The sequence below is a fragment of the Oncorhynchus nerka genome, linkage group LG3, assembly GCF_034236695.1.
Source record: "Oncorhynchus nerka isolate Pitt River linkage group LG3, Oner_Uvic_2.0, whole genome shotgun sequence".
In the NCBI taxonomy this organism is placed as follows: Eukaryota; Metazoa; Chordata; class Actinopteri; order Salmoniformes; family Salmonidae; genus Oncorhynchus; species Oncorhynchus nerka.
The window spans coordinates 4,245,876-4,451,857 of record NC_088398.1 but is presented as its reverse complement, the minus strand read 5'-3'; the positions used below and the strand labels follow the sequence as shown (position 1 = coordinate 4,451,857).

The 205,982-nt window shown below is 43.6% G+C and overlaps 13 protein-coding genes, 2 long non-coding RNA genes and 3 pseudogenes across 18 annotated transcripts; 9 read left to right on the top strand and 9 right to left on the bottom strand.

The window, feature by feature from the left end:
- The first annotated feature begins 6 nt into the window (after positions 1-6).
- Positions 7-3,434, top strand: LOC115113790 (leukocyte receptor cluster member 8 homolog). The gene is made up of 8 exons (XM_065007272.1): positions 7-163; positions 373-537; positions 919-1,210; positions 1,306-1,407; positions 1,525-1,593; positions 1,722-1,851; positions 1,976-2,183; positions 2,303-3,434. The coding sequence occupies exons 2-8, from the start codon at positions 401-403 to the stop codon at positions 2,463-2,465; spliced, it is 1,101 nt and encodes a 366-aa protein (XP_064863344.1). The 5' UTR covers positions 7-163; positions 373-400; the 3' UTR covers positions 2,466-3,434.
- A 9,737-nt stretch (positions 3,435-13,171) lies between these two features.
- Positions 13,172-28,753, bottom strand: LOC135563609 (RNA binding protein fox-1 homolog 1-like; annotated as a pseudogene).
- Positions 28,754-29,909: 1,156 nt separating this feature from the next.
- Positions 29,910-31,997, top strand: LOC115126510 (small ribosomal subunit protein uS4-like; annotated as a pseudogene).
- A 2,401-nt stretch (positions 31,998-34,398) lies between these two features.
- Positions 34,399-42,612, bottom strand: LOC135563787 (uncharacterized). The gene is made up of 3 exons (XR_010460503.1): positions 42,223-42,612; positions 40,526-40,599; positions 34,399-34,896 (listed from the first exon to the last, which is right to left on the bottom strand). It is a non-coding gene; the product is annotated as an uncharacterized LOC135563787 (long non-coding RNA).
- A 731-nt stretch (positions 42,613-43,343) lies between these two features.
- LOC115126508 (leukocyte receptor cluster member 1 homolog) lies at positions 43,344-46,806 on the top strand. The gene is made up of 4 exons (XM_029656132.2): positions 43,344-43,833; positions 44,075-44,272; positions 44,741-45,042; positions 46,007-46,806. The coding sequence occupies exons 1-4, from the start codon at positions 43,702-43,704 to the stop codon at positions 46,224-46,226; spliced, it is 852 nt and encodes a 283-aa protein (XP_029511992.1). The 5' UTR covers positions 43,344-43,701; the 3' UTR covers positions 46,227-46,806.
- A 669-nt stretch (positions 46,807-47,475) lies between these two features.
- LOC115147103 (serine/threonine-protein kinase LMTK3-like) lies at positions 47,476-61,065 on the top strand. Its single transcript, XM_065006506.1, is given in 13 exon segments — positions 47,476-47,563; positions 50,102-50,235; positions 52,235-52,382; positions 52,413-52,421; positions 52,518-52,591; positions 53,676-53,794; positions 56,320-56,375; positions 56,378-56,406; positions 57,245-57,393; positions 57,513-57,597; positions 58,251-58,372; positions 60,266-60,415; positions 60,693-61,065. Coding segments are annotated over 13 exon segments (1,521 nt in total). The 3' UTR covers positions 61,051-61,065.
- Positions 61,066-66,959: 5,894 nt separating this feature from the next.
- On the top strand, positions 66,960-71,331 carry LOC115147109 (serine/threonine-protein kinase LMTK3-like). The gene is made up of 6 exons (XM_029689125.2): positions 66,960-67,437; positions 67,569-67,722; positions 67,998-68,131; positions 68,296-68,639; positions 68,779-68,863; positions 69,699-71,331. Exons 3-6 carry the CDS (start codon positions 68,125-68,127, stop codon positions 69,830-69,832), a joined length of 570 nt encoding a protein of 189 aa, XP_029544985.2. The 5' UTR covers positions 66,960-67,437; positions 67,569-67,722; positions 67,998-68,124; the 3' UTR covers positions 69,833-71,331.
- A 479-nt stretch (positions 71,332-71,810) lies between these two features.
- Positions 71,811-76,704, top strand: prpf31 (PRP31 pre-mRNA processing factor 31 homolog (yeast)). Its single transcript, XM_029689100.2, has 13 exons — positions 71,811-71,909; positions 72,413-72,625; positions 72,907-72,967; positions 73,231-73,314; positions 73,408-73,505; positions 73,616-73,722; positions 74,750-74,919; positions 75,004-75,161; positions 75,252-75,341; positions 75,420-75,547; positions 75,656-75,728; positions 75,845-76,144; positions 76,315-76,704. Exons 2-13 carry the CDS (start codon positions 72,413-72,415, stop codon positions 76,429-76,431), a joined length of 1,599 nt encoding a protein of 532 aa, XP_029544960.2. The 5' UTR covers positions 71,811-71,909; the 3' UTR covers positions 76,432-76,704.
- Positions 76,705-78,503: 1,799 nt separating this feature from the next.
- On the bottom strand, positions 78,504-89,796 carry cnot3a (CCR4-NOT transcription complex, subunit 3a). Its single transcript, XM_065007265.1, is given in 20 exon segments — positions 78,504-79,361; positions 79,487-79,612; positions 79,715-79,847; positions 79,937-80,135; positions 80,312-80,411; positions 81,052-81,165; positions 81,665-81,759; positions 81,762-81,805; positions 81,894-81,999; positions 82,113-82,998; positions 83,119-83,175; positions 83,300-83,433; positions 83,701-83,998; positions 84,474-84,569; positions 84,722-84,850; positions 88,379-88,468; positions 88,601-88,675; positions 88,773-88,840; positions 89,014-89,068; positions 89,603-89,796. Coding segments are annotated over 19 exon segments (2,874 nt in total). The 5' UTR covers positions 89,039-89,068; positions 89,603-89,796; the 3' UTR covers positions 78,504-79,262.
- A 100-nt stretch (positions 89,797-89,896) lies between these two features.
- Positions 89,897-92,769, bottom strand: tfpt (TCF3 (E2A) fusion partner). 2 transcript variants are annotated; one of them, XM_029646059.2, is made up of 7 exons: positions 92,681-92,769; positions 92,077-92,178; positions 91,685-91,831; positions 91,224-91,294; positions 91,025-91,094; positions 90,614-90,766; positions 89,897-90,340 (listed from the first exon to the last, which is right to left on the bottom strand). In XM_029646059.2, exons 1-7 carry the CDS (start codon positions 92,687-92,689, stop codon positions 90,266-90,268), a joined length of 627 nt encoding a protein of 208 aa, XP_029501919.2. In that variant the 5' UTR covers positions 92,690-92,769; the 3' UTR covers positions 89,897-90,265. The 2 variants fall into 2 exon arrangements, with proteins under 2 accessions (XP_029501919.2, XP_029501920.2); XM_029646060.2 differs by lacking the exon at positions 92,681-92,769 and adding an exon at positions 92,383-92,610.
- ndufa3 (NADH:ubiquinone oxidoreductase subunit A3) lies at positions 92,705-94,681 on the top strand. Its single transcript, XM_065007298.1, has 4 exons — positions 92,705-92,844; positions 93,907-93,971; positions 94,180-94,257; positions 94,347-94,681. The coding sequence occupies exons 1-4, from the start codon at positions 92,705-92,707 to the stop codon at positions 94,436-94,438; spliced, it is 375 nt and encodes a 124-aa protein (XP_064863370.1). The 3' UTR covers positions 94,439-94,681.
- A 2,351-nt stretch (positions 94,682-97,032) lies between these two features.
- zgc:158689 (uncharacterized protein LOC791177 homolog) lies at positions 97,033-117,744 on the bottom strand. The gene is given in 16 exon segments (XM_065007256.1): positions 97,033-99,665; positions 99,804-99,844; positions 99,933-100,129; positions 100,132-100,187; positions 100,770-100,835; positions 100,992-101,196; positions 101,315-101,969; positions 102,192-102,368; positions 102,450-102,602; positions 103,163-103,300; positions 103,442-103,513; positions 103,645-103,706; positions 109,785-109,874; positions 110,098-110,173; positions 110,361-110,490; positions 117,221-117,744. Coding segments are annotated over 15 exon segments (2,109 nt in total). The 5' UTR covers positions 110,409-110,490; positions 117,221-117,744; the 3' UTR covers positions 97,033-99,592.
- Positions 117,745-125,647: 7,903 nt separating this feature from the next.
- On the top strand, positions 125,648-147,395 carry si:dkey-283b15.2 (neuronal pentraxin-1). 2 transcript variants are annotated; one of them, XM_029646063.2, is made up of 5 exons: positions 125,648-125,802; positions 128,547-129,430; positions 130,490-131,149; positions 142,470-142,649; positions 143,636-147,395. In XM_029646063.2, the coding sequence occupies exons 2-5, from the start codon at positions 128,741-128,743 to the stop codon at positions 143,843-143,845; spliced, it is 1,740 nt and encodes a 579-aa protein (XP_029501923.2). In that variant the 5' UTR covers positions 125,648-125,802; positions 128,547-128,740; the 3' UTR covers positions 143,846-147,395. The 2 variants fall into 2 exon arrangements, with proteins under 2 accessions (XP_029501923.2, XP_029501922.2); XM_029646062.2 differs by having other exon boundaries at positions 130,487-131,149.
- Positions 147,396-154,468: 7,073 nt separating this feature from the next.
- On the bottom strand, positions 154,469-160,234 carry cyth2 (cytohesin 2). Of its 2 annotated transcripts, XM_029650115.2 has the most exons (13): positions 160,041-160,234; positions 158,769-158,886; positions 158,325-158,475; positions 157,808-157,874; positions 157,513-157,631; positions 157,342-157,422; positions 157,081-157,193; positions 156,856-157,004; positions 156,443-156,555; positions 155,313-155,391; positions 155,092-155,163; positions 154,851-155,005; positions 154,469-154,732 (listed from the first exon to the last, which is right to left on the bottom strand). In XM_029650115.2, the coding sequence occupies exons 2-13, from the start codon at positions 158,785-158,787 to the stop codon at positions 154,645-154,647; spliced, it is 1,206 nt and encodes a 401-aa protein (XP_029505975.1). In that variant the 5' UTR covers positions 158,788-158,886; positions 160,041-160,234; the 3' UTR covers positions 154,469-154,644. The 2 variants fall into 2 exon arrangements, with proteins under 2 accessions (XP_029505975.1, XP_029505974.1); XM_029650114.2 differs by lacking the exon at positions 158,769-158,886 and having other exon boundaries at positions 155,313-155,389; positions 156,444-156,555.
- LOC135563782 (uncharacterized) lies at positions 159,558-165,949 on the top strand. The gene is made up of 2 exons (XR_010460499.1): positions 159,558-159,686; positions 165,300-165,949. It is a non-coding gene; the product is annotated as an uncharacterized LOC135563782 (long non-coding RNA).
- A 3,758-nt stretch (positions 165,950-169,707) lies between these two features.
- LOC115121086 (sphingosine kinase 2-like) lies at positions 169,708-184,994 on the bottom strand (annotated as a pseudogene).
- Positions 184,995-188,726: 3,732 nt separating this feature from the next.
- rpl18 (ribosomal protein L18) lies at positions 188,727-194,833 on the bottom strand. Its single transcript, XM_029650111.1, has 7 exons — positions 194,735-194,833; positions 193,927-194,013; positions 193,591-193,698; positions 191,452-191,550; positions 190,968-191,091; positions 190,584-190,653; positions 188,727-188,857 (listed from the first exon to the last, which is right to left on the bottom strand). The coding sequence occupies exons 1-7, from the start codon at positions 194,735-194,737 to the stop codon at positions 188,782-188,784; spliced, it is 567 nt and encodes a 188-aa protein (XP_029505971.1). The 5' UTR covers positions 194,738-194,833; the 3' UTR covers positions 188,727-188,781.
- Positions 194,834-199,456: 4,623 nt separating this feature from the next.
- Positions 199,457-201,770, bottom strand: si:ch211-120k19.1 (uncharacterized protein LOC563199 homolog). Its single transcript, XM_065005912.1, is given in 6 exon segments — positions 199,457-199,702; positions 199,936-199,965; positions 200,075-200,145; positions 200,296-200,721; positions 201,025-201,228; positions 201,679-201,770. Coding segments are annotated over 4 exon segments (657 nt in total). The 5' UTR covers positions 200,717-200,721; positions 201,025-201,228; positions 201,679-201,770; the 3' UTR covers positions 199,457-199,567.
- Positions 201,771-205,982: the final 4,212 nt, after the last annotated feature.

Sequence of the window (205,982 nt, the reverse complement as noted above, 5' to 3'; positions counted from 1 at the left end):
GTGGGGCTACGCGTGGCAGGGGTGGTGGGGCCAGGCTGGGACACTACAGGAACGTCTTCTCCCAGAGAAGCCCCTCATCCAGCTCCTCAGGCTCCTCCTCTCGCTCCCCCTCTCCCTCCCACAGCCGACACAGGGACCGCAATGGCCAGAGACACAGGCGCAGGTGAGAGTCTGTGTGTGTGTGTTTGTGTGTTTTGAGTTAGTCCAGTGATTTTTTTCTTTATTCTTTTTATAATTGGCTAGGTGTATTATTTGTCCCAACCTGCTTTTTATTGGTCAAATATTCCCCTTAATATAGTATAATCATAGCCACTCTAAAAAGAGAAAGTATGCTGTGTAGTTTTTTTATGTTGTAATATCCTCCTCTTCCAGTGACTCTGAGTCCCAGTCGGACAGCAGCATGTCCAGTGACCTCCGAACCCAGCTTCCCCGGCGCAACCAGAAAGGAGGGCGTGGCCGTGGGGGTGACAGGGACCGAGGCAGAGGGGGTGGAGAGAGGGGACGAGGAAGGGGCGGAAGAGGCAACAGAGGACGGAGGTAAATAAGCATGTTTTGGCCTAAAGAAAAATTCCAGACTAAATGTTTTGCATGTCAGCAATCAAGTTTTCAAGATATACAACTTTCAAAATACAGAAATATAGCCGGAATAATGCATTTTGCATCAAATTATGCCAAACTGCAATATGATGCAAAATGCATCATACCGGCTTGTATTTTGAAAGTGGTACATCTTGAAAACTTGATTGCCAACATGCAAAACCTTCTGGGACTATATCAACAATGGACTAATGAAACAAATACCAACAGCTAGTTTTGGGTGAGATCTTCTTTCAAGTCATTGGCCTTGACTCACCCACAACTAATATTCACCTTTCCTGATTCTCATTGTGCTGATCACATTTCGGCTTCTCTTCTCAGAAACATGGATGACGCTAACTCCACCGTCCTGGGCAAGAAGAGGAAAGGTGGGAATGCCGGCCTGGACTTCCACGACCCCCACCGGGAGGCCAAGAAACAAAGCCGAGCGGCACGCTTCCACAACACCAAGATGCGTTCAGAGCCCCTGGTGCTGTCCATCAACAACCTGGAGCTGCCCAAGGAGGACCTGAGCTGGGACGACTGCCCCATCGTAGGCACCTGCCAAGAGATCACCAAGATCTACCTGAGACTTACCTGTGCCCCTGACCCTGCCACCGTGCGTCCTGTATCTGTGAGTATCGCCTGTCACGTGGAATGAGAGGATCCTTATTTGAGGCCTCCCTTCAGATTGTGTGATGTTTGTCTCCTAATCCCGTCTCTGGCCAGGTGCTGAGGAAGTCTCTGTTGGCCGTGAAGGCCCACTGGAAGACCCGTCAGGACTACCCCTACGCCTGTGAACAGATGAAGTCCATACGACAGGACCTCACGGTATGTTTACATGTCCTTTTTAGTTTTGTCAAACAGGCACTTCGTCCTATCACGGTATTTGAGTCCTATCTCGGTATATGAGGATATGAAAACAGGAGGTGTCTCTTCTCATTTCAGGTTCAAGGAGTTCGTACAGAGTTCACAGTGGAAGTATACGAGTGCCATGCACGCATTGCTCTGGAAAAGGTGAGAGGGCCTCCATACACTGTCCCCCGTCGCTACCTCGTATTTGACGTCAGGCGCCGTTTTTGAGTTTAAAGGTGCAGTGTCTTTCTAGATGTGCATTCTTCTCTAAATGTTTGCATTGTTACCAGGGCGACCATGCAGAGTTCAACCAGTGCCAGATGCAGCTGAAGGCCCTGTACAAGGACAACCCGTCAGAGAACATAGGGGAGTTCACTGCTTACAGACTACTCTACTATATCTTCACTAAAAACTCTGGAGGTAACTTACCCACCTGCCTGGTATTCCTCATCAATCATTATATTTCTGCATTTGATTTTGGCTCGCATAGAATTGAGCTTAATGTCCTGATTTTCTTGGTTGCGTGTTTGCCCCCCACACACAGACATCACGACTGAGCTGGTGTACCTGACTGCGGCGCTGCGGGCGGATGAGTGTGTGTCCCACGCGCTCTCCCTCCGCGCCGCCTGGGCTCTGGGAAACTTCCACCGGTTTTTCCAGCTCTACCGGAGAGCCCCACGCATGGCATCCTACCTCATAGACAAGTTTGTAGAGAGGGAGAGGATGATCGCTCTCAGGGCCTTATTCAAAACGTACGCCAGAGGCCTTTCATCCAAACTCCATGGTTCCTAACAATTCATCATTTTATGTAATTGTATATAGGATAGAAATGGTCCAACTTTAAATTGCCTCTCCCCCTCTGTTTTCCCAGATTCAGACCAGACTTGCCGGTGGAGTATGTGCAGTCCAGTCTGGGCTTCCTTTGTTTAGACTCTTGCATGGCCTTCCTCACAGGCCTGGGGGTCACCTTCTTCCCCTCTGACCCCAGCAAGATAGACTGCAAGACCAGCTCAGCCAGTCTGGCAGCCTCCTGAGGGGTGGGGGTTTACCGGGGAGGGGGGAAAGCACACTAAAGGGAGATACTGAGAGATAGACAGGGTCAGGAATGTACCCTCCAGTTATACTGCACTATACACTTCAGGAGGGAGACTAGTGGTTAGACTGAAACTACAATTTAGTCCTGTAGAAAGAGGGAGAGATATGCACTAGGACCCACTAAATCACTTAAGGCTGAAATTCAGTGAGGATCCCACCCACAGATGCACTGCTCACAGATATGGACTGAATAACAAGAGTGGGGGAGATTATCTGCATACATGCTGCACATCAAATACATTTAGAATAGCTTAGTCCCACACATCTCGGATCAGCTCAAGATATTAATTATACCTTCGACTTAGACCATTTTAATGACAAACAGATGTTAGGCATTAGTTCAATGTAAGACCCGAAGATCAAGCGCCAACTCACACAGATCAGGGAAGAGTGTAGCCTCAAGGTCTCCCATCCACTATCGCTCTCAGACGTTTTAAGCTAACAGTGTTCTGTTATGTTTTTCCTTCCCTCAAGTCAACAGCCTCAAACTCATGCGAAGACAAGCCTTGAGAACCCAAGAGGGAGATGAAAACTAAATGAGCTAAAGTCATCCCTCAAACCCTCATCCAACAGGCTGCTCATCCACTCCAAAACCAAACCGTCAACCAGAGAAGAGGTTTGTCTGTTCAGGTGTTCAGCTCTAGAGACTGTGCTAGCCCTTTGCTGCTTTCAGGAAGCCTTTGTGATCCAGCGTCCAATCCGGGAGAGGAGGAGATGGTGGTTTGTATGTCCTGTCCCCCCTTCCCTCAAGCTGTCTATGATTGGTGATCTGGTGGGGAAAGTTACTCCCACTTCCTGTTCCTGCCTAGCCCTGCACACTTGTCACCCCTGAAAGGTATTGACTAAGAAATCTGAAGGTTCTGATTGGCTCCTTGCCCAGGTTGGCCACATCCATCCTTACCCCACAGTTGTCCCCCCAGTTGCTTCACCCTTCAACCCACAGACTTATAAAGTTATATTTGCTGATGGTGGAGCCTGGTGTCTCTAGTCCTTTCCTGAATATTTGGATACAGTCCCCTAATATTTACCAAGAATGGCCTCTGCAATCCCTCAGTATGTGTCCAGGAGGCAGGATATCCACCTATAGTCCATCTATCCCCTGAGAGCAGACAAGGAGGCAGTCTCCCACCCCTTAAGAGTACCAAATAACCAAGTTGAGGCTCTGAGCGAGCCTGTGGTGTTTCCTGAGCCGATCAACAGCCCCCTCAGCAGCATGGAATAGCAGTCGTCAAGCACTCCCATCACACAGGAAGAAGTCAGCTCCATCAAGATGGTGGCAAAGTCTTCACCTTCAAATATGGTGGCTGGATCAGTCCCGCCATACAACAGATGGAGATGAGATCGCTGTCTGTGCAGATGGCAGCAACGTCTGGGTTTGTATGCTCCACACTCTGTTCAGTAAGGCTGAGTATGTATGTATGGCTGGTAAGAAAAAGGACTCTTGGTGTGCTGGAAGGAGGTGGAGGACAGCACGGCAAAGATCACCTGGTATTCACTATTGGCTCATTCACAAACACTAACCATTGGTTTGGGTTAAGGTGTATGTAATCAAGTTGTGGTAATTGCTTAAATTCCATCCACATGATGATAGTGTGTCTGAAATTGTGATATAAAATTAAGGGTGCCAGTATTAACCCCCTCATTTGCAAACAATGATGAAGCCAAACTGTCAAATTATGCAGGTGCAGATACACTTTTAAACCTGAAAAGGTAACTGTCTCCTTAATTGAAAATTGTCATTCTGCCACAAAACATTAGTTTAGGACATTAATGTTGCAGCTAAAGCATAAGACTCTGCTTATCAAATGTTTGTCTGTAATCAAATAATCTGCTTATTTATTTAAATCTAGAAATCATGTGATATTTTTAAAACCCCATTGCAGACATTTTGGTTTTCAGTAAAGGCAGGTGAGAGTGAAGGATTGTAGAGTAGTTATTTTGGGTCCTATCCAGCAGTTATACATTAGGCTACATCCCTGTGTATACTCTTGATAAGATCTGATGCGAGGAGACTAGTGTGGAGAGTTAATTGTAAATCAACATAATTGTCAATACATAAATAGAACCTAGAAATGGAACATGAGTTGGTGATATCAGTTGATCTAATATCAGCATATATACCCCTTGTTTTCAGGCATGACCTTGAAGAGTATTAACTTGATTCACATCAAAGCTCGAGGTATTTTAGTGAGTTCAGTGCCATTGTGGAGATATCAAATGTATTTGTCACATGCACTGAATTACAACCGGTTCAGACTGAAATGCTTACCTACGAGCCCTTTCCCAACAATGCAGAGTTACAAAGTAAGAAAAATGATATAAATACAAAAGGATTTGTTAACACAATAAAATAACTAACGAGGCTATACACAAGATAGGACTCAACTTTCAGGATGAACAGAAGTCTGTGCTGTAACAAATGTCCTGTGTGCTCATCTATAGAGTCGATGTGTCAGTATCTAATGTACATTGTTATGGATTCAGTTGGCCTTTTTGGATTCAGTTGACATTGTTATGGATTCAGTTGGCCTTTATTCATTGGACATTTTGATATGTTTTATGTTTACCAGGGCAAGTGTAATTTTGACAAACATATATGGTGAATGAGAAGCTGAAGCATTTTAGATATGGGTAATAAACAATTAATTATTTAAGACAATTGATGTGAATATGTAAATTATAGTTACAAATCTAAAGTTGGATGATTTGGAATATATTTTCCGGTTTTTGATATTGCCGTGGATTTAAATGGGGAATTGATAGTAACTGCCTTTTGTAGTGCAAACACTTGCGTGATTTCTACCCTATATTTTTGACTGCTTATTCAATAAGTGTGGAGGACAGGTTTATATTTTGGGCTTTTACAGGGATTGAAAATGGGATATTTGCTGTATAAACCAAATATTTTTCTTGCCAAATGTCCCTTAGATATGCCCACTTGGTTGACCACTTTCATTTCTTACTCATTTTTTAAAAATGCTCATCTTTTGTGAACCCATTTTTGTTTTTTAAATTTGATTTACTGCATTTCTGTGTCATCTCAACCTTTCTGTCTTTCTGTACTCATGAACCTCTTGCAGTGGTATTCAAAGTCAGCATCGCGACCCATGAGGGAAATGCGAAAACATTCATAGGTCATATTGTATGGGACAATATAGAAACGATTTTGAAAAGGATAATTTGAAAAATCCATTTTTATTGAGTAAATGTATTTATTGGTTTATTTTCATTTCGATGAGATGAACATGTAATGAATTGAAGGTAAAAAATGTTTTAAAGGGTGTCAGTAGGTTTGGAAATTCTTCTGCCAAAAAAATAGTTCCCCAGAAAAAAAATGGTGTCCCCACTGAAAGAGTTTGAATATCACTGCCTTAGAGATAAGTAATGTACTAAAACCCCACACAACATCCTGATGGCAAGAGAAAGGTTTGGTTGAAGGCACTGCACTCCCATCAGCCAAGAAACAAACTGTTACAGTTTGTGTTGCTCAAGTCTCCCATTTGTCAATTTCTTTGGAAGTAGTTTGTCAAAGAGCAAACCCAGACATGTTTCAGATTAACAGTGGGTTTGGCTGGTGTGAGTCAGTGTTTTGATATGGGAACATATCAATATGGTACAAATCATTATGTTATTAATATTCTTAATGATTGGATTGAGAGCCTGTGAGAGATATATATATATATCTATGACATGACTGCAGGATCAGTTTCAATATGAATGTCTGGATGAGTGATCAGTCTTCTCAGCAACCCTTCTACCCATTTATAGATCCCTTTGTGTCATTTGACTGGCACTATTTTGTGTGATATGTGCTCTTGTTTCGGTCACTTCGGTCATTATTGAGAAGTTGTACTCATGACTCAACTTGTCCCTTCTCTCTTCATCTTCCTATCCTCTGTCCAACTTTACTTTTGCCCACTCCCTTCACCAGTTCCTTTCTCTTATTTTTCTTCTTGCAGTACTGCATTACAGGAGCAAAAGGAATGTGAAAAGAGAGCACCTCCTCCCAGCCTCCAGAAGCAAGCTGGAGAGAGGGAAAAGTGTGAGAAATGCAAGACTTGATACTGCCAACTCAAGTTCAAGCCATTTTGTCAATATGACCTGATGTTGCTGTGTCTTATACATGGGAGCCTGACTTCAATTGTTTTAGTCAAGTCTTTTGAATGTATTTTATTTGACTATTCTTAACTTGAATCAAGACAACATTCAATGTCAGATTTTTTCCCACTCTAGTTTGCCAGAAACAATCTATAGTTAGTAAGGTTTGCCAGAAATCTATGTCTATAGTTATGATGGTTTAGAGGTATCGGCCTTCCTATGTGTTAATGTATACTGTTTGTCCAGAAACATTTGCATGCATTCTTGTTTTTCATAACCAGGGTGTTCTCTAGAAATTGATTTGTCATTGTCAACATCTCAAGTGCAGATCAATATTTAGTAAGGCAACCTTTTTTGGTCAGTTAATATTTGGCATCTCTGTAACCTCAATGTATTTTGTCAGATGCCTCGTTGTCTACCTGTAAATTAATTTGCCTGCATTTGGTATTTGTCGTAATACATTGGGAGATATTTTAACTTGGAAACACATTAAGTATCTCTAGCATTTTTGGGATTTGAAATGGATCTGGACATACAGCATACAATTGATTCTAGATATTTAAAAATCTTATCTGCTTATATTTGGTGACATTCCTGTCAGTTTTGAGTAGTCCGGTAGTAGTTGGCTCCCATATCAGAATGTTGCTCTGTCTTGCTCTGTACCTTTCCTAAACAGGATGCTTCTCTGTCTTGTCTCTGTTGATTTCAGACACCTCTTCAACAGTGAAGTCAAGTTCATGTAGCGCTATCTCCTGGTCAGATGTTTAACATTGTAGAACCTCTCATATCTCACATTGATGCTTTAGTTCTGATACATTCATATGTTTTGTTCAATGACAGTTTATAACTGTACATTTCCATTTAACTAACAATGCTTCTCCTTTTAAAAATGTGCTGCTCCTCCTCTTACACTCTCAACTGTTACTTCTGACACCTGTGGGTTTGTTTTTTCCTCTTGAACTTCTTGAAGCCCATCACTGTGTAACTCCTGCCTCCATTTGTCCTATTAGACTGCACTTGAACAATTCCCTTTTCTTACTTCAGCCTGATGCATCGGTTCATTTTTAATTCTTCACTGTCTTTAGTGGATTTGTTCTGTTGCTCCTTTTCTCTCCTCACTCTTCTTACCTGCATGTGTCCCCTCCCTCTTCCCTTCTATCAGAATATCTCCTTTCTCCACCCTCTTCATGTTGAGTATCTGTTTGCTAGTGACTATTGTTGCTGAGTAACTATCCATTCTCGGTAGTAAGTATTGCTTCTACGCTGCTCAGGTGGTTTCTGTTGCAGCTAGCTGAAACTAAAGGATATACTTGCAAAATATCCCTCCCCAGTCTCAACCCTCCTGGATTGTATTTGAAATGAAATACTCCCATTTTGTAAATACTGTGTACATATGTATTTTTTTCTTGAACCTAATAAAATAAGTTTAGAAATAAGTATTGTTTGTCTTGAGTTATAGAAATGACATGTTGCACTTCTACTTAATTAATGTACAAATTGCATCAAACCCAGAAGACTACTCAAACTGAACATTGTTAAAGGCATTTATTATTTTAATAAAAATCTGAACTGAGAGACAGCAATGGACCATCAATCATATTACAGGGACAGTTCAGTGAGTTGATAGATTGATGTCAAAGTCCTGAAATTCTGGCTATCATGTCACTGATCAACATGATTGCACTGTTTCTAGGGATTGGCACAATATTAAATGTCAAAAGAATGGCTCACAGTATGACCAGAGAGCAGTTGGGAAAAGGCATTCAAAATAATGAGGAAATTGAGTAGGCTGAAGAAGCAACAAGCACTAAAGCTACAAGCCATAGAATAGAAATCCTCATTACCATGTTGTGGAGAGAAAATTCTACAAGATTCATCTCTTCTGTGTAAATTCATAATGAAGGAAAATAAGTTCTAGGAAGAGAAAAGCACACAGGAATAAGAGGTGACAGACAGAGCAGGTACAAGAGAAAAATTAAAGCAAGGGGCATAGAACATGAGGGAATATTCTGACTAGACTACTGAAAGATGAAAGCAAGGGACATAGAACATGAGGAGAGGGAATATTCTGACTAAACTACTGAAAGATGAAAGCAGTTTTTCACAGGAGCTCAGAAGACAGGAAAGCATTCAGAACAGGTGAATGGAGAAGAAAACAGCATAACATAAAGAACTAAATACAAAGCTGAAAGAGGAGGACCTGAAGAGGGAAAGGGGAGGACCTGAAGAGGTCAGAGGAGCAGAGGGAAAGAGGAGGACCAGGGAAGAGGAGGAGGCAGAGGGGGAAAGAGGGAAAGAGGACCTGAAGAGGTGCAGAGGGAAAGAGGAGGACCTGAAGAGGAGCAGAGGGAAAGAGGATGACCTGAAGAGGGTCAGAGAGCAGAGGGAAAGAGGATGACCTGAAGAGGAGCAGAGGGAAAGAGGAGGACCTGAAAGGGACAGAGGAGCAGAGGGAGGATGAAGAGGGGAGGACCTGAAGAGGGTCAGAGGAGCAGAGGGAAAGAGGATGACCTGAAGAGGGACAGAGGAGCAGAGGGAAAGAAGATGACCTGAAGAGGGACAGAGGAGCAGAGGGAAAGAGATGGAAGAAGAGGGCAGAGGGAAAGAAGACCTGAAGAGGGACAGAGGAGCAGAGGGAAAGAGGAGGACCTGAAGAGGGTCAGAGGAGCAGAGGGAAAGAGGATGACCTGAAGAGGGACAGAGGAGCAGAGGGAAAGAGGATGACCTGAAGAGGGTCAGAGGAGCAGAGGGAAAGAGGAGGACCTGAAGAGGGTCAGAGGAGCAGAGGGAGGGTGACCTGAAGAGGGACAGAGGAGCAGAGGAGACCTGAAGAGGGTCAGAGGAGCAGAGGGAAAGAGGAGGACCTGAAGAGGGACAGAGGAGCAGAGGGAAAGAGGAGGACCTGAAGAGGGTCAGAGGAGCAGAGGGAAAGAGGAGGACCTGAAGAGGGTCAGAGGAGCAGAGGGAAAGAGGAGGACCTGAAGAGGGACAGAGGAGCAGAGGGACAGAGGAGCAGAGGGAAAGAGGAGGACCTGAAGAGGGTCAGAGGAGCAGAGGGAAAGAGGATGACCTAAAGAGGGTCATAGGAGCAGAGGGAAAGAGGAAGACCTGAAGAGGGTCAGAGGAGCAGAGGGAAAGAGGATGACCTGAAGAGGGTCAGAGGAGCAGAGAGAAATAAAAGAAGATGGACTGAAGAACATTTAGAAAAAACTTTAAAATAGGGAAAGCAGAGGGAAAATAAATGACAGAAAACAGAAAAAGAAGAATGATTGGAAATGAGTTCTAGGAAAATAGGAAGAAAGCAAACAGAAAGATAGAACTCACAAGTCAGGTAAAAGAATCAGGAGGTTGTAATGTTAGTATTAGGAAATAGTTCATGTTAATAGAGAACGTATATACCAAAGTGTAGAGCGAAGCAGAATTACAGAAATGATCAAAGACAAGAAATGTAAAAGTGGCACAGCTAGATGACTACAAGACAGCGAAGAGGACAGTGTTTAAAAAGCAAAAGGAGAGTTTAGAAAGAAAGAGGAAATCTGAAACAAAGAGGAAAGAATTGCAGAATATCAGTCAGTAGCAGAGGAAAAGTGGAATAAAATTCAGATACAGAAGTTGGGAAAAGAAAAAGCAAGATTGTGTAAATGGCAGACTGCAAGAGGAAAGATTAACCTAGAAAAAGGACAATTTAGGGGAAAATAAAGGAGAAATGCTGTTGGGAAAATAGAGAAGAGGACAGCAGAAGTAAGAGGCGAGGAAGGTAACATTACAGTGAAAGAAACTAGCAAATGTACAATTTAGAGAAATACATGATAAGATACAGAGTCAAGATGGCGAGGAAATTATTTGAAAGCATTAAAGCAGAGAAATAAAGTTTAGAAAATGAAGATAAATGTGTCAGTAAAGAAGAAGACAAAGGGTGAAGAAAGAAAGCCATAAGATTAATAAACAAAAGGTGAAACGGATAAAGAGTGAAGAAACACGAGAAGAAATGTAGCTAAATAAGTTTAAAATTGCCATTAGATTGAAAGAAAGGGAAATTATAAATCTGATAGCCATGCATAAAGAAAATAGAAAAAAGAACAGACTTGAAAGCAGAGTTTGAAAGAGAGCGAGAGAGAGAGAGAGAGAGAGAGAGAGAGAGAGAGAGAGCGAGAGAGAGAGAGAGAGAGAGCGAAGAGAGAGAGAGAGAGAGAGAGAGAGAGAGAGAGAGAGCGTTGTTGAAATTGAATAATACCCTGATGAAGGCATCACAGTCAAACCGTTGTTGAAAGTGAATAATACCATGATAAAGTGTGACTTTAGTTTCCATTTCAAATTGATATTGTAGGCATGGTTATCTAACCCTCAATTATCTCGTCAGAGGAGCAGAGGGAAGGGTTAAGGCAAAGGGTTAAGGCTAGGGTTAAGGCTAGGGGTTAAGGCTAGGGTTGAAGGCTAGGGTTAAGGCTATGAAGGCATTAAGGCTAGGGTTAAGGCTAGGGTTAAGGGCTAGAAGGTTCAAGGAGCAGAGGGGTTAAGGCTAGGTTAAGGATAGGTTAAGGATAGGTTAAGGCTAGGGTTAAGGCTAGGGTTAAGGCTAGGGTTAAGGACTAGGGTTAAGGCTAGGGTCAGAAGGCTAGGGTCAAAGGCTAGGGTTGAAACTAGGGTTAAGGCTAGGGTTAAGGGAAAGAGGATGACCTGAAGAGGGACAGAGGAGCAAGGAAAGGGTTAAGAATAGGTTACCCTGATAGGGAAGGCTTAGGGTTAAGGCTAGGGTTGAAGGACTAGGGAATGATAACCTAGGGATGAAGGACCTGAAGAGGGACAGAGGAGCAGGGTTGACCTGAAAGGGAGGTTAAGGCTGGTTAAGGCTCAGGGTCAAAAGGCAAGGAATAGGGTTAAGCTCCTCTTACAAATAGTGAGAGAAAACAGAACAACAACAGTAAAGCTTGGAAAGAGAAGTATTTTTCCACTTCCTAGAAGATAGGAAAACAAAGCAGTAAAGAAAGAGGGGAAATTAGTACAAAAACTAAAGCTGAACTTTGCATAAAGAAGAGGTTTAGCCCATAGGTTGAAACACACGCAGTAAGACCACACACTACAGCAAGGCAGGCACAGGGCTGGAAGTGTCTAGGTAAAATACTGTTGCCCCTAGAACTCTGATGAACTCAGTCAATATGAAGTTATATGCTCTGATTTTAAGTTAAGATTCAGTCCTTGCAGTACAAAGGTACTGAACCAGAAACAGTTACATAAACATATGCAGACAGTCATTTCTGTAAAAGACCCACAACCTTCTTGCACTGGTATCAGTCAGCCTCAAAACGTACAGTTATGTTGAGAAAAGGAACACTGAGAATATAAGTTTGAGCAGAAGAGTGAAGGACTGCAAAAAGAGGCATTGAAAAAGAGAAAGGAAAATTATGTGAATCAAAGAGGAGAGGAAAGGGAAACAGAAACAATGTTTTATTGAGAGATCAACAGCAAATAAACAACAGTGAAGCTAGAGTACAGGATGGAGAAGGAGAGATGACCCATAGAACTAGAACTCATCCGATTATTTCTGAAGATGGATGGAACACAGATTCTCAAACAGAATGGAGAGAAGCAGGCGAGAGAACAGGAAGAGGAAACCAGACAACGTCATAGAGTTTAACAGGACAGAGGAAATCAAAGGGAAAGCACCATAGAGGTTACAGGTTCATCAGGCAGAGTTGAAAGTGAAAAACCCAGAATGAGGCTGCCATAGAAAAAGGATAAAGTGGGTTGAGGCATCATGTCAAAGCAGAGAGAAGATGGATAGAAGCTCAACAATGAAAATAAGAAAAAAATGTTTTGTTACAGTTAATTAGTTGAGAGAAGTAATGGCTCCTGAATGCTTTTTGACAAGTGAAACATTTTAGAATCAGAGGTAGATTGTTAGGAAAGCAAAAACATACCTACATTTTATGCAAATTATAGTTTTCTGGTTCTAGAAGCATTTCAAAAAAGATTACTGTGAAACATTAACAATACCAGTGCCATTGCTGTCTCAGTCATAGTTGTGCTTTGAGTATTGATGTCGTCACATAGTCCAACACACAAGCACACACACACACACTTCAACGTCCTCAAACAGTGTTGAAACTACATCATTAACAAAACTCATCAAAATAAGTTATTTAACTGTATAAAATGTCATGTACTCTACAACTTGACTCTTGAGAAGTCAAAGGCTCAGACGTTGATCAATTTTTTTTTTTGACAAAGGTCAACATGTAGAGAAACCAGTATTGTTGTGCCACTTGAGTTGCAGTATTTCACCATGAAGTCCAGCCAATGAAAAATAAAATGGCTCACATTCAACTCTCTCTGTTAGAATAGTGAAAATAGCTTATAATCACAGTCAAGGTACGGAGGCAGAAATCTTTACATTCTTAAACCCTGGAACAAATCTGAAGGCACAAACAATACAGATTAAGTGAATAAAATAAAGATTTTAAATAACTGTCTATACATTAGATCAGGCTCTTTATTCTATACTGTATTCTCTGATGAGAATAAATCGTTAATGAAACTACTACAGTATTTACACGTTCAGTCGGTTGAATTTGATAGTCTCCTGATGGAGGGAGTCAGACAGTTGAGGTGACACAGAGCTCAGTGATGTCATAACCTGTCCTGAGTTATTGTCCTGGGACTGGCCAATCCCGGATGAGGTGGCGGGGTCACAGAACGGCTTCCAGGCTCCCATTGGGCAGCTCAGTAACCGGGGTGAAAGTGGTTGTATCCTCCTCTGTACAGACTGGCCTTGAAATAAGTAGAAGATATGATGGTGAATTGGTGCCCAAACTGGCGGGTTGAAACTGAATTCCTTTTTGAGACTCGATTAAAGTCTGTTGAAAGTGAATAAAACAATGGTCTGTGACTTAGTGGGTCATATGAACACTTTAAACGTTGGAGAGGTACTGCTAATGAGTTTTAAAGAGGCTCACCATTGTTCCGACACCGTATGTTGCCTGGGTCCCACTGAATGGTGGTAGGGATCCGTTGCAGCAGCATAAACTCGGCCATATCTGATGGACAGACAAAACAAAACGCCAAATGAGAAAACATACTAAACCAGCATGGTCTCATAGACTAGACGTAACATAGTAAACAAAATCCGGGACACTCAAATTATTATGATATGTTACCTTTGGTACGGTTACATAAGACAGAAGGTTACTTAAGGAAAAAAAGGAGAGGAGGGTGGGCGGTTCAGAGTGGCTGGGTGGGCGTTTAACTCAAACGTCATGTTCGAACCGTTACGGACAACTTTGGCATTTTAGCTAGAAACTTTGCAATTACTTATGACTTTTTAGCTACTTTGTAACTACTTTGCATGTTAGCTAACAGTCAAACTTCCCTAAACCCTTTAACATAACTCCTAAACCCTAACCTTAACCCTAGCCTTAACCCCTAGCCAATGTTAGCGAACCTGAGGTAACGTTAGCCACAACAAATTGGACTTGAAATCATAGGCATTGCAAATTCTTAACATATTGTAAAATTGTTGCCATTCGTAACATATCATACAGAAATGGATGATGAACATCCATAAATGAATACATACAGTGGGGAAAAAAGTATTTTGTCAGCTCACCATTATTGTGCAAGTTCTCCCACTTAAAAGATGAGAGGCCTGTAATTTTCATCATAGGTACACTTCAACTATGACAGACAAAATGAGAAAAAGAATTCCAGAAAATCACATTGTAGGTTTTTTAATGAATTTATTTGCAAATTATGGTGGAAAATAAGTATTTGGTCACCTACAAACAAGCAAGATTTCTGTCTCTCACAGACAGAACTTCTTCTTTAAGAAAATCCTCTGTCCTCCACTCATTACCTGTATTAATGGCACCTGAATGCATTTTTGAACTTGTTATCAGTATAAAAGAAACCTGTCCACAACCTCAAACAGTCACACTCCAAACTCCACTATGGCCAAGACCAAAGAGCTGTCAAAGGACACCAGAAACAAAATTGTAGACCTGCACCAGGCTGGGAAGACTGAATCTGCAATAGGTAAGCAGCTTGGTTTGAAGAAATCAACTGTGGGAGCAATTATTAGGAAATGGGAGTAATTTAATACAAGACCACTGATAATCTCCCTCGATCTGGGGCTCCAGTCAAGATCTCACCCCGTGGGGTCAAAATGATCACAAAAATCCAAGAACCACACCAGGGGGACCTAGTGAATGACCTGCAGAAAAGCTGGGACCAAAGTAACAAAGCCTACCATCAGTGACACACTACGCTGCCAGGGACTCAAATCCTGCAGTGCCAGACGTCTCCCCCTGCTTAAGCCAGTACATGTCCAGGCCAGTTTGAAGTTTGCTAGAGAGCATTTGGATGATCCAGAAGATGATTGGGAGAATGTCATATGGTCAGATGAAACCAAAATATAACTTTTGTTAAAAACTCAATTTACGTCAGTGTTTGGAGGACAAAGAATGCTGAGTTGCATCCAAAGAACACCATACCTACTGTGAAGCATGGGGGTGGAAACATCATGCTATTGGGGCTGTTTTTCTGCAAAGGGACCAGGACAGACTGATCCGTGAAAAAGGAAAGAATGAATGGGGCCATGTATCAAACCAGGGTGAGATTTTGAGGTGAAAACCTCCTTCCATCAGCAAGGGCATTGAAGATGAAACGTGGCTGGGTCTTTCAGCATGACAATGATCCCAAACACACCGCCCGGGCAACGAAGGAGTGGCTTCGTAAGAAGCATTTCAAGGTCCTGGAGTGGCCTAGCCAGTCTCCAGATCTCAACCCCATAGAAAATCTTTGGAGGGAGTTGAAAGTGAAACGTGTTGCCCAGCAACATCCCCAAAACATCACTGCTCTAGAGGAGATCTGCATGGAGGAATGGGCCAAAATACCAGCAACATGGGTGTGTGAAAACCATGTGAAGACTTACAGAAAATGTTTGACCTCTGTCATTGCAACAAACTATATAACAAAGTATTGAGATAAACTTTTGTTATTGACCAAATACTTTATTTTCCACCATAATTTGCAAATAAATTCATCAAAAATCCTAGCCAATGTGATTTTCTGGACGTTTTTTCAACAAATTTTGTCTGTCATATGATGAAAATTACAGGCCAAATTCTCATCTTTTAAGTGGGAGAACTTGCACAATTGGTGGCTGACTAAAATTTTTGCCCCACTGTACCATACCAAACGTAATATATCATTCTAATTTGAGTGTCTTGGAATTTATCGCTCACTATGTCCGTCCAGGTTACTAAACAGGTGTGCTAGTACTGTGTTAGAACAAACAGTGAGGTCCCATAGACCAGACTTGAAGACCACAGAACCTCAACATTAGAGTGCTGCTTATCTCATGTTCAAGTCCCCATTTGAAGGAAAAAGTCTTTGAAATCCTCATACAAACAGAGTCACATTGTCAGTCATTGGGCGCTGCTGCTCACCCATCACTGTATGTTGCTGTGGCAGCGGATGGTGATTGGGCAACTCTGTACGCTGCAGGATACCCGCCCTGATAGGAAAAAAAGACATTCAGAGACAAGATAAACTTTTAGCTAAATACAAGGCAGACAGCCTGAAATAAGCTGAAATCAGAAGAAAAATGTCCACTTACATAGACTTCAGCTCCATATAATCCATCTTGGTACAGCACACTGAAAGGAGACATTCTATCATTCACACATTAAACAGTGAAAATTAAATCATTTACTTACACTCACAATGGAAATGGTTATTCATTTTTAAAATAGATTTATTGAAGATAGAAATGATCTTACCCAGGGTAGGCGGGCATGGCAGTGGGTGCGGCTGCAGCAGCTGAGCGAATTGTGTTGTAGACAGCCCGGCCCCGCCCACGCAGTGGTGAGCCCCGATAGGCCAGGGTGGGAGCAGCTACGGGGTAGGGGAAACTGGCAACTGAGGAGAGAGAGAAAGAGAGAGAGCTTACAGTACCCACTAGGATATGTACTGTAGCCACCCTGCCTTTAGAAGCAGGTTTATTGACTCCCCCAAGGGAACATGCTTTCTTGGAGCCATCGATAAGAGGTTGAGTATCACAGGTGGGATCTGAACCCGGGTCTCCTGCTAGGGAAACCCACGTCTTAACCATTAGACCTCTTGGTGATGAGGTAGCAAGACCTCATCACAAGAGTCTGAACCTCCGCTACAAGGGGTCATGAATTCCGATTGGGTTTGATAGGGATACAGTACTAGAACATATATGACAAGGACAACAATACTGAAGTAATCAAACTCACCCGAAAACTCACATTGAAACTCACCGGTGTAGAGTTCAGGTGCATACATCGCTCCCATGACAGGGTTGATCTTCCATCCAGGGGCTACAAAAAGAGAGAGAGAGAGAAGGAGAGAGAGAAGAGAGTGAGAGAGAAGGAGAGAAGTTAAGAGAGAGAAAGAGAGAGAGAGAGAGAGAGAGAGAAGAAAGAGAGAACGGAGAGAGAGAAGAGAGAGAGAGAGAGAGAGAGAGAGAGAGAGAGAAGTTAAGAGAGAGAAGGAGAGAGAGAGAGAGAGAGAGAGAAGAGAGAGAGAGAGAGTTAAGAAGAGAAGGGAGGGGAGAGAGAGAGAGAGAGAGAGAGAGAGAGAGAGAGAGAGTTAAGAGAAGAGAATGAGAGTGAGAGAGATTAAGAGAGAGAAGGAGAGAGAGAGAGAGAGAGAAGAGAGAAAGGGAGGGAGAGATGTTGAGAGAAGGAGAAAGAGAGGTTAAACAACAAGTAAAGGAAGAAAGAGACAGTGGAGATCATGGAGAATAAAGGGAAAACACAGACACAGATCAGAAGTACAGAGTGCATGTCCACCCCTCCCACATGCCACGGAAAGATGTGTCCAAATAACTTTAGGTATCTTACTTGAAACCTCACCATTCACAAGTGGTGTTTGGGGTTTCTTGGTGACTATTCTGGCTGTAGCATTGTTCACCTGCACAGACAGAGGGTACAATTTCTCAGACAGACAGACAGATAAACAGATATTCAAGATAGACATACTATAGATAGTTATTCCTCACCTCAACCTTCCTCCCCTCAACGATAGTTCCGTTCAGTTTTCCCTTGCTCGGTCTGCCTCCATTGCGCTCTCAAAGGTCACGAACCCAAAACCCTGAGAGACGGAAGAAGAAACATTTCTGATTGTCCAACTTGTCATTGTCTTGGTAAGGCAAAAAATAATAGGGCAACCAGGTTTCATTTGTTCAGTTTGTAATTTCTGATATTGAGTGGTCTCTCACCTTTGACCCTCTCTCATTAAAGATAATCTCCACATCCAGGATCTTGCCAAATTGCTGAAAGACAAAACCAGATCACAATCTTGTCCACAGGTTATCATTGAGGTTATAAGAGATGACAATGTTTCGTAGGATGACTTCATGTCTTGTGGATAATAAACCTGGACATAACCACTAGTTGTGTCTCTCACCCCAAACATCTGTCTGAGGTCCGGGTCTCTGAAGCGGAAGGGGATGTTGGAAACATGGAGACGCTTGGGCTGGGCCTTGCCTGACCCCTCCTCATCGCTACCACTTCCTGCTCCGCCCCTGATGACACTGACACGCTCAGAGCCTGGGAGTCAGAGGTCACCGGAACCAGGGCATCGTCCTGGGAGACAGAAGAGGAGGAGGAGAGGAAGAGAGGAAAAAGAAGAGGAGGAAAATGAAGAATAGAGGAGATGAGGAGGAAAGAAAGGAAGGAGAGGAGTGAAGGAAGGAAGAAGAGGAGAAAGAGAATAGACAGAGGAAGAGCAGGAGAAGAAAAAAGAAGGAGGAAAGGATGGGGAGAGAGGAGGAGAAAGACAGAGGAGGATAGAAGGACAGAGAGCAGGAGAAGAAGAAAAAGGAGGAAAGGATGGGGAGAGGAGGAGGATAGAAGGACAGAGAGCAGGAGAAGAAGAAAAAGCAGAAGGAGGAAAGGAGGGAGGAGAGGAGGAGGATAGAAGGACAGAGAGCAGGAGAAGAAGAAAAAGGAGGAAAGGATGAGGAGAGGAGGAGGATAGAAGGACAGAGAGCAGGAAAATAAGAAAAATAAGGAGGAAAGGATGGGGAGAGGAGGAGGATAGAAGGACAGAGAGCAGGAGAAGAAGAAAAAAAGGAGGAAAGGATGGGGAGAGGAGGAGGATAGAAGGACAGAGGGCAGGAGAAGAAGGAAAGGATGAGGAGAGGAGGAGGATTGAAGGACAGAGAGCAGGAGAAGAAGAAAAAGAAGGAGGAAAGGATGAGGAGAGGAGGAGGATAGAAGGACAGAGAGCAGGAGAAGAAGAAAAAGAAGGAGGAAATGATGGGGAGAGGAGGAGGATAGAAGGACAGAGAACAGGAGAAGAAGAAAAAGAAGGAGGAAAGGATGGGGAGAGGAGGAGGATAGGAGGACAGAGAGCAGGAGAAGAAGAAAAATAAGGAGGAAAGGATGGGGAGAGGAGGAGGATAGAAGGACAGAGAGCAGGAGAAGAAGAAAAAAGGAAAGGAGGAAAGATAGAAGGACAGAGAGCAGGAGAAGAAGAGAAAGAAGGAGGAAAGGATGGGGAGAGGAGGAGGAGGAAGGAGAGGAGGAGGAGGAGGAAAGAAGGACAGAGAGCAGGAGAAGGAAGAAAAAGGAGGAAAGGAGAGAAAGAGAGGAGATTACAGAGGAAAGAAGGACAAGAAGCCAGGAGGTCCATGCAGTACACCTCTGAGACAAGGGCTAATAAGAAGGAAAGGATGAGGAGAGGAGGAGGATTGAAGGACAGAGTCATGTTGAGAAGAATAAAAAGAAGGAGGAAATTATGGGGAGAAGAGGAGGATAGAAGGACAGAGAGCAGGAGAAGAAGAAAAAGAAGGAGGAAAGGATGGGGAGAGGAGGAGGATTGAAGGACAGAGAGCAGGAGAAGGATATAAAAAAGGTTTCAAGGGAAAGGCAGAGAAAGAAGGGGGAGATTAAGAGGAAACTAAGGACATGTTGCCAATTGGTCCATGCACTTGTACACCTCTGAATAGACAACTAATTTACAATTTAGTAAAAGGATTCTGAGATAAAAACAGATTTTTTTCCACAAAATGTTTCTTTAAAATCTATCAAAACAGTTCATATGTTCTGGTACAGTGTCCCATTACAGAGGCATCGCAATGGATTGGAAAAATTGTGATAATTTTAATTGAATCAAGTGATCACAACTCAGTCCAAATAAGCATTCAGCACCCAGTGATCCTTCTCAGGCAGGAGTGAGGAGGCGTGAACAGTACCTCATTTTAGTGAGGCGTTTAAATACATGCCCGTTAGATTTTTTTTTTAAAATATGTACAGCAGAGGAGGCTGGTGGAAGGAGCTATAGAAGGATGGGCTCAATGTAATGGCTGGACTGGAATACATGGAACGGAGTCAAATAAGTTGTTTCCATGTGTTTGATGTGTTTGGTACCATTTCATCAATTCCATTCCAGCCATTACAATGAGATAGGAGGAGAGGGAGATAGCTCCTGCCACCAGCCTCCTGGGGGCTGTACAGAGAGGGAGATAAATATTAGGCTGGGGAGATAGTCATGGGAGATTCAGTGGGGGAGATAACAACCAGCCAATATAGCAAGAGGGAGTAACAGCTGGGGAGAACAGAAATACTTTGGAGGAACTGTAACTAAATACAATAGGAGAGAGGGAGATCATACTGAACATAATTGTGATGAATTATACTTAGAGATAGAGTGGGGGAATAACCTTGTAGTTCAGGTGACATAGATTATATAGAGACGTAGAACAGTAAGCCTGCAGGAATACATTTTCATAATATAATCTCATTAAAATGCCCCCATGCAAAACCATACAGCATATAGTATTGTGCTTCAAAATCAAAACATCCACTATCCCAAAATGCACCACGATGCCAGTGTCTGTCTATTGGTCCGCCACAAACCAAGGGATTATATGAGTCCAAACAATAAAATTAAAGATGAGTGGGGGGAGATAAAAAATATTATACCAAAAAAATGAGTGAGCGAGAGCAGTGGGGAGATAGGAGATAGGAGTGGGGGAGATAGGAGAGAGGGAGCAGAGTGCAATGTGAAAGGAAGAATAAAATGAGTGATTGGGGGAGAGAGCAGTGGGGGAGATAGGAGAGAGGGAGATAGCAGTGGGGGAGATAGGAGAGAGGGAGCAGAGTGCAATGTGAAAGGAAGAATAAAATGAGTGAGTGATAGCAGTGGGGAGGGAGATAGGAGAGGGGAGATACAAGTGAGTGGGGAGATAGGAGAGAGGGGAGCAGAGTGCAATGTGAAAGGAAAGGAAGAATAAAATGAGTGAATCGAGGGAGCAGTGCAATGGAAAGGAAGAATAAAATGAGGAGAGTGGGGGAGATAGCAGTGGGGGAGATAGGAGAGAGGGAGCAGAGTGCAATGTGAAAGGAAGAATACAATGAGTGAGAGATAGCAGTGGGGGAGATAGGAGAGAGGGAGCAGAGTGCAATGTGAAAGGAAGAATAAAATGAGTGAGAGATAGCAGTGGGGGAGATAGGAGAGAGGGAGCAGAGTGCAATGTGAAAGGAAGAATACAATGAGTGAGAGATAGCAGTGGGGGAGATAGGAGAGAGGGAGCAGAGTGCAATGTGAAAGGAAGAATAAAATGAGTGAGAGATAGCAGTGGGGGAGATAGGAGAGAGGGAGCAGAGTGCAATGTGAAAGGAAGAATAAAATGAGTGAGAGATAGCAGTGGGGGAGATAGGAGAGGGGGAGATAGGAGAGAGGGAGCAGAGTGCAATGTGAAAGGAAGAATAAAATGAGTGAGCGAGAGCAGTGGGGGAGATAGGAGAGAGGGAGCAGAGTGCAATGTGAAAGGAAGAATAAAGATAGCAGTGAGTAGGAGAGAGGGAGATAGCAGTGGGGGAGATAGGAGAGAGGGAGGAGATGAAAGGAAGAATAAAATGAGTGAGGAGCAGAGTGCAATGTGAAAGGAAGAATAAAATGAGTGAGCAGTGGGGGAGATAGGAGAGAGGGAGCAGAGTGCAATGTGGGGAAGAATAAAATAGGAGAGGAGTGGGGGAGATAGGAGAGAGGAGCAGAGTGCAATGTGAAAGGAAGAATAAAATGGCAAAGAAAAAAATAGCAAAAGTGAAAAATATCTTTAAATTGAAAATCAAAGTGAATGCAGGCTTGAAAGAAGTCAGATAAATATTAATGCAAATCAAAATACAGATCCTAATATGCAGAAATGAAAACAGGTATTATTAGCATTATAATATAGGAAGGCTGATAGAAAGAGATGTGCACAATGTCCTCAGAGCAACGATAAATAATCAATTAAACAAAAAGATAAAGTGAACAAGGCAGGAACTTGCGCAAAAAGCTTGGGTTGGGGTGAGGAGTGGGAGCTGGGAGGCATAGTGCCGGGCAGGGTCAAAGTTGAATGTTCTAAATGTCAGTTTGGGGTCACGGTGCTGCTTTTTTCTGCCAAAGGTTAAAGATCATTACTCAAGATTCCGAGGGGGCATGTATTAATAAGTGGGGTAGAAACAGAGGGAGAGGGATAGAGAGACACATTCACGCAGAGAGAGAGAGAGAGAGAGAGAGAGAGAGTGAAAGAGAGAAAGATTCACACAAACACATACAGTACATACAGGCTACTGCTGTGTTGTTATATACTGGCTTCCCATGGCAGCATGGTTCTCACAAACACCACCTCCTCATCATCCTCACACACACACACATACCAGAAACAGGGGAAGTGGGACAGTGAAGAGAGGGGAGGGGGAGTGGAAGAAAGGGGTGGGTGGGTTGGGTTGGATGTTGGTTTCATGTCACGATGCAAAATTGATTTCTGAACCTGGAGGATATTTCGGAGGGGGAGGGGTCACCCGTTCGGCCTCCCCCGTTGACCCCACCTCCATGATGTGTGGCAGCGTCTCAACTTTCCCCGAAAATCAGGACGGACCTTGTAAGTCAGGGGCTCTAGTGATGGAATATATAAATGTGGCCATAAAAGTCAGTTATGACATCAGAAAGAGCTGCTGAGGCAGGGAAAAGGACTTCACAGTCACAATGCATTGACCTTGACTCACCTCTGTCTTTGTCTAGAGTAATAACCTACAGTATATAAAGCCTACCAGGACACTGGACATAAACATACATGTACATGTTTTCCTCATTATAAGTTCATAAACTAGGCCTTGTTCCTAATGAAATTACATAAGATCCCATCAAATACATGTCATTTTGTGCTGTAGACTATATGAAAATAAATAGTAGGAAATATTACATTGAACCCTGATAACTTACCTAATAACATGCCATACAATATACCAAAATACATTTAAATTATAATCCTACATTTAAATACTGTTTTGTTCCATTCTCCTGTGTTTTTAACTTCTCCTTTCTCAACTTTCTTTACCCCGACCCCCTACCAGTAACCCGGTGCATGATCTTACACAGACATACTGCATGTTAACGGCTTTGGGGTTACCTGCTCTATTTCCAGATAAATGGGAGAGGGAAAGAGAGAGAGAGAGATGGGGGGGATTCACTTTCAAAAATGAATCTCCTCTCAGCTGTCCCTATCTGCTCTGCTGGGTGTCAGAGGAGATTCCCCTACATGGGCACAGGAGTGGAGTTGGGGAGCTAAACATAGAAGTAGCAGGGTCCTCTGTGTGTGTGTGTTCCATGTTACTGACAAAGAATTTCTTCAAACTTTGTATGACATGTTGTTGTTGATTAGAATAAAATCCCCTCATAGAAATAGGTTGCAAACAACATGTGATTCCCCCATATACACATACAGTAGCTACATATCTTGATTACAAAGTATCTCTGTCTCTCTATCTTTCCTGGACACTACTGCTATAGTCACACACCTCCAGTCTATCATGTTGTTCTCACCGTGCTAATGGCTGCCAGAGTGTCAGCCCCTTCGTGTTGCGGGCCCTGATAGACTCTGAGCTGGTGATGCTCCTGGTACTCTGAGTTGGGGTGGGCGGGACTATAGTCTAGAGGAGGAAGTCTGCCTGCAGGTGTGGGAGGAGCTTGTCCTGGTGGAGGGTATGAGGGAGGCTGGGCATAGACCTGGGGGAGGGTGGGGTCACCACTGCCGGGGCAGGCCTCCTGCCCAGGGCCTCCCTGGGATTGAATGAGAGAAGAGAATCAGTCAATAATCAATCAAAATAACATTGTCATAGTATCTATCCAACCTGCTGTAGGATAAACCATATTGAAATTGTAATAGTGAGTGTGACACTTGTTATAAGATTTTTGTTTTTTTTGTTTTACTATCACCACATATTCATTAATTATATTAAAAATAGATAGATTCACAGCAAACATTCATTGACAATGTGTGACTGCCCATAGAATCATCTCTAATGTAAGCACAAAGACCTCTGGCTTCATAAAAGTCATATCAAAGACTCTTCTGAGTTTTTGAGTCTAAAATATCACCTGGGAAATGTCTAATGGTTGAGTGGTGCTGGGCAGTTTAGATTTGCACAGCTGGTACAAAACTAGAAGACCTTAAGAAAGATCCACAAACAGACTCATACCTACAGTACAGCTCACTATGATACGTATACTATTCCTTTTGAGTATTCATTCAGGATTCAGCATCCTTTGGAAAAGAGTATCTGGCAAATATCCAATAGTTTACCACTTATGCCGAAACAGAGCACCTACAAACACTTAATTGTAATGAAAAATCAACTCAGCACGAAACTGATCCCAGACTAATACCTTCAACATCATCATGATTATCTAATCAATGCACCAAATCCATTCCAATCCATTGATTCTTCAATGTACCAAAATAAACAACAAGAAAGCAGAGTTCCCACAGTGACGTGACCAATTCTCACACAATGAAAAGTGATAGTGGTGACACAGACACAACAGGAGAATAGATGATTGTCTTACCCCGTCACTGCATATCTGATTCTCTGGTACATTGTCCAACAACTGCCACATGTTTTAATGCCGGCTTCCACCCGCCCACTACACCATAGGTTCTACTTAACCACCAATCACATGACAGGAGTTCTGGGAGCTGGGGGGGCTATGCCAGCTGTGGTCATTTGTACCTGTCAATAACTTTTAACCGCCCCCCCTCCTCACAGAAACACACTAAAAACTTAGGAGCTACACAAAATGTGTAATTTCTACATTAAAAGCTAATACTGTAGCCGTACTTCAACTTGCCCACTAAAAGGTCACCTCTAAGAATACTATCCTTATTATTACCCTGTAATTGCTGATGCCTTGTAAATATTCCTATGCCTTTTAAATATTCCTATGCCTTGTAAATATTCCTATGCCTTGTAAATATTCATATCATTCCAATACCTTCTTTTTGACCAGACTCTTTGAAGAGACAAAAGCAGGCAGGAAACATTTGGGTAGTTTTATATCTTTCACATTAAAGCACATTAAAAACCCTTATATCTCTACTCTGAAACTGACCAGAGGTCAACCAGAAGATTGGCAGAGCCATTAGAAGATTTTTATGTTGTCCTTTACAGTTGTAAACATAGTAAGTCACAAGGTCAAGGCCTATATATCAGACTGGCTGTAATTGAATACAGATTCATGTTGTTCTCTCCAACCTCTTCTCCTCCTCCTCCCCCTCTATCTGTCCATCAGCTGTTGCACTCATCGGATGGGGCGAGATAGGACTGATGGTGAAATTGAAGAGGGCGAAGTGGAGGAAGGTATGAAAGCTGATCTGATCATTTAAACCTTGTATGATCAGCTGATTCTGATACGTAACGCAGGGAGAGTGTCCTACATTCTCATAGGTCTAAGAAGACAGTGTGGCTACTGCAGGTAAAACCACAGCATCAAAGGTCTTACTATACTAAGATATGAACTAACACTCACACTTGTCTTTTCCTACTAGCACTGACTTTGCTGATAACTTCATTTATTGAGGAACAACGTAGTTGCTATGACAGTGATGTGTGGTTGTCCCACCTTGCTATCTTAAGATGAATGAACTAACTGTAAGTCACTCTGGATAAGAGCATCTGCTAAATGACTAACATGTAATAAATGTAATGTTAAATATAAGATATACTATCTTAGTTCACTAGGAGTGGAAAAGAAACACCTTGTCTGTGTAGGTCTCAGATTCTTCCTATCAAACATCAGGGGTTTCAGTACAAAGTACACGATTTCTCTTGACAGACCACACAGGTGTTCCTCCTATACCTCTGAATTCTTACTTTAGAAATTCCACTGGGAGATGGTCAGGAATGAGACTGATACCATCTAGAATGTATTGGGTCTCTAGAATAGATTTACAGGCATATCATTTACAAGGTTAGTCATTTAGCACATCATCTTACATAGTGCTTTCAAATGGGCCAAAACAACAACCATGTAAAAAATCATAGTAAAACCTTTAAAGATAACATGCTTTTACATGTACTACTCTGCATCCTGTCTGCTAATATTGGAAGGCATGTGTGTTGTATATCTGGGTTTATTCCAGGGTTGACGCATAATAATTCAGAAACTGTCCTTTTAGCTTTCACATGGCAGATCCTGGCAATCAGTACACACAGTAACTGGGCCATGTTAGAGGACATGTCAACACCGACACACATGCCTGTATTGTGTCCCCCGCCCCACCTCACCCCCCAATATCTGACCTTCCCAAGCTCACACCATACATGGAGAGTGTCTGACAGGGGGAGATAATAGAATCTATTTGATACTAGTACTGGCCACCTTCACACTCTCTCTCTCTCTCTCTCTTTGTCTCCCACTCCCAGTACAGTATTACATTGTCAGCAAACAAACATTATACACAGTATCTCTCCATGTGTCTCAACTTTATTCCTTGCAGTCTTTTTTTGATTGCCATTTGTTCCCCTCTGTCCTTCCTCCCCCTATTCAGCTGTCAGGACTCAGGGTCAAAGGTCACCGGCTCTGAGACAGGTGGTTGCTGGGACAGCTGCTGGAGGATTTACACTCCGAAGATGACAGGAAACTGCTGATGTGCCCTTTAAGAGGGCTCATAAAGGAGGGGATACAAACGCACAGACAAAAACACTCACACACCCTATGGTCTACTCTATTCAGTATGTTTACACTGAGTGTACAAAACATCTTTCCATGACACAGACTGACCAGGTGAATCCAGGCAAAAGATATGCTACCTTATTGATGTCACCTGTTAAAACCACTTAAGTCAGTGTAAATGAAGGGAAGAAGACAGATTAAAGAAGGATTTGTAAGCCTTGGGACAACTGAGACATGGATTGTGTCGGTGTGCCATTCAGAGGGTAAATGACAAGACAAAATATTTAATAACTGGGTATGGTAGTAGGTGCCAGGCGCACAGATTTGAGTGGGTCAAGAACCGCAAGGCTGCTGGATTTCACGCTCAACAGTTTCCCATGTGTATCAAGAATGGTCGACCACCCAAAACACATCCAGCCAATTTGGCACAACTGTGGGAAGCACTGGAGTCAACATGGGCCAACATCCCTGTGGAATGCTTTTGACACCTTGTAGAGTCCATGCCCCAACAAATTGAGGCTGTTCTGAGGGCAAAAGGGGGTGCAACTCAATATTAGGAAGGTGTTCTTAATGATTTGTACACTTAGTGTATATTACATACAGTACGGTAATATGGAACAGGTAATATGATCACAAACACAGATCGTCAGACATTTTACTCAAATCAAATCAAATGTATTTGTCACATACACATGGTTAGCAGATGTTAATGCGAGTGTAGCGAAATGCTTGTGCTTCTAGTTCCAGCAATACAGTAATAACCAACGAGTAATCTAACTAACAATTCCACAACTACTACTTATACACACAAGTGTAAAGGGATAAAGAATATGTACTCCGCTGGTATGTTCTGATCATAGCACAGTACACTGGTCCTCATCCCCTACTTAGGCTACACACTATCAGGATATCAGTGTCCCCCTTATCTGCATGACATGGGAGCCTTCTCTCTCTGTGTTAATCTACTTTTCAAGGAACAGGCTAAAAATACAGGGGCTGTGACACAGAGAGACAAGGAAGACAGATTCCAGACACACATCATATCTGTGCTGGCATTCACCAACGGGTTGTCAGGGACTCTGTCAAACAACACACACACAATAACACAAAACCACCTGCTGGCACCACTGAGACCTGCAGATTAAATATAACTGCCAGTGTGTCATTGCAATTAAAACAAATGGGTTTGGCCCTATCAACAGTATTTAGGCCTAGATGCAGCTGTTTGCAATCTCATGATACAAATCTACACTGGCAACCAGTTGCTGTGAACAACCACATCATTAAGCTGTGAACTACTCTGAACTAAACATCATAATTTGGATTATTTTGAAATCTAGTTCAATAAACCACTTTGCTATCATCATCATGACAAACACAAACAGTATCATTTATAATGTGTAATACTGGGCCTGAATAGATTTAATCTGAATGTGATTCAGCATATCCAGTGACTCAAAACCAAACTATCTCAATGACGCTTGAGATGAGAGCCATGTATACAGAATTCAATGGGGGCCCATGTTCACACCAACAGCTATGCAGGATAGTTTGCCCATCTCTGTATGTGGCTCTGGGTCTACTGACAGAGTACCAAGAAAGACATCCAATGCTACACACCCGGCCTAAAACATGGTAGGAACCAGGAGAGAGAAGGAAAAGGCAAACAGAGGGATTGAGAGACAGAGACAGAGGTAGATTACCTGTACTAGGCTGGGGTAACATTGGGCACCCTGGGGATAGACGGGCAGTCCGTAAGGCTGAAGAATCATTGTAGGAGAAGAGAGCATGGTGCATAGCCCGAAAACCACCAGGACAGAGGGAACGGTGGGGAGATGGGAGGACAAGAGAGGGTGAAGGGGGAAAGGGAGAGGATGGTATGCTCAGAGGAGATGAAAAAAACAAGGCAGGAAAATCTAAGAAGAGAGAGTAGAATCCAAGTGATGAAAACACAGAAGGTCCAAGTGAATGAGAGGAAGAGCTGTAAAGTCAGAAAGATAACTGTCAACAGTCAACCTCTCAGCTTTAAAAAATTAAAACAAACTCCCTAAACTAAGAAACAGTCAACCTGTCTAGGTAGGAAGACAGGAAGTGGCAGAGAAGTTAGAAAGAACACTGCTGTGTGTCTGTCAGCCTGTCAGTTGGTCGGCCTGACAGACAGAAACACATGTAAAGGGTCCCGTTTCAGGGTGTCATAAATAGTCCCTGCTCTCTCTCTCTGCCACCTCCACCCCTCTCTCTCTCAATCTGTCAATTAGCCTACTACTAGGTACCATATGCACGCTCTTTGTTGTGAGTGCACGTGCAACATGTAATTTGAGTGGGTGTGGTGGTGGTTAGTAGGCTATCACTTTTCTAAAAGCATTAGCTACCCTTACAAAAAAATGAATGAATCAACACACTGGTCCATTTGTTGTGTGTACATCTCTGCTCTCTGTCTCCCAGTAGCCCTGACAGTGGTGGCTGTCGGAGATTTGTGACAGCTGGGTCTCTTACACACACACACACACACACACACACACACACACAACACACACACACAGCCCCGACATAGGATGCGGGCTAATAACGTTACACGTTTTAAAAAAAGATATTTTCTAAACAATGTTCAATAACCAAACAGAGGCCTACACAACAGCTCACAAAATAATACATGGCAATACCTAGGTGATCCAACGTTCATTCTGTGTAGTACACTAGACTAGATAGTTGTTTGAAAAGTTAGTTGTTCTTGTTCAGCAAGTAAACAGAAACGGTTTTAGTTTGACGAACAAAGCTGTAGTTGTAAAGTTGAACAACAGATGGAGGTATTTCACCAACTGCTGCTTTGAAGTGGTGTCGTCACATATTTTTGGGAAATGTAGTTCGCGGGATCCATATAAATAATGGAGAGATCCAATTTGACTTCCTCTTTATCTACTGGCCTGTGGGAAGACAGGTAATAACGTATTATGCTCTTTAGTCTGTCTTGTTTTTCCATAGAAGTAGGGTCGCAATGTTAAGAAGTAATGTATTTATACGTTTCGTTGTGCAGTTCGGTTACACCGACCAACATCTTTTGTATATTTTGGCTTAACTTCTGCCTTATTCGGTCATGTCAGTCGTCCACGCACTGTACAACGTGGTTAGCACGCTAACGTTAGCTAGCTAGTAAGAGTGAGCTAGCGCCGGTGAGGCGTTACGGTGCTGTAGTTATCTCTGCATCTTAAAAGCTTTACACTTTATCAAACTACATTTACAATTTGAAGTTGTGTAGGTTGGGAAACCAATATAAATTGTTAATATAAATGTTATTTGACGCTAGTTAAATAGCTAACAGTTCCCACTTGGTTTCGCCAGCCAAATTACGGAGTACAACTATCGGAGCCTGTCAGTGAACCCTGTGGACCCAGTGGACCCTGATCCATACAATTAAATGTACTTATATTTTGATAATAGCGTAACTGCCTTATTAAACATGTTAAGTATTAATGGGTGTATGACTTAAGATGGTCTGCAGAATAATTAACATGGGTTGACATTCAGTATAATCACTTGTGTAATCGCAATGTTGGAACTGAACAGCCATATCAATTGTTATTCCTCAGGCACTTTGATCCACCATGCCCGTTGCTAGGAGTTGGGTTTGTCGCAAGACATACGTCACACCCCGCCGCCCCTTCGAGAAGTCTCGTCTCGACCAGGAGCTTAAACTTATCGGTATGTTTGCAAATAGCAGGTGTTGGTTTATATTGAATCTGCTGGTCTCTAAATACCGTGTTATTTTTTCAGTAAATTAACTTTAATCTCTCAGGGGAGTATGGTCTGAGAAACAAGCGTGAGGTGTGGAGGGTGAAGTTCACCCTGGCCAAGATCCGCAAGGCCGCCAGAGAGCTGCTCACTCTGGATGAGAAGGACCCCAAGCGTCTTTTTGAAGGTACACCACAGCTAGATTGTTCTCTGAACTATATTTTGACTGTTTGTAGAAGTCCTTTGAGCTGTTAGCTAGTGAGATATCGGCCAATGATTTAAATATTCGATATTCAGATTGTCTGTGGTGTCAAGAATTCCTAGTGAATGAGGCCGTCAGTCAGATTTCCAGATGCCTTAAATCGGGAGTATTCAGATTTTACCCTAAAAGGGCCAGATTACTGCTAGTTCTACCTGAATTAATTGCACCCACCTGGGGTTCCAGGTCTCAATCAGTCCCTGATTAGGGCCAGATTAACGGCCCTACTTTGTGATCAGTGACTGAATTGCTGCATCCTGTCTCCTAGGAAACGCCCTGCTCAGGCGTCTGGTGAGGATCGGTGTGCTGGATGAGGGCAAGATGAAGCTCGATTACATCCTGGGCCTGAAGGTGGAGGACTTCTTGGAGAGGAGGCTCCAGACGCAGGTCTTCAAGCTGGGCCTTGCTAAGAGCATCCACCACGCCCGCGTTCTCATCCGCCAGAGGCACATCCGGTAAGCTGTTGGAGATGGTCACTAGATGGCCATGCTAGAAAGGACAAGTCGGTAGATTGTTACATTGGTCTGTTATTTTAAATAGGCTCTATGATGAACTTGAGTGGTTGTTAAACCATTTGTAACATGTACATTTCTAAAATTCTCTCATGCCTTATTAACTGTTCAGGTAACTGAGGTGGAACTCACGAGTTACTTTCTTAATTTTAGAGGGCCTCACAAACGATAACTCATCCCTGAGTATGGTTTAACATTTCAGCAAGGTCAATTCGGTAACAAACCGTATACCTTGTCAATGACTGCCCAGGGCCAATCCTACCCATCAAGAGTAGGCAAACCAGTTTCAGCAAGGTCAATGCAGTAACAGACTGTATACCTCGTCTATAAGACTGCCCAGAGCCAAGCGAGAGGCAGACTGCCTTATTTGCTGACAGGTAATGTATGGAGGATTGCACCTCAAGCAGATATGTGGACCAATGGTCACGGCAAACTGTCAAGTGTATTTGACTTGTAAGGCAATTGCATGGTCTTCAATTTAGTTTGGTTAGAGTACTTTACCTCATCAGGCAGGCCGATGATTACAATTAATATTCAGACTTCCTGTGGTGTCAAGAATTCCTCGTGAATGAGGCCTGTCATTGATGCCAAACTATTCCCGTGTAGATGGTTATTTGTCTGATATTAAGTGGGGAGGAACAAATCACTCATTGAGGTCTCCTTTCTCTCTCCAGTGTGCGCAAGCAGGTGGTCAACATCCCCTCCTTCGTGGTGCGCCTGGACAGCCAGAAGCACATTGACTTCTCCCTGCGTTCACCATACGGTGGAGGACGCCCGGCCGTGTCAAGAGAAAGAATGCCAAGAAGGGCCAGGGTGGTGCTGGGGGAGCCGATGAGGAAGAGGAGGATTAAAATGGAGGCTGACTGACACTTCCTGTTTTTCAATAATAAAAACATTTGACCACACATTTAAGTGATAATTTTTATTTGATATGTGGTGGAAACTAAGCTAGGTAAGGTCTCTCTTACATGATTGCCTTCATGTAATGGCTATATAAGGGTTCTAGATATGATTGCTGGACAGTTATAGGGATAATGTAATTCTGACTTTTGCTCAGAGTTGGCTATGGGAGTGACTAAACCGGTGTAGAGTAGACGAACTGAACTGCTTGTGTATGGGCTGTTCACAACAGTGGAAAGAAATAAATGAAAAGTAACACTGACTAACCATAACTTGACTAGAGACATGGTACCAGGTTGGGGGTATTAAGGAATTTGAGTAGATGGTAAGTGACTAGGCAATGGGATGAATGGTGACAAGTCAAGAGGGCAAAAAGGTGAATGCAGATCATAGCTATTGGGGCGGCAGGGTAGCCTAGTGGTTAGTGTTGGACTGACTGCAGTTCTACGTTGTAACTGACCTCAGTGGGCAAATGTTCACCTTCGATGGCCACTGGCATGCTGGAGAAGTGCCCTTCATGGATGAATCCCGGTTTCAACTGTACCGGGCAGATGGTGTCATGTGGGCAGTGCCCCATGATTGTGGTGGGATTTTGGAATGGGCAGGCATAAACTATGGAAAAACTAACTCGATTGCATTGTATACATGGCAACTTGAATGCACAGATACCATGAGGCCCATTCATTGTGTTCAGTGTATTTCCCATCAGGATCCAACATAAGCTTGTTTTATGCCATTGTAACCAATGTTAAACATTTCATATTATGGATATTTGTTCCTTGCATCCATAGCAGTCTAAATGAGTTTACATTTCTCAAGCCCCATAAAGGAGTGGATGGATGACTGCTTTATCATTTTAACCGCAGATTGGCCTAAATTTCAAGTGTCAAATTCATGAATCAATCTAACTAGGCTGTATGATAAAACGTGCATTTCACCTACATTTCTTCCCCATGAATCCACAATCGTATTGGAGAGTTATGGCAGACAAAGCACTTACCCTGTGCTATTTGCTTATTCTTGAGACGGCCTACAGGGAGGTCAGATCTGGCAGTGTGGTGCCGGGACAACCTCAGCAAGCCAAAGGAGCTGATCGTGGACTACAGGAAATGGAGGGCCGAGCATGCCCCCATGCACATTGTTGTGGAGCAGGTCAAGAGCTTCAAGTTCCTTGGTGTCTACACACACGTTGAAAAGGGCAGAACACCTCTTCAGGTTGAAGAGATTTGGCATGGGCCCTCAGAACCTCAAAGTCCTACAGCTGCACCATTGAGAGCATCTTGACTGGCTGCATCACCACTTGGTATGGGAACTGCTCAGCATCCAACCGCATGGCGCTAGAGAGTAGTGCTTATGGCCCAGTACATAACTTGGGCTGAGCTCCCTGCCATCCAGGACCTCTAACCCAGGCGGTGTCAGAAGGCCCTAAAAATTGACTCCAGCCACCCAAGACAGTTCTGATAACATGGAGAACTGATGCACCAAGTCTGGAACCAACAAGACACTGCACAGCTCCTACCCACCTGCTAGTTAACCAATTATTGTTTTTACCTTTAACTAGGCAAGTCAGTTAAGAACAAATTCTTATTTTCAATGACGTCCTAGGAACAGCGGTTTAACTGCCTTGTTCAGGGGCAGAACAGATTTGTACCTTGTCAGCTCGGGGATTCAAACTTGCAACCTTTCAACGCTACTGGTGACAAGCATGTGTTAATATTTTTTTTTGACATGTTAGGATGTGCATCTCTGTTCAAAGAATGTAGCTAAACTTCTAGAGTAAACGTGCTCACGTTTAAATTCAGGCCGACATTCAATATAGTTAACAATCCCTGGAACAAATATTCAAGCACAGTGATGAGTTGGTAAATCCCACTTCCAACTACCGCAACAACGTGTCAATCACAACCAAAACCCCGCCCACGGACACTGCCCAGTCCATAAATGAAGGCAGTACACTTAAAAAAGACTCAATCATTCTGCTTCAAATGGTTTGGAATTTTACATTAATATAGAGAACCCATTGATTCTTGAGGAATATTACTTAATTTCTCATAAGCTTTGTTCAACTGTTGTACCCAATGATACAGTATACACTGAACAGAAATATAAATCAATATGTAAAGTGTTGGTCCCGTGTTTCATGAGCTGAAATAAAAGATCCCAGAAATGTTCCAAAATGCTTTTCTATCAAATTTTGTGCACACAGTTGTTTATATCCGTTAGTGAGAATTTCTCCTTTACCAAGTGTTACGAATCCCTTTTGGCCCGACAGTCTAGGGGGATGGTAATGAGACCCGTAACATAACTCATGCAAATTATTATTGTGACAAAGTAAAAGTGTGCACGAAATAACCACGACAACAGAAATCTACCGTCAAACTCTAGGTTTATTTATAAACACACGGTAATGGGGGGAGCAGGAAAAGGGGCTGAGCTGGACCCAAGGAAAGAAACAATAAGCATCCAAAACACCCCTAAGCTAGACTAGCCTACTTTAACAACAGCTAACTAACTAACCAAAAATACAGTGGGTGGTCCGCCCAGTTCTAACTAGTGTATTTAACAAAGTTCACCTACGGGTAGTGTATGCCCATGGGCGACTTGTCTTGGTTTCCCCCTTTTCCCACCAGCAACAAACAAAAACACCATAACCAAAACAATACTCACAGGTGATGACAAAGTGCTATGGAGGTGCTTTAAACAAAAGAGAGGTTAAGACACAAAGTGAGAGTGAAACACAGAGACCTACAGACATGGCATTTACAGAGAGATTGAGCGAGAGATTGCTCCAGAGCAAACAAATGATGGGGTTTTTAAACCATGGGGAAGGAACTGTGATAGGGTAGGAAATAGGAGGAGGTGTGTCTTCTGATTGATGATTGATTGGGGAGTGATGATTTTCACCTGTGAGGGGAGAAGGAGAGAAAAGAAACACACACACAGGATAACTGTATCCGTAACACCAAGAAAATACATCCATCTGACAGTTGTGGCATATCAAGAAGCTAATTAAACAACTTTATCGTAACACAGGTGCACCTTTTGCTGGGGACAATAAAAGGCCACTCTAAATATTTGTCACACAACACAATGCCACAGATACCTCAAGTCTTGAGGGAGTGTGCAACTGGCATGCTGACTGCAGAAATGTTCAATTGAGCTTTTGCCGGAGAATTGAATGTTCATTTCTCTACCATAAGCTGCCTCCAACATAGATTTAGAGAATTTGTCAGTATGTCCAACAGGCCTCACAACCGCAGACCACATGTTGCCAGGCCAGGCCAGCCCAGGACCTGACCTGCGGGATTGTCTGAGACCAGCTCATTAAACTTTTTTGTTTGTTGCAAACCTTAGACTTTCTGTACAAACTGTTAGAAACCGTCTCAGGGAAGATCATCTGCGTGCTTCATGATGTATAATAGGCCTATCTGCTCTGCTCTGAAGGTTCATCGTGAGTGCACTGGTTGGCTGTATCTGCAACACAACTCCAGTATTTTTTCTTCATAACTTGTTCTCCATCTTCTTTTTAAATCCGGAGCCTATTTGTTTTCAGCACTTACTTCCATGACTGATTACAACTTGTGTTCTCAATGGCTGTCCCTTTGCAGCAGACATATGGTGAGAAGTATGTTTGGAACATCGAATCGCAAACAAATCACATTATTGAATCGCAATACATATTGTATCAGCTCCAAAGTATCGATATCATATCTTATCGTGAGGTCCCTGGCAATTCCCAGCCCTAAGAGACATTACTCAAAATGTACAAATGATATACAGTTGAAGTCGGAAGTTTACATACACTTAGGTTGGGGTCATTAAAACTCGTTTTTCATCCATTCCACAATTTTCTTGTAGTTTTGGCAAGTCGGTTAGGACATCTACTTTGTGCAAGTCATTTTTCCAACAATTGTTTACAGATAGATTATTTAATTTATAGCGTACTGTATCAGAATTCCAGTGGGTCAGTAGTTTACATACACTAAGTTGACTGTGCCTTTAAACAGCTTGGGAAATTCCAGAAAATGATGTCATGGCTTTAGAAGCTTCTGATAGGCTCATTGACAATATTTGAGTCAATTGGAGGTGTACCTGTGGATTTATTTCAAGGCCTACCTTCAATTTCAGTGCCTCTTTGCTTGACATCATGGGAAAATCAAAAGAAATCAGCCAAGACCCCAGAAAAAAAATTGTAGACCTCCACAAGTCTGGTTCATCCTTGGGAGAAATTTCCAAACGCCTGAAGGTACCACGTTCACCTGTACAAACAATAGTCCCAAAGTATAAACACCATGGGACCACGCAGCCGTCATACCGCTTAGGAATGAGACGCGTTCTGTCTCCTAGAGATGAACATACTTTGGTGCGAAAAGTGGAAATCAATCCCAGAACAACAGCAAAGGACCTTGTGAAGATGCTGGAGGAAACAGGTACAAAAGTATCTATATCCACAGTAAATCGAGTCCCATATCGACATAACCTGAAAGGCTGCTCAGCAAGAAAGAAGCCACTGCTCCAAAACCACCATAAAAAAAGCCAGTCTACCATTAGCAACTGCACATGGGAGGACATTTTTTGGAGAAATGTCCTCTGGTCTGATGAAACAAAAATAGAACTGTTTGGCCATAATGACCATTGTTATGTTTGGAGAAAAAAAGTGGGAGGCTTGCACGCTGAAGAACACCATCCAAACCGTGAAGAACGGGGGTGGCAGCATCATGTTTTGGGGGTGCTTTGCTGCAGGAGGGACTGGTGCACTTCACAAAATAGATGGCATTATGAGGTAGGAAAATGATGTGGATATATTGAAGCAACATCTCAAGACATCAGTCAGGAAGTTAAAGCTTGGTCACAAACGGGTCTTCCAAATGGACAATGACCCCAAGCACACTTCCAAAGTTGTGGAAAATGGCTTAAGGACAACAAAGTCAAGGTATTGGAGTGGCCATCACAAAGCCCTGACCTCAACCCCATAGAAAATTTGTGGGCAGAACTGAAAAATTGTGTGCGAGCAAGGAGGCCTACAAACCTGACTCAGTTACACCAGCTCTGTCAGGAGGAATGGGCCAAAATTCACCCAACTTATTGTGGGAAGCTTGTGGAAGGCATTCCGAAATGTTTGACACAAGTTAAACAATGTAAAGGCAATGTTACCAAATACTAATTGAGTGTATGTAAACTTCATTCTCTCTACTATTATTCTGACATTTCACATTCTTAAAATAAAGTGGTGATCCTAATTGACCTAAGACAGGGAATTTTTACTAGGATTAAATATCAGGAATTGTGAAAAACTAAGTTTAAATGTATTTGGCTAAGGTGTATGTAAACTTCTGTATGTGACATATACAGAACTTAACTATATGCACTTGTTAATGCATACACAATCACCTCACATATAGGTTACGTTTTCCCGGGGCTTTCAGCAATATCTAAAAGGCCTCGGTTCCACACATTTCTACTGCATTGGGCTAAATCAGGGTCACACAGAGTGTTTCTTGGGAGTCTTAAATGCTAAGTACATGCTCTTCAACCGATTTCTGCCCACACCCTCGCTCCCGACTAGCATCACTACTCTGGACGGTTCAGACCTAGAATATGTGGACAACTACAAATACCTAGGTGTCTGGTTAGACTGTAAACTCTCCTTCCAGACTCACATTAAGCATCTCCAATCCAAAATTAAATCTAGAATCGGCTTCCTATTTCGCAACAAGGCCTCCTTCACTCATGCCGCCAAACATACCCTCATAAAACTGACTATCCCACCGATCCTTGACTTCGGCGATGTCATTTACAAAATAACCCCCAACACTCACTCTACTCAGTAAACTGGATGTAGTCTATCACAGTGCCATCTGTTTTATCACTAAAGCCCCATATACTACCCACCACTGCGACCTGTATGCTCTCGTTGGCTGGCCCTCACAACATATCCGTCGCCAAACCCACTGGCTCCAGGTCATCTATAAGTCTTTGCTAGGTAAAGCCCCACCTTATCTCTGCTTACTGGTCACCTTAGCAACACCCACCCATAGCACACATATTTCACTGGTCATCCCCAAAGCCAACACTTCTTTTGGCCGCCTTTCCTTCCAGTTGTCTGCTGCCAATGACTGGAACGAATTGCAAAAGTCTTATATATATATATATATATACACTGCTCAAAAAAATAAAGGGAACACTTAAACAACACAATGTAACTCCAAGTCAATCACACTTCTTTGAAATCAAACTGTCCACTTAGGAAGCAACACTGATTGACAAATTTCACATGCTGTTGTGCAAATGGAATAGACAACAGGTGGAAATTATAGGCAATTAGCAAGACATCCCCAATAAAGGAGTGGTTCTGCAGGTGGTACCACAGACCACTTCTCAGTTCCTATGCTTCCTGGCTGATGTTTTGGTCACTTTTTAATGCTGGCGGTGCTTTCACTCTAGTGGTAGCATGAGACGGAGTCTACAACCCACACAAGTGGCTCAGGTAGTGCATCTCATCCAGGATGGAACATCAATGCGAGCTGTGGCAAGAATGTTTGCTGTGTCTGTCAGCATAGTGTCCAGAGCATGGAGGCGCTACCAGGAGACAGGCCAGTACATCAGGAGACGTGGAGGAGGCCGTAGGAGGGCAACAACCCAGCAGCAGGACCGCTACCTCCGCCTTTGTGCAAGGAGGAGCACTGCCAGAGCCCAGCAAAATGACCTCCAGCAGGCCACAAATGTGCATGTGTCTGCTCAAACGGTCAGAAACAGACTCCATGAGGGTGGTATGAGGGCCCGACGTCCACAGGTGGGGGTTGTGCTTGCAGCCCAACACCGTGCAGGACGTTTGGCATTTGCCAGAGAACACCAAGATTGGCAAATTCGCCACTGGCGCCCTGTGCTCTTCACAGATGAAAGCAGGTTCACACTGAGCACGTGACCGAGTCTGGAGACGTCGTGGAGAACGTTCTGCTGCCTGCAACATCCTCCAGCATGACCGGTTTGGCGGTGGGTCAGTCATGGTGTGGGGTGACATTTCTTTGGGGGGCCGCACAGCCCTCTATGTGCTCGCCAAAGGTAGCCTGACTGCCATTAGGTACCGAGATGAGATCCTCAGACCCCTTGTGAGACCATATGCTGGTGCGGTTGGCCCTGGGTTCCTCCTAATGCAAGACAATGCTAGACCTCATGTGGTTGGAGTGTGTCAGCAGTTCCTGCAAGAGGAAGGCATTGATGCTATGGACTGGCCCGCCCGTTCCCCAGACCTGAATCCAATTGAGTACATCTGGGACATCATGTCTCGCTCCATCCACCAACGCCACGTTGCACCACAGACTGTCCAGGAGTTGGTGGATGCTTTAGTCCAGGTCTGGGAGGAGATCCCTCAGGAGACCATCCGCCACCTCATCAGGAGCATGCCCAGGCATTGTAGGGAGGTCATACAGGCACGTGGAGGCTACACACACTACTGAGCCTCATTTGGACTTGTTTTAAGGACATTACATCAAAGTTGGATCAGCCTGTAGTGTGGTTTTCCACTTTAATTTTGAGTGTGACTCCAAATCCAGATCTCCATGGGTTGATAAATTTGATTTCCATTGATAATTTGTGTGATTTTGTTGTCAGCACATTCAACTATGTAAAAAAAAAGTATTTAATAAAAATCTTTCATTCATTCAGATCTAGGATGTGTTATTTTAGTGTTCCCTTTATTTTTTTGAGCAGTGTATATATATATATATATATATATTTTTTTTTACCTTTACCTTTATTTACAATTTTTACCTTTATTTAACTAAGGCAAGTCAGTTAAGAACAAATTCTTATTTTCAATGACGGTCTAGGAACAGTGGGTTAACTGCCTGTTCAGGGGCAGAACGACATCTCCCTCAGTAACTTTAAGCATCAGCTGTTTGAGCAGCTTACCGATCACCCTACCTGTACACAGCCAATCTGTAAATAGCACACCTCACCCCCATATTATTACTTACCCCTCTTTCTCTTTTGCACCCCAGTATCTCTACTTGCACATCATCATCTGCACATTTATCACTCCAGTATTAATGCTAAATTGTAATTATTTTCACCTCTAGGTCCTATTTATTGCCTACCTCCCTACTCCTCTACATTTGCACACACTGTACATAGATGTTTCTATTTTTATTTTATTTTGTGTTATTGACTGTATGTTTGTTTATGTGTAACTCTGTGTTGTTGTTTTTGTTGCACTGCCTTACTTTATCTTGTCCATGTCGCAGTTGTAAATGAGAACTTGTTCTCAACTGACCTACCTGTTTTAATAAAGGTGAAATAAAAAAATAACGTACAGTCTGTGTCTACTTGTGGGTTTGTGTCATTTTGTGGGTTTGTGTCAAGTCTGGTACGCTTCTAGTCTAGTAGGCTCCACTCTCACCACTTCCCACCCTCCACCTATCTCCCTCTCCCAGGGTTTCATGGAGTACTCCTACATGTTCTATGGTTACTATAACAACACCGTGGCAGAGAGCAGTGGCTTCCACTACAACCTGCCCCTGGCCTACCTCCTCACCTCAGTCTTCTACTTCGCCTTCTGTCTCATCTGCATCATCGCACGGTACCTTCTGGAATGCCCTACACTTCCATCTGCATAGAAATAAAATGGATAGAATGGACATTAACCCTAATGACTTACTGACACCACCCCCCACTCTGATTGGTCCATTATACAGCATGGGGAGTGCACTTCGCATTGCTGTGGCAACAGGCAGAGGTTCTGCCGGCAGTTACAGCAAGATGGTGTTCACTGGCTGGGACTACGGTTGCCAGGGAGACCGGGCCACCAAACTCAAACAGAAAAGCATCCACTACCAGCTACAGGTAGGAGCTCTGCCTCTTACTGCAGGGTCACTGAAGATGCACTCCTCTTTCCTCCCCTCTAATTTCTCTGTATGATCTCTCCCCTCTATTCCTCCCATCCTCTATCTGTCTCCTCCCTCTGTCAGGTGGACCTGGAGGAGGAGGCTACAGAAAAAGGCTTTGTCTCTAACCTTAGGTCAGAGAGTGGGTCTGTGTTCTCTACGCATCAAACTCATGCTCGTCTCCCTCGGCCCTCATAGGAGGAGCTTTCTTTGGCATCTTCAAGGCTACTGTCTTTAGCCAGGTAAGTCAAAAACACAAAGAAACCCCCAAAAAAAACTATTGATTGAATGTTTGGCCTTTCATCCTCTCCATGTCATATTGAGTAGGTACAGGGAGGTGGGTAACTCAACAAATGGGAGGCCCATATCTGCATAGACTCATGGTCAGCATGGGTTATTTCCATGTGTTCAGATTCCTGTACATAACATTCTGACTGTGTTTGTTGCATAAACATTGCTCTCCTCTGTCTCCCTGTCCTGATAGTGTGGTGCTGTGTTACGTAGCAGCTCTAGCCACAGTCTATGGGAAGAGTGTTGATCTGCTAAAGGCCCAGCTTAAACTGGTAAGTGATGGATGGGGAGAAGTCCTACATGATACATGTTTGAAACAAAACCATGTCTATGGGCCATACTCAAGCTTAACCTTGTATAACAGTGTGTTTAACTCTAACAGGAGGGACGTGATAAGCAGTTCCTGATAAGCAGATTGAAGAGCTGAGTAGAGAGATGGGGGTTCCAACAAGGGACCAATTGGACACATTTGACACTGGTGCAGCAAACTGACTCAGACACCAGGCTCAAACCCACGGCCCATATCCCGGCCCAAGGCACTTCTTGCAGATTTGAAAGGCTTAAGAGATGCATGTGGCAATAGCACAAAGCACATATCTACACGTTCACAAATCACTTTACAATTGTCACTCTCTAGTGTACGATAGCTACATTTGAGGCAAAGTTGTACTTATTATGATTGAGTGGTGGTTCTCACCTAGCTACGGTATCTTAAGATGAATGCACCAACTGTAAATCCCTCTGGATAAGAGCTTCTGCTAAATGACTCATCTAAATAATCTAATTTAGTTTGTTACCCTATTTCTCTCTCATAATACCTGTAACATCAATTGCCATGTTCATTGCCTTTGCATTCTCTTCCTCACCTCTTGCCTAAACATCAGACTGTGGCCGTGTTTACACAATGGCTATTCAGTGTGAAAGAAGTCGCCCTAAAAAGAGGCAAGTGTCTCTACAAGCCAGAATGTTGAATACAATTATATTTACACATATCGGTTGTCCGTCCTTTTGACGGTAGCAAGTGGAGATAAAATATCCACAGGAAAGTATTGTTTACCCGACTTTTTGCTGCGACGGTAGGTTCTGTCGCTTGTATTTTCAATCTCCAGAGGCATTGTTGCACATTATGTAAACAGTAGCCGAACATTGTCGACCGAAGCACGTTCCCTCGCAGTCAGCTGGGTGTAATTTGTGGAACGTTCCAACAGGAATTTGTTCCAAAAAGTTCGTAAATAACAAGGTTGCCAGCAAACAACGGATACAAAATTGTATAGCGGCAGAATAAGATACCGGGTATGGAGTGGGCTATTTCATTCAGTTTCTCACTCACCACGTTTTTTCCGAAAAATGTCTGTCCTCACTCTGGTAGCCTATGGACAAACATTAAGAATAAGCTACGTGGTGAGTTGATGCCTATTCGGCAGCTAGTTAAATAGGTGAATTTATCACGCTACGTTGAAAACATTATACTTTACGAAGTTTTTGGAAACGATTCCTGTTGGAACGTTCCACAAATTATACCCACCAATCAGCTAGAAGTGCTTGTGAAATTTGCCAGTTTGATTGTATGGGACATCGTTCGGTCTGTGATTCAATTAAGCTCGGCCATTACTTGCATATTGTGCAAGTGTTTGTCATGTGCGAATTGTGCCAGTACTGAAAATACAAACGAATATGCAGACCAGTCTAGTGTATTGAAAGTTAGTTTAACACTTCCCTGTTGATATTTTGTCTGTTACTTCCCAAAATAAGAACACAATCAGCGGACAACAGGTAAAGCAAGTTGAAATAAAGATTATTCAACATTGTGACTTGTAATGGGACTGTTCGGGAATGCTGAACCTACATGTTAGATACAAGACTGTAAGTCTTTCACTCTCGGATTCCAAAAGAGGCTACCTCTACCCCACCTTTACAACATTAAATGTGTTTATTTTTCTAAATTGATTTAAATATTGTTTACATATATGTTTAATGTTCTTCAGTTTAACAAGTTCTCTCTCTCTCATATATATATATATCAGTATCTTATGTATGTAGATCTCTGAAATAAATACAAAATTATAAGGAACAAAATGCTATTATTATTATTTCTGTCTTGTGCAACGTGCGCCCCCTGCTGACCCGTGAGAGAACTTCTACAAAATCGATTTAGTTACGTAGACGTTATGACGTAATAATATTTTCGGGTGTATGTTTCCGGTTGTGGTTGAATAGCTCTTTGGTTGCTTGTTTAACTTTCAGATGTGTTTAAATATATTTTTGTTTGGTGTTATGCAAATATTTTATTCATTCGGTAACAGCTGTACAAAACCCAGTGTCAGAATTACATCTCTGCGATTGAAATAGCTGTTAAAATGTTGTTGTTTTTACAGGAAATAGGTTAAGGCTAGCTAACGTTAGCTAGCGAACTGGAGTTACAGTAGAGACTGACTGAATTGCAAACAACAGAAGTCAGGGCATGTTATGTTTTTGACACATTGTTGTTTAACTGTGCAAGCCCTGGTCAAAACAAACACTCAACTTCAGAAGAAAAATGAATATTCTACCTAAAAAGAGCTGGCATGTTCGCAACAAGGACAACGTCGCGCGCGTGCGCCGGGACGAGGCACAAGCCGCAGAAGAGGAGCGAGAGGTCCAACGCCGTGTGGAGCGAGCAGAGCAGGAGGTAACCATAGCAACGTTGCCTCCCCAAATTGATACATTCCTCATAATTGATTTTTCTTGGTCTGAATTGACAACCAAACTTTGTGTGATACGATGTATGACAGGTGCGATTTTTTTTAAAGAGAAGAGATGTAAGAGGCATTGTTATAATAGTATCAAGTCATAAAAGTGCATATACATGTGTATATATACTTCATTATTGCAATTGAATGTTATGTAGGTAAGTAATCTCTTTGCTGTAGGCGCGAACAGAGCACCTGAGACAGAAGTCACGAGCTGCACTTCAACAGTCTGGAGCATGGAAGGATGAAGGAGAGGGAGGTGAGAGAGGAGGGGAGGGGAGTGGAGGAGTGGTGGAACACCTCAATCTATTTCCTATGGAGGAGTCATCTGAGAAGAAAGGAAATGCAGAGTACCTCAAAGACCAGAAAGATGAAAAGGTGACCTTCCTGTCATTCTGTTATGCTTTCCCCCCTTCACCTGTGTAGAAATCAAGTTTCTTTGTGCACATGGCTACTGTTTTTTTCATCCCGCTCTAGGTAACACACTTCAAAGCTTTTCTCTAGTGGATCTAGCCAGCCAATGACAGTGCCTGGTTTATTTAGTCCAGAGACATTTCTAAACAGAGATTGGCCAATTCGGTTTAAGATTTTGAATGTAAATGGGTACCATGTTGGCAATTGAGAATGCATATTGGAATTTAAATATGGAGTGTTCGGTGCTAATATGGAAGATTTTTGAACAGATTTAATGGCCTGATGCTTATCACATCAATGGAAGGATCAGAGAATGAGATGTGATGAACTTTCCAAATAGTAATAGCTGGTCCTGATTCCTCCCATCACAGATCATTACTTTGAATGATAATATTCTATTATTCTAATGCTATGGTGATTCTGTTTTTGTAGGAGCGCGAGGAGCGTGCTATTGGTCTGCTAGTGTCCCTAGGCCCCCAACCTGGGACAGAGGTAACTCCATGGTACATGAAAACAGGCCAGGAAGAAGAGAAAGATAAAGAGAAAGACAACAAAGGAAAGAGACTGCCACTCAGTCAAGAGGAGAAGGAGAAGAGAGACAGACGACTGAAAGACATGCTGGACCCCTTGAAAGAGATGAAGAAAGCACTGGCGGTGAAGGATAGAAAAGAACATAAGAGTAAGAAGAAGGAGAAGAGGGGTAGAGGGGAGAGGAGAAGCAGTGGTGGAGAAAGGTGAGAAGTTTGAGTCTTTATCAAGACTAGTTGTTTTATCTGTATGTCTGGGGGTGTTTTGTGTTTCTTTGATCAATCATAAGACCAATTAACTTTGACCTAAAGGGGCAATAAGCAGTTGCTACATATATTTTTGGAATTCTAAATTAATGATGTGTACCAAATCATTCTTAAAGAATATAAGTTATAAATGCCTCATTAGCTTCATTTAACTGTCATACCACATCAGAACTCTGTTTGCAAACCAAGTATATGTAAACAAATACTATATTGCCCCAACTTTGTTATAACTATCATTTTGTGTATGGTCAGTCCTTGCATCCATAGCTCTGTCTATCATTTTGTGTATGGTCAGTCCTTGCATCTATAGCTCTGTCTATCATTTTGTGTATGGTCAGTCCTTGCATCCATAGCTCTGTCTATCATTTTGTGTATGGTCAGTCCTTGCATCCATAGCTCTGTCTATCATTTTGTGTATGGTCAGTCCTTGCATCCATAGCTCTGTCTATCATTTTGTGTATGGTCAGTCCTTGCATCCATAGCTCTGTCTATCATTTTGTGTATGGTCAGTCCTTGCATCCATAGCTCTGTCTATCATTTTGTGTATGGTCAGTCCTTGCATCCATAGCTCTGTCTATCATTTTGTGTATGGTCAGTCCTTGCATCCATAGCTCTGTCTATCATTTTGTGTATGGTCAGTCCTTGCATCCATAGCTCTGTCTATCATTTTGTGTATGGTCAGTCCTTGCATCCATAGCTCTGTCTATCATTTTGAGTAGTTCCATTTCTTCAGCTTTTTACCGAAGCGGGTGGGGTGGCACTTTGTTATTGTTTCAACTCCACTTGGATGCATATCCAAGAGACCAAGTACACTGAGCCAAGTGGACTAGAGCACAACCAAGTGTACTGAGCCTCTGGATAAACATGTATGGTTGATGGTAACCACCTCTTCTCTCTTTTCTAGCTCTATTGAAAGGTTGCGAGCGGAGCGACTGCAGAGAGAGGCGGAGGAGAAGAGGAGAGCCCAGGCCCTGCTGGACCAGAAGAATGGAACAGGGAAAGAGAAGGAGCGACCAAGGGAGACAGAGGAGAGGGAAATGCCGTACAACAGTGCTTATTTCCCAGAGCTGGCCCGCAAGAGGCAGAGGAAAGACCGCAATGCCTGGAGAGATGGCATCTTTTGAAGTCCTACATCATGCAGTCTCATTGTTTGGGCAACGGACAGAGAACATTGAGGCATTCAAGATACATTTATTAGTATGTGAAAGACGCCGAAGACTTCGACAAGGACTAGAGAGCCTGGAAGGTTATTCAGTTGTATCCTAAGCAGACTCATTAATGTTTGTTGTCATTGAATGAACAATGCTATTTCTAATGAGGTAGAAAAAGAAAGGAAACCAATCAAGAGATTTGGGACAGCTGAGTGTAGTGTTGGAGTCTGTCTGGCACCCTGCTCAAGTGTGAGACAATACAGAGATCATTTTGCTCCACAACACAAGACCACTGTTCAAGTTGGAGTGTGTTTGATGTTTTACTATTGATGGCAACATTGTGTCACAATTATAATTGTGTCAATTCAAGTCTGTCAAGTCTTTTTTGTTTCTGATAATAGCATGTGCCAATTTAGGAGGTGTGTGTGTACATGCATCTGTTCTATTTAACTATCTGATGTAGACAGAGTTTACGGTGGTTGGCCCAACTATTATTGCACATTTTCCATTTCAATTAATTCAATAAAAATGTTAGGCCTGCCAAATAACAAAATCCTGTGTTCTCCGTTATTTTGCTTATTTTATACATACCTCATATCCATGCACCACCCGAATGATTAACCTAAAACATTTGAATATAGCAATTTCAATAGATTGTGCTACAAAACAGAGTTGCGGCAGTATAATACATTCAATTGTCTAGCAGGTGCACACAGACGCACAGCACCGCGAAATAAAACGGGCCCGAGACAGAGTGTAGAAGCGAGACAGACGCACTCGCATGAAACCACGGGCGAACCATGATAATGCAAGCTCACTTTTGTCTGACGTAGCGGATGTTTAACGGGAGATAAATACAACAGTCGCCCTCATACTGGTGTCGGAGGGGAAAGAGCCGAAACGGGGGAAAATAGCGGATGGTTTGACCTCATTGGGGTTATTTGTTGTTTTCGTCGCCGTTTTTGTGGAGAGACCACTGATGTAACGGTTCTGGATTTGATGGGTTGGGTTGGCAGGACGGGATGCACAAAAGAGCGTCTCTTACACGGTGTTTAGTAGCGGACCTAGGAGAGGGGGATCAAACGGAGGAGGGGAACACAACAACAAGGAGACGTTCTTTATTAGCGGGGGAAGACAGCGCCAGACCAGTATACGGTAGCGGAGAGAAGGAGAAGACCGAAAGCGTCGCTCGAATGATTGTGCTGTGGTGGATCCCGCGACGATGCGACGACACTGCTGGGTGATAGTGCTGGCGGGGATGTTGTCGTACTTCAACCCGGAGAGAGCCCTTGGAGCCCCGCAGAGAGAAGGTGAGTGGTGTCGGTGAGCTGGAATGATATTGACGCTGGGAGAAAGAAGAGAGGGGAGGTGGAAGAGGGGATAGATGAGAGGGTTATGAATAGGTACTCGGAAATATTACGGCCAAAACACACTGACACAGCCTCAACAATAATACGATATATTGTATATTTCTAAACTGATATGATTAGGCTATGGTAGGCAATGTGCCTTTATAACACTGGGGATGAAATCAGAAAGACAATGGCCACATTATTATCATCAAGTAGCCGGGAGAATTCGGTAGGATCTGCGACCCTATTTCGGTGATATTTATCAATAGCCTCGATGGCATGTCAAAACGGAAATTCACCCAATGAATATTAAATTAAATCGCCACTGTATTATTCATGTGTATATCAAATCTATATTGTCCCACTTGGGTTTAATGATAAAAATCTTTGAATTTCCATTTAAAATCCACAAAATCCGTTTTATTTTGTCCTCCTTTTATTAGGTATCGCAGTGTTTTGTTTGTGTATTGTCGTTTGCAGTCATGGTGTTCTGGTGTATTGTTTTGATGAGAGCCGTAAACTGGAGCTGGTGGAATAGGCCCCTGCTATGTGTACCTATTTATATGCAGTGTATCTCTGGACAGCTGTCTAGGGATAGAATAATAGAATTGCCCAGGAATTGTGCGTCTATACTGCCGATGGATAGGCTACATTAAATATTATTGTATTCTAAAATAGACTTATGTGAAAGAGTTTGAATTTCACATAGGCCAACATGTTTTTCCTATTTGAACAGTTTCCAATGTAATTCTACTGCCAGGCCATAGGCTTGCATAGGCTGCAGATGACACATTTATGATGAGCCAATAATTCATGTATCTTTCTCAAATTCATACTCATGATTTTTAGTAGCTTTTCTTACTTAGAATGTACACGTCACTCTTGAATGTGTTAGAATAACATGGACCATTATGTTTTTAGGCCTTCGTAGAGGTTTGAGTGTTTTTCTCATAAAACAGCTATTGGAGGATGGAATCATACAACATATGATCTCAAGACATCCTTAATGCTAATTACAATGTTCAATGTTCAATTATGTTATTTATATATTTTAAAGCAGTGCTCAAAGTGCATCATAAATGTCTTTTTACGGGTAACTTGCATTTTCCACTCATGAATGATCTCATGAAAATATTCCATTGATCAGAAAAGCCCATTTGTGATTGGATTCCCTTTCGGTGTGTTATTGGACGTCTCTGTGAGATTTGTGTACTGTCTAGAGGGAGAGGCAGAGGAGAGGATGTGCCAAAATGGTTCATCACAGTTAAGCTTACACATTGATCTACCAATAGGGTAAACATCAATTAAAGCCTTTTGTTGGGACTATTATTGGACTGTTGATGCATCTTCACGCCATGCTTTCAGTAATCAATGAGCTCATGAAATGGATGGGGAAACGTACATTTGGTTTTGCATTATTCATTACTGTGTCGTAATAGTGAGTCAATATCTAGAAGTAGTGATGAATACAGGGCATGATGGAATAGGATGAGCAGGGGAGAACAGAGTAGCTCTAGTACTTGCATTTTCTGGTTCCAATGACACTGAAAATGCTCACACTGTGGTTGATATTCATAAGTACTGTACTGAATTGGCACTTGACCTGCAAGTGTATTGACAAGTATGTGTACTCAGAGGTTCACCTTCTGGAGTTGGAGAAGTGTTTTTGTAACATTGTATATGGGGAAAAACAAAATAATATTGACAACAAGTTCATTTATAAATATGCATTTTTGATTGTGGTGATGCTGGTTTTGATTTGAGGGTTTAATGTTTAAAGATACAACAAACAAGTAGTAGCCTACTGTTGTGAAGGGTTTTTAACCACCCTGCACTCCCCCTTCTGTTTTTCACAGATGGTTCGCTCCTCACAAACGGCCAAGTTGAGGTACAAATATATTAAAAAACGCCCCAAACTCCTCCTTCTCACCTAGGTAGCCAACCTCCCTGATTTGAGTGATTCTTTTCCAATTTTCCAACCCTCCCCCGGTAGCAATTTCCCCAAAATGACAACGCCACCCCTCCCTGCTTTTCAACTGTGTTTCCTGGAAGGAATGTTGTTTTTTTGGTACCCCCCTCCCTCCTCCCCCTCTTTCCTAACTGGAATGGTAGACTTCCCTGATTTTAACTTTAATTCTGATCTCTCCTCTCTTTTATTGATTCCGAAGATGGTTTCCTGACTTTCCTCCAAAGTTGATTTCCTTTTCCTGCTTCTCCCAAAACTCCAATGACAGTTGTTCATTGGGGATCCTCCGCTTTGTCTCAAACGTTCCTCTATTGAAACATTTCCAACGGTTTTCCTCCTCAATCTCAATATGTAACAATGACTTTGACCCTTTTCAACCCAATTCTCTGAAGCCTCTCTTTCCCCCACTCACTCATCCACTCACCAACACTTCAACCTAACAACTGTGTGTTTCCTTCAGGAAGTACTACCTGGCCGATTAACCGTATTAACCTTTTCCTCTCCTCCTTTTCTCTCCCGCCATATCTCAGTCTCTCAATCCAGGGCTGCGTCTCTCTCTTCTCCGCCCTACGTCGTCATCCTCATCTCTTGCTCGGGGCTCGTCTCCTTTGTTTTACTGCTCTTCACCTGTCTGTGCTGTAAGAAGGGAGGAGTGGGATTCAATGTAAGTCTCCATCATGTAAGAGACTTATTCACACGTCTTGTCTATTGTGTTGCGCTGTCTGCATGCATGTTGTGTACAGTCGAGGCCAAAAGCTTTGAGAATGACACAAATATTAATTTTCACAAAGTCTGCTGCCTCAGTTTGTATGATGGCAATTTGCATATACTCCAGAATGTTATGAAGAGTGATCAGATTAATTGCAAAGTCCTCTTTGCCATGCAAATGAACTGAATCAAAACCCCAAAAACATTTCCACTACATTTCAGCCCTGCCACAAAAGGACCAGCTGACATCATGTCAGTGATTCTCACTTTAACACAGGTGTGAGTGTTTCGAGGACAAGGCTGCAGATCACTCTGTCATGCTGATTGAGTTCGAATAACAGACTGGAAGCTTCAAAAGGAGGGTGTTGCTTGGAATCATTGTTCTTCCTCTGTCAACCATGGTTACCTTCAAGGAAACACGTGCCGTCATCATTGCTTTGCACAAAAAGGGCTTCACAGGCAAGGATATTGCTGCCAGTAAGATTGCACCTAAATCAACCATGTATTGGATCCTCAAGAACTTCAAGGAGAGCAGTTCAATTGTTGTGAAGAAGGCTTCAGGGCGCCCAAGAAAGTCCAGCAAGCGCCAGGACCGTCTCCTAAAGTTGATTCAGCTGCGGGATCGGGGCACCACCAGTACAGAGCTTGCTCAGGAATGGCAGCAGGCAGGTGTGAGTGCATCTGCACGCACAGTTTAATTGTGAGGCAAAGACTTTTGGAGGATGGCCTGGTGTCAAGAAGGGCAGCAAAGAAGCCACTTCTCTCCAGACAAAACATCAGGGAGAGACTGATATTCTGCAAAAGGTACAGGGATTGGACTGCTGAGGCCTGGGGTAAAGTCATTATCTCTGATGAATCTCCTTTCCGATTGTTTGGGAATCCGGAAAAAGCTTCTCCGGAGAAGACAAGGTGAGCGCTACCATCAGTCCTGTGTCATGCCAACAGTAAAGCATCCTGAGACCATTCATGTGTGGGGTTGCAAATATTGACTCTTTGCATCAACTTCATGTAATTGTCAATAAAAGCCTTTGACACTTATGAAATGCTTGTAATTATACTTCAGTATTCCATAGTAACATCTGACAAAAATATCTAAAGACACTGAAGCAGCAAACTTTGTGGAAATTAATATTTGTGTCATTCTCAAAACTTTTGGCCACGACTGTAGATCAATAGATATAGGCATCATATTACACATTGGCCCTTAGGGAAACTCTAAACATTGAGGGCTGTAACAATGTTAAAGCATATGGGAATGTCCTGATTTGTCATGGAAGGGCCCAGCACCACAGGGGCGGTGGGCATCCACATAATTCAAACCCTCTATGAATCTATTGTCTTTGAATCTGTCAACTTTGGATGGTTAATTGTTTCTTTGGCTGCATGTGCAGCACCACATTTTACCAGAAGTATTACAGATGTTGCATGAACCAGAAAGCTTAGGGTCTGTTTACATTTAATAGATTTCCTCATATTAAATCCAGATCGGTCTTTCTTTGTGACATTTCAGCCAGCACACTGGGTGCATCTCAATTATCTAAAGTGGCTCCCCTCCTTCATCTTAACTGATGTGAAAACACAGGCAACAAGGGGAAAGTAATATGGTGTCTGCCCACCAGTTATTTGTTTACACTTGCCCAATTTCTTTAGAAACGTAAACCACTTTAGGGTATTGACACACCCACTAGAAAAGCGGTCACCAACCCTCATCCTGGAGAGCTTCAGGTGTGTAGGGTTTTGTTCCAGGACAGGCCAGAACTAACACACCGGATTCAACTAATCAACTACGGTAATAAACAAGAGTTTAATAAGCTGAATCAGGTGTGTTGGTGCTGGGCTGGAACGAAAACCTGCAAACCCTGTATCTCCCGGGACCAGGTTGGTGATCACTGCTTTTCAAACTTACAATATCTCTAAAGCTTCTACGCTTCCTCTGTTCTTTCCTGTCAAATCAGGAGTTTGACAATGCAGAGGGGGAGGAGTGTTCTGGGGGTTCTAGCCCCGCCCAGGAGGACAGTCTGTCCTCTTGCCCCTCCCTCCCGGAGGTCTACACCCTCCCACTCAGGGACAGGGCTAACTGCCTCGCCCTGCAGGATGGCTCAGGTAACTAAGGCAGACTCTCTGTAGCTGGAGCAGATGTCAGTATATAGCACATGAATATTAGCAAACTTGATGGATATCAGAAAACCACAAATCATGTGTCTTTCTCTTTTCATCTCCTCTATTCTGTCTCTAAAGACTCTAAGTCGAAGTACTTCCGTAGGCACACTCTCAACTACCTTCAGGAAATAGGAAATGGCTGGTTTGGAAAGGTGAGATCACCAACTCATACCTCCACCCTCAGTTGTGACGTCATCATGTAATGGTGGTAGCTGGATCTGGCAGTTCTTCCAAATGTCTCTCAACCCCATGTTTCCTCTAAAAGACACATCCTTTTAACAGCTTCTCAGTAAATCTAATATTGGCTTCCTACCAGCTCTCATGAGTTATGTCTTCTTCCTACACCACTATATACTCCCCTACCTCTCTCCCTCTCCTTTCCTCTCCTCTCTATCTCTCTATGTAATACATGTATCACTAGCCACTTTAACTATGCCACTTTGTTTACATACTCATCTCATATGTATATACTGTACTCAATACCATCTACTGTATCTTGCCTATGCCGCTCTGTACCATCACTCATTCATATATCTTTATGTACATATTCTTTATCCCCTTACACTTGTGTCTATAAGGTAGTAGTTTTGGAATTGTTAGCTAGATTACTTGTTGGTTATTACTGCATTGTCGGAACTAGAAGCACAAGCATTTCGCTACACTCGCACTAACATCTGCTAACCATGTGTATGTGACAAATAAAATTTGATTTGATTTGATTTTATATTTCTGATCTCTCTCTCTCTCTCTTTCCTCTCTTCTCTCTCCTCTCTCTCCTTCCTTCTCCTCTCTTTCCCCCTCTCTCCCCTACCCTCTCCCTCTCCTTTCCTCTCCTCTCTCTCCATCTCTCTCCTGTCTGTCCCACATCTCTCTTTTTCCTTACCTCCTTTTCCCTCTCTCTCTCTCTCTCTCTCCTCCTCTCTATCTCTCTCCTGTCTGTCCCACATCTCTCTTTCTCCTTACCTCATTTTCCCTCTATCTCTCGCTCTCTCTCTCTCTCTCTCTCTCTCTCTCTCTCTCTCTCTCTCTCTGTCTCTCTCCTGTCTGTCCCACATCTCTCTTTCTCCTTACCTAATTTTCCCTCTATCTCTCTCTCTCTCTCTCTCTCTCTCTCTCTCTCTCCTGTCTGTCCCACATCTCTCTTTCTCCTTACCTCCTTCTCCTCTCTCGCTCTCCTCCATAATAAGTGGACCCTCTCTCTCTCCCTCCTTCTTCCTCTCTCTCTCCCTCCCTCAGGTGATCCTAGCGGAGGTGCTGTGTGACTGCAGCTCCTCCCAGGCCGTGGTGAAGGAGTTGCGGGTCAGTGCCAGCCCTCTGGAGCAGAGGAAGTTCTTGGCTGAGTCTGAGCCATACAGGTCAGAGAAACTGACATTTTGTGTCATCAGACACTTTTAGTTAAGTTATTTGTTTTTGTGGTTTCCTGAGTGTACAAAACATTAGGAACACTTATAATACTGAGTTGCACCCTCTTTTCCCTCAGAACAGCCTCAAGTCAGGGTATGGACTCTACAAGGTGTCAAAAGCTTTCCACATGCTGGATGCTGTCAAACAGCTGCCTCTGATTGGGAACCCATGTTGACTCCAATGCTTCCCACAGTTGTATCAAGTTGGCTGGATTTTCCTTTGGGTGGGGGACCATTCTTGATACACACGGGAAATTGTTGAGTGTGAAAAACCCAGCAGCTATGCAGTTCTTGACACACTCAAACTAGTGTGCCTGACACCTACTACCATTCCCCAGTCAAAGGCACTTAAATCTTGTGTCTTGCCCACTCACCCTCTGAATGGCACACATACACAATCCATGTCTCGATTGTCTGAAGGTTTAATAATCCTTCTTTAACTTGTCTCTCCCCTTCATCTACACTGATTGAAGTGGATTTAATAAGTGACATCAATAAAGGATCATAGCTTTCACCTGGATTCACCTGGTCTGTCTGTCATGTTACGAGCAGGTGTTCCTAATGTTTTGTTCATTCAGTGTATATAAATTACAGTTATTGGGATTAACTTCACAGTTAACTCCCAACCTGTATTTCACTCTGGTTGATTTGGTGCTGTTTGAAAAAGATCTACATGGACCAAGTCACATCAGTAGGTGTGTTTAATTGTCGTGTGTTATATTGAGATGCTGGTAGTTAGAGACTGCATGCTGCATACAAGTGGTGCAGTGTTAGAACTGTAACATGGAGTGACAGATGACTACTGGTCTGACCTGTTTATTATGCTCAACTTAGATTAAAATGACACTTGGCCCGCCATCTCTCTCTATCTCTCGCTCTCTCTTATACACACTTACAGTTGCCTCTTTCTCTGTCACATATAGAAACACATGTTTCTCTGTCATCTCTCTCGCTCCCCCTCTCTCAAGTTCTGTCTGTTTTCTATCGTCCTCTCCCCCTCTCTAGTTCTGTCTGTTTTCTATCATCCTCTCCCCCTCTCTCTAGTTCTGTCTGTTTTCTATCGTCCTCTCCCCCTCTCTCTAGTTCTGTCTGTTTTCTATCATCCTCTCCCCCCCCTCTCTCTAGTTCTGTCTGTTTTCTATCATCCTCTCCCCCTCTCTCTAGCTCTGTCTGTTTTCTTTCATCCTCTCCCCTCTCTCTAGTTCTGTCTGTTTTCTTTCATCCTCTCCCCCTCTCTCTAGTTCTGTCTGTTTTCTATCATCCTCTCCCCCTCTCTCTAGTTCTGTCTGTTTTCTATCATCCTCTCCCCCTCTCTCTAGTTCTGTCTGTTTTCTTTCATCCTCTCCCCCTCTCTCTAGTTCTGTCTGTTTTCTTTCATCCTCTCCCCCTCTCTCTAGTTCTGTCTGTTTTCTTTCATCCTCTCCCCCTCTCTCTAGTTCTGTCTGTTTTCTATCATCCTCTCCCCCTCTCTCTAGTTCTGTCTGTTTTCTATCATCCTCTCCCCCTCTCTCTAGTTCTGTCTGTTTTCTTTCATCCTCTCTATCCCCTCTCTCTAGTTCTGTCTGTTTTCTATCATCCTCTCCCCCTCTCTCTAGTTCTGTCTGTTTTCTATCATCCTCTCCCCCTCTCTCTAGTTCTGTCTGTTTTCTTTCATCCTCTCCCCCTCTCTCTAGTTCTGTCTGTTTTCTATCATCCTCTCCCCCTCTCTCTAGTTCTGTCTGTTTTCTATCATCCTCTCCCCTCTCTCTAGTTCTGTCTGTTTTCTTTCATCCTCTCCCCCTCTCTCTAGTTCTGTCTGTTTTCTATCATCCTCTCCCCCCCTCTCTCTAGTTCTGTCTGTTTTCTATCATCCTCTCCCCCCTCTCTAGCTCTGTCTGTTTTCTTTCTGTCCTCTCCACTTTCTCACTAACAAACCCACCTAAGTAAACCTACACAAATAAATGTGCCCAGATGTTATCCCCCTCTCCCTCGCTCACTTTAATTGCATATCTTCTGCTGCATTGCCTCTCTCGTTTCATCATCTTTCTCTCTCCCTCCCCCTCTCTCTCCCCCTCTCCTCCCCCTCTCTTCCCCCCCTCTCTCTCCCTCCCTCCCTCCCCCTCTCTCCCTCCCCCCCTCTCTCTCCCCCCTCTCTCTCTTTCTCCCCTCTTTCTCCCCCTCTCTCTCCCCCTCTCTCTCCCTCTCTCTCCCCTCTCTCCCTCTCCCCTCTCTCTCCCCTCTCCCCCTCCCTCCCCCTCTCTCTCCCCCCTCTCTCCCCCCCTCTCCCTCTCCCTGCCCCCCCCTCCCCCTCTCTCTCCCCCTCCCTCCCCCTCTCTCTCCCTCTCTCTCCCCCTCTCCCTCCCCCTCTCTCCCCTCTCTCTCCCTCTCTCCCCCCCTCCCTCCCCTCTCTCTCCCCTCTCTCCCTCCCCTCTCTCCCTCCCCCTCTCTCTCCCCCTCTCCCTCCCCCTCTCTCTCCCTCTCTATTTTCTTGCCTTCAGGAGTCTCCAACATCCCAACATCCTTCAGTGTTTTGGCCAATGCAGCGAGAGCATTCCTTCCTGCTGGTCATGGAGTTCTGTCAGTTGGTGAGGGCCATGTTTTTTAACTACTATTATGGGATGGAGAAGAAGAGGAGGGCACATTGTAGAGGAGATCCAAAGAGAGGCCATTTTGTTTTGGAAAGGATACATTTACTCCATTCCTCTAGGATTGTTTGCTCTCATCATTGTGTTTCTATCAGAGACTGATTGATACCTGAGCAACCTGCTGATTGGACAATGGATGATTCAAATGGATCAATTAAGTGACAAACACCAGACTATAGCTTCCGTACATGGAAACATATGTTAAAAATTATTTTATTTTCCCCATCAAATAACCATGTAAGGTTGTGATGTTATGCCAGTGAGTTTCCAGCTCCAAATCAACACCTGCTGCCTCTGTTTGTTTGCTTTCATTCTTGTTCTTTAATCAAAGACCGATTGAGACCTGAAATCCCAAATGATTGACTCATTCTGGCCAATCAATGAACAAACAGATCAATGAACTGACCAGGGATCATTGAAAATAAGCCCTTTACCAGAATAACATTGCCTAGTTAAATAAATCCTCTGTCACATTAAAACACAAATCAAAGTATTTATTCTCCTGTCCTGCCACCAGTACAACCTTCTCTCTCTAGTGATATTAACTTATTACCAATTCCCCTTCTGCTTTTGAGGACCTTCAGTTCAGGAAAACACTTAGGAGAGGGTATTTCTCCAGCATAAATGTACAAATGTACTTGATATATAGCTGTCTGGTCAAAGTTATAAACTATGTTAATTGTTCTTCTGATTGTTTTAAGAATCACATACTGTACATGATATTGGTAACACTCATTGATGTTGTAATAAATTAATTATATTTGTGATGTGTTACCAGGGTGACCTGAAGAGGTACCTGAGAGCCCAGAGGAAGTCAGATGGGATGACCCCTGACCTTCTGACCCGGGAAATGCTGACCCTGCAGAGGATGGCGTTTGAAATCACCTCTGGTCTGCTGCACCTCCACGAGAATAACTACATCCACAGGTCTGTGAGGTCATATCCTGGCTCTCTCTGGCTCCAGTGAGGTTCCAATAGCTCCAGTGATTGATTGGTTGGTAATTGAGTGATTGATAGTAAAGGAATTATGATTGTTTTCTCTCCAGTGATCTAGCTTTGAGGAACTGTCTCCTTACCTCTGACCTCACTGTCAGAATCGGAGACTATGGGCTGTCTCACAACCACTACAAGGTATGTTTGAGTGTGTGTGGGGGCGTGTGCGCTTACCCATGTACTTTGCTTGAACCACCACAACCTGTAGACAAGTTATACCACTTTATACCATGGCATTGTTGAATAATCATTTCTGATAGGCTTGTAGGGCATTCTAGAGAGGACATTCTTTCCCTATAATCCACAGTATATTTGCACGATAGAATTCAATGGGTATAGTTATTACATGTTCTATGCTTGAGCTGCATTTGAAGGCAAAAGTTGAACCATTATTGGCATTGTTGGATTTGATTTTCATGCTAGGACTCAAATTTGGTTAAAAACTTGCAAGTCTGTTTGTTTGGTTACCATGGCAACTATGGTCTCTATATAGTAAACTTGCTAGGTACTTCAGTGGATGTTGAACACATTTTCTACCTGCAAATGAACACATTTCTAGCTATAAATGTTTTAAATTATAACCATGGGGCTCTATGCGTTCTCTGCAAAATAATGCAACTCTGTGGAAGGTCAGTTCTGCTCCTTTAGCGTGTCATGGAACACACCTTCCAGGTGGTTGATTATCTTTCAGAGAACACATAGCCCCTTGTTGATTATCCCTAACGTATTGGATGTCCCTAATGGCTTATCTTCAAGTCCATGCATCCCTCTGTGTGTGTTTATCTGTGTAGGATGACTATTACCTAACATCAGACAAGCTGTGGATTCCCCTGAGGTGGATAGCACCAGAGCTTCTGGAGGAGTACAGAGGATCTCTGATCGTCACTGACCAGACCAAGACCAGCAATCTGTGGTACGTACCATAACACAACCTGCCTCTAAAACGGACAAATAAACAACTGAATATTTCAATAAGCTGTATTCTGTATTTCTTATCTAATTTGATTATTTCTCTATCCTCTCTACTCCTATTTTCTATCTCCCCTCTCTTTCCCCTCTTTATCCCACATCTCACCCCCTTTACCCTCTTTATCTCACATCTCTCCCATCTCTTTCCCCTCTTTATCCCACATCTCTCCCCTCTCTTTCCCCTCTTTATCCCACATCTCTCCCTCTCTTTCCCCTCTTTATCCCACATCTCTCCCATCTCTTTCCCCTCTTTATCCCACATCTCTCCCCTCTCTTCCCCTCTTTATCCCACATCTCTCTCTTTCCCCTCTTTATCTCATCTCTCCCCTCTCTTTCCCCTCTTTATCCCACATCTCTCCCCTCTCTTTACCCTCTTTATCCCACATCTCTCCCTCTCTTTCCCCTCTTTATCTCACATCTCTCCCCTCTCTTTCCCCTCTTTATCTCACATCTCTCCCCTCTCTTTCCCCTCTTTATCTCACATCTCTCCCCTCTCTTTCCCCTCTTTATCCCACATCTCTCCCCTCTCTTTCCCCTCTTTATCCCACATCTCTCCCTCTCTTTCCCCTCTTTATCCCCTCTTTCCCTCTTTATCTCACATCTCGCCCCTCTCTTTCCCATCTTTATCCCACATCTCTCCCTCTCTTTCCCCTCTTCATCCCTCTCTTTATCCCTCTCTTTCCCCTCTTTATCCCCCTCTTTCCCCTCTTTATCCCACATCTCTCCCCTCTTTATCCCACATCTCTCCCCTCTCTTTCCCCTCTTTATCTCACATCTCGCCCCTCTCTTTCCCCTCTTTATCCCACATCTCTCCCCTCTCTTTCCCCTCTTTATCTCACATCTCTCCCCTCTCTTTCCCCTCTTTATCTCACATCTCTCCCCTCTCTTTCCCCTCTTTATCCCACATCTCTCCCCTCTCTTTCCCCTCTTTATCTCACATCTCTCCCCTCTCTTTCCCCTCTTTATCTCACATCTCTCCCCTCTCTTTCCCCTCTTTATCTCACATCTCTCCCTCTCTTTCCCCTCTTTATCCCACATCTCTCCCCTCTCTTTCCCCTCTTTATCTCACATCTCTCCCCTCTCTTTACCCTCTTTATCCCACATCTCTCCCCTCTCTTTCCCCTCTTTATCTCACATCTCTCCCCTCTCTTTCCCCTCTTTATCCCACATCTCTCCCCTCTCTTTCCCCTCTTTATCCCACATCTCTTTCCCCTCTTTATCCCACATCTCTCCCCTCTCTTTCCCCTCTTTATCTCACATCTCCCCTCTCTTTCCCCTCTTTATCCCACATCTCTCCCCTCTCTTTCCCCTCTTTATCCCTCTCTTTCCCTCTTTATCCCTCTCTTTCCCCTCTTTATCCCTCTCTTTCCCTCTTTATCCCCCTCTTTCCCTCTTTATCCCCTCTCTCCCCTCTCTTTCCCCTCTTTATCCCACATCTCTCCCTCTCTTTCCCCTCTTTATCTCACATCTCGCCCCCTCTCTTTCCCCTCTTTATCCCACATCTCCCCTCTCTTTCCCCTCTTTATCCCTCTCTATCCCCTCTTTATCCCTCTCTTTCCCCTCTTTATCCCACTTCTCTCCCCTCTCTCTCCTTTCTCTCCCTCTCTCTCCCACTTCTCTCCCCTCTCTCTCCCCTCTCTCTCCACTTCTCTCCCCTCTCGCTCCCCTCTCTCTCCGACTTCCCTCTCCTCTCTCTCACACTTCTCTCCCTCTCTCTCCCACTTCTCCCCCCACTCTCCCCTCTCTCCCCTCTCTCTCCAACTTCCCTCTCCTCTCTTTCTCCCATTTATCTCCTCTATCTCCCATTTCTCTCCCCTCTCTCTTCCTTTTCTCCCAGGTCTCTTGGGGTGGTGATCTGGGAGCTGTTTGAGTTTGGTTCTCAGCCTCACAGGCACCTGAGTGATGAGGAAGTGTTGACCTTCGTCATCAGAGAGAGACAGATCACCCTGGCCCAGCCACGGCTCAAACTCTCCCACGCTGACTACTGGTCAGTGGGCCATTTCTTGACTTTTGGTTCTCTGATGATATCTGCATTTGATGAAGAAAGGAGTCGACTACAGATGTGTTGCTTTAAAGGCCTACTTTGTCAATAGATCATTAAGGTCAAAGCTAATATATGCAATCCCCTCAAACCTCTATTTTGGGGTGGAGGTAGATCAGCTTTAATACTGCAGATAGATTGTAGCTTCCATCAATGTAATTGTCTGTGTCATTTCCAATCCCCCTTATCTTTGTGTTTGTCTTTCATGTCTTTCCTCTTCTAGGTATGAGATCATGCAGTCCTGCTGGCTCCCTCCTTCCCAACGCCCCTCCATTGCTGAGGTATTCCTCCTCCTCTCCTCCCTTCTGGCTGCTGAGCGAGGGATGTCCCAGAGGAGTGTGGGAGAGGACGAGGAGGATGAGGACGGGGAGTATGAGGAAGGGAGAGGCAGAAGAGGAGAGAGCGATGAGTCATTTGAAAGACGGTGGGATTCTCTCCGTCCTCCGGCCTTCCAGGCTGCAGCGAGTGAACGACAGAGAGAGAGGGAGTATGGGAGGATGACAGGGGGAACTCCTACCCTCTACTGGACCCCGTGGGGAACTGCATCACCCCATCCTCCACAGAACTCGATGACATCCTGACAGTCACGGAGACCAGTAAAGGGTTAAATTTTGAGTACTTCTGGGAGAAGGCCCATGCGAGGTGGGGCTACCAACCACTTCCTCCTCCCCAGCCAATCCCGACAGTCAACCCCTCCCACAGACAATCCTGGACACACCCACTGTTGTCCCTGTGATAAGTGCACGTAGCCCCTCCCTCGCCAGCGAGTACTTCATCCGATTGGAGGAGCACACCCCTCAGGATAAGTCCCCATCTCTTAAAGGGAAAGCGCATTATTTCCGTTCTGACTCGTTGTGTCCTGGAGATCTGGAGCTAGTGGAGATACGCAGCGGAATGCTGGGCAAAGAACGCGCGGCGTACAGTTCTGATGAGGAGTACACTGGGCGAGGAGGGAAATCCATCCAGACCATCCGATCCAGCGAGGTCCAGCTAAGGGTCCCCAACACTGGGGTGGCAGAGTTCAAAGACACCTCCAGTAGGGTGACTGACTTCTCTGTGGTGGATTTAGGAGATGATGAGGAGGAGGAGGAGGGGGGTGAAGGAGACAGTAGGTCATCCACTGGCTCTCAGGCCCCTGTCCTGCCTCCCAAGCCACGTTCTATGTCAACCTCCTCAGGCAACCACCTCCACTCGCGCCCCCTCCCTGCTCCTCCGTTGGGCTACCACCGAGTAGGACTTGGGCTGGGTCACTATTCCATGAGTGGTAAGATAGAAACGATGGACCCTCTGACGGGCAGCTGCCTGCCATCATCATATGATCACTTAGGGTTCCACCGTCCTCGTCAGACCATGCCCCCCTCCCCGTCACTGTCCCCCTCCCTACCCCAGTCCAGCCACCCCATCTACCCCACTCCCCAAACATGTCCTCCCCCTCTCCCACCTCACTACAAGCCCCAAAGGGGCCTGTATCACAGCTATGGTGTAGGTAGCTACTCCAGATACAGTAAGCCCCAGATGTACTCTCAAAGAGAGCCACTATCCTGTGACGACTCAGACCGACAAGGTGGTGTACGGCGCACAGCATCCTTGCACAACACAAAGGGAACATCCAATTTCCGCTCAAAAGACTTTGACTCTCCTGTACGACGTCAGAATGTATTTCGCCCTGTTTACCGCAACACCTCCCACTCCGAGTCCGGGGGCCCCAGAATTGAGAGGCACTCGTCCTCCAGTCCCACATATTCAGATGAGGATGACTCCCCCTTTATGTCCCCTGAGAAACCCAGTGGGGGAGGGACAACCGTCCCGACTTCTAGTTTGTCAGAGGATGCGGATCCGGCCACAGCCGAGCTCTTCTCCAGGGGTATGAAGAGGACCCAGTCGCGCCTCGCCACCATCCTGCCTGCCATCTGGAGGGAGGACGCGGAACTGCAGGCGGATAGCGTAACCGACGCCAAGATATCCCCCATGCACCTGTTTCTGACTGAGATCTCTAGTGTGTCAGAGTCAAATGATGCCAAGTCCAAGGAGGGGAGGACCTCATGGGAGAGAGAGACAGAGCGGGAGAAGAAAAGGGATGGGGAGAGGTCAGGGAACTTCCTCCAGCCCTTGAGAGGGGGGATGCGTCGGTCCCGGTCGCTGGCCACAGAGCTGGGTTCTGCAGAACAGACATTGGGGCCAGACAGAAACACACAGATGGGGACAGAGGTGGAGAGGGTGAGGAAAGGCTCCATCCAGAGAGATCTATTCCTCACTGAGATCTCAAACACAGGAAGGATGGATGCAGGCATGGAGAGAGATCCGGTGAAGTTCCTCCACCCTCCTGGCTCCCGATTGCGTCCCTACACCTACACCTGCGCCCCCGGCCTCCCGTCCTACGCTGAGGCCGAGGAGGCATACTCCAGGGGCATGAGGAGATCCCGATCCCTCCTCTCCGAAATCACAGTGGGGAGGCAGGAGTCGGAGTCACAGGAGACGGAGAAGGAGACAGAGAAGGGACAGATGACCAGAGAGGAGTTCCTGAAGGAGATCCAATCAGCAGAGACCTTTTTGACAGAGATCATATCCAGACAAAATGCAACCGCCTCCAACAAGCATTGCGAGGACTTGTCTCAGTCACCCACTCCAAGGTCACCAGAATACGAGTCAATATGCATAGATCCTGACTCCTCTCAGACCATCCGTTTCCAATCAGAGAGTTCCATACGTACATCAAACAGAGGCAAAGACGATGTAGCACCGGAGGCCATTTACGCCCAAGTGACTAAACGGGCAAAAAAGAGTGAGATGAAGGTCACTATACGGCCTGAGATTCCAGTACTGCAAATAGGATCAAATAAACAGTCTGTCAAACAGGAAGAGGAATGTCCCACACACACGACCTGCCTCAAGGACTCACCCAGCTCACTCACAGATCCCACCGCTGACACCAACTCTCACCCAGACTCTCAGCCCCAGCCTGGTGACTTTGTGTTCTCAGAGATAATGCCAAAAAATGGCCTCCTTCTTTACCAAACATTCCCCAGTACAAAAACAGAGGAGGACGTTTCAGAAGGTCCAGCCTTACCTGTAAGAGAAACACAGAGAGTCAGAGAAAGGGTCGAGCTCTCAAGACAAGCTCAAGTTCAATCTTTATCTCAAGACAGTGTTACTGGAGGAGTGGAAGAATCTGAAAAGAAACCCTGTGATGATGAGTCACCTATTTATGTAGATGAGAAAGAGAGCAGGGGTCAGAATAATGTTGGGGAAAGGAATTGTGAGAGAATGAAAGGTGATGCTGAGGTCAGAGATACAGGGCAAGGATGTCAGAAGCAGGAAGTTGTTGATGACATTTTACATGACTTAACAACAGAGACATCAGAAACAGATAGAGCATGTCAAATTGAATCTAAAGATCACAAGGAAGAAGGGTCAGAGAGTTCAAAAGGTTGTGAGAGTCAAATGAAGAACACATCACATTCAAATCAAATCAAATCAAATTGTTCTAATGCTCAGTCACATAACCCAAATGTTGAAAGCTATTTACAAATCAACAAACAGAATTCACAGATCAACCAAGAAGGAAGGTCAGACCCAAGTCAAAAGAGCCCTGCAGCCGTTCCCACCACCCCAGACTGGGACCCATCCTCTGACCTCTCTCTCTCCACAATGACCCCCTCAGACTCATTCCTTTCATCTTTGACCCCCAGTTCAGCCGACTGTCTGACCCCAGGTGACCCGTGTGTTGGAGGTGAAGGACCAGGTGGTTGGAGGGTGCTGGGGACAGAAACCCCCCACAGAGACTCTGCCTACTTCTCTGACAGTGACTGGGAAGGGGAGGGGCTTAGCAGGAAGAGCAGTGATGGACTGAGTGTGACCAGACCCGGCAGTGGACGAGGCGGAGAGAGGGGGACGCTGACAGGAATAGAAGAGAAGACAGAATTAGAGGATGAGGGAGAAACAGGGGGAAAGAGTCCCTTGAAGATGATTTCAAATAAGGGAATTGACATTGAGAGGGAAAAGGAGACAGTTCTTGAACAGAATGCTCATGTGCAGGATATCTCTCAAAACAGTGATGATGGATATAAAGACATGTCAAGTATTCAGGAGAACTATCTCAGTCTGAAAGAAGTAGAACATAAAACAGGGTTAGAATCAGAACAGAGAGAAGACTCTGGAATGTTCCACAATGAGAGTGGAGAGTCAGATGAAAAGGGACTAGTCCATCCGGGACTCCTGTCTGATAACTCACAGACCAAGGAGAACAATGAGTTTATAGCTAAGCTGTTCTCTAACTTAGATGATGCACCTCTCAAAGGGTTCTCTTACAATGATGGAACTCAAATTTGTAATCATTACACAGAAGGTGTGATTTCTCATGTGGAGTCGAATGATTTTAGATTCCATGACTCCACAGACAAAGTCTTGACATTGCCTTCTAATAGTACCACTAAGACAGAGTGTTTGAAAATAATATCTGCCATTCAGACAAAGGATAACAAACTTGAGAATGAAGAACTCCCAGGTATTGAAGATAGAGAAAATGATAATTCCATGAAAGACACTACGGATCCAGTGACGGCGTTACATGGCGACCATGATAACAGAGAATCCAGGCTATCTAGGTTCTACGGTATTCAAACCAGCGAACTCAGTGACGATATTCCAGTAGTACTGGATCCCAACGACGGAGAGAGCACCAATGACGAAGAGAGCAAACTGGCCTCTTCTTTCTGGGCCGAGGGGGTCACTGAGGTGTCTGAAAGAGAAGACGGACAAGATCTGGAGATTCAACACACCGACGCCAATGAGCTTGGCCTGAGAAACTTGTGTTACTCAGAGGAAAGCGAAGACGAGAGGGCCAAGGCCAAATCAGAGACAGAGAAACAGCTTGCCGCTGGAGAGCTGTGTAACGCCATGAAGGAGAAATCTCCTCAGAGAGGACCAGTGACGGGGAGCCAGAGTGGGTCTTTGAGCAGGGATGGATCTGCTGAGACTGTGGACAGGGAGTCATCTAAGGATCTGGAGATGAAGGCTAAAGAGCTGTGGAACACTCTGGAGGAGGGGGAGGGGAGAGGGGGAGGAGTGGTGAGGGGCGAGTTCGACTGTCACCGTTTCCAGCAGGGAGACCTGCACCTGTGGCCATCGGAGAACGACCAGTGGGCCTCGCCGGAGAACAGAAGCCAGGAAGCTGAACTCGGATTGGAATTCTTCTCAGCGTTCGGAAAGACCTGGGAGGAGAGGGAGCAGCTGGTGGTAGGCCGGGAATGCTGGGAGGCTGAGGAGAACGATGAACTGGCGGGGAGTGAGCCTCATCCAGCCGTCCTCCAAGATAACGAAGATACTTCTAATGACGAGAGGCAGGGACGGGTAGCCTACCTGGAAATAAAGGGAGAGTTGTCCCAGAAACAGGTTATCTCCAGTAGCATTGACAGTCAGCTATCCCAGGCACTGGATGTACAGCAAGAGGAAAATATAGAAAATCCAGATAGGTTTGTGATGATGATGTTGAAGGTGAGCAAAATGTTGAAGGTGATCAGCTAGTGGTTGAGGTGGAAAACCGAGAAATCCCAGAGCATGAGACCAATGCAAGAGGGAGGGAACAGTTCAGGTCACTCACTGAGATGGGTGGAGACAGTGAAAGTCAAACTGCATCTCTTCTAAACAACTTGGATGGAAACATTGCTCAAGATGAGGGAAATCAGAACTTCAACAGGTTGAATCATCTCAGTGAAATCCAAATGGAAGAAGGGGCAATGGCTGAAAATGACATAGAAAAAGAACAGGACTTTGAATTAGACAACCATCTTGCTCCCACAGTAAAGAGTATATATTTGGGTGTATCTATCTGCCTTACTGGAGTACCACAGGTAGATTTATCAGGATTAAAACATATTGAGCCAAGCATGCATTGAAGAAGCTGACTCTACTCGCCAGCTTGTGGGGAAGGACAGAGAAGGGGGAGTAGACATTGTAACCACAGGTGAGGATTTGAGAGACATATCTCTTCTATGTGACCTGGTGTCTTATCCCAATGATAATGACTTGGAGGATATAGCCTCTTGTACAGATCTGTCTGGTTCACATGGAGACAACTTTCAGTTCAGTTCTGTAGACTTTCCCAGCCCTCCTCCTAGCATAGATCTTGATATGCAAGAAGACAGGTTGCAGAGTTTAGATGATTATTTTCCTAGTCCCCCACCTTCTGTCATAGAAATAGAAGACGATCAGGGTCTTATAAACCTTGATTATTTAGGCTCAGATTTCATTACCAGTGCTGAGAGAGACCCAACAATGCCCCCCACTCCTCACACTGATATCCCAGAGCCGCCCCCCTTACCACCTGCCACAACCCACAGCAGAGGGATCTCTGCAAACCTCGACCTTTCACCTGTACATCCAACACTTCCATTATTCTCAGGTGAAAGCCAGAACCAGAGCCGCCTCACATCAAACATATCCGAGGATGACAGAAATAACCTGTCCCAGAAAAACACAACCACCACACCACACTTCCGTCATTCCTCCAGAGTCCCCTCAACACCATCCCAGAGCTGTTGATCTCTGAGTGGAAGGATTTGGACGAGGAGCCTCTGGAAGATTTTGAGAAACTGGAGCAGCTGTGTTGCATATCTGGGGATGAGGAGGACACCCTGGGTGACCTCTTCCTGGGGAATCTGGAGCTGTTGGAGTCTATGAAGAAGACGCCTGAGCAGAAAGCTAAGGGTTCTGGAGAGAGCGATAAAGGTGAAGCGAGATGTGGGACCTCCATGCCTGAGGGGAAGAGGAGAGTGGAACTGAAAGAGGAAGTTGACGGAATCTCTGAGAGCGCTGACTGGCTGGCCAGGTCGGTTCCATCGGCGGTCCAGGACGTCCCAACTGGGGCTAAACTACAGTTCCCATCAGCCCTTTCACCATGTCATTCTCCTGACTCCAAGGACCAGAGGTCACTTTCAAAGATGCCCACTAAAAATGGCCTAATGATGCAGGTGAGCATTAGTCTTGCATTTTAACCCCAAGTTGCACAAATTTGTAGATGTATGAAAGTATAAGCCTACACAATTTACAATATCCATTTTCCTGATACCCCTATTATTTTCTTCTGTTTCCCTTTCTTCAGGTGTGTGAGGAGAGACTGCAGTTCTCGCTCTGTGAGAATGTTAAAACAAACGTCCTCCGGGGGCGACAGTGAGCGACAGCGTCATTCTCCACCCATGGGGAGACCAGCCCTTAGATGGGGGAGGAGACACAGTCAGTGTGAAGGATGTAGGAAGGTATGCTCTCTCTATCACAGGAGGTTGGTGGCACTTTAATTTGGGAAGAGGGCTCGTGGTAATGGATGGAACAGAATCGGTGGAATGTCATCAAATACATCAAACACATGGTTTGATGCCAATCCATTGGCTCTGTTTCATCCATTATCATGGGTTGTCCTCCCCTCAGTAACCTCCACTGCCCTCTATGTATTTTGAGATTTATTCAAACTGTTGTGTTGAATGATGGCAGGCAGACAGATAATAAAAGAAGAGATATTTTTTTCTGTTCTTAGCGAAGAGGAGCCGGACACCGAACCCAATTCTGAACCCCAGAGTGAGTCTGATGCGACTGACAGTGAATCACTGACTGTGATCCAGCAGCCAGAAGTTACACCCCCTCAGCCTGTGGCAAACCAAGCAATGAAAGGTACCTCCAGACTTTTTTTTGTGAAAATGTGCATGAATAGGATGCATTGTTGACATTCACCCACTCTGCAGGTGTGTAAATGACATGTTCTAATGGATAGATTGGTGCTTTCTGACACCATCTTTCATGTCTGACTTTATCTATTCCTCTCTTTTCTTTCACAGCCAAACTGGCTCGCCTGTCCCTCTCCCTCTCCCTCCCTCCTCTCCCTCTTGCTCTCCCTCTCTCCTCCAGTCCCAAGGGAGGGTTCAGGGAGGGCGGGCTACACAGAGACAGGAGTGGGAGACGGAGGGGTGCGTCCCCAGGAAGTGACCCCGATGAGGATGAGGAAGAAGAACAGGAAGACGAAGGCTCCAGGAGGGTGATTGTTGTCACTGAAACAGACGTTGGCAAAAGGGTGGGGCTCAGGAGTCTGCTGAAGTCGCCAAGGGAACCGATAGACAAAGAGAAAGACAGAGGGAGAAACGTGTCCTTTTTTGATGATGTCACTGTCTATCTCTTTGATCAGGTGTTTGTTTAGTTTTCCCCCCTCATATATTGAGTTCCATGTTACTCTTGGGCTTTTAACACTTTCACTATATTGGATGTACATGTACTGTCTCTGCTCCTTTTCAGTCCCTGACTCTTCCTCTCTGTTTCTGAAACAGGAAACTCCAACCAGTGAGCTGAGTAGTTCCACCTGCACCAGTCCAGCTCCAGCTCCTAACAAAAGCACTAAATTTGATTTACATGGTACGTACTACGTATGCATGCATGTTACTATTAGAAACAATATAACGGTCCTGTACATCATTCCCTTCTGAGAGCCAATAGAAAGCTTTTGATAAAATTACTACAATAACAAACACCCATTGGACAGCTCCCATCTGATCCCCACCCATTGAAGTTGAGAACCCCTCACACCAACCCCTTTTCAAAATATGCGCCCCCAAAATGTATCTCTTGTAATTATCCCCCACACGCTGTGACAGGGGGAATGGAGTGGGGACATAAATCTGGTGCTCAACAATGCACGTCTAAGATGTGTCTTCCACCCTGTCTCCAGAAGCCGTCCGCTCTCAGTCTCTCCCACTGATCGCTTCATTTCACAGAATAATGAGAGTTTTGGCTGATCCCCTCTGGGTGTTTTGAATAGACTGTATATAGAAAAGCATCAACACCAAAATAATCTACTTTCATGATCTCTGTCAGCCTGCAGAGTTAAACAGTTGAAAGCTTTGCAAAGAGAGAAAGTTTATTTTTAACTTGGGAGTGTGGGCCTTATTGTGCTTCGGTTCTACAAGAGGATGTTTGTACACACGTATAGAGTATATTAACTAATGATATACCATTTGTGTAATGATTTTATCGTACATATATATTTTTAATAACATTTACAGTTATATGCTTTTCTTTATGTTTTGTGTTGCAGGGGTCAATTTGATTTCATGAAATGTGTTAGAATGTATCCCCTGAATTCAAATAGTATTTACTCCAACCCTAGTACAGTGTGTTTGTGTATGGCATAGTTGTAGTATAGTAATTCCTTATTTCCCTTACTTACACCATGCTCCTGTCTTTCTACCAGGAGCAAACAGCAAAGGCAAAGACTCCAAAAGAAAAGGGGACTTGTCAGTCAAACCGAGGTCGCCCGTGGGGGCCAACCCAGTGACATCCTCGCGTTTTACCGTCAGCCCAGCCGATGACCCCCACTTGGTGTGAGGCAGGGTTCCGGAATCCTCTGAGTTGTTCTGTAACCCTCAGAACAGGAACCTTCTGAGAGTGGCCAGTGGATTCCCCCCCAACCATAACCATTCTCAGAGGCTATTTTTTTAATCGATCAGGCAACGGAAAGAAAAGACCCCCGTTCTAAAAGCTGGACACATTCCAGGTTTAACCAGCTACCAGTCCTTGTACGAGAAAGGTTGTTGATATAATACTCCCTTTGCCACTGTAACCTAGGGTCGATTTATAGACACTGGCTGGAAGTGGTTGATGGCAAAGGCAGTTTGTCCTCGGTGAAGAACAGTCTGGAGCTTTGTCAAATCTGAAACGGATTGACGGCTATGCAATGGGAGTCATTGTGTACCAGCTTACCTTCTCTTTACCTGCTTTTTCGGTTGTCTTTACCCAGTATGTACTGGGGGATGCACTTTCTTTTAGTCATGTATCTGTCTATGTGGAAGCTTGGATTGAAATCTTAACTTTGTAAAAACGATTTTCATTGCAGTCAGTCATACTTGTAGGCAGCAGTTGGGGCCAGAAAACAATCTTAACTCCTGTATTTGAGAGTACTCATTCAACATTTGTATACAAAAAGATAGTGTATACAATATAATTTTAGAGCTGTTTAATTTAGATGTATTCTTAGACTGCACGAAAAGATGAAAACAAGCTATGTTTCTAAAATACTTTTATTCTAAAAGACTATGTGTAGCTATTATTTATTTTATTTATTCATTATTTATTAAAACAATATTTCCATGCTTTGTAAATATTGTTTATTTATTTTGGTGCAATTAATTTATCTCTCAGAATTGTTTGGGACAAAATGCATCTAAGTAATAGCTTCTCAATTTAATTATTCTTCATAACAAATAAAGCAAGATATTTTCCCCAACCCCCAAAATGATTTAGTATAATTTCATGTCTTTATAACTGCCATCCTGTGCTTAACTTATGTCCTCAACTTGTAGGGTTTCCCAAACTGGGTCCTGGGGCCCCGACGGGTGCATGTTTTAGTTTTGTCCCAGCACTACACAGCTGATTCAAATAACCAACTCAACATCAAGCTTTGATGATTTTAATCAGCTGTGTAGTGCTGGGAAAAGGGGGGGGCAGGACTGGGTTCGGAAAACCCTGCTCTAATATATATAGAACATGTTTCATTATTTTCTAATATGATTCAATGTATAGTTGTCTTGTCATAATTTGACTTTGTTTGAGGACAATGATAGCATGATAAAACGGAAGCTTCTCATCGGTAAATATCTCCAAAAGTTCATGTATTTGTTGATTTACATTCATTTTCTACTAATAGCAACCCATCATGCAGTCAAGCTCCAACTAGTCCCTTTGTTTAGTCTGTTTCAATATGTTTAAAACCTGTACTGTTTAAAGAATGGGTTTCATGGGATGCTGTATAAAACCAGGGGAAATGAAAACAACATAAAAACTGTGAAACATTTATTGAACTGTTTGATGAAAATAAATTGTACTGTCTTATATTCTTAAATCAGAGTATTCCTTTTGCTGTCAAAGGAGACTGGACTGGTGTTCAATATTTGTTTCTGAAATGAAGGATCAAACTACTGTATTATGTAGCTAACAATGGATGGCTTAATAAGGGATGTTGCATAACAATAGCTAATCTTATTTCCCATCCCCCATCTCTGGTTATGGAGGCCTGATGCTTATTATGAAATTGGGACCAACGGATGGTCAATAATGGGTGAATAACTCATCTCCAAAATACTCTACCCAAAGTAAATCACGGAATGTCTAGCCATTGAATATAGAAAGCATTAAGACTGGAAATATGAGTGAGATAAAGACCATTCACATTTATCCAGGTCTGATACTGGCCTATACTACGGATAAAAACAGCAGTTCCCATAAAGCCTTGCTCAAGGCTCAACGTTACAAAAACATTGGATTATTTATGGTGATGCCTTTCGTCTGCGACTCGCTTTAGAGGCGACGTTGATAGCATAAGCAAATATTTTTAACGTCGAACGCATTTCGAAAGTTGCTGGATTTGTAGAGTTTCTTTTGACGGTAGGAGTTTGGAACTCCGAAGGTAAGTTCTCATAAGTTTGTGCCGTATAATTTCAGCTAACTTGCGAACGTTTCCCTGTTATTTAACTAGCTAGACTTAGCTAGCTAATTGCTGTTATAGCCACGGTTATCCAGCGAGGCCAGCTTTTAATTTTTATTCAACCTTTATTTAACTAGGCAAGTCAGTTAAGAACAAATTATAATTTACAATGACGGCCTAACCGGACGACGCTGGGCCAATTGTGCACCACCTTATGGGACTCCCAATCACGGCCGGTTGTGATACAGCCTGGACTCGAACCAGGGTCTATAGTGACGCCTATGGCACTGAGATGCGCCACAGCTAACGTTAGCTAGCTACAAATTAATCAATTAACCATAACCAATTGTTTTTATGGTAAAGATTATAAATTAATTTAAATTAACCTAAGTCATTTACCAATTGTTTTTATGGGAAAGATTCTAGATTCTCACATTTCCCCATTTCACACAGCCTTGTCCCACATTGTTGTTCCTTTCCTGCAGATGTCTCTGGCCGATGAGCTCCTGGCTGATCTGGAGGAGGCGGGGGATGAGGGGGAGGATGGGCTGTACCCGGGGGAAGAAGGGGAGAGTGATGGGGAGGCAGGGGAGGGACAGGTAGAGGGAGGTTTGGAGGACATTCCAGAGGAGATGGAGGTGGACTACAGCGGAGCTGAGAGTGTCTCGTCCATCGCTAAACTACGCAACAGCAAACAGGTCAGGACAGTGTGTGAAGCTGCGTGCAGTCAATATACTAGAACAGGGTTTCCCAAACTGGGTCCTGGAGCCCCCCGTGAGAGCATGTTTTAGTTTTGCCCTAGTACTGATTCAAATAACCAACTCGGCAAGCTTTGATGATTTAATCAGCTCTGTAGTGCTAAGGTAAAAACCAAGAGAAAACGTGCTCTCAGGGGGGGCCCAGGACTGGGAAACCCTGTTCTAGAACATATAAGCTATTTCAAGGTTTCTTTTGAAAACCCACAATTTGTTTTTTACAGTTCTCAGAGATCATGGACAAAATTGCAATCTATGTCGAGAAGCAGCGCAAGAACTCTGAAGGTGACTGTTGACTGTTTCTATGTTTTTGTTGTCACATACAGCGGATAGGGTTGTTTTACTTGGTCAGTTACTTTGCCAACGCTCTAACCTCTAGGCTACCTGGCGCCCTATTGAAGACACAGCACTTCTATAATTGGCTGTTTGGATGTCTCGTTCTGTGGTTTATGTTCCACTCAATACAATGGATACTGATTCTACTTCAATGGTTTCTGATCCTCCATCTTGTGGTTTTACTGACTCTCCTCTCTTCCCTTTCTCTTCAGTCTCCGGTCCGGTGGAGGCAGACCCAGAATACAAGCTCATCGTTGCTGCCAATAACCTCACAGTAGAAATTGAGAACGAACTGAGTGAGTCCACTATGTTCATAAGTGATTGTATCAATATGCTGCTGTAATTTGCTTGCTTTGCGTTATGTCTAACGGCGTCTTTGTCTTTGTCAGACATCATTCACAAGTTTGTACGTGACAAGTATTCTAAGAGGTTCCCTGAGTTGGAGTCCCTGGTGCCCAACTCTCTGGATTACGTCCGCACTGTCAAGGTGAGCTGATGTTAGAGGAGGATTCTCTTCCACATCAAAATGTCTACATTGTTTTAAACTGTTGTCTACTATTCATGTCCCTGCTGTTGGGCTGAACACCGTGTGTGTAGGAGCTGGGGAACAACCTGGACAAGTGTAAGAACAACGAGAATCTGCAGCAGATCCTGACCAACGCCACCATCATGGTGGTCAGCGTCACAGCCTCCACCACACAGGGGTAAGAGCAGGGACAAGTCACAGCCTCCACCACACAGGGGTAAGAGCAGGGACAAGTCACAGCCTCCACCACACAGGGGTAAGAGCAGGGACACGTCACAGCCTCCACCACACAGGGGTAAGAGCAGGGAAGAGCAGGGACACGTCACAGCCTCCACCACACAGGGGTAAGAGCAGGGGGACAGGGACGCCACAGCCTCCACCACACAGGGGTAAGAGCAGGGACACGTCACAGCCTCCACCACGCAGGGGTAAGAGCAGGGACATGTCACCAGGGGTAAGAGCAGGGACAAGTCACAGCCTCCACCACAGGGGTAAGAGCAGGGACACGTCACAGCCTCCTCCACACAGCAGGGGGGTAAGAGCAAGGACACGTCACAGCCTCCACCACACAGGGGTAAGAGCAGGGGGACAGGGCACCACAGCCTCCACCACCACACAGGGGTAAGAGCAGGGACACGTCACAGCCTCCACCACACAGGGGTAAGAGCAGGGACACGTCACAGCCTCCACCACACGGGGGTAAGAGCAGGGACATGTCACAGGGGCATCACAGCCTCCACCACACGGAGGTAAGAGCAGGGACACGTCACAGCCTCCACCACAGGGGTCAGGGGGTAAGAGCAGGGACACGCCTCACAGGGGTAAGAGCACGCAGGGGGACAGGGCGTCACAGCCTCCACCACACAGGGACATCACAGGGGTAAGAGCAGGGACACGTCACATCCTCCACCACACGGGGGTAAGAGCAGGGACACGTCACAGCCTCCACCACACAGGGGTAAGAGCAGGGACACCTGTGTTGATTCAGTTGGAGAGGTCCACCAATGGGCCTGATAACTTACAGCCTCCACAATGGGTAAGACAGGGACATATTTTGGTGGAGCAGACATTTACAGAATGTTCAGATAGAAATATGATCAATAGACCTTACATTATCTACACAACCGTGAACAGTAACATCCATTTGGTTGCAGACCACCTTTCCATCTCAATGAGGTTGTAATATCAACATGACTTGTTTCCAGGACGATGCTGGGTGAGGATGAACTGAAGAGGTTGGAGGAGGCCTGTGACATGGCGCTAGAGCTGAACCAATCAAAACACAGGATCTATGAATATGTGGAGTCCAGGATGTCGTTCATTGCTCCTAATCTGTCAGTCATCGTTGGAGCCTCGACCGCAGCCAAGATCATGGGTCAGTGATTATAAGGATTTAGTTTTTTATATAATTTACAGGATTCTCCCAATCATACGGTCGTCTTCCTCCCTGTGGTGGTAGGTATTGCTGGGGGCCTGACCAACCTGTCTAAGATGCCAGCCTGTAACCTGATGCTACTGGGAACCCAGAAGAGGACCCTGTCCGGGTTCAGCAGCACCGCTGTGCTCCCACACACCGGCTACATCTACCACTGTGATGTGGTCCAGACTCTACCCCCGGTCAGTGCACCACACTTGGTGCTGTGTTCCCAAGAGCTTTGTTTGACTGTGGCGTTACCTAAGCTAACAAGAGTTATCCCTGTGTTGTAGGACCTGAGGAGAAAGGCAGCACGCCTGGTTTCAGCTAAGTGCACCCTGGCATCCCGAGTGGACAGCTTCCACGAGAGTGCAGACGGCAAGGTGAGAACTGGAAGAGGGAAGAAAGGGGTAAATAAACGTCTGTTACATATTAACTCTGGTGTTATTCTCTCTGTGCAGGTGGGCTATGACCTGAAAGAGGAGATTGAGAAGAAGTTTGATAAATGGCAGGAGCCTCCACCAGTGAAGACTGTCAAACCCCTGCCAGCACCGTTGGACGGACAGAGGAAGAAGAGAGGAGGGCGGAGGTATTTACTTTAGGGATGTGTAGATAGCTGGTCCTGAGGTGTCATTTTTTTCCAAAGTGCAATGTTAAACAGTATTGATGGTCTCATTTTTTGTCTGTCCTTGTCCAGGTATCGTAAGATGAAGGAGCGTCTGGGTCTGACAGAGATCAGGAAACACGCCAACAGGATGACCTTCGCAGAGGTCAGAACAGCAAATCTGTCTTTCAGGACAGCTGTTACTATATTTTACTATGTGTAATTACAATAAATATGTATTGGTCTTTTTAACCAACCACCCTCTGTCTCTGTTTCTCTCAGATTGAGGATGATGCGTACCAGGAGGACCTGGGTTTCAGTCTGGGCCAGCTGGGGAAGTCGGGCAGTGGACGCGTCAGACAGGCTCAGGTCAACGAGGCCACCAAGGCCAGGATATCCAAGTCCCTACAGAGGAAGCTGCAGAAGCAGAACATGACGTACGGCGGCAGGTCCACAGTTGGCGGCAGGTCCACAGTTGGCAGCAGGTCCACAGTCGGCGGGAGGTCCACAGTTGGCGGGAGGTCCTCGGTCAGAGACAACTCCTCAGGAACAAGTTCCAGCGTAGCCTTCACTCCACTACAGGTAGGCCTAATTGGTTTTTGTTTTCACATGAAAAAAAAGTTACACGTATTTTATCATTTCAACAAATGAAGCACTTCATCACCAGTAACGTTAGCATTTACCAGCCGGGGTGGCCTCCTCGTTTCTGTTTGTTGTGGAATTGTACTTGAACTGAACTCTGTGTTCCTCAGGGACTGGAGATCGTGAACCCGCATGCAGCAGAGAAGAAGGTGGCTGAGGCCAACCAGAAATACTTCTCCAACATGGCAGAGTTCCTCAAGGTCAAGAAGGAGGGAGAAGGAAAGTGAGGAGTACACATAGGATTTATCATACACATCCACACATACACACAGGAGAGACTGATATACAGACATACCAACTTGTATTTCAAAATGAATGCAGATGGAGTGAAATGCATTCACACTGACTGATTGATCAGGCGTCATTGCATAACCATGGGGAGAAGATCGACCATGACAGTGAAGAAAAATATATTGTTTAGATTGTATATTTGTTTTAGAGCATGTTGTGCTTTTTTTCTTACGTTTTGACTCCATTTTAATAAAATGAAACTAATACTTCCTTAGTCTCATTACTGAAAAGTGATTTCGGAAAGTATTTAGACCCCTTGACTTTTTCAACATTTTGTTACGTTACTTATTCTGAAATTGATTAAATTGAGGGGGAAAACAATCTACACTCTACCCCATAATGACAAAGCAGAAATGGGTTTTTAGAAATGTTTGTGTCTGTGTGTACGCACACACAGCGAACCAGTTAAGTTTGGACACCTAATCATTCAAGGGTTTTTATTTTGATTTTCTACATTGTAGAATAATAGTGAAGACACAAACTATGAATTAACACATGGAATCATAAAAATAGTTAACAAATCAAAGTATATTTTAGATTTGAGATTCTTCAAAGTAGCCACCCTTTGCCTTGGCTACTTTGAAGTATATAAAATGTTTTGATTGTTTAATGCTTTTGTTTGGTTACTACATGATTCTATGTGTTATTTCATAGTTTTGATGTGTTCACTATTCTTCTACAATGTACAAATAAAAACTCTTGAAAGAGGTGTGTCAACTTTTGACTTGTACTAATATTTCAAAAAGCTGTTTTAGTTTTGTCATGAGAATTAGTATTTGATCCATTTGAGAATAAGGCTGTAATGTAACAAAATGTGGAAAGGGGGAGGGGTCTGAATGCACTGTAACATTGGATTGCTTTGTTTAAAAATAACATCTATTTAACCTTTAACTAGGCAAGTCAATTAAGAACAAATTCTTATTTACAATGATGGCCTACCATATGTTGCTTTGAGGAATTTGCTATTTATGAAACAGGTTTATGGATCTAATACAAAATAATTTTACATAAGACATTTATAGTCCTCACAATTCCAGAAAAGTATTTTATTGAAATTTTACAATCCTGTTTTTACCCCAACATGACATCTCCATGCATAAACGTGACAACTTAATTTGATAAAACAGCCAGTAAATAGTTTATTTTCTTGAGAAATTCACATTTCAGCCTTCCCTTTCTCAAAAGCCCAAAAATTGAATTTATAAAAGGCAAAACTCAACTTCTCTCGATTCCTTTTTCCAAAAATCTCTTTCAGGAAAGAGCTGAAATGTATGTTCTCAGGGACAATCTCCAAATGAACTAAATCACTGGAGACCGCTCATGATAGTTTAACCATACACAATTGATTAATCCATCTAACCAAGTTAAATTGACCAACAGCTTTTTCAGAACATTCTAGGTTGAATGGTTGATGCATGCTTCATATTCTATGAAAACAGTAAACAATTTAACTTGGTATAAACGAGTAGTAAATTTAATGCAGTGAATGAAGCTCGATTCAATCTTCCGCTGAAGTGTTACAAATTGCGCAATAAAAACGTAAAAGTAATTCCGATTGATGCGACGTGCAGCATTTCATCGTGAATGCAGTCTGTCAACGCGGGAACATTACCTTAACATTTTTATTCAACTCTAGCGCTGAACTTCTGAGATACGGATTGAACAGAGCCCTGAATGGCAGAATCAGTTTTTTTTGTTTCAAAAGCGATTTAAAATAAACGATATAAAATTGAGTTGAACAGATTACTACATGCAAGGCTGAGAACTGTTGACACCCTTTTGAGTAAATATACACCGACTCAAAGGGAATTCTCCTATTTCTGTTCTCATCCTTCCACTAGTAGTTATACTTTGAGGGCAATAGTGGCTGGTGCTTCATGGTATAGAAACCATGAACATTATCAGGCAGACTTCATGTCAACACAACTCTGCTTCTTTCAGGTACAAATCCTTTATTAGCTAATCTCACAAACATAATGCCCCAATGACGATGCGTTTCCTTTCACAGTTAAACTTTAAAATATTTTATTTGTAAAGAGAGAGGGAGGCAGAGACCAGTTCAATTGCATAGCAATTTAATCCAATGTCCAATAATGCCTCTCTATCCCCATCAAAAGGAAGAGGCCATGTGGTCATTCTCAATCAGAGCTTTTTATCGACCAAGACAACATCAATAAAACTATTGATAATCACTCACTATCTCTAATAGTGAACTTAATCAACAGGCATCATAACATCTTAAAAGGAGCCCTGTCTGCTGGCTAGCTAGACAACTGTATGTCTCCATTCTAAACCACTAATTACAGTCAATTCAAGCAAGATGGGCTTTTTTCACATGTAACCAAATCAAATATATGTTTGCTTGTTTAGTCCAAGGCTTCTATACTCCAGTTGGGGGCAGTACAGAGTTTGTTGTTGTTGAAACAGAAAGAAAAACAAAACCAACATGGAACATGCATGGAGCTTCCTAATGTAATGCCACATACTGAGTGTTCAGACAGGCACAGATCTGTGATGACTCCCTACTCCCCCCTAGTACACTACTTCTGACCAGAGACCATTATAGGTAGGGGGTTCTATTCCCCACTACTAGGGCTTTGGGCCGGAGTAGTGCACTGTGGGGAGTAGGGTGCCATTAGACGCTGCCTATACAGACAACATCCTCCATTTTAGGAGCAGGGTTCTACTACACATCACAATCTCTATCCACAGCATGGAGTTAGGTCAGTCTCGGAATGTCAACAGCAGCACGTTTCTCCTCCCTCTGTCACTGCAGGTCTCGGTCTTCCAGGTACCTGTACTCAAAGGTGAACCCCTCCTTCTTCCTCTGACCCCACTTCTCATAGTCAAAGTAGATGTAAGTGCCCTGAGGGAGGAGGACAGTATTAATCACTCACTCTTTATGTTGGCTCATCATTGGCTCATTGTTCTATACAGACCCATGTTGCCTCTAACAATAACAGCACAGGAGGTACCAAGGTTCTACTGCACCTGTTCAAACTCATCAGTGATAGTCTTGGGTTCTTCGTGCCTCTGGAACCACATCATGTACTTTGTGTGGAACCTCCACGACTGCTTCTTCAGAGCCTTGGCTGACAGGTACTGAGCTTTAGTGCCCTGAGAGAGAGTAAACGAGAAACACAGAAAGGGGAGACTGAGCAATTGGACCCTACAGTGACAAGGCAAGAGCGGACAGATAGGGGATGGTGTGTGTGTTACCTCCAGGTAGTAGAAGATGAAGAAGAGAGTCTCTGTGGACAGTCTCTGGTAGAACTCTATAGAGTCTGAGTGGTGGGGGGGCATCTGATGATGGAATGGCAGGGTGGGGCATGGGTTCCTCATCAAGTATTGCCTACAGGAGGGAGTAGCACAGACGTGCATGTTAATATCTCCTCAGAGAAAGCCCAGTGTCCCCAGTATTCCAGCGGATGGCGTTGTTACCTGATCCTCTCGGAGTCTGAGGGGTGCGGCATGTGTGTCCAAGCAGACTCCTGCATGGTCTGCTGGTACACCTGGTCCTTGGAGAGCGGAGTGGGACCCAGGGGACACACCCCCAGGGAAGGGGGGATGCTCACCTCCGACAGGGAGGGCTGGGGGGCCGCGGGCGTGCCGGGGGCAGCCGACGAACCAGAGAAGATGTCTGAGGAGAGACAGGAGGATTGGTTGAGTTACAGCTGGTGGGGATATCATCAACAGACAGACAATTAGAAATGATGTCACCTGCAACTGGCATGTGCTTGTCAAATTGCATGAATGTTTATTTGTGTAATGCCTTAAAGATGTGATTTGGAACTTGTTAATTGAGTTGATTCTGACCTCTGTCTGTGAGGTGCAGGTTGGGGATCTCTCCATCTAGACCTGATCCTAATGCTGCTCTCTCAGCCATCGCCTTCAGAGAACTCAGAGGCTCCGGGGCCTGAGGGAGGGAGGGAGGAGAGATGGATGGAACACAGAGAGAGAGAGAGTGGGATGAGGGAGAGTTTGGAAGAGCAAGGGGCAAAGATAAAAACAGAATTTATGAAAACCAATACACCATTCAACAGTTCTTCCACCATGAGATACTAGTAGAAGCCTGGTACCAGTCCACCATCCATTCCCTGTATGGTGTGAAGCAACACACTCCTACCTGCAACTAGAACCCCCACGGCCAGCCACAGTGACTGCACCAACAATGACCAAATAAACTTGCCAATTCAAGATCCCATGGAGTCCTTACTAATTCAACACTATACACAATCTTTACAAATACAGGCTCTTCAATCATATATCTTGTATGTTCTTGGTGTGTGGTGGAGGAACTAATCCAGCCACTTGGCAATGTCAATTTCCCTGTGACACAGATGTTTTTTTGGCTAGCACTGATATCTGACTACCTCAACCTTCTTTCTATATTTTTGGTGTGTAAGCGTGTCTGTGTCAGAGTTAGAGATTGTGTGTATTTAAATCTGTGTCATCTTTCTGTTTCCTGTGTTAGTGGCTTTGTGGATGTGTTTAGGAGTGAGTGTGTGCAAGTCGAGTATGAATGTGTATATTTCCGTGTGTGTGTGGGTCTCTACCTGACACTGCTTTCTCTTTCGTGTGTTAGTGGCTGTAGCCATGGCCCCTGGCAGCTCTGGGGCCTGCGCTGACATTCTGGTCTCCATCAGTATCTGACGGAGGTCTGTAGGAAGCTGGGGACAGAGGGCAGTCTCTACAGGTTATTCTAACGTTATTACAATGCTATTATACATGTTAATTAACTAAGAAATAACAGAAAAAGGTCATTTAGGAGATGCTTCATCATTGGAAATCTCCTGAATAGTTGAACAAATTTGTTGTGAATGTTGTGGGAGTTTTGTGAATTTATTTTTCTTATGCGGAGAAAGTTTTGAAAATTGTGTTAATTTCCAAACTATCAGTATTTTTGTGAGTTTGTTTGTTTCCAAGTTGTATTCGTATTATAGACAACCACGGTCAAAATGGCTGCCGTGGAGGTTCTAGTGTTCACCAAACACTGTGTTCTCATACTGTTAAATGGCCAACTGTCTCCATCCCTCTGTTGAACTGTATAAAACCTCTCAGAGCCGAAGGGAAACAGTGGTAGGAGAGGAGGCCATTTAAGAACATCAGGACAAAGTGCTCATCTCTTAGCCTCACATCTGTCTGTCCTTCCCCTCTGTCTCCCCTCACCTTGAGGCCCTCAGAGGCCTGTGTGTAGGAGTGGGGTCCGTTGAGGAGACTCCCTCCACCGGGGATACTGTCGGAAAACGAGGGGGACGGAGAGCTGGGGGCAAGGTGATGGAGCTGATGAGGCTGGGACCGTTGTCCATACTGAGGGAGAGAGAAGACATAAGGACATTTTTATCATCTAAAAAAATAACAGATGATTGTGGTCTTGGATGAATTTGACATCACTTACTGCTGACTGGCTGAGGAGGTCAGCGAGGAAGGCTGGCTGCTCTGTGATTGGCTGGGTGTGCTGAAGGCGGACTCTGCTGTGCTCTCTGCCACCACAGCACTGTAACCTGAGCCATGGGAAAGACGGTGGAAACATTACTACTAATGCTCAATCCCACATCCAGAAAAGGTGCATAAAGAAACAGACAAACCCAGACAGCCACACAGACAGTGAACATACTTGTGCTTCCGTTCTGCTTCAGGCCACTGGGCGGTCTGGCAGGGGCTGCGTTCGACCCAACTACTCCTCCGATTGGCCCCATGCTTCCTCCGTTTCCTCCCATCATCCCCACTGCCCCCCCAGGGGCAGCACCGACCGGGCTGAGAGGGATCAGAGGGGGCCCAGGGATCACACTCTGCCCAGGCACCAGGCCCAGGATCCCCCCAGTCAGGGAGCCGTGTGCTGGGCTGGACCCCAGCAGGCCCAGGCCTGTCCCAGCCCCGTTGGTGGTCACTCCACTGGAGCAAGAGGTGGGGATGGAGGAGCTCTCCACTGAGACACTGGACTGGGTAGTGGTACTCAGACCCAGGCCTCCCAACGAGGCTGCCTGGGCGTAAGGGGCATGGGTGGACCCAGAGAGCAGGCCTGCCATGGTGTTCAGAGAGGCAGACATCCCAGTCAGGCCCAGACCAGACATTGAGTTGGCACTGCTTGTCCCCGTCATGCCAACTTTACCCAGGCCCAACCCAAGGCCTAGGCTGGAGTTGAGGATATGACCAGGCGAGACCTGGGGCAGGGAGTTTTGGGAGGCTGAGATGGGTGTGGTGGGTGTGGGGAGAGAGGGGGCGGTGGAGAGAAGGGGGTGGCTGGGTGGGCTGGGGGTGCAAGGTTTTGTTTGGGGTTGTTGTGGTTGTTGCAGTGGCTGCAGGACTGGTTGCTGTGGAGGTTGAGGCTGATGTTGTTGTACGGCGCTGCTGAAGCTTCCTATTAGACTGTTGCTTGTGGGAACCCCAGGGTTGCCTCCGACAACGGCGGCCATGGAGACAAGAGAGGAGGAAGAAGAGGACCCGGAATTGGCGGACGAGGAAAAGGACAACAAGGAGGAAGTGCCGTTCTTCGCAGGAGACTGAAAATGACACAGCATCAGTTTAGTACAAACAGAACAGGGAAACAGAGAAACTACATTTCTGAAGAAATCCAGTTCTCTATTGAGCTATAAGCATATATTGTAGAAGCTCGGTCTCACCTGACTAACGTCACTGTCTGTTGACCGCCCTCTCTTCTTATCGTCCTCAGAGTTCTCCTGCAGAACACATGCAGGCACAAACAGTGCATGTGTAAGTATCAATGTACTTTTATGACACTGATCAAGTAAGTGATTGTAGTTTCTATACAAACAACCAATCAGTGAAGGCAGATGTGCTTACAGCAGTGCAGGTGGCCGGGGATGGAGGGATGGGGGAAGAGGAGGTGGTGGAGGTGGGAGTGCTGCTCGAGTGGAGGAACATCTCATCCTCTATGTTCCCCAAGCCCGTTGGAGAGGTGGCCACCAGCGCTGCAGCTAGAGGGGGAGAGAAAGAGGGAGAGAAAGAGTGAAGGGCATAAATCAGGGAGAAAAGGCTACTGTTTATTTCAATGATAAGATTTTCAGGGGAAATCTAATATATAAATGTTGTTTTTAACAATCATCAACATCCAGAGCCACAGAAACACCACAGATCAAGCTCTTCTAAACTGACAGTCAACCCAGCTAACAGATGTTGATTAGAGAACATCCATCCACCCAGACCCAACAGACGTTCATGAGGGACCATTCATCCAGACCCACAGCTGATAGCATGAGCATCATCATCATGATCATCCCAGGACTCGTCATCGAGCTCCTGGCTGTCCATGGGCGACTCACGGATGTCCTCCAGATCCAGGTCGTCGTAAATGAACTCGTTCTCCTCAAAGTCTGGGTCCTGTGACGACTCCATGTAGTACTCCACGTCGTCCTTGATCTTCTGGATGGAGTCCACCTGCACCGAGTCGTTGTCTAGCATGCGCAGGATGGTCTCCAGCATGCGAATGTGGTACCTATGCCTTTCTATAAACCTCTTTAGCTCCTCAATGCGATCCTGCTTCTACGAGACAGCCAGAGAAACAGGCACACGTGGTTATAAACTGTTCAGGTGACTTTTGTAATGCAGGTAGAAGTCTTTCTTAGGCACAGATGGCAGATCAACTTGCCTTCCCCAAATCCTTTTAGGGGAAATGCAAGACTGACCTTAGATCAGAGTCTAGGAGCAACATCATCCAACCCAATATCTGATTCATTATTATAAACTGGGTGGTTTGAGCCCTGAATACTGATGGGCTGACAGCTGTGGTATATCAGATCGTATACCACTGGTATGACAAAACATGTATTTTTACTGTTCTAATTACGTTGGTTACCAGTTTATAATGCAAATAAGGCACCTTGGGGGTTTGGGTTTGTAAGAACAGCCCTTAGCCATGGTATATTGGCCATATACCACACCCCGGGCCTTATTGCTTAATTAAACTACATACACAGCAATAGTTAATGTATAGGGAATGAGATGGAAGGAGACTGACCTCTTTCTCTCCTTTCTTCTTCCTGGTTTGAATGAAGAGGGATTCCACCTCACTCTCAAACTGGTCCACCTGCATATTTAGAGTGTCTATTGTATTCTGGGGGAGAAAAGAGAGAATGGGGGAAAAGAAGAACAGATCACCACCCAGAAAACAAGGCAGAGCCAGCGTGAACCATCCACCCGACCCATCGTTCAGGAGACACTACCACTATGCATGAGTCAAAATACCAACGGCCCAGAGGCTGTTACCGTTAGCCAGTTTCCCGTCTCTTCTTTCTCCCTCTGAGCTGGGTCCACTTTCAGGGCGAGCCCCAGGCCTTCTTTAGAGTAGGCCTTTGTCTTTGTCTCCCGCTCTACCACCTTAAACCGCTCCATTTGCTAAGGAGAGAATGTTAGATGTTATGTCAGACAGGATCGCATACCCTCTCCATGAGCACTGAGATGAGTTGAAAGTAGGGCTGTGATGATACCAATAGCACACAATTTTTCCATGGCAAAAATATAAAAAACTAAAGCAGACCAAACTCTGGTCAAATCAAATTTTATTTGTCACATGCAACGGGTGTAGACTTTTCATAAAATGCTTGCTTACGGGCCCTTCTCAATGATGCAGAGTTGAAGAATAATAATAAAATAGTAACACAGGAGGAATAAAATACACAAGAATGAAGCTACATGACCAGAAGTGTGTGGACACCTACTCATTGAACGTCTCATTCCAAAACCATGAGCATTAATATGGAGTTGGTCCCCCCTTTGCTGCTATAACAGCCTCCACTCTTCTGGAAAGGCTTCTCACTAGTGTTGGAACATTGCTGCGGGGACTTGCTCCCATTCAACCCAAAGGTAGTCGATGGGGTTGAGGTTAGGGCTGTGCAGGCCAGTCAAGTTCTTCCACACCGATCTTGACAAACCATTTCTGTACGGACGTTAATTTGTGCAAGGAGTCATTATCTTGCTGAAACAGGAAAGGGCCTTCCCCAAGCTGTTGCCACAAAGTTGGAAGTCTAGAATGTCATTGTATGCTGTAGTGTTAAGATTTCAATTTACTGAAACTAAGAGGCCAAGCCCAAACCATAAAAACAGCCCAGAACATTATTCCTCCACCATCAAACTTTACAATTGGCACTATGCATTGGGGCAGGTAGCGTTCTCCTGCCATCCGCCAAACTCAGCAGATTAGTCTGTCAGACTGCCAAATGATGAAGCATGATTCATCACTCCAGAGAATGTGTTTCCACTGCTCCAGAGTCCAATGACGGCAAGCTTTACACCACTCCAACCAACGCTTAGCATTGCACATAGTGATCTTAGGCTTGTGTGCGGCTGCTTGGCCATGGAACATTTTTTCAAGAAGCTCCAGACGAACAGTTCTTGTGCTGACGTTGCTTCCAGAGGTAGTTTGGAACTTGATAGTTAGTGTTGCAACCAATGACAGGCGATTTTTATGAGCTACGCGCTTTAGCAATTGGCAGTCCCGTTCTGTGAGCTTGTGTGGCCAACTCTTCACGGCTGAGCCATTGTTGCTCCTAGATGTTTCCACTTCACAATAACATCACTTACAGTTGCCGGGAAGCTCTAGCAGGTCAGAAATGAACTGACTTGTTGAAATGTCACTGAGCTTTCAGTAAGACCATTCTACTGACAATGTTTGTCTATGGAGATTGCATGACTGTGTTCGACTTTATACACCTATCAGCAGCTGGTGTGGCTGAAATACCTGAATCCATTCATTTGAATGGGTTCCAAATACTTTTGTATATATAGTGTATATACAGGGTACCAGTACCAGATCAATGTGCAGGGGTACAGAACAAGGTATTTGAGATAGATGTGTACAGAAAATGCAAAGTGACTAGGCATCAGAATAGATAATAGTAAGAATAAGAATAATGAACAGAGTAGCAGCAGCAAATGATGAGTGTGAAAGTGTGTTGTGTTGGTATGTGTTTGCATGTAGTGTATTTGTTTGGGCTGTGTGAGTGTCAGTGTAGTATAGTGTATATACACTGAGTGTACAAAACATTAGGAACATCTGCTCTTTCCATGACAGACCAGGTGAATGCTATGATCCCTTATTGATGTCACCTGTTAAATCCCCTTGAAATCAGTTGATTTTTCGATGATTGTGGAAGGAGATCTAAATTTTAAGAATACCCTTAAAATATTTAGATGCACTACTGTTCCACTGGATTGTGAATGCACCAATTTGTGTGCCATTCAGACTTAAATGTAATGGATGTGTGCCATTCAGAGGGACAACGGGCAAGACAAAAGCTTTAAGTGCCTTTGAACAGGGTATGGTAGTAAGTGCCAGACACACCGGTTTGAGTGTGTCAAGAAGTGCAACTCTGCTGGGTTTTTCCACTAAAGGTTTTCCTGTGTGTATCAAGAATGGTCCCCCACCCAAAGAACATCCAGCCAACTTGACAACTGTGGGAAGCATTGGAGTCAACATTGGCCAGCATCCCTGTGAAACCCTGACACCTTGTAGAGTCCATGCCTGAAAAGTTTAGGCTGTTCTGAGGGCAAAATGGGGTACAACTCAATATTAGGAAGGTGTTCCTAATGTTTTGTACACTCAGTGTATAGTGCGTATATATAGTCTTGTGAGTGTGCATAGTCAGTGCAAGATAATAATAGTTAACCAATAACTACCGGACTATCTGCATTGATCATTTTTGCACTAAATCTTTTAACCCAACACATACGCTGCTGTTACTGTTTATTATATATCCTGTTGCCTAGTCATTCAATAATTTCAAATATTTACTAAGCTACAGTTCATATAAGGAAATCAGTCAATTGATATAAATTCATTAGGTCCTAATCTATGGATTTCACATGGACTGGGCAGTGGTGAAGCCACAGTTGGGCATAGGCCCACCCATTTGGCAGCCAGGCCCACCCACTGGGGAGCCAGGACCAGCCAATCAGAATAAGTTTTTCCCCATAAAAGGGCTTAATTAATGACAGAAATACACCCCCCCGACTTTGGCGGCAGCTTATGGTAGAGAATTGAATATTAAATTCTCTGGCAACCGCACTGGTGGACATTCCTGCAGTCAGCATGCCAATTGTACGCTTCCACAAAACTTGACATCTGTGGCATTGTGTTGCCTTTTATTGTACCCATTTATTGTACCCAGCACAAGGTGCACCTGTGTAATCGTGCTGTTTAATCCGCCTCTTGATATGCCACACCTGTCAGGTGGATGGATTATCTTGGCAAAGGAGAAAAGCTCTAACTGGGATATAAACAAATTTGTGCTCAAAATTTGAAAGAAATAAGCTTTATGTACATATGGAACATTTGTGGGATTTTTTATTTCAGCTCATGAAACAGGGGACCAACACTTTACATGGTGTATTTATACTTTTGTTCAGTGTATATGGTTGTACACATCGACCTCAATTACCTCATACCCCTACACATACTCATGTACATAGCTAAGTTATTGTTACCTATTGTGTATTTATTCCTCATGTTATTATTTTTCTACACTTTCTCTCTGCACTGTTAGTCTACACTGATTGTTCACAAAGCATGTGCCAAATAGAATAGGGATTTGAGATAGGGTTAATGCAGATAGTCCATAGAACCATTTAATTAACTATTTAGCAGTCTTATGCTATGGTCCTTTAAAACCCTGCTGTATGTAAAATATTGTGTGCTATAGCTTGAAAAATAAATCAAATGTCTCTGGACAACATAATGATATACAGTATATATATATATATATATATATATTATTTTATCCGCTTCGTGTTTTGTTTCCTTGCCACGGTATCGCAACACTGGTATCGTCCTGGCCCTAGTTGAAAGGTAAACACAATATGGTGGAGACCTAGTCACCCTTTTCTCCTATCAGTGTTAAACAAAGAAGCTATTTTGGAGAGTATTACCGTCTCTATGACCTTGCGATTATCCACTAGCTGCCTTTTGTCTTTGATCTCATTTGATGCCACCCATGTTTTTATTTGATCCCTCAATCGCTGCAGGAGAGATGACAAGAAAACAACAATTAAAACTTAAGTAAAGACCCATAGCTTTATCAGTGTGAGCAGACAACATGGGATAAAGACAGCTTCATATATTTCTTACTATTAGTAGGCAATTAGTCTTACCTGTAGCTTTTTAATCTCTTTTTTAAGGTCTGCCTCATATTTTTCCTTTTGGTTGGCATTGGCTGCATTGTGAAGCTGTGAAACAAAGTGACAAAGATCAGTTTGTTTGATAGGAGACAAAATTGTTTCATGCACAGTGAATATGCAATGCATAGTGTTAAGGAGTCCTCACCTTCTGCCAAATGTCTTCAAACTGTTCTACGCCTTCAGCTACCTTTTTCAAACATCTGTCAATTTCACCTGGGGAGAGGAAAGAAAGAGGTCATTGTGAAAATATGCCAATCTATTTTACTGGACTAACATATTACATTGAATCTCAAAGATTAATCAATCATTTAAATAACTGATAATCGAAAGAGTGTGAGAGGTCAGTGTCCAGTCCATTACGTCCATCATCGCTCTATGCTAGTTACCTTGGAGTTTTCTCTTATCAGCCATGGCTTCACTACGACAATGTCCTCATACCGTCTTTCATTGAGAGAAGGAGATAACAGATTAACGTTAGCTAAAAACAATGCAAACAGACTAAATTAACATTGATTGCATTGTATCTAAGTCCCTAGCTAGCTTCATAGCATCTAGTAGCTACAGATAATACAAACACGTGCAGCGAAATGTACCTTGGTTTAGCAAAGAATTAACATGCGGGTATATTTTTTGCGTACATCACTATTTTCATCAATCGTAAAACAGTTCAATAGATGTCTCGCTGGAAATGTCAGCAACATTAGCCAGCTAGCTAACGTAGCCAATTCACCTGCTGTTTTGCAGGTTTCGACAACTTATTTCAATGCAATTGCTATTCGATGCATTATTATGCATGAAGTGTATATATTGCAATTATATTTTGGGCACATTTGACGTTGTTGGTAATTGTTATAATGCTAGCAAATGTAGCTAGCTACTGCAATCACAATGCTAGCTAGCTAGCTAGCTGGTAATTTATGAAAATTAGGGAAACTGTGTCAACCAGCTAAATTCACATTTGTTTTAGACATTTACCTAGGGTTTGGGCTTTTCGTTTGTCTCTTTCAATTAGAACTCAAAACTATTTCCCCAGTCTTCTTTACTTCCAATTTGTGTTTTCTTTTCGTCAATCTGGCTGTACAGTACACTAAAGATGGACGGTAGCTAAATCCCACCCACAAAATGTGGATTCTGGCCTAAACCCTACCTCCAAGCTATGATAGGACCAAATTCTCCACCGTCGTTGGACAACTTCCGCAGGTATACTTTCCTGTGATTGGTTTATCAGATGATTGATGGGTAAATGAGTAAAAATCTATAAAAACTGAATCCTGAAGTTCTGAATATTTTTTTATACGGAACATTTAGTAAGCGTCACGTCGACAAACAATCATACAACATGTTCAGAGTATCCTGATAAAAGGTTCACATCAATACATGTACTGTCAATGTAACTTCCGCAAGGACCGGACCATCCATTCTCTACTCGATCAGAATGGGTGGGTGGATTACCATGGTCAAGACCTTCAGCCATTTCCACAGACCATAGTTGTGCATAAATTATAATCTTATCCACTATGTTTTTCATTACAGCCCTGGCTGTATGTGTTTCAGTGACATCACGTCTGGGAAGTGGGAGGCCAAGCAACAGAATGCTGCTTAATTTCTCCTCCCACTAGCAGCCGGCCATTCCCCTGGTCAGTGAGACAAAGCAGTTGGGCTGGGAAAGTCATTGAACTGCGTCTCTGCCAACATGGAGATGTCTGCTTCAGTCTGTGGAGAGGAGTTAAGATGGTGTTAACAGAACCATTGTAGGGAAACAGACTGACAGATCTGTCATCTGCCAGATTGGAGAACAGTGGAGTGCAATCTGTTCCATATGCACAGAATAGAATACGCAATGCACTGTCAGTGTAAAGGAGAAGCCGTCACCTTTCTCTGCACATAGTTGCACAAACATTTCACCATTACAGTCTTTGTTCATTCATTTAGTTTGGGAGTACACGTTAATTTCACACTCAAGGTTTATGAGTGCGTCTCACACACCTGTGGGTCTTTCTCCTGTTTTGGAACTCGATGCCTCTTCTTCTTGGATCCCACTGTGGATTGGAAAGGGACAGAGGGGGAGGAGCTAGGAAGGTCATTCAGCCTATCATCTTCTGCTCCAGGGCCAATGTCTAAATGGGCACCAGACTCTTCCTGAAACAACAAGTGTTACTTTTAGTATAAAGATATAGTATGTGGGGGGGAAAACTCAGTTTCAGAAGAGTTCTCCAGTTTCATGCCAACAGAAAACCTTCCCAGTTGACATCTTCTGCATCACCATCAAAGTTAATGGTGAAAGATTGAATAATGAATCGTTGTTACATTTCAATATACTATAACTGTATATCATGGAACTCTACTGGTTTATTATTAAAGAAACACTTTTTAACTTTTTGAAAATCTCATTCTCACCTCAAGCGATATGGTGAGCTGTGCATTTCTATAGTCATCTCCATGGGCATCGAGGGTCTTCATTAGGAACCTACAGTAGGGAAGTTCAGTTGCTGTTGTAGTTGAGCTAGCCTGTATTTACAATGGAGAGGCCAATAGACCATAGACTGATAAAGACATGAACCAATGAAAGGACAGACAGAGCTTCAGTCCTTTTTACCTTCTCTCTTTCTTCATGCGACGTGTTAGTCTTTGTACCTGGTGAAGGCGACCAAGGATCTTCTCATTCACCTGCAGAGAAAATGGTGAAAGGATTAGGGTGCAAAGTTCCTGGAACGGTCAATAAATGCCCTGGTTTGCCCAAAATCCTGGTTGGTGGATTCCCAGAATCAGGAGGGAATAAGCAGGAAATCTAGAAACCTCCAACCAGGATTTCTGTAAAACCAGAAAATGTATTGAAAATATTGCAACCCTAGAAAGGATTCATTACCATGCATTTCTTTATGCCACATGTGTGCACTGGCATTACCAACAGCAAACTATATGTTCACAGATGCTCAACCATACAACTTGGTTCTTAAATAGAGCACTACCTGAAGATACGATAGTAAAGGCGCAATAAAAATCCACACTTGGCAGGGTCGTACAATCACACACACATGATTCCCCACAGTCACTCACCTGTTCGATCTCCTTACACCTCTTGATCAAAGCCAGGTACTTCCTCTTCTCCAATTCTCTCCTCTCCTCCTGCTGCTGCTCTGGCCTTGCTCCTGACCCTTGACCTCTGCCCTCTAGCAACTCGCTGACCCCAGGGCCAAGCTCTACCTAATGATAAAAACTGTCATTTAGCACACACCATTTTTGTTTCTTTCATCATTCCCCTCTAAGCAGGGACTGATTTAGACCTGGGACACCTGGGGTGTGCAATTCATTATCAGGTAGAACAAAAAACCAGCAGATTCTGGACCTCATTGAGTAAGAGTTGAATACCCCGGCTCTAGCACCATATTCCATTTCCAACCAACCGAGCCACTGGATTCATAATAGTCTGACTCAGAACTCTTACTTACCTCCCCTGGGCCCAGTTCCACCCCACCTGGCTCCAGCTCTGCTTCCAGGATGTGGCCCCCAAAGAGAGGCGGCAGGGCCAGTCCGGAGAAATCCTCCATCATCTGGGTGAGGGGTGGAAGGAGGAATAAGATCGTTCACCCCCTCATAAATCACGTCCTAGACGGTGTCACGAATCTACACTACATTTGACAAACATGTAGGGTTAATTTATTGACTCAACCTGACAGCATATTTTCTTTAGCCCTACACTAAATGACGCCTCGTCCTATGTGGGGCTAATCTTTAGGAATGTTATAGCTGGTTACCATAATAACGAATTGCTTGCAGACAGCGTTAGCTAATCAGCTACACCTTCCTCAACCCCAAATAAAACTACATTTAGGTGACCTAAGTTTGATTTGGTTAAAGAAATCACAACTCGTTAACGTGAGCTTTTCTTGAAAACGATTAAACCGAAATGACAACACATTGGACTAGCTAATGTTAGCCTAACTTGCTAACGACGTTACTGAAAAGCATCTAACATGCGCAGCATTTTTTTAAAGATTTACGACTAACTACTGTATCTGGATGGTCTGACTGACACTTGAAACATATGTTTACCCGATCCATTGACCGCAGCGCTCAATGCATCACCGCAGATTTCACGCTGTCAAACAACCTTTTTGTGTTGTTGCAACTGGCGCAATAATTATACGACATTATGTAGACTACAGTTCCCATGTTCCCCAGCCCGGCAATACTACAAACAGCAACATGGCAGGTGGGTGAACTTTGCTATTAGCGAGCTAGCTGTTTCGTTTTATGCTTGATCCCTCTGTCAATCAAACACTGGTGTTCTGATAATGCTAGTGTATGATTCATTGTAGCTAAATATTGTATTCAACTCTAATTTAGTTTGCATATTTTAATTTACCATGCCAAACGAAATAATGTGACCTTGGACCAACATAGTGTTAGCCGATTTGTTTTAGCTGCATGTCGCGTCTCCACTTCATTCTTTACCTAACCTTTTTTTTTAGGTCAAAGCTCAAATCAAAATGTAGTAGTTTGATCATTAAATATCTCCAATCTGAATCGCTTGCATTCCACAGTCCACTGCTCTCTTCTGACTGAGCTGAGCGTAAACCTGGGCCACGTTCAGTTGTCGAACTTTGCAGATAGAAATCCCATTAATTAGAGCTGATGTGATTCTTATTCTACATGTCAGAGAGGCATGTTTGTTGTATATAGCGTGTTTCTATCTGAACGTTCCCATTACATTTACATTTACATTTAAGTCATTTCCTCTTAAACGTTGTGCCTTCACCTTATGACATCCAGTGGAACAGCCCCAATAGTGCATCTAAATCAGAGCTAGGTTGGGGATCCGGAAGGTGGTGATTGACTCTTCTGGCTTCAGTTTGTTCAGAACAGTTTTGACTGGGCTGAGCGGGAACTGTACTTCCTCAGTGGTAGGGAGGCGAGCAGGCCAGAGGTGGTCATGGGTTAGGGCCTGGAGGTACTGAGGTGCCGTTCCCCTCACAGCTCCGTTCCCAAACGTTGTGTCCTGCGTACTCTGGTGTAAACAGAGCAGTTGGATGGGGTTGATCTTCTAGCTTCATCTTCAGTATTTATCTGCCCAATGCTGTCATGTTTACAATACTGTATAGACTCAAACTAATGGGCATATGACATGTAGTTTAAAGTCCTATTAGCCCAGCTATCTATTTGTATCTAGCTATATCCTTAAAACATTCATCAATCACTGGATCATAGATCATAACCCAGTGTGCATTTGTCCCGCTGTAACATAAATGTCTGTTTGCTTCTCCTGCCAGGAATTGGAGCTTTCTGAAGAATGCATGGAATAAGGAGCCAGTGGTATTGGCCGCCTGTGCAATTGGACTTCTCGGTAAGTACATCTCTCAAAGTACACATCACAGGTTGTAATGCTCATATCTTACAATATGCTAAATTCAACTGTAGTTACACCTTACACATGACATTTACATGATACACATAAAATAAACTTGTGTGCACTGCCCTTCAGCCCTCCCTGAATTGAGTTGTGTGTTCACTTGGTGTAACATATCATTGATATTTCATGTATTTCTTCCCAGCCGTTACTGTTCCATTAGTGAGTCCCTTAACGAAGTACTCGGGCATGATGAATGCAGCTGTGCCATACAACTACCCAGGTAAGCCATTAAACCATTATGAGCAAATAATTAAGTCTGGCCCTAGACAGTTGGTGGCATACACAAAACCTTTTTCCTCTCTCCCCCAGTCCCTGTGCGAAACAATGGCAAGATGGATGATGTCCCCAGCCACCCTTGTGACCCTAAAGGACCAAACCTGGACTGGATTAAAAGCCTGTAACCGTCCACATTCTCTTCCCTGTACAGACCACAGCCCGTTGTTCCTGTCTCTCTGTGTCTGCTTCTCAGTAGATGGCCCTCAATAAAGAGGATCTATTTAATACCACCAACTTTGCTCTTGGATTCTGTTGGTATGTTTGATGTCAATATGATTTGGCCATTTTATGAATATTGTAGAATGTGTATTGTATCTTGAAACACAACACATATTTTCTTTTAAATAAAATGACTTATTCAAAAGCTATTCACAACCTCATTGGATTAATACACCCTTGATTCAATTCAGAAATTAATGTTAGGAAAACTACTAATGTATACTGCATTAACCTATTTTGTACATTTATACAATAGGCAACAGACTTTAGAACTACAAGCTACTAGCCCTACACACACTTCAGACATTACACAAGAAATGTCTGGCAGTCAAGTGGATTTGAGATGGTGGATGACCACAAAAAAGGGGTGGGAAATTAGAATTTTAAATGTGGCGTTGACATCCAGAAAATGTATTTAAAAATCAAATCAGATTACAAAGCCCTCTGATATCATTCCCCATTTGGGAAGTATTGGTTAATTATGGCACCTTTGGTCTGTGCTTTGTGTCCATAAAGCTCTCTGCTCTCTTTTATCTATTGGTCTCCTGGGGGTGTCTGTGTCTGTGTTACACCTCTTCCTCACAGGGCTGAGGATCCCTTTATTAACCATCCTCAGGTCACTGAGGAACTCACATAACTCTTGGCAACACAGAGAGCTTGAAATGAACACCTGCTCCAAATCTAGAATCTCCAATCACTTGTTCTCTTTTCTCCTGGGATATGATGTGGAAAGCAGTGGTACTAGCGTGTATCTGCTGGTGGCTGGGCTGCAGGCGATAGACAGAAAAACATATAGAGTGTCGCTGTGTGGTTGAGAGTTCATTCCAGTGGTCATCTTCACCTGTGGAGGAAGACGGTCACTCAGTGCAGATGAGGCATGCTGCTGGCTGGAGAAGCTTTATCTCAGCTGGCTTATAGCTCAGTGTTTCTAAGTGTTGCACATTTTATTCTAGCCCAGCACTAATACACCAGATGCAGCTAATCAGTGGCTGTAAATGTTTAGTTGAGTAGCTGAATCAGGTGTGTTGGGCTGGAACAGAAGTGGTGCAACTCTGGTGCCTGGAACTGGAATACAGTATCTGACTGTACCTATTAGTGGAACTGGAATACTGGAATACAGTATCTGACTGTACCTATTAGTGGAACTGGAATACTGGAATACAGTATCTGACTGTACCTATTAGTGGAACTGGTACCTATTAGTGGAACTGGAATACTGGAATACAGTATCTGACTGTACCTATTAGTGGAACTGGAATACTGGAATACAGTATCTGACTGTACCTATTAGTGGAACTGGAATACTGGAATACAGTATCTGACTACCTATTAGTGGAACTGGAATACAGTATCTGACTGTACCTATTAGTGGAACTGGAATACTGGAATACAGTATCTGACTGTACCTATTAGTGGAACTGGAATACAGTATCTGACTGTACCTATTACATCCTGTTAGACAGTTAACTGGTGTGATGAAAGAAGTTTGAATGCCGATCCAGCTAGTTTTTAGTTACGGAATTACAGCAATCTTTGAGTTTTGAGCAGCATGAGAAACAGTCAAGATGCTACACTGTATTTCAGGAGACTTCCCTCAAAACCCCTTCAGCTCCCATGATGAGGACTCATCTGAAGGCTGGAACCCAGACGTGGCCCCACAGGGTCCCTTCCAGCAGGCCACCTCCTTGGGGGCCCCTGGCTGGTCCAGAGAGTTCCAGGAGGCTGGGATGTTCAGCAGTCCAGCCCACACCCTTATCTCAGAGGAGGTGCTGGGGGCTCTTCATACATCTGACTTTCTATGTTTCCCCACCAGCCACATATATGGCCACACTTATTAAGAATTAAATATGTTTATAAAATACATTAAATAGATTACATTAGAAAAATGTTATTGTCCATGCAATGTGGAAATGTTATTTTACACATAAAAACAATCGGCATCGGAATGTTTTATCATCAAGAACATAGACTACTGGGGCCTCCCGAGTGGCGCAGTGGTCTAGCTGCCTAGCTGTGCCACTAGAGTCCAGGCTCTGTCGCAGCCGGCCGTGACCGGGAGACCCATGGGGTGGCGCACAATTGGCCCAGCGTCCGGGTTAGGGGAGGGTTTGGCCGGCAGAGATGTTCTTGTCCCATTGCGCTCTAGCGCCTCCTGTGGCAGGCCGAGCACAATGCACGGTGCAGTGTTTCCTCCAACACATTGTTGCGGCTGGTTAAGCGGGTAATTGTGACAAGAAACAATGCGGCTGGGTTGTGTTTCAAAGTCCATACAGGAGTTGCAGCGATGGGATAAGACTAACTACCAATTGGATACTGTAAAATAAAAAAAAGACTACTGAAACTATTGCCTACAGTAAAATTGTACTAATTATGTGCATAGGGTCTTATGGATTAAGGAGTATAAGGCATTTGTGCCACTCAATTCCACTGAAGCTGAGGAGATTTTAAATCAAATACCAGCAAAATGGTTTGATTGTTCAATGCGAAGATGAACACTGGGTATAGTGATTAACATGTTTATTGAAGTATTCATTTGAAAGAAATACAGTGGTATAACAGTGGTATCAGGAATGTGTGTGTATTTGTAAGGTTTTATACTGTGACCATGATTGTTGTGTGTCTCGGAAAAATGCTGAGAAAAAAGCTACAGATGAAGTAACAAAACAATGATATAACAAAACAAATGAAAAGACGGAAATAAAAGTAGGGGCAGAGGCAAATGTTTCCTTCTTAAACACGTATTTAAGACAATCCTACTAACAGAGGCATCCGGAATATAAGATCCTGAATAGTCACCACAGCATCATTTTTCTTTTGCCTTTTACAACTGGATCCCATTCTCATATAGCTAGATTGACATTGAAAGGTCATATTTTGAAGAAGGTTAGGACGGTGAAAAGGTGCAAGGTTAAGGAATAACAAAGTTAAACAAGATCAAAAACTTTTTTTGGTGCAATTTGTACAAACATAAGTAAACTTCAACTATGTGATTTCACTATACTCAGTATTTAAATCAACAGAAATGTTTTTTTATTGTGTGTTAGAATTACCATAGCAAGAAAGTCAATCATTTCACAGGCTAGGTTAGAGATGCAAGTTAATACGATACAGAAACATGAGGAGAGGAGGATCTATACACTGTAAGGGCCGGAAATCAGAATAAAGATCATAAGAGAAACTCCATTTTCCCAGCCACATATTTCCACCCTGAATCTCTCAACTGCAGTTTTCTAGATGACAGAGACACTAGCGAGATACCAGATGACAGTCTAGAGACACCAGACATGGAGAAAGTGAGAGAAAAATACTACTTTCTACATCTAGTTTACCATTGACACTTGCTCACACACTGTTCCACTTTCCAAATACTTTCCTCAACACTTTCAAAGTTAGACTTCATAAACACAATCAGTCTTCGCCCTTTAAATAAGGTTCTGTACGGTTTGCAATTGGTAAACGTGCAGCTAAAATCTGCTAGATGTGAACAATCTGTTGGAGTCGAATTGTAAATCAATCGAGAAGACACTAGTAAAAACAAACCAGCTGAATCCATCTCTTTTCTTATACTTTTATCCCTCAACACAATGCCAATTTCTCAAACCTACTGTCCAGGAAAACCCATCCTCCAAACCCTCCACTGTTTCTTTCCTCTTCTACCTGTCCAATACAAATAGAAGTACAGTTCACCCCACAGGGATGCATTGTTACAGATGTAAGATCTTCATTTTAGCCAGTTGCAGGAAAATAATCCTGCAGCAACAAGACATGTAAATTAATCTACATTTTTGGAGGGGTTGATAGAAGCTTTTTAAAACTAAAATACACTACAAGTTTGCATTTCCTGCTATGCAGGAACATTCTCATCAACAAAAGAGTGATCAAATAAAGATCCTACATCTGTACGGTTGCTCCTTCTTACTTCTATTAATAAGTTTCTGTCGATAACAGAGACTCTTGAAGGTAAACGTTCAATACAATCTACACATAGCAGCAATAGCTTTGCAATGCAACACATTTCTGTGTATAACATATCACATCAATTGCCTTTGTAAATTGATCAGTTGATCTTAAAAATATAATTCCTTATACAAAAACTACCGCACATTAAAACAAATTATTTAAAAAAATATTGGTGTTTAAACTTATTCCTACCCAGCATTGTGCTGATGACATCAGTAAGCAACATCAATACACTTTTCTTTAAATCTTCATACAGAGAACATGTCAATTAAGTTGTACAAAGTGATTGGTAGGTCTGCATCTATCGTGGAACTACATCTGCCTAGCTAACAATGTGTTTAAACATACTCTTATTGAATCCCAACAATGAAAAACATTTTATGACAATTCTTCAACATGTTTGGATTTTCCTGGATCATACACACATATCTCTGCATAACTCTTCTCAAAAAATCCTCCTCAATGAAAATACTGATAAAACAGGAGCCTGTCCTTTAAGACAATTCCTAATGGTACAAGTAAAGTATGCTATAATTCATTAAACTATTACCCAACTACAGGCTGCTACCAGGCATCAGTCCCTGAAAGGGTACAGACAAAAAAAAAACATTTTCTACCAAGGTTACTTCTAGAAAAGTGTTGTAAAATGAAAATAACATTATAAAATTATCAGTAATGCCCAGGGCTCAAATGTTAATGTTGGACATTCCGACAAAATGTCCCTCATCATCACAGAGCTTTTCAAATTCCAACTCACACTCATCTTTAATTCTCAAATACTATGGTAGATTTTTATTCAAGTTCTCATTTTGTCCAAAGGGTCTTTGACAATTAATGTTGTCAGTCAAATTTCAGCTTTGATTCTTCTATTTTCAAAATAACACCACATAAGTGTCTGTATTTTGACTGATTAATACACATCTAATCAGCACTTGTAAATAACCAACACGAACAGAAAGGTTTACTTAAGGCTTTCTCTTAAGGCTCAACAGTTGAGAACTTAACCAACACAGTTACTGGACTCTGAGAACAAATTCAAAACACATGAATGTTTCCTATTAACACCTCTCCATTGGATGCCTGTTCAAGGAGACCATGTCCTATTCGATGATGGGTGCAGAGCGATCGTTGGTCACCGTCTTTCTGAGCCGGACATGGGCAAATGGGTTGGTCCTGCCAGGGAGACAATGTGCACATCAGACAGGAGCTTAGACACGTTTATCGACAGTCATCTATCTAAAGTGGACCAGAGTTGGTGACTACTGCAATGCAGTATATCTACTGTATAAATAATATAAAGAATGCATTTACCAGGTTGGGGAGGGTGGAGGAGAGGTGAAGTCTGAGGAGAGCTGTAGTAAAAGCGATGAAGATCCTAGTGTTATTAACCCATTACATATCATATCTACATTATATTCTGTCATTATAAGCCATCTATACCTCTTGCATCAGCATTGACAGAGCCGGTCGGTCAGGGGGCCCTGCCCACTCTACCCCTTCACCTCTGACCTTCGGCCTCAGGCTGACCTGGTTGGAGTCGGCCATGCTGTATGGGCGCGGGCGGAAGGTGCTGACCCTCTGAGGGGGGAATGAGCGCTCCTCCTCAGACTCAGGGGTCAGGGCAGGCAGGCCAGGGAGACCAGCTTGTCTAACTGACCCGTACTGGTACTGTTGACCTTAGAGAGGAGCGGGGAGCTGGAGTAAATGGTTCAAAGTGTCTTGCTCAACTCAATATCCTTAATGACAATAGCAGGCATATTGTTCTGACATTTCAGACTGAGGATAAATGGAGGAAAGTGGTCATGCTAACTCATCAACTGTACTGTTGATGTTGGAGAGCAAAGGGGACCTACGAGGTGCGAGAAGATTAGGACGGCGCTGAGGTAGATGGAAAGAATGAGGGTCATTCATTCTCTAAAGGCCGGTCTCTTTGCTTGGTATGGACACATCAAAATGATAATGACACTTAGAGGAAAAAAACAGCATATCTGTGTCAAAGTGTCAGTGATTTCTCTCAGCTTCCTGTGAATAAGCCAAAGTCATCACTGCCAGTTTGTAGACATCGTACTGACAGACAATGTTGTTGACAACGCTGCAGCTAGGCTGTTAGATCAGAGTCAATACAGGGAAGGGTGGAGAGCATAGCGGAAGGATTTCTAGAGTTACAGTGTCAAGATTGAATCATAACCCTACAAGTTAACTTCCATTTAAGACAATAACATTTTGAGGAATGAAATGACAATATCATAACAGTTTCTTGTTTCTATGGTGACGGACCTGCTGTCGAGGGGATCCAAGGTGTTGGGGTAGGGTTGAGTGTAGGAGAACGGGAACCAGCCTTTCCTGTAAGGGAGAGAGGGAGGAATTGTTTTGGTATTATCCGTATATAACCTAGAAAACCCATAGATTGCCTGAATATGTCATTTCAGAACAGTCCTCAGTTGGTGTTTGAAGAATTGTCGGATTTTGTACAGCTGAATAGTGGGTTCTAACTCTTACCGTCCCGTCCGTTCGTTCTGACCATAGTGCCACCCGTCTCTGGGCTCAGAGATGAGGAGGCTGAGAGCGTCGCCTGGCAGGAAGTGAAGTAAGCAGGCCCCGCCCACTCCACTGCCCTCTGAACCCCCAGGAGCGTGGGCAAATATGGCTTCCACACGAGACGGGCTGGAGAGAGGGAGAACTCTGTCTCTGGGCAGAGTGGAACCTGGAAGATAGAGAGGGACAGAGGAGAGAGGGAATGTGAAATTCATTAAATAGACATCACATTGGGAAAGAAATGGACACGAGGGCAAATAATAAGTTAAGGGGGTATCAAAACCTACCCATAAACCCTCCCACCCGGGCCTCGCTGACTGGTTTCCTTGGCAATGGCAGTGTAGACGTTCCATACATCTCTGCTGCCTTCATCAGCATGGGATTATGGGACAGCAATGGTGTGTTCCCTCCTCCTAACACTCCCTGGTGATGCAGCGAGGGGGTTATGGCTCTGGAGAGAGGTGCACTGTGGGGTAGTGGAGGACTGTGAGGGGCACTGAGGGACAACGGCAGGGCCAGGCCCTGTAGGGAGGAGTAGGATGGGGAACCCTGGCTGAGAGAAAGCACAGTGGAGGGGATCAGACTAGGAGAAAGGCTGGAGGTGCTGGTGGCCAGGAGAAGAGAGGTCTGCTGGGCTTGGCTGGAGACAACCGTGGAGGAGGTGGATGAAGTGGTGGGAGTGTTAGCAGTAGTGATAGCATTAGCACTTGTGTTGTTGTTAGCATTGGGGCTAGCTGAGGCACTAATAGGTGTGCTGGTCTGCTGAGGGGAACCTGCCCCACTCCCTCCAATAGCCCCTCCAGTGGCAGCGAGGGAGCGGAAGGTCTGGGGTCCGGGGGAATGTTGGGGAGGGGGGATGTCACTCTGGGAAGAAGAGGGGATGGGTCTCTGCTGCTTGGAGCCACCATTCAACAAGGGAGGCACCTCCTGTACTGACAGCCTCTGAAAGAGAGAAATGGTAAGAGAGAGAGAGAGATAAGACAGAGAGATGAGAAGAAACAATGGAATTTTGCTAAATGACTGAAAACCATCTGAATGCTGTCTAAATAACAGAATACCCTAATCTTATAATAACTTCACTTTATCTTCTGAAGTACATGTAATTCAGACATTTGTCTGTGAATTCCTACTAATTGAACTGAAACTGAAACCCCTTGTCCTCACCTGTTCTGGCTGTGCAGCGCCCAGCTTGGCATGTCGGAGGAGCTCAGCTATCCCAGATGCCCCAGAGCCCTGAGGGGCGGTGTGACGCAGCAGGTTGAGCGCCCGTTCAGGTAGTCTGGTTGGCTGGGAGCATGACTGTTGCCATGAGGACAGCTTCTGTGACAGGAGCTCTCTCACCTGGACACAGGGAGGAAGGAGAGGCAGGTTGGCAGTTGGATGGGGGTCAGGGACTGTGTGTGTGTGCGTGTGTGTGTGTACCTTGCAGTGGTAGTTGATGAGCAGCTTGGTGACTGAACACTGGCGGTCCACCAGGAAGCAGTATCGTCTCCTCTCCTCCGTCAGCGCCGAGCGGTAACCCACAGCAACCAGCGTGTCCAGCTCAGCCTGACGACGACTCATTAGCTCCACATACTGACAGAGGTTAGTAAACACACACACAGAAACAAATGCAGAATAACAGAAGCAGCGGAGTAGGAGATATGTGACCTTTATAATACACTGTAGGGAGAGAGGCCCATCGGAGGGACCAAAAGGAAGATGTGACATCATATCCTGTCTGCTGAGCAGCGATAAACTAAATCCTAATCACAAAATATTATCCTTTAACCTTCTCTTCCATTGTCCACCCCTTCTTATTTCCTGTTTTCTCAATCCTAAGATTTCTCCTCTTTCTCTTCCCTATCCCCCTTTTTTTTACCTCAGTAAGGACTGGAAGTCAAATCAGATGAGCCAGATTGCTGTTTAATCTCATCCATACTTCTGCACACACAAACAAACACACACACAAACACTTGACTGTGCCTTGTAATGCTGAGTAAGATGATTTAGTCTGGTGGTGTTTCCAAGAAAAGCCCACAAATCTCAAGTGTCACAACACCACTGTAAATGTTTCACCAATGCACAAATGCATCATTGAAACCTTACACTCAAAGCACTCCTGACACAAAATGGTGTTGTTGGATGCTAGTTACCTGCATCTCCCTATCTCCGTACTTGTTGGGGTGGCGACTGCCCTGGCTCTTCCTGCGCAGCTTCTTGAGCTGTGATTGGCAGCACTCGATAGATTCCGACTTCGACTTGCGCTCACTCTGATATTTCTTCAACGTGGCCTGAGATCGAGAGAGAACGGGAGCGAGAAAACCCGATTGAGAGAGAGAGAGAGCAACAGATAGAAAAATAGTTAGTCAGAAAAGTGGTTGCGCTGTAGAGAGAAGGAAATATGTTAAAGAAAAATGCATAGATAAACTCACGGTAAGATATTTAATGTCCAACTCCAGCTTTTGCTCCAACTGGGACAGCAGCTCAGAATGGAACAGCTTCAACTGAAGATCATATTCCACCATCATTCATACAGCATCATAATATTTAACAATCATATCACCACACACACACACACACACACACACACACACACACACACACACACACACACACACACACGGTAAACACTCACCACGTCCTCCAGTTGAACCTGAATCTGCCTGTGCACCTCGGCCATCTGGAATAATGTGTCTCCTGGAATCCCCAAGAAGACACAGGATACAGAGAATACATCATCAACACAGGATACAGAGAATACGTCATCAACACAGGATACAGAGAATACATCATCAACACAGGATCAGAGAATCATCATCAACACAGGATACAGAGAATACATCATCACACACAGATAATACATCATCAACACAGGATACAGATAATACATCATCAACACAGGATACAGATAATACATCATCAACACAGGATACAGAGAATACATCATCAACACAGGATACAGAGAATACATCATCAACACAGGATACAGAGAATACATCATCAACACAGGATACAGAGAGAATACATCATACGTCATCAACACAGGATACAGAGAATACGTCATCAACACAGGATACAGAGGATACGTCATCAACACAGGATACAGAGAATACGTCATCAACACAGGATACAGATAATACATCATCAACACAGGATACAGAGTCATCAGGATACAGAGGATACGTCATCAACACAGGATACAGAGAATACGTCATCAACACATTTAATGTTCCAACTCCAGGATACAGATACGTCATCAACACAGAGAATACGTCATCAACACAGGATACATACGTCATCAACACAGGATACAGAGAATCAACACAGGATACAGAGAATACGTCATCAACACAGGATACAGAGAATACGTCATCAACACAGGATACAGAGAATACGTCATCAACACAGGATACAGAGAATACGTCATCAACACAGGATACAGAGAATACGTCATCAACACAGGATACAGAGAATACGTCATCAACACAGGATACAGACAGGATACAGAGAATCGTCATCAACACAGGATACAGAGGATACGTCATCAACACAGGATACAGAGAATACGTCATCAACACAGGATACAGAGAATACGTCATCAACACAGGATACAGAGAAGTCATCAGAGGATACGTCATCAACACAGGATACAGAGAATACGTCATCAACACAGGATACAGGATACGTCATCAACACAGGATCAACACAGGATACAATACGTCATCAACACAGGATACAGAGAATACGTCATCAACACAGGTCATCAACACAGGATACAGAGAGTCATCAACACAGGATACATACGTCATCAACACAGGATACATCATCAACACAGGATACAGAGAATACGTCATCAACACAGGATACAGAGAATACCATCATCAACACAGGATACAGAGATACGTCATCAACACAGGATACAGAGTCATCAACACAGGATACAGAGAATACATCATCAACACAGGATACAGAGAATACGTCATCAACACAGGATACAGAGAATACGTCATCAACACAGGATACAGAGAATACGTCATCAACACAGGATACAGAGTCATCAACACAGGATACAGAGAATACGTCATCAACACAGGATACAGAGAATACGTCATCAACACAATACGTCATCAACACAGGATACAGAGAATACGTCATCAACACAGGGATCAACACAGGACAGAGAATACGTCATCAACACAGGATACAGAGAATACGTCATCAACACAGGATACAGAGAATACGTCATCAACACAGGATACAGAGAATACGTCATCAACACAGGATACAGAGAATCAACACATCAACACAGGATACAGAGAATACATCATCAACACAGGATACAGAATACATCATCAACACAGGATACAGAGAATACGTCATCAACACAGGATACAGAGAATACGTCATCAACACAGGATACAGAGAATACGTCATCAACACAGGATCGTCATCAACACAGGATACAGAGAATACGTCATCAACACAGGATACAGAGAATACGTCATCAACACAGGATACAGAGAATACGTCATCAACACAGGATACAGAGAATACGTCATCAACACAGGATACAGAGGATACGTCATCAACACAGGATACAGAGAATACGTCATCAACACAGGATACAGAGGATACGTCATCAACACAGGATACAGTCATCAACACAGGATACAGAGAATACGTCATCAACACAGGATACAGAGAATACGTCATCAACACAGGATACAGAGAATACGTCGTCATCAACACAGGATACAGAGAATACGTCATCACAGGATACAGAGAATACGTCATCAACACAGGATACAGAGAATACGTCATCAACACAGGATACAGAGAATACGTCATCAACACAGGATACAGAGAATACGTCATCAACACAGGATACAGAGAATACGTCATCAACACAGGATACAGAGAATACGTCATCAACACAGGATACAGAGAACGTCATCAACACAGGATACAGAGGATACGTCATCAACACAGGATACAGAGAATACGTCATCAACACAGGATACAGAGAATACGTCATCAACACAGGATACAGAGAATACGTCATCAACACAGGATACAGAGAATACGTCATCAACACAGGATACAGAGAATACGTCATCAACACAGGATATCAACACAGGATACAGGATACAGAGAATACGTCATCAACACAGGATACAGAGAATACATCATCAACACAGGATACAGAGACGTCATCAACACAGGATACAGAGAATACGTCATCAACACAGGTCATCAACACAGGATACAGAGAATACATCATCAACACAGGATACAGAGAATACATCATCAACACAGGATACAGAGAATACGTCATCAACACAGGATACAGACACATACGTCATCAACACAGGATACAGAGAATACATCATCAACACAGGATACAGAGAATACGTCATCAACACAGGATACAGAGAATACATCATCAACACAGGATACAGAGAATACGTCATCAACACAGGATACAGAGAATACGTCATCAACACAGGATACGTCATCAACACAGGATACAGAGAATACATCATCAACACAGGATACAGAGAATACGTCATCAACACAGGATACAGAGAATACGTCATCAACACAGGTCATACACAGGATACAGAATACGTCATCAACACAGGATACAGAGAATACGTCATCAACACAGGATACAGAGAATACGTCATCAACACAGGATACAGAGAATACATCATCAACACAGGATACAGAGAATACGTCATCAACACAGGATACAGAGAATACATCATCAACACAGGATACAGAGAATACGTCATCAACACGTCATCAACACAGGATACAGAGAATACGTCATCAACACAGGATACAGAGAATACGTCATCAACACAGGATCAACACAGGATACAGAGAATACGTCATCAACACAGGATACAGAGAATACGTCATCAACACAGGATACAGAGAATACGTCATCAACACAGGATACAGAGAATACGTCATCAACACAGTCATCAACACAGGATACACAGGATCAACACAGATCGTCATCACACAGGATACAGGATACGTCATCAACACAGGATACAGAGAATACGTCATCAACACAGGATACAGAGAATACGTCATCAACACAGGATACAGAGAATACGTCATCAACACAGAATACGTCATCAACACAGGATACAGAGAATACGTCATCAACACAGGATACAGAGAATACGTCATCAACACAGGATACAGAGAATACGTCATCAACACAGGATACAGAGAATACGTCATCAACACAGGATACAGAGAATACGTCATCAACACAGGATACAGAGAATACGTCATCAACACAGGATACAGAGAATACGTCATCAACACAGGATACAGAGAATACGTCATCAACACAGGATACAGAATACGTCATCAACAGAGAATACGTCATCAACACAGGAGAATACGTCATCAACACAGGATACAGAGAATACGTCATCAACACAGGATACAGAGAATACGTCATCAACACAGGGATACAGAGAATACGTCATCAACACAGGATACAGAGAATACGTCATCAACACAGGGATACAGAGAATACGTCATCAACACAGGATACAGAGAATACATCATCAACACAGGATACAGAGAATACGTCATCAACACAGGATACAACAGAGGATACGTCATCAACACAGGATACAGAGAATACATCATCAACACAGGTCATCAATACAGGATACGTCATCAACACAGGATACAGAGAATACGTCATCAACACAGGATACAGATCAATACAGGATCATCACACAGGATACAGAGGATACGTCATCAACACAGGATACAGAGAATACGTCATCAACACAGGATACAGAGAATACGTCATCAACACAGGATACAGAGATACGTCATCAACACAGGATACAGAGGATACGTCATCAACACAGGATACAGAGAATACGTCATCAACACAGGATACAGAGAATACGTCATCAACACAGGATACAGGATACGTCATCAACACAGGATACAGAGAATACGTCATCAACACAGGTCATCAACACAGGATACAGAGAATACGTCATCAACACAGGATACAGAGGATAATGCGTCATCAACACAGGATACAGAGAATACGTCATCAACACAGGATACAGGTCATCAATAGATACGTCATCAACACAGGATACAGAGAATACGTCATCAACACAGGATACAGAGAGTCATCAACACAGGATACAGAGAATACATCATCAACACAGGATACAGAGAATACGTCATCAACACAGGATACAGAGAATACGTCATCAACACAGGATACAGAGAATACGTCATCAACACAGGATACAGAGAATACGTCATCAACACAGGATACAGAGAATACGTCATCAACACAGGATACAGAGAATACGTCATCAACACAGGATACAGAGAATACGTCATCAACACAGGATACAGAGAATACGTCATCAACACAGGATACAGAGAATACATCATCAACACAGGGATACAGAGAATACGTCATCAACACAGGATACAGAGGATACGTCATCAACACAGGATACAGAGAATACGTCATCAACACAGGATACAGAGAATACGTCATCAACACAGGATACAGAGAATACGTCATCAACACAGGATACAGAATACGTCATCAACACAGGATACAGAGAATACGTCATCAACACAGGATACAGAGAATCAACACAGGATCATCAACACAGGATACAGAGAATACGTCATCAACACAGGATCAACACAGGATACAGAGAATACGTCATCAACACAGGATACGTCATCAACACAGGATACAACACAGGATACAGAGGATACGTCATCAACACACGTCATCAACAGGATACAACACAGGTCATCAACACAGGATACAGAGAATACGTCATCAACACAGGATACAGAGAATACGTCATCAACACAGGATACAGTCAGGATACATCATCAACACAGGATACAGAGAATACGTCATCAACACAGGGATACGTCATCAACACAGGATACAGAGAATACGTCATCAACACAGGATACAGAGAATACGTCATCAACACAGGGATACAGAGCGGGATAAAAGGGCTGGGAAAAAAACACTTGTTGTGACTTCACATTGTCTGTATGTGCAATATTGTGTCTGAGGTGTCGGATCAATAAAGTAGTATCTTATCTCACCTGGAGCTGTTAACTGACTGAATGATTGTATCTCTCAACTTCTCAGTCTATGATGTCAGCTGTGAATCTGCCAATGTGGTAAAGGCTGTGTATGTCTCTCTCCCACAGCACAGTAGTTTGTGGTGTCTGGCATCTCTCCCTCCCTCCCCCTTCCTGACTGTTTGCAGCATTACAATGAGATCATGTGGTGTTGTTAATCTCTCAACAATCACCCCACTCTCTCCCTCTGCCTCAGTTCCCTCACGCTCGCTCTCACTCTCAGCTCCCTCCCTCACCCCCTACTTTCTCTCGTTCCTCCACTCTCTAGCTCGCTTCTTCTCCCATAGTCCCTTAGTGTTTCTCACCCCACCCCCGGTCTCTCTCTCTCAGTCTCTCCCACCCACCCACCCACCCAGTCACTCTCCCAGTAACTCACCCAGTCACCCCCCAGTCACCCACCCAGTCACCCACCCAGTCACTCACCCAGTCACTCACCCAGTCACCCACCCAGTCACTCACCCAGTCACTCACCCAGTCACCCACCCAGTCACCCACCCAGTCACCCACCCAGTCACTCACCCAGTCACTCACCCAGTCACCCACCCAGTCACTCACCCAGTCCCCCACCCAGTCACTCACCCAGTCACTCACCCAGTTCTTTGGACCCTTGGCTGTCACTGGCCAGTTCTCCCAGTTTGACCAGACCATAGATATGTATCCCTTGGCTGCTCACCGTCACTCCTGAGAGGAAAACACCTTTCAGTGAGGGGCACCATGTAACAAAGACCCTCTAAATGAGCTTCAGGATTGGGCCTGGGTGGAATGCAGCTTCTATGCCAGAAACCAGAGAGCCATCATTAAAATGTCCAAACAAACATGCCCTACCAACTTGCCCACCCAACGCCACTAGATATGCTATAGCACACATTATACAGTATACTGTGTGCACACCACTCTCTCTCACCTGTCAGGGCTTTCTCATAGTGTTTCCCCATGGTCACAAAGTTCTTCAGACTGGGGTTGAACTGGTCCAGAATCCCCTATAAAACACATGACAACAAGAGACAATATTCATGTCTCCTCTTCAACTTACCACTTAGTCACAGTCTGTGATCATTGCTGCTAGCAGACTGAGTTTCAACAAAAGCGTTATATGGGGCACTCGCCTGACTACATCTACAGGCTAATTCATTGCTCTTGGAGACAACAAACCTACACACACTGTACCTTATACACGTTTTCTGTCATCTTGTTGACCTCGTCTGAACGAGACATGGTGTTTCAGAATGTTTCTGTATTGTAGTCTCCTCCCCTGTATCTGAGGGTATTAGGCTTTACAACAGCAGACTGAAGTCCCCTGGAAACACAAAGATGGAGAAAAACAAGTGTTGGCAGGTAGCCTAGCGGTTAAGCGTGTTGGGTCAGTAACCAAAAGGTTTCTGGTTCAAATCCCAGAACAGACTAGGTGAAGAATCTGTTGATGTGCCCTTGAGGAAGGCACTTATCCATAGGAACATACAGGAACAATTAGAGTCTGTTAAAGGACTGAACTGTACAATTAATTCAAGTATAAAGAACTTCTATGAGAGGTCTAACCAGACAACCAAGAGAGGTATTCAGGCTGAGGTGTTTGGAGGTGACCTAGCAAATCACACTCACCCATACAGAGTGAGATGGAGGGTTTTATCAGTGGTCTATGATCCATACAGGAGGCAATGACCTGCTTATCCCTAAACTATCACCCAACATGCTTGTGCTGTGACCCATCTTTTAGAGTTGTTTGGGACTGTGTAAAGTCTATTCCCAAGACCTCTAGCAGTCCTGTGCTGTGACCCATCTTTTAGAGTTGTTTGGGACTGTGTTAAGTTTATTCCCAAGACCTATAGCAGTCCTGTGCTGTGACCCATCTTTTAGAGTTGTTTGGGACTGTGTAAAGTCTATTCCCAAGACCTCTAGCAGTCCTGTGCTGTGACCCATCTTTCAGAGTTGTTTGGGACTGTGTTAAGTTTATTCCCAAGACCTCTAGCAGTCCTGTGCTGTGACCCATCTTTTAGAGTTGTTTGGGACTGTGTAAAGTCTATTCCCAAGACCTCTAGCAGTCCTGTGCTGTGACCCATCTTTTAGAGTTGTTTGGGACTTTGTAAAGTCTATTCCCAAGACCTCTAGTAGTCCTGTGCTAGTAGTCCTGTGCTGTGACCCATCTTTTAGAGTTGTTTGGGACTGTGTTAAGTCTATTCCCAAGACCTCTAGCAGTCCTGTGCTGTGACCCATCTTTTAGAGTTGTTTGGGACTGTGTAAAGTCTATTCCCAAGACCTCTAGCAGTCCTGTGCTGTGACCCATCTTTTAGAGTTGTTTGGGACTGTGTAAAGTCTATTCCCAAGACCTCTAGCAGTCCTGTGCTGTGACCCATCTTTTAGAGTTGTTTGGGACTGTGTTAAGTCTATTCCCAAGACCTCTAGCAGTCCTGTGCTGTGACCCATCTTTTAGAGTTGTTTGGGACTGTGTTAAGTCTATTCCCAAGACCTCTAGCAGTCCTGTGCCGAGACCCATCTTTTAGAGTTGTTTGGGACTGTGTAAAGTCTATTCCCAAGACCTCTAGCAGTCCTGTGCTGTGACCCATCTTTTAGAGTTGTTTGGGACTGTGTTAAGTCTATTCCCAAGACCTCTAGCAGTCCGCTGTGACCCATCTTTTAGAGTTGCTGTTGACCCATCTGTTTAGAGTTGTTTGGGACTGTGTTAAGTCTATTCCCAAGACCTCTAGCAGTCCTGTGCTGTGACCCATCTTTTAGAGTTGTTTGGGACTGTGTAAAGTCTATTCCCAAGACCTCTAGCAGTCCTGTGCTGTGACCCATCTTTTAGAGTTGTTTGGGACTGTGTAAAGTCTATTCCCAAGACTCTAGCAGTCCTGTGCTGTGACCCATCTTTTAGAGTTGTTTGGGACTGTGTTAAGTCTATTCCCAAGACTCTAGCAGTCCTGTGCTGTGACCCATCTTTTAGAGTTGTTTGGGACTGTGTTAAGTCTATTCCCAAACCTCAGCAGTCCTGGACCCATCTTTTAGAGTTGTTTGGGACTGCTAAAGTCTATTCCCAAGACCTCTAGCAGTCCTGTGCTGTGACCCATCTTTTAGAGTTGTTTGGGACTGTGTTAAGTCTATTCCCAAGACCTCTAGCAGTCCTGTGCTGTGACCCATCTTTTAGAGCAGTTGTTTGGGAGTTGTTTGGGACTGTTAAGTCTATTCCCAAGACCTCTAGCAGTCCTGTGCTGTGACCCATCTTTTAGAGTTGTTTGGAAAAAAGTCATTTTCCCAAGACATCTAAGCAATCAAATGCTGTGACCCATCTTTTAGAGTTGTTTGGGACTGTACAAAGTCTATTCCCAAGACCTCTAGCAGTCCTGTGCTGTGACCCATCTTTTAGAGTTGTTTGGGACTGTGTTCAAGTCTATTCCCAAGACCTCTAGCAGTCCTGTGCTGTGACCCATCTTTTAGAGTTGTTTGGGACTGTGTAAAGTCTATTCCCAAGACCTCTAGCAGTCCTGTGCTGTGACCCATCTTTTAGAGTTTGTTTGGGACAGAATAAGAGTCTATTCTTTTAAGATTATAGACCTCTAGCAGTCCTGTGCTGTGACCCATCTTTTAGAGTTGTTTGGGACTGTGTAAAGTCTATTCCCAAGACCTCTAGCAGTCCTGTGCTGTGACCCATCTTTTAGTTGTTTGGAATTCCCAAGACTGTGTAAAGTTTTGTGAAATTCCCAAGACCTCTAGCAGTCCTGTGCTGTGACCCATCTACAGAGTTGTTTGGGACTGTGTAAAGTCTATTCCCAGACCTCAGCAGTCCTGTGCTGTGACCCATCTTTAGAGTTGTTTGGCTCACTGTGATTAAGTCTATTCCCAAGACCTCTAGCAGTCCTGTGCTGTGACCCACATTTTAGAGTTGTTTGGGACTGTGTTAAGTCTATTCCCAAGACCTCTAGCAGTCCTGTTGTGACCCATCTTTTAGAGTTGTTTGGGACTGTGTAAAGTCTATTCCCAAGACCTCTAGCAGTCCTGTGCTGTGACCCATCTTTTAGAGCAGTTTGGGACTGTGTAAAGTCTATTCCCAAGACCTCTAGCAGTCCTGCTGTGACCCATCTTTTAGAGTTTTTGGGACTGTGTTAAGTCTATTCCCAAGACCTCTAGCAGTCCTGTGCTGTGACCCATCTTTTAGAGTTGTTTGGGACTGTTAAGTCTATTCCCAAGTTAAGTCTGTATTCCCAAGACTGTTTGGGACTTGCAGTCCTGTGCTGTGACCCATCTTTTAGAGTTGTTTGGGATGTTTGTGTTAAGTCTATTCCCAAGACCTCTAGCAGTCCTGTGCTGTGACCCATCTTTTAGAGTTGTTTGGGACTGTGTTAAGTCTATTCCCAAGACCTCTAGCAGTCCTGTGCTGTGACCCATCTTTTAGAGTTGTTTGGGACTGTGTAAAGTCTATTCCCAAGACCTCTAGCAGTCCTGTGCTGTGACCCATCTTTTAGAGTTGTTTGGGACTGTGTTAAGTTTATTCCCAAGACCTATAGCAGTCCTGTGCTGTGACCCAAGAGTTGTTTGGGACTGTGTTAAGTCTATTCCCAAGACCTCTAGCAGTCCTGTGCCGAGACCCATCTTTTAGAGTTGTTTGGGACTGTGTAAAGTCTATTCCCAAGACCTCTAGCAGTCCTGTGCTGTGACCCATCTTTTAGAGTTGTTTGGGACTGTGTTAAGTCTATTCCCAAGACCTCTAGCAGTCCTGTGCTGTGACCCATCTTTTAGAGTTGTTTGGGACTGTGTAAAGTCTATTCCCAAGACCTCTAGCAGTCCTGTGCTGTGACCCATCTTTTAGAGTTGTTTGGGACTGTGTAAAGTCTATTCCCAAGACTTCTAGCAGTCCTGTGCTGTGACCCATCTTTTAGAGTTGTTTGGGACTGTGTAAAGTCTATTCCCAAGACTTCTAGCAGTCCTATGCCGTGACCCAAGAGGAATAAACCACAGCCCACCAGTGGGTCCGGAGCCAGTCTTTGGGAAGCCCGGCTGCTCCTCATCTCTCCAGGGTGACCTTCCAGAGCTAACGACTGGAAATGTTGACTTTATGTCCTGCTCCATTATCCGATATGGGTCAACATTTTTCATGTAATCTCTGTAGGATAACAAAGGAGGGCTGTAAGGGGAAAAGCGGAGTTGAGCGTGACTTTAGCCATTTAATCCAGGGGGGAATTCTGTCACCGAACAGCTTGGTCAGTTCAGCAACGGTTCTCTCTCTGTGGTCCAATGTTTATTCAGTGCCATGACACTTGTGCCTGGTGTTGAAAAAGTCCATTGTTCTTATCTGAGGGGTTATGACTAGTCTGAAACAAACTGATAGCAGAAACATTTGGGTTGCCCTAATGTAGGGTAGTGATAAAGTAATTGGTGGACTCAATCGCAAAAGCTAAGAAGTGCCGTGTTATTCACATGCTTATGGAAGCAGGAAATACAACCTTAGGGCCTGGAATCAAAGGATGGTCTGACTGCTGTTTTAAGACAAAATTATTACCAAAATGTATCTTTATGGGGGGGGGGGGGGGTTTAAAACTTCATAACTCAGACGCAGAAGTGATAACAGATGAATCACAGATCACATGACCTAAGCAAAATACACCAGGGTATCCCTGTATAATACATGGTGTCTGCAGTGGTGGAGCACCTACTGGAAAAAACAGCATTTCTTACTCTAACATATAATCCAATCAAATCACAGTATTTGTCACATGCACAGGATACAGCACGTTTAAACGGTACAGTGAAATGCTTTACTTGCAAGCTACAGCACACTGAGTAACAGGCCATTCAAACTGTTCCACTATAAAGCCTAACTTATTACATGACACAATCAGAAGATTGGTAATATAGACCACTTTAGGCAATACTTGTGTCATGCTTATGACGCTTCATTACATGGGTTGGTGGAAATAGAGCGGGCAGAATAGACATAGTTCTGATACAGTATTATAGAACAACTCAGAAATAATTCTAGTCATTCAAGTTGTACTCTGTAAACCTACAGTACTCTAGCCATGATGAATGTACAGTGGCTCTCACACAAGCCTCTTCTCTCTAGTGTTACAGCACGGTGGTCCTCGTGTGGGGCAACACACACACATCTGACCTCACTCTACACTAAGGCTCACACATGCTCCTTTCAGACAACATCCTGTGTGTTGTGGCATTCTGCAGCATGTCATGCATTGGCTCACTTGTTGATGTCAGTGGATGGTCATTGGGCAGACAGACGTGTTGGGTAACACTGACCAGTCAGGCTGCTGTTGAATAGACCTGATGATATCATTTGATTCCACAGATGTATGGGTTACAGCTCTGTACAGTACAACTGACCTCCTATGGACTTTTTGTTACCTATGTTCAAGGAGGCCCTGAGCTTATGTTAAAGACGTCCTCTAGCAATTTGACGTTTTCCTGTTGAATATTCCAAGTATAAATACAGTAATGTACACACACAGGAGGGTCATTTTTGGGGAGCAAAATAGTGTTTTTTAGACACAACTGCAAACGTCAAGGAGTTATTACCCTTACAGAAAAAAATAATAATCTTGATTTCAAAAAATCAAGATTAAGTGAAATTTCACATATGAAATCATGTGAAAATGTGTTTTTGGAACACTTCAAATGTGATCACGTTTTCACATGTATAGTTTCATGTTATCACATATTGCTTTCCATGTTGTCACATGTTATCGCATTAACTTCACAATTCACATGTGAAATTCATGTGGTTTTTCCTGTAAGGGATGGTCTGAGGTGATGTCATTGGCCTCCCCCCTTGTTTGAGGAGCAATAGAGAACCAAAGAGGAAAGGCCCACACCCCACTTGTGTCATGTTATACCTGGACCACCTATTGAGATGTGCCTTTTGGTAAGTAAATCAGGTGTGTGAGGGGAAAAGGAGACTGGAGTAAGACTAATTGGGTAAGCAGAAGTGCACAAAGAACTGTTATCAATATCTGAAGAAATCCAATGAAGAATTTCCTTGATCAATATCCTATCTATCATTGACTGGGCAGAAACACATTTTTTGGGGTGTCAAGTAGCCTAGTGGTTAGAGCATTGGGCTGGTAACTGAAAGAGTTGCTGGATCGAATCCTGAGCTGACAAGGTAGAAATCGGTCTTTGTGCCACTGAACAAGGCAGTTATTAACCCACTGTTCCCTGGTAGGCTGTCATTGTAAATAAGAATTTGTTCTTAACTGACTTGCCTAGTTAAATAAAGGCTAAATTAAAAACCCAGGACTTCTTTCTAGCCAACTCAACACACTACCTCTGGTTCCCCATAAACGCTGATCTACAATCAGTTTATGCTTGTTATGTCCTGATGGTTAGATTGGTGTTTGGTAAACTGACCGTTAATCTGCAGATTGGGGCACATTCTCAAGGTCCAATTTAAGTGGTTAATTAATTTCTTGTTATTCAAATCAGGTTGGTCAATTGGGAACCAATTTTCATGCGCAATGACAACATAGCCAAATATAGAATTACACAGCAAATATATAATCAATGTACTAAAACACAAATGATCTGAAACGGCTTTTGTAATGTATAATTTTTACATTTAGTTGCCAAAGATGTTTCAGAAACAGTTACTAGGCCTACATAACGTCAACAACTGAAAACTGTTGACAAGCTTTGCAGGAGTTTTAAGTGATTACACTGGTTTTGGCAACAATTACAAATGTGACAGATATGTAACATCATAGGTGAAAAATATAATAAACAAATGTCTGTGAAACAGGAACGTTATAAACAGATTGGAGGATTTGAGGTTGTGGTTTTATCACTTTGACTCTTATTGGCATACATAACTAAAATACGAAACACCTTCTCTAAACCAAGTTAAACGAATTATCGAGATGTGAAAGTGGACGAAATGAGAGACATTACTCTCTCAGCAAATCAGTATCACCAGTCTATAGCCTTAATTCAGCAACACCTGTTGATCTCTAGGCCGACATATAAAACTCAGCGCAATTCATTCAAAGTTAGATAAGCAGCAAAATAGTTGATACAAAGTGGAATTGTACCTTTTCTGAGCTCATTGTTGGAAAAAAACAATGACCGAAACGCCGTTTGCCTTTTGTATTTTTTCCCTTTTCTTCTATTGCTTTCCCCTTCGTTAGTGGGGGGTTGTTTCACCCAGCAGTGCACTAAATCTCAATCCCCCCCGCCTTCGTTCTCTGTCTCTCACCTTTTAAATTTTTACTCACACAAATCGGCGTCAGACTTTTGGTGCGGTTCTGTACCTCTACTCACTGTTGAGCCGATTAGCAACATGCCTTCACGCACCACCCCGGACAGAAAATTCACCGCGAATAAACCCCGAATGCTGCATCAAACTCCCTACCGTTAGAAGCCTGAGTTCTCTTCCGTTATCTGTCTCTCTTTTACCACTCTCCTTTTATCTCACAATGTCCTCACTCCCGTTCACCCTCTCGCTCACTATCCCTCTCTTTCTCCCTCTCTCATTCACTCAATCACTCGGGCAGAATAACAATGAGCAAACGGGACCCGGGATGAATAGCGGTAGAGAGAATAATGACTTGAAACTTTTTAAAGCAATGATGGCAGACCCCGCAGTCACGTATCATTGGCCTACATCCGCCACCCCCTTCTCACATTCCCTCCATTCATTCTCTTAAGTGGGCAGTAGCTCTTTGGTTTATTATTCACATAATATTAAATATGTTACCTATAGCCTATTACTGTAAACATGTTTTTTGAGGTGAGAGTGATAAATCAATAGGAGTAAAAAGTATTTGGCTAAAACGTTATAAATGCAAAAAATGTTTTACAAAAACATTCAATACTTTTCAGGTGATTCATCTGTTTGGTATGTCAAGGGGTTGAGCCAGGGTTGAAGATCGGTCTAAAGCAAAGGTTAGTGTTAGGGTTATGCCAAGATTATGGTTAGAGTTAGGGTTACGCAAGACTAGGGGAGGGATCCCATTTCCCTGTGCTGGCCTCAGGAGGTCATTTATTGAGTGAAATCCATGGTAAAAAAATGTGAATCATTATGCCAAGATTAGGGTTATGGCTATACCAAAATGGGTTAGGATTAGGGTTAGTGTTAGGGTTGTGGTTGAGGCTAGGGTTAAACATATAGTTTTGGGTCCGTTTAATTGGGTTGTAGTAGCTACCACTGACCAGCAGATGGCAGTTGTGTGACGATAATCAGTGCAGTGCAACAAGCAGAACAGAAGCTGCTGATGAATTGGTCCCTTTGGTAACTACAGTGGGAATAGATGTGAAACTGGGTTTGTGGTTCTGTGTCATTAGGTCTAGCTCTATGGAGGTTTTGGCCTGCTAGTAAAGGTGGTTGATTGTCTGGTCTCGTGAGCCGGTGCCCTGGTGCCCTTGTCTGTTCACTTCCTCAGGCTTTACTTTAAGACTGATTGACACACAACATATTGACAAACGGCAGCACTACTGGCCTAATAAACACCAGAATAACTCATCTAGATCTCTCTTTCTCTCAAGGTCTCTCACAGTCTTTCTCTCTCTGTCCTTTTTTGCTCTTTCTCACTGTCTGTTTCTTATTCAATTCAGTTCAAAGGGCTTTATTGGCATTGGAAACATATGTTTACATTGCCAAAGCAGGTGAAATAGATCATAAACAAAAGTGAAATAAACAAAATAAAATTAACAGTAAATATTACACTCACAAAAGTTCCAAAGGAATAGAAATATTTTAAATGTCATATTATGGCTATATACAGTACAGTGTTGTAAAGATGTGCAAATAGTTAAAGTACAAAAGGGAAAATAAATAAACATAAATATGGGTTGTATTTACAATGGTATTTGTTCTTCATTGGTTGCCCTTTTCTTGTGGCAACAGGTCACAAATCTTGCTGCTGTGATGGTACACTGTGGTATTTCACCCAGTAGATATGGGAGTTTATCAAAATTGGATTTGCTTTTGAATTCTTTGTGGGTCTGAGTATGTCTCTCTCTCTATCTAGCTCTTACTAGATTGTAATTATTAAGGCTCCCTCTGTCCCTCTCGGTCACATCCTGATCGCACACATCCGCTGCATCAGTGTCATGTTCTACTGAGGCTGACTTCATTCTTGGAACTTGAAGGAAGTCTACCGTGTGTGGCGCTAAATGTGGGTCACCTAGAGCTGTTTTCCTGGACAATGTCCCAGTGTGTCAAATGTGCACCTAAGGCCAAACTCAGGTCTCTTGGATAAAACAGTAAATTATTATAAAGCCACATTTAGAGGGGGGGGTCAAGGGTTCAAACCAAAGCAGGGGGGTCAATGTTCAAACCAAAGCAGGGGGGGTCAATGTTCAAACCAAAGCAGGGGGGTCAATGTTCAAACCAAAGCAGGGGGGTCAATGTTCAAACCAAAGCTAACGGTATTTCAATGTTCAAACCAACAGCAGCAAGGCATCAATGTTCAAACCAAAGCAGGGGGGTCAATGTTCAAACCAAAGCAGGGGGGGACTCCACATGATTATTGCATTTCCATTCTGGGTTTCTAACGGTATTTTGTGTTTACATTCAACAGCAGCAAGGCATCACATGATCCTGCATAGTGTTGACGTCAGACAGAAGGACCAAGGACACAGATGGTAAACACATGATCATGCATAGTGTTGACGTCAGACAGAAGGACCAAGGACACAGATGGTAAACACATGATCATGCATAGTGTTGACGTCAGACAGAAGGACCAAGGACACAGATGGTAAACACATGATCCTGCATAGTGTTGACGTCAGACAGAAGGACCAAGGACACAGATGGTAAACACATGATCCTGCATAGTGTTGACGTCAGACAGAAGGACCAAGGACACAGATGGTAAACACATGATCCTGCATAGTGTTGACGTCAGACAGAAGGACCAAGGACACAGATGGTAAACACATGATCCTGCATAGTGTTGACGTCAGACAGAAGGACCAAGGACACAGATGGTAAACACATGATCCTGCATAGTGTTGACGTCAGACAGAAGGACCAAGGACACAGATGGTAAACACATGATCATGCATAGTGTTGACGTCAGACAGAAGGACCAAGGACACAGATGGTAAACACATGATCATGCATAGTGTTGACGTCAGACAGAAGGACCAAGGACACAGATGGTAAACACATGATCCTGCATAGTGTTGACGTCAGACAGAAGGACCAAGGACACAGATGGTAAACACATGATCATGCATAGTGTTGACGTCAGACAGAAGGACCAAGGACACAGATGGTAAACACATGATCCTGCATAGTGTTGACGTCAGACAGAAGGACCAAGGACACAGATGGTAAACACATGATCATGCATAGTGTTGACGTCAGACAGAAGGACCAAGGACACAGATGGTAAACACATGATCCTGCATAGTGTTGACGTCAGACAGAAGGACCAAGGACACAGATGGTAAACACATGATCCTGCATAGTGTTGACGTCAGACAGAAGGACCAAGGACACAGATGGTAAACACATGATCCTGCCAGTGTCTGTCGGTGCTGTTGAGTATCTTTGACTAAAATGTTAGACTCAACGTTCCTATTTGTTGATAATATTGGCGTCAGACTGCTGAAGGCACATGGACACATGGCACATGGACAGTGATGGTTGCTGTTATCGTTTCCTTTAACTTCCTGGTGTTTACAGAACACTGGTGCTGTGAGATCAGATACCAGGGCCGGCTTAGAGAAGAAGTTGTAGCAGTGGTACTTCTATCCTTGAGGTGTTCTTGTCTATTAATGTTCTGTATTATGTCATGTTTTGTGTGGACCCCAGGAAGAGTAGCTGCTGCTTTAGCAAGTGATCTTAATCAAAAATACAAAATACTCATTATATCACACAATCACCAGTATGTCTGACCCGGGGTGAGAGTTGTATCGAAGGACATGATCTAACAGTCTGTTGTTATAAGGTGGAGGGTAAAGAAGACCAAAACAAACACAGGGCCAAATGGAGCATCTCAGACACTATAAATACCACACAGGCCTCAGATTGTGAATTTGACTTACAGGTCAATGTCACCTACTGTCAAGATGCAGTAGATGGTATAGAGTACAGTATATACATATGAGGTGAGTAATGTAGGGTATGTAAATATTATATAAAGTGGCATTGTTTAAAGTGACTTGTGATACATTTATTACATCCCATTTTTAATTATTAAAGTGGCTAGAGATTTGAGTCAGTATGTTGGCCGCAGCCACTCAATGTTAGTGGTGGCTGTTTAACAGTCTGATGGCCTTGAGATAGAAGCTGTTTTTCAGTCTCTGGTCCCAGCTTTGATGCACCTTTACTACATCGCCTTCTGGATGATAGCGGGGTGAACAGGCAGTAGCTCGGGTGGTTGTTGTCCTTGATGATCTTTATGGCCTTCCTGTGACATCGGGTGGTGTAGGTGTCCTGGAGGGCAGGTAGTTTGCCCCCGGTGATGCGTTGTGCAGACCTCACTATCCCCTGGAGAGCTTTACGGTTGTGGGCGGAGCAGTTGCCGTACCAGGCGGTGATACAGCCCGACAGGATGCTCTCAGTTATGCATCTGTAAAAGTTTGTGAATGTTTTTGGTGACAAGCCACATTTCTTCAGCCTCCTGAGGTTGAAGAGGCGCTGTTGCATCTTCTTCACCACACTGTCTGTGTGGGTGGACCATTTCAGTTTGTCTGTGATGTGTACAGATTTGGAAAAGGGGAACTTAAAACTTCTCCACTACTGTCCCGTCGATGTGGATAGGGGGGTGCTCCCTCTGCTGTTTCCTGCAGTCCACAATCATCTCCTTTGTTTTGTTGACATTGAGTATCTGTATGTATGTAACCAGGTATTCATCTCTCATTATGTAAGGAGATCAGAGTGACTTATCGCTTCACACTGGGACTGACTCATTGGGTTATATGTACGAAGTTCTATGACAGAATTCCACCAGGGATATTTTATGGCAGAATTGTCATGGTGTTCCATAATTCTCATGATGTTCTATGGCAGAATTGTCATGGTGTTCCAGAATTCTCATGATGTTCTATGGCAGAATTGTCATGGTGTTCCAGAATTCTCATGATGTTCTATGGCAGAAATGATATCATGTGCTTATAGGTGTGTGTGTGTCTCTCTCTTTTTCGGTTACAGTCCTCTGTGACAGTGCAGTGTGTGCCTGTTTACAGTGCAATGTCGTGTGTGTCTGTGTAACAGTGCAGTGTGTGTGTGTTTGTGTATGTCTTTGTCTGTCTGTGACAGTGCAGAGTGTGAGGTATTTCCTGAACAGTCACCCTGAGTGTGCCATGTGTTGGAGGATAATAAAAGTTAACCAGGTTGTTCACCACCTCTCAGAGAGGGATTCTGCTTCAATCTGCCTAATCTGATCAAATGGGATATGATTAAGTGTGAGCGCTGGCACGGTGTCTCAACGCCAGCTGGCCTGACCAGATGGCATCTTATATAGTAAGGCATCTACAGAATTCTACGTTCATGTGGATCAAACTCTGTAATTATTAGATACAATCCAACCTGGGTCTCTCTTGGAAATGTGAAATGTGAATTCAGTTTGATTAAAGCACCTCTCCAATTCTATGATTAATTATCATTATAGTTCAATTCTACTCCATTATGTATTCCAGTGAATGACAACAGTCGGGGCAGTCAGGACGTCAACATCATCATCAGTTAGAACTCTAATAAATGTTTACTTGTTGAAGACTAATCTCGGTTAACCCAGAGGTAAAATCTTGCGTAATTTGGTCAGATGCACAGTTTATGTTTAGTCTGTCCACAAGAGATTAGTTGAAGGCCAAGATTTTTACATGGCAGGGTTCTAGTTGAGTGTATAGACTCTCGTATTTAACTACAGTGCATTTGGAAAGTATTCAGAACCCTTGACATTTTCCACATTTTGTTACGTTACAGCCTTATTCTAAAACATATTAATAAAACATTTTCCCTCATCAATCTACACACAATACCCATAGCAAAAAAATAAAAAACAGAAATTCCTTATTTACATAAGTATTCAGATCCTTTACTATGAAACTCGAAATTGAGCTCAGGTGCATCCTGTTTCCATTGATTCTCCTTGAGATGTTTCTACAACTTGATTGGATTCCATCTATGGTAAATGTAATTGATTGGACATGATTTGGAAAGGCACACACCTGTCTATATAAGGGCTCACAGTTGACAGTGCATGTCAGAGCAAAAACCAAGCCATGAGGTTAAAGGAATTGTCCGTAGAGCTCCGAGACAGGATTGTGTCGAGGCACAAATCTGGGGAAGGGTACCAAAAAATGTCTGCAGCATTGAAGATCCCCAAGAACACAGTGGCCTCCATCATTCTTAAAATGGAAGAAGTTTGGATCCACCAAGACTCTTCCTAGAGCTGGTAGCCTGGCCAAACTAAGCAATCGAGTGAGAAGGGCCTTGGTCAGGGAGGTGACCAAGAACCTGATGGTCACTCTGACAGAGCTCCAGAGTTCCTCTGTGGAGATGGGAGAACCTTCGAGAAGGACAACCATCTCTGCAGCACTCCACCAATCAGGCCTTTATGGTAGAGTGGCCAGACGGAAGCTACTCCTCAATAAAAGGCACATGACAGCCCGCTTGGAGTTTGCCAAAAGTCACCTAAAGAACTCTCACACCATGAGAAACAAGATTCTCTGGTCTGATGAAACCAAGATTGAACTCTTTGGCCTGAATGCCAAGCGTCACGTCTGGAGGAAACCTGTCACCATCCCTACGGTGAAGCATGGTGGTGTCAGAATCATGCTGTGGGGATGTTTTACAGCGGCAGGGACTGGGAGACTAGTCCGGATCGAGGGAAAGATGAACGGAGCAAAGTACAGAGAGATCCTTGATGAAAACCTGCTCTAATATATATATATATTATATATTGCTCCGTTCATCTTTCCCTTGATCCGGATCTCAGATCTAAAATACATTTTGATTTGTCAACCCTTTTTTGGTTACTACATGATGCCATATCTGTTATTTAATAGTTTTTATGTCTTCACTATTATTTTACAGTTTAGAAAATAGTAAAATGAAGAAAAACCCTTGTCCAAACTTTTGACTGGTACTGTAAGTAGTAATTTAAATCATTTTTACTTAAGTACTTTACACCACTGGTTTTTATTTGGTTTGAGTGTATATCTGGCCTGTGCCTGAGTCTTGTTTGTGTGTGCTGAGCGTGTTCCTCTAATTGACCTGAATACGAGCAGCCATCTGTTGGTCTGAAGGCTGTGTGCTGGACAGGGCTGGGCTATAGGCTATAGGCTATAGGCTGCCAGTCAAACTGCCTGGAGTATACAGGCAGATTAATCAGGCCAATTATCCTGTTAAGATGTAGGTGAACCACCGCCTGTGGCAGTGAAGATAGTAGAGTGTGTGTGTTAGTGTTTGTGGATGAGTACATGGTCAATTTCAAGGCTTGACAATCTGTAAAGTTGACAGCGGGAAATGAGAAATGCAGCAGGTGTCGTCTGAGCATAATGCAATGTATCACCAGTGTTGGGGTTATTTCCATTTCAACTACAAAAGTTCACTAAATTAATCGTAATTAAATTCCTAAATTGAAAATCCATATTGATTAATTAAATGTAATTGCCTTTTCAATTACTGGTATGAACTTTCCAGAATTGACAGAATCTAAATGGAATTGATCCCAACCCTGCAGCATGCAGTATAGCCTACAGAGAAAGAGACTGGAAAGGTTGGAGTGGCCGAGAGAGAGGGAGAAGAGATGTTTGAGAGAATGAAAGAAGAGTGGGCAAAGCTGTCATTAGGGAAAAGAGAGAGAGAGAAAGAAGAATCTCAAATCTAAAATATAAAGAGTTAAACTTTTTTGAGTTACTACATGATTCCACAGAGTTATTTGAAAGAGAAAGATTATTCTACAGTTTAGAAATAGAGAGAAAGAGAAAGAAAACCCTTTTGACTGGAGAAAGAGAGAGAAAAGAATTTTTACTTATGTAAGACCACTGGATTTTATTTGAGTTTGAGTGTATATCTGGAGAGAGAGTCTTGTTTGTGAGTGCTGAGCGAAAGAGAATTGAGAGAGAGAAAGAGAGAGAGAGCCATCTGTTGAGTCTGAAGAGCTCTGAGAAAGAGAAGAGCTGGGAGAGAGAAAGAGAGGAGAGAGAGAGAAAGTCTGGAAACAGGAGATTAAGAGAGAGAGAGAGTTAGAGAAGAGTGAACCAGAGAGGCAGTGAAGAGAGAAAGAGTGAGAGAGAGAGAGAAAGAGAGAGAGTACAAGGTCAAGAAAGGAGAGACAATCTGTAAAGAGAGAGAGAAATGAGAAAGAGAAAGCAGGAGAGAGAGCATAATGCAAAGATCAAGTGTTGAGAGAGTTAGAGAAAGAAAAAAGTTCAGAAAGAAAAGAAGAGAGAAAGAAAAGAAAGAGAAAGAGAGAGAGCCTTTTCAAAGAGAAAGAGAAAGAAGAGAGAGAGAAGAGAAATGGTTAGAGAGAGAGAGAAAGAGAAAGAGAAAGAGAAAGAGAGAGAGAGAGAGAGAGAGAGAGAGAGAGAGGGAAAGAGAGATGTGTTAACACACTCCCCTGGAGTAAATCTCCCAATCTGATCAGTGTATGTGGTGAGGTGGATTTACTAACTGACCAACGGAACAGGAGCAGGACACACAGGTTCTCAGGTAAGGACACTTTCTTTCTGTTCAACAATGTGTAGATTATGACCATTCACGTTGGATTTATTGACTTTCATTCCAAGATGAATTAGATTATTTCAAGTTCAGTTTGATGTTAGATACAGGTGTATTTCTTCCAGGTGATGACCGTTTCTATGGGTCTCTGTCATTACATTCTGATCAGGGGTCATTACAAACTTTGTAAACCTGTCTAGTGAAATTCAACTCAATTGATATGACTTTGACCCATTCATCCGATATACTCTGGTTGTGCTGTGTAGAGGCCAGGATTGGGGTCAATTGTTCTTCAATCTAGGAGATGACTGGAATTCAATTGTTTTTAAATCCTCAATTAGATTGTAATTGACAACCCATCCCTGGAAATTATATTGTCATGCTTCGGTGGTCTCCTTCTGGCTTTGGTAAACTCTACTTAATTGCAAACGTAGCCACCATATGAGCAGATATTAGGTTTTTGTTGGTCAGCCCTTTTCTAATTAGTGTTAAATGTGCCCGTCAGCTTTAAATGTATCAGTAATCACTGACTTCAATGCCCACTTAAACCATATGGTGCCCGTAGGCCTACTATAAAGTAAAGCCCCCCCCCCCCCACACACACACAGCAGAGGAAAACGTTCTTGTCTCTTGACTCTGTCAGCCTAATAAGTATTTGTAATTAGGTTAATTGGAAGATCTGTGAAAGATAATAAAGGTAGGGCTAAAAAGGCCAAAGAATTGAGATTGGGTGAAACAGGGTTGTGTGGCTCGACAATCTGGCTCTCCTCTAAGCCAGTGTTTCCCAAACTCGGTCCTGGGGCCACCCCTGGGTACATGTTTTGGTTTTTGTCCTAGCACTACACAGCTGATTCAAGCCACAAACTCATCTTCAAGCTTATATTATATTAGATATTATCTCTCTTTCTCTTTATGGCCATATGAATGACTGTCAGTTGAACTCTGCAGTTGAACTGGGTCAAACAATATCTGGATTGGGAGCGACAGGTGGCCATCACGGTTTTAGCTGTAACCCCACGTGCCCACACATCTTTATTTACGGTACTGTAAAAATACATCCAATGGTGATTAGATGTGATTAGGAGTGTCTGATTGCTATGGTAGACCGTAACACCACAATAGATCATTGCCAACCTTTCCCCTTGCGAGGGAAGTGGTGTAGAAAACTTTAGATCGGACTGGTCATAGAAATAAGAGCAGCAGATGCTTGAACTTGCATGACAAGGTGTGAGTGATCATCAAGAGATTTCTTAAGCAGCCAGTAAAAACAACATTTTAATTTCAGAACATACTCTATTCTTAATAATGTGAAGGCTTAGATGCTCACTTTATTTCTTACTGATTTACTTGTTTTTTTTGTGTTTTTGTTATGATGATCTGGTGTGCGTGCTATCGGTACTCTGTGATTTTGTTATGATGATCTGGTGTGCGTGCTATCGGTACTCTGTGATTTTGTTATGATGATCTGGTGTGCGTGCTATCGGTACTCTGTGATTTTGTTATGATGATCTGGTGTGCGTGCTATCGGTACTCTGTGATTTTGTTATGATGATCTGGTGTGCGTGCTATCGGTACTCTGTGATTTTGTTATGATGATCTTGTGCGTGCTATCGGTACTCTGTGATTTTGTTATGATGATCTGGTGTGCGTGCTATCGGTACTCTGTGATTTTGTTATGATGATCTGGTGTGCGTCATCGGTACTCTGTGATTTTGTTATGATGATCTGGTGTGCGTGCTATCGGTACTCTGTGATTTTGTTATGATGATCTGGTGTGCGTGCTATCGGTACTCTGTGATTTTGTTATGATGATTTAACAACTCTGTGATTTTGTTATGATGATCTCTGTGCGTGCTTCGGTACTCTGTGATTTTGTTATGATGATCTGGTGTGCGTGCTATCGGTACTCTGTGATTTTGTTTTATTCCAGGCCAATCCCTTGATTAATCTCCCAAAAGCCAATGAATGCTTCAACCCTGCAGATGGAATACTGCACTACAGTCAGGCACGTGCGTGTAAAAAAAAAGAAAAAGAACAATGACTCTTTATTTCATTTAGTCTATTCTCTCTCTTGTAACTTCAAATGCAACGAATTGCCTATCGGACAATGGACCGCCAGTAGTAGGTTAGTAGCACGTGTTGCCTCACGGTCAGGGACAGGGACTTTTCAGGGACAGGGACAGGGAAGGGACAGGGAAGGGGGCGACTGCAGTTTGACTGTTTGTTAGCCAAACAAATTCAAATCAAGTAAAGACTAGCTTGTCTTGACAGCATAGCCTAGCTAACTAGCTGATCCATCTAGTCTACATCAGCGATTATCAGATACCATATAGACCGCGGTAGTGGTTCTAGCAAGATAATCAACTAACTTCCTTTCATCTTTGAGCTGGCTTAGTCTACAATGTATGATGAGTGAGTGTGTTGTGGTAGAAAAGTAAAGCCTATGTTTAAACAAATCATGAAGAATTTGGCTACAGGAGCAGTATAAAAATATAAATGGAATGACGGTCATTTTGGAAGGTGGCACCCTTTTTCTCACTTTGAGACCACTAAAGATCTGTGTACGGCCCTGCCTAGAGTACAGTACTGGCTTCCATACCTACAACTGCAGCCTTGTAGTCTTCCAAACAGCATCCACAGCAATAGAAGGGGAACTACCGGTCCCTGCTACTTCGTGTGCTGTCCTAGACCAAAAGTTACTCAGCTGCATTCTAAACCTCATACTTTTCTTGCAGGTGCTTTCCACAACAAACCTGGTTCTCCCACACCATAAAATAAGAAACTTTCAGAGGTATCAGACCACAGAGCTATTGGAAAATAGCTTTTCTGGGACATGCTGCTTTTAATTCAAAAGAGTTAAACTTACTCACATCAGACAGGTTGAAGTCTATTTCTTCAACCTCAAACCATAACTCAAAGAGTGCTGAAAATGGGACACAAGTGCACCTCTAAACCCTCGCCGTTTTTTCAAACACTCATCCTCTCCACCATCCTCCTCTTCATCTCCCCTACCGCTGCCATGCCAGGGCCTGACTATGGAGGCCACCCGCGGTTCATCTGCATTCCCGTCCCTGCTGATACCGACCCTGCCTGCTTCCCCTCTGGGGGGCCAGTCATGGGGCCTAGCGGGGCAGGGCACCACGGGCCTCCTGTAGGGCCCCCGAACAATAATGGCTGGTGGGGAATGACAGAGGAGGCTAAAACCAGTATTTTACACCTGAGAGAAAGCCTGGTGCAGCAGAAAGAGACCATCCTGGATATGAGAGAGACCATCAGGGAGCTAACCTCCAAGCTCACCCTGTGTGAGGGCTCTGGGCCAGGCATTGGGGGTCACAACGACCACCATGGACCTCCATCTCATCACGGAGGGGTTGTCAGCCAACTACCTTACGCTGACAACGGTCACCATGGCAACCAGCAGGGTCACCATGGAAACAACAACCATGCCTTGGATGCAGCCGGACACTACCCTGGGAATGGGGAGCACCGGTCGGACAGTGGGCATAACAACAGGGGGAAGGATAAACACGCAACACCAGAGGATATGATATCATCAAAATCTCCGGAGGAACTGGGCAGGATGCTGCAGGCCCTTAAAGAGAGAATGGATAACCTGCAGGTGAGATAGAGTTCCGTTTAGTACAGAAAAGAGATAATAGAGATAGGATGGGGTCATGAGGAAAGAGATAAAAGAATGACAGAGGGATGAGAGACAGATACTAAAATCAGGATTAAGGGATTACTTTAAATTGTTTTGGATAAAAGCGTCTGCTAAATAGCAGATTACTATATTATAATGCGAGAGAGAAAGAAAGAGAGAGAGCGAGAGAAGAAGTGGGGTGTAATGTGTTTCCACGTGTCACTTCCTTGTCTTGTCTCAGGTCAGGTGATGCACATGTCATTGGATTGTTTGGTCAAATAAACAAATCAAGCTGAATAAGAGCTCGGGATATTTACATCTGTTAATCAGTTAATCACATGAAAGTACCACCCTGCCATGCGAGACAGAATTCTACATCTTGTTTTCTGGCATCAAAATCCTTTATTTGTAAAAACAATCCAGGAACACCATTGTCCCTTTCCTCTGCTACACTGCCAGCCCTGTCTGACTGTCTGGAGCAGAACAGTGGGGTTGGATGATCACCCTGTCTAAGTCAAAATGGGCACACTAGACAAGGTTATTGAGCACTGACGGTTTAAATGGATTCTGCTTTACGCTTGGTAGGGTTTGGTATGGTTGGGTGGCTTTGAGATGAGCAGGGCAGAGCTAGCTGGGTGAGTTTAAGATTGGTAGAGAGAGTTAGGTTAGCTTGGTAGATGGGTAAAATTAGTGTGGCTGGATGGAGCTGGGCAGGGCAGATCATTCCTACCTGTTCTTTCTCTCTTGCTTTCTCTCGTAATTAAGGCTTTGTCGTCCAGGTTTGTGGCCTGATTATCAGGCTGTAAGTGGAGATCATGATAATTGACACTGATCTCAGATCTGTACCCTCTGCTGCCCATGCCATCTGTCTATCGTCACTGTCCCACAGAGAGACCACAAGTCAACAGTGTAAAAACGGTCAAATAGCAATACTTATCTCTCAATCTGTTTCTCAATCACAACCATAATAAAAAAAAGAATGTATGTACTGTAGTCAACAGTAAATAAGGGTAGTGTTTGTGTCTCCCTCCCCAGCAGTCAAGGAACACCTCCACCACCTACTCCAGCTCTCTGAAGGAGCTCCTCCAGAGGAAGATCAGTGCTCTGGAGCAGCAGATGCACCACACCGCTGCTGCCCTCAGCAGCAGCCCCAATCACCATGACGACAGCGATCACCACGATGACGGGCACCATGAAGACCACGACGATGACGGGCATCACGACGACAGTCACCATGACAATCACCATGACAATGACGGGCATCACGACGACAGTCACCATGACGACCACCCCGATGATCACCATGACGATGGGCAACACGACAACGAGGCAGATAGCCATGGTTATCTGCAGAGAACGGGTTATCGCATACCAGGGCCCAGGGCTGGCCTGCACTCCAACAACAAACTGGACTCTCTACTGAATAACCTGCACCACACAGGTACCAACAGCAGGAAGAAGACCAAGACCCCTGATGCCTTCCAGATCGGCTTCCCCATGAGAACCAACTACATGTACGGGAAGGTGAAGATGACCCTCCTGCACGAGATCTTTGCCCTCACCCTGTGTCTGTGGATAAAGGGGGGCGCAGGCCCCGGGCTGGGGACCCCCTTCTCCTACTCTGTACCAGGACAGGCCAACGAACTGGTGCTGATTGAGTGGGGCAACAATCCCATGGAGCTGTTGGTGGATGACAAGGTGAGATGAGGAGAGAGAGCGTTGAGTAGAGAGTGGCCATGTCTGAATACCCATCCTAGTGTATTACATACCTAAACTGCATACTCATTTTGGTGTTTGGTCTAGTGGAATTCACTCGTCTTTTCATCTTTTCCAACATGTTTGACAACAGCTGATAATCAGAGAAATTGACGTGCTGTACCAAAACTAACGAATTGTGGGAGTCTATTTTGGAAATGTCAGTCTATTTATAAAACGATATATTTTTCTGCATACTATTTACACTGAACAAAAATATAAACGCAACATGTAAAGTGTTGGTCCCATGTTTCATGAGATGAAATAAAAGATACCCATACATTTTCCACTCACAAAAAGCTTATTTCTCTCAACTTTTGTGCAGAAATTTGTTTACATCCCTGTTAGTGAGAATCTTTCATTTGCAAAGATCATTCATCCACCTGACACGTGTAGCTTGTGCTAGGGACAATACAAGGCCACTCTAAAATGTGCAGTTTTGTCACACAACACAATGCCACAGATGTCTCAAGTTTAGAGGGAGCATGTAATTGGCATGCTGACTGCAGGATAGTCCACCTGAGCTGTTGCCAGATAATTGAATGTTAATTTCTCTACCATAAGCCGCCTCCAACATTGTTTTAAAGAATTTGGCAATACCTCCAACCGGCCTCATAACCACAGACCACATGTATGGCATCGTGTGGGCGAGCAGTTTTCTGATGTCAACGTTGTGAACAGAGTGCCCCATGGTGGTGGTGGGGTTATGGTATGGGCAGGCAGAAGCTACAGACAACAAACACAATTGCATTTTATTAATGGCAATTTGAATGCACAGAGATACCGTGACGAGATCCTGAGGCCCATTGTCGTGCCATTCATCCGCAGCCAAGGATCTGTACACAATTCCTGGTAGCTGAAAATGTTCCAGTCCTTCCATGGCCTGCATACTCAACAGACATGTCACCCATTGAGCATGTTTGGGAACACACGACAGCGTGTTCCAGTTCCTGCCAATATTCAGCAACTTCGCACAGCCATTGAAGAAGAGAGGGACAACATTCCACAGGCCACAATCAACTGTCTGATCAACTCTATGCGAAGGAGATGTCGCCCTGGATGAGGCAAATGGTGGTCACACCAGATACTGACTGGTTTTCTAATCCACACCCCTACCTTTTTTTAAAGGTATCTGTGACCAACAGATGCATATCTGTATTCCCAGTTGTGAAATCCATAGATTAGGGCCTAATGAATTCATTTCAATTGACTGATTTCCTTACATGAACTGTAACTCAGTAAAATAATAAAAATTGTTGCATGTTGTGTTTATATTTTTGTTCAGTATAGTATGCTAGAACGGGTCGGAGATGGGCAGAGTGGATGCTATATAACTCTCTTGGCTTTAACACTTCAGCTGTGAGGATAAAAGCCACGTAAGCCACGTCTCTGTAGCCAAAGGTTTAGCCCAGAAGGCCTGTTGGACTCACTAGCTCAGAAGCTCAGTATATAATAACTAGGCTACACTGAAGAGCATTGTAACTCTGAAGGTAAACCGAATGGACTTTCTGACACCAGTGATCCGTCTTAATGGCGTGACAATGACGTCAGAGAGCAGCTTACTTAGACAGCAGGTGGAGAGAGTCTCAGCCAGAGTGTGAATTACACCATGGTTTTCGTGGGTCTCTATCAATAAAAAAAAAATGTATTTGACTAATATTAAAGACATCATTTAAACTGTAAAAAATGTATTACCTTTTAATGTGGCATTAACACAACCAGTCATGATATTTTCATCTGATTGTCAAACAAATCACTTCAAAAAGTAGGCTACCTATGCGTGTTCATCCACTCCAAAATAATTCCTGCATCCAAACTGCATGTACAGTTGAAGTCAGAAGTTTCCATACACCTTAGACAAATGCATTTAAACTCAGTTTTTCACAATTCCTGACATTTAATCCTAGTAAAAATTCCCTGTCTTAGGTCAGTTAGGATCACCACTTTATTTTAAGAATGTGAAATGTCAGAATAATAGTAGAGAATGATTTATTTCAGCTTTTATTTCTTTCATCACATTCCCAGTGAGTCAGAAATGTACATACACTCAATTAGTATTTGGTAGCATTGCCTTTCAATTGTTTAACTTGGGTTAAACGTTTCGGGTAGCCTTCCACAAGCTTCCCACAATAAGTTGGGTGAATTTTGGCCCATTCCTCCTGACAGAGCTGGTGTAACTGAGTCAGGTTTGTAGGCCTCCTTGCTCACACACGCTTTTTCAGTTCTGCCCACATATTTTCTATAGGATTGAGGTCAGGGCTTTGTGATGGCCACTCCAATACCTTGACTTTGTTGTCATTAAGCCATTTTGCCACAACTTTGGAAGTATGCTTGGGGTCATCGTCTATTTGGAAGACCCATTTGCGATCAAGCTTTAACTTCATGACTTATGTCTTAAGATGTTGCTTCAATAATATATCCACATAATTTCCTACCTCATGATGCCATCTATTTTGTGAAGTGCACCAGTCCCACCTGCAGCAAAGCACCACCACAACATGATGCTGCCACCCCTGTGTTTCACAGTTGGGATGGTGATCTTTGTCTTGCAAGCCTCCCTCTTTTTCCTCCAAGCATAATGATGGTCATCATGGCCAAACAGTTCTATTTTTGTTTCATCAGACCAGAGGACATTTCTCCAAAAAATTACAATCTTTGTCCCCATGTGCAGTTGCAAACCGTCATCTGGCTTTTTTATTGTGGTTTTGGAGCAGTGGCTTATTCCTTGCTGAGCGGCCTTTCAGGTTATGTCGATATAGGACTTTTACAGTTGATATAGATACTTTTGTACCTGTTTCCTCCAGCATATTCACACGGTCCTTTGCTGTTGTTCTGGGATTGATTTGCACTTTTCGCACCAAAGTACTTAATCTCCAGGAGACAGAACGCGTCCCCTTCCTCAGCGGTATAACGGCTGTGTGGTCCCATTGTGTTTATACTTGTGTACTATTGTTTGTACAGATGAACATGGTACCTTCAGGCATTTGGAAATTGCTTCCAAGGATGAACCAGACTTGTGGAGGTCTGCAATTTTCTTTCTGAGGTCGTGGCTGATTTCTTTTGATTTTCCCATGATGTCAAGCAAAGAGGCACCGAGTTTGAAGGTAGGCCTTGAAATACATCCACAGGTACACCTCCAATTGACTCAAATGATGTCAATTAGCCTATCAGAAGCTTCTAAAGCCATGACATCATTTTCTGGAATTTTCCAAGCTGTTTAAAGGCACAGTCAACTTAGTGTATGTAAACTTCTGATCCACTGGAATTGTGATACAGTGAATTATGTGAAAGTGAAATAATCTGTCTGTAAACAATTGTTAGAAAAAATATCTGTGCAAGAAGTAGATGTCCTAACTGACTTGCCAATGTATGTAAACTTCCGACTTCAACTGTATACTTGCGCCACTTGATGAATGAAAATAGACGTGTTACAAAACACCAAGTGTGCCTATTGAAATTCAGCCATTGCCATTGATTAGGCCTACATTAATTGATGCTTCTTGCTGACAAATGGACCTTTTTTGTAGCCTGAAAAGTCTGGACACCTGATAAACAGGATGGTCTGGTCATCCTAACACACAGTGAACTTACCAGACTAGGCTACAACGTGTAAGCCTATTACCATGAACTTCAAATAGATCTACCGGTAGACAGTTATGTCGTGTTTTTTATCTTTATTGCTGGTCACAAAAAAATAAATGCTCCCTATACATTCAGTTTTACCTTCCAGTAGGCCAGTAGGCTTACAACACTCCTGTTAGCCTATCTTTTACCTTCCAGTAGGCTTACATCACTTTTGTTAGCCTACCTTTTACCTTCCAGTAGGCTTACATCACTTCTGTTAGCCTACCTTTTACCTTCCAGTAGGCTTACATCACTTCTATTAGCCTACCTTTTACCTTCCAGTAGGCTTACATCACTTCTGTTAGCCTACCTTTTACCTTCCAGTAGGCTTACATCACTTCTGTTAGCCTACCTTTTACCTTCCGGTAGGCTTACATCACTTCTGTTAGCCTACCTTTTACCTTCCAGTAGGCTTACATCACTTCTGTTAGCCTACCTTTTACCTTTCAGTAGGCCTACATCACTTCTGTTAGCCTACCTTTTACATTCCAGTAGGCCTACATCACTTCTGTTAGCCTACCTTTTACCTTCCAGTAGGCTTACATCACTTCTGTTAGCCTACCTTTTACCTTCCAGTAGGCCTACATCACTTCTGTTAGCCTACCTTTTACCTTCCGGTAGGCTTACATCACTTCTGTTAGCCTACCTTTTACCTTCCAGTAGGCTTACATCACTTCTGTTAGCTTATCTTTTACCTTCCAGTAGGCTTACATCACTTCTGTTAGCCTACCTTTAACATTCCAGTAGGCTTACATCACTTCTGTTAGCCTACCTTTTACCTTCCAGTAGGCCTACATCACTTCTGTTAGCCTACCTTTTACCTTCCAGTAGGCTTACATCACTTCTGTTAGCCTACCTTTTACCTTCCGGTAGGCTTACATCACTTCTGTTAGCCTACCTTTTACCTTCCGGTAGGCCTACATCACTTCTGTTAGCCTACCTTTTACCTTCCGGTAGGCCTTACATCACTTCTGTTAGCCTACCTTTTACCTTCCAGTAGGCCTACATCACTTCTGTTAGCCTACCTTTTACATTCCAGTAGGCTTACATCACTTCTGTTAGCCTACCTTTTACCTTCCAGTAGACCTACATCACTTCTGTTAGCCTACCTTTTACCTTCCAGTAGGCTTACATCACTTCTGTTAGCCTACCTTTTACCTTCCAGTAGGCCTACATCACTTCTGTTAGCCTACCTTTTACCTTCCAGTAGGCTTACATCACTTCTGTTAGCCTACCTTTTACCTTCCAGTAGGCTTACACCACTTCTGTTAGCCTATCTTTTACCTTCCAGTAGGCTTACATCACTTCTGTTAGCCTACCTTTTACCTTCCAGTAGGCTTACATCACTTCTGTTAGCCTACCTTTTACCTTCCAGTAGGCTTACATCAGTTCTGTTAGCCTACCTTTTACCTTCCAGTAGGCCTACATCACTTCTGTTAGCCTACCTTTTACCTTCCAGTAGGCTTACATCACTTCTGTTAGCCTACCTTTTACCTTCCAGTAGGCTTACATCACTTCTGTTAGCCTACCTTTTACCTTCCAGTAGGCCTACATCACTTCTGTTAGCCTACCTTTTACCTTCCAGTAGGCCTACATCACTTCTGTTAGCCTACCTTTTACCTTCCAGTAGGCCTACATCACTTCTGTTAGCCTACCTTTTACCTTCCAGTAGGCCTACATCACTTCTGTTAGCCTACCTTTTACCTTCCAGTAGGCCTACATCACTTCTGTTAGCCTACCTTTTACCTTCCACTAGGCCTACATCACTTCTGTTAGCCTACCTTTTACCTTCCACTAGGCCTACATCACTTCTGTTAGCCTACCCTCTCAGCAGAGGTAATTTTACACAAAGAAACGGTAGCCTACATCCAATATAATACATGAGTTAAATAAATCAAAACATGTTTTCCACCCTTGTTCATGAGTTAGTCCATAGTTAATGAGTTAATGCTTGGAGTCTTCACAGATCGTGTGACATAAAATACTTCCTTTCTGTCCTTACATTGATGAAAATGATGACAGTGTTATTTATCATTATTAAGCATTTAACAATTGAATTAGAACATTGAACGTTAATCATTTATCCTCTTCTAAACCAAAGAGTCACCTTGTAGGCCTACTGTCATTAACGTATAGCCTACTTGTTGGATGGATTGGATGCACATTGGTGTCTAGCTGGAGACTAGTTGTCTTGTGATATTGTCTACCATCATCAGTTGATCCAGGAAAGAAAACAAATATTGCTAGAAATAATAAAGCGAAATAAATGGTCTACTATATTTGGCCACGGATGGCACAGAGAAACCGAGGTAAAGACAGTTTCAAGTTGAATATTCAAGGGATATTTGCGCTTCCAAACCTCAATAGCTTTCAAACCACTTGAGCCACAGACTCCAAATAAGTATCATGATGTTGGAAAAATTGCGCACAACATTGCGCATGTCTTATTTTCACGATTTGGATATTAATTCGCTTTCCAAAGCTCATAAACGTGGAGATGTGAACAGCATTTTGTATTCCTAGTTGAATTAGTTAGGGAGCATAAACAAAGTACAAACTGTTTTCAGAATTCAGTGGCCCTACACATTGCACACCCTTTAGTTTATCCATTTTCCTCGCTCGATTTTACATAAATGTCTCAAACTTTCTCATTTCAATAGCTCCTTGGTCATGTGACCTACTGGACTCAAACAAGGTTCAGAATGTCCACTGACTACCCTTCTATTTTGCACACACTTTGGTTTGTCTGTTTTCATCGCACACGTTTTTACATTAATTTAGTAAACTTTTGAATTTCAATAGCTCCTTGGTCATGTGACCTACTGACCTCAAACAAGGTTCAGAATGTACACTCGGTGGGCCTACACATTGCACACCCTTTAGTTTGTAATTTTCATCTCACAAGATTTTGCATATATTTTTCAAACTTTCTCATTTGTTACCTACTGACCTCAAACTACTTTCAGAATGTCCACGGACTGGCTGAGACGGGCGCCGCGAGGCGTCCAGTGCGGTAACGCAACCGATCCCGGAGAAGCTGGCGGGAGCCCCGGGGAGAGTTTTATTTTCTTTGTGAAGGGCAAGACGCCCTGGAATGGGATCGACCCAAGAGATGGGCCCTGGAAAGCGTTTCGGTTCCGGCGGCGTCCAGTGAGCTCTCGCTGGCCCTTGAAAATCTGTACCCATATCAGTAGCAGGTCTCCAAGGTGGACAGCCTCTGGCATGTTAAAACAATGTAGGTAAAGGAAGTCGGCAAGTCAGATCCGTAACTTCGGGATGAGGATTGGCTCTAAGGGCTGTGTCGGTCGGGCTGGGGTGCGAAGTGGGGCTCAAGCCGCGGCTGGGGGAGCAGTCGCTCCGTCGCCCTCCTCTCGCCACCGTTGGAAGTTCGTTATGCGGCTCATCTCGCAGTCTCTAGTGCGTGGTTTCGCAAGGGTCTGCGTGAGGGGCTTCATCGGGTGGTGTCTGTCGGCAGGCCAAAGGCGGACCTGTGGGGGATTGGGTCCGGCAGTTGGTGGCGACAACTCTGGACGCGTCCTGGGCCCTTCTCGCGGATCTCCCCAGCTACAGCGCTCGCCGGCGCTGGGTCTCCGGCGGGTCGCATCAGCCGGCGCCTATCAGCTGACTTAGAACTGGTGCGGACCAGGGGAATCCGACTGTTTAATTAAAACAAAGCATTGCGAAGGCCCGTGTTGACGTGATGTGATTTCTGCACAGGGCTCAGAATGTCAAAGTGAAGAACTTCAATGAAACACGAGTAAACGGCGGGAGTAACAATGACTCTCTTAAAGAGTCCTTAGCCTTCTAGATAACGAGGTAGCCTTCTAGCAGGGCTCTTCCAATCCCTCCCTGTATGTCACCTGTTTTCAGGTGTCGCTAACGATGCAAACCAGGAGTTACCTCGGTACTAGTCCGTACACAAAGAGAGTCCTGCAGATGGTGATGGCTGTTGATCGTTAACGGAAGGCGGCAGACGGTCCTGGAATATGGGGCTTTCGGTCAAGCATGAAAATGTGAGGGCGGTTCCACCAAACTCAATGATTTGCTGCGGGGCTCTTGTAAACAAATTCTGACCTTGACAGGAAGCCAATCGGAGAATGATGTCTCGAACGCATCCCTGGCTTTGGCTGGGAGGGGGGAGTTATGTCCTGGGAGAAGGCTGATGAAAGTGTACTACTCGCATCAGTCTGATCACAGAGCGGCTATGGTGAAACATTTAAACACACGTCCCCCGTATACTTAGCTAACTGTAAACCGCAACGGTTTGAATCGAACGCTGGCTTCGGCTGGATATTCTGACACCAGTTTGAGGGTTGTAGGTCACATGACCAAGGAGCTATTGACATTTGAAAGTAAGAAATGTATGTAAAATCGTTTGACATGAGAATGGAAAAACAAAAGGGTGTGCAATATATTAGGCTTATCAGTTGATATTCTGACAGCAGTTTGAGGGTTGTAGGTCACATGACCAGAGAGCTATTGAAATTCAAAACAATGAAAAACAGAACAATTAATTTAAAATCACCTGAGATGAAAATGTACAAACAAAAGGTTGTGCTACACATAAGGCTATTCGGTGGATATTCTGAAAGTAGTTTGAGGGTTGTAGGTCATAAGACTAAGAGAAGCTATTGAAATTTGAATCTTTAAAATATTATTGTGAAATCTCATAAAATGCAAATGGACAAACAAAAGGGTATGCAATGTGTAGGCCCACTGAGTGTACATTATAAACCTTGTTCAAATAAATCAATTAAAATAAATCATTTAAAATAGTGTGAGATATAAACCGACAAAAAAAAGTGTGTGCAATGTGTGTCTATGCCATGGAGTTAGCTACAACCCGTTTTGAAAGTTTTAGGAGAAATGGTTAAAGAGCTATTGAAATTTGAAACATTTGATTTGTCACTATGTTGACGGTCCCTAACTGCTATTGGTGGGTGTAAGGAAAACGACAGGCAAATATCCATTGAATATCCAACATGAATCTGTTTTTACCTCGGTCACAGAGAACACCAGTACCCACACGCACCTGAAAAACAACCAATGAGCCTCTAAACAGCTGACTGACAAAAACAAACAATGATAAATCAACGGATAAATATAACGATTGGAATAAAGGCAATTTGTTTATCAAGGACACATGGCAAACAAATGGCGTAAATTAGGAAGTACAAAGGAAAATCTATGTGTAAAGGAACTTGGGCCGAAATTCAGCACTACTGAGTGGACAGTGCTGCCACATATAAATACATGCTTTAAACCATGACAGAGAGGTGGGGGTATTTGTTTCATTTGGAAACATTTATTTACATATTTACCACTACATTTTAAACAAACAGGAGAGTAGTTCATTTGCATAATTTAGAGACCACCCCCAGTAATTCACAACCTTGGTCTCAGCCCTCATGAAAAAATACTACGGAGTTACTACTCAGCAATACTACACAAGATCTACACAACCCTACTGGTTTTACTGTTTGATTGCTGTTGAGATGTGTATTAAACCAGTAGTGATTAATGTAGTCATTTAAATAGTAAATGAGTGACAAATTGGGACCTTTCATCACTGGTGAACAATGCATATTTCCTATTTCAATCACTTCTGTGTAACTTCTGAACTTTTGGGTATTTACTACTTAAAACCTACACATACCTACACAATTCCTACATGTTCACTATTGAATTGCTACACAAAAACTACTGCTGTATGCCTACTCAATCACTATTGAATTTCTACTGCCATTTGTGCGTGTAGTGTCGCCACTGATCACTACTGAATTTCTCCTGATCCTTTTTCATTTCCTAAAATGTTATATAAACGGCTAAACAACGACATGAAAGTATTCCTAAACCTTAAAGGAACTGGTGTCAGCATGAGGGCTAACTATGAAAGACAGGACAACGACATGAAAGTATTCCTAAACCTTAAAGGAACTGGTGTCAGCATGAGGGCTAACTATGTAAGACAGGACAACGACATGAAAGTATTCCTAAACCTTAAAGGAACTGGTGTCAGCATGAGGGCTAACTATGAAAGACAGGACAACGACATGAAAGTATTCCTAAACCTTAAAGGAACTGGTGTCAGCATGAGGACTAACTATGAAAGACAGGACAACGACATGAAAGTATTCCTAAACCTTAAAGGAACTGGTGTCAGCATGAGGGCTAACTATGAAAGACAGGACAACGACATGAAAGTATTCCTAAACCTTAAAGGAACTGGTGTCAGCATGAGGGCTAACTATGAAAGACAGGACAACGACATGAAAGTATTCCTAAACCTTAAAGGAACTGGTGTCAGCATGAGGGCTAACTATGAAAGACAGGACAACGACATGAAAGTATTCCTAAACCTTAAAGGAACTGGTGTCAGCATGAGGGCTAACTATGAAAGACAGGACAACGACATGAAAGTATTCCTAAACCTTAAAGGAACTGGTGTCAGCATGAGGGCTAACTATGAAAGACAGGACAACGAAGGACGGAAGAGGATTACATTCAGGATGAGCAAAAACAGTAGCTAGCTAACAACAGCCAACTACTTCCTGTCTTGTCTTTGGTGGTCACGAAAAGCCAGTGTTGTCTTCCTGTAGTGTGACCACTTATTTACTACAAACATCAAGTAGTAAAAACACTACTTGACTACTATTGACAAGCCTGTGTAGTAAAGCTGTAGTGTTTTAACTACTTATCTACTACCAACATCAAGTAGTAAAAACACTACTTGACTACTATTGACAAGCCTGTGTAGTAAAGCTGTAGTGTTTTAACTACTTATATACTACCAACATCAAGTAGTAAAAACACTACTTGACTACTATTGACAAGCCTGTGTAGTAAAGCTGTAGTGTTTTAACTACTTATCTACTACCAACATCAAGTAGTCAAAAAAAACTACACAAGCCTAGTAAAGCTGTAGTGACTACCAACATATAGTAAAAACACCTTGCCAAGCCTGTGTAGTAAAGCTGTAGTGTTTTAACTACTTATCTACTACCAACATCAAGTAGTAAAAACACTACTTGACTACTATTGACAAGCTTGTGTAGTAAAGCTGTAGTGTTTTAACTACTTATCTACTACCAACATCAAGTAGTAAAAACACTACTTGACTACTATTGACAAGCCTGTGTAGTAAAGCTGTAGTGTTTTAACTACTTATCTACTACCAACATCAAGTAGTAAAAACACTACTTGACTACTATTGACAAGCCTGTGTAGTAAAGCTGTAGTGTTTTAACTACTTATCTACTACCAACATCAAGTAGTAAAAACACTACTTGACTACTATTGACAAACCTGTGTAGTAAAGCTGTAGTGTTTTAACTACTTATCTACTACCAACATCAAGTAGTAAAAACACTACTTGACTACTATTGACAAGCCTGTGTAGTAAAGCTGTAGTGTTTTAACTACTTATCTACTACCAACATCAAGTAGTAAAAACACTACTTGACTACTATTGACAAGCCTGTGTAGTAAAGCTGTAGTGTTTTAACTACTTATCTACTACCAACATCAAGTCATCAAGTAGTACAAATCTTTACCTGTTTACTACTGGAAACACACAAGTTATCTCCTTGTGCTGTCAACTTGGTGGTACTCAATCCCTACTCTCCTCCCTTCCCCCCAGGCAGTGACTCTGCCCCTTTCTATCAGCGATGGAAAGTGGCACCATGTGTGTGTGACGTGGTCGACTAGGGACGGTGAGTGGGAGGCGTACCAGGACGGGGTGAAGAGGGGCTCTGGGGAGAACCTGTCCGCATGGCATCCCATCAAACCTGGAGGGGTCTTCATCCTCGGACAGGAACAGGTCATCTTCAAATTCTTTCAGTTGGTTATTGAGTGTCTACAAAAAGATTCTGCATTACACAAGACAAAAAAAGTGCACACTAAGCCATTTTCCCTGCGACCTCACTCATTAACCCCTTGAGCAAGGCAGTTAACAACAACAAACTGCTCCCAGGCAGCCCATCGCGCTTCTCTGATTCAGAGGGGTTGGGTTAAATGCGGAAGCCACATTTCAGTTGAATGCATTCAGTTGTGCAACTGACTAGGTATCCCCTTTCCCTTCCTTCCTTCCCTCCTCAGCCCATAATTTCACCTATTATTGACTGAGTCCCTTATCCTAGTATAGCCACCCTTTATGTATCACGCCACGACTGTCTAGAACTCTAAGGCTATGTTTACACAGGCACACCAATTCTGATCTCTTTTTTTTTTACCACTAATTGGTCTTTTCAGCTATTTACAATAATTGGGCAATATATCAGAATTGGGCCACCAGTGTAAACAAAGCCCAAGCTGAGGGACTGTTGTGCACTCTCCCTTAACCAACCACAAAAGCAGTCACTTTGCTAGCATGGGCTTTCTCTCAGAAACAGTGATCGTGGTTGGGGTTAAGGTCAGAGTCATTACTGTGTAATCCTGGCCTCTGACCTCTGAACCCTGACCGTGTCTCGTTTAGAGCAGCAGATAGGTTTGTCATATAATGAAGGCAGACTACCACCTACTACTACACACCATACATACAATGCACAGGAGGTTGGGGAGGACAGGCTCATGCTAATGGCTGGAGCGGAATAGGTGGAATGGTATCAAGTACATCAAACACATGCCATTCCATTAGCTCCGTTCCGGACATTATTATGAGTTGTCCTTCCCTCAGCAGCATCCTGTGATCCAAAGCTAGCCACAAACAGACCCCATTATTTAGTTTAAATGCATTTATGGCTCCTTTCTTAAGTCCAAATCCTAACTTTAGAATGTGCCTAACATTACCTTGTCTCTCTCCTCCAGGACACTCTGGGAGGTCGTTTCGACGCCACGCAGGCGTTTATGGGGGACATCTCTGACCTCCAGATGTGGGCTAATGTCCTCACGGCCGATGACATCTACAGCCTGGCCTCCTGCAACAGCCACCTCAGCGGGGACGTCATCACCTGGTCCGAGAACGTGGTGGAGCTCCACGGAGGGGTCACGAAGTACCCCTTCGACCCCTGTCACTAAGGGCAACCAACTATTATGACATTACCAATGGATCCATATCACACACATACTTAAAAGTACTATCGAAGAAGGATTTTTTTCAGATCCAGAGGGGGTATGAGATCACACAGGATAGAGAATCCACTCCACTTAATATTACCACCTGACTAAAACTATGCCTTCCTTTTAGTCTGAAAGACTGAAGAGCCCCATTCCCAGAGACTGTGTTATGACTATTATGGAATTTAAATGTTTTGATAATGAAATGGACTATATATACAGTGCCTTCAGAAAGTATTCATACCCCTTGACTTATTCCACATTTTGTTGTGTTACAGCCTGAATTCTAAATGTATTAAATTATAACAAACGTTCACCCATCTACACATAATACCCCATAATGACAAAGTGAAAACATGTTTTTACATGTATTGAAAATCAAATACAGAAATAACCATTGACACAAGTATTCACACCCCTGAGTTAATTCTTTGTAGAAGCAACTTTGGCAGTGATTACAGCTATGAGTCTTTCTGGGTAAGTCTCTAAGAGCTTTCCAGACCTGGATTGTGCAATAATTCTTCAAGCTCTGTCAAATTGGTTGTTGATCATAGACAACCATTTTCAGGTCTTACCATACATTTTCAAGTAGAGTTAAGTCAAAACCATAAATTGACCACTCAGGAACATTCCAATCTGCTTGGTAAGCAACTCCAGTGTAGATTTGGTCTTGTGTTTTAGGTTATTGTTCTGTTGAAATGTGAATTAATCTCCCAGTGTCTGTTGGAAAGCAGACTGAAACAAGTTTTCCTCTAGGATATTGCCTGTGCTTAGATCTATTCCATATATTTTTTATCCTGAAAAACTCCCCAGTCCTTACCGATTACAAGCATACCCATAACATGATGCAGCCACCACTGTGCTTGAAAATATGGAGAGTGGTACTCAGTAATGTTCTGTATTGAATTTGCTCCAAACATAACACTTTATATTCAGGACAACAAGTTAATTGCTTTGCAACATTTTTTGCAGTATTACTTTAGTGCCTTGTTCCAAAGAGGATTCATGTTTTGGAATATTTTTATTCTGTACAGGCTTCCTTCTTTTCACTCTGTCAATTAGATTTGCATTGTGGTGTAACTACAATGTTGTTGATCCATCCTCAATTTTCTCCTGTCACAGCCAAATTCACTGCTTGACTGTGAGGGACCTTACAGATAATTGTATGTGTCGGGAACAGAGATGAGGTAGTCATTCAAAAATAACTTTAAACACTTTTATTGCACAATAAAGTCCATGCAACTTATGTGACTTTTTAAGCAAAATTGTACTCCTGAATATTGATTGACTTAAAACATTTCAGCTTTTAATTTTGAATTAATTTGACATTATTGGGTATTGTTTGTAGGCCAGTGACAAAAAATCTAACCGTAATAAATGTTTTATTAACACAACAAATGTAGAATAAGTCAAGTGGTGTGAATACTTTCTGAAGGCTCTGTAAATGTATCTATTTTTCTAGCTTCTATTTGACCCTTTATTAGTGTTACTAAAATGTTACTGCTGTTTTAATGTCACAACAAGGATAATATGATATATTGTCATATAGTTGATAAAGATCAATAGATATTGTTGTTACGGTACACAGCATCCTTATAGTGGGCCCGTATAATTGACTTTGAAAGTTGTTACATAAGTAGAAGGAGAGCGTGAGGTTGACCAATGGATTCTCTTTGAAAGAAGATCCATTGAAACATACAGCTACTATACCAAAGAAAAGTTAGACTAATTCATTTGTTTAGTCTTTAATTTTTTTTTCCTGTTTTCCTGTGATATAAGTACATTGAGTACATTTTCTTAAAGCCGGGGTCCTTAGTTGTTACGTCCATTTTTGGACTTATAAATTAATTACATATACCCATTGATTCTTGAAGAATATAACTTAGAAATGAATCATGAGCTTAGTTCAAATGTCATACCATATCAGAACCCAAAATATAAGCTTGTTTTACTCCAATATTTGTAAACGATGCAAATGTAAACTAACACTGTATAGCCTCCAAACATGGGTAAAACTGATAATGTTGATATCATGGGTGGTCAGTCTTTGCATCCACAGCTCTGTCTATGAATTTAAGAGTGGTTACATTTCACCAGGCCCATATCTCAGCTTTATACCAAAACAGAGGTGGGGTGACCTCTTTGTTATGGTTTCAATTCAGGATTCTAGCTTTGTGTTATTGTTTTGATTTCAGATTTTGTTTTCAATTATTTACCTGAGACATGAATTCCCAGCAAAGAAATGTGCTTTATGAGTCTTTATATGTATACTGAACAAAAATATAAATGCAACATGCAACAATTTCAAATATTTTACTGAGTTACAGTGTATATAAGGAAATCAGTCAATTGAAAGAAATTCATTACGCCCTAATCTATGGATTTCACATGACTGAGCAGGGGCACAGCCATGGGTGGGCCTAGGAGGGCATGGGTGGGCCTGGGAGGGCATAGGTGGGCCTAGGAGGGCATAGGCCCACCCACTTGGGAGTCAGGTCCGCCCACTGGGGAGCCAAGCACAGCCAATCACAGAATGAGTAATTCCCCACAAAAAGGATTTATTTCAGACAGAAATACTCCTCAGCCCTCAGCGACTTATGGTAGAGAAACTAACATTCAATTCTCTGGCAACAGCTCTGTTGGACATTCCTGCAGTCAGCATGCCAATTGCATGCTCCCTCAAAACTTGAGACATCTGTGGCATTGTGTTGTGACAAAACTGTACATTTTAGAGTGACCTTTTATTGTCCCCAGCACAAGGTGCACCTGTGTAATGATCATGCTGTTTAATCAGTTTCCATCCACCTGCCACACCTGTCAGGTGGATGGATTATCTTGGCAAAGGGGAAATGCTCACTAACAGTGATGTAAAAAAATGTGTGTACAAAAAAGCTTTTTGTGCGTATGGAACATTTCTGGGATCTTTTATTTCAGCTCATGAAACATGGAACCAACACTTTACATGTTGAGTTCATATTTTTGTTCAGTACACATACAACACATTTTAAAGCTTGATTTAATGTATTATGAATCATGCTACGTAGGGGAGTGAAAATGTAAGGGAGTTACCGCACATTTCTCTTTATCTCTCTTTTTAATGTAGGAGTCAGGTTTCACCCCTAAACCAAGAATCAGACAAGCAACAGATTTATGATTTTATTTACAATGCACTTTGTATTTAGCAGGTAAGAAAGTTCCACTGAAATTGAGTTCTTGTTATTTACTGATATTGAACAGAAGTGTGTGTTCATTTGTACTACTTTATTTGTCAATGTATGTACCTTTTTATTTGAAATCGTGTTGTTGTTTGATGGCCAAATTTATAAAACATTTCTCAAATTCCTTTTTTATTCAAATGTTATATTAGGCTAATATAACATTTGCTGTAATAACATTGTGGCTTTGGAAATGTTTGATCTGGCTGTGTTTCTATCAGTAGACGTTGTCTGTGGATACTGCACACGGATCAGAAACGATTTGATACTATTTGTAAATAAAAACCTTGATGTTTCTGGTTGAATGTTTATTTACTAATCAATTTATGTTCTTGAATCCCATTCTGACCTCAGACTGCAATTGATGTCTTGTTTGACCTGTCTGCTTCCCTCACTGCTGATAGCCTGCTACTAACACCCAGCACACACAATCAATCTCTCAGCAACCCAATGTGGCCACACTACAGTACCCACAGGTCACCACACAAGAGATGGGGTGGTCTATACCAGTGGAGGGACCCCATTTTACCTTGTTATCCATGATGGCATGCACGCACTCATAGCTCAGGTGTGAACTTAGACCACACATTTCAAATCAAAATCAAATCAAATGTATTTATATAGCCCTTCTTACGTCAGCTGATATCTCAAAGTGCTGTGCAGAAACCCAGCCTAAAACCCCAAACAGCAAGCAATGCAGGTGTAGAAGCACGGTGGCTAGTAAAAACTCCCTAGAAAGGCCAAAACCTAAGAAGAAACATAGAGAGGAACCAGGCTATGAGGGGTGGCCAGTCCTCTTCTGGCTGTGCCGGGTGAAGATTATAACAGAACATGGCCAAGATGTTCAAATGTTCATAAATGACCAGCATGGTCAAATAATAATAATCACAGTAGTTGTCGAGGGTGCAGCAAGTCAGCACCTCAGGAGTAAATGTCAGTTGACTTTTCATAGCCGATCATTAAGAGTATCTCTACCTCTCCTGCTGTCTCTAGAGAGTTGAAAACAGGAGGTCTGGGACAGGTAGCACGTCCGGTGAACAGGTCAGGGTTCCATAGCCGCAGGCAGAACAGTTGAAACTGGAGCAGCAGCATGGCCAGGTGGACTGGGAACAGTAAGGAGTCATCATGCCAGGTAGTCCTGAGGCATGGTCCTAGGGCTCAGGTCCTCCTCCGAGAGAAAGAAAGAGAGAATTAGAGAGAGCATACTTAAATTCACACAGGACACCGGATAAGACAGGAGAAGTACTCCAGATATAACAAACTGACCCTAGCCCCCGACACATAAACTACTGCAGCATAAATACTGGAGGCTGAAGCATTTCGTATACATTGTTTGTCTTCAGGAAGGCAGTGAGTTGCTGCGCAAAAGCTTTTTCAAAATGTTTTGAGAGGAATGGAAGATTCGATATAGGCTGATAGATTTTTTTTTCTGGGTCAAGGTTTGTCTTTTTCAAGAGAGGCTTTATTACTGCCACTTTTAGTGAGTTTGGTACACATCCGGTGGATAGAGAGCCCTGAACAGGCAGTTAACCCACTGTTCCTAGGCCGTCATTGAAAATAAGAATTTGTTCTTAACTGACTTGCCTAGTTAAATAAAGGTTAGATAAATAAATAAATAAAAAATAAATTATTATGTTCAACATAGGAGGGCCAAGCACAGGAAGCAGCTCTTTCAGTAGTTTAGATGGAATAGGGTCCAGTATGCAGCTTGAAGGTTTAGAGGCCATGATTATTTTCATCATTGTGTCAAGAGATATAGTACTAAAACACTTGAGTGTCTCTCTTGATCCTAGGTCCTGGTAGAGTTGCTTGCAGACTCAGGACAACTGAGCTTTGGAGGAATAAGCAGATTTAAGAGGAGTCCGTAATTTGCTTTCTAATGATCATGATCTTTTCCTCAAAGAAGTTCATGAATTTAGTACTGCTGAAGTGAAAGCCATCCTCTCTTGGGGAATGTCTGTTTTAGTTTGCTTGTTCTATGACAGTATCAAAAATATATTTGGGATTGTTCTTATTTTCCCAATTAAGTTGGAAAAATAGGATGATCGAGCAGCAGTAAGGGCTCTTCGATAATGCACGGTACTGTCTTTCCAAGCTAGTCAGAAGACATCCAGTTTGGTGTGGCGCCATTTGTTCCAATTTTCTAAGCTTGCTTCAGAGCTTGGTATTTTCTGTATACCAGGGAGCTTGTTTCTAATGACAAATGTTTTGTTTTTTATGTAGGGTGCAACTGCTTCTAGGGTAAAACCGCAAGGTGGTTAGGTGGTTAACTGATTTTTGTCCTCTGATGTCCTTGGGTAGGCAGAGGGAGTCTGGAAGGGCATCAAGGAATCTTTGTGTTGTTTGAGAATTTATAGCACGACTTTTGATGCTCCTTGGTTGGGGTCTGAGCAGATTATTTGTTGCGATTGCAAACGTAATAAAATGGTGGTCCGATTGTCCAGGATTATGAGGAAAAACATTAAGATCCACAACATTTATTCCATGGGACAAAACTAGGTCCAGAGTATGACTGTGACAGTGAGTAGGTCCAGAGACATGTTGGACAAAACACACTGAGTCGATGTTGCCTCCAAAAGCCTTTTGGAGTGGGTCTGTGGACTTTTCCATGTGAATATTAAAATCACCAAAAATGTAAATATGATCTGCTATGACTACAAGGTCCGATAGGAATTCAGGGAACTCAGTGAGGAACGATGTATATGGCCCAATAAAAAAGGCCTGTAAACAGTAGCTATAAAAAGTGATTGAGTAGGCTGCATAGATTTCATGACTAGAAGCTCAAAAGACAAAAACGTCATTTTATTTTTTTTGTAAATTGAAATTTGCTAAATTTGCTAAATGTTACAACACCTCCGCCTAAATTGCGGGATGCACGGGGATATGGTCATTAGTGTAACCAGGAGGTGAGGCCTCATTTAACACAGTAAATTAATCAGGCTTAACCATGTTTCAGTCAGGCCAATCACATCAAGATTATGATCAGTGATTAGTTCATTGACTATAACTGCCTTTGAAGTGAGGGATCTAACATCAGGTAGCCCTATTTTGAGATGTGAGGTATCATGATCTCTTTCAATAATGGCAGGAATGGAGGTCTTTATCCTAGTGAGATTGCTAAGGCGAACACCGCCATGTTTGGTTTTGCCCAACCTCGGTCGAGGCACAGACATGGTCTCAATGGGGATAGCTGAGCTGACGACACTGACTGTGCTAGTGGCAGACTCCACTAAGCTGGCAGGCTGGCTAACAGCCTGCTGCCTGGCCTGCACCCTATTTCATTGTGGAGCTAGAGGAGTTAGAGCCCTGTCTATGTTGGTAGATGAGATGAGAGCACCCCACATTTAAGCCTGAAGATCTTTCTCCACCTAATGCAGGTGTCAAACTCATTCAGACTGTCCCAGTCACTGATTCCTAAACGTTGGGTCAAGATGGGCCATGGCCAGCTTGTCATGGGTCATGGCTGGATTTGGTCTGGGTTGTAGGGTTGTCTATATTTGGTGGGTCACACCATAGATTTAGCTCAACCTCTCTTCATTGAATCTGTCCCATTACGACGTCTGTGAGAGCATGGACAGGGCCATTGCAGCCATCTCCATTTTGAAGCAGTCCATTTTCTTCTGCGAATTGGCAAACAAACTGAGTGTCCAAACTGCCACCTGTACTGTGTTGTTAAAACAGATATAAAGCCAAGGTTGGAGATTTACTGTCACCTGCAGTTATGGAATGCTTGCTCACAAGTATAATTCATTGGTTGATCCCACGTGATTACCCAGATGGAATCATGTGATCCTTCCTTAACCCATAGAAAGTCCCACCCAGTAGACTACTTCAATGGTGCCACCCATGCTAAAACGACCTTTAGGGCCCTAGAGTCATTCTCTATGGATCGCCGCAAACACTTGGGCTATAAGTGGGTAACAATTAGGGTTGCAAAATTACAGGAACTTTCAGTAAATTCCTTGGTGTTCCATAAATCCTTGTTGGATTTCCTGCTTATTCTGGGAAATCTCCAACTGGAATCTCAGGAAAACCAGGGAATTTATTGAAAGTTCCCAGAATTTTGCAACCCTAGTCACAATGGAAAAAAGGTCTGGGTAATACTGTTCACTGTAATAAAAACATTTAGAATTTGATCTGCCGACATCTGTAAACTAAGTCGAATAACAATCACTCAAACACACAGGAGTATTGTCTCAGTTCACTTTTTATTGTTTCACAACAGTTGACTGGCACCCGAGTACCGTGGTTTTGTTTTTGCTACATATAGCACAGATGACCTATCCATCTTTACATTGCTGTAAAACAAAAATAAATAATAAATCAAACACTATCCCAGGAAGTAGTGGTGGTGGGGTCTGGGGGACAGAAGTAGTGGTGGTGGGGTCTGGGGGACAGAAGTAGTGGTGGTTGGGGTCTGGGGGACAGAAGTAGTGGTGTTGGGGTCTGGGGGACAGAAGTAGTGATGTTGGGGTCTGGGGGACAGAAGGGGGACAGAAGTAGTGATGTTGGGGTCTGGGGGACAGAAGTAGGGGGACAGAAGTAGTGATGTTGGGGTCTGGGGGACAGAAGTAGTGGTGTTGGGGTCTGGGGGACAGAAGTAGTGGTGTTGGGGTCTGGGGGACAGAAGTAGTGGTGTTGGGGTCTGGGGGACAGAAGTAGTGGTGTTGGGGTCTGGGGGACAGAAGTAGTGGTGTTGGGGTCTGGGGGACAGAAGTAGTGGTGTTGGGGTCTGGGGGACAGAAGTAGTGATGTTGGGGTCTGGGGGACAGAAGTAGTGATGTTGGGGTAGTGGTGTTGGGGTCTGGGGGACAGAAGTAGTGGTGTTGGGGTCTGGGGGACAGAAGTAGTGGTGTTGGGGTCTGGGGGACAGAAGTAGTGGTGTTGGGGTCTGGGGGACAGAAGTAGTGACAGAAGTAGTGATGTTGGGGTCTGGGGGACAGAAGTAGTGATGTTGGGGTCTGGGGGACAGAAGTAGTGATGTTGGGGTCTGGGGGACAGAAGTAGTGTAGTGTTGGGGTCTGGGGGACAGAAGTAGTGATGTTGGGGTCTGGGGGACAGAAGTAGTGGTGTTGGGGTCTGGGGGACAGAAGTAGTGGTGTTGGGGTCTGGGGGAAGTAGTGGTGTTGGGGTCTGGGGGACAGAAGTAGTGGTGTTGGGGTCTGGGGGACAGAAGTAGTGATGTTGGGGTCTGGGGGACAGAAGTAGTGGTGTTGGGGTCTGGGGGACAGAAGTAGTGATGTTGGGGTCTGGGGGACAGAAGTAGTGATGTTGGGGTCTGGGGGACAGAAATATTCATTAGTGTCCTTTCTCACAAAAGTCTGTCTCTTTGTTGAGTTGGAACAGTGTGACGTCCCAACTCCATTTTGGCAACTTTGCACTCAAGAATACCCAGACAGGTCTACTGTGTTTCAGTGTTGTGTAGTGTACAGCAGCCCTGCCTGTAGGTTGGCTCGCTGCTGTGTGTCTGTCACACCAAACAATCAGAGAATAACTAGAGAAGATTAAGAGATCATTTTTTTGTACCTAGACTTTCCTATGTAAACAACATTTAGAGTAAAACTTCTATAGTTAGTTCAGAGCTGGAAGTGATCAAAATATGGACTTGTGAAGCCTTCATCACAACCAGTGAGGATGATGTAGGACAGCCTGGCCACCTCTGGAGGCTACTACAGATGCAGTTAGTATTGCCAATCTAAAAAAGTTACATATTGATAAAGTGCAGCAGACAATCCTAATTCTGCATTTTCCATATTCAGTCTAATGAAATGTTAATCCAATGACAAACTAATGCAAATATCTACGAGTCAATTCAGGCATAATGTATCATTAGACATGTATCCTTAACATTGTTATTCATTCAATACATTTTAATATTTCAGCAATTACATAATATTGAAAGATACATTAGTGCTCCATGTTTGTTGTCCTTTTCAATTCAATCACATTAAGAGGAATCTGATGCCTTTTCCTGGCTTGACTGATGATTCAACTTCAGAACCATCATTTCAGATTTCAGTTCTCATAAGACAGGTTGTTTCAGACTTATCATAGGGTGATGTCCCAATAACCCCCCATAGCTTGCTTTCCTTTTAGGTCACAGATCTGACAGGATTGGATGGGCATCAGTATTATGAAGGACACCTATCCAGCCCTTTCACATATCCATGATGGTTATGGTGGAAAGAAAGCCATTACAGGCATCTGGGACACCTGTTTGTGCTTCAGTGAGCCTCATTCATTCAGGCTCTTAGAGGATAATAGAGGTTCCTTCAGGACAGTGCAACATTATCAACAGTACAGATAGAAATAGAATGTATAGAACTGACAGGATTCCCTGTTCCATACCACACAGAACCATGCCTTTTCTATACTAAACATTTCTATACAAAATGTTTTGTGATGTCATCACTCTCCTGTCCTGAATAATCTAAATGTTCCAATTGGAGGTTGATTCTATTGTGTCAACAGGGAACACTAACAATCTTTCTCAAATGTACCCAACACTAACACGAGTCTGGTCCATCTGGGTGTATGAAGGATTAACCCTCATCTCCACATGCAGTTCTACAGTAGCTCTTATAAAACAAAAGATGTAACAAACAAAAATAAACAATAAATTAAATCTATGTGTGTTGTAAACAATATCCTAACAAGTATTTACAAAAAAATGAAGTATACATTGTAATAAGCTGCCGTTGTAACTTCTTAAAACCCACTGTAGCGTATTATAGAGTTGGGATTAACAGTTTACGTGTCTGTATGAGGGAGTTTATTAACAGTCTTGTGAAGGAAACGCCAGTGGTCATTGACAAGAGTCGTCATCTTTTAGTGTTCACTGCTCAATTGTTGCCTTATTGGTCAGTTTTTCTGGGAACATTTCCAATTGATGGTTGATCATAACAAATTTAACATGAGAATGACATTTTTATGGTCTAAGCAGTAAGGACCAGCGTCATCTCCTTCATAGAGGCTACAGTAATTAAAGTGTGACTTTGATAATGCTGATATAGACATGCTAACCTGGAGCCAAGATGTTAGAGTAAAGCACAGCAGACAACTAGTGCTGCATCTTAACAGGTTAAAGTGGCTTCCTCAGCCGCCGGGCATTCTGTCCTTCACACAGTGACCGGTTAGAACTGGACCATTGCCTAAAATGTTAGATCAGTTACAGATGGAGAGGAAGTCACTTCAGACTGATGAGTTGCAGCCTGTTTGTGATGGAAGGTTCAGTGGCCCTGCTTGCTACCCTGAATAAAACACATATTTATTTCACAGTTCACTTCAACCCTGAAGGCTTTGAGTGAAACTAACTGTATTTATTTCACTTTGTAGTTCACTTAGCAGCAGCAGACTGAACTGAACCTGTTTGTGCTGGCCAGTCTCTTAAACAGGATAGCAACAAGTCCTCCTCACAAAGAAAGAAAGAGGGGAAAAAAGTGAGGAATGAAATTAATCTAGGAAGGAGAGAAAGGCTTGTCCCATGTTGGAATGAGAGATGAAGAGGTGGAGGAGGGGATGAAGAGAGAGGAAGAAGGGAATGTTCTACGGTTGTTCCTCATTCTTCTTTAACGATATGCGTTTCTTCCTGGCAGCCAGCATCTCATAGAAGGGGTCCACGCTGACCGCAGAGCTGGAGAGAGGGATGGAAGAAACAGAAACAGAAAGAAGAATGTTGGTCTGATGCATTTCTAAATGTATCCATCCATACACCCTACTCTCCCTTCATGCCTGCCTCCCTCCCTACGTACTTGATGTGGTGGATCCATTCGTCTTTCTCCTCAGGTGTGGGGGCAGAGATGCGGTACACGTTGTGGTTCCCCTCCACCACTCTGCCGTCTGCCTCCGTCTTACAGGCCTTGATCAGCTGACCACGGTTGTTGGGGATGTACAGCTCAAAGCAGTTCTGGGAGGGAAGAGCGGGAGTCAGGAGAAATGGTGCAGTGATCATGTCCTATGTTGACATTCTAAATGTATTGATAACAAACTCACAGGTTTCCTGGGGTCTTCAACCTCCCGGATACTCAGGTTCTCTAGGGGAATGATACCTCTGGGCTCCTTATCCTGAACAGACACATTATACACACTGTAGTACAGAACACTGATCCACGTTACAATGTTCTGTTACATAACTCTTTACCCTCTCTGTAATGGATTACATTTCCATCACATTGCTCTACAGTGGCACTTTGACAGCTATAATGTTGACTTACTGTAGTATACTCAAAGTAGTAAAGGCAGTTGTCTGTGAGAATGAACCATCTTCTTTTCCAGGTCTTCACCCGTCCTCCTGAAATACAAACAGGCAAATAGAGGCATGAGACAGGGTGGTATCTGGAGGTCAGCAGAATACTGACTGGACTGGAGAAACTCATTCCACTTGACTGCTCCACATACTGAAGCAAATATTCCATTACTACACATCACCTTCAGGATATTACAGTTATTCAGACAGCTTGTATAGCCTTACATGTCCAATGCCTTTGTATGCCAATTCATCTCACACGGTAATATGAGACGTCTAATGTCTGACAAAAGGCATATGTGGACAATAACTTTTCTTCTATATGCCTGTTGGCCATTTTGGTTCCATAAGAATGATAGTGTTTCTCATGGACCCATTCTCCCAGTACATACCTCCTGAGAAACAAGCAGCAGCAGCAGCAGAGTGTGGAAATCACAGGGAGAAGCAGAGACAACAGGGACCAGAGGTTTTGGGGGAGGGAGGGAGAAGACGGCAGAGATATTAGTGACAAACAGATCACAGACCCCACCATGCAAGAGAAGACGGTTCAGACTGCCATGATGCAAGAGGGTGAGGTACTGAGGGAAGCTCCATGTAGAAGTCGCTCATAGACACATATCTAGGATCAGTTTACTGTACCCAATCCTAATCTTAACATAGCGGAGAAAACACAAACTGATCTTATATGAGAATCCAAGGGCAGCTCCTCAGTGTGGACAATTCTGTATATTTACCCATCATGCAATGGCAGTCTTGAGATCATAATACATGGACTATGTTTTAGGCAACATTGCTGGACAACAAGTCTGGCAATATTGCCTCAAAACATTGGCGGTGTATCATTATCTTTAGTGTAAACTTGAGAGAGAAGGAAGCAGGCACATAACAGCACAAAGCCTTAGGAGAGAGAGCACACAAGTTTATGCTCACTATCCAAAAACCCTGGGGCTGATCAGGAACATTACAGACATTACAGAATGTTAATATATTTTTAAGCCATCCAAATAATCCATATTTGGTTTTGAAACCACCTTGAGGTGATCAGCAGAGAAGCCGCAGTACCCCCTCCCACCACCCGGCATCACCACCGCCAGCTCACCTAGTTTGAGGAGCCAGCCCTCTCTGTCAGGGTTGAAGAAGGTGTGTGTCAGGTCGTTCCCATCATCCTCAGGGATCTTGAAGGGCTCGTTCTTGATGCTGTCATAAAGATTCTGTGGTAGACAGAGACAAGAGACATTCAGAGGGGTTGGGTTAAATGCGAAAGACAATTTCAGTTGAATGCATTCCGTTGTACAACTGGTATCCCCCTTTCCTTTCCATTGAGGAGAGACTAACTGCAGGGAGATTCACTATAACACACTGATATTTTATCTGAACTAGAGCTTCATTCCACTGAACCCCTCCAAACTGATGAAAAAAGATGATAATCAGTCAAGAGCCAACGACACCTCACTTCCACAGAAACTCCCCTAGCCCCTCCCCATAGCTCCTATGTTCCCCTCCTCACTCACTCTGAGCAGGTCCTCTGGCAGGTCTCCACCCTCGTTGATGCCTCTGTTCATGGAGATGAAGCGGTCCAATCCAGGCTTGTCTCTCACGTTGGGGTTGTGGAGGCTGGTGTTCAGCATGATGATAGCAAACGACAGCACATAGCACGTATCTGAGGAGAGAGCGGAACCATAGGATGAGAAGTGGCTAGTAGACCTCTGTGTTGTAACAATGGTAAGTGTGTGTACCAGTGCTCTGGAAGACCCCAGGGTTGCAGTGACAGTATCTCTGGGCAAAGGCCTCCATCATCCTGTCAATCTTCTGAGCCTCGCCAGGCAGACGGAAACTCCACAGGAACTGCCTGCAGGGTTTACACAAAGGTCAGAGAGAGCACTGGCAGTCATGGTAACAAAGATGCTGATGTAGTGTTTTTATCCTCTACAATTTGAAATTGATGTACTGTTTTTTATTAAATGTCAGAGCTTATCATAGAGGACACCCCAGCTTACCTGAGAGCCTGGACCAGGTTGAGATCAGTGAACTCGTGAAGGTCAACAAACGCCTGCAGAACCTTGAGATTAAAGTCCTCCCTACAGGAGAGAAGAGGAATGTAGACTTCTGATGCTGTTCAGCCCAACAACAACAAAGACAATAGCAAGGTAGAGAGAGGGAATGGTTACCTCTCTCCCAGGTAGTCTCCTATCGCAGTCTTGTTGAGTCCCTCTCCTTTGTACAGGAACTGGGCAACATCCTCTTGAGTGTGTCTGAGCAACTCATTCTCCACCAGGAACACAATACCCTACACAGACAGACACACAGACAGAGAAACTACAATCAAAAGAGAGTAAACGCTCAAGAGATTGATGAGAAGACAGACAGGAGCGGGGTTGTGGTGAAAGAGAGGGGTTGTGGTGGGAGGGGGTTGTAGAGTAAAGCTGATCAGATTTATGTATCCATTCCATGTCCCCTTTTCACCTTTTTGGGGTCCATGTTAAACTTCTTCCTTCCCATGGCCACATGCCTGTTCTTCTGTAGAGTTTTACTGCAGGGAGGAAAGACAAGGAGTGAATCTCATTCAACACAATACCTCTCCATCAATTATATATACAGTTAGAGGGTAATGGAGAGGACAGAGTTGGGAAGTCACACTAAAATAGCTCTTAGAAATGCTACATTGACTGAAAACACAATCTCATTTGCAGCTATGACCTGGGGAAGTTGCCGGGGAGAGGAGAATAGTAGAAGAAGCCAATAGGATGCTATAATTTTTGACATAAACTTAAAAGTGAAGTTGCCATAGATGCAATATTAAGTAAAAACAGAGTTAACCTGAATGCATAGGAAGTTATTTTGGGAAACACGGCTGTCACATGGACTCTCTCTAATCATCCCATTATAATTCAACTTCAGATACACCAGGGGGGAGGGACTGTGCTACACACTGAATAATGGAACTGAAATATTCTGGGGACCATCTGTGTGTTTTTCTCACCTGCCCTCTGTGCTGGTCTCCAGTCCCTCCACCTCTATGATGGCCTCTCTGAGCTCGTCTCTGAGCCTCTGGATCTCCTGCAGCAGAGCTCCCTTCCTCCGACGGATGTCCTCCAGCTCAGAGCGCTCCTCTGGACTCAGGTCTACCGGGACTGTAGGGAAGGAGGGAGAAGAGGGGTGAGAGAATAAAAGATGGATGGGGATAGAAAAACAGGGAGCATGGAAATGGGAGAGAATGGGAAAATGGTGGGGACAGAGAGAACTAAGTTAAAATTGACCTGAAATAGGACAGTATTCAAAGTTTGCTACTGTGCATTTCTCACTGAAAACAATAAGAAGTTTGAGTAAAAGCCGTGTTTTACAAAACAAGTCATATCCAATCCCATTTTCCAAACAGTTATTCAAGTTCCCCTCTCTATTCTTGCTAGTTTCTCCACTCACTGACCTGTACCTAATTCCTCCATTTTTGTTGTCTAGTCAAATGGAAATGTGTGGAAAATCAGGCGGTTGATGACGGGCGTCTCATTGCAGCCTTGATATACTGGAGCACTCAACCTTACAGCCTATTCATTGACAAAGAACAGTTCTTAGAGGTCATAAAACCAACTAGTATTGCATAGAAGTAGCCTATCAACACAGAACAGAAGTACTGTAGATAAGAGGAAAAACAAAGTTTAAAATCAAATAAGCCAAAACACTGGCTGCAGGGCTTTCACTTTGAAACATTCCATGGAATCCTGACAATCTCTAATGTGACAGCGGGAGTGGTTAGACATGACAAATACTAGTTGGGGACAGAGATAAGATCTACATAAAAAAATATGTTTACACGTCCTCCCTTAAGGCATATGTGAACTATGCAGGACAATTTGCACACAAAAAAAATATTAATTCCAAATGACACTTCTCTCTAGCTACTGTCAATCCTCAGATGTTTTCAACTAAAGTAACTAAATGGATTAGGCGTGTTATCAGTGCTGCACAGATTTTTGTAGCTTCTTCACTCAGAGGATAGATTTTTTTCTAACACAGCACTAACACACCTGTTTAGACTAATTATCAAGCCACTATCTAATTAGTTGTATCAGATCAGATGTGTTAGTGCTGGAACAACGATGTGCAGTCCTCTGGGTCCCCAGCCTGGACTGGAGTTTAAAAATAGAGGCGACAGTATCGCTGCAAACCACAGTACTACCTCGGTAGAGTGACCAGCCACTACAGTGCCACGATCAGGTTCATGTGTTTAGGATGCTAAATGACATCTGTAAGTCAACAACAACCCCGTTCCCCGCCCCTCAGAATGAGGTGAATAACTAACGAGCTAGCTAAGTTATTCAATGTTTTGATTCTTGACGGACAGTGGGTAAGTTTAACGTGAAATAGTAACCAATACTGTAATGAATAATGTTAACTAGCTATTTGGATGAGTGGTCAAACTACAATAAGTAGTTAGCTACAACTAGTTACCCAGTAAGCCTAAAGAGTTAACTAGCTTGCTAACTAGCGAGTTAACGTTAGCCAGTACTGTATTATTAGCTTACGTCGACTGCGGTTATATGGGACTCTCATGAGAAACATGCAGTACATTATAATGCATACAACGTTAATATTGTTTAGTGACAACTGTGCTCTAATTGTGTAGTGAAATGCCTGCTGTTACAACTACCTGGCTAGCTGAGTGTTATTATAAGCGAAGCGTTAGCGTAGTGATACTTACTGTAGTCCAGGTCATCCATTTTTGGCGCTTTGCTTTTAGGCATAAATATTTCAGAGTCGACTGTCATTCAATAAATGAAAAAGTAATGGATATATGAAAATATATCCTCCAAATAAAAAGGAAATAAATAAATAACCAGCCTTGCGTACCGAAACCTGGGGCACAGACAAAGGAGGTGGTGGTACAGGAAGTGACGCTAACTTTTTGTTTTAAATAAACACGTCCTCCCTTTCAGCCATTTTTGTAAGGAACTACTGAACCCAGAAAGAAGCCACACAACCAAAGACACTGATAACAAGCCACTTTCATATGTGACACAAACATCTGAGGTTGTTTTGGCCAATATAATAGAACTTGGTTTCTTTCCCAATAACTGCCTGGAAAATGGGTCACAATGTTTTTTTTTTTAAATTAAAGTTTCAATGCAGCCGTTTAAAAAAAAATCTCAATATCAAATCATTCCTGGGTAATAATTTAAGTAAAATCAAATTTGATTGGTCACATACACATTTGTAGCAGATTTTATTGCAGGTGTAGCGAAATGCTTGTGTTCCTAGCTCCTCCAACAGTGCAGTTGTATCTAACAATTCATAACAATACACACATCTTAAAGTAAAATAAGGAAATTAAGAAATAAATAGCAATGCCACTCCGAGCAATGTCGGAGTGGCATTGACTAAAATATAGTAGAATAGAATACAGTATATACATATGAGATTAGTATATTAAGTACCTTACTGTGATTATTTGTGTTCATTTGAATTGAAAACAAACTAAAATAACTTTTTTAGCAAAGAGTAATTTCACAAACACAAATTTTGCTTGGACTGTCTGGGAGTGGTCTGAGTGGTGAGGATAAAAAAAACTTGCTGTTATTGGCAAAATAGTTTAACTCTCTTGTTAAGATTGAATCCTTCTACATCGGCTCTGACGCTCATCGGATGTGGCAGGACTTGAAAACTATTACAGACTACAAAGGTAAACCCAGACGCGAGCTGCCCAGTGACGCAAGACTACCAGATGAGCTAAATGCCTTTTATGCTTGCTTCGAGGCAAGCAACACTGAAGCAAGCACGAGAGCACCAGCTGTTCTGGACGACTGTAAGATAACGCTCTCGATAGCCGATGTGAGCAAGACCTTTAAACAGGTCAACATTCACAAAGCCACGGGGCCAGACGGATTACCAGGACGTGTACTCAAAGCATGCGCAGACCAACTGGCAAGTGTCTTCACTGACATTTTCAACCTCTCCCTGACCGAGTCTGTAATACCTACATGTTTCAAGCAGACCACCAAAGTCCCTGTGCCCAGGAAGCGAAGGTAACCTGCCTAAATGATTACCACCCCGTAGCACCCACATTTGTAGCCATGAAGTGCTTTTACATTTACATTTACATTTAAGTCATTTAAATGTAAATGTAAATGTAAAAGCACTTCATGGCTACAAATGTGGGTGCTACGGGGTGGTAATCATTTAGGCAGGTTTTAAAAGCTGTTCATAGCTCACATCAACAGCATCCTCCCGGATACCCAAGACCTCCTCCAATTCGCATACCGCCCCAATTGCACTCCACACTGCCCTTTCCCACCTGGACAAAAGGAACACCTATTTGAGAATGCTGTTCATTGACTACAGTGTTCAACACCATAGTGCTCACTAAGCTAAGGACCCTGGGACTAAACATCTCCCTCTGCCACATTGATCCTCAACACTTAGTCCCCTCCTGTACTCCCTGTTCACCCACGACTGCATGGCCAAGCACGACTCCAACACCATTAAGTTTGCTGACGACACAACAGTGGTAGGCCTGATCACTGACAATGATGAGACAGCCCATAAGGAAGTCAGAAACCTGGCAGTGTGGTGCCAGGACAACAGCCTCTCCCTCAATGTGAGCAAGACAAAGGAGCTGATCGTGGAAAAGGAAAAGGCGGGCCGAATAGGCCCCCATTAACATCGACGGGGCTGTAGTGGAGCGGGTCGAGAGTTTCAAGTTCCTTGGTGTCCACATCACCAACAAACTATCATTGTCCAAACACACCAAGACAGTTGTGAAGAGGGCACGACAACACATTTTCCCCCTCACAAGACTGAAAAGATTTGGCATGGGTCTCCAGATCCTCAAAGCTCTGACCCCCTCCAATTGGGTTGTACACTGTTGCTTCTCGCTGATTATTATCAATGCATAGTCACTTCACCCCTCCCTACATGTACAAAATACCTCAACTAACCTGTACCCCCGCACATGGACTCGGTACCAGGACCACCTGTATATAGCCTTGTTGTTATTTTGTGTTATTTTTATTTTTTACTTTTGTTTATTTGGTAAATATTTTCTTAATTCTTTCTTGAACTCTCATCTTATCTACCAACATAGACAGGGCTCTAACTCCTCTAGCTCCACAATGAAATAGGGTGCAGGCCAGGCAGCAGGCTGTTAGCCAGCTAGCTAGCTTAGTGGAGTCTGCCACTAGCACAGTCAGTGTAGTCAGCTCAGCTATCCCCATTGAGACCGTGTCTGTGCCTCGACCTAGGTTGGGCAAAACTAAACATGGCGGTGTTCGCCTTAGCAATCTCACTAGGATAAAGACCTCCTCCATTCCTGCCATTATTGAAAGAGATTGTGATACCTCACATCTCAAAATAGCTTCTAGTCATGAAATCAGTTAACCACCTAACTGAGGAACTCAATTTAACCTAGCAGTTGCACCCCAAAAAACTAAAAACATTTGTCATAAGAAACTAGCTCCCTGGTATATAAAAAATACCTGAGCTCTCAAGCAAGCTTCCAGAAAATTGGAACGGAAATGGTGCCACACCAAACTGGATGTCTTCCGACTAGCTTGGAAAGACAGAACCGTGCAGTATCGAAGAGCCCTCACTGCTGCTCGATCATCATATTTTTCCAACTTAATTGAGGAAAATAAGAACAATCCGAAATTTCTCTTTGATACTGTCGCAAAGCTAACTAAAAAGCAGCATTCCCCAAGTGAGGATGGCTTTCACTTCAGCAGTTATCAATTCATGAAGTTCTTTGAGGAAAAGTTCATGATCATTAGAAAGCAAATTACGGACTCCTCTTTAAATCTGCATATTCCTCCAAAGCTCAGTTGTCCTGAGTCTGCACAACTCTGCCAGGACCTAGGATCAAGGGAGCCACTCAAGTGTTTTAGTACTAAATCTCTTGACACAATGATGAAAATAATCATGGCCTCTAAACCTTCAAGCTGCATACTGGACCCTATTCCAACTAAACTACTGAAAGAGCTGCTTCCTGTGCTTGACCCTCCTATGTTGAACATAATAAACGGCTCTTTATCCACCGGATGTGTACCAAACTCACTAAAAGTGGCAGTAATAAAGCCTCTCTTGAAAAAGCCAAACCTTGACCCAGAAAATATAAAAAACTATCGGCCTATGTCGAATCTTCCATTCCTCTCAATTTTTTGGGAAAAAGCTGTTGCACAGCAACTCATTGCCTTCCTGAAGACAAACAATGTATACAAAATGCTTCAGTCTGGTTTTAGACCCCATCATAGCACTGAGACTCCACTTGTGAAGGTGGTAAATGACCTTTTAATGGAGTCAGACCGAGGCTCTGCATCTGTCCTCGTGCTCCTAGACCTTAGTGCTGCTTTTGATACCATCGATCAGCACATTCTTTTGGAGAGATTGGAAACCCAAATTGGTCTACACGGACAAGTTCTGGCCTGGTTTAGATCTTATCTGTCGGAAAGATATCAGTTTGTCTCTGTGAATGGTTTGTCCTCTGACAAACCAACTGTAAATGTCAGTGTTCCTCAAGGTTCTGTTTTAGGACCACTATTGTTTTCACTATATATTTTACCTCTTGGGGATGTCATTCGAAAACATAATGTTAACTTTCACTGCTATGCGGATGACACACAGCTGTACATTTCAATGAAACATGGTGAAGCCCCAATATTGCCCTCGCTAGAAGCCTGTGTTTCAGACATAGGGAAGTGGATGGCTGCAAACTTTATACTTTTAAACTCGGACAAAACGGAGATGCTTGTTCTAGGTCCCAAGAAACAAAGAGAGCTTCTGTTGAATTAATCTTGATGGTTGTACAGTTGTCTCAAATAAAACTGTGAAAGACCTCAGCGTTACTCTGGACCCTGATCTCTCTTCTGAAGAACATATCAAGACTGTTTCAAGGACAGCTTTTTCCCGTCAACGTAACATTACAAAAATCTTAAACTTTCTGTCCAAAAATGCTTTTGTTACTTCTAGGTTAGACTACTGCAATGCTCTACTTTCCGGCTACCCGGATAAAGCACTAAATAAACTTCAGTTAGTGTTAAATACGGCTGCTAGAATCCTGACTACAACCAAAAAATGTGCCTCCCTTCACTGGCTTCCTGTTAAGGCAAGGGCTGATTTCAAGGTTTTACTGCTAACCTACAAAGCATTACATGAGCTTGCTCCTAACGATCTTTCCGATTTGGTTCTGCCGTACATACCTACACGTACGCTACGGTCACAAGACGCAGGCCTCCTAATTGTCCCTAGAATTTCTAAGCAAACAGCTGGAGGCAGGGCTTTCTCCTATAGAGCTCCATTTTATGGAATGGAATGCCTACCCATGTGAGAGACGCAGACTCGGTCTCAACCTTTGTCTTTACTAAAGACTCATCTTTTCAGTGGGTCATATGATTGAGTGTAGTCTGGCCCAGGAGTGTGAAGGTGAACGGAAAGGCTCTGGAGCAACGAACCACCCTTGCTGTCTCTGCCTGGCCGGTTCCCCTCTCTCCACTGGGATTCTCTGCCTCTAACCCTATTACAGGGGCTGAGTCATTGGCTTACTGGTGGTCTTTTATGCCGTCCCTAGGAAGGGTGCGTCACTTGAGTGGGTTGAGTCACTGACGTGATCTTCCTGTCTGGGTTGGCACCCCGGCGGAGATCTTTGTGGGCTATACTCGGCCTTGTCTCAGGATGGTAAGTTGGTGGTTGAAGATATCCCTTTAGTGGTGTGGGGGCTGTGCTTTGGCAAAATGGGTGGGGTTATATCCTTCCTGTTTGGCCCTGTCCGGGGGTATCATCAGATGGGGCCACAGTGTCTTCTGACCCCTCCTGTCTCAGCCTTCAATATTTATGCTGCAGTAGTTTGTGTCGGGGGCTAGGGTTAGTTTATTATATCTGGAGTACTTCTCCTGTCTTATCCGGTGTCCTGTGTGAATTTAAGTATGCTCTCTCTATTTCTCTCTTTCTCTCTCTCTCTCTCTCTCTCTCGGAGGACCTATGCCGTAGGACCATGCCTCATACCTGGCATGATAACTCCTTGCTGTCCCCAATCCAGCTGGCCGTGCTGCTGCTCCAGTTTCAACTGTTCTGCCTGCGGCTATGGAACCTTGACCTGTTCAGCGGACGTGCTACCTGTCCCAGACCTGCTGTTTTCAACTCTCTAGAGACAGCAGGAGCGGTAGAGATACTCTTAATGATTGGCTATGAAAAGCCAACTGACATTTACTCCTGAGGTGCTGACTTGTTGCACCCTCGACAACTACTGTGATTATTATTATTTGACCATGCTGGTCATTTATGAACATTTTAACATGGCCATGTTTGGCCATGTTCTGTTATAATCTCCAACCAGCACAGCCAGAAGAGGACTGGCCACATAGCCTGGTTCCTCTAGGTTCCTTCCTAGGTTTTGGCCTTTCTAGGGAGTTTTTCCTAGCCACCGTGCTTCTACACCTGCATTGCTTGCTGTTTGGGGTTTTAGGCTGGGTTTCTGTACAGCAGTTTGAGATATCAGCTGATGTAAGAAGGGCTATATAAATCAATTTGATTTGACTGTTGGTTACGGGCTTGTAAGTAAGCATTTCACAGTAAGGTTTACAATTGCTGTATTCGGTGCATGTGACAAATAAAGTTTTATTTTGATTTGTCTATTAACTAATTTACCACATGGTGACATCACCATGGAAAGGCCAAAGCTCCATTCCACCAAAACAAGCTGAATTTTTGTTGCAGTATTTTCAAACAGCTCTTTCACTAAAAGGGCATTATCCACATTTTGACAGTATTATTACAACTTCAGTGTGGAAATATGTAAAACACCAACAACAAAAAAGTTGACTGCACTAGGCCTTTAATGATTAGGTGAGGGACAATGTTCAGCACTTACTTCCTTATCACTGAGAAAAGGTCAGATGTGACCTCTCACAGGGCAGACCTGCAGATCACATGGGCAGCTACATGATTATGTAATGTACTCTGGAGTGTCAAGTAACTCCAAATTCTAATACAATTTGGACCTAGGGAAAACATATGCCAATATAGTTTTTTGCCTGACAAATGCCCAACACAAAAGGAGGAGACATTTGTCTTTATAAAGGAGGGAGGCCATGGGAAGAGGAGCCAGGGGGTGGCAATAACAAGACACTGTGGCAGGGGTAGATTAGTCAGAGGAGAGGGAGAGAGAGGGTGGCAATAACAAGACACTGTGGCAGGGGTAGATTAGTCAGAGGAGAGGGAGAGAGGGGGATGGAGGAAAAGGTTCTGAGGCATCAGCTTCCTTGTTTATCAGCGGACTGAGACTTATTAAATCAGCGGACAGGCACTAGGGCTAGACTTTGTTATTAAGTCACGTTTCAAACAATTGTCTTCCAGATAAATATGCTAAGAATGTTGTCGGTAATGTTATTTTTCCTCTGTTAAAGCAAATCAATGCCACGTGTACTAAACAGATACGCAGTCATTCCATAAACAACAAAAACATGTTGGATACTCCTGAGGAGGGGGGGGGGGGGTTGATGAAAGGAAAATAACATTTTGTAGAGGTAGACAAGTTTACAAGATACATTTATTATTTTAAGGAAAAAACAATATATAACTATGAACTGTACATTATATGCATATATTTTCATTTTAGTAATAATTACAAGTTTATTACAGGCCAATCCATCTATAGACAATACATCTTACTGGCATTAGCAAGGGGTCACAGCTCGGGTTGCAAAATTCAGTTAACCAGGGAATTTATTGAAAGTTTTCCCGAATTCCCGGTTGTAGGACCCTGGTCACAGACACTGAGCAGTACATCAGGTTTCAATTGTCACAGCGAGTCTCTTAAAATTGAGAGTGAATAGTTTTGTAATTATTTGTCATAATGCACGGACACCAGCCCGAGAACCACCATCCAGTCTTGTGAAATGTTTTATCCTCAGGCCATAGAAGGAAGCTTGGTGTATATCCTGTCAATTTACTTTGCATGACCAGGGATGGACAGCTTTGGTCTAGGGACCAAGGCCCCGTTTGAAATGAAATATTTTCCTTAAAGTAATCACTGATAAACTAACTGATTAGCGACACTGCATCAGCAAGGATTGTATCACATAGCCTTCACCTATCAAGTCTTGTGATATCAGGGATTACTCAGAGGAAGGAGTAAAGGTTAAATAAAACAATTAAGGGAGGAAGGGCTGCATCTGAAAGTATTTGAACAGGGCCTAAAATTAGCAGGCAAGAGAACAGAGGCCTTGAATTACTCAGACATGACTAATCCATATCAAGCAGCGGGGTACTGTGGACCAAACAGCCCCAAGCAGTCAAACATGGCAGAACTGATTGATACATGCTCATGAGATTAAATTCCTGACATATTACATTTGTTCCAGTCACAAATACATAAGAATATGTTTTTAAGGTTAACTAAAACACCCGTTCAACATAGACATACTAGGTACAGCTGAAGCTGGAAGTTTACATAAACTGAGTTTCAATGTATAAGGTGTTTCACAATTCCTGACATTTAATCCTAGTAAAAATTCCGTTTTAGGTCAGATAGGATCACCACTTTATTTTAAGAATGTGAAATGTCAGAATAATAGTAGAAAAAAATATTTATTTCAGCTTTTATTTCTTTCATCACATTCCCAGTGGGTCAGAAGTTTACATACACTTAATTAGTATTTGGTAGCATTGCCTTTAAATTGTTTAACTTGGGTCAAACGTTTTGGGTAGTCCTCCACAAGCTTCCCACAATAAGTGGGAAGAGCTGGTGTAACTGAGTCAGGTTTGTAGGCCTCCTTGCTCACACACGCTGCTTCAGTTCTGCCCACAAATTTTCTATGGGATTGAGGTCAGGGCTTTGTGATGGCCACTTCAAAACTTGACTTTGTTGTCCTTAAGACATTTTGCTACAACTTTGGAAGTATGCTTGGGGTCATTGTCCATTTGGAAGACCCATTTGCGACCAAGCTTTAACTTCCTGACTGAAGTCTTGAGATGTTGCTTCAATATATCCACAATTTTCCATCCTCATGATCAAATCAAATGTATTTATATAGACCTTCTTACATCAGCTGATATATCAAAGTGCTGTACAGAAACCCAGCCTAAAACCCCAAACAGCAAGCAAATGCAGGTGTAGAAGCACGGTGGCTTGGAAAACTTCCTAGAAAGGCCAAAACCTAGGAAGAAACCTAGAGAGGAACCAGGCTATGAGGGGTGGCCAGTCCTCGTCTGGCTGTGCCGGGTGGAGATTATAACAGAACATGGCCAAGATGTTCAAATGTTCATAAATGACCAGCATGGTCAAATAATAATAACCACAGTAGTTGACGAGGGTGCAGCAAGTCAGCACCTCAGGAGTAAATGTCAGTTGGCTTTTCATAGCCAATCTTTGAGCGTATCTCTACCGCTCCTGCTGTCTTTAGAGAGTTGAAAACAGCAGGTGAAGCATGATGCCATCTATTTTGTGTAGTTTACCAGTCCCTCCTGCAGCAAGGCACCCCCACAACATGATGCTGCCACCCCATGCTTCAAGGTTGGGATGGTGTTCTTTGGTTTGCAAACCTCCCCCTTTTCCTCCAAACATAACGATGGTCATTATGGCCAAACAGTTCTATTTTTGTTTCATCAGACCAGAGGACATTTCTCCAAAAAGTACACTCTTTGTCCCCATGTGCAGTTGCAAACCGTTGTCTGGCTTTTTTTACGGCGGTTTTGGAGCAGTGGCTTCTTCCTTTCTGAGCGGCCTTTCAGGTTATGTCGATATAGGACTTGTTTTACTGTGGATATAGATACTTATGTACCCGTTTCCTCCAGCATCTACACAAGGTCCTTTGCTGCTGTTCTGGGATTGATTTGCACTTTTCGCACCAAAGTACGTTCATCTCTAGGAGACAGAACGAGTCTCCTTCCTGAGCGGTATGATGGTTGCGTGGTCCCATGGTGTTTATACTTGCATACTATTGTTTGTACAGATGAACGTGGTACCTTCAGGCATTTGGAAATTGCTCCCAATGATGAACCAGACTTGTGGAGGTCTACAATTTTTTTTTCTGAGGTCTTGGCTGATTTATTTTGATTTTCCCATGCTGTAAAGCAAAGAGGCACTGAGTTTGAAGGTAGGCCTTGAAATACATCCACAGGTACACCTCCAATTGACGTCAATTAGCCTATCAGAAGCTTCAAAGCCATGACATCATTTTCTGGAATTTTCCAAGCTGTTTAAAGGCACAGTCAACTTAGTTTATGTAAACTTCTGACCCACTGAAATTGTGATACAGTGAATTATAAGTGATATAATCTGTCTGTAAACAATTGTTGGAAAAATTACTTGTGTCATGCACAAAGTAGATGTCCTAACCGACTTGCCAAAACTATAGTTTGTTAACAAGAAATTTGTGGAGTGGTTGAAAAACTAGTTTTAATGGCTCCAACCTAAGTGTATGCAAACTTCCGACTTCAACTGTATAGGCTACATTCCATTGAGAAAGCCTACATTTCAGAAATGGCTATGATTTGATTTGGGAGGCACAGTCTGACTAGCTAAATCCTCAAGATGGTAATCAATCATTTACTGAGTTTATGTTGTCTGTTTAAGATTATAACTGTCTCCTATGGAAACGATCTGCTTGTCATGTGGTAAATAACACCATCAAGACAAGTACATCTTGTTCCTTCCAACAGCAATCTTTATCTAAGAGATAGAATACAATCGAGGGTTGATTTTCTGCAGCTGCATAAACACTTCAGAATCTACTCACAATTATATCAATTCAAATCGACTACAACAGAGGTATGTATAAAAAGGCAGTTTACACATGTGGAACTAGTGACTATTTGCTGAAAACAACCAGCATTCTGGGTCTTTGTGAGACTTTCAGAGGATTCCGTGACAACATACATGAAACTTGATCAAGCAACAGTCTCGTGTTCACTGTGTTGCAACTTCATAATCTAGCATCATCATCATGCACCCTTTTTTCTAAGAAAAACAGGCAAATGCACTATACACCATGATGGCTACTGTTCAACAGTCCCATCTATCCTATTGTGGAATACCCGTGTAAAACGACTCAATGAGATTTATATTTATTTCAGTGTTGATCTAACTTTACTGGTTTATTCTAGGAGTAATCGTCTCCATAGGATTGCTAATTAACTTCCTTTGTGCACAGATATTACATACACACCAATACAAACTTAACACCACAGTATGCTCATCAGCTTTGCTTTGTTTTTCCTGTAGTGGACGGTCCCGTCTGATATACCTGGATGGCAGAGGAGGCTGGTGGGAGGAGCTATATGAGGACAGGCTCATTGTCATGGCTGGAATGGAATAAATAGAACAGTCAAACATGGGGTTTTGATACCGTTCTATTAATTCCATTTCAGTCTTTACAATGAGCCCGTCCTCCTATAGCTCCTCCCACCAGCCTCTGGTGAATGGAGATTTGCGTTGTCGCAGGTTTAGGCTTCTTATATAAGACTGAAAGGGCAAAGTCACAGGAGTTGTACTTTAAGGCATTACAGGAAGGACGGAGGTTCCAATACGGAAGGGGATCTACATTTGCATGAGGGTGTGGCTCCCTCTGAAGAAGTTCTAGAACTGTTCTAGGACAGCTTTGATAGAGAACAAAGACTCTGTAAGGCAAGGTCAGGAAATGTGCATCTCTGCATGCCATTTGTGCATACTAGAATGTATACACCACACACATGCACCGAATACACACTCCCCCATACACATTCAACATGTCCCCCCCTATTTTGCTCCCATGGCTATGCAGGTACAGGCTTCTCAGGATAAACGGAGTGTAATCCAACAGCTGTGCAACAAAGCTTGTTTTCATCCGTTTTTAAAATTCTCTATTAATCCCTCGGCTTGCGTCCTGCACCGCCGCTCTGCTCAGCAGGTGATCCCTTCCATTAAACCCCAGAAATGAGTCGGTCTATTTTCAGTCTCTGAGGCTTTTTTTCTCCCCTTTCTCTGTGAACGTAGATGGCAACAGAGATTATATAGTTGGAGAGAGCGCCGTATCAGCTGATCTGGTCAGCCAATCCCTTGTCAGAATCGGGTGATCTTCACTCCAGAGTCGCCGACAATGAGCCGGGACATAGAGGGATGGACCTGAGGGAGACAAACCGATAGAATGATTAGTATAATACTTTAGAGAAGGGAACTAAATATAGGTATTAGAAGTGTATAATGTGGTTATTAATATACCAGAGAAAAGTCTAACAGCTTTTGTTGCACTGAAGTGATAGGCCATCATCAAGGGGTTAATATAATACAGGCAGAATACAGAGGGTAACATCGTACCAAAGACAATACACCAGTTCAGTACTATAGATGTGGAGTGGATTTACATGCACTTACGAGCTGGGATTGTTAGTGAAAAGATTTTTGAAATCAGTTTTAAAATCTTAGCAACTGCTTTTATCTTCAGTGTACATACACTTTACACACTCCCTCCAGCCCTCCCCACTCCACTTTCTCCCACTCCATCGCTCTCTCTACCTGTGCCTGCAGCGGGCCGTATGGCACCAGTTCCCCGTCCACAGTGAGTGTTCCTCGTGGGGAGAGGGGCTGCAGCCTGAAGGCCCTGGCTGGGACGTGGCTCACATAGGGGGAGCTGAGAGACAGGTGTGCCCCCCTCTCCATGGCCAGGAACAGACGGAGCAGGGTGGCTCTGGAGATCCCTGCCCGCACAAACGTCAGGTGGATCAGCCCATCGTCAAACCTGGCTTGGGGGGCGGCGTGGAGGTCTGCCCCGAGATGGGACTGGTAGATGGCCAGCACAAGCACAAAGTCCCCCTCTATTGTCACCCAGTCCCGGGTCGGCAGGGCCTGGTCCAAGGGGGGCAGGAGGTCATCCCTGGGGGGTTGAAAGGGAGTGAGACGGGGGGCGGTTCTTGAGGGTCCAGCAGGTTCTGCAATGTCAAAGGTAAAGGAGGGGGACTGGAGAGACGGGGAAGGGGAAGTAGAGTTGGGTGTGTTGGGGCGCGGAACGAGGTAGGAAGAGGAGTGAGGGGAGGCGCAGGACGGGGAGGAAGGGGGCGTGGGAGAGAGGGAGAGGGACAGGGATGGGAGTTTAGGGGGTAGGGAGTTGGAGTGGGGGTGGTGGAGGAGGGATAGGGGTCTGGGGCGGGATGCGTTCTGGTCCAGAGATTTGGGCTTGAAGGAAAATGGAGAGTGTCTGAAGGGAGAGGATATGGTGAGGGCTCTCTCCCGGGCGATGTCCAGTGGGTAAGCTTCTTTCTGGAAGTATGTTCCGTTCAGATCCATCTCTTCTGCCCTGTACGAGGCTCCAGACACGGGGTCAGCCTCCTGGCTGAGGGGTTGGCTAAAGAAGGCGTTAGCTATCTGGCTGGAAGGGGCAGAGTTCTTCCTTAGAGCCAGTCTGGTCTGCTGGAGGTTGTCAGGGTACGAGTAACACCCCTCTGGGTCCTCGTTGGCCTCTCGCCCCATGTCCACCCCGTACCCCTCTCCAACCTCCTTCGCTTCCATCACTCCATCCATTGAGCTGCTGCTGCCTTCCCATTCCTCACTCTCTCCTCTATATCCTCTATCACCCCTGAGTCCTGCTCCATCGTTCCGTCTTCTCTTTCCTCATCTGGCCTTTCTTCCGTGTTCCCTGTCACCCCATCCTCCCTTCCCATCCTGCAATCTTCCCTTTCGTTTGACTCCAAACTCGTCCCAGATCTCTCCGAACTTGTCCCTGACCTCCCCACCTCTCCCTCCATCTCTCTCTCTCTATCCTCTGCCAAGCTACTCGCCCTGACCACCCCCGTTCCCCCTCCCCTGGCCCTCTCCCTCCTCCTCTCCCTCTCTCTCTGCCTCTCCATCTCTCTCTCCCTCTCCGTGTCTACCCTCCTCAGACTCCTCTGTTCGCTGAGGCCCATGTCAGAGCTGGTGCGTTGGATGGGGGTGTGGCAGAAGCCCTCCAGGCCCTCAGTGATGCTGCGGGACAGGGGTCTGCGCAGGGGCGGAGGGATGTCGTCTGGGGATGTGGCGACTATGGAGGGGGGCAGGTAGGACAGACGGCCCTTATAGGAGCGCAGGGAGGCCAGGCGGACCAGAGTGCCCAGGGTGAACCGTGCCGACCCCAGACCCCGGTACCTGCAACATCACACCATTTAGTTACCAGGGCAACAACAGAGAACATAACACATTACTTATTCATTAGGAATAAAAGTGATCAAGGAGGTACAGTGAAAGATTGCATGTACTTAATTTAAGGATGAGTGACCGAAGGCAAGCGCCCTGTCCCGTCACCCTGGAAGCCTCTTCCCCAGAGTTAAAGAATCTCCAATCGAAAATCAAATCAAGAGTTGGCTTTCTATTCCGCAACAAAGCCTCCGTCACTCACGCTGCCAAGCTTACCCTAGTAAAACTGACTATCCTACCGATCCTCGACTTCGGCGATGTCATCTACAAAATTGCTTCCAACACTCTTCTCAGCAAACTGGATGCAGTTTATCACAGTGCCATCCGTTTTGTCACTAAAGCACCTTATACTACCCACCACTGCGGCTTGTATGCTCTAGTCGGCTGGCCCTCTCTACATATTCGTCGCCAGACCCACTGGCTCCAGGTCATCTACAAGGCCATGCTAGGCAAAGCTCCGCCTTATCTCAGCTCACTGGTCACGATGGCAACACCCATCCGTAGCACGCGCTCCAGCAGGTGTATCTCATTGATCATCCCTAAAGCCAACACCTCATTCGGCCGCCTTTCGTTCCAGTACTCTGCTGCCTGTGACTGGAACGAATTGCAAAAATCGCTGAAGTTGGAGAATTTTATCTCCCTCACCAACTTCAAACATCTGCTATCTGAGCAGCTAACCGATCGCTGCAGCTGTACATAATCTATTGGTAAATAGCCCACCCATTTTCACCTACCTCATCCCCAGTTTTTATTTATTTACTTTTCTGCTCTTTTGCACACCAATATCTCTACCTGTACATGATCATCTGATCATTTATCACCCCAGTGTTAATCTGCAATATTGTAATTATTCGCCTACCTCCTCATGCCTTTTGCACACATTGTATATAGACTCCCCTTTTTTTCTCTACTGTGTTATTGACTTGTTAATTGTTTACTCCATGTGTAACTCTGTGTTGTCTGTTCACACTGCTATGCTTTATCTTGGCCAGGTCGCAGTTGTAAATGAGAACTTGTTCTCAACTAGCCTACCTGGTTAAATAAAGGTGTTCTCAACTAGCCTACCTGGTTAAATAAAGGTGTTCTCAACTAGCCTACCTGGTTAAATAAAGGTGAAAAAAAAAAAAAATCACGTTCTGCCCATGTGTTAGTTTACACACATCCACCTCCCTTCACATTTCTCACTTTACTTAGCCTCTTCTGAACCCTTCCTATCAACCTTTTTGATAGAAATGACAGTCTACATCTCTGCCTCAAATTTCTGAACAGCTGATATAAAACCTACAGCTATTTGAACCAACATTACAAAAAATAAAATAAAAATATATATATAGTATGCTAATGTAGGCTACAACTTTGTCTCTTGTAACTAAGGATATTACAGTAGCACATGTAGGAAACTGTCTACACATTGTACTGGGGCAAAAACAATCTGCATTTAAACCACAAATCACATACTGTAATTTTGCTTCTCAATGATCATGCAAGTACTGCACGATTTGACAATGACTGAAATTTGCCTGAGTAGCCTGTTCCACTTCTGGGCAGCCGACCATTCAACTACTACGTTGACTGCCTCCTGCTTAGCCAATGTTTGCAATGATGATGAAAAAAAAAACTCCCCTTCAGTGTACTGCTTGTGTTTGATAAGCTGTGTCAGCAGAGGGAGCAGTAAAATAGAGAATCCATGTGCAGAAGCTTGTGCAGAAGCTAGCTATCGGGACTCTAGAGAACTCGGCACCGCAGCCACGCCATGAACTTAAACACACACACCTCTCACTCTCGATGTCCACGTCAGACACAAAGCCCCAGGCCACAGACAGGAAGGAGAACATCCTTCTGGGAAGACCCGGGCGGCCCCTTTGAGAAGGGGCGGGGCTGGTTGTCACAGAGACCAAATCCATGGGCTTGACTCCGCCACGGCAGAGCTGAAAACAGCAGTTGAGGAGGAGAGGCTCCCGAAGGCACATGTCATAACTGGGATGAAGAGAAAAGTACAAGGGAAACAGTGGATTGAGGAGAATGGAGAAAGGGTGAGAATGTGGAGAGGGAGAGGAATGGAAAATACAGAGAGGAAAGGTGAGAGAGGAAATTAATACTGTGTAATATAAGTAAACAATGTTAATGACACACACAATCAGTGAATGTTATGTTGGTGGCCAAACAAACCATCGTAAAGAAAACACAAGAGATAGGAAGGAGAGAGATGAAAGAACAGACTGAACTATATTGACTGGACTCATTTATTGACGTGTCTTCCAGAGATAAAGGAGAGAACTCTAGAAATAACAGGACATAGAGGAGGGAATAGTGGGGGTAGGAGAAAGAGGGAGGGAGTGAAGAGAGACTATCTCTATCAGTCTCCATGATTCGTTGAAACAGCTGATAAAACAATATGAGAGGCATAAGGATTAGTTGAAGATGCTAAAGTCTACAGTACTTTAATAAGGCAAATGGGCTGTACATCAAGAAACTGAAGTCTAAAGGTTGACCGTGATTAGAATTAAGGTTGGGTGATATTTGGGGAGACCTCTTCTACGATATGCTATTCCAAATATTGTGATATCCGATATGATCGTTTGGCGACTTTATTATTTTATTTCCTTTTTTATTTAACCTTTAACTTTTGGGGCGGCAGGTAGCCTAGTGGTTAGAGTGTTGGGCCATTAATGGCTGGATCGAATCCCCGAGCTGACAAGGTAAAAGTCTGTCGTTCTGCCCCTGAACAAGGCAGTTAACCCACTGTTCCCTGGTAGGCCATCATTGTAAATAAGAATTTGTTCTTAACTGACTTGCCTAGTTAAATAAAGGTTAATTCAAAAAATTTGTCAAGTCAGTTAAGAACAAATTCTTATTTAGAATGACAGTCTACCCTGGACAAATCCTCCCAACCCGGACGACGCTGGGCTATTGTGCACCGCCCTATGGGACTTCCGATCACAGCCGGTTGTGATACAGCCTGGAATCGAACCACTCGGGAGCCACCAATATTGACTAAATAATTCCAGATTGTGCAAGTTTTGTCCTTATATATGATTTTCTAGTCACATTCTCATGAAATAATCTTAGCAAGGCAAAAAATTCATTTATTTAGACTTCATTTTCACCATATCGTTGCAGCCTAACTTATAAGACTGCACTGTTCGATTTTTAAAGTTCAAATACAGAAGTCTTGCACATCCCGATATAGCTACCATCTTGGACTTCCCGATATAGCTACCATCTTGGACTTCACGATATAGCTACCATCTTGGACTTCACGATATAGCTACCATCTTGGACGTCACGATATAGCTACCATCTTGGACTTCACGATATAGCTACCATCTTGGACTTCACGATATAGCTACCATCTTGGACTTCACGATATAGCTACCATCTTGGACTTCACGATATAGCTACCATCTTGGACTTCCCGATATAGCTACCATCTTGGACTTCACGATATAGCTACCATCTTGGACTTCACGATATAGCTACCATCTTGGACTTCACGATATAGCTACCATCTTGGACTTCACGATATAGCTACCATCTTGGACTTCACAATATACCTACCATCTTGGACTTCACAATATACCTACCATCTTGGACTTCACATATTAGGCAATGTCAAACATCCCAATATTCGATAGAATCATATCATCCCAATGCTAATTAGACTGCACATCTTTTTATTTCCAATGAAAACTACTGTGGGTGTGTGTGTGAGCATTGAGAAATGTATCAAGTGGTGGAGGAATGAATTTGAGGCTGAGGTAAATTATTAATTCAATCCAGACACACCATGGGACCAGAACTCTGAACTGGAATAACCTATTCATTCATTTCAATGCTTCTACTAGTATCTCCAGCATTCTCACCATTGATCGAACAAGAAATTCTAAAATATTGCATGTTTATGTTTGAATCAGTCTCATATCTCTGGTCAAGTCATCACATGTATCACATAGCTGGTTGGATGTGTGTGTGTGACCCACCCCGCATGGTGGTTGATGGAGCCAGCCAGGGCATTTCCAGAGCCACAGGGAAGGATACCTACAGGTGTCTTTATTGCTAGTTCCCAGTCTGGACGCTCCATCAAACCATTGATCACCTGGAGAGAGAATAGCAGAGCAGAGTCAGACAGACACACACACACACACACACCCCCCCCCCACATACACACACACACACCCCCCCACACACCTCGTGCAGCAGGCCATCTCCAGAGACGATGATGATGCCGTCCCACTGTGGCAGGGAGATCTCTTTGATCAACTCTCTGGCATGGTTCTGTCGCTCTGAGAAGAAAAGGAGACGTGTTGTTAGGAGGTTGTACCCGTGTGTGTGTGATACCGGTTAACGACTGAGGTTGCAGAGCTGATGTTACGGTGTGTTTTACCTGTCTATCAGGTTGTAGCTGATGTTACGGTGTGTGTTACCTGTCTATCAGGTTGTAGCTGATGTTACGGTGTGTGTTACCTGTCTATCAGGTTGTAGCTGATGTTACGGTGTGTGTTACCTGCCTGTATCAGGTTGTAGCTGATGTTACGGTGTGTGTTACCTGCCTGTATTAGGTTGTAGCTGATGTTACGGTGTGTGTTACCTGCCTGTATTAGGTTGTAGCTGACGTTACGGTGTGTGTTACCTGCCTGTATTAGGTTGTAGCTGATGTTACGGTGTGTGTTACCTGTTTGTATCAAGTTGTAGCTGACGTTACGGTGTGTGTTACCTGCCTGTATCAGGTTGTAGCTGATGTTACGGTGTGTGTTACCTGCCTGTATCAGGTTGTAGCTGATGTTACGGTGTGTGTTACCTGTTTGTATCAAGTTGTAGCTGACGTTACGGTGTGTGTTACCTGCCTGTATCAGGTTGTAGCTGATGTTACGGTGTGTGTTACCTGCCTGTATCAGGTTGTAGCTGATGTTACGGTGTGTGTTACCTGCCTGTATTAGGTTGTAGCTGATGTTACGGTGTGTGTTACCTGCCTGTATTAGGTTGTAGCTGATGTTACGGTGTGTGTTACCTGTTTGTATCAAGTTGCAGAGCTGCCTTGACGGTGTGTGTTACCTGCCTGTATTAGGTTGTAGCTGACGTTGCGGTGTGTGTTACCTGTCTGTATCAGGTTGTAGCTGACATAACGGTGTGTGTTACCGGTCTGTATCAGGTTGTAGCTGATGTTACGGTGTGTGTTACCTGTCTGTATCAGGTTGTAGCTGACATTACAGTGTGTTACCTGTCTGTATCAGGTTGTAGCTGACGTTACGGTCTGTGTTACCGGTCCGTATCAGGTTGCAGAGCTGACGTTACGGTGTGTGTTACCTGTCTGTATCAGGTTGCAGAGCTGACGTTACGGTGTGTGTTACCTGTCTGTATCAGGTTGCAGAGCTGACGTTACGGTGTGTGTTACCTGTCTGTATCAGGTTGTAGCTGGCATTACGGTGTGTGTTACCTGTCTGTATCAGGTTGTAGAGCTGATGTTACTGTGTGTGTTACCTGTCTGTATCAGGTTGCAGAGCTGACGTGACGGTGTGTGTTACCTGTCTGTATCAGGTTGTAGCTGATGTTAGCCTCTCTGATCATTGGCAGGATGTGTGTCTGACACCACTGCATAGCCTGGCCTCTCCCACTGAAGGGGTTCACCAATAGCAGCAGCCTTCGGGGACGGGGCAGTAGACGTTTGCCAATTTCTGAGGGATAGCAGCCAATCATTAGAAACAAATTGATTGATTGTTCTATCAAAAATACGAGGCTTCGTCCTCACAGTGTACAAGAGAACAACAAACGTACGTGATGCCATAAAGCAGGGTTTCCCAAACTCAGTCCTGGGACCCCCCCGGGTGCATGTTTTAGTTTTGTCCCAGCACTACACAGCTGATTCAAATAACTACCTCAACATCAAGCTTTGATTATTTGGGGAGGACCGAGTTTGGGAAACCCTGCCATAAAGCACAGTGTTTCCCACCCTTAGACCTTGAGTGTATCTGTGACAAGGCAAACCTCTTTCATCTCATCTTTTGACCTCACCCTCTCACCTTCCCCCCCTACTCACAAGGCAGGCAATACGCTCGACCTCATCTTTACTAGATGCTGTTCTTCCACTAACCTCATTGCAACTCCCCTCCAAGTCTCCGACCACTACCTTGTATCCTTTCCCTCTCGCTCTCATCCAACACTTCCCACACTGCCCCTACTCGGATGGTATCGCGCCGTCCCAACCTTCGCTCTCTCTCCCCGCTACTCTCTCCTCTTCCATCCTATCATCTCTTCCCTCTGCTCAAACCTTCTCCAACCTATCTCCTGATTCTGCCTCCTCAACCCTCCTCTCCTCCCTTTCTGCATCCTTTGACTCTCTATGTCCCCTATCCTCCAGGCCGGCTCGGTCCTCCCTCCCGCTCCGTGGCTCGACGACTCATTGCGAGCTCACAGAACAGGGCTCCGGGCAGCCGAGCGGAAATGGAGGAAAACTCGCCTCCCTGCGGACCTGGCATCCTTTCACTCCCTCCTCTACATTTTCCTCTTCTGTCTCTGCTGCTAAAGCCACTTTCTACCACTCTAAATTCCAAGCATCTGCCTCTAACCCTAGGAAGCTCTTTGCCACCTTCTCCTCCCTCCTGAATCCTCCTCCCCCCCTCCTCCCTCTCTGCAGATGACTTCGTCAACCATTTTGAAAAGAAGGTCGACGACATCCGATCCTCGTTTGCTAAGTCAAACGACACCGCTGGTTCTGCTCACACTGCCCTACCCTGTGCTCTGACCTCTTTCTCCCTCTCTCTCCAGATGAAATCTCGCGTCTTGTGACGGCCGGCCGCCCAACAACCTGCCCGCTTGACCCTATCCCCTCCTCTCTTCTCCAGACCATTTCCGGAGACCTTCTCCTTTACCTCACCTCGCTCATCAACTCATCCCTGACCGCTGGCTACGTCCCTTCCGTCTTCAAGAGAGCGAGAGTTGCACCCCTTCTGAAAAAACCTACACTCGATCCCTCCGATGTCAACAACTACAGACCAGTATCCCTTCTTTCTTTTCTCTCCAAAACTCTTGAACGTGCCGTCCTTGGCCAGCTCTCCCGCCATCTCTCTCAGAATGACCTTCTTGATCCAAATCAGTCAGGTTTCAAGACTAGTCATTCAACTGAGACTGCTCTTCTCTGTATCACGGAGGCGCTCCGCACTGCTAAAGCTAACTCTCTCTCCTCTGCTCTCATCCTTCTAGACCTATCGGCTGCCTTCGATACTGTGAACCATCAGATCCTCCTCTCCACCCTCTCCGAGTTGGGCATCTCCGGCGCGGCCCACGCTTGGATTGCGTCCTACCTGACAGGTCGCTCCTACCAGGTGGCGTGGCGAGAATCTGTCTCCTCACCACGCGCTCTCACCACTGGTGTCCCCCAGGGCTCTGTTCTAGGCCCTCTCCTATGCTCGCTATACACCAAGTCACTTGGCTCTGTCATAACCTCACATGGTCTCTCCTATCATTGCTATGCTGACGACACACAATTAATCTTCTCCTTTCCCCCTTCTGATGACCAGGTGGCGAATCGCATCTCTGCATGTCTGGCAGACATATCAGTGTGGATGACGGTTCACCACCTCAAGCTGAACCTCGGCAAGACGGAGCTGCTCTTCCTCCCGGGGAAGGACTGCCCGTTCCATGATCTCGCCATCACGGTTGACAACTCCATTGTGTCCGCCTCCCAGAGCGCTAAGAACCTTGGCGTGATCCTGGACAACACCCTGTCGTTCTCAACTAACATCAAGGCGGTGGCCCGTTCCTGTAGGTTCATGCTCTACAACATCCGCAGAGTACGACCCTGCCTCACACAGGAAGCGGCGCAGGTCCTAATCCAGGCACTTGTCATCTCCCATCTGGATTACTGCAACTCGCTGTTGGCTGGGCTCCCTGCCTGTGCCATTAAACCCCTACAACTCATCCAGAACGCCGCAGCCCGTCTGGTGTTCAACCTTCCCAAGTTCTCTCACGTCACCCCGCTCCTCCGCTCTCTCCACTGGCTTCCAGTTGAAGCTCGCATCCGCTACAAGACCATGGTGCTTGCCTACGGAGCTGTGAGGGGAACGGCACCTCAGTACCTCCAGGCTCTGATCAGGCCCTACACCCAAACAAGGGCACTGCGTTCATCCACCTCTGGCCTGCTCGCCTCCCTACCACTGAGGAAGTACAGTTCCCGCTCAGCCCAGTCAAAACTGTTCGCTGCTCTGGCCCCCCAATGGTGGAACAAACTCCCTCACGACGCCAGGACAGCGGAGTCAATCACCACCTTCCGGAGACACCTGAAACCCCACCTCTTTAAGGAATACCTAGGATAGGATAAAGTAATCCTTCTCACCCCCCCCCCTTAAAATATTTAGATGCACTATTGTAAAGTGGCTGTTCCACTGGATGTCATAAGGTGAATGCACCAATTTGTAAGTCGCTCTGGATAAGAGCGTCTGCTAAATGACTTAAATGTAAATGGACTATCTCTGACCAGATAAGTAATAATGATTCCATTTGACTAATGGCTCTTCATAATTCAATCTTGAAGAATGAAAAGGCCCTCAAGGACCAGGACAGGAAACAAGGTACTTAACTGAACACTTCAGTGTTTAGTCTTCCACAAAACACCTGGTAATAACAAGCAGAGCCCTATCTACACAGCAGCACCTACTGTATAGGGTTGAAGTGGACCAAACACTAACTGCACACATCTCTGACTAAAGCCATTATAGAAGCAGAACCAGCAGCTAGGAGGTTGTCTAATTCACACTGCAGGGAGAGAAACAGACTAGACAGAGTACAAGGAGTTAGAGAGATAAGGAGAGAGAGATAAGAGAGGAGATAGAGTTACAGACAAACAGAGTGGAGACAGTTAGACGTGTGTGTGATGAATAGAGCAGGGGGAGAGAGAGAGAGAGAGAGAGAGAGAGAGAGAGAGAGAGAGAGAGGAGAGAGAGACAGAGAGAGGAGAGAGAGACAGAGAGACAGAGAGACAGAGAGAGAGAGACAGAGAGAGAGAGAGAGAGAGAGAAAGGGGTAGTAACTGGGAAAGGAGAAAGAGGGAGGAAAGAGGAAGATAAAGAAATGCAGACAGCAGGAAGGAAGGGGGGGGTACAAAACAAAAGAGGACAGAGGGTAGATAGATGGATGAGAGGAGACAGGAGGAGGAGAGGAGACTGAAAAATGTGTAAAGACAGCAAGGATGAAAGACTATGGGGGGAGGATGCACAGACAGACACTGAGGGTGTAGACTAATGCACAGAGACAGTGAGAAAAGAGGAGTGTTTGGGAGAGAGGAAGGAGACAAGAGAGAGAGATAATGAGCGAGGGAGAGTCAAAACAATTGGAAGAAAAGGGAATGTTGAAATGGATAATAGATGTTGGTGAGTGAGGGGTGGGAGTTAGTGGGAAGGGAGGGAGGCAGTGTTGGTGAGGGGTGGGAGTTAGTGGGAAGGGAGGGAGGCAGTGTTGGTGAGGGGTGGGAGTTAGTGGGAAGGGAGGGAGGCTGTGTTGGTGAGGGGTGGGAGTTAGTTGGAAGGGAGGAGGCTGTGTTGGTGAGGGGTGGGAGTTAGTTGGAAGGGAGGGAGGCAGTGTTGGTGAGGGGTGGGAGTTAGTTGGAAGGGAGGGAGGCTGTCTTGGTGAGGGGTGGGAGTTAGTTGGAAGGAAGGGAGGCTGTCTTGGTGAGGGGTGGGAGTTAGTTGGAAGGGAGGGAGCTTGTCTTGGTGAGGGGTGGGAGTTAGTTGGAAGGGAGGGAGCTCGTCTTGGTGAGGGGTGGGAGTTAGTTGGAAGGGAGGGAGCTTGTCTTGGTGAGGGGTGGGAGTTAGTTGGAAGGGAGGGAGCTTGTCTTGGTGAGGGGTGGGAGTTAGTTGGAAGGGAGGGAGCTTGTCTTGGTGAGGGTGGGAGTTAGTTGGAAGGGAGGGAGGCTGTGTTGGTGAGAGGGGTGGGAGTTAGTTGGAAGGGAGGGAGGCTGTCTTGGTGAGGGGTGGGAGTTAGTTGGAATTGTGGGAGCTTGTCTTGGTGAGGGGTGGGAGTTAGTTGGAAGGAAGGGAGGCTGTCTTGGTGAGGGGTGGGAGTTAGTTGGAAGGGAGGGAGCTTGTCTTGGTGAGGGGTGGGAGTTAGTTGGAAGGGAGGGAGGGATGCTGTGTTGGTTAGACGCTGAATGATACAGACCGTGTGTGCAGGAAAGATAAGAGCAGAGACAGAGAAAGTAGAGGAAATTAAGTGTTAAAGGGATAACCTAGCCCACACACACACACACACACACACACACACACACACACACACACACACACACACACACAGCCAAGAAAGATTAAATAACATGTTTGTTCACATACATGAATGAACCCTTAAACAATACTTTAGCCTTTTAATAGTCAGGTCTCCTGACTGAACATAGCATGCTGTATGTATGTACGTACATGCAGTACAATAGCATTGGCCTATATCCATTCATTCCTTATCACATGGCCATTATACAGTTTCCTACAGCCATTATGCAGTAGCCTATATCTAGCATGGTCAGAAATGAACTGAACTAGCCTGTATCTGTTAGAACATGCATGGTATGGTATTCATACAGTAGCCTAGGCCTATATTCCCTTGTATCCTCTGGCCTCCTACATCAAAAGGACCTCAGATCACCCAGTATGACTCCAGTTAACAATAACTAACATAAACGCTCCCAGTAATGGAAACAAACTTTATGGAGTGAATGGTGCTCATAAAGTTAATGAAGGCACAGTTAAAGTCTGTACACAGGATAGGAAGTAGTCGACGCCAAACGCCATAACGAGTGCTGATTTAGCTTCATTCTCTCTCACGGTGACACTGTGCCAGTCTTTATGATGGGCATTAGAATAACATCAGACTGATTCCAACAACTGGGATGTTACAACAACCTCAGACCCTACACATATTGTGCCTGGACTGTAACATAGCATACAAACAGACAAGATAACTGATTGTAGCTGTGTTAGTGGAACACACACTCACCCGTGTCAGCAGTGATGGCGACTCCCCTGAGCAGACATTGTATAGCAGTGGACCACCTCTCAGCCTCCACCCTGGCCTCAGCCAGGTACACCCTCACCTGCCTCCTCCTGGACACCCCTTCCTCCGCTTCCCGGGGGATACCAGTATAGAACCAGCAAGGGGGAGCAGGGGCGCGGGGACAGCTGCACCCTGCCAGCTCTGACAGGGTAGTATTAGACGTGCCTCTTTACCAGTGCGGGGGGCCAGGCGCTGGACGTGGATGTGGGAGGGGTGAGGGTCAAGGCATAGCTGGAGGCAGGAGAGGGGCTGGGGGAGGGAGAATGGGATGACAGACCCCAGGACCTCCAGGGCTGTTGGGGCAGCTGTTGTTGCAGCTGCTGCCCGTTGCCCAGCCCCGAACTGGCAGTGGAGTAGCGCCTCAGCTGGGGATGGGATGGGGGCTCTGGGGAACGCATCCTTAGTGTGGGGGCTTGACGGGGAGCGGACTTCCAACCCTCAGGTTTAGGGTAGGTAAGGTCTGTTTCCTGACAGGTGGACGGTGTGTGAGTGTTTCATGCAGTTGGCAGTTTGTTGGATGGAATAAGTCTGTTTAAATTCAGGTAGTGATACATGTCAGTTCATTTGGCCACTGATGGCCACCTTAAAGGAGAATCAAATGGAAGCACCTCTCCTTAGGATCTGCTGGGATGACCAAAATATAACTATAGACCTGTCAGTCTGTCTTAAAAACTAAAACACAAGTTATTTATCCCTGAAACTTCCTTAAAATCATTCTTCCACTTCAGTGCTTGAATTGCAAAGGCAACGCCACAAAAGCACCTCTGAGTTTGACGTGTGAAATCCATCTGCACTCAAAGAAGTATTGTACGATTCCACTGGCCTTCAGATGGAGATTCTTCTCCTTAGTGTGTCAACAGAGGAACAGATAAAAACAATGGAAAACACCAGCCTTCACAATGCAAATGCCGAAGACAAGGATAGATCTTAGATCTGTCAATTCCAGATTATGTCTGCCTTGTCCTTAAATGCTATCAGATTCTAGATTTGTCAATTTCGGAATGATAGACAGATGAGGCTTGTAAACAAAAACGATATACTTTTCCAGTTTAAAATTAAAACAGAATATATATACTCCTAAAGATTTAAAAAATATACATAACTCAAAGATATGCTTAAATTACAGTTTGAAATTATCTTGATATTTATCAATAAAGTGCAGCTTAGAAATAACGGCTACATGTCAAACAAGAGTTTAAATAACATAAAATACAACAAATCTTAAAACTATGAATCAGACAAAAATGAACACACCTTGGTCTTGCAAGGAGGCTATAGCAATTTAATTAGCACTAGATTGCAGTGGAATATTGCGTATTAAGTGCTGACGTCAAACGTCCCGATCTTCCACAGAAATGAGAGATATGTGGAGGCAGGAGAAAGGTGTGTCAAGGTAGAATTTAAATATCACTCTTCAAGAGACAAGCAGGCTTTACAGTAGTGAGATAGCAACGCGGTCCATGTCCAATTCTAAGTGTCATCTGAATGAAAAATGCCACATAATCAGTTGTTTTCCATCAAAAGACAGATGGAAAACCAAAGAAAACAGATAAAAACTCAAAAATGTTACTAGATTGTGCCGGGGGGTCATTTCTTGAGTTCAAGGGTCCATGTTCATGTTCCTTCACATAGATAAGTATACCTAGAGAGAAACACTGGTATTAGTAATCCATTAGCTTCCAATGTGTTCCAGCAGAAAGTACTCAGTCTATATATTCAAGTGCTGAAGAAGCATAAAGGAAGTGACTAGTATCAATCAAAATGTATTTTTAAAACTAGTACTAATAGTTTGTTGTAGCCATCAATTGTCCCATTAACAATCATGAATATTAGCCATATAATCACCCATATTAGCAAACTTATTTCAATTTAAACTCCACATTTCTCTAGTATAGGCTAGTACTTATCGTGATGAACAATATCAGTAAAATGCCTGCAGTAAGTGATTGGTGACGATAATTTTCGGTTTATCGTCCCAGCTCTAGTATCAATGTCACTCCACCCAAAAGTACCTTTATGTTTCGTTGACATGTGCAGTAGCACCTTGTAATGCAGTCATTATGAAAACAATAGAACAGTAGAAAACGAGGAAATTACTTTCAAATCAACCATTCCAACAATCCAGCCGAGTGACTGAGACAGGCTCCCTCACCATGTCCTCTCTCCACATGTCCTGCTTCTAAGTTGAGTGGTGTGTATGCGTGTTTCACAGTCCGATACAGTTTTATATTGTTCCAAAAGGTGAGTGACTCTTTGGCCAGTTGCAGAAGTGAAAGCAGGGCAGCAAACTCGTGAGAGATTGTGGTTCAAACTGGATTAGGCAATCTGTGTGCATGCATTATCCCCATGTCCAGGATTCCTTGAAGTCATGATGGCTAAACCACGCTGATTTAGAATCACACGTTCCTGACATCTGTGCTCACTGATGCGACGACTTCATTTGGGTAAATGAGCACTGGTTTATTACCACGTATGCCTAATGAAATTAACAGAGTTTGGTGGACACATCGACGGATGGCGTTTGTCCAGACAGTCTTGAGTCTACTTACTCTCTTTCACAATTTGTAACCAGTGGAAGTATGATTTATTGACGGATTAGCCTACTAGACAGATTCTTGCCCAGGACTGGCTTCGGCAGGCATAACTCGTAGCGAACTTCAAATATTGTTTACTCAGTCATCACCAATTGGTTCTTTACATTGTTACTAGTGAAATACTATGGCCTGAAAACGCAATGTGTTGGTTAACATGAAGCCTGGAAAACATTGCATTAAGTGTCTATCATTCAGATTCAGTCATCATAGACTACATAACAAAACTGACCCATAAGAGACTTCCCTTTAAGTATTAATTGTTATGTTCAGTCTATAACTTGTATCTAAGGTGCTGACACAATCAAGACTTGGCAGATATGCAGCCTCTGATTAAAGAAAAATACTTGGTGCATTTGCTCGTGCGGGTACCTTGGTGCATTTGCAGGGTAGCGGGTATCGCCGCTCTAATTTGGTTTTACTATGACCGTGCTCGGAACATTTAGGATCCATTTGGCAGTCTTGCACACAACATTGTTTAGAAATGTGTGATCCTTTCTCAAGTGGCTAGCTAGTATGATAGAGCGACTGACAAATAACGTTGGCTTAGAATGAAGCCATCGAGCTACTAGTTTCGTAGCGATCTAACGTTAGCAAATGACAAGTGTTAACTACAGTTAATAATCATTGCTCAGCAGTCTGTGCGTAACTATTGCAAGCTAGCTGATAAGTTAGCTAGCTACTTCTGACGTTTCAAAATGTTATAGTTACCCATGTTGTGTTGACTGGTAGCTACAGTAGCCATCGCCAGGGAATACAGTATACAAAGCAGTTAACGTTCAATTGGGGTTAGCAGCAAGCTAGACAATATGAGATATCCCAACTTGTTACAGTAGTGGATAGCATGCTAGTCAACAATGCTGTGGTGAAAATGATGTATTGGCTAGGTAGAACGTTATAAACGCAACTGGTTGTTTATCCTGGCTAAAAACTCGGTCTAGCCACAATATCTAACGTTAGCAGCGAGGCGCTATCCGGCTGGCCATCATTTTGTCATTAGCTAGCTAAACAATGTCATTTCACTAACGTCAGTTAGCAACAATATGCTGACAAGCTAGCTTGGAGATAGCTACTTAATACTCAATTGGTAAAATAACCGTGTAAATATTAATCCAACTGTATAGACTGAACTCAAATTACCTCATTCTACCTCCCCGGCTTGCTTGCTCCGTAAGACGGCTGTGGTTATCCTCCAGGAAGCGTGTATGAAACACGGGTGGACTGGATAGTTTGAGCGGCGGGGAGGAAGTCCAATCCTGATAAGGAAAGACATTCCGGACCTACCGACATTCTCCAATAGTTAACGGCGCCAGTGCACCGCATTGTGGAGGCCACAGATAGTCCAGTCTTGTCATCAGTCTAGTCAATACGGTCTAGGCTAGACTGTCCATGCTTCCAATGCACTCATCACCTATCTAAATAAAAAATATTGCACAAGGCATTGAAAAACAATTGTATTAATAGTACTAAATGTTATAAAACTGGTCCTAGGAGTGAATAGAAATAGTAGCTTGATTCAAGTTGTCCTTCAGGTTTGCACAAGAAAATGTCTAGAGTGAAGTACTAGACATTTACTATGTAAATGTACTATGCAAGCGCAATAAAGCTCTGAAAAAAAACAAATGGACAGAGACATCGATTCATTTTATATCGCTCTTTATTTGTATCAGATTCCAGGGAAAACAAAAAAGACTTTAGGCCTTGTATCCACGGCTGGATCTGCGCCCACGAGCACGTTCAAACTTCCTGCCCTTGGAGCGAATGTAGGGCCTGAGGGAGAGAAGAGATACGCCATTAATTCAGTGTTTATAAGTGTTTCAAACCACTTCCTAGATTCTGCAGATAATGCAAATCTGCCAGTCCTTCAACTTAATGTAAAGCAAAGCTATAGTCTGGGGACAAAACTAGCAAAATACAGCTAGGCCTGATGCATTTAAATTACACATTTTTCCTTCTCCGTTCCTTCAAGTAATCACTGATATAATATAACTGGGTTGGAGAAAGTGAATCTAGTGGATCTCAGGCGCATACATTTTTAATATTTTGTAAACAAACATTGAGTTCAACAAATTGTTCTACACCAAAAACGTTTTATTTGGATCAGAATGATCCAGATTCTGAATTCTCCGTTTTGCAATTCAAGATCAATCTGGACGTTTTCAAAAAATAAAATCAGATGGATCATTCAGATCAAGAGGCCACAACATCAAGATCACTTAATCCAGATGTCTAGTGCTTTGAACAGGCCTACCTACACCTCGCCATCTACTGGACAGGTTATGGCACTACCACTAAACTGTCATAGGGAACCCGAGAGGAGTAAACTAATGTATATAGTGGTATTTGTATTTATATCGTAACATTTTCACTGTACCCTGCAATTACACCTGCAACCCCTGTAGGTGACGATTAAACACGGAATCAAAAAAGGTACATGCATTTACTTGCAGGGATGCAAACTGGTGAGGGCCCAAAAACACAACGACATTTTTGTTACTTGTGGTGTTCAACGATGTAAAGTTGCACGTGTGACTGTGCTCCTTTTCCCTTTATGGCTGTCTCTCTCAGTCTACCTGACCGCAAAGCTTAGTCAGACTGGCCTGTGCCCTTGTTCTTACAAGCGAAATGAAAAGATTCATTAATCCAACATAATAGAAGGACAATCACTGTCTGCACACCGCTCTCACCATCACGGCTAAGTACCCCCCCCCCCCCCCCCAATTTAGTTCAGATCTACATGATTCACGTGGATGACCTTCTTTGAAATCATCCCTGTATTTGACACTTCTCAATACAAACAAAATTGCCACATTCAGTACCTATACTGCAGTCAAATTAATTCAGATGTAAGAGTATTTTAAACCTCCTCACCTTAGTTATATTGACATATCTTGGTTGTAGTGCCTTCCACCTTTATAAACCCACCCCGAATGCACCCTTCCAGTGGGATCAGGAGGATCGCCATCTAATACAACCCTAATCACTGCCTTTTGAGTTTTGAAAACGCAAAAACAAATCTTCCTGATGATTAAAGGTCAGATTGGATTACAAAATCCAAATCCCTATACAGAGGACCCAAAACTCATTTACCAGTTTTGAAATATTACATTCTAACAATTAATTCAATTGCCGTTTTTTTAACACTGGGCTCAGGTGCTAATTCAGTGAGGTGCAACATATAGATTAGAACACTGCAGACAAACTGACAATTGTTTCTACATGACAAGAGAAACATGGTTGTCCTTCTCTGCACAATGCACACCTAATATCCTCATTCTAAAGTAGGGCTCTCCACAACAAGCCCCTGTACTAACAAAACATCTTATCGAAGTTCTCAATATTCACAAAGTGTCCTCCGTTTAAAAACATTTGATTTTCAGTGAAAACCAAACTGGAACGAACTTGTCAAACCATTTGGAAAACATTCTCTAAGTTGATAGATATTGAATTAAACCCTAGGAGAGCAGCAATCTCAAGAAAGGGGTACAATACTCACTTGGTGTGACTGTGGGGGGTTCCACAGGCTTTTCCAAAATGCCTGTACACCTCTCTGCCCTTACGGGGTCCTGAAAGAAGGAAAACAAGTGAGTTTCAGACCAGAGTAACAGGACTGTCACTACTTAATAGCCACAAAGCCAAAATTGCCTATGATGTAAAAATGAAGGAACACAAAATTAGCTTTTTGGCCTTAATTTAGGCAGATTTAGGTTAGCAGTGTGGTTAAGGTTAGGTTTAAGAGACATTTTAGAAACAGGCAGGGTTTAGCCGTAATCCGACTGTGGCGGTGATAACAGTAACAGGACTGTAGAGTAAAGGTACAACAGAATATTCCCAGCATAACTTTAAATTTGAACATCGTTCAAACTAGCAGTGTTCTTACCTGACAGCAGCACGGTGCCCTGTCCTTTGGGGGCAGCCAGAGCCAGCTGGTCAAAGGTCATGACCTGACCTCCGGCCTTCAGGATCCTGCGGCGAGCACCGTCAGTCACCTTCAGAGCGCACACCTAAGGGAAGGGAGAACAGAGCACGTTTAGCAACTCGTGTTAACACTTAATTAATTTTCAGTGAAGTAGTCTAACACTAGTCCAGAAGAGCTACCTAGTTACAGGGCGTGAAGGCTTTTGTTGTAGCCCAACACCAGATTAAAATAGTCAGGGGTGTATTTACTCCACCGATTATTGCAAAACGTTTCTTAAAACGGAAGCAAAGGCAACGGAGGGACCTACCTGAATTTGTCCAATAGAAATGCTAGTTTTGCTCTTAAACAGTTTCCCAAATAAATACACCCCAGGTTAAACCAGGTGTTAGTGCTGGAGCAAAAGCCTGACCTAAACAGGCATCCAGTAAGTTAAAACAACCTTTACCTTGAGCTTGGGGATATCCTGAATTCTGACATCATCAGTGACGGTTCCCACGACAACTGCGGTTCGGTTCTCACGACCAGGCAGTTTCATCTTACGGATCTGAAGAGGACGTCAAATAGTTCAGACGAGGGACAACCGCCACACAGTAAAGATAAATACTAAGATGCTTTCACTTTGCTATGTATTCATATCAATAAACCTGGAAGGACATTGTCCCGGTTTCTCAATAGCAATGGAACTTAGGCTAACGAGGGTTAATTGATGCATCGTTCCTACAAACTGGCGAATATGTAACAAGAGCTTCCCAAAAACACAACACTGCGAGAACGTTCACAAGTGCATGGTTGGAGCTGCCTCAATACTGATCGGAACGAAAGAAAGGCAGCGCAGCTCTCAGATCAACTTTCTCCATTCAAATCATACTGACGACAGATCAGAACCTAGAGAGATATTACCACCGTTGACTACAAATATTTAGGCAGTTTTGTCTAATCCAATAATAATGCACCAAATAAGATTTGTCATCATTGCACATGTTACACATGAAATATTGAGGCAAAAGCCTACAACTATAAAAATATAACTAATTGAACATCAAATCAATTTAGCTGACTGAAATAGGCATATGTTTTATATGTGTTTAATCTTATCCTGTGTGACCGGTTAGACTCAAGCCTGGGGGGGTGGGGGGTGTACAGTTCAAACACATACAGAGTATTAATATATTAGGCAAGGCTCTTTGATTTACATATAAATGGTCCCCGCTAGAGTCTAGCCCGTTGTCATAGTCCTGGAGGGCCGATGACACTCTTTCCATAGTCAACAAATCCATGACTTCCATGCTGAAGCACTGTGGTTTACAAACTCAAGTGGCTTATCTTACAGTAGCACTCTGGGTAATACCATAATGATGATACAGAGATCAAATTACTGTCACAAGACAAGTAATACAAATAAACAGGAACAGCTAATCCACCCTTGCTTCTTGACATGGACAGTGAATGGTTAATGATTGGCTTCTTATCTTTCCACAATAAGCCAGAAAATAAACTACACATCTCTTTAAACCAGTACTGAGAGAATTGAAGGGGTACAGAGGACATAAGGAACGGTAGCCCAGGGAGTATGTCCTTTATCACCTCTGCTCGTCCCTATAGCGCTAAAAGGTAGAACTGTCAATCTCTTAACGTCATCCCTAATGAGCTGTAGGACCCTTGGTATCGTACAGCTGGGATTTGACAGTGTAAGTATGATAGAGTATAAGTTGGTTTTGAAGTCATGACCACTCAGTGATACCACTTATATCCCCCTTAGCCTGTTTTAATGCGGTCATCTCGGTTTCCATTGCAAGATTTTTTTTATTTATTATTATCCTTTGCTCATTTGTAACAATAAAGACATTTGCAACTTCGTATTTGTAGTCAACTTTGTTCTGAAGTTATCTGCGGTCAGAAACATCTTGATTCCATGTTTAGCGGAGATCTTGTGTATAAAGTGACGCAGATGGGCAAAAGAAGCACCCAACGACGAACACTCAGTAAATAATGAGCGGTTTCAAGTCCAATTTTAGTAACGATGGTTTTGGGAAACCGCTGAGCTTGTACAAAGCTCCAACAATGAATTTAGTCTTAAAATGCATTTGGGAAACTGGGCCATTACATTTAAGTAATTTAGCAGACACAGGAGCAATAAGGGCATGACAGAGTTTTCACCTAGTGGGTTGGAACCAGCGACCTTTCGGTTACTGGCCCAATGCTCTAAAATCGCTAGGCTACCTGCCACCCAAAATGGGACATGTTCAAGAAGTCACATGAGAGGTGGAAAGATCTCCAGCTCACTCAAAGGTACCAAATCATCAGAAGGTATATTAACGACATAGGAGTCAAAGGTCAAAAGAGAATCATAACTAGACCGTTTGAGCAAGGAAGTGTCAAAAGCACCAATAAAGCATTGTAGCGCAACAGGCATAAGCAGGAGTACCAGCTGAAGTTGTCCTCCCACTTGTACTGTTGCCCTCTTAAGTATTTGAATCTGTGAACGTTACTGCCATTCAATTTTGTTGATTGTAGCAATTTGATTCTGTAGCAATTTGATTCTGTAGCAGGTTAAAAACACAGCAAAGGGACAGATGTAACTCACCATGCGGGACACTGATATCGGAGGCCTGTGGGTCCTGCTCATGAAGAGCCTCCTGAGGACCACCTTGTTGAAGGGAGCAGTGGAGCGACGGGCCAGGAATCTGTACAGCTGTGGGAAAGAGAACATAAACATTTATTAAGTAGAAAGTATTGACTACTCAATGTAAAATGTTAACAAGGGTTACTCTGACCTATGTGCTGCATAGATTTTACAATGAACCAAAAAAAGTATAACATTACGATGGGAAAATCAACAACTTAGTTGTCGGACTACTTATTTACATGACAATGTCTTAATGTTAACTTGAATCAATGTATAAAAGGTTGTGACACTTACCTTGACCAGGAGCCTCAGGTAGATATCCTGACTCTTGGGCTCCTTTCGGTGCACCTTACGGTCCTTGTTGTGTCGGATGTCAACTCCCTGCGAATAGATGGTGCAGGTAAACACATACAAACTTGCCATTCGCGCACTGATCAATTGAAAACCAAATCATTAGTTACAGTGTTAATGACACTTCTGATCACTGTGCCAGGAAAAATACCTTTGCATGCTTCTGAACCCTATGCTTTATGGCTAGGCCTCAAACGATTGTAACGTTAGTAGACGTGGTCTGTGTAACTCATACCTAAACAGCACACAAATAATTCATACCAAACTTGAATTTGGCGGCATATCGTTTAGCATAACGTTGCAGTCTCATACACAGCCGCTAACTAGTGAGACAGTGGAGTAACATAGTTCACCAACACTGGTCAAATAGCACGTTTTCATTTAGGGCCATCAACCTAGTCAGATATCCGATACATTCGGACATGGAAAAGCCTCAAAACGAAGATACAAAAGTTACCGACATTTCTCGAACAGCAGTACCATTATCTTGTCTAAATTACACGCAGTCTTTCAGTAATTAGTGAAAATACCAGGTAGCAAGCTAGCTACTGTGACGCTAAACCCCGGTAGTGAAGGACTGAACCGTATCGCTAAAACGCCAAATAGTATGTCAATACCATTCGGAATTCAAACCAAAGACATCAAGGCAAATATTTAAATGGAAATTGTTGAGTTGTGCTACTGTAAAAGTGAGGATGGACTTAGATTATCAAGTCGGAGCATTAACGATGTTTTCAGAATCTGTACCTACCATCTTAGACTCAGAGTGGAAAGGAAAAAGGAAAGGTCGCTGTCTCGCGATAAACACATCTCCGCGATTACGGAGGTCACACGCATTTTCGTTGGCTGTTTTGCTATTACTTCCTGTGTGATCATCACGTCGTCCAAAAGTCATTATATTTATATTTTATGTTAGTCTATTCGTTAATTAATTTAATCCATTCATCAATTGTGTATAGGCTAGTGTGAAGTGACTTTCTAACCAATAAAACCACTATGTGAAAAACAAATTACATTTCAAAATACAGTAGTCTATTATATTTTACCATGTGATTTACATACAATTAATAGCCAATTTTATTAACAGAACAGAAAATGTAACTAGCTTCTCTTCTTGTAATTTGTCAGGCTCTTTATTTTTTAACTTGATAAAATATTTAAATATGTATGTTTTTGTGTCAGAATTCATAGTTCCAGCTTTGAGAGTTAGAAAAAAAATGCATTTTTCACATATACAGTACCAGTCAAAAGTTTGGACACACCTCCTCATTCAAGGGTTTTTCTTTATTTGTACTATTTTCTACATTGTAGAATAATAGTGAAGACCTCAAAACTATGAAAAAATGCATATGGAATCATGTAGTAAGCCAAAAAGTGTTGAACAAATCAAAATATATTTTATATTTGAGATTCTTCAAAGTAGCCACCCTTTGCCTTGATGACAACTTTGCACACTCTTGGCATTCTGTCAACCAGCTTCATGAGGTAGTCACCTGGAATACATTTAAATGAACAGGTGTGACTTGTTTTTATTTTTAGTAATTTATTTATTTAACCTTTAATTAACTATGTTAAAAGTTCATTTCTGGAATTTCTGTCCTTCTTAATGCGATTGAGCCAATCAGTTGTGTTGTGACAAGGTAGGGGTGGTATACAGAAGTTAGCCCTATTTGGTACAAGACAAGGTCCATATTATGGCAAGAACAGCTCAAATAAGCAAAGCGAAATGACAGTCAATCATTACTTTAAGACGTGAAGGTCAGTCAATGCGGAACATTTCAAGAACTTTGAAAGTTTCTTCAAGTGCAGTCGCAAAAACCATAAACTATGATGAAACTGATTCTCATGAGGACCACCACAGGATAGGAAGACCCAGAGTTACCTCTGCTGCAGAGGAAAAGTTCATTACAAATATTTGCACTTCAGATTGCAGCCCAAATAAATCCTTCACAGAGTTCAAGTAGCAGACGCATCTCAACATCAACTGTTCAGAGGACACTGCGTGATCAGGCCTTCATGGTCGAATTGGTGCATAGAAACCACTACTAAAGGACACCAATAAGAAGAAGAGACTTGTTTGGGCAAGAAACACGAGTACAAGCAAGTCTCGTGGAAATTTGTCCTTGGGTCTGAGTTTTGGTTCGAACCGCCGTGTCTTTGTGAGACGCAGAGTAGGTGAAAGGATGATCTCCGCATGTGTGGTTCCCACCGTGAAGCATGGAGGAGGAGGTGGGATGGTGTAGGGGTGCTTTGCTGTTGACACTTTCAGGGATTTATTTAGAATTCAAGGCACACTTAACCAGCAAGCCTACCACAGCATTCTGCAGCGATACGCTATCCCATCTGGTTTTCCCTTAGTGGGACTATCATTTGTTTTTCAACAGGACAAAGACCCAAAACACACCTCCAGGAATGTAAGGGAGAGAGTGATGGAGTGCTGCATAAGATGACCGGGGTTCCACAATCACCCAACCTCAACCCAATTGAGATGGTTTGGGATGAGTTGGACCACAGAGTGAAGGAAAAGCAGCTAACAAGTGCTCAGCATATGTGGGAACTCCTTCAAGCTGGTTGGCTGTTGGAAAAGCATTCCAGGTGAAGCTGGTTAAGAGAATGCCAAGAGTGTGCAAAGCTGTCATCAAGGTGAAGGGTGGTTACTTTGAAGAATCTAAAATCTAAAATCTATTTTGATTTGTTCAACACTTTTTTTGGTTACTACATGATTCTGTATGTGTTATTTCATAGTTTTGAGGTCTGCACTATTTTCTACAATGTAAAAAATAGTACTATTAAAGAAAAAACCGTAAATGAGAAGGTGTGTCCAAACTTTTGACTGGTACTGTACATATACAGTGGGGAGAACAAGTATTTGATACACTGCCGATTTTGAAGGTTTTCCGACTTACAAAGCATGTAGAGGTCTGTAATGTTTATCATAGGTACACTTCAACTGTGAGAGACAGAATCTAAAACAAAATCCAGAAAATCACATTGTATAATTTTTAAGTAATTCATTAGCATTTTATTGCATGACTTAAGTATTTGATCACCTACCAACCAGTAAGAATTCCGGCTCTCACAGACCTGTTAGTTTTTCTTTAAGAATCCCCCCCTGTTCTCCACTCATTACCTGTATTAACTGCACCTGTTTGGTACCTGTATAAAAGACACCTGTCCACACACTCACCCAAACAGACTCCAACCTCTCCACAATGGCCAAGACCAGAGAGCTGTGTGATAAAATTGTAGACCTGCACAAGGCTGGGATGGGTTACAGGACAATAGGCAAGCAGCTTTGTGAGAAGGCAACAACTGTTGGCGCAATTATTAGAAAATGGAAGTTCAAGATGATGGTCAATCACCCTCGGTCTGGGGCTCCATGCAAGATCTCACCTCGTGGGGCATCAATGATCATGAGGAAGGTGAGGGATCAGCCCAGAACTACATGGCAGGACCTGGTCAATGACCTGAAGAGAGCTGGGACCACAGTCTCAAAGAAAACCATTAGCAACACTACGCCGTCATGGATTAAAATCCTGCAGCGCACGCAAGGTCCCCCTGCTCAAGCCAGCGCATGTCCAGGCCCGTCTGAAGTTTGCCAATGACCATCTGGATGATCCAGTGGAGGAATGGGAGAAGGTCATGTGGTCTGATGAGACAAAAATAGAGCTTTTGGTCTAAACTCCTTTTACCGTGTTTTGGAGGAAGAAGGATGAGTACAACCTCAAGAACACCATCCCAACCGTGAAGCATGGAGGTAGAAACATCATTCTTTGGGGATGCTTTTCTGCAAAGGGGACAGGACGACTGCACCGTATTGAGGGGAAGATGGATGGGGCCATGTATCGCACAAGATCTTGGCCAACAACCTCCTTCCCTCAGTAAGAGCATTGAAGATGGGTCATGGCTGGGTCTTCCAGCACGACAATGAGCCGAAACACACAGCCAGGGCAAATAAGAAGTGGCTCCGTAAGAAGCATCTCAAGGTACTGGAGTGACCTAGCCAGTCTCCAGACCTGAACCCAATAGAAAATCATTGGAGGGAGCTGAAAGTCCCTATTGCCCAGTGACAGCCCCGAAACCTGAAGGATCTGGAGAAGGTCTGTATGGAGGAGTGGGCCAAAATCCCTGCTGCAGTGTGTGCAAACCTGGTCAAGAACTACAGGAAACGTATGATCTCTGTAATTGCAAACAAAAATTTCTGTACCAAATATTAAGTTCTGCTTTTCTGATGTATCAAATACTTATGTCATGCAATAAAATGCTAATTAATTACTTAAAAATCATACAATGTGATTTGCTGGATTTTGTTTTAGATTCCGTCTCTCTCAGTTGAAGTGTACCTATGATAAAAATTACAGCAGTCAGGCTACCTCTGGCGAGCACATGGAGGGCTGTGCGGCCCCCCAAAGAAATACCACCCCACACCATGACTGACACACCGCCAAACCGGTCATGCTGGAGGATGTTGCAGGCAGCAGAACGTTCTCCACGGCGTCTCCAGACTCTGTCACGTCTGTCACGTGCTCAGTGTGAACCTGCTTTCATCTGTGAAGATAGACAGGGCGCCAGTGGCCAATTTACCAATCTTGGTGTTCTCTGTGTTGGGCTGTAAGCACAACCCCCACCTGTGGACGTCGGGCCCTCATACCACCCTCATGGAGTCTGTTTCTGACCGTTTGAGCAGACACATGCACATTTGTGGCCTGCTGGTGGTCATTTTGCAGGGCTCTGGCAGTGCTCCTCCTTGCACAAAGGCGGAGGTAGCGGTCCTGCTGCTGGGTTGTTGCCCTCCTACGGCCTCCTCCACGTCTCCTGATGTACTGGCCTGTCTCCTGGTAGCGCCTCCATGCTCTGGACACTACGCTGACAGACACAGCAAACCTTCTTGCCACAGCTCGCATTGATGTGCCATCCTGGATGAGCTACACTACCTGAGCCACTTGTGTGGGTTGTAGACTCCGTCTCATGCTACCACTAGAGTGAAAGCACCGCCAGCATTCAAAAGTGACCAAAACATCAGCCAGGAAGCATTGGAACTAAGAAGGTGTCTGTGGTCACCACCTGCAGAACCACTCTTTTATTGGGGGTGTCTTGCTAATTGCCTATAATTTCCACCTGTTGTCTATTCCATTTGCACAACAGCATGTGAAATGTATTGTCAATCAGTGTTGCTTCCGAAGTGGACAGTTTGATTTCACAGAAGTGTGATTGACTTGGAGTTACATTGTGTTGTTTAAGTGTTCCCTTTATTTTTTTGAGCAGTGTATATATATATATTTGCTTTCATTTAGCAGATGCTCTTATCCAGAGCGACTTACAGGAGCAATTAGGGTTAAGTGCCTTGCTCAAGGGCTTATCAACAGATATATCACCTTGTAGGCTCGGGGATTCGCACCAGCGACCTTCCAGTTAGTGGCCCAACGCTCTTAACTGCTAGGCTGCCTGCCATCATGCAAAGATGAAAAACACATTCTTTAAAATACTACTTTAATCAAGTTATAAGCGTGCAGCACATAAAAGCTATTCAATGAAATAGTTGTCACTATTTTGTCATCACACAGCTCATCCAATAACATTCATATCAGTGAGAGGGGGGTTTGGTTTGTGTATCATCTTTCTGCTGTCTGAAATGGCACAGGAATACTGTCCACACCAGCGTGATGCCACCCACAAACACTGTACGAGCAACTGGGGGAACCAGGGAGAAATTCAATGCCTGAGAGAGAGAGAGAGAGAGAGAGAGAGAGAGAGAGAGAGAGAGAGAGAGAGAGAGAGAGAGAGAGAGAGAGAGACAGAGAGAGAAAGAGAGAGAGAGAGAGAGAGAGACAGAGAGAGAGACAGAGAGAGAGAGCGAGAGAGAAAGAGAGAGAGAGAGAGAGAGAGGGGGAGAGAGAGAGAGATCAGTGTGTGTGTGTGTGTATGCATATAATGTGTTGTTATTGTTTCTACCTGCATTGTTGACCAGTACACCACTCCAGTCTGTCATACACAACAAAAGAGAGGGAGACAGAGAGACCATTAATGTGGTTGTGGTGACCTAGACTTTCCTCTCTTCCTTCAGCAACTAATTCATGCTCTGCATCCTTACCTTGTATGAAGTTCAGAATTTCTCCCTCCAGTTTTCCAATGGGTCCTCTTTGTTTTCTAATACACTAAGACCTTAAAAAGAGTAACTCATATTATAGAACAATGTTTAAGCCTTACACATTGAAATTATATCACACCAACACACGTGTAGCACTTGGGGATGTGTGAAACTTACTCCTCAGCCACACACACACACACACACACACACACACACACAACTACCTATGAAGAAGGCACTGATAGTAGCGGGGGCAGCAACCAGTTGATCCAGCACTACCTTCCCTGACACCATTTTGGCCCCTCCCCCTGGCAACATCCTCTCCAGCCCCTTCAGCCAATGGTAGTTGAAATTGGCATGGAAACAGAACCCAACAAAGGCCACTCGAGCGGTCTGGGACCAGTCAATATCAGCCCATGTTGTGACACTTTTAGTACCAGTGGAAATATTGGTTTCCTCCATGTTAAGCTTGGCCCCCTCTGAGTCATGGATGGTGTGTGTTCCCTCGTCTGTGTTTAATCCTCCACTCTGTTTCCATCCAAGCATGCTTTGCTGTATGAGGTCCGCGGATGCGAACAGGGTTGTGTATCCGACCACATTGCTGATGTAGGGGTGGGCCTTAAACAAGGCCCAGGCTCGACTCATGGTTACTGGTGAATTCAGGGGAGAAACAAAGTGTTAACATTATGGAATAAGAAAGAAAACATTCCTTATGACTAATTAATTATATTTCACTTACTTATAGGCTATCAGCATCACAAGCTAGATTCACTGATCATTTTATTTTGGATAAAAGTGGACTTTTGATTTCATTACACCATATTTTCTAAGGTCCCACCCAATCCTCAAATCCAGTGGGCTATGATAGATAAATTAAACAAAATAACCTTGTTGTTTTGCCTTGTCAAATTGAGCTCTGACTCCTTGCTTTAGACAAAGGAGAGACAACTTACCTTACAACTTAGCTGTCTCATCCACCGCTTGGAACACAGCAGTGGCAGAGGCACAAGATTCACAGTGCTTGCTGCTGGAGGACACGGAAGGGTGGGTCAATGGAATTCTCAGCCAATAAGAGGCAGGTTCTCAGAGGTCAGAGAGGTCTGCTTGGCTGGTCAAAGTTCTATCAGAGGGAGTGTGATAAGGCTTTACCTAGTAGCCTTCATTTGCAATGACAGCATGTGAGAAAAGCACAGATGGGGAAAGCAGGAGGGAGGGTGAATGGATACATGGAGGAAAAGAAGAGGGATACAGAATGTAGTGTTTAGAACATGAATTAGACAGATCTGATGAATAGCAAGAGTTGTCATACTGGTACAATACCACCAATCAACCTAAATACAGTATAACTACAGTGCTACTACCACTATGCTTTTAAAGTAGCCTACTGTACTAGCCTATTAAATGCAGGACATTTGACTGATGTGCTCAGATCGTGTGTTTATAACTGACTTTGGTGGGAGAATGGTATTCCGTTTCTCAACACATTCCCATTCATTGCCACAGCCATGTGTATGTGGCTACTTGCTGCAAAACGGTCAATAGTGACAACAAAGATCCACACTCCTACTCTTTACTGCTGGAAAAGGGTTATGGGTGATGTCACTTACCAAAGTAATGGTCCACAGTATAAGTCAGCAAATCTATACCAACATGCCGTTTCTCAAAGGCAGAGTAGACCCTGGTCTCACGCATGTGGCTGCACTAAAAATAGATGCCACTCCTGAAACCACACTTCCCTCCTCTGGTTACATGTGGTAAGTTGAATTTACAATGATAAGCACAGTGTATATATTTAAAGGAATAGTTCACCCCAAACTCCCAATTACATGGAATAAGATGGTGGCAATCATTTCCGCTCCCACTTTGGGATGGAGGCCTATAGATTTTCCTATTTGAAATAACACACACACACACACTACCTGTTATTCAGTTATGCGGTGAGGATAGTCTATTCATTCGCTGTGCTGCCATAGATATGTAAAATAGAGTGCTAGGGCAGACCTCTGCAGAACCTAAAGGGCAATGTGCCATTAGCAACCACCTCAGCTCTGAGCTCAGAAAATGTGATAATGAACAGCTTGTTAAGTACCTCAACTGGTGCGTTGTGTCTTTCAGTAGTTAACAAGCTGCCTTTAGTGTTCCTCACAATGGAGATGTGCGCCTACGCTTCTACAAGCAGTTGACTTCTCAGATAATTGCCCTCTTTCTTGTCTCTGTCTCTCATCCCTCACTTCCCCAGCCACTCTTCATTTGTCGGGCTGCTCTGTCTCAGAGCAGGGGATTGATGTGTGACGTTCAGCATTGACTCATTGAGACACATACACACACAGACACATAATCAACCACGAAACCCCACCTCTCTCCATCTGTACCTCATCCTCTCTTTCTGACACATTATTGGGAGTCAGTCTACAGAGCTAGAGATAGCCACAGCAGTGCCAAGGTGAGTTTTCTTTGTGTTGTTCTATATTGTAGAATAGTTTTTGTTTAATAAGTGGTTTTGATGGTCCAGCTTGTTGGAGCATGATGCTGGCATCCCTAATGTTATGGGTTTGATTCCTGCATGGACCGTTATTCTGTCTGCTAAATGACCATTATTTAATCATTCCAATTACACCTTGGACAGAATCTTCCCTGGAAATAGTCGGCTGGACCAATTATTAGAGGGTTTTGGTTATTGTTTTAAACCAATGTGATATCTGAATAATTATGGGATACCCTAATATGTTACAGGAGAGCCCAGCCCACTTGTGTGGGTTTGTCTGTAGGTCTGTTGGTTTAAGACTCAGTGAAGTTGTTGTAGTTTCACAATTGTGGCAACAGATTTCATGTCTAATGCAGGTTAACATTTTTGTTGTTGTTGCATTGCGGTTCCACTGAAAATGTGAAAGTGAATCATTCTAACTTAGACATGGTAGATAGGCCTTCAAGATTACACTACGAGTTTCCCACATTTCAATGGGTCTGTTACATGTCATATCTACTGCCACTTCCAGTGGTATATGCTCCCATATGGTGGGAAGCTCACAAGAAATGTCTTTGGACTTAGGGAAACTCATATTTGACCTTATCCCCCTCTCCTAATGTTGATTCCTCTGTTACCCCTCCCACCTCATCCTTCTCTCTCACCACATCCCCGATTAATACCCCAGACCTGTTACTCCTCTCTTCCCTTCTCCTCCTTCCAGCCATGCGTCCATCCAACTCTGTGACCTTTGAACCCAGGGTGGAGCGAGGTGTTCCCTGGGGTCGCGACCTCTTTACCTTTGTGACATCAGCAGCAGGCCACATGATGCGGACACTCCAGAGACCAAGGAAGAACAGGCCATCCAAACGTCAAGTCAACCACCGGCGCTTCCTACACAACATGATCCAGAGGTGTGTGTGTACCGTATGTGTTTCTGGTGAGAGTGAGTGCCATTATAAGATGCCTTAAACTGAAATGTTATACTGCCCCTTCTCTCAAACAGGAAGTTTGCAGAGATAGAGGCAGCCAATCCCAGCTTGTGTCTGTCCTCTTCTCAACGGAGGTAGCGAATAGCGACACACCTTCCCCATCACGACAGCCAATAACCACTGACCAATCTAACAGCACCTCTAAAGAAGGTATTCTCTCTTTAATTATCCAGGTGACTTGATGCATAAATTAAGCAAACTGGGCTCCTCTGATGTTTATACTTATCTTCACCTTTTGTCCTTTCTCCTCCCTCTGAATGAACCCCCATGTTGACTCAGACTCCCCTCCAGCTCCTGTAAGTGCAGAAGCAGACCTTTCCCTTTGTTCACATGAAACTGAAGCCCTTGCAACAGAACAGAAAGACCCTGGAGCCCAATGGAGGAGACTCAACCCCAAACATCTCCAAATGGACCAGTCCAACAGCAACACTCCAAGTAAAGGAACATACCAAATGACTCATAAACAGTGGGGCAGAACAGAAAATCAAACTGACTATAGATCATCCATAACATCAGAGAAAACCATTGTCTTAGAACAAGAGGAGGAACACTTTCACAAAGAACCCTTCAGTTGTGATGTCACTTCAGAGGAGAGCCTTTATAGCTGGATAGACAGCATTAGAGAGAAATATGAAACACAACTCAGACACGACTCAAATTCAAATATCACGGCCCCAACTCAAAACCAGAGGGCCCTACCTCTAAACTTGGATACCTCAACTTTCAACCCAACACCCCTCTCTCCCGGACTCTCCCCTCTGTCCCTAGATTCCTGTGACTTTGGGGTCACAACGGTCGCAGACAACTCCGCTTGCTCCCAGTCCCAAAACAATATGTCAGACAGTGACACAGTGGAGAGCCAGAGAATGGACATGTTGAGCCTGTGGGACTCAGAGGTTGAACCACAGAATGAGGGGGACCCTCCGGCCCATCTAGAGACCATCTGGGGGTATCCTGGTGATGAGAGGAGCCTAGGTGATAAGGCGCACGTTGATGACATCACGTATCTGAACCAATCCGAAAGTTTCATAGAGAAGTTGATGCTCCACACCAGCAGCAGCAGGAGTGACGGTAGATCTGAGATGGAGAGGATTGACTGTGATGGAGGGCAGTATGAATATGGATCTGGATACGGATGTTCTATTGATCCAGTAACAGCCATAAGAGACTTCATTAGTGGCCAGGGCAGCTCACAGTGTATGTTGGAGAGTGCTGTGGGAAGACAAGGTACAGATAGGCAGTTCACCTGTTTAAATATTAACCCAAACCAACTGTCCACCTCTGTAGGCTACCATTGTGACTTCCCAGACCCCAACATCCTTCAGAGGTCTTATCCCCAACAAGATGGTACCTTCTCATTGGTGAATGATGATATAAATCAGAATTGTATTCCCTTTGAGGGAGTGGCCAGATCCTTCCCGGCCCCAGTTCACACCCCTCATCCACATCAGGTTCTGACCCCGCCCCTGGAAGATGATTGGCTGTTCACTGATATCATGGGGGCCCATCAGTGTGAGTAGTGGATCCCACTACTGCCCAAATTTGCTGCAGTGCCACTAAAAAGGGGGAATGATACTTCACCTTATAAATGATCTATTGTGGGTTGACTGTATTACTGTATTCACTTCTTTATGTGTGTAATGTTAACTTATTGATAAATGGTGAAACATAATTAAATAAGTCAGTGTTAGTCTCTCCTTACATTCAATTACAGTAAATGTGTACATGTCACTGAGTGTTCACCAAACCAAATAACAAATTGAAACACACAAAATGTCAAAACCAACAACATATATTAAAGTTCACCCCAGTCAGATATGTTTTATAATTACAGCATCATCAACAAAAAATTGATAATAAACAACACATTTCCAAAATGTTCAATTTCCACAGAAGCCATAAAAGAAAGAAAACAAAATAATATAATAATTATAACACCTTTGAAAAAGCACCGGTCTCTACAGAGGCACAGACACTTCATTCCAGGGGTCAGCCTTAACCTTTAACCTCAAACCAACCTTCCTACTATTTCCCCTGAAGACCAAACCTAGATAGTTTAAAATGTAGTGATCTTAATTTTCACAACTTTAAAGTGACAGTTTGCATCCAAATAACATTTAAAACATCTGCTCAGATCTTTGACAAATCAGTTAGATTTACATATAAAATCTGCATCATCTCCAGAGAGATGGGACTGACTGTGAACCAATGCCAGCCACTGATACTGCCGGAGTCTGCCCTCTATTGGTGCATATGTAAAGTGCAGCATTTACAGTAACTTACAAAAAAAGTACATTTTGCCAAATAAATCACATGAAGAGGAAGAAAAAAAAGACCAAATACACGTCGTCATTTTTTCTGTAATCAAATACTAATAGAACTCATTGTTAATTCAAAGATCCCATGTCCTCATTAGGCTGCTAGTTCTGAAGATCTGACTGTTTCTATAGTTACC

Excerpts from the sequence above, each read along its gene's own strand:
- cyth2 (XM_029650114.2), bottom strand. The coding sequence starts at position 160,107 with ATGACAGTCGACTCTGAAATATTTATGCCTAAAAGCAAAGCGCCAAAA. Across the intron at positions 157,632-157,807 it reads TTAACATGGACCCCAAAAAG|GGTATTGTGTTCCTGGTGGA; the intron begins GTGAAAAGGGGA and ends CTGTCTGTGTAG. Across the intron at positions 156,556-156,855 it reads TGCCAGAGGACCTGCTCAGA|AATCTTTATGACAGCATCAA; the intron begins GTGAGTGAGGAG and ends TGTCTACCACAG.
- prpf31 (XM_029689100.2), top strand. The coding sequence starts at position 72,413 with ATGTCTCTGGCCGATGAGCTCCTGGCTGATCTGGAGGAGGCGGGGGAT. Across the intron at positions 75,548-75,655 it reads AAGAAGAGAGGAGGGCGGAG|GTATCGTAAGATGAAGGAGC; the intron begins GTATTTACTTTA and ends GTCCTTGTCCAG. Across the intron at positions 75,729-75,844 it reads ACAGGATGACCTTCGCAGAG|ATTGAGGATGATGCGTACCA; the intron begins GTCAGAACAGCA and ends TGTTTCTCTCAG.
- ndufa3 (XM_065007298.1), top strand. The coding sequence starts at position 92,705 with ATGCATCACCGCAGATTTCACGCTGTCAAACAACCTTTTTGTGTTGTT. Across the intron at positions 92,845-93,906 it reads AACAGCAACATGGCAGGTGG|CTTTCTGAAGAATGCATGGA; the intron begins GTGAACTTTGCT and ends CAGGAATTGGAG. Across the intron at positions 94,258-94,346 it reads TGTGCCATACAACTACCCAG|TCCCTGTGCGAAACAATGGC; the intron begins GTAAGCCATTAA and ends TCTCTCCCCCAG.
- LOC115113790 (XM_065007272.1), top strand. The coding sequence starts at position 401 with ATGTCCAGTGACCTCCGAACCCAGCTTCCCCGGCGCAACCAGAAAGGA. Across the intron at positions 538-918 it reads AGAGGCAACAGAGGACGGAG|AAACATGGATGACGCTAACT; the intron begins GTAAATAAGCAT and ends TTCTCTTCTCAG. Across the intron at positions 1,211-1,305 it reads CCACCGTGCGTCCTGTATCT|GTGCTGAGGAAGTCTCTGTT; the intron begins GTGAGTATCGCC and ends GTCTCTGGCCAG.
- LOC115126508 (XM_029656132.2), top strand. The coding sequence starts at position 43,702 with ATGAATATTCTACCTAAAAAGAGCTGGCATGTTCGCAACAAGGACAAC. Across the intron at positions 43,834-44,074 it reads TGGAGCGAGCAGAGCAGGAG|GCGCGAACAGAGCACCTGAG; the intron begins GTAACCATAGCA and ends TCTTTGCTGTAG. Across the intron at positions 45,043-46,006 it reads AGAAGCAGTGGTGGAGAAAG|CTCTATTGAAAGGTTGCGAG; the intron begins GTGAGAAGTTTG and ends TCTCTTTTCTAG.
- si:dkey-283b15.2 (XM_029646062.2), top strand. The coding sequence starts at position 128,741 with ATGGGACACAAGTGCACCTCTAAACCCTCGCCGTTTTTTCAAACACTC. Across the intron at positions 129,431-130,486 it reads AGAGAATGGATAACCTGCAG|CAGTCAAGGAACACCTCCAC; the intron begins GTGAGATAGAGT and ends CTCCCTCCCCAG. Across the intron at positions 131,150-142,469 it reads AGCTGTTGGTGGATGACAAG|GCAGTGACTCTGCCCCTTTC; the intron begins GTGAGATGAGGA and ends CCTTCCCCCCAG.
- tfpt (XM_029646059.2), bottom strand. Across the intron at positions 91,832-92,076 it reads TGGAACTGGGCCCAGGGGAG|GTAGAGCTTGGCCCTGGGGT; the intron begins GTAAGTAAGAGT and ends TTTTATCATTAG. Across the intron at positions 91,295-91,684 it reads GGTGTAAGGAGATCGAACAG|GTGAATGAGAAGATCCTTGG; the intron begins GTGAGTGACTGT and ends TTTTCTCTGCAG.
- rpl18 (XM_029650111.1), bottom strand. Across the intron at positions 191,092-191,451 it reads AGGATATCCCCAAGCTCAAG|GTGTGCGCTCTGAAGGTGAC; the intron begins GTAAAGGTTGTT and ends CCCTTCCCTTAG. Across the intron at positions 190,654-190,967 it reads GGGCACCGTGCTGCTGTCAG|GACCCCGTAAGGGCAGAGAG; the intron begins GTAAGAACACTG and ends TCCTTCTTTCAG.
- LOC115147109 (XM_029689125.2), top strand. Across the intron at positions 68,640-68,778 it reads CTGTCTATCTCTTTGATCAG|GAAACTCCAACCAGTGAGCT; the intron begins GTGTTTGTTTAG and ends TTTCTGAAACAG. Across the intron at positions 68,864-69,698 it reads CACTAAATTTGATTTACATG|GAGCAAACAGCAAAGGCAAA; the intron begins GTACGTACTACG and ends TCTTTCTACCAG.